This window comes from Schistocerca serialis, chromosome 2 (genome assembly GCF_023864345.2).
Source record: "Schistocerca serialis cubense isolate TAMUIC-IGC-003099 chromosome 2, iqSchSeri2.2, whole genome shotgun sequence".
Classification (NCBI taxonomy): Eukaryota; Metazoa; Arthropoda; class Insecta; order Orthoptera; family Acrididae; genus Schistocerca; species Schistocerca serialis.
Genome location: NC_064639.1, coordinates 612,767,345 through 613,041,605, shown reverse-complemented (window position 1 = coordinate 613,041,605; position 274,261 = coordinate 612,767,345). Strand labels below are relative to the sequence as shown.

General features: G+C 39.8%; 1 protein-coding gene across 1 annotated transcript; it reads left to right on the top strand.

Moving 5' to 3' along the window:
- The first annotated feature begins 38,227 nt into the window (after positions 1 to 38,227).
- On the top strand, positions 38,228 to 159,574 carry LOC126457659 (RAD50-interacting protein 1). The gene is made up of 12 exons (XM_050094151.1): positions 38,228 to 38,589; positions 77,011 to 77,252; positions 91,564 to 91,737; positions 93,561 to 93,692; positions 100,111 to 100,372; positions 112,697 to 112,922; positions 119,197 to 119,362; positions 127,985 to 128,153; positions 136,910 to 137,103; positions 152,943 to 153,108; positions 153,200 to 153,333; positions 159,228 to 159,574. The coding sequence occupies exons 1-12, from the start codon at positions 38,443 to 38,445 to the stop codon at positions 159,436 to 159,438; spliced, it is 2,223 nt and encodes a 740-aa protein (XP_049950108.1). The 5' UTR covers positions 38,228 to 38,442; the 3' UTR covers positions 159,439 to 159,574.
- Positions 159,575 to 274,261: the final 114,687 nt, after the last annotated feature.

The following is a 274,261-nucleotide window of genomic DNA, read 5'->3' as shown; positions in this document are numbered from 1 at the left end:
GGCTGCTAAAGCGAAAGCAGTTTTGTCACGTAAATTTACTGCGAGAGTTGCAGGGCGAACCTGTTTTGTTTTACATAACCTCGTGTTCCATTTCCTCGCACATTGGCACTCCAATTTCATCTTCAATTGTACTCCTGCTTGGTCTTGGCGTTTCTTGATCACTAAGAAAGCCAAGTAGATCAAAATGCCATAACGTTGGCTGGTATACTTGATCTACTCCTACACCAGATCTTCTAGATTTCTGAACTTTGGATAACTCTTTTCGGTAAACAGTTCGCTGACAGACTAATTTACTTGACTTGCCTTCATGAACTCATCTTTCAGGAAAGCGTAAATAGCTTCACATGTGTTGGGTATTATTTCACTCAATGCTTGTTTCGATATTGCATATGAAAATTCCACATCATTGTAGCTCCTTCCTGTTGCTAGGAATCTTAATGTTACTGCCCGGCGTTCATGAGGAGAAATTTCCCTTCTCATACAAGTATTTTTCTCATAATATGAGGGGTTACATGCTTTAAGAGATAATTATAAGTTTCGACATCCATCCGCAAATAATTTCGCCAGTTCGCAACGAAATTATTTTTTTATTACCGTTTCTCTGTTTGCCGAGGCGCCAACTGCCCGCAATTTTTCAATTAGAGCATTGTATGCTGCTGTCTTTTTGTCTCGGTCACTATATTCTTTACTTTTAATCTTCCACAAACATGGGTGGTTTCTGTATATTTCAATGAATTCACTTACAAACTCTCGAGAACACTGACGAGTATCAGCCATTTTAATGCCCTGTGCACACAAATACAAACACTAGACTGAGCGAACAGCTGTTTCGCGCCAGATTTGCGACGATCTCCTGTCCACACGCTCCAACTTGTCTGCGCAGATGTGGTTTGAACCGACAGATTTGAGAGGTTTCGCTCAAACCTCCAACTCCAACTTCCAGGTTTGCACACACCTCAGGTTGGTGCAAATCTTCTGTTCACACGCAACGATCTGTCTGCGCAGATGTGATGTGCGCAGACATTTGCGCAGACAGATCGTTGCGTGTGGACGGGCCTTAACATTAAACCAGGATAGTCACGTGTTTTCGGGACTTCGCTGTGCGTGTGTGCTTTCCGCAGAGTTTGAAGTTTATAATATCAAGAGTGTTTTCACCGTTTGTTGATAGTGTAATAGCCATGGTGAATTATTGTTGTTGCTATGGATGCAAAGAAAAATATGTGAAAGGGGGAATAGTAACTTTTCACGGGTACTATTTTTAAAAATTTCGAGACGCATTATAATTAACGCTTGATTCTGTAGACCTATTTTTCTACGATTTTATGACTATATAATAGATATTATGGCTAGTACAAAAGCTCACAAACAATCGCTTCCTCTCGTAAATTTGCTAGTTGATCTGGAAAGGGAATGGTTAGTTGTTTCAGCAAATACTATCCCTCATGCATTTTTCAGTGACTTGTCGATTATGTATATAGATTTGAAAGACGAGAGACAGATAAATTCAATAGAATGGGAGTCTGTAATTGTCTTCGTATAATATGTGTGTCCAAACCATTTTGTTTACTATAAAGTTACAGTTGGAGACCATGTTAAGTGTGTCTAGGACATGGAGAATGATTATGTGTGATTTATATTTTAGTTTCACGAAGGATGAATAACGAGAAAAGATGTGACTCCAGAAAATAAGGAGGAGTAATTTTGTCCCCACAAAATATTCCGAAGTATGTTCAAAACACTTTGAAGAGGAATGTTTAGACAGAGAAAAATTTGGATATGTGTGGCTGAAGGTAGATGCTATACCAACTATTTTTAATTTTCCACAGCACTTATTACCAATTTCTGCATTCAGCCTAAATATATTTTCTGGACAAATCAAATAAAAAACACAATAGTGTAGCTAATCAAAGTACACATTCATCTTCTTTGGTGTATTTTGCCTTCAGTTTATTTTCTTCACCATTTGATTAAGAAGCGCAAAATATTAGTAAACATGTCCCCAAACTCTTTCATTTGTGTCACTTCCCACTTCCCTTAATGGTGAGATGGGTTGACTGTTACATGACAAACTGTATTTGCTTTACAGCACATTTATTCTCCGATCGCCTTTTTTCCCCCTTCTTACTCAGTCTACAATTTATTTAATAAACTGGGAGCAAGTACGTAAAATGCGTTAAATAAACACTTCAAAGTGTCACCAGTAAGAAAAATTGTGCTTTAGGTCGCAAAAACGAGAAAATAAATTGGCAGAGATAGCATAAAAAAAGGACGAATTAGCAGGGATATAATCGCTAATGTGTGGCAAATTCAGTGTTTTTCGGACACTTGCAAAAGTACTAGCGCACTGTCTAGTCGTTTTGCAAGACTACCACTGTAAAAATGTACGTCAGGATCTGTAATACTATAAAGTGCCGTATCATACCGAAAACTGCCAAAAACTAAGTGCATCTGATCTGTGACACCTATCGCAAAGAAGCAGAATGCAATATCACTTGCTCTTAAAAGTTACATAGCTGGTTTATTCCCGGTGTCAAATGAATACTGTTAAAATGTCTGCGCAACATATATAAATAATCCACGACACGTACAGTGGTGGTTGTGGTGGTGGTTGTTGGGATGTTTAAGGGGGACTAAACAGCTAAGGTCATCAGTCCCCCACGACACGTAGGAAAAGAATCGGTCTGTACTAGGGATTTAGTGACATTCGAAATATACAGGGCGCTATAAGGACAAACACACAACGTCCCGAGAACACGTGAGCAGGCCGGCAATGTATGTTGACAACACAAAATTTGTTCTGTGCATGTGAATGCTCACTCCACACATATTTACTCTATGAGAACGCGCATAGATATTTACTCTAAGAGAACGCGGTAATATTGGTCTGTGACTATGCGCAAATCCAGAGATTACTGGCCTGCAGATATAGATCCTGCTAAGAATCAGCTCAGTGTAACGACCAATTCAGACTGCCGTCATGTCCCTTCAAAACATTCTGCAGTGAAATTCAAATGGCGGCATCCACACTCGTCGTCCCTTTCCGTTAAGTCACGTCACTGCACCTTCAAGATTTGTGGGGTAGAAAGTTTTGACGGCTGACGCCATCCTTCCATTGTTGATCACATGATCTCACAGCTCATTTCTAGTGCTGTGTTTGAACACGACTCGAACTGTTCAAACAGAAAGAATTAGGGTAGAAAGTTTTGACGGCTGACGCCATCCTTCCATTGTTGATCACATGCTCTCACAGCTCATTTCTAGTGCTGTGTTTGAACACGACTCGAACTGTTCACAGTTCAGATCATCGTTCGGGGAATCTTGAGTTCTGTTTGATCTTTTGATTAGCCTGCAACCCAGTGGTTTTTGTTGGTGCTATCAGAAAGCCCAGTTCAACTGAAGAACGGAATACAACCAGTGTGCTTTTACCAATGACGTCACAGCTAACTCATAGATATTAATGTCTTTATTTTCGAGCCATAGATAATAAATCTCTTACCTTCTATGGCGAGGCGTCATCGTTGTAAATTCAAATAAATGACTGTGTTGTTAAAAGACAGGGCTAGACATTGAGTACGATTTTTGTTGCTTGTATTAATTTAAGTCATTTATTCGTTCCAACACATTTGGTACTTATTTTCATTCTTAGTTAGTTTGAGATATTTTGGAAGAATTGTTTCTTTATTCTGGAAATTTTTACTTTTTGATTTTTGTTTGTAGGTATGGATTTATCTATTCCTATGAATATGGAAGACTTCAAGCAGGATTCATCAACCACATTATAGAAATTTTAAAGATGTCATTCTTTTTCTCCTTCTCTTGCGCTAGTATACTACAATATTTTTCAGTCGATACTAGCACTGTCGAAGGCGACAACACAGACATGGAAAAATTTGTATCCTGTGCTTCTGAACCTATGCAGGTCAACTGAAGTGCGGGATACAAATTTTTTCTATGTTGGGTTTTTCGCCTCCGTGAACACTAATATCGTATTCTTCAGCTGATCTACACAGGTCAGCTGAAGTAAGGGACACAAATTTTGCTGTTTTAGGTTTTTCGCCGCCGCTAGTACTACTATGGTAATTTTCAGTTGATACAATTAGTATCGAAGATGAACAAAAAATTTGTATCCAGTACTTCAATTGACCTATATAGGCAGTATGGGATACAAATTTCATGTATGTAGCTTTTTTTCGCATTAGCATAGTTCAACTAAGGTACAAAATTCCAACATTACATGCGTGATTTTTTTTATAGACCAACCGAAGTTCGAGACACAACTCATTTATGTCAACTGATGTATTCTACGCTAATGTTACTTCTGTTTCTTTTTTGTTTCTTTTTTGCTCTAGTATCCCAGTCATCAATTGAGCTATATAGATCAATTGAAGAATAGGATACTAGGAGTGAAAGATATACTTAACATTATGTTCGAAATATGAATGCATGTATGTGATATTGTCTACCATCAGTATTCTCTGTCCTACAACCTTTGTTTCTCAACACTCGTCTTTGCTACTAAATCTGTGTAATACATCATCTCTGATAACTTCCGATGTCACTGGAAATTGCCAATGGGTTGTATCCCATTCTTCAGTAATCCCACTGGGCCGTGCTCTAGTGAAGTCTGATAGTATTATTTCCCAGACGAGTCTTGCTACTATAAGGCACTTAGTCACTTTATTATGATATGTTTCATGTTTACGGTCTTGTTTTCAAACTGATTAAAATTTAATAACGTTTTTACCTGTTATCCTGAGACTCAGTTGTTCATATGTAGCCTAGTTGGTAAATGATTGCAGTCTCTCATAAACAAACAAAATATTGTACTGGGTTCAGAAAGGTAATATTTTTGGAGGCCATTTTCGTCTTTATTTGTCGCCTTTATATATAAAATCACCATAAACGTTTATATAGTAACACAAACCGCGACTACATTAGAAATGGTATTGTGTATTTGTTCAAACACAATAGGAGTCTGTACAGTTGTAGGAATTGATACTATTTCCTCCAGTGATTACAAAATTGTGAAATTTTAAATTTTAAGCAAGGTTGCAGTAGGTACTGGGAGATGAAGAAGCTTGCACAGGATAGAGTAGCATGGAGAGCTGCATCAAACCAGTCTCAAGACTGAAGACCACAACAACAACAAGCAAAGACATTACTTACTGTTATGGCTAGATCATAGATTCTCACATATCCCTTTCACTTGCACCACGTAAGTGAAACATCACATGATTGTTCAAACAAGCCAGATACTGTATTGAATATGCAGCATATCAGGAAATCATGAACCTGTTTGAATGTGAGAAACATTTGCCCAGCCCTACTCATTTCCTCCTGATACATGGCCAGGCACAAATCTCCTTATTTCGTTTCATGATGGTTTTCGTTGCTGATCGCTTTGTTTGTTGTTCATTATTTTTGTTATTTGTTATAAAGTGTTATGTTTCTTTATTTATATTGCTAAAATCTATGATTTTATACTAAAAGACAAAAGATTAATTGAAGTGGGGAGGTAACAGTCTGAATTGTATGACATGGGTATACTAAGTAACTTGCCATCTACTCTATTTATAAAGTGAATTTTTATACATACCTGTACAACATTCAATATCTTACAATTATTGAATGGACTGCAATACGGGTACAACTTGAAGTGAAAAAGTGCTGTGGGTAGAATCAGATTGATTAGTAAGTGCAATTTAATTTTGTCCATTATATTCGATGTTTCAGGAAAGCCTGTAACTCAGTCATTCATGATTTATCACTAACTGGTGCAGTCTTAATTATTTAATTTGTCAGACATTTGTAACGTTTCATAAAGAAATGGGTTGAAACCTTCAGACACTGCAACAGTGGCAAAATGTGTTTTCTTTTTTTTTGTGAAGTATACATCAGGTAATGTATTAGGTTGTCTACTTAAATATATGTGTGTGAAAGATATATACTGGCAGCTCTCTGGATTGCATGTGAAACATTTTGCAAGCATCAGTGGTCAATATTTATGTTGTTTCAGTAGCTAACCCCAGTACAAAAAAGGCACCTGAACTATTAAAAGCCAAAGACAAGTTGTAATGAAAACCTATAAATCTTGAAGAGAAAGGTGTTGAGGGAGATATGACTATTGCACAAAAGGTTGCACTGGACTGGCAGCTAGATTCAATCTTAAACAAATATATTTTTCATGGGATGTGAATGCTGATTGTAATACAGTGTTTCTTTTAGTAATCCTGCATGTGGTTTTATACAACAAGTGAATAACTGGTGCTTCAATTTGATTAAAAATGCAGATTCCTCTTCCTGAAGATTATTGTATAGTGTGTGAATTTTCTCTTCTGTATCACGCAATAACATTTTTCTGACCCACACCACATTTTTCTCATTGTTTTGCACTTCTCTCTTCCTTCTCTAATACACAAAACATCCCAGCAACCTGCAAACAATTTGAGTCCAACAGATGTCATTTTCGTACAAATGTTGACTCCAGCATCCATATATATAAGATATCGCATTGTGTATGTGTATTTTACATATAAAAAAGAGTTGAAAGTCATCTTCTGAAGATCGCAATATCCTCGGAAAAAAATAGCTGAGGACAACCATGTGACTTGAGATCACGTGATTTGATGTGACAGTGTGAATACAGCTTGAGGTGATAGTGCCGTGTCAGTGCTGTGATGACCAGTGTAAATTGGCCTCAATCGTAATGTGTGGACCAGAAAAACTGTACAGGGGTAAGTTGTGTGCAAACCAGGAAACTGCAAGTTTGTCAAACTATGGCGGCAAATAAACTTTATGCAGACAAAGTGTAGTGTGTGGGTTCCAAATTGCCTAAGATATGGTGTGTGGAATATGCTTCAGTCACCTGTTATTTCAAGTCTAGTGTTTCTTGAATTTGTGTGCACACTGGGTTCTAAAATGGCTGATACTCATACATGCTCTAAAGATTTCATTACCAAATTTACTGAAATGCATAGGAGTTACAAAATTTTGTGCAAAGTGAGGAGCAAGGCACACAGCAAATTATTATTGCTTCTTTTCACTGTACACCAGCATGGGATGAGGAAATTCTTATATATAAACTGAATGCATTAATCAAACATTTCACTAAACACAAAAATGCAAAAATTTTTTTGCACAGGCATAAGAGAAAGTCTAAAAAATGTAAGTAACATGTTTAACTGTCTAAAAGCACTGGGGTATGGTGTGATTAAGTTGGACTTATCTGATCACGATTGGATATAGGTCAGAACAACCAGTATGAAGTCTGAAAGTACTAAACAGTTAGTCACAGACAGAATATTAATTGAGAGCAATAGTGAGCAATTGAAACATGAACTAAAGGTAGAAGACTGGCCTAATATACTGCATAATATAAAAAAATCTTGATGAATGTTTCTCTATGTTTTTGTGTATTATTAAAAATGCAATAGATAGGCACTGCTCGCTTTTCACAAAAAATGCTCTCTCCCCCCAGCAAAAGACAGAAACCTTAGCACTCTAACACGTGGCTCCAAAACTTGACCAAATAAAGATAATGCCAATTATGCACAAAAATAAGAGTGGTAAAGTGAGGAAGCCAGGCAACACAACTGACCCTTAAGATGTTGTAAAAATATGAAACAAAATCAGTTAAATGTAAAGTTAACGATGAATATATCACAGTCTCTAAAAAAAATTGTCAAGCAGCTTGGAACATTATGAAGAGTGAGATCAATGTGGGCAAAGGGCAAACCACAGACCCAAACGATTGCAATACCCATAATGAATAATTAGAAACTGTGCCAGCTCCCATTCTTCATTTACTACAAATAATTCTATTAACTATTCAGTGGCAGTGTCTCTGCTTATGCAACAAAACTAGCAAACAAAAAATTATCTTGGCCAAAAATCATCTCAAGTAATATCACTAAAGCTATAAAGAAACTTAAAAGCTGAAAAATGGATGATTACTATGGAGTTAGTAACAGTATTATTAAATACTTAGCGTTTGCAGTCATAATGCCACTAACATATCTGCTAAAGCTCATTCTTGGTGAAGATATGTTCACAGAACATCTGAAAATGGTAGGTACACTTCAATTCTACATTTAGTTTATTTAGTTATTGCAACATATATTCCCCAGATTCATTTTTTTCCGTGGTAATGCATCGATGTGGAATGAGTCAAAATATTGAATTCATTATTGCATTTGCTTCTGTCCAGACAATAAACAAAGATTAAGACTACAAATTGAAAATAATAATAAAGTAATACAATTAGTAAGTTCTAATTACACCCACAGATGTTAAGATACAATTTTCAGAACTTAACTAAACAATTTTTTACAGAGCAAAAGTAACCATTACAGATCACCAATTACCCTAACTAAAGCAGAAAGATATACTGGATCAGGAATACACAATAATACACGGTAAATACCCTCAGCTACCTCTGCTATAGAATTCTTCTAGAGAATAGAAACTTTTTTCAAGCAAGAACTCCTTTATCTTACTTTTAAATAGTACATTATTACCTTGTAAACACTTAATGCTACTTGGAAGCAGTGGCGGATTTACATATAGGCCCACTAGTCCCAGGCCTATGGGTGGCACCTGAAGGGGGAGCGCAATTTTCTGCTCTGTACTAATCTTAAACTTTTACGCATTAAAATAACTGTGCTTACAAACGACAAAAGTTTTTAATGTTGTTAAACAACGTGTTAGTTTAAATAAGCCTTAAGAACGAAATTCGACAATACTAGCTTGGAAATATCCAAAGTTTACTTGGTGACTGAATGGGAATTGAACACTGGATTTCTGTCTGGTATCATCTTCCTGATTGTTCAAAATATTTTGAAGTAAGCTGTCAGGATGGCAATCTAAGATACAGTGTTTGAAACATTATTCTGAGAATGTTGTCAGCGTCTACTTAACCCTATCATACTTTACCCATTAAAATATCGGGACCCCTGAAAAGCTGTGATAAACTAATCATTAGTTCCTTAAATGCTGTGATGTGTGGACCTCAGTATGTAAAACCCAACTCTACTTAAATTTCTTGTAGAAATTAAGGGGAAGTATCAAGTCAACCCTCCATTACTGTAATTAATGTGAAACCTCTGTGGTCTTCAATATCTGAGCTTTGATTTAATGAAACCCATTTAACAAAACATGTTCATACTGGGAATGTTTTACATTTTTAAACACATGTTTAAACAAAAAGAACATAAACAGAATATCTAATAATATGTGAAATACACTTCAAAACAGTTTAAAAATTTTATTTATTTATTCACATAGTTACTTTTTTTGGCGAAAAAAAGAAGAAGAAACTAATTTTCCTTTGTCTTATTTATTGTGCTGCACGATATCAAAGTTCCCACTCTGTGCAATCGAATAGTACGTGGCATTACAAATTTTATATTAAACTTCTTAATCAAGCTTTTTTGCTTCGAGGAAAGGTTATTTTTCTTTTATGTTGGAACAAACTGCATTTGCATGTAGACATAAGAGCAGTTTTCACACAAATTACTACACACCACACCAACGGCCAACAAGACTACTTAAACTATGTAGTCTGTCTTCTCTACCCACAGAAACCGCTAAAATATAATAAGAATAAGTGGGATTAGGGTTGATCCAGCACACCTCACTTCAAGAAACTGCAAAAAAAATTACTTTTTAAATTAGAAAGACAGTGTCAAGAATATTCAGAACATATTTGCGTCCCAGCTAAAATTGTAGCAATGCAGGAAATAGAAGCCAAAAAAGGGACTGTACCGTTTTCTTTACAAGACGAATTCCAGCTGGCAGGTGTGCTTCTACTGTTCACTTACAACAGAGAAACAGGCGACAATGAAATTAAATTATTCTGCATTGTCGTTCTTTCATAGCACAGTTACATTGAGTAATCTGAGTTGGTCAGTTCAACATTCCATGTTTAAAGGAAAAATCTTTGTGCTTGTGTGCCATGTTTAAAGGAAAAGGCTTTGTGCTCAAGTGCAGCGTATTATGATTGGTACTGGATACAGTCTGTCTTTCTTTCCTTTTACAATTTTCTTTCTTTTGTTGTAACTGTTAATTGGCAAGTGCCTTAACATGAATAACTGTGAAAAAAGCAAACATTCAAAATTAAGTGCTATGGCATTTTGAAAATTATAGAAGGAAAGGCGAGAACGAGAATCCAGTGTCCTAAAAACCCTTGGCAGAGTAGATAAATATTTCGCAAAAAATGTTGCTGGTTCGACTTCGAGTTCAAGTAGTATGGATGATATTTCTGGCCCTGCAGCTGATGTAAAAGAAGCAAGTACAGATGAAACAAAAGTTAAAAATGGAGAAAAGCAAATTGTTACTGATTTCGAGTTTCACGAAAAACTAAGTGTGGAGTCAGACATTACAAAAAGAAATAACCTTGCTAGTGATGATCACGTAGAATGATGTGTCAATGAATCAACAATCAACATTCTCTTACAACATGGCGTTACTCAAAATTGTAACAGTGATTTTTCTAATTCAAGAAGATCAATAGTCCATAAATCCAGATATTTGAACAAAAATGTATTTTACTGTAAACTTTTAAATGGTGAATCAAATTTTCGTGATTTTCTAGTATACTTCTGTAGCAACAGTGCTGTTCTTTGTGCACCATGTAAATTGTTCAGAGGTGAAGGCATAATTGCTACAAATGGTATTGCAGACTGGAAAAATGTTTCTAATATTTTACCTCATCATGAGAATTCACTTGAACACAAAAATTCTGGGTTATCCCTCTTAACAAGGAAAAAGTCACTTGGAACAATGCATAACCATTTTGAGTCATATGTTGAGAAACAAAAAAATGTACTGGCTCAGTGTGTTGAAAAGGATGTTTGCAGTAGTGAAGAATCTAACAAGTCGTGGACTTCCCCTACGTGGATATGTTGAAAGATTACATTCATTCCATAGTGGTCGAATTATGGTGTCTCTTGAACTTACAGCCGAATTTGATCCTTTTCTCGAAGACCACTTTGAACAGTATGAAATCCAGGTCAGGGACATACAATTTATCTCTCTTCAACAATCTGTAATGAAATAATAGAATTACTTTCTGAACGATTAAAAGAATTATCAGAAGTGAAATGAAACGGGTCTAACACTCTTCTATAATAATAGATTCTACTGTGGACATTTCACATATTGATCAGTTGTCTTTTTTATTAAGATATGTGATTGAGAATGGTGAACCTGATGAAATTTTCCTTCTGTTTTTACCAAATCCAGGACACAAGCTGGAAATTTAGCTGAGGTTGTATTAAAAGTCCTGTCTGCAAATTCCATTGATATTTCTGACTGTAGAGGTTAGTCATAAGACAATGCAAGCAATATGTCAGGAACCTACTACACTGGTTTGCAGGCACACATTAAAGAACGAAATCCGAAAGCGCATTATGTGCCTTGTGCAGCACATTCTTTGAATTTAGTCGGCACTAGTGCTGCAAGCTTTTGCCGGGATCATGTACGTTTTTCATTGTAGTGCAGAACCTTTATAATTTTTTCTCTGGTTCTACACAGCGCTAGAATGAACGTCTTTTCTTTCATGAAACCAAGAAATAAAAGTTTATCAAAAACACATTGGTCAGCAAGAGAGGAAGTTTGTATATGTCTATATGAAAACTGGGAGGGCGTTATCAATGCCCTCATACATATTGCCAATAATGCGTTTGAAAAACCACTTGTGCAAAATGAGGCTTCAGCTTTATTGAATCAATTCAGCAGAGAAGAAACAGTATTCATGATTTACTAGTGTAAATGTGAAATTACAAAGTGTAAATATTGATACTAAAATAGTGCATGAATTTAATGGATCACTTTCATCTATTCATGGCATGTTCGACTATTATGAAAATAAATCCAAGGAGATTGTGAGTGATATAGTTTATGAATCCATCTATAAAATATTACGAAAACGCAAACTTCATGATGATGAAGAAGCGGACTCTGAAGAAGTTTTTGTGACTGGAAGGGAAAAATTTAGAGTCGAAATATTTCTCCCACAAGGTATATACATAGACAAGGAAAACAAATTCCCGGAATTCCCGTTTGAAAATACACTTTCTCCCGGGTGAAAATACACTTTTTCTTCGGCGCTGTGAAACTTATCAATCCTTAGTATTATGGTTTTCTACACAGACGTAGAATTTGCTGACACTTAAGAAACGAAACCCGGGGGCCGGGGGGGGGGGGGGGAGGGGAGGGGGGAGGAACAGATTGTGCAGCAACATGTACGCTTCATTTTTTCGTGTTACGGAGGTATAAATTCGAATTCCACCAAACACCGCATGCTACTTTCCGAAGCAATGAAATCGAGATTGCGACATACTTTTGTAAGCCAGTCATAGCTCATATCATGTGATCTCGCCAGCTGATGACAGCATAGGACACGTGGTGTCATCAACCAATAGCAATATTACTCTTAAGTAACGCGAATGCACAAAAAATAAAAGTTAATGGTTTAAATTAATATACATAGTGTTTCTACAAGAAAGACAAAGCTTTCACAAATAATATTGGTCTCGAAGATTAATAAGCTGCAAGAGAAGCTAAGCTTCCACATATAATGCTGATCTTTTTGCGCGTGTTACACTTTAAGATACGTCACACAAATGTGCCAGTAAAATGTTTAATAACGACGTAAATGTCTGATCTTCTGGGCTCGAAATTCTTCTAGATGGTCGTCTTCAAAGAGTTGATTTTTAAATGAGAGTCAAACGCTCTGTGGTTTAAGAAATTCATCATAAATTCTCGCATGTGGTTCATCTTGTGTCAATGGAAATTTACTTTGAAAGTAACATTTTTCAAACCACATTCGCAATATTTTCCCGTGACCTGTTAGAAATTGGATCGTTGCAGCAGTTGCCAGAGACCGCCAGATAACAGGCGTCACTGCACCTGCGCAGCTATGATGTCACAGGCAGTCAGCAAGTTCGTACATGTAAAACATTAAAAGATCTTGTATTATGTCATAAAAGAGACAAGACATTAAAGGATACTTCAAGAGCATCGGAATATCGTTAACCATACTAAAATGCATAATTTGGCTTAAAGTGCACAATCCTATGTCCAGATCCATATGTAAATTTTCTTGAGTACCGGTACTGTATTTCATATTTGGTTCTTTATTATGGCATAATACCATACGAACTAGAAGATGGAAAAGGTACACTTGAAATGCAGCGAACAGTTGAAACTAGCCAACAGTGTGAAATTAAACACTTCGTTTCAAATAAATTGACTGGCTCAGCGCTAAAGGTAAATAAAAACCAAATCTCTCTAGCAAACCGACAAAAATAACTTCATCGTCCTGCAAGGCGGTTAATGCTTGACTGCCAGAAAGGTGGAAATAAAACCTGAAACTAAGAACATATTTTAGCCTTCCGTAATTATTCGAACGTATTTTAATTCATTTGATAGCTCCCAGCCACAGGAATCCGTTTTGTTTTCATTTAATATGAGAGCAATAATCGAAGAGGAAACAGCAAAATCACTAAACGGAAACACAAGTCACGTAGAGACTACCCACCTCCCCACTACATCTCAGACTGCTCTGTGCATCAGCCCCGGATCTGCGATATTTCCGAACCAGGGCAATATTAGATAGTGGCGCCCAGCCACACATCTGTAGCCAGAAGCGGGAGAAGGTACTACTTATACACAACTCAACTGCGCATGCACAAGAGCCCGCCTGCAATTGGTCAATTGAATCTAATGTAAACAGTTATCACGTCACGCTCATCGGAGGCAATTTGTTGTTAGGAAGCACTGCATATTCTTCCTAAAGCCTTTGACGCACTTTGGTTGGCAGACGCTTGTATGAGTACTGTGTTTTGTTGTTGTATATGGCGCATCTCCTTTGCGATTTAAGTTTTATTTCTCGTTTTTTTTTCTCTCGTTCATGTTTTGTTGCTGCAGTATTATTCTGCAGAAGCGGGATACAGTAATATCCTTCGTTAGAGTATTGGTTCTTACCAGTCAAAATCACAAAAATTTAACTGGTAACTAAAACAATGAAAAATTCACGCAATTCAAAAAAATTCCCTGGTTTTTCCCGGTTTTCTCCCAGACGAAACAATTCCCGGGTTTGTGCCGGATCTCCCAGGTCGTATACACCGTGCTCCCAGTACTCAACAACTTGTACAGCGAATTAGTGAGAACACTGTTGAATTCCGTCACAGGTTTCCGCAACCTTAAGAACAGTTCGCCTGACGATATAGCTGAACGTGCAGCAGAACTGCAAGCGTCATATGACGCAGATTTAGAGCCTTCCTTCCTAAGTGAATGTATAAATTTCTCAGAACTTTTGAAATCTTCTGAGATTAGTGATATACCAGTCTAAATGAGTAAATTTTTACGAAAAGAGAGGTTACAGTCCGCGTTTCCGAATGTTAACATTGCTCTTTGGATATTTCTATGTATGGCGCTTACAAATTGTTCAGTAGAACGCCCGTTTTCGGCTCTTAAGAGACTGAAATCGTATCTGTGTTCTATGTTGTCCGACGAGAGATTAATGCCTTGTCCATTCTTCACATCGAAGCCGACCTCCTAACTGATAACCATCTGAACTATGAAGATATGATAAACGAGTTGCCGTCAAAGCCAGACGCAAACTTTGCTGACTGGTGAGTTTGTTTATTTATTCGTATTAGTTTTAAAAATTTAAGATTATAATGTAATTCTGTCAGAGACAGCAAAAGCCTTGGAAGAGCAGTTGAACGGAATGGAAAGTGTCTTGAAAGGAGGATATAAGATGAACATCAACAAAAGCAAAATGCGGATAATGGAATGTAGCCAAATTAAATCGGGTGACACTGAGGGAATTAGATTAGGAAATGAGACACTTAAAGTAGTAAAGGAGTTTTGCTATTTGGGGAGCAAAATAACTGACGATGGTCGAAGTAGAGAGGATATAAAATGTAGACTGGCAATGGCACATATTAAAAGTGAATTTATAACAAAAACACATTGTCTCCTACACACTCTGCTGGAATTTTAGGCCATTTTCTTGTGTTCGGTTCTGTTGTCTTTTGACAGAAGAATGTGTTAACACAATGCAGTTTTAAGCCTGTTTTATCCGCTCCCATACGCCAAGTACAGTTCAGGAACCATATTTCATTTTGATTGAGCGTGACTAGACTGCTGACACGTCCTTCAGAACAATGAACAGCAGAGTACGGGAACTGCTCTCAGCGCTCTCATTCAAAACGTCAATTGTGAAGTGATCGGGTAATAGTTATTATTTAAACATGCTTTTTTTCTGGGGGGGGGGGGGAGGTGCATATAATATGGTGTGGCTAGAAGCGCAAAATTTTTTTAAATCCGCTACTGCCCCTGGTACAGGCCAAGTCCAGGGGGTGGGGTGGGGGGGTGGGGTGACTGGGCTGCTACCTTTCCAAATTACCGGCTGGTTCCTCTGTCAGGCGTTCAGGAGGTGTGACCTGAGGTGTGAACGATCACCTAAGGTGGGTGCCCCCTCCCCCCCCCCCCCCCCCTGCCCCGTCAGAGTTCTAAGGAGCATGCCATTGGAGATGCTGGCAATCTTGGGGGATCTTCTCGCAATCATCTTCTTCACAGTCAACGTCTACTAAACGTAAACAGAATGAGACCAATGGTTCAAAGACCCTCTCAGCTGCACGACAGTTCGTCATGGCTTCACATACTGAAGATGGTCAGTGCTTTGCTATGGTAAATACGTTTATTATTCAGAAAGGTTTTGAAGCAATTGCTAGCCCTGAGAAGTCCTGCTCTATTTTACGCAATGGCACTTTGCTTTTGGAGACTACTACTGATTCTCAAGCACAACTGCTTACAACTTCGCTACTGCATAGCTATTCTGTTAATGTCAAGGCCCACTGAATGCTGATTTCTTCCCATGGTGTTATTTACACTAGGCTGCTCGATGGTCTGACTGAGGCAGAAATCCAAACTTACCTCTCTCATCGGGGTGTCATTGCAGTCCATTGGGTGATGAAAAAGATAGATGCATCCTTAGCACCCACATGCACTCTTTTTCTCACTTTTGATAGAGTGGTGCTTCTGTCAAAGATCAAATCAGGCAATGAAGTTATCACAGTCCGACCATACATTCCAAACCTGATGTGCTGCTACCAGTGTCATCATTAAAATTACACTCAAATGACCGGTCGACACCCAGCCAAATTTGTAACCTGTGGTAGGAGTGTTTACAAAGACAATTGTCTGTCTCCTCCTCTCCACTGTATCAACCACAATTGCGACCATGCTGCCTCCTCCCGAGATTGTTCTATGTATCTCGACGAGGTGGCTGTCCGGGAGATCAGGTGAAGGAAAAAGTGCCTTACCTGGTCGTTTGCAAGTTGTTGGCTATTGGAAATCCTGTGTTCTACCATCCAGGACTTGCAGTACTGTTCATGCTACACCTCACTCAACAAGGACATGGCTATGTAGGCATGCGACCTCAAATTCAGCACCAGAGTTGTAAAATCGCCCAGTGTCATGGTAGCATTCTCTGTCTCCTCCTCCAGCTGTGCAACAATCCACCAAATTTTCTCTTCACAAGGCAAAGTCAGGACAGAAGGAACACTCCTGCAAAGACTTCTTATGTCCCTCCAGCCAACAAACATCTGAGCTTTCCTCTGCCAGCCAGAGAGGCTCCAAGAAATCAGACAAAGACAAATGGCCTTCTCCATCACTGACTCAGAGATCCTCTTCAACCGTGTCGCAACATGATACCCTCATCCAGCCAACCTCCATGTCGCCATCGAGCACTGGCACCCGTTCTTCTGCTTGGACTCCACAGACCGACAGAAGGAAAATGCCGATGCCTCTGTAGACCTCATGGAGCATGATCCTCCAGCCTCTGTGCCCCATAGCAGTGAGTATTCGAAGGCTGACACTCGCCAGCCACCAAGGTGGTACCCTTCATTTCTTCTCTCCACCCCTTTTTTCGTCGTGACTCTCCTCCAATGGAATGTTTGTGGCCTTTGATCCAACAAAGAGGACTTACAGCTGCTCTTGGAATCACAGTTTCCACTTGTTATCTGCCTCCAGGAAACAAAATTGCGTCCTCACGACCGTTTTGAGCTCTCGCATTTCTTCCCAGTCTGCTTTGATGTTCCCCCTGAGGACAGTATTCCATCTCATAGGGAAGTCATGCTGCTCTTCCGGGATGATGTACATTGTCAACCCATCTCCCTGAATACCCAGCTTCAAACTGTTGCAGTCCACCTTTTCCTTCCACACAATACCTTTTCCCTTTGTACTGTTTACATCCCTCCACCATTTCGTGTCACCATTGCAGACTTCCTCCAGCTTATTGGGCAACTCCCTCACCCCTTTCTGCTGCTCAGTGACTTTAATACGCACCATCCTCTTTGCGGCTCTGCCAGATGCCAGAGAGGTTCCCTCTTGGCTGACCTTCTAAGTCAACCTAACCTCATCTGCCTTAACACAGGAAGACGCACGTTCCTTTCAGACACCACCCACACCTATTCCCATTTCACCTCTCCTTCTGCACTGCCCAGCTTCCCCACTACCTGGAGTGGTCCGTTCTCTCTGACATGTACTCAAGCGACCATTTCCCATGTGCTGTCCATTTGCTGACGCCTACCCCATCCATGTGCACACACAAATGGCACAAGATTTTCCCAGTTGTGATGACCAGGTAGAATATGTTACAAACGTTATCCCTACAGCCACACAACATTCCATTCCTTGCACTTCCTCTTTACCGCGCCTTGTCCCGGTCCCTTGGTGGACTGAGGCGTGCTGCGACGCAATTCACGTGCGGAGACGTGCTCTCCGCATTTTAACCACCATCTCGCGATGGCAAACTGCATTCGTTATAAACAGTTGCATGCACAGTGTTGTTGCGTTCTTCGGGATAGCAAAAAAACTAGCTGGACTTCCTTTACTAGTTCTTTTAACAGCGAGTGGCGTGGCGTGCGGACGTGATCGGCGAGCGCTCCGCTTGTTTTCGCGTTTGTGGTGAGAAAAAGTAGTCAGAGTGCAGTGAAAGTTTCAGCGTGGATAGCTAAAGGCTTAATCTGTCACGTTACGCATTTAAGACTAGTTTGGAGACCGTAGTTTGACCATGAGAGGTCTTTTTTCCGTGATAGTGAATGTATTCTTGCGTGCCGTGTGGCAAATTTCGTCGGCGGAACGGTCGGACACTGTAGTTGCTGACAGCTCAGATCGCGGCGGGCTGACTGCGCGAGCCACAGCCGTTCGTTGTATCAGGCGTCCCAGACAGCAGTGGCCGACTCAGCGGACGCCGTCTGCGGAAAGCTGGCTGTTGGTGCTGTTAACTGGCGTGTGGCTCTTATTTTATGGTGTTACTGAGTAACAGCGCGGCAAACTGTGGAACAAATCACAGAGCGTACTGCGCTTAACGGAACTGGCTGCTCTCGGTTCAGAGACGAACTACATGCGTAACAGATCCTGAATTTGGGAATCGGCTGCCATACAGGAAATTTCGTCCGGTGCACACTCTCTTTGCCTCACCCTGTGAAGCATTTGGGACGTGTGCATCGCCTTTAGACTAAGTTAAGCTCCACGTCCGCGAGTATATGCAGACACTGGAGCATACAACCTGTTCCACGCTGGCGGCAGCCGCTGCTACTTTCGAAAATGCTGAATGTGCTCCCAGAATCAATGTGAGCTACACATCAGTTGCAGGACGACGAAACTGTGACGCGACTCCGATGGGCAGGAGCACGGGGGCAATAAGATGAGTGTTATCCAGTGAATAGTTAATTCCCAAAAGAAAAAAAATGGAAACTAAAATGATAAGTGCTATAGCTGAGATCTTAGCGGAGTTCCAGAATGAACTAAAACAAAAAAGGGCGTCAACCACAATTACATTGCAATTAAAGATAAAATTTGGGCACTCTCACTAGGTCAAGCAAGGCGTTATGGACAAAATGAAGAACTGAGAACAGAAAACGCCAGACTCAGAAAAAAAAACTAGCGGTTGCAAACGAACCAGATGCCCAGTAATGCGTTCAGCGCCTGGAACAAGAAATAGCGGAACTCAAATCCGAAAATCAGAGACTAAAGTCACAAAATAAACCCCTCTCACTCTCATTTGCAGCGGTTGCGACTGCCAGTCCGATTGCAAAACCTAAAAGTAAAGTACAGGAACGCATTCAACAAAGAAAAGCTAAACAGTCCAGCACACTTTTCTTTAAATCAGAAGCCAACCAAGATGTTTGAACTATTAGAGGAACCATCACTAAAACAATTAACCCCAAGCAAGACAAATTAAAAATAAAATCAATCAGGTCAACAGCAAACACAGTAATAATTGAATCAGAATAACAAGTAGACAAGAAAAAGATAATAGAAAAAACAGCACAGCTTAAGGACATTACGTGTGAAGAGCCCAAGAAGTTCAGACCCCTGCTGGCAGTGCACCAGGTCTCAACATATTTAACCGACCAGGAATTCTTAGAAGAGCTCTACGAAATAAACCTGAGCGAACACATGACTAAAAACGAGTTCGGTAACGAGATTAAAATAAAATTTAAAACAGGACCAAAGGGTAAAAGGACAGTAAACAATATTCTAGAAGTCTCGTCAAGAGTACGATTAATGCTGTTTCAAAAAGAAAGGGTTTTTATTCAATTTGAATCTTTGTATATCAACGACTTTGTTGCTGTACAAAAATGTTTTAACTGTTGGGGCTTCAGTCACCCATAGAAGCGTTGCGACAAAGATCCAGTACCGGGAGATGTGCAAAACCAGGACACAAAAGGTCAGAATGCAGGCAGGAGAATCCTGTAGGCTGTATACCATGTAAACACAGAAACAAAACATGCGATAAGGCAGGGACGGCCAGACTGTCCTACATATAAACAGCTCTACAAAAGACAAATAGAGCGCACCGAATACTATGTTCTGGACAACGTCCATTAATAAGGAGTGCTACCATAACTGTCAGAAACTCACCTCTCTAACACACGCAGGAACAGAAATAACAAATAACACAAACAAGCCAAGGTACAAATCGCCGTCGACTAGGATGAGAGGCTGGCAGCGAGCCATTGCCTGGCTGCAACACATGGCGATATTGCAACCCCCCAAATGCAGATACCAATACTAATGTAATGCCTCAGTTCTGGGAGACAGTACAGTGTAGGTACTTCAGCATTACCGACTGTATAGACGATATGTGCATGCAGGGTGCAACTGAATATGACGGTGCCAGGCACCTAAAATATCACACGTTTGATTGGGCCATCTTCCAGGCTGGTCTCCTTTTACGAGTTGACGAACTGGAAGACGAAATACTGCGAGATAGTACAGAGAAATATAACGACGTCCTTGAACATCCTGAGAATGAGGATGTCACTGAGCTCACAAGAAATCCAACACCACTGGCAAACACAAACAAAGACAATTGCACAGTACCCGCACAACAAGTAGAGTATGATACAACCAAATGTAGACCCTATATTACACCAGTTCGTTTTGTCTACGGGGGTAGCACACACAGTCACTACGAAAAACAAAACAGTAATGTAGCTGAAGATGGAGAAGCACAGCAGACTATCTTCTGAAAATGCTCCTCCCAGATGACGAACCCACTCAAGACGAGCGACACCACACTGACCTAAGAGAGAGCATGAGGAAATCATACATCAGTAACAGTGTAACCATGCCATTTGTGCAAGAAGAAGTCGTGACGGGAATCAGCAGGCTTAAAAACCGAAAAGCACCCGGCCCAGACAAAATACTTTCAGAAACAATAAAACAAACAGTAACACAAATCACACCTTTCCTTATTAATATGTTCAATGATGCACTACTAACAGACAGAATTCCAAACCTCTGGAAAACTGATAATGTAGTAATAATCAGGAAATCACAAGACAAGGAGCCAACAGACCCCAAAACGTACCGACTGATCTGTCTCTTAAATACTCTCGGCAAGGTGCAGGAAAGGCTCCTGTGTGACCGTTTACAATCGCACAGACGCCTTCTCGGCCTAACGCCCCATCAATTCGGCTTCAGGGAAGGTAGATCAATAGAAGACGCGGTCAACCAAGCACTGGCAGTTACAAATAGCATCAGCAACAACACCATATTAATCGACATAGCTGGAGCTTTTGACAACTTGTTGTGGCCATCCCTCTTCACCAGGTTAAGGGAAATGAGGCTATCAGCTTCCCTCTACAATAGCCTCCTCGACTGCTGCACAGGCAAAGTGGAGGGCTGGTACACAGAAGGTTGTCAAGAGAATAACAAAGAGATGTCCACAGGGCTCGATCTGCGGACCAATATTCTGGGATATCGCAATCGATCCCTTGCTGACCACCCTGGACAGTGACGACAGGGTACAAGGTGTGGTGGCTTACACAGATGACCTACTTGTAGTGGTGTCAGTCAACTCCAGAGCAGCACTAGAGACAAAAGGCACGCAACTGCTTCAGAAAATTAACGGATGGTGCAAAGAAAATAAATTAAAAAGAGTTCCCAACAAAACTGTATACTTATTACTCAGAGGGACACTACAGAGGAATCCAATTCTAAAATTAGGCAATACAAGCATTCAGCGGAAGCAAACCACACGTTATCTAGGACTGCATCTTGACGAAAAACGGACTTTCAACCATCATATAAAATAGATAACTGACAAAGCCTCCAAAATTATGCACAAACTAGCAAGAATAAACACAATTCAGTACAAATTACCTACTAAGACGATAAGGGCCTATCACATTGCGATATTTGGATCTATCACTTGCTTTACTGCAAGTGCTTGGGCTCACAGACTGAACATAAAGACTAACAAGACAATAGCAAGACGAGGTCAACATAGTGTACTCCTGAGAATGAGTGGAGCTTTCAACACCACATTACTAGAGGCCCTTTGCGTTGTGATGGGGACCTGCCCTATAGACATAACAATACGTTATAGAGCTGCACTTTACTGGCTTAAGAGGGATAGGCTCGATAAAATCACCTAAATTACAGGAACCAACATTATGAACAAAACACAAATGAAACAATAGTGGATTGAAACATGGCAGAGAGGGTGAGATGCATCCAACAAGGGTCACTGAGTACACTCTTTCTTTCCTGATTTTTGCGAAAGACTACAACTGAAACATGTCGACCTAAGCCAGGGGATGGTCAATTTCCTGATAGGCCATGGGCCATATCTGGTACATTTAAACTGTATGGGACTAACTAACGATGAAGTATGTGTATGCAGAGAAACTGGGACACCAGAACATGTCACACTGCTCTGCAACACACTAGCACAAGTGAGACCTATACAGAACGACAATGACATCACCATGATAATACGTAATCCCGATGACTGGAACACAATAAATAGCATAGCCGATATTGTATCAAACACCTTGCATGAAGAATACAAGCGCCAAAACTCACATGGAAGGAGGTGTAGACAAGCACAAACAACACAACAAACCACATGTGAGGACACAAACACGACCAGATTCCGAAACCAAGGAAGGAACACTAAATGAACATGACTCAGAAGGACCAAAACCAACAATGCATGACACTGCATACCACAACAGTCACAAACAACACAACAATCATAAAAACGAATAAACACCAGCACCACATACTAAGACTGTAGTAATGAGGTAATGTCGCTTGGGAGGAGAAGGCTCAAAGAACTTTTATTCTGAGACTCCTCCTCCCCAATCACATACTGCATAGTGTTTAAAGTATACTGCACACAAGCAGTAATGTATTGCTCATCTCTATTCAAAGCTACAGTCAATGAATTTTATATATCAGTAATGTATTAAGTTACTTAAGGAATAATGCATTCCAGTAGCAATGAACTATACCCTATTTCTACTAACAAATTACAAACATAAGTGTATTTCTCATGTATAGCTAAATTCATGTATTCCATGTATGAAGTGCTCAATCAGTATTTAACCTGTGTAATCTGTGTAAACGTACATTAGCACAAACCATTTCAGATGAGAATAGCTCGAGGTTGTACCGAGACCTTCTCATCTGAAATAGGTAGAAATAGGCCATTATCAACCAACATGCTACTTAGACTATATTATACATCCAAATACAGCATATCACCTCCCTCTACATACTGCAAATTATTTTCACCACACTTGTATTACATTTCCATTTTGTTGCTTTTTAATTTTTCTTTGACATTTGCATTATATAAATTATATTCTCATCAATTATACAGTAACAAATTATATGGAATCATTTTAACAATTGTTAAGCATTCATTTCACTGTAACCTCAGAGAAGTCTTCATATATTATGTTCTTTATATTATTATTATTTCTTTAAAAAAGCATTAACAATGGTATACTAAGAAGATTGTAACAATGAGAAGTCTTTGCTGTTAGATTCAGAAGCATCCAATCCACCATGCATTTCAAGGTGGTGGGTTACCCTGTACTGTTAATGAAATAAATAAATAAATAGTTCTTGTAACAGTTCAATCCTTCTGTCGCATTGGCTGACCTCTGACAGCTTTCTAGGACCGAGGTCAATTCCGCAATTTCCAGTCTGACAGTAACAGATGACGTCGCAGTGGACCCTACTGCTATCTCCAATACCTTGGGCCGCCATTTTGCGGAGATTTCGAGCTCCACCCACCATCACTTTGTTTTTCTCCATCGGAAACGAGTGGAGGATGGTCAGGTGATCCCTTTCTCATCTCAGAATCGTCAGTGCTACAAAGCTGCTGTACTATGAGGGAGCCAGATCATACTCACACTACATCCCAATCCTCCGCCTCAGGGCCGTGCTACGTTCACATTCAGATGTTGCAGAACCATTCTCTTGTGGGCAAGCACTGGCTCCTTCATACATACAATCGCATCTGAGCAGAGGCCATGTTTCCCAAACACTTGTGTGAAGCCACTATCATACCCATACTTAAGCCCAATAAGGACAAACACCTTCCTTCTAGTTATCGCCACATTTCTCTCACCACCCATGTTTGTAAGGTGATGGAACATACGATTCATGCCTAGCTGGTATGGTGGCTCATGTCTCGCAATTTACTAACCCTGCACAGTGAATTTCGAGCACGCTGTTTCACAATTGACCATCTCGTCACTTCGTCAACTCACGTCATGAATGGTTTTCTGTGGAAATACCAGACTGTGACAGTGTTTTCGATTTGAAAAAGCCTACAACACCTGCTGGAGGTGTGGTATCCCCCATACTTCTACATGTGGTGCTTCCGTGGCCAAATGCCCCATTTCCTTCAGGAATTTTTGTAAGACTGAGTAGGTTCTGCTTTGTCAGACAACTTTATCGAGGAAAACGATGTGTCTCAATGTTCTGTCCTCCACGTTGCCCTCTTATTTATCGCCATTAACCCTGTTATGGCCTCTTTTCTGCCAGGCATCTCTTCCGGACAAGAATGGCAATGGTCAACATAGTTGCAAGGCGCACCCGGAGGCAGCGAACATGGAAATCATCATCGAGAGGAAGAGAGCATGGTGGGCAGAGGAGGAGCCTCTGGAGTTTGTTCTGGTGGAGGCAAGTTCCTCTGTGCCAGCGACTCAAAGCTCTTATTTACCAACCAAGAACTGTTGCCTCTATTCCCACATCATACCCTGGACGCCATCAAGTGGGGAAGGAGGCAGGGCTATGGTGCAGGAGTATGTGGCAGCCCTCGTGCATGAGCAATCGACACACTGCGAGCAGCGTTGCCCACGCACCATTAAGTTTCTGCCAGATGAGCCCCAATCTCTGCCAGGGCTGGAGCATCCACTGCCAATACCTGCAGTCGATGAGGCGATCTGGAGACACCTCAGTGAGCTACCGCGCTCCGCAGCGTGGTTCTCGGCCTTGGACGCCATCGTCAGTGGTGGCATTCAGGCTTCCTGTGGCCATCCTCACTGTCGGCTCTGCGGAGAGAAGGCAGAAGAAGACAAAGGCGCCACGCCCACCAGCTGAGCGGCCGCTAGGTGGTGGTCCTTTGCTTTCGAGGCGGAACTGCTGCCAGTTGGAATACACAACTTGCTAGGATGCCTTTACGAGGAACCATGCGCATTGCATGCATGGCCTCCTAGATTCACCCTGCTGCAGCCACCATTGAACATCCCTTGGGCTGTTGAGCTTCTGACATGACCTCTTTATGATGGAACCACTCTCCACCACCAGTAAAGTGCACATCACCCCACGTTGCATCATTGCAAGATTTATTCGAGATGGCTGATCCAAGATAGCGGCCATAGATGTGGCAGTGACGTCATGGTGAGAAGTTCAAATTTTGGTGGGAAATAGATCAATTGGGTCCTCCCCTCCCCCATCTGGAAACGGGTGGCAAAAGGACTCAGTCTGTGCTGACCTGCTGTATAGGATGTATCTAAGTCTTTATTTTGTATGCACTGCTCCCTTCCCCTCCCCCATCAGGAAATTGGTGGGAAAAGACTCAATCTGTGCTCGGCTGCTGTATGGGGCAGATGCAAGTCTTTATTTTGTATGCACTGCTTATTTAAACAGTTTGAGTTGCCAGGCCCAGAGACTCAGGCAGGCAATGCTCCGGGCTACCTGCCCCAAGTCTCCGCCCTGGCTTACGGCACAGTCACGTGGTAGCAGCTAAGCACTTTCTGTCATGTTGGAAATATCCGCAGCCGCCCCCTTCCTATCAAAGGTGTATGGGTACCCTTTGTTGTTGAACACGAACTGCTTCAGAAATTATTGCATCTGGTGTTGCGGAATGTTCTCACATATATAACTTGAAGATATCACAGGAACTAAACGTACCACTGCACAAAGAAAGAGAGAGAGAGCCTTGCAGATGACCCGAGAATATTTAAATAATTACACATTTTATTACGAGGAATACCGCCGCCGTCACACTTGGAACATGGATAGCGGCACACTTGTGAAACCAACCCAGAGATGCTTTTCGCGCTTTTGTGGGAAATACACTTGTCTTTGAGCAGGACTTGCTTCAGGAGTTACTAAATCCAACTGAATATGTATCTAAACACACTTTCCAAAAGATCACTGCACAGTAGTTTGCTTCAGTTTTGCGATGTACACTGGCACACTCGAATATGGACTCTAAAAGATCGCGGCACACTTGTGGAATTACCTGTAGACACTTCACACGCTTTTGTGGTAAACAGATACCGAAACTTATATCAGCTGCAATATCTCATTTTACACATCAAAATGACGATAATGGAAAGTCGAAATAAATATCTCTATAACTCTAAAAAGAGGACGCTCGCCACTTTTCGAATTTTAGCTACTTGTTTGAAGGCGCTGACAGAGAGAGAGAGAGAGAGAAAACTTCCTGATTTCTACAGTTGCTGTGCCGTTCATCGCTTTTCTGAAACGGTGTGTGGCCTTAGATTATATTTGCTGCTGCTGGAGACCTGACTTCTCGAAGCACTGTCTAAGAACATACGGGAAAATCAGAACAATTACACAAACAGAATTCGAAGCACTGTCCAACAGACGAGAAAAACTGCTGGAATTTTTGGTGTCCTACAGTTGCTGGTCTGGAGATGCTCTAAAGCCACAATGGCGGATGAGCGACAGCATCCCACCAGAGATGGATGGTCTGCTTGAACTTGTCTTTGAACACTCGAACAGAGAAGATATCCTGTTGCTATCAAAACTTTCCATGGATACCTTGCCCTCATCTTGTTCAAACCACTCTGTAGAGGCACCTACGCCCTGCACAAAAGATATCTTGTACATAAATGGAGCATTCTGATTATCTCCTACTGAATTTACCAGCCAAAAGACCGTTGCTGCTGGTGTGGGAGCACTGTCCACCATTTTCTGCAGACGAGACTTTCAGCGACAAAACTATTTTGTACAGATCGCCATGTTGCAATGACAGTTAAACCTTACATAAGTGGTCTACAGATCATGAAATACAGGAGGACACTTCCTCAATCACACTGCTCTGCTACTGTCAAGGAAAGCTTGAATTTTTCAGTGTGAAACTGATCTCCAACTTGGCTATATCAGCACATACAATACCAATGTACTAAACACAATTTGTATCCTGCACCATACAAATTCATCACTTCTACCCCCTGCATATAGCTTTCGACACCAGGCACTTGTATATATACTGTGAAGACACACAGATCCCAAAAATAAATAAAAATAAGCGCATGCACCATATACAGTCCTTACAGCACTAAATATTTCCTGCAAGGTTTTTCGGTCATCCACCACAGCCACCGGTCATGAGGCAACTGCCCCCATGCATACGCTGGCCCGACACATGACCAGAGCGCCCTTCAGCACTTCCACTCTTCACCATGATGAAGAGAGTGTGCAGTCCCTGATTCACACTGCAGTAGTAGCCCTCAGCTAACTGGGGCTGGGTGTGAAACCGTGGAAGTGTTTCACCCTCGCACTAATGGTGTCTGGCCATGACAAGAAGGTGAAGGCTGATTCTGACATCACATTCACTGCCGGCGACATCACCATGCTGGCACTGCCTGTGGATGAGACCTTCTGCTACATGGGATTACAGTTCTCTTCCATCCAAGGCGCCACATTGCGAAGGAACTGGGTGTCATCACGTGAGCACTGCTGAAGCCTCAGCAGCTCTATGCACTTTGGGACATACTTCTCCTGGGCCTGTGCCATGGCCTCGCCTTGAGTCGCACCAGTATCAGAGCCCTCAAGGACAAGGACATCTGTGTTTGGGCTGCAGTGAGAGATGGTTCTAACCCCAGTGGACACTCCACTGTGTTTTTTCCATGCTCCTATAGCTTAGGGGGGCTCAGCATCTTGTCTGCCCGCTGGGTGGAGCTAACTCTGAGGTGGAACAGATTTCTTGTCTTGCTGCAGCTTGGGCCCTTGCCACCGATGCAGCCCTGGGGGAGGGGCAGCATGAGGTGACAGCTCTGAAATGGCATCTAATGTGGGAGGGCCAACTGCTGAAAATGTCTGAACAGGTCACGGAGATGTGGGCCACGCACTTGCATACACCTTCAACAGGGCTGCCTTGCTGTCGTTGGCCAAGACACCAGTCTGAGACCGCTGGATCGTGGACACCAGTCGCTTCCTGTTGGGCCTTGACTACATGGCGTGCATCTGCGTGCTCAATGCATTGCCATTGAGAGTCCATAGGAGTCCCACCTGTGACAGGGAGAGGAAGTGCCAAGCAATGTGTTACGCCATCGAGACTGCGAACCACTTTGTCCAGGGTTGGGGGCTTACCAGCAGAGCCAGTATGCCGCGTCATGACGCTGTCGTGAAGTACACCATACACAGGCTGACTCAATGGGGGTTTGACGTCTCCGTCGAGCCCCACCTCTGCACACCAGAGGGAGTCCGCAAACCTGACATTATGGTGGCGAAGGACAGAATGGTGCACAACATGAACGCGCAGATCGTCGGCGACCACCACGACACCGACTGAGATCACCGACAGAAGGCAGCAAAATACGACGTCCTGTCGCCCAGGTGCGCGATAGGTGCTTTCTGGCCGCCAGCTCACAGCATCGAGTTCTTGACGGTGACTCTCGAGCTGAGCGTCGTCCCAACAAGGGTGTTAACTAGAAACATGTGGGTCTTGGCCTCTTTGAACAAATGACTGCCCACTGACTGGTGTTCAGGGAAGGCGTGGGCTAGGGAGTCAGTCCTGGGTTTAGTTTGCCCTACCTTTTGGGGCTTCAATAATTCAGGAGCAATACTGGCTTCAAGTTTCATTTAACGTTTAAAGAAATCTGGTTTTGCGAGTCCCATGTAAATGGTGTAAATTTTACCACTGCCAGACAGCCACATCACCTATCGCGTGAGTCAGTTGAATAAGTGACGATTGACGACAGGCTCCATTCTCAGAGTAGCTGCAGCTGCCGAGCCGAGAGGACGCGCAGCAGCGCTGACGGAAGCATCAGCAGTTGTCTGAAAAAAGTAAATTATTTTAGTCTTTGTTCTTTTCATGTGCTTCTGCAAAGAAGTGAACTATACATGTGTATTTTACTGCGTAGACTAGTGGTTAGAAAATTAATCATAGTTTTTGTTCTTACGTAAGTCTTGGCGATATCCTTGTGTGGGGCAGTTTCCTAGTGCAAATTTTCCCATCGCCAGAAACTCCGTCACGCCATGAAGTTTTAATTTTGTGTTAGTACAGTTTTGATAAGTGCAGTCTATTTTGAATATTAATCACGTGCAGTAACTATTTGGTAAACAGGGTTTCTAATAACAGATGTCTGTAAATACATCAACTTCAGTAGAGAAATTTATTTCTGTGTAATAGCTTGCGGTCTCAAAGTACAGCGATAAATCTGCACAGCAATTTGTAGTGTTACTATCTCCTTTGATATATTTTGTATACATTTCAAACTCAGTAGCACAATTTCAGACCTTATATTTATCTTATACACAGTATGATGTAGTTAGGGACTGTGTTTGCTGTGTGCAGACACAAGGAAAGTTGGCTGCTGTCTGTAAACAGCTGGAAGCTGCATTGGCTTCTAGCTAATGCTCAAAGTTGTAGTGATGTCGGGGCGCCAGTGACGAGAGCTGCAATGCCTTTGGTGCTACTGTGATCCCTGGTGAGCCAGACATCACTGTGGCTTCTGATACGCAACATCTGACCGCTCCGTCCTCACTCCAGAGTGGGTGGCAGACACTGTGGGTTCACATGTCACTGGGCGGAAGGCAAGAGAGGGGTCAGGCTGTGCAGCTGGCTCCCTAGGCCTCAGCAACAGGTTCGAGATGCTACACAGTGTTGATGATAACTCCGAGCCAGCATGGGATAGGTATCCTGTTAAGCCAGCAATCGATTTTCCTGCCCAGTCCGGACAAGTACAGAGGGTGGGTATGATTGTCAGTGGGAGCTCCAACGTTAGGCGGGTGATGGAGCCCCTCACAGAGATAGCATTCAAGGCAGCAAAGAATTCCAGTGTGCATTAGCCATGTCTCCTTGAGGTCTCACCCAGGATGTGGAGGAGGCCCTGCCAGTGGATATCGAACACACTGGGTGCAACCGGCTGCATGTAGTGGCACATGTTGGCGCGAATTACACCTGCCACTTGTGTTCTGAGGCCATCCTCGGCTCCTTTTGCCAGCTGGCTGATTTGGTGAAGGCAACTAGTAACGCACGTGGGGTGCAGGCTAAGCTGTCTATTTGTAGCATTATATCCAGGGTCGATCACGGTTCTCTGGTTTGGAGCAGAGTGGAAGGTCTAAAAGAGAGGCTCAGACCTCAGCTTTTGGGTGCAGAATTGTAGGGTTCCCCTTAATAGGCCAGGTGTGCACTACACACAGGAAGTGGCTCAGACATCTGCTTTTGGGTGTAGTAGGGTTCCCCTTAATAGGCCAGTTGTGCACTACGCGCAGGAAGTGGCTCAGGCCTCTGCTTTTGGGTGCAGAATTGTAGGGTTCCCCTTAATAGGCCAGCTGTGCACTACACATAGGAAGTGGCTACTAGGGTAGCGGAGTATGTGTGGCCTGCACATGGGGCTTTTTAGGTCAGAGAACCCCTCCCTTGCGACCAATGAGGATTTTCCTGTTAAATCAGCCACAGTGACCTCAGAGAATCTCGGTCCTTGCAGAGATAGAAAAGATTAATACGATTTTAGTAAACTGCAGGAGCATCCAAGGAAAGGTCCCAGAATTAGTATCGCTTACTGAAGGCTATAATGCACAGATAGTATTGGGAACAGAAAGCTGACTGAAACCAGACGTCAATGAAAACGAAATTCTAAGTTCAGATTGGAATGTTTATCGTAAGGATAGGTTAGTCGCCAGTGGTGGCGGCGTGTTTATTGCAGTTGAAAATCCGATAAAATCAAGTGAGGTTATCACGGATACTGAATGTGAATTAGACTGGGTGAAACTGAACATCACAGAACGGTCAAAAATGGTGATCGGATGCTTTTATAGACCATCTGGGCCAGGATATGTAGTTGTAGAGCGCTTAAGACAGAACGTGAAGAATATCATTAGTAATTTTCCTGATCATGCCGTTGTAATAGGGGTTGACTTAAAATTGCCAGGTATAGATTGGGAGTGTTATGCCATCAAAACTGGTGCCAGAGGCAAGGAAACATGTGGCATTGTTCTGGATGTCTTGTCCGAAAATTACCGTAAGCAGATAGTTAGAGAACCAACTCGTGAGGGTAACGTCTTAGACCTCCTGGCAACAAACAGACCTGAACTTATTGAATCAGTTAATGCAGAAGAGGGTATCAGTGATCATAAGGCTGCGACAGCATCTATGACGATGGGTGCTACAAGGAATGTTCAGAAAGGTAGGAAGCTATATCTACTCAGCAAGGGTGACGGGATACAAATTTCAGAATATCTCAGCGGTCAGCATCAAATGTTAGGTGATGAGGACGAAAATGTGGAGAGCAAATGGAAAAAAATCAAAGGCATCGTTCAATATGCCCTAGACAAGTATGTCCCGAGTAAGGTTTTAAGCGATGGGAAAGACCCATCATGGTTTAATAGCTCTGCTATGCAGGCCGCTGTGACCGAGCGGTTCTGGGCGCAGGTTCGAATCCTGCCTCGGGCATGGATGTGTGTGATGTCCTTAGGTTAGTTAGGTTTAAGTAGTTCTAAGTCTAGAGGACTGATGACCTCAAATGTTAATTCCCATAGTGCCTAGAGCCATTTTAGCCATGTTAGAAAAGTGCTACGTAAACAAAGAGCACTTCATCTGAGAGTCAAGAGAAGTAAAAACACAGCTGACAAACAAAAGCTGAACGAAACAAAATGAGTGTAAGGAGAGCAATGAGAGAAGCATTCAATGATTTTGAAAGTAAGACTTTGCCAACCGACCTGAGTAAAAACCCTAAGAGGTTTTGGTCATATGTAAAATCAGTAGGTGGGTCAAAAACATCTATTCATTCTCTCAGCGATCACACCAGCACCGAAAAGGAAGATAACAGAGAGAAGGCCGAAATACTGAATTCAGTCATCCGAAGTTGTATCACTGTGGAAGATGGTAACACTGTCCCTCCTTTCAATCGTCATACGAACGTCGAAATGGCAGATATTGAGATAACCGACCGCGGAATTGAAAAGCAGCTACAATAGCTTATTAGTTCAAAAATGGTTCAAATGGCTCTGAGCACTATGGGACTTAACATCTACGGTCATCAGTCCCCTAGAACTTAGAACTACTTAAACCTAACTAACCTAAGGACATCACCCTAGCTTATTAGTGGAAAGGCTTCAGGACCAGATGAGATACCTATAAGATTCTGTAAAGATTATGAGAAAAGCTTGCTCCCCTTCTAGCAGCAATTTATTGTAGATCGCTTGACAAACGAAAGGTACCTAACGAACGGAAAAAAGTGCAAATCATTCCCGTTTTCAAGAAAGGCCTACATGTTGCCGTCAATCTGTTGTAGAATTGTGGAACATGTTTTATGCACAAGAATTACGACTTTCTGGGAAATGAAAATCTCCTCTAAAAAAAAAAAATCAACATGGATTTCGCAAACTGAGATCCTGCGAAACTCAGCTCGCTCTGTTCCTCCATGAGATCCACAGCACAGTGGACAACGGCGCTCAGGTTCGTGCCCTGTTCCTTGATTTCAGTAAGGCATTTGACACTGTCCACCATTTGCGTTTAATGAAAAAAAAAATACGGAGCAGAATTGCGGTTGGCTTCAAGATTTTCTTGCAGACAGAACTCAACACGTCGCTCTTAACGGAACAAAATCGACAAATGTAAAGGTAATATTCGAAGTGGCATAGGGAAGTGTGACAGAACCGTTGCTGTTTACAATATATACATAAATGATCTAGTAGAAAGTGTTGGATACTATTTAAGGCTATTCCCAGATGATGCAGTTGTTTATACGAAAGTAGCAATGCCAGAAGATAGTAAGAATTTGCAGAACGACCTGCAGAGAACTGATGAATGGTGCAGACTCTGGCAGTTGACCCTGAAAGTAAATAAATGTAACATATTGAGCATACATAGGAAAAGATATCCAGTACTGTACAGTTACTCTATTGATGATAAACAGCTGGAGACAGCATCTGCCATGACATATATAGGCGTAACTATTCAGAGCTACCGTAAGTGGAATCACCATATAAAACAGATAGTGGGTAAAGCAGACACCACGCTCAGATTCATCAAAAGAATCTTAAAGAAATGTAACTCATCCACGAAAGATGTGGCCTTATCTGGGATCCCTATCAGGTAGGATTGATAGAGGAGATAGAGAAGATCCAACGAAGAGAGGCATGCCGTCACGGGATCGCTTAGCTGGCGAGAGGGCGTTACGGAGACGCTAAACAAACTCCACTGGCTGACATTACAAGAGAGGCGTTATGCATAACGAAAAGATTTCCTACTGAAATTTTGGAACAGCACTTTTCAGGAGTCAGACTATATATTACTTCCCCTCAAATACATCTCACGTATTGACCACATGGAGAAAATTCGAGAAATTAGAGAGCCAATACAAGGGCTTACCGACAATCATTCTTCCCACACACTATTCGCGAATGGAACAGGACTGGAGGGATCAGATAGTGGTACCGAAAGCACCCTCCGCCACACACCATTAGGTGCCTTACAGAGTGTGATGTTAATATAAATGAGTGATTTAGTTTTCCATTAAATGCGAAAAAGTACGGAAAACGGATGCAAACAAAAATAACGTAGAATACTAGCAGTATACTTATAATTGATTTAAATCGAGCAGATTCGTATGCAATAACACTCCGCAGGCTACCAAGCAGCTCTTGTTTTTATGTGAAACAAAAACTAATTTGGAAACCCCGCCCAATATTACGGATGCGAGAAGAACGCAATCAAGATAGGAGTAACATATTTACAATGATACTCGAATAGTTCAATTCACACGGGAAGTAGTAATCACCAGTACACTGCGATGAAATCAAATTCTGTTAACTAGAGCTGGGCAAACGATATTCGTGTTCGAACGGGTCGAGATTTCCCGATTCTTCGCAGCGTTCGAAACAATATAGAGCATGATCGAACAATCGCGTGCAGCGAGATTGCAAGGGATGTGCACGAAACTACGAACTAGCCACAACAATAAGCTACGGCAGTGCAAAATCCTACGCTGCACATACTGATGCTACGTTTGAACAAATTTAAAATACGCGGTCTCATAGAATATGTATGCATATATGTATGGATATAAGAAACATTTATATTAATTTTTAAGTAAAAGTAACAGACAAAGACGAAAAATGTTATCCTCCAAAAAATTTTGTCTGAACCCAGTATAATGCTTGATTAAGAGAGGAGGTAATGGTTTACAAAGTAAGTTACAAATGGGCAATTCAATCCCTGTTCACATATTTGAGAAACGGATAAAAACGTTACGTGATTTTAATCAGTTTGAGAACAAGATGGAAAATTTCAGATGAAAGAATCAAGAAACTAATCAAGAATTAAATAACGAATTGCGTCACAATAAAGTACTATAACTTTTGTCGTGAGGGTAAAAGACAACGGAATGACTCGTTTTTGAGGTAATGCCATCAGAACTGACCACATCCCGGGACGATCGCGATCTCGGGAACTACACAGAATCATGATTACAACCTTTTATTTGTTTATTAGTTTCCGTTGTTACGCGCGACCTGAATCCTAGAAGATATTTCAGTGCGTGTTTCACAGCTATTTTTACTGTTAAAATCCATAATGTATTAATCCTTTAACTGTTCTGGAAGTATTAACGCACGCGCCTTTGTACCTGTCCCTGTGTGCTCTGAACGTGTTTACGCGCCCCACCAGTCCTTCTACCTTATACTCTGAACACATGTTCAGAGCACACAGAGACAGGTACAAAGGCGCGCGCATTAACACGCCCAGAGCAGTTAAAGGGTTAAAAATCCTAGTCCCAATAAAAGTCAATAGACCGCAGGCTGATCAAAAGATAGAACAGAACACGAGATTTCCCGAACTGTGACGCAAGCTGTTGGAGCCGTGTTAACTACGAAACGAAAACAAATGTGGAAGACTAAAAATCAGGCAATAATTTATTTATTTTTATTATCCATCTTTAGGCATTAAAAATGCAATTGATGTCGTCATTTGTGTACATACACAGTTTACATGACTAACAGAAATGGTGTAATATTTTGTAGATCATTATTGTCTAATAAGACACAAAAATTTGTCCTTGATGCCCCACAAGGTATTTGCATTATATTTACATCTATAAGTTTAATCTAAGTGAAACTATATTAGTACCGGTACTTAAGATCATCTTTAGTGCACATTATAAACTCTTCTATTGCATAAAAAGCTTTTTCTCTAAGACATTTCTTTGTGACACTTTTAACTCATTCAGTGACACATTATGTGCCTCTATTGGCAACATGTTAAATAGTTTTACTCCCATGTATCTGTAACTATCTTGAGTTTTCTTTAGCAACTGGGATGTCAATTTGCTGTTTTATACATGTGTCATGGTGATGGATAGATTGTCGTAGTTTGTGACTGTTGGTTTTCTTTTGTGCGTATCAGACAACTTAGTATAAAGAGGGCTGCAACTGTTAGTATTTTTAGATTTTTGAAATATGGTCTACAAGACTCGTTATTTCTGACTCCATGGACGCACCTGACTGCCTTCTTTTGCCAAATGAAAACTTGTTTTGCTCCGGGTGAGTTTCCCCACAACAAAGTGGCATATGTTAAATGGGTGTGGAAAAAGGCATAGTATGCATTGAGTATTAACTTACCACTAACACATGACCATAGTTTACCTAACAAATATGTCACACGTGCTAACTTAGTACAAATATAATCGGTATGACTCTTCCACGTTAATTTTGAGTCAAGATGGATCCCAAGTAGTTCAGCTGAGACACAATCAATCTTATCACTCTTAACACACAAGCTAAAGAGAATATTTACAGTTTTATCATGATTTATATGCAGTCATTTAACTAGAACCACTTGATGGCTGCTCTGAGATGAGCCTCACTTTTCTCGTTTAATTTTCCTAAATCTTTCCCTGCTGTAACAAAAGTTGTATCATTTGCACAGAGTGTGGATTTACAAAGCATGGTGCTGGGCAAGTCATTTACATATATTATAAAAAGTAAAGGTCCAAACACAGAGCCTTGTGGTACACCATGCATGATATCCAAGGCATTTGACCTCATATTGTTATAATGCACAATTTATTTTCTGTCGCACAGATAGGATCTGGTCAGAGATAGGTCTGAGCCTCTAATACCATAGCAGTGCAGTTTTTCTAGTAGTATCCTGTGACTGACAGAGTCAAATGCCTTGCTGAGGTCCACAAGAGTGGCATTAACTGATTCGAATGATGACAATATATATGAAACAACATCTTCAACTGCTTTTGCCGTTGACAGGCCGGACCTGAAACCATACTGAGAGTCACTAAGAATATTATTCACAGACAGATGTTGACTAATTTGGAGCTGTATGCAATATTTCACTACTTTTGATATGATGGCTACAAGGGAGATTGGGCGGTAATTATTAGGACAAGACTTGTCACCTTTCTTGTGCAGTGGAGTAACGACTGCCATTTTTAAGGATGAAGGGAAACAGCCACTGACAAACATACGGTTCATAAGAGAACAGAGTGGATGCACTGTTACATCTGCTATTCTTTTTATTACAAAATTGGGGAGACCATAAATAATAAGAATGCCAGTCGATGGATAGATAAACTTGAAGCGCTCGAAGCTAACAAAGAGCATGTTACCCCAAATCCCTATAATGTTCCCCCCCATGTCTGCTTTGACGAAAAGTGCCGGCCAGTCTGAGTTGGCCTTTAAAGGTGGGTTTAGACTAGCAAGTCGCTTGCAGAAGTTATTGCTGCAAGTTATTGCTAGCCGCTTGCAGCTGTGTTTACACAGCAGCTCAAGAATTAAGCAAGATTCTTCCGCAAGTTCTTTGGCAAGAAACTTGCGTCAATAACTTGCTGATACTGTTTACATATGCTTTCAGTACCACTACGAGTGTCAGCCAAAGTGTAAAATGACAAGTAGGCGGGTGAGATATGCTACAGCTCTTGTAATTGCAATGCAAAACGTGAAAAAGAAAAAGAGAAGTATTTGGGTTAGAGAGTAGATAATGAGAAGATCGCAAAATGGTGCCTGTAATAACCTTTTGCAAGAACTGACTATCGAGAGCATGGATACTTTTGAAAACTTTTGCAGAATGTCCTCAAATGATCTGGAGTATTTGTTGGTGTTAATAGTGCCCGTCATATCAAACTTCGGTAATGCTATTTCAGCAAAGGAACGTTTGCTACTCACTCTATGATTTATAGCCACCGGTGAGCTACGAATAAAATAGGCATTTCATTTATTTATGTGAAACACACAACCAAAAAAAGTTTGAATTTTGAAATCTTTTCCTTGTAGGAGACTCATACAAGTCCCTAATGTACTTGTTTCATACTCCCGTCAGCACTATTTTTCTGATCGTACCCGATGTATGTAGAGCCATTTTTAACGTTTTGAAAAGGGAAAATTATTTGCAGGTATGTGAAAACACAACAATTAAATTAAATTTTTGTTGAAATAAACTGAATTTTACAGAATGATATGCTTATAAAATTGTTTTTTTTTTCTAATGCTCATAAAATGGAAATTGACAAGCGAAGTAAATAGAACATATAATGATTACACATCATCTTTTTCTAGACTCCTAAAACAACAAGCGAGTGGATGCAGGTGGCAAAGGGGTTGTGTCTTCAAGTTATGCTATTTTCTAAGTACTTCTTTTATAGATGTGTCGAATATCGACGAGATTTCATTTAATGCGCTCATCTTCTTCACTCTATCCTTAAGGTCTCGGTTATGCACGTTCTGTATTTCGGGGTAGCTCTCCACGCCGTCAGTAAAATGTTCTGCATCCTGCTTCATCCATTCCCGTTTCTTCTCCATTTCTGAAATTTGTTTGCATATAATACGTAAGATGGTTGCATAAAATTAAGTCACCACAGTATGTAAAATGTAAAATATGAGTGTTATGCAGACGACATACATACAACTTGCGCTTCCTACTTGCAGGAAATAGAAATAAATCCTAAAAGCTGCAAGTTACTTGCAGATACTTCTTGCGTGGCGTTCACACTGGAAGTGGAAAACGTACAGCAAGTCACTTCTGCAATAAATTGCTACGGTCGCAAGTCGACTTGGCGATATGTTTACACTCGCAAATCGCGCGGCGAGTTCCTCCGCGCAAGTAAATTGCTGCAATAACTTGCTAGTGTAAACCGAGCATAAGCGAAGGGAAATAAACGACCTCTCTGACTTGAGGACAACTTGTCAATCTTCAAAGTATATAGTTTCGAATTGTATACTACTAGTGAAGTATCAAAACAAATAAACGTGGCATTCTGGCATATGGTATAAGGAAAGTAATTATTACTCGTGATTTTGTTTTTAAATCAATTGGCCTCCCTCTCCTTCAAAACGGCAATGTACGATTTCCGAACCTTCTTGCAAGAATATCGATTTGTGTTCTAAGAGCGAAGTGCCGATACGTGGATGTATATTGGAAGAATGGAAACAGATTTGCGTCAAAAAGTTATTTCTAAACTTAATATTGAATTCGGAAGCGATACAAATAATCTCTATAAATGTCACGAATTACGGAATAAATTAATGGAAGAAAAAGAAGCTATAGAGAATTCGGTAAGCCTAAAATATACTGATATTCAGCCCTTTCTGCAAGTCATTATAACAGATGCGGTGCATTGTACGGCAAAATAGCTTATTTATCATGTTTTTGAAGTGTTGACTGCTTCGCCATAAAGCTGAAATATAATAACACCAGTGACCTTTATCTGTGCGTCCAATTTAAAATGTGACTGTAGAGATACCCATCATAATTCTGGAACGTTTGCGCGTTTTGCAGGAATTGCGTACATAAGAATATTTTATGCTCTAGTCACATGTCAGATTTAGTTACCTATTTTTATACATTCAAGGATCGTCTCACCATGATTTGGGAGTTGACATGGTAATATAATGAAAATCTGTTGCTTAAAACATTGACACACACAAAAAAGCTAAGTATGGTTTATGATGGTAGGAAAGTTGGCTGAAGTGATTTAGGAATATCATGGAAAACCTAAGTCAGGGTAGCTGTACAGAGTGAACTCCATCCTCCCGAATATTAAGTCAGTGTCACAACGGCTACACCATCTTATTCGGTTTGTCCATACTATACAACACTCTTTGATTTACGCACATTTTGCTCCGGATACCTTATAATAGAAAATATAGTTTTGCTCCTCTTTGCAGCACACACTGAGGACATCTGCTGCTGACTTCTGGACCATAAAGAGGTGTAGGTAATACGTAGTAGGAGTCGTGCAGAATAAAGTGCTAATGGGGTATACACTGTGAATACTACTTTATTGCTCTTAAATGAAACGACACATACACATCTCTGTACACAACAGTCAAGTAGCAGACTGCTTAAACACTGAAGATATAGCGAACATTACTGTTCTTTGTTCTGGGATTATACATCATGTATATTGATGCAGTCGTTCAATCATGTCCTGCTAGAGTGAAGTCCCTATAGACACCTCTGTGCCTCTTGCACTAACTGCAGTCTGTTTGGAAAACCAACTCCAGCCTGCTTAACATTCAATTATGCTTCATGTAATTCTTCCTTAACTTCCATCTGTCAACGCGAAAACCTGAGTCAGAATCCCCCCATCGCGAGTGAGATGTTGAGTCCAGGAGAATGACAAGACAGTATCATGCGCTTTAGATCTTGACACACGATTTTCTCGTAAAAACGTTATACTGTGATGGCATAATGTGAGATGGTGTCGTAGTGACCCCCTTTCATAATTAGCCACCACTCTGAGCTCTCTTAAATATCTTTAACTGTGTAGTATACATTAATTAGCTGAAGAATGTTTTAGCTGCCATTTTGAACAGAGGTATTTTAGTAGCCTTTCATGCCCTTGGTTACAGTATACAACTTTATTCTCTAATAGAAAAAACTGTTTTGAGTTTTTTATTTGTTTTCTCTTGGTAAATGTAAGTCCAAACTGGTCCATGTTCCTTGATTATGGATAGAACTGTCAGTGCAATCCATAGTAAAGTTTTCCATTCTGTTTATTGAAATAATTAGCTACTAGTTGCACAAAAGGAATTTTACTTCCTTAAGTGGTTTTAGGCATCTGCTGCTCTTCTTTAGAAGGTTGTAACAAATCACATTACCTGTGAGTGTCAAAAATAAGATGCATGCAGCATATTGCTGTGGTCATGTGGTTCATAGTGCTGTAAGAAAATCATGTAATAGTTATAACCTTCAGTAGGGCAGTAGGTGCCTGAAACCAGTCAGGGAAATAAAATTTATTTTGTGCAAATGGTTGCTGATTATTTCAAACCATTAAATACAGTTGCTGAATATGAACAAAACACAAAATTTCCTGATATGCACCATAGATTGGTTGATGTTCCTACTCACACGTTTCAATAATAGTGCCCAGGTTTTTTTTTAAATAGCTTTTTACAATGTGCACAACTACCGCCCCTTGTTGTTATTTTTGTGGCTCTCTTCTACAGTTTGAAAACTGTGTCCTTATTTCACTTTCAATCCCTAGAAAAGAATACCATAGCGAAGAACTGAGTATATCTAGAAATAGTATGCCAGCGCAAGACCTTGGTTGCTACAAATCGATTATTAAACACTACTTAGAGCACGACATGCTGATGACATTCTTTTGGAAATATCTTTTGTGTGTTCATTCCATGTTAACTGACAATCTATAGAATATCATCTACACTTAATGCGAAAGAGTTGTTTTTCCTTATTATTCTCAAGTGCATACTTTGCTTTTTCTTTATGTTCTTATTACATACTGCTTAATCGTAAACATCCCTGAGGGTTTCATTTGCTGTCTTTAATAGCTCTAGTGTTTGTCAGTGACTATGATGTCACAGTTATTAGCAAAGAGCACTTTCCCTTTATGTCTCATAATGTCTGGGACGTCATTAATATGAAGAACAGAATTGGACGCAATATATTACCCTGAAGAACTCCTATGTTTATGTCCTCGCCTGACAATTGTTCTAATAAAAATTTATCATCATCTTATGTGTGAATTATCTCTAAGTTTTGCATACTGTTTTCCAGGTAAGACTAGAACAACTTGTTCACTATTTGTCTTACACATAGCGATTCTAGCTCCTAGATTAAATACCGTATTTGAGTGACGCCTATTCTCACAAAGAACTGCTTTGGGGCTGCTCTTATGTTTGGTTTCATATCTTTCTGTTGTTCCTTTTTAATACAGTTGTTAGTTTTTGCTTATGATAAAATCATGGGCACCACCATTCCAATATAAAACATATGTAGTGCTACTGAAAGACCCAGTTACAAAATTGCAATGGATATATCACCTTCAATGCAACAGTTAGCTAGCAACAGTTAGCTACGTGCCCCTGAAAGCTGTACAAGTAAATACTGGTATGTTGCAAGGTCCTTGTAATGTATTCTAGTTCAATACTTGTTTTTGGTTTCGAATCACTAACCAATTTCTGGAATTGTATATTTAGCAACACTTCACTAGTTATCCCTTGAGATATGTAACAAGCTTTTGCACCCAGCTTCTTGCTGATTTTATTCTGTCTGATTAGTTGTTTCTATTTCAGTATAACATTATAATATTTTTGTTTCATATTCACTAACATACGTCATTAATGTAAGCTTATTCTTGTAATTTCTTTCTTAGAAAAGCACCTTCTGTAGTCTTTATTTATTTTAATAAAAAGGTGCAGTCTCTTCATTTAACCAACTGCACTCTCATTCAGGAGGATGACAGTTCAAATGTGCATCGGGCCATACAGATTTAGGTTTTCTGTGATTTCCCTTAATTCCTCCAGACAGCAGCTGGGATGGTTCCTATGAAAGGACACTGCCAAATTTCTTCCTCATCCTTGAAATGGTCTGAGCTTGTGCTCAGTTGATGTCAATGGGACCTTAAACCCAATCTTTCTTCCTCTTCATTTACCCGCTGTTACTTATGAATTTATGATTCTTGGTTTTCTTTTTAAAGGTTTTGACAGCCAATCCAAATGATCCCCAAAAGGTAGCAAACTTCTGTTTAAAGTTCTCATCCTGGTTTTGTGTTCCTTGTTAGGAATCTGTCCTTTTTTTATTTTCATAATAAGTTGAATATTTATGAAACAAAGTTGTTTCCAGATTGTCTATATAAACAATGAAGAAATGCACATTAAAAATGCTTCTAATCTCTCATGTTTTCATTTTTAAATCTGTTGGTATGTATGCTCATTGCCAGTTAGTCTGACATAAAAAATTACTTCAGAAGAAATCTATTATCTTGTTGATATATACTTGTAAATTTGCTGTCAGGTGCAAAGTAGTGTCAAAACTTCTGTATTAACTTATTTACCAGGAAAAAAACCTAACTAAAATATTTCTTTGCCATGTTTATGCAAGGTGTCCAAGGAAGAATGGCCAATATTGAGAGATGTGATAGGAATGATCATTCAAAGCAAAATAGTCTGATAAACATGGGCTCTAAATTGCAAACCTCAACAGCTATGAGCACTTTTCATCAGTACTGTGAAACAAATCTCTTCTGCTGCAAGTTCTTTGCTTTCCTTATTTTTGGAGGAGGGAGTGCTGTCCAAAACAAGAAAAAGTTTTCAGGAAACATGGGCTCTGAAATGCAATGACCTTCGGAAGAAGATATGTGTTTTACTGTAGCAATAATGAACAAGTGGTCATAACTCTTAAGGTATGCAATATAGAGCCCTTGTTTACTAGAATTTCTTTTCTTGTTTGGGACTCGATTGTTTTTAAATCTGGGGAAATTTGTGGTGAAGCGAGTACAGTAAGCTCATCCTGGTGTTCTTTGAACCACATATGTATGCTGTGAACTGTCTGACAGATTGCAATCTCCTGTTGGTAGATGTCATCATGTCAAGGAAGAAACAAACTGTATGTGGAGTGAACATCGTCCCCAAGGATAGATGTGCATACTTGTGTTGACGATCAGTGCCTTCCAGAATGATGAGATCATCCAGGGAATGCCACAGAACATAATGCTCTCTCCTCCAGCCTGGATCTGTCCGCCGATGTTATAGGGTCTTACATGCCAACGGCCATCTGTCTGATGGAGCATAAAATTTGATTCGTCTGAAAAGGCCACTGTCGCCATTCAGTGGATGACCAGTTGAAAAGCAGGCGAGCAAATTCCAGCCTTGTCACCAATGAACAGCACTTAGTATGGGGGCATGAACCAGGTGCCTGCTGCAGATGCACACATGCAGCAATGTTCGCTGAATGGTCATTGAGAATTCATTGGTTGCTGTGTAGGGTAAAGGGACTAAACAATCATTGAGGAGACACCGCTGGTAGCCCCTTGGTTCATCTGGGTGGTCAGTTGCTCAACAGTAGCACTCCTGTTCGCCCGTACATATCTTTGCAGTTGTTGTTCACCTCTGCCATATGTGACTGATGATGCCTCAGTGCCAGTTTTGGATTGCACTATTTTGCCTTGCTTGGTATACTTTAATCATGGCGGCATTAGAACAGTTTACAAACTTAGCCATTTTGGAAATGCTTCCACCCTTGGCCCAAAAGCCAATAATCATGCCTCTATGGATGTGAGATAAATCACTCTGTTTCCACATTAAATCAATGACTGCACTGTTTTCTGCGTTCCCCAACATGCTTTAAACATCATCCGTTGCTAGTGCTGCCATCTGCTCTCTGTGAGTGGTTATTACACATTAACACCCAACATAGGCAGTGGGCACACTAAGTGTGAGGACCGTGTATACGACTATGGCTGTATCCTGGTGATACAAACCTTTCTAATTTATGACTATGAATTACAGTGTGGTATAGGGTTATTTGTTATGGAGAAATAACTTTAATTTGAATTTGAAATATAGCTCTGTTCCTGTTAGACGTTTTATTTGTGTTGTTAGGTTTACAGCTGATGACTTGTACACACATTTTGACTTAAGACCTAAAAAATTTATATTTTGGAGGTGTTAATACTCTTACTGTATGCCCTATCAGAGCATGAGTTGTGATCTGTCCTCTCAGCTTCATTTCTGTCAGTACCTCTGTCCTACTTTCCAGACTTCACAAAGGCATTCCTGGAAGAAAGGAGTACTAATTCAGGGAATTATGTGAGAAAGCAATTGTGAAGTTTGGGAAGCAGGAGAGAGGTACTGACAAAAGTGAAGCTGCGAGGGAGGAGAGGGTCACAAATCATGCACAGATGGGTCAGCCAGTAGGACCATTGCCAACCAAAGACAAGTTCCAATTCAAGGCCAGGTATGGCACATGGTTTTAATCTGTCAGGAAGCTACAAAGCTGTACACAATGCACTTCAGAGTGCGAGATTCCTTCTAAATGACTGAATGTTTTATTAGTAACTGAATTGTACCTCTAATTCTGTATTTTTTCATCGTAAAAGTTCTCTTAATTTTTTCTTTGTCGAGCAAGTCATCAGCTCAAATTCATCCATCCAGTCATTTGTTCATCATTGTCACACTATAAAACAAATGATGATAAATAGTTGATGAGTTAATAAATCTTTGTGGCCTTTCATTTTGAAACAACTGCCTTCTGATAGCCATCCTGTATCATCCTGACCATAATCCACTACACTGTATAAATTGATGTCAGATGTGAGATAAGCAGTAGGACGATGGAGTGAACGTGGTTCACATCAAGTTTCACTGGCGGCTGGTCATGCAGTGCAGAGCCAGCTGGCAGGAAGCTGTCTGCTGTATGTGAAAGCTGGAAACCAAGAGAGAAACTCAACTGCACTCTGCTTTCCAAGATGTGGCCAGCAACATCACATCATCCCTTTCTCGAGCCTCCTATTGGCCACCTACAGACATGTTTATAATTGATTTATTCAACAGAAAACAGGAGGTGGTGGTGCGATGCTGATGCCATGCTCTGAAGGAGCTTATGCTGGATGTGGGTCACAGCTTCAGATGTGAAGAAATGAAATAAATGGTCGGAGTGCCATCGTAAGTTGCATAAAGAAGTCACCTAGATTTATTGATGGTGATTAGTTTTGGACTTGCATCCATTCTCCAACCATCTGTATTTGTAAGGGAACAGTTATATATGCATGCATGGAACAACCACAGCAAATAATCCAAATGGTAATGCAAATATTTAAGCAAACAGTAGACAAGTTACAATAATCAGTGCGAAGGGAATTGGTGCCAGAGATCACCAGCAGCTACCAAGTGTGTGAAAGATGATGTTAGATGACAATAAATTATTAACGAATTACTCCTGATAATCCAAACTGCCGAGATGTCTTGTAAGCTGAGTTTGAGTCCTTGCTGGGCAATCAATTGTAATTTGTTATAAATATTCTTGGATTTTCATTCCATTTTCTGTTAGAGCAGAAAATGTCAACATCTCTATTTGTTAATATCACTGTCGATTAGAACAGCTGAAACATGACGTCCGCAGAACTGCAAGTACCTATTTTCATCCCATGAAATGACAAATATTCTGTCTAAATTCCACCTTATCTCACCCAAAGTTGTTTTCCACTGTCTATCCTATTTATGAAACAGCCTGATCTGTCTTCGTGCCTTTTCTGCTCCAAAGCCTTGTCCCTTGGGTCATATGCATGTGAAAGACACAAGGGTGAGACTTCTCACATATCACTCAGCACATTTTCCATTCATGTTGCTGAAATATCCAACACTATCAGCGTTAGAGTTACTAGTGGAAACAGCCACGTCATATATGCAGCCCACATCAGCTATGACAAGTCTTTTCTGTGTGCCAACCATCTTCCATCTTGATGAGTCACCACATGGCAGTGCATGCCTCTGAGCATATCATGCTCAGCCTGAGTTGTTGTTTCAAACCCTGCAGTGTAGATCCCATGAAACATTCTATTACTCTTTAAATGTCAATATGGATCCTACAAACATCTGTTATGAGAAATGATGTGTGTTCTCTATCATCATTAGACTCAAAAAGCACAAAATAATGGGTTCAAAGTTGATGGAATATTTCCTGATTTTTAGAAAGCTTTTAGTATAGTTCACAGTTCTGCTTAATATATGCATGACTATGTATGCCTAAGAAGGTTACAGAAAATGGCAGTTTACTATCAGTATAAGCAAATATCATTTAGTCACAAACCAATCACTGAAAACATTATGAACTGTGTAATATCTAGGGATAACCATACAGATTAATATATGGTTCACCAAGTTAATAACACTCCAGGAAAGTGTGATTCATCCACATTGGGGTTCTACACAGAGTTCTAGTCAGTCCAATTTTGAATGTTGTATACCATTGTGAGACTAGTAAAAAGTTTGATTGATGGAAAAGAGAGAAAATTCCTGGTGATATAAAATACTTATTACTTAAATTCAAAAAGTGTACCCTCCAAAATAAGTAAAACGTTACTATTTGTATCACAGTCCATGAAATGATTGTGACAAGAGCATTAGGGAAATCTGGTCTTGCATGTAGCTATATCACTAGAAAATCATACTGATGCACTATTTATTAGAGCTGGTCAGCTGATCCGGTCAAGCAACAAGTCACTCAGAGTTCTTAGCTGCGTGTCCCCTCCAGTATTCCCATAGGATCCAACAAGCAATTGGAGCCTGGCTGGAACAAATGAGGGCACAATAATTTGACCAAAGTATAGTTAGTTACTGGATCCAATTAAAGGGCAAGCAAATCAAAGCTTCTGTCTAGTGCACTTCCTTGGATTATCTACAGTGCTGGCACAGGAGGAAACAGATGAGGCATTTCTTTGATGAAAGACAGCATACAGACTTTGACACTGCGAAATCTAACGTAGGCCTACATTATATGTCCTATGGGTAAGTAGGCATGTTGAATTTCATACAAATTCAAGGATTCTTCATGCAAAAGTGCCTTATCTGTGAATATTATTATATTTTTAAACAGAAAAGAAATATACATTTTAGATAGGAGAATCTTCAATGTGCATTGAGTCAAGATATACATTAATAAAAGACCATGAAATGATAGAAACTTCATCTGGGCAACAATAAGCTATGACTACATTGCTTAGTGTTATTTATGCTGAAGCCACTAAAAATTGATCAACACAGTGAGAGGGGCTTCTGAGGGTAAAACTTGCTGAACAGAGCTGCTTAAGTAGTTTGTGTGTCGATTCCATTTTAACTTTTTATCTGTCTGGGCATCATGGAATAGAATTTTACACACTGTGTTTCATTTAGTGTGTGAATGTTAATATCTACTTCTGTAGCTTCAGGTCAGTGCTGTTTGTTTTAAACCTCATAATATGAGTCTTTGTAAGATTGACACTTGAACTGAATCACTTGTAGGCCTGGTCACCTATGATCTGAACTGTGTCTCCTAATGTTAAGTTTAGACTGTCAATTTGTGTCTTTGTGTAGTGAACCAACATTACAATTTTTGGAAACACTTTGTCATTGGAAGATAATTTATGTAGGTTAAGAACAAGAATGAGCCCAGTACCAAGCCTGGTGGGGCCCCACGTTATATTCCCCCTTTCTATGGCACACTATGTCAATAACATCCTTCTGCTTTCTGCTATGAATGTAAGACTCCGTCCATGGAAGAGGAATGTAATTAATGTCATAACATTTTAGTTTGCCAAGTAGGATTTTGTGATCCCTACAATCGGATGCCTTGGCAAGGTTACAACATAAACAAACAGAACAATTAATTTTTTTTATTTCTGCTAGCACATTGTTTGTGAAGTCTTGTATTGCTTTGTCTGTAAAAACCTTAATGAAAGCCAAACTGAGAAATGGTGATATTTGTAGACATGTAGTACAAATGAATTTAAAATTAGGTTGTCTTGATATTCATGTGGGGAATTTCATGCCTATCTGGATAATAAAATGCTTCACCTAGATGAGAGAAACTTAAATGACTGCGTATTTCCTTTCTGAAGACGTGAATGAAGTAAAAGTAAATTTGCTTAGATCAGGCATATTCTGATATATGCCGCAGTTCATTTAATTCATGCTGCTCATACAATATGTAGTGTTGTAATTTTATTAATATGCAAATGTTTTGTAAGTCTACAATGATTTTTAGTAACGAGGAATTGTAAATATTCTTCTTGGGTTTGCCACCAGATATTAATGTGCAAATCCCACAATATTTCATCCATACAGTTTCTCAGTATATCAGATGATGGTAGTTGCTGGCACTGCTGCAAAATATGATTGATGATAGTCATGTGGTGGCATTAAAATCTATCAAACCAGGAGCAGAAAATACGTATGTGTGGGGATGCGCCCACAGTTGGATGAAAGCTGCACTCATAGTGCCCCTGCCAGGAGCCAATGAGAGGCCTTCTGCATGCGTGCTGGGGGCAATGGCTGTGCTGCCGAAAGCCGTATTGAATCTCCGCAATGCACTGCATCCCGTAATTTGCACTGTGCCCGTCATGAATTAGAGGTTCCTGTTTCTCAGTGTATCACTGTAATATTGTGGGATTTTCACAATATTTTCTGGTGGCAAACCTGAGAAGTGTATTTGCAACAGATCCATTGGGAAAGTGAAAAGTCACAATAAAGAAATAGCTGACAATGTACTAAATTATGGAGAATGTATAAACAGCAGAACACATCCTCCTGAAATACTGTTACTTAAACAAGAAAGCACATAGTTTCATTTGAAGAAAATTATTTTGATTCCTGTGTCTCAGTAGTGAATAAGGTTACAATGAATAAGGTGGACCAAACAGAACCTGTCTGGAACAAATTCTTAATTTAAAACTAATCCTTAGGCACCAAAGGATTTCTAGTAACAATATTGTATGTACGTTTGTGGACATTAAGAAGTCCAATAACTCAGTTGACCGTGAACCTCTTTTCCAAATTTTAAAGGAAAAAGAGCTAGATAATAAAACTCTTAACACTGATTACACAAATGTTAACTGACACCAGCTCTAAAATTAAATTCATGGGAGAAATTTCTGAACCATTTGATATAAAGACTGGTGTAGACAGGGAGATAGTCTTGCCCCCATTACTGTTTAACTATGTTTTGGAAAAGGTAATTACAGAATGGCAAGAACAAAAGTCGAGTCAAAATATAGATCAGTGAATCAAGTTAGGTAGAAGTAATATTAGAGTAGATTGCCTCGTCTCTGCAGATGATCTGGCAGTTTTATCTAAGGATATTACCACAGTTCAGAAACAAATTGAAATCCTTAAAGAAGTTGAGGAAAAAGTGGGACTACAAATATAATTCAAAGAAACTGAATATATGCCACACAACAAGCAAGCACCAAAGTTTTTGAACACGAAATATGGAAAAATGAAAAACAATGTAAAATCCAGGATGGAATGTAACAATATTATGAGAAGGAAAGTTGCTACTCACCATATAGTGGAGACACTGAGTCGCAGATAGGCGCAACAAAAAGATTTTCACACTTAAAGCTTTCGGCCAATGGCCTTTTGTCAATAATAGACACATACGCACACTCACACAAACGCAACTCACACACACACAACTGCAGTCTTAGGCAACTGAGGCAGTGTGGTTTCAGTTGCCTGAGAATGCTGTCATGTGTGTGAGTTGTGTTTGCATGAGTGTGTGTGTGCACATATGTGTGTCTATTGACAAAAGGCCATTGGCCGAAAGCTTTAAGTGTGAAAATCTTTTTGTTGTGCCTATCTGCGACTCAGCATCTCTGCTGAATCGTGAGTACCAACTTTCCTTCTCATAATATTGGAAAAATAAAAACTTTCTCAATTTAAATACTCGGGGGAAATCATACAAGAAAGCTGCAAATGAAGTTCACTGTCAAAAAATGGCAACTGCATTCAGATTAACACAAAATATTTATAATAAAAATCACTTTCTTAATTCAGTGAACTTAGGCATTACAGCACTGTAGTCAAACTTGAATGTCTTTATGGCACAGAAACGTTGGGAAAAGATTAGGCCCCAAAATTACTGATGGAGAAACTTATAAGCTGAGAAATAATAAGGAAATAGAAGAATACAACTTAGACATACATGGTGACATGAGAAAATGAAGGCATGCATTTTATGGGCATATTAAAAGAATGGCACCCATTATGTTTCAAGACAAAACAAAAAACCGAATGCCATGAAAACAGAAGTAAGGCCAAAACTGAGCCAATTAAATGGATCACTGTGCTTAAGGAGGATCTTAAAGTAGCTTGTATAACTCAGGCAGACGTTACAGATGGAAAAATGTTTAGACAAAAGATATTTGATTGGAAAGTTGGTCAGAGGGAAATTAGAAAACGGACTGGAACACTATGGCCTGATGAAAGAAAGAGACTTCATTCTGAATGGATGAAATGAATGTGGACACAAAGGAACGCCAACCACCAAAAGTGATATTGATTGATTGTACCTTGCGTGGCCGTACTAGGCCCATATGTGAATAATAAATATGGGTTACAATAACACACTGTTTATTATTTTATGAAGCTATGGTGACTATTTGCCACAGGGAAAATATGCTGTCAATATTTTTGGAATGTCAAAGAGTATCAAAAGTGAAAAATATTTCTCTCCCTATATGTGTCATTAAAAGAAGTGACTCTACTCTGAGACCAAAGAGACTGTTTGTTTGAAATGTTTGACTGCACTGGTGAAAAAACTGTCCCGTGGCCAGCAGTACAGCACTCACCACCAGTAACTGCATATTGGCTACCAGAATAAATGGAAAGTGCTGTTCTGCTGATACAAAAGTGACTTCCAACCTATGTGCCATGGGAATCACATAGTTTCATGTTAATTTGAGGAGAAGGAGGAGGAGGATGAGATTGGTGTTTAACACTCTGTCGACAATGTGGTCATTGTATTAGGGAAGGATGGAGAATGAAATTGGATGTTCCCTCTCAAAGGAACCATCCTGGTGTTTGCTTACGGAAAACCTAAGTCAGGATGGCCAGACATGGATTTATACCCTCATCCTCCCAAAGTCCAATGTGCTAGCCACTACGCTACCCCACTCGGCTACATCAGTTTGTTTTGGTTATGTTTACAACTGCATAGTGTGCTGTGGGTACATAGCTTCATTTTCTTATTGATCGTTATTGCCCATAATAACTTTATAGTGATAAAATAACAATTAATGATTTTATGAGAGATTGGTTCAGTGCACTTTATAAAAGGAAAAGAGGTGACAGCAGTTACATAAGAAGAGTTTGAAATTCATGAAACTGAATGATTCAATCACTAAATTTGTTGCTTCTCAGTTTGTTTTTGTTTCATTTTCTCATAAGGAACACTCTTCTATTGATACTGATTGTGCTTTGTTAACCTCAGTGCACAATATGTGTCTTGTTGCTGAGGGTTGGAAATGCCTTATTCAGGTGTGAATCATACCCTTCATCATTTAAGCATTTCATTGTAGATAGGAGTCCTGTGATCAGATAACTTTCGGTATAAGAAATTCTCACCAGTCCATCAGTACTTCTCTAGCTAGACACAAGAAGAATGAGTAGTGATTTAGGCAAACTGTTGCCATTAACCTGAGGAAACCGCAGCTATGATGGGGCATTCAACAATGGTTAATGGCCTGAAGACATAAAACGTGAAAATTAAGAAGTAACAACTAACTACTTCCCCAAATCACAATATTTATTCAGAGGAATTGATTACCTTTTAAAATTCCCTAATGGGACTCCCCCCCTCCCCCTCCTAAGTCAAGCACTGAAAAAACAATCTATTCACCCAGTGAGACCCGTAAATGTGGCTTTCAAAAGGGAGACCAAAGGAGAAAAACAAAATGTGAATGGTTCAGAGATGCAAAGCAAAATACAAAAACAATATAAAAATTTAACTTCTCAATCATTATGTAGATTTAGGTTTGTTTGCATGCCTCGTGAGCAACACATGAGACAACAGGAAAAATGCATAAGAAGATTAATAAAATAATCATTTATTGTATGATGGTAACTTCATAGTCGCTAAAGTCCAAAGAACTGATGCAGCAATAGCTTAAGAATCACTGATGTCAACAAAAACTTCTTAAAAGCTAATCTCTACCTTAGGTAAAAACAGCAATTTTGCTAAAAGAATGCAAAATGTTCGAGTGTGAGTAAATCTGAGGAAGATGACACAAAAAGTTCGAGATAACGTATATTCAAAAAAATTGGGTGCAGGTTATTGTAAGATAACAGGAGGGTTGGTGTAGAATTAAAACTTCGTTTGTGTAAACTTCAGTGCAAAGTTATAAAGCTTAGCCAACTAGTAATTAAACTTATCATATGAAATATTGTAGCTGACACTCCATGAACTTCTCTAACAATATAATACAATTTTGCAGACTTGTTCCGCCCTGTGGCTTACTTGTGAACCACTAGCTTTTCTTCACACAAAGCCTCTTAGCAAAACCTTATAACAACTACTGAAAGCAGAGATTTTGACCATCAGCGGTGTCTGATAATACTAAACAAGCGCCTAAACTCTCATTAGTACCTGAATGGTTCTTTATAAAAATTTTATTTGCATTGACTATAACTGACAGATGTTCAAAATTAAACTGAAGTAAATTCACTTAATGTGAGTAACTTTTTGTCAGCTGTATTAAGTGTGGATGTCTTGCCTGTTGGTGACGTGTGAAAATTTGTGCCGGATTGGGACTCAAACCCAGATTTCCCGCTCACCCAGACCCCACATATAGCACGGTCTACATCCCTATGCTACAGTTTCTTACTTTCATCACTGAATGCTCAGTATTCCCATATTAGTGAGAATAAGGCTGCACAGACAACCTAATGGTAAGGCAACCATTCACAGTAAGCTGGAAATCCAGGTTCGAGTCCCAGTCCAGCACAAATTTTCACGTGTCACCAACACAAAGAACATCTGTACCTAATATAGCTGACAATTCACTTTCAGTAAATTTATTTCTATGAAACATTTGCATAAGAGCTTCCATCTTCGACAAACTTCATGACACAATTCCACCTTCACTATGGAATCCAGCAATGCCTCACAATTAACAAATATGTGTGGGAATTGGATATATGTTCTAATCTGGGAATTGTGGCAGGGCTCAAAATTTTGGCTTCTCATTGTGACTTTGCCCACTTTGAAGGTATGGAACTTGAAATTACAACAAAGCATAAAGAATATGAATGAAAAAGACTCCTTTGTTTCCATTTTTATTTTTATTGTTTTTAAGGTTTTTCATTAAATTATTTGTACACAATACAATTATGAAACATCATCAGAAGATACAAACTTTCCATTTTTTGGATACCATATGGTAAGGGTATGGACAGATCTTCTGAACTACCAGTTTGTTAAAGGATACCGTACAACTGACCATGCGAAAAATTTGTCTAATTTTTTAAAGGCCTTCTGAGCCGAACTCTGTCTGAACAGGTGTCGGAAAACTCTAACGGTACTGACCAACTGCCATGTTATCCACAGCCTACAGATGTCACTGGATGCGGGTATGGAGGGGCGTGTGCTCAGCACACCGCTCTCCTGGCCAGTGGGGCCGCCACTTCTCAATCAAGTAGCTCCTCCCTTTGCCTCACAAGGGCTGAGTTCACCCTGCTTGCCAACAGCACTCAGCATACTGGATGGCCACCCGTCCAAGTGCTAGCCAAGCCCGACAGAGCTTCGCAATGTCGTTGGCTTCTTCTATCACAGCTAAAACCAGCTCTAAGGAAGAAAACAAAACAGCACATTTGTTTATATAATAATTGCTTAAAACATATTTAGCCTATGCCCTATTAGTATCGAGTATAGTTTTAGATCCTGGTACATTGTATGGTAAGTGTTAGCAAAAGGGCAGATACACTTGACCACATACTGATAGTAAATCAATTCCATTGTAGTTGAATGTCCTATCTGTTGGTTAGGTATGAGTGGGGTCTCTCCAGCTGCTAGATTATTTTTCACAGTTTTAATTTGCAAATGGGCAGCATTACAAAGTTTTGGATGATTCAGATTGCTTGGTAATGTTATCATCATCTGATAAGCCATAAATACAAGTTTGACAATATACAAGTTTTCTGTTAAACCCAACTGTGAGGAAGAAAACAAAATAAAACATTGTAGTGTCCACAATTTTTTATAAATTATATAAATGGATAAACAATACATATGGGAGAAACAATTTGTCTAATGGTTAACTGCCTTGCTATCATAATTAAAACCAAGTATGAGAAAGAAAATAAAACCACTCATTTTTATAGGACAGCACAGTATTTTTTTTTTCTCAGACAGTTTTAACAGAAAATTTATATAATGTTCAAAAAAAGTATACAGCCTCAGTCTGTCCAAATGTTTATTAGAGAATCATATAAAAATTTGAAGTAAATCGGTCAATAACTTTTTGAGATTTTTTGAATCAACTATGCTTCTTTATATAATATAGCTGTAGATTACAGAATTATGCAGATAAACATATAAATGTTGCAGAAAAGGTCTTGTAGACTGTAAATACTTTAGAATTAAAGGAGACCACTTACTGAAAACCATAAGCATTGAGTCATTGATAGGCACACACAAAAGAAAGAAAACTTGCTAACTTTTGGAGCTTTCAAGCAGAGTACACACACACACACACACACACACACACACACACACACACACACACACACACACACACAGAGAGAGAGAGAGAGAGAGAGAGAGAGAGAGAGAGAGAGAGAGAGAGAGAGAGAGAGAGGGCCCCTCCAGGGTGATGGCTAGACTGATAGTGCCAGTGCTATTTTGTGGTGTGGCAGGTGGGCTGGTTGGGGTGGGGGTAGTGTTGGGTGGGGTGATTAGAGGGAGAGGGAATGGAGAGGGTGGCTAGTGGCTCAGAGGGATGTTAGTGTGCTGGCTAGGAATGTGGAAGGAAGGGGCAGCAGGTATAATTGTAGAGGCTGGTGGGAAGCATCATTGGGAGGGGGTGACAAAACGAAGGAAGGGGAAACCTTTTGGTGGAGGTTGCAGGGACAGTGGGTTACTTGAGACAGGCCAGAACAATTATGAGAGCGGAGGATGTGGTGTAAGGTTAACTCCCATCTTCATAGTTTGAAGAAGCTGATGGTGGAAGGAAGGATCCAGATGGCTTGGGTAGTGAAGCAGCCATAGAAATTGAACTTATAGTCAACTTTGCTCTTGACAACAGTCTGGCAGCGCCATTCATCCTGTTGGACAGCTGGTTGACAGTCATACCAAAATAAAAGGCTGTGCAGTGGTTTCAGCAGAGTTGGTGTATAACGTGGCTGCTTTCACAAGTGGCCTGGCCTCTGATAGGGTAGGATAAACCTTTATCAGGACTGGAGTAGGAGGTGGCGGGTGGGTGGATTGGGCACCTTAGTCTGCCACAGGGATAAGATGCCTGTACCAGCCCCTTGCCACAGAGATCATACAACAAAGATGCAAGACCTGCCAAATCCACCCAACCAGCACCATGTACTTTAGTCCTGTCACACACTTTTCCAATACTATTAGATACCGGGGATCCTATAAAAGTAGCCATATCATATACCAACTCGCTGCAAACACTGCACAGCCTTTTATGTTGGTATGACTACCGACCAGCTGTCCACCAGGATGAATAGCCACTGCCAAACTGTTGTCAAGAACAAAGTTAACTACCTGGTGGCACAACAAGCAGCTGAGCAAAACGTACTGAATTTCAATGGCTGCTTCACAACCCAAGCCATCTGAAACCACCCCTCCACCAGCAACTTCTCCAAACTACGTGGGTGGAAGTTATCTTTAAAACACATCCTCCACTCCTGCAATTGTCTTGGCCTCAATATCACCTAACCCACTGTCCCCGCACCCCACACTCAGTGTGTTTCTCCTTCCTCCATCCTGTCACTCCCTCCCAATTCACATCCCTAAGTAGCCTTCAGCACGTGCTGCTTTCCACCAGGGGAGGGCGCGGGGAGGGGAGGGCATGATGATGTATGAGAATGTAACACCTGTTTATTGGGTCCACAACAATTTGGCAGTCTGATGTGGAATCAGTGGAAATTGTCAGTAGAAAGCCGCAAACACAGGATACTTTGCTGCAGTTAATTGGCGTATAATGAGTCTGTACTGTGTGCGGGGTTCAGGAGTCTGGTGCTGTTCACACAGTGTTGAGAATCTCTTTCACAGGTGGAAATTAAATCTTGGCTATAATGCGGCTAACAACTAGGATTGCTATTATTCTCTACATATATAAATGATTTGGCGGACAGTGTGGGCAGAAATCTGTGGCTGTTTGCTGATGGTGCTGTTGTGTACAGTAAACTGTCAAAGTTAAGTGACTACAGGAGGATACAAGATATGTTAGACAAAATTTCTAGTTGGTGTGATGAATGTCAGCTCACTCTAACTGTAGAAAAAATTAAGTTAAGCTGGATGAGCAGGAAAAACAAACCCTTAATACCCGGATACAGCATTAGTAATGTTCTGCTTAACCAGTCACATCATTTAAATATCTGGGTGTAATATTACAGAGCAGTATGACATGGAATGAGCATGTGGACATTGTGGTAGGAAAAGCGAATGGTCACTTCAGTTTATTGGGGGGATTCTAGGAAAGTGTGGTTCACCTGTAAAGGAGGCTGCATATAGGACACTAGTGCAACCTATTTTTGAGTACTGCTCGAGTGTTCACGATCTGTACCGGGTCAGATTAAAAGAAGACACTGAAACAATTCTGAGGCAGGTTGTTAGATTTGTTACTGGTAGGTTTGAACAACATACAAGTGTTACAGAGATGCTTCAGGAACTCAAATGGGAAATGCTGGAGGGTAGGCAACATTCTTTTCGAGTAACACTATTGAGAAAATTTAGAGAACTGGCGTTGTGAACTGACTGCAAATTGATTCTACTGCCTCCAACACACAATGAATGTAAGGCCCATAAAGATAAGATACGAGAAATTAGGAGTCGTACAGAGACATATAGATAGTCGTTTTTCTCTTGTGTTATTTGCAAGTGGATCAGGAAAGGAAATGGCTAGTAATGGTACGGGGTACTCTATGCCATATGCCATAAGGTGGATTTGCCAGTATGGTTCCTCTGAAAGGGCACAGCCGACTTCCTTCCCTAATCCGATGAGACCGATGACCTCGCTGTTTGGTCTCTTCCCCCAAAAACCAACCAACCAACCATAAGGTGGATTGCAGAGTGTTGATGTAGATATAGATGCAGAAGTCAAATATCAGAACTCAATAAATACACTCATAGCAACTACATGTTTATGTTTTGGCACTTTTTCACTTGGTTTATCAAAATTATTTGGTGCAGAAAATCAGACTGAAACAAGAAATAATTTCATGCTTGCCAATGCAAGTGCAGAAATGTGCACAAGGTGTGCCATGTCTAAATCAACTGGATAGATGTGCAGATGTCAGGTGGTGTCTGGAAGGATCTGCTGTTACTAATTGGTTAGAAAGTGTAGCAAACTATCTTTGAGGTTGCATGTATTGATAATTTAGCAAACACCCAAAATACACTTTAAAAAAAATAAAGGAAAGAGAAGACTCAAATTCACAACTCTGCATCAAGTGCGAAATGTTTACCACTAGACCATGAGCACATACAGTACCATAACAGCCTGAGCAAAAGACAACCCTCCCTCCTAGAAACTTCCACATCTTGCGCATTGCCAGATCATGCAGATGGCTGGACTCAGAATTCTGAGTTTTATTGGCACCTAGTCACTCGACCCCAATAACCATGATTTTTAAAAAAAATATTATGTTCTGTATTTCTTTGCCAACTATCTTCAAACTATCACTTTAGGATTTTTTTTGATGTGGGATTCTGAGTGACTTTCCCACTTAACTGTGTTCACTTTTCCTTCATAGGTACCCCCAATTAGTGAAAGCATGAAATTTAGGAATTCTTTGATAGCACTGTGGCAGACTGTTCAAGCACATCCATGTCATCTTATTTATTCTATGGCAGAGAGTATTTTGATCAGATGAACAATGTTGTGACAGGAATCTTTTTAGCTCCCAATATCGCTAACCAACCATCAAGCATGATAATTTTACCATTATGTCAATGATAAATTTGTTGTCAGACCACACAGACATGAAAAATGAGGAGAGTTCTTGAAAACAGCTCCATAGTTTAGGGTAAGTCAGTGCCCTGCCCTTCCTTGCCATCCTAGTTTGCCAAAAACCCAGTGGGTGTCAGAGCTACAGCATATGGAAATCTTGATCATATAGAAACGGTATCTGCACCCTGGACCAAATTGGCACATTTCTTAAGATCTTGGATTATGAAGAAGGTGTCTCTGATGCTGGAAAGACTTCAGTGTAACTGGTTACAACAAATATTACATGCAACTGCAGGTGGTACATGCAAGCGTGCCACCACAAAGGAAAAGAGTAAAAATGTTGCGTTTTTTGCCATGATGTGGTCCAATTACAGAAGATTAACCAGCTCCTGGAGAGGTATAACATTAACTTAGTCCTCAGGTCATTAGCTAACATATGCCAACTCATGAGGGCTGTGAAACATAATGTAGGCCTTAGAATTTCCAGTGTTAACCAAATACCATGTGAATGCAGACAGTATTTTGTGAGGCAGAATGGGTGCACGATAGATTGTCATTGGATTGAACATGAGAGGTTTCTGCAAATGTACTACCCAGAAAAATCAGCAATATCTGAACACATGTAGTGACACATATCACTCCAGGATAATGAGGCATATCTCTACATTTTCTTACCAACAATAGATGCAACAAAAGTAATTTATATCGTAAGAAAATAATAGCGTAAAATATTATATAAAATATAAATATCCAGATATTGTGTATTGATTTTATTTTATTGTACATATGGAAAGAATTAGTGAAGGATGAGACACATCTTCAGCATGGGACAACGGTAGTGGTGGCTTAGCGAGAGATCGCTGTCCAGCTCAGGAGGTGGACAGACTACAGAATAAGTTTTATTTTAAGAATACTGAAATGTTGTAAAGGAAGCTAGATGAACTTTTGAGGAAAAATATGGTCTAGTAATCTGTGGCATTAACATACCATTGGAGTTATGTATTTGAAGGATACGAAAACATATTGCATTTTAACTTACAATTGGTGTGGAAAGTTCATCCCTGAAATGTAGTGTAGAAAAAATAGTATATAAGTAGTGATTACAGCTCTGGTGAGGAGTCCAGAAGATCAGTGTGGGAAGTACATGACCAAACTACTGTTACACACATCTGGCAGCAACCCACATTTGAAGCAACAGTTACACCTCACAAGTTTTGGGAAACTGGCATAAAATTGCATTAGATGACATTTATGTCATCATGTGAGAACTAATGATTTATGGGATAGCATAATGAAAGAAGCCGCAGAGACTAAAATACCTAATAACACTGCTGATAAAGACAGTGACTTGCAATTGAGCAGTGTGTGAAATTGGTGCAGCAGTAGTGGGATACAAACATTGCCTTACACGGCAATGAACTTAGCACCAGCGACATCAGTGCCTGTTCCACGGCTGTATTAGAACGTGGCCAGCAACTACATTGGAGTAAATTACCACCTAACAATGGACAATGTGCATTCGGCTGAAAGCTCACTGATGTACCACTGCTCGACAAAGCTGCAAACTCAGAAATATCTTATTCATAAAAGTTATTACCCATTTCTTTGTTAATTGGAGATGCTGCCACATTAGCAGGTATACCTTCTGTCTACCTTTACCAGATTCAAGTTTTCACTCCAAAAATTGTCCTGTTTCAGATACTGATGTTTTTGTGTGGAAGACTCACTGTGAATTTAGTCTTCGGAGCACTCAGGAGCCTTGATGCACTGTTGCAATGGACTGGTCCAAACAAAATTTAAGCTCAACACAAAAGATCTTTCATCCTGTTTCACCACCCTCTCTTCCCCCCCCCCCCCCCCCCCCCCTATTTTACCCTCTACAGCTCTCTCTAGTACCACAGAAGTTATTCCCTGACGTCTTAATAGATGTCCTACCGTCCTGTCCCTTCTTCTTGTCAGTGTTTTCCACATATTCCTTGCCTTGATGATTCTCCAGAGGATCTCCTCATTCCTTATCAGTCACCCTATTTTTAAATTAAGGTCCATGGTTGACACTAGTAGATTTCTCTTGGCCAGCATTGCCATTTTTGCCACTGCTAGTCTGCTTTTGATGCCCTCCTGCTCCATCTGTCATGGGTTATTTTGCTGCCTAGATAGCAGAATTGCTTCATCTATTTTGTGGTCCCAGTTAGGGTGTTAAGTTTCTCACTGTTCTTATTTCTGCTACTTATCATTACTTTCGTCTTTCTTCGATTTACTCTCAATCCCGATTCCATACTCATTATACTGTTCGTTCCTTTCAACAGAACCTGTAATTCTTCTTCACTTTACTGAGGATAGCAATGTCATCAGCAGATCTTGATATCCTTTCACCTTGAATATTAACTCCAGTCTCGAACCTTTCTTTTGTTTCCATCACTGCTTCCTCAATCCATCACTGTTTCTCAAGGACATGGAAGACCAGTTGAATGGAATGGATAGTGTCTTGAAAGGAGGATATAAGATGAACATTAGGAAATGAAACACTTAAAGTAGTAAAGGAGTTTTGTTATTTGGGGAGCAAAATAGCTGATGATGGTCGAAGTAGAGAGGATATAAAATGTAGACTGGCAATGGCAAGGAAAGTGTTTCTGAAGAAGAGAAATTTGTTAACATCGAGTATAGATTTGAGTGTCAGGAAGTTGTTTCTGAAAGTATTTGTATGGAGTGTAGCCATGTATGGAAGTGAAACATAGACGATAAATAGTTTAAACAAGAAGAGAATAGAAGCTTGCAGAAGAATGCTGAAGATTAGATGGGTAGATCAAATAACTAATGAGGAGGTATTGAATAGGATTGAGGAGAAGAGACGTTTGTGGCACAACTTGACTAGAAGAAGGGATCGGTTGGTAGGACATGTTCTGAGGCATCAAGGGATTGCCAATTTAGTATTAGAGGGCAGCGTGGAGGGTAAAAATCGAAGAGGGAGACCAAGAGATGAATACACGAAGCAGATTCAGAAGGATGTAGGTTGCAGTAGGTACTGGGAGATGAGGAAGCTTGCACAGGATAGAGTAGCATGGAGAGCTGCATCAAACCAGTCTCAGGTCTGAAGACCACAACAACAACAACAACATCATTAACTCCAGTCTCGAACCCTTCTTTTGTTTCCATCACTGCTTTCTCAATCCATCACTGTTTTTCAATGTATAGATTGAACAGAAGGGGTGAAAGACTACATCCCTGTCTTACATCCTCTTAATCTGAGCTCTTCGTTCTTGATCTTCCAATCTTATTATCCCATCTTGGCTTTTGTACAATTTGTATATTACCCATCTCTCCCTATAGCTTACCCCTATTTTCCTCAGAATTTTGAGCATCTTGCACCATTTTAGATTGTCAAACACTTTTTCCAGGGTGACAGATCCTATGAACATGTCTTCAATGCTTCCATTTTCAACTGCAACATCAGACTGCCTCCATGGTGCCTTTATCTTTCCTAGAGCCAAACTGACCGCCATCCAGCACATTCTCAATTTTCTTTTCCATTCTTATGTATATCCCTCCGCACACACCATCAGGTGGCTTGCGGAGTGTGGCTGTAGATGTAGATATATTATTCTTGTCAGTGATTTGAATTCATGAGATGTTAAGCTGATTGTGGCGATAATTCTCGCACTTGTCAGCTCTTGCAGTGTTCGGAATTGTGTGGATGTTGTTTTTCTGAAAGTCAGATGGTATATTGGCGGTCTCATACACTTTACACACCAACATGAATAGTCATTTTGTTGCCACTTCCCCTGTTATTTTATAAATTTTGATGGAATATTATCCATCTCTTCTGCCTTATCTGATCTTAAGTCTTCCAAAGCTCTTTTAAATTCTGATTCTAATACTGGATCCCCTCTCTCTTCTTTATCAACTCCTGTTTCTTCTTCTATCACACCAGACAAATCTTCTCCCTCATGGAGGCCTTCAGTGTACTCTTTCCACCTACCTGCTATTTCCTCTGCGTTTAACAATGGAATTCCCATTGCACTCTGATGTTACTGCCTATGCTTTTAATTTCACCAAAGATTGTTTTGACTTTTCTGTATGCTGAATCAGTCCTTACAACAGTCTTTTTTGACTTCTTCATATGTTTCATGCAGCCACTTCATCCTAACTTTCCTAAACTTCCTTTTATTTCATTCCTCAGCAACTTGTATTTCTGTATTCCTGAATTTTCCTGAAACTTTTTGTACTTCCTTTTTTCATCAATCAGCTGAAGTATTTCTTGTGTTACCCATGGTTTCTTCACAGTTACTTTATTTGTACCTATGTTTTGCTTTACAACTTTGACCCATTTTAGAATTGTCCATTCTTTTTCAATTGAATTGCCTACTGAGCTATTGCTTATTGCAGTGTCTACAGCCTTAGAGAACTTAAATCATATCTCTTCATTCTGTACCCCACTTCTTTCCGTTTTGATTCTTCCTGACTAATCTCTTAAATTTCAACCTACTCTTCATCACTATTAAATTGTGATGTGAGTCTAAATCTGTTCCTGAATATGCCTTACAATCCAGTATCTGATTTTGGATTCTATGTCTGACCATGATGTAATCTAAGCGACACCTTCGCATATCTCTCAGCCTTTTCGAAGTATACCTCCTCCCCTTGCGATTCTCGTGCACAATATTCACTATTACTAGTTGAAATTTATTGCAGAACTCAATTAGTCTTTCTCATCTTTCATTCCTAGTACTAAGCCCATACTGTCCCGTAATCCTTTCTCCTACTCCTTCCCCTTCAACCGCTTTCCAGACCCCCATGACAATTATATTTTCATCTCCATTTACATACTGAATAACCATTTCAATATTGTCATGTACTTTCTCGTCTCTTCATCTTCAATTTGCGATGTTTGCACGTTTACCTGAACTATCATTGTCAAGTGTTGGTTTGCTGTCGATTCTGATGAGAACAACCCATTCACTGAACTGTTCATGGTAACTCACCCTATGCTCTACCTTCCTATTCATAATGTGTAGTCATTATGAGTCCCACTTCCATTATACCATTTTCTGCTGCTGCTGCTATCACGCTATACTCATTTGACCAGAAATCCTTCTCTTCTTTCAATTTCACTCCTCTGACCCCCACTAAATCTAGATTGAGCATTTGCGTTTCACTTTTCATATTTTTTAGCTTCTGTACCACTTCAAACTTCTGACTTGCAGAACATTATCATTTCATTGGTTATTCATTACTTTTCTCATGGTCACCTCCTCCCATCCTCATGCCGTTGATCATTGCTGATTCTTCTGTCTTTAGGGTCAGTTTACAAGTCCAAGGGCAAGAGAGTGCCCTGAACCTCTGCTCTCTTTGACAAGGACATTGGTAGAATAAGGTTGATTTATTAGGCCAATGCTGATTTTTTTTTTTTCTTCTTCAAAATTTAAGCAGTGGCACGTTCAGGGACTGAGGACATTATGATTACTAATCAGAGATGCTACCCCTAGACCATGGGGTCTGATACCATTTCTACTGACTCCTAATCGTTCTTCTGTTGCGGGAGACAGCAGAAACTGCAGTAAAGAATTGATAGCGACTGCAACTTTGTACTAATGAAATATCAGTTGAAATTAAAAATCAGACTGTAACTAGGAGAAAAATTCTTTTTCCACAGTTGAAAGACTCAACGTTGTTCTATTTGCTGGCGGATTTTTGTTATTGGGTCAATCCACATGCAGTGGTCCAGTGATGGTTGCTTGACCATTTTTAACTGTTTTAATTCTTTTATATGTGATTGCCTTATATTTGAGAAGTTCAATCCATTTTTTTTAAAATAATTTATCTTACATCTTTACTGGATGGCAGCCATTTTTATTTGTAGGCACGCGACGATTTTTCAATCTGGAGACATTATCAAAAATTTTAATATCTCTGCACTGGGTTAAGTTACAACATTGCAATTGATGTGATTGTTTTTAGAAAAGTGGCCTCTGCAAATTGTCTATTACACAAAATACCCTAAATACAAAAATAACCAGGCAAAATGACCTCCAAAGTTTGGAATCGAAATTTTCAAAGATCAACTTTTTAGACCTAAAAATAACAAACAAGGAGTGATTTATGAGAGTATATTTTTTTCCTATAGTTGGATATCATACTCTACTAGCCTCATATAGAGTGAGAACACTTACAAAAGTTTCCTAAATTTTTTATGAATTTTTGAAATTTGAAAATTTTCATTTTTTGTGAAGATTGGTGTTAGTTATCTCAGGTGGGATTGAATATAAAAATATGATTTTCGCACAGTTTGTACACCTATATGATAGCAACGCACTAAAAAATTTCAACATTGAAATCTGACTGTGAACAAAGATATGAATTTTTGAAAATGAGGAAATAATTCACATTACTCTACAACTGATCTTATGGCCGTTGCCTATTTAGATGGTTTATTGTTTCAGTGTGATAAAATTTAATTGTGACATATATTTAGTTAACACTATCACCCAATATTCATTTAGTTTATTTATTTTTAATAACGCAATATTAAACAATAGGAGCTTCGCTTTTGTTCTATGGTAATAAAAATGCTCATCTACGTTTAGGTTTATTGTCAATAAAGAAGTACATTATTGCTGGGTGTGGAATTGTAGAAGTACATTATTGCTGAGTGTGGCATTATTGTAGTCAGTCTGTTCTGAAACCTCTGTTAGAGTGTATGTACATACTTCATCGAGAGTGTAGAATGTGTTATGTTCTTTGTTCTATGTGTAATTTGTAATTAATTTTGAGGGATTAACTGGAATGTAATAACATGGATGAACAGTGCTCTGTTGGACAGATAGCAAGTGAAGTGTGTCACAAGACAGTTTATGGTTCAGTTTCAAAAAACTTGCTGAAGTTAGACAAACTCTGTTTAAATTTTGAGTAAGTTCTTCTGTAACACCAGTGTGTGATGAGAAGAGATATATTCTGAAGTACAACCACATTTTTGGAAGAAAGTTCTGCGATCCACTTAAAGTTAATAAAAAACCCATTACTAAAGGTTTGAGGGAAATAAAACTTGAACATTTGTCATTTTTATGTGAGTGTGAAACAGCTTCCCAAATGAAACATAATGTGATCCCTGGAAATTCCCTGTGCCCAAATTGTTACTCAAAAATATTTGCTGTGAATCCAGAACCAGAATCATGTAACCTTGTTAATGAAATTTATATTCCTAATGAGAAAGCTGTTAGCATATAAGATTTTGCTTGTTTTAAGTCAGATGTATCTCCTGCTTCGAAAATAATAAAATTAAGTAGCAGAAAAAGAAAAGCAGCTATTGAAAATAAGGTACAACAAATTTCAGATAAAATTAGAAAAGACTTGGAATTGTGCTTTAATAGTACAGATACAAACATTATTTCTAAAGAAGGAAGAAACCTACCATCAACATCATCTGACACTGAATATTTGAGCTTAATAGAGAAATTAAAAACTAAATGCTCAGTGACATCTAAAGAGGAAAAAGAGGAGAAAAAAGTAGTTCATGATTTCAACATTTCTCATCATTTGGTTAAACTAACTCGAAAATTAGTGAAAGAGCACGGCATTCTTCCAGTTTTACAAAAGAAGAAAGGAGTACGTATAAGTAAAGAAACAAATAAAAAGATCCAGTAGTTTTTTTATAATGATGAAAACAGTAGAATGTGCCCAGGTTGCAAAGATAGCAAAAGGGTTGTTATAACTGGAGTTAAAGTAACAAAGCAGAAATGACAAGTGCTGTCAAAATTAAATGAATATGTAGCTTTCAAAAATTCTCATCCTGAATGCAAAATGGGAAGGTCAAAATTTTGTGACCTCCACCCTAAGTGGTGTATTTTGGCTGGAACCTCAGGGACACACTCTGTATGTGTTTGTTTATATCATCAAAATGTCAAACTGATGACTGCATTTCCAAAACTCAGTGATCTTAACTACAAAGAGTTACTAGATTTGATGGTCTGCCACACTAACAGTTATGACTGCATGATGAGTTTGTGTAATAAGTGCCCTGGTAAGGAAACCATTATTGAATTGTTTCACGAATATGATGAGTAAATGCCAGACAGTATTACCTTCAAAAAGTGGGTCACAACTGACAGGGCAGAAATGAAAACAATGGTTAAAGCTCAGGAAGAGTACTTGGAATCTTTAATTGATAACTTACAAAAACTCAAAAGTCACCACTATGTTTCTAAAATCCATGTAAGTTTTTGAAGGGAAAAAAAGCACAACTTCATGAAACTGAATGCATAGTGCTAGCTGATTTTGCAGAAAATTTTACATTTGTGATTCAGGATGCAATACAAGGTTACCACAGGGTCAATGACCAGGCAACAGTCCACCCATTTATTCTCTACTTTAAAAATGAGAAAGAAGAAGTCTGCAGTTCTTCAATTTGCATTCTAAGCGACTACTTGGAGCACAACACTTTGGCTGTAGATGTGTTTCAAAAGTATGTAATAAATTACATAAAAGAGAATTTTCCAAAGGTTGAGAAGCTTATATACTTTTCAGATGGAAGTGGTAGTCAGTATTAAGACCAAAAAGAATTTTTCAAATCTGTGTAGCCACAAAGTAGACTTTGGGTTGGAGACTGAATGGCACTTTATTTGCTTCTTGCCATGGTAAAAATGCATGTGATGGGTAGGAGGTACAACAAAACGTAAAGTAAGTAAAGCCAGACTACAAAGACCAACCACAGACCAATTCTCACAGTACAGGACATATGTCTTTTGCAATGATAATATTAAAGGCATTACCTATTTTCTGATCAAGAAAGAAGAAGTGGTTCTGCATATGAAAACAGCACTCCAGACCAGATTTGAAAATTGTATAACAATAAAAGGAACAAGGCATTTCCACAAATTCCTTGGCATTGCAGAAAACTTAGTTCATTGCTATGTAACATCAGAAACCGAAATGTATGAGGATCATTGTGTCAGTAAAATTACATCTGTCTTTAACGTTGAATGACATAGTGGCATGTGTGTATGTTGGACAGTGGGGGCTTGCAGAGGTTGAAAGAATAAGTTTGGCAAACAGTGATGTTTTTGTACATTATTACCCCCCTGCTGGCCCAAGAACATCATTCAAGAAATCTACTAGTCACAAAGTTTCGATACCAATGAAAAATGTTTTAAGGAAACTTTCAGTGTTTGAACTCACCACAGCAACTGGGAGGTCTTATTCTATATCACAGAAGCTGTCTGAAGAAACAAGTATGCTTAACATTCACCACCAGGTTTGGGTACAGTTGCATCTCAAAGGATGTTAATTGAAAATATTTATTTTCAGTATGTCAAAATAATATAAATGTTAATTTCACTGATATTTCCACTTTTTGTCTATAATTCAGTACCTTACTTCAATAATAATTGATTATATCCCGCCAATATCACACATGAATAGGCAACAGCCATAAGATCAGTTGTAGAGTAATGTGAATTATCTCCTCTTTTGCAAAAATTCATATCATTGGTCACAGTCAGATATCAATGTTGAAATTTTTACAGTACGTTGCTATCATACAGGTGTATAAACTGTGCAAAAATCATATTTTTATATTCAGTCTCACCTGGGATAACTAACCCCAAAAAACTTTACCAAGAATGCAAATTTTCAAATTTCAAAAATTCATAAAAAAATTAAGGAATCATTTGTAAGTGTTCCTACTCTAAGTGTGGTTGGTAGTGTATGATATCTAACTAAAGGAAAAAATTGACTCTCATAAATCACTCCTGTTTGTTATTTTTGGGCCTAAAAAGGGGATTTTTAAAAATTGGATACCGAACTTTGGAGGCCATTTTGCCTGGTTATTTTTGAATTTAGGGTATTTTGTGTAATAGACAATGTTGTAGAGGGCACTTTTCTAAAAACAATCATGTCTACTAAGATGATGTAACTTAACCCAGTGAAGAGATATTCATATTTTTGCTAACGTCTCTAAACTGAAACATCTTTGCGCGCTTACAAACGAAAATTGCCGCCATTCAGTAACGGTGAAAGGCAAATTAAAAAAAAATTGTTTTGAACTTCTCAATTATAGGGTAATCACATTTACAAAAATTAAAATATTTAAGAATGTTCAAGCAACCAACTCAATTTTTATCGGACCACTTCATTTGCATTGCTCTATTTTCTGATCACTCATTTCATCGCTATAACGTCAAACGCAACACGCTGCGACTGAGCTGACCGTTGTAGCTACTGCGAAGAAGGCACTGCTATTAAGCTTGAACTTTTGGTGGTTACATCATATATCTATACTATTGAATACTCTTCGTGTTTGTCAGCAAAGAGTTTCTAAAGCAATTGTGTAGTAGCTGTAACACAAGCGAGGCTGTAGTAGAGCGTGGTTGTCATACCAGCTCGACGCCACTGTTGTAATGCGCCATCAGCGCCTGTTCATCGGCAAAGAACAGCAACTTCGTAATCGCATTCCAGTACAGTGATCGATGTGCAAGCAGCTCACAAAAAAATGATCATTTCTATACTGTAGCATATTTAAACAGAAAATGGAAAAATCGATTAGCTCGAATAAATTTTGCAGTAAATAATGATGACTGAAATAAAACCTACCCTTGTTTTCTTGCTGTCTATTGCAGTGGTCTACTTAGATCAGTAACGGTTCTATTGCTGTGTCAAAACAGTGGGCTCTTTGAGCATAACTGTTTTCAAGTTTGTGTAGGCCTACATGACTTACTGAATCCCTCCAGACACTTTGGGGAACACTTTCCAGAGCGGAGCACCACGCCAATTCTCATCAGTGTAACTAATAGTCCACACAGTGCTGCGTCAGTGTCTAATTTCCCGCAAGAACTCGTTTCTCTTTCCTGCTACTTAAAACGGCTGCCACTGTTGCAAATTGCTTTTCCACAGAGAAGTGGATTTTTCTTCTTATGACCCCTGCGTGAACTCGTCCAATACAAACGTCTGTGGCCTGCCAGAACTCTTATTTGGTGATACAAGACATGAAGTTTCTCTATATTCTCTGGAAATTCGCTTAACTGTACTTACAGTAATACAGAGACATTCAGATGTTCTCTTTACTGGCTGTGGTACGGAACTGCTCGCGCCCTGTTCTTTTTCAGCCTTTAAGCAGGCGCCCTGATCACCATAGACTTTTCACAACTGCGTAAATGATGCAAGGTTTCACACAAGTACAAAGCAACAAATTATGATTCGAGCACTGTCTCACACAAATATACAACAACGAAAGGGAGCACTATTGTTTCTTAACTGACTTGAAGCCGAGAAGTAAACACTGCAACAATGAAGTGGAAATAATGTTCAGAGGTCCGGCAACATGAACACGCGAGCGCTCGGCGCATAGGACAAAAGCAAATAAATTAAAGATGCGATATTAGCGTTTTATATAGATTTACGTGCATAAAAACATAATAGTTGTGAAAGGCAACAACAGAGCTTGCATTTACACTTTTCGTCTTGTTATTATGTATCACCATTCTAGCAATGTACGCCCGCCGTTATTAGGACACGAGACTAATTGGAAAGCAACTGCAGTTCGTCCGTAAGTTGAGTGTGGTTGTATCTTTCTACGGTGGAAAGGAAATTTTTCTCCTAATCTCACTTCTTTGACTCCTCAAATTTGACACTCGCCAAAAATGGTCCAAAAACACCCTCTCTCTTAAATATTACCGCGTATGCCGCCCTTTTTCAACTAAAATGTAATATTCATACACCAAATAAAAGTAGACGTTTCCACGATTCCAGAAAGGAATACACATCGATATTCGTCATGCGATTTGACCAGAAGATTAGCTGAAAGTCAGAGGTCAATCATTATGAAATGGTTAATAGATATGATGTGGAAACCAGAATCACAGACTGCTCTGGAATTCCATATGGCAAAAGCAGTGATGTTGACTGAATCTGTTACTGGTGCGGAAAAGTAGTTCGTGCAGCAGTAAAAGATTTCGGTTCGATCATGACAGAAAACTGGCAGTCATGGATAACAGATGAGATATTGAAATTAATAAACAATGAAAATGAAAAAAATGTTGACAATTAAACAATATACTTCACTTTAATAAATTGGAAGTGTAGAAGAGCTAGAGAAGAATGGGTGTATGTCATAAGGCAGGAAACAAATTGGAACAAGATAACATAGGTGTTGCACATAGACTAATAATCAATCATTTTGGGTAGGGAGCATATGTTCTTGAATTGAAAAACATCATTGGGTAGTGGAAGTAGAAAATAAAATGATATTTTGAAACAATGCATATCAAAGCTTTATAATTGCTCAGATTAAATTTCACCACTTGAAAATGAGAGTGTAATGCAGGGTGATAGGGGAGTTCAGTTTCAAACCGCTCTGCTCAAACCCAGAAGCAACAAATGGCCGAATATTGTTGCAAAACCAGTGGAACTCTTATGAACATCAGATGATCAGCAGAGGGAAAATTACAGAAGCTTGAGAATAAAATTTCTGAAACTGGAGAAGTTCCATTAGTGGAAAAACAAACAAGTGTGCATTATTCAAGGAAGGGAAGGCAAAGAAATTGAAAGTGGATTTGGAGTAGGCCAATCCATTGTCCGTATGCAGTATACATTGGAGTATTCAGCCTTGATGGAATAATAAAAAAAAGTGTCCAAAATCACCATGGGTTTAAGGTAGGGTTCCTCATTTTCACTGCAGATATTTAATTTTGATGTAGAAGAGACTATGAGCAACAAACAGAAAAGCAGTGTGATGCGGTTCACTGGTGATGTAGTAGGGGTCAGTGAAAGTGAACAAGAACTGAGTCAGGTGCTTGATGATTATGACTTTAACAAGCACATAAACAAACTAAAAAAAAACAATGGCAAAGTTGAGTACAGCAGATGAAACATATGAATGGCTAAATTCTAAACTTGGAGATGAGGCTCATGAAGAACTGGCAAAGTTTAGTTAGTTCAGAAATAGAATAGATAAAAAAGTAAGACGCAAGAAAGAAGCAATAGCAAGGATTACACAAGGAAAAATAAACTGCTGTTAATATCCAGAAATATAATCTTGAGACAATGGTGAAAAACTGGCTTTGGAGAATAGCAGTGTGTGAGTTTTTAAATGTGGATAATGAGACAGAAAATAATTAATTGAAGGTCTTGTTACAGGAGACTGTTGGAGATCAGATTTATTGACTAAATATGAATAAAAATTTCACTCAACAAATGAACAAGAAAAAAATTTGTAATTAAGAATGTAATGAGTCAGAGGCAGAATGGTTTGGCACTTGCTGAAAATTTTAGGATAATAAAAGGAAAGAATTGCAGGGACAGGTGTAGGTATGAGCGTGTAAGGTGGATCACTGATAATTTGCAGTGCAGCAACTGCTCTGAATTGAAGATAGTAGTTAGCAAGCTAAATCACTGGAAATTCCTGGATGGAGCAATGCGTAAGATAAGGGGCAGGCAACCATACACCTGTAGTGGATCGATGTGTGGCGCATAGCAACACACTACAGCATTCACACTAGCTTTCGAACACTGCTATTTTTGCAACAGTGGTACACACATTCACCCACACAAGAACACAGACACCCAAACATATTCTTCCATGTTTTCTGGTATGTATTACTGTGCTCCAAGCAATGATTTGCTGTGATTGAGTGATTGTCTTTCCCTTATTTCATGTAAAGGAATGGAGAACTGCTTCAAATTAACCTTAGGTTTGAGGACCAAAACAACAACATGATCCATTTTACAAACTAAACACAACAATATGAAGAATTGAGGAAGACCCACAGCATACCTACAGGCAAAAGGAATATCTCTTGGGGTATGTAGTAATCAAAGGTCCCAGACTGACTCCAAATGCAGCTTTTCATTATGGTCTCAAGGTTATATTTTTGGATGTTAGCAGCAGTTTATTTGTCTTGTGCAAATCTTGATACTGTGTCTTTCTTGCATCTTACTCCTTTATCTATTCTGTTTCTGATTTAACAAAACTTAGCCAGCATTTCAAGAGCCTCGTCTCCAAGTTTAGCATTTAGCCATCCAGTTTCCTTAATGGTTGTTTTAAAAATCATATTTACCCCAGAGAGTCTGTTTGTTGTTACTTGGTGATGTCTTCAGTGAACGGTGGTTGATTTTGGAGTTTAGCCTCTGCAACATCTATTTTCCTCCAGATTGGGAGACAAAATACCATGAGACAGTTACCTTGGTCTGGCAGCTACTCATACGGGATAATTTCAGTAGTCATAACTCCTAAGTTGGCCCATATTAAGACATCCAGACAAGGCAACTTGAGAAGTGATCTCAGTTTTTTTTATCTATGTTTACTGAATCATGGTGATCCCCACACACTTTAATCATGTAGTGCAGGGAACATATTCAACAATTGATCTCTAGTTTGTAGCCCCTTCAGTCCAATGTAGGGGAGATGTTGATCTCTGTGGTCGTGATCACTTTCTCTTTGTTGAGTCACTCCCACTGTAATACCCAACAGAGTATCAACCCTGATGGGTTCTCAAGAGAGGTGACGGAATCATTGTCAATGCCACTCTCAACATTTATTCCTGCCGAACAACGAAGTTGACATCCTGCCTGACATGACTGCGATGCAACAAAATTGTGACTTCTCTTTTCTTGGGACTTGCTGTCAAACACAGGAAATAACTGCAGTTGTTAAAGATTGCAGGTGGGTGTTCCAACTTTGCCTGTAAATGTCTAACCTCATTACCTTTTATGGTGCACTTCATTCTAGAATCTGTGTTGGACAGTTATGCTCCCATCTTCTGACTGTACAATCAGCATGGGAGAATTACAACCTGTCCTTCACCACAAATGGTCTGGAACTATATAATGCTCCTTTCAGTGAGTGGGAACTCATTAGTGGCAGCTGTGTACTGCAGCATGGCACTGCGAACCAATCTAGTCCACAGGAAATTGCTACAGCATTTATCCATGGCCTCCCCATGCCACATTCTTACAGTATTTAACTGTATCTGGTGTGAGGGTAAATACCCAGCTCAGTGTTGGGATAGCACAACAGGCACATATTGTGAAAACAAAAATCCATGTAAGGCAGACAAAACCGTGTGAGTTTTACTTATTAATACATTCATCCACAGACATTACAAATTGTGTTGATGCTATTAACACATAAATGTATACAATACAGACTCAAAGATAAATAAACATTTACAATTTAACACACAAATAAATACATACATTTTTGTGTTACTGTTTTACGTGTTGTACATAACATTTTCTTATTCTATTGAACATGTAAAATGCCTCTTAATTGCAGTAATTAATCATTAGCATAATTGTCAACATAATTTACATATTATTATATGTAATCTTTTAAAGAATAAAAACACTTTTTTTAACAGATAATTTTTAGGGTATTCCTGAAGGAATGTATTTCACTTTTGTCTTTGATCTCTTGTGGAAGTTTATTGTACAGTTTAGTTGCATTATAAAACACACTGTTTTGGGTTTTTGTTTTGTTTTTCCTACTGAGATGAGATGTAGGTTGTGGGTGGATACAGTTTGTGTAGAGAGCTGTTCATTGGGTACCAAAGAATGTCTTTCTTCATGTGGATCACTGTTTACAAAATGTATTCATATAGGACAGTCAAGATTCGCATAGATTTAAACAACTCAGTGCAGGGAGTTCTTTTTCTACTTTTTGTTGTAGACACACAGCCCTTTTTCTAGCTTAAAAATTGCTTGTTATACAGTGTATTTGTGCCCTAGAAGCAGTTGTTCTGGTGATTGACCTGCTAAACACAGGACTTATTATTCTAAGTGCAAAGTGTGCTGAAGCTATTCTCTTGCCACGGGCAGTAATACATTCAGTCCAATATAGTTGTGTGTAATCATGCATCCCTAGAAGTTTTGTTTTCAGTATACATTCTGTATGCTCATCTTTCACTAATAAAGGACTATTTTTTTCTTTTTTTCTGTGGAAACCAATGCTGTTGGCTTTGTTTTTTTACATATATGGTTAATTTGTTGTTGTCTACTCATCTGCACATGTGTTTCTTCAGCTTTGTCATTTAGTACTCTTGGTGATGCATCACTGATTGGAATGTTACTGTCATCAGCAAGCAGTACTGTTTCACTGTGCTCAACGCTCTAGGGAAAATCTTGATGTACATCAAGAATAGTATTGGGCCAAGCACACTTACTTGTGGGACTCCAATATTAATGTACTCTAGGTGAGAAAGGAGTTTTGTGATATTAATGGAGTTCGTTGAGAGGCCTGTACCCATTGCACACTGGTTGTCAGTTATGAATGAACTGAATTATTTGCAACCCCCCTTATACCTTGGAGCATCCATCTTATTTAATGGAATTGTGTGGTCCACTGTATCAAAGGCTTTGTTAAAGTGAAGGAAGATGCCTGTTATGTGACCTGCTTTGTCTAGTGCTACCAGAACAATATTTGTAAATTGAGCTATAGCTGACTGTGTGTTTTTACAAGCCCTGAAACCAAACTGCTATTTATACAGAAGATTGTACTTTGTTAGGTATCTCATGAGTCTAATTCTCATTATGTTTTCTATTAATTTTAAAAATGATGACAAAAAGAGATACACCTATAATTTTTTGTATATTCGGGGTCGCCTTTCTTATATAGAGGCAGGATCTTCGCATGTCTTAGTTTCTCTGGGAATAAACCTGTGGTGAATTATTTATTTATGATGTGCACTAAAGGGTCTTTGATATTGTCTATATGGTCCTTCAGCAAGCATACAGGCACTTCATCAGTTACTTGAGTAATCGTGAATAGTTGTTTTTACTGGTCTTTCAAAGTGAGGACTCTTTTGCCTAACTCCCATTGTGGCTTTTGATGGGACCAGTCTACAACATACCATTTAATTTGTCTAGTGTCATCTATACTGATAGCTTCTGCCTGACATCAGTACATTCTTGCTGCCCTTTTTATTTAAAAAGGCTCATGACGTACTGCATTCACACATTTTTGCCACACTGTATAAATGAGGCTTTTCATGTCCCAAAGTAGATGATCAAACCGGATCAGATCAAACCGGCTCAGTCTTCGCACATGCTGAGTGTCAGTAACAACACTCATTACCAAGCAGTTGCAGTATTTTTATGGCATAATTGACCATCTAAATCCTCTGCATATAAGAATTTCTTATCATGTAGTGATTCTTTGAGTGAACCATAGACCAGTGCTGTTCTCTGTAGCTGTTGTTTTCAAGTCTCCATGACCTTTCTTCTGATCTCCATGTCCCTGGGTGTTCCTCCAGATGCATAGTTGTATCCAGGTTTTGTTTAACTAAGGAGACTGCCAAGAGGGAAACGTTGGAGATGAGGATATCAGTACTAGATGTATAGGTGACACTTTGTTTTACAATTTTGGAGGCCTGGAACAAGGAATGGCATGCTGAGGCTTGTTTCAATAAACTACAGACAATAAAGTTGTCTACAACCTATGGAAGACCATTTGCCACCCTTTGTTGACTTTCTGTTGGCCACACCTGGCTGAGTCACAGCTACAGCAACAACTGAAAGGACCCATCTCTGTCAGTGGCCCATATCTTGTTAGAGTGCCTCAATTTCACTGCCTTGTGGTGGACACTGGCTGGTATTGGTTAATGATGCCCAAACAGCAGATCTGATCTCACATTTTGTTTGAGAGAGAGAGGTTTGTATACCCTTATTTGAAGTTGTTACTGCTATCTTATCAACAGCTGGGCAGGGGTGGAAGGGATGCCCACCTCCATGTCCCCTGTTGTGTGTTCAGCCACAGATGACCTACAGTTGTCCCCAACCTCTTAACCAGCTTTACAGCCACTTGTCTTTTCCCAAACATTTTGTGTTTTCATAGTTCCCATAGAGTTTAATAATTGTATGCTTTTCGCCTTTTATGTCCATTCAGTTGTTATGAGCATACTGCAAGTGATTTATGGTTACTGAGGTAACTGTTGGTCTGATGTGGAATATGGGCATCCCACTAGAGAGAGGCTGCATATGGGTCCATTTCCATCTTCCCCTCTCCCTCTTTCTTTTTTCTTCTGCTGCAAGATAAATACATCTGTATATTATATACTAAGATGGTCACCATCTGTGACCAATGCAGCTCATTAGAATGAAATTGCAGTTAAATGAACACCCTTAGCTGCTTACATGCGTTGACATACATCAACGGGGACAGATGAAAATCTGGGTTTCACGGGAGGCGTGCCAGAGATAAATCCCTGCAGTCACGCTATCCTCTGTGTCCTCGGTGGCTCAGATGGATAGAGCGTCTGCCATGTAAGCAGGAGATCCCAGGTTCGAGTCCCGGTCAGAGCACACATTTTCAACGCCTGTAAGCAGCTAAGGGTGTTCATTTCATTGTAATTTATAAATATATCTACTTTAATAATTGTACTTTTCCCACCACTTTAAAACTGCTGAAACGTTGCAGTTTGGTCTCTTTAGACCTGCAAATCCAAAATCCGGGGTCCCCTATTTATCATACTGCCTGAATCTGATTCTACTTTTTTCATTCAATGATAGACTGTTTTTATTTTCATTTGTTTATGTATTTATGGATTTATTTTCAATGTAACAGAGTTTGAGAGCTGGGTTCAATAGTGGTGCAAGTGGATTAGTTTCCCTGAAGACTATGTTGAGTAGCAAATTTATGTAGAGGATGGTCATTCTGTCTGCTTGTATGATTTGAATAATCATTGTCGTTTAATGAGGAAATTACAACCACTATTACTTTACTTCTAAAGGAGACCACATACATTGAAGAGTTGTTTTGTGAGATGGTAAGGCATATGTTCCATGCAATCAGGTATACATTTATCCTTATAAAAACAGTTGAACAAATGGTTATTCTAAAAACATACATAAAGTGGTCAAATTTTCATTCAGTGTACCTAATTTGCTACGCAATGTGACCAGTCCCACTGTTATTTCATTTCCAATGTAAAACAAAGTTAAAACATGTGGCAAAATTATAGACTGCATTTCTTATAAGGCTTGAAAATAATGACCGATGTTTTTGACTATAATATGTGTGTCATTATAGCTGAAAAATTGTATAGTTTTCATACAGATGTATTTAAACATAATTTACTTTCTGTGCCTTCAGCTTTCTCTTGCAAGCAGTGAAGTTCCAACCAAAGTCAGTGCTGCTGTGAAAGAAGCAGAGGGGGCATCTAGAGAGATCGGTGAACTTACATCAGAATACAAAAGTTGGAAAAAAACTGTTTCAGTTCAGTTATCAAAAAGTGAACCAGTAAATAAGGAGTTGAAGGAATATATCGAAAAAATTGATTACCTGGAGAGGTGCAAAGCATATCTAATATGTGTAAGAGAGATAGAAAATATTAGGTAACCAATATGTTTGGTATATATGTATATATTGTTATCAAAACTAGTCATGTACTGATTTTTTAAGATTAATAACATTAAAGATCATATGCATGGAATTTTCTTCTCTGGAAAATCCAGTATGGAACATAACAGTATTATGAAAAGGAAAGTTGCCACTCACCATATAGTAGAGATGTTGAGTCACAGGTAGGCACAACAAAAAGACTGTCATGATTACGCTTTCGGCCAATGAGGCTTTTATCAAAAATAGACAACATGTACACATGCGCATGCGCTCTCTCTCTCTCTCTCTCTCTCTCTCTCTCTCTCTCTCTCTCTCTCTCTCTCTCTCTCTCTCTCTCACACACACACACACACACACACACACACACACACACTGACGCAAATGCAACTCACGTACACATGACTGCAGTCTCTGGCAGCTAAAGCCAGTGTGTGGCTTCAGCTGGCAGAGACTGCAGTCATATGTGTGTGTGAGAGTTGCATTTGCATGACTGCGTGTCTGTATGTGTCGTCTATTTTAGACAAAGGCTTCATTGGCTGAAAGATTATTTGTGACAATGTGTTTGTTGTGCCTATCTGCGAATGATCATCTCTGCTATACAATGAATAGCACTTTCCTTTTCATAATATTGTTGAATTTTCTACTCTGTTTTGCCACCAATAACATTTCATAGAATAAAATGTGGGTGATGCGTGACAGTGAGGAAACTTTCTCAGGTTAATAGTTTGATCAAGTCATTATGTAGCCATAATTTTTTCCACAGAATCCTGAGCTGCCTTCACCATTATCATCATATAATAACTATTGTGTACATCTGTCATGACTGTCAGATCCATCATTCACCTTTTTTTTTTTCTTCATCTAGTTTTCTTTCTGGTGGCCTTTGGTCATCATTGCCACCTCAGAGACATGTTTTTGAGTGGGTTCCATATTTCGTTGAGGAGTCTATTTCCATATTTGCTTTGCCCCCCCCCCCCCTTTCATCTAGCCCCTCTAGATGGTAGATGGGTTGCTTTGTTTCTGTTGCATCAGTTGCTATATCGTGGCTCCCAGAAGTTCACGTCTTTGCTCCAAGTAAAAACCATATTACGTCTTTCACCACGAGTGTATAGATATCTTTATCTGATTATTAGATCACTTGGCACTGAGTACAGCTGCATGTACAAGCATATGTAGAGGAACCAAGGAAATGTCCCATTTATTGCTAATATATATTCCACCCAAAAGTGTATTGTTAACAGATTTGAATCTAATAGCAATATTGGTGGTATTATCCCAGGTTACACATAGATCTTGAAACAGATTGTAAAAACATGGACACTATGCACCAATGGAAACTTGTTGGCATCATCATAACATCAATGGAAACTTGTGGGAATCGTCCAGAAAATTAAGTGCAAATGCACGATAAAGAGAAAAATGCAGGATTTTGGGAAGGGAGGGGAAGAGGAAAGGGACAGAGAAAATCCTCACAATAATAATAACAGTTGTGTTTGTTGCTTATGTAAATACATGTCTTCGACCATTATTCTTGATAAGTATTTGTATTTTTAAAACACTGAGTGAGGTGGCACTGTGATTAAGTCATGGAATTTGCATTCAGAATGAAATATCTATCCAGCCTTCCATGTTTAGATTTTTCATGGCTTCCCTATGTTATTTAAGCACTAATGCTGTGATAATTCCTTTGGAAAGGACATAGTGAATTTTCTTCCTCACCCTATTCGTATCCTTATTTGTGTGGCATTTCACATGATGCCGTCATCAATGGGACAAATATTCCTTCTTTTTGTGTTTTTGAAACACTCCTCATGGCAGGGGACCATTGCTATATGCAAAATAGTAACTTTTGCATGGGACACACACAAAATGGCAGCTTCTCCATAGTGTTACCAAAGTTCATCATCATATCTTACCTCTTTTATCTATACTCTTCTGTCCTGCAGTGCATGCTATCTTTCCAGGGTAACACCGTTCACATTCACTATTTAGCACTATTTAGAATACATATGTGCTGGAACACTGTGTGCTGTACTCCTAAAGTTGCTACTTTTTTGACAGTAGAGTTTACTTTTATCTTTGGGAGTCAATTTGTTTCACCTATAGCTGGCTCATTAAATCTAAGGAATGCACAATTCTTTTTTTTTTTTTATGCCCATGGCCTGTCTTGCACATTCATTCATCCATTATGTGGAACATTCTGGTACATTGTAGGATTGGCTAGTGAGTTATTATTTTACTTTGTTTTTGAATGTTTTGGAATTTTATGTTCCCTATCTGAGGGCCACTTGTATAGACTTTTGCATCAGAATGTTTAACTCCATTGTGAATTGCAGAGAAGATGGCATAGTCTACATGACAATTATTTTTACTTCTAGTACCAGTATTGTAGTCATGGATTTTGGAGTTTGTACTAAATTCACTTTAGTTATTAACCATAAAAACCATCAGGAAGTACTGGTATGTGTATCGGCCTGTAAATTTAAGAACACTTAGATTCCCAAAGAAGCTTCCAGAAGTTTGGTGATCAGCTTCACACAATATTTTTATTGCAGGCTTTTGCAGAACATATACTTTTTTCACCTTAGCTACATTGACATGGCAGACCGTGACATAGGGCAATATTTAGTGAAGGTATTTTCACAATCCTCTCTACAAGTCAACACAGTGAGAGCAATTTCTAAGTGCAAAGCAGGCAAAATAGAACTTTTTGATTAACTTATCCACAGTTTTGTGCCTTCCCAGTTATGCTTAGGAACTTCATACATGGAATATCATCAAGTGTGTGCACACTGATCTCTACTTCTGGTTCCTGTAAGTCACTTTGATTTGTTTAGAAATGCATAATATGAGTATTTTAAGATTTAGGATTAAGCTGTTGGCTGTGAACCAGTTGTAATCCTGTTCCATGTTTCTCTTGGCCGTGTCTGGAATGGATATATTTGGGCCCTTATCAGTTTACTTATTATGGTTATGTTGGCTGTGTCTGGAATGGATGTGTTTGGGCCCTTTGTCAGTTTACTTGTTATCAGCAAGAAGAATCCTCAGATGTCCCAAGTAAATCTTTTATGTGGGCCATGAAAACAAGTGAGCCAAGCACTGAACCTTGTGGCACACCATATTTAATGTTTTACCCTTTAAATCTAGTCTTATTCCCATCATATCATTTGCTAATGTGACCCTCTGTTTTGTATTGGCAAGACACTATTCATGCAAGGGAAAGCAACTAATGCTGTACCAGTTTATTTTCCCTTGCAGAATTTTGTTTTACACAAGATGATTTGTTGACAAGATCACTGTAAATGCCTGCACAATTTTTATTGCTTAGTTCTACATATGAAATCATACATTGCTTTCTCAGTAGAGAAGCCTTTATGGAATCCAAAATAATCTCTTAAAACTACCCTCTTAGAAAATTTTGAGAACAATGGAAAGAGGGAGCTGGGTCAGTAATTAGAAGTCACTTGCTTATAACTACCATTATAAATAGGTGTTGCTATTACCTACATTGGTCTTTCAGGAAATAAACCTTGACTCATTCACTAGTTACAAGGGTATTTCAAAGCTCAATATTTTAGTTTTTGTGATTGAGATTCCATCATAGCCAGGAGAATTACTGCTTTTAGTGACCTAATGATTTTTGTGATGTCTCTACCAGACTATTTGGCAAAATTTATATCTGGTTGTGGAGTATGCATTTCTAGTCTTAAGTTAGTTTGACAGAACTGCTTTTAGTGAACCATGTTTTCAGCTACTGTTAGGAAGGATTTATTGAATTTACTAGCCAAGCATTTGAATTTCATATCATTTGTCTTACTGCTACCATTGTCGGGAAATTGAATATCATACTTACATACGTACTAGAGTTGTAATTTTTCCCAAGGGCATGCAGCTTTACTGTATGGTTAAATGATGATGGTGTCCTCTTGGGTAAAATATTCCGGAGGTAAAATAGTCCCCCATTCGGATCTCCGGGCGGGGACTACTCAAGAGAATGTCGTTATCAGGAGAAAGAAAACTGGCCTTCTACAGATCGGAGCGTGGAATGTCAGATCCCTTAATTGGGTAGGTAGGTTAGAAAATTTAAAAAGGGAAATGGATAGGTTAAAGTTAGATATAGTGGGAATTAGTGAAGTTCGGTGGAAGGAGGAACAAGACTTCTGGTCAGGTGAATACAGGGTTGTAAATAAAAAATCAATTAAGGGTGACACAGAAGTTGGTTTGATAATGAATAAAAAAATAGGAGCGTGGATAAGCTACTACGAACAGCATAGTGAACACACTATTGTAACCAAGACAGACATGAAGCCCATGCCTACCACAGTAGTACAAGTTTATATGCCAACTAGCTCCGCAGATGATGAAGAGAGTGAAGAAATGTATGATGCGATAAAAGAAATTATTCAGATAGTTAAGGGAGACAAAATTTTGATAGTCGTGGGGGACTGGAATTTGATAGTAGGAAAAGGAAGAGAAGGATAAGTAGTAGGTGAATATGGACCAGGGGTAAGGAATGAAAGAGGAAGCTGCATGGTACAATTTTGCACAGAGCGCAACCTAACCATAGCTAACACTTAGTTTAAGAATCATGAAAGAATGTTGTATACATGGAAGAGGCCTGGAGACACTGGAAGTTTTCAGATAGATTACATAATAGTAAGACAGAGATTTAGGAATCAGGTTTTAAATTGTAAGACATTTCCAGGGGCAGATGTGGACTCTGACCACAATTTATTGATTATGAACTGTAGATTAAAACTGAAGATACTGTAAAAAGGTAGTAATTTAAGGAGATAGCTTAACTCCGGCCAAACTGGCATTGGAAGGCCCAGTGGTACTGACCAGCCACTGTGTCATCCTCAGCCCACAGGCATCACTGGATGCAGATATGGAGGGGCATGTGGTCAGCACACCGCTCTCCCGGCGGTATGTCAGTTTATGAGACTGGAGCCGCTACTTCTCAGTCAGGTAGCTCCTTAGTTTGCCTCACAAGGGCTGAGTGCACCCTGCTTCCCAATAGCACTTGGCAGACCGGATGGTCACCCATCAAAGTGATAGCCCAGCCCGATGGCACTTAATTTCAGTGATATGACAGGAACTGGTGTTACCACTGTGGCAAGGCCGGTGACAATTTAAGGAGATGGGACCTGAATAAATTGAAAGAACCAGAGGTTGTAGAGAGTTTCAGAGAGAGCATTAGGTAACGAATTACAACAACAGGGGAAAGAAATACAGTAGAAGAAGAATGGGTAGCTTTGAAAAATGAAATAGTAGGTAAAAAGATGAGAGCTAGTAGAAATCCTTGGATAACAGAAGAGAAATTAAATTTACTTAATGAGAGGAGAAAATATAAAAATGCAGTAAATGAAGCAGGTGAAAAGTGATACAAACATCTCAAAACTGAGATTGACAGGAAGTGCAAAATGGCTAACCAGGGATGGCTAGAGGACAAATGCAAGGATGTAGAGGCATATATCACTAGGAGTAAGATAGGTACTACCTGTAGGAAACTTGAAGAGATCTTTGGAGAAAAGAGAACCACTTGTATGAATATCAAGAGCTCAGATGAAAAACCAGTCCCGAGCAAAGAAGGGAAAGCAGAAAGGTGGTAGGGGTATATAGAGGATCTATACAAGGGCAATGTACCTGAGGGCAATATCATGGAAATTGAAGAGGATGTAGATGAAAATGAAATGGCAGATATGATACTGCATGAAGAATTTGACAGAGCACTGAAAGTCGAAACAAGTCCCAGGGAGAAGACAACATTCCGCTAGAACTACTGATAGCCTTGGGAGAGCCAGCCATAACAAAATTCTACCATCTGGTGATCAAGATGTATGACACAGGCAAAATACCATCAGACTCCAAGAAAAATATAATAATTCCGATCCCAAAGAAAGCAGGTGTTGACAGGTCTGAAAATTACCGAACTAACTGTTTAACAAGTCACAGCTGCAAAATATTAACATGACTTCTTTACAGATGAATGAAACAACTGGTAGATGCTGACCTTGGGGCAGATCAGTTTGGATTCTGTAGAAATGTTGGTACATGTGAGGCAATAGTGATCCTACGGCTTATCTTTTAAGGAAAGGCAAACCTACGTTTCTAGCATTTGTAGATTTAGAGAAAACTTTTGACAATGTTGACTGGAATACTCTCTTTCAAATTCTGAAGGTGGGAGCAGTAAAATATAGGGAGTGAAAGGCTATTTACAATTTGTACAGAAACCAGATGGCAGTTGTGAGAGTCGAGGGGCATGAAAGGGAAGCAGTGGTTGGGAAGGGAGTGAAACACGGTTGTAGCCTATCTCCAATGTTATTCAATCTGTATATTGAGCAAGCAGTAAAGGAAACAAAAGAAAAATTTGGAGTAGGAATAAAAATCCACGGAGAAGAAATAAAAACTTTGAGTTTCGCCGATGACATTGTAATTCTATCAAAGACAGCAAAGGGCTTGGAAGAGCAGTGAATGGAATGGACAGTGTCTTGAAAGCAGGATGTAAGATGAACATCAACAAAATTAAAATGAGGATAATGGAATGTAGTCGAATTAAATCAGAATCTCAGATGATCCTGAGGGAATTAGATTAGGAAATGAGACACTTAGAGTAGTGGATAAGTTTTGCTATTTGGGGAACAAAATAACTGATGATGGTCGAAGAAGAGAGGATATAAAATGTAGACTGGCTATGGCAAGGAAGGCATTTCTGAAAAAGAGAAATTTAACATCGAGTATAGATTTAATTGTCACGAAGACTGTTCTGATGGTATTTGTACAGGAGTGAAACATGGATGACAAATGTTTTAGACAAGAAGAGAATAGAAGCTTTTGAAATGTGGTGCTACAGAAGAATGCTGAAGATTAGACGGGTAGATCACATAACTAATGAGGAGGTACTGAGCAGAATTGGGGATAAGAGGAATTTGTGGCACAACTTGACTAGAAGAAGGGATTGGTTGGTAGGACACATTCTGAGGCATCAAGGGATCACCAATTTTGTAATGGAGGGAAGCGCGCAGGGTAAAAATCGTCGAGTGAGACCAAGAGATGCATACACTAAGTAGATACAGAAGGAAGTAGGTTGCAGTAGCTACACAGAAGTGAAGAAGCTCGTACAGGATAGAGTAGCATGGAGAGCTGCAACAAACCAGTCTCTGGACTGAAAACCACAACAACCACATCATACTTATGTAGGTTTACATGTGACTTGATGTTCATACTTCTGAAATTCAGAATGGTTTATGGGCTTTGTGTGACAGACATCAGAAGTCTTATGGACAAGTTCTTTGTATGCACAATGGCCAGAGATTGTTGTTTTGGTATAGTTGTCATTTACATATATGTTTATTGACTTGATGTGCTTGATAATCAGAGAATGTGTGGTTACAGTTGTACTGGGTGATCAAAAAGTCAGTATAAATTTGAAAACTTAATAAACCACGGAATAATGTAGATAGAGAGGTAAGAATTGACACACGTACTTGGAATGACGTGGGGTTTACCTCAGTCCGTGCGATTATTGGCTTTGGGGTTACCTGAAGTCGCAAGTGTATCGTGAACGACCGACATCTCTAGGGATGCCGAAAGACAACATCCGACGCCAATGCCTCACCATAACTCCGGACATGCTTTACAATGCTTTTCACAACATTATTCCTCGACTATAGCAATTGTTGAGGAATGATGGTGGACATATTGAGCATTTCCTGTAAAGAACATCATCTTTGCCTTTTCTTACTTTGTTATGCTAATTATTCCTCTTCTGATCAGATGAAGTGCCATCTGTCTGACATTTTTTGAACTTTTGTATTTTTTTGGTTCTAATAAAACCCCATGTCATTTCAAGCATGTATGTCAATTTGTACCTCTCTATCTACATTATTCCATGATTTATTCAGTTTTCAAATTTGTACTGACTTTTTGATCACCCAGTATTCTGCATGGTGTTATTTTGCATCAGATGAGTATGCTCTTCATTATAGAATACTCATAGAGACTTAAAAATGTTTCATACTGTGAGCATGATAAAATTTAGCAGGAATTAGGCATGATTTAGCTATTTGAATATTTTGGGAGTGTAGGGTATTATTTCTATTGTTCTTTATATTATATTACATTTTTTAATTACCATTTTACCTGCTTTAACCTTTTTTATGTAAATAATAATTGGCTTTTGAATTTGGTGTAGTCCCATAGAAATAAAAATGGGGAGTGATCTTTTTGAGACTCATTTTACTTGCTACTATTATATGTTATGTTCTTACAGTAAAGCTCTGTTTCTAACATTATCCACATTTTATGCAAGTAACAGCACTAACAGAAAATCACTTTCTGCAATAAATTATATGTTAACTTTTAAGTTATATACATTAATAAAGTACACCATTATCATGATGAGATAGTTTGTATAAAAGATTAAAGTTCCACATTGACACCAACATTGTTAATGAACTTATACAAATATTTGAGAATAGTGTCACTGATTGTGCCATGTTTCATCCACAGTAAATGTCAAGACATGTTATTCTGTCAAATCTTGAAAAGGATGATATTTGAGGTCTGTCCAACAATTGGATCATTTTCTTCCTGAGCAATCATAAGAAAACAGTGAGCGTCAGGCACACTAATGTCAACCTTCATACTATTTCTGAACACTTATCAGAGTATAATCTATTTAAATATGGTGTATCTGAAGGATAAGTAATGGGATCAGATCTATTGAAAGGGGAAAGTAAGGAAGAATTACAACAATCAGTAAACAACATCACAAAATTATTTAGTAACGGAGCACAGAATAATCAACTTTTAATAATTAATTTTTTTACTGTCATACAAAAATTTCACAATGCTCTGAGTAAGAATATGTACATCCTATTTTTCTTTATGAATGATGAACCAGTTGGTAACAGTATAGAAACCAAATTCTTGGAATTATGGCTGCAAATCAATGTAAAGTGGAATAAGCATATAGAATATCATAATGCAAAACTGAACAAGACATTCTACCTTCTTCGCTCACTAAAATCCTGCTGTAGAGAGAAAACAGCAAAGAATGCACATCATGACTACTTTCATTCACATCTTAAATATAGGATCACATTTTGAGGAAACTGTAAAACAGCTGCCAGCACATTCCAACTGTAAAAGAAGAGCCATTATAATTATTTTTTATGTGAACCTTGAGACGCATGTAAAGCTCCATTTGAGATCTTCGGCATTCCTACTTTACTGTGTATCTGCAGTATGTAAACTCTTATATTCTTTAAAATAAATGTAATATGTAAGGACATTATATTGTTTAATATTCATAATCATTTTACAGGACAAAACAAAAACTTACATGTAGTCCTGGCATCATATCCATGTGCTAAAGTGGCAACATGGGAGTTAAACTTTATAATAAACTTTTTAAAAGCATAAAAACAAATACTGAGGTCAAAATTCTTAGAAAATTTTTATTTTCATATTTACAGCATCACTGCTTTTACTCCATTGAACAATATTTGAATATATGAAGTCCATTAGGTAAATATTTAAAAGTATGAAGTGTATTGCGTGTAATTTCATACACATTTGTGCAGAAATCACTTTCAACTATGCACATACAAACTGATTTGTCCAGTGTCTTATGCATAATAAGCTGCTTTTGTAGACAAGGAGCTTGGTTAAAATGCAATACAATACAATGCTCAGACTTATGCTGGTAATATTCATCATGCCAGAAATGCAGTCCAATTTAGAAATTTGAATCATATGGTAGTTTACCCTTTTTAATCTTGTGGCAAGGTAGTATGATATTTGAACGTTGTGTGAGCATCTCATAGACCCGCCTTATGGATGTGATGTTATTTTACTCATTTGTAGAATTTTCAATGCATTGGTTATATGTAGTTATCTAAAGTTACTTGCTGTACCAGGATATGAATTCAGATACCTGCTTTTGAGGCAATACACTAACAGCTGCACATGTCATAGTCCACCTCAAATCTTTAACTCCCCACAGGCTTAATAACATTATTTTACAACATAACAAAGGCTTTTCAATGACACTACAGGACCAGCAATATTGGGAGAATCATTATATTGGGTGCTGTGGATTCTCAGTATCCCCATCACTATACAGAGATGACATTATTTTTTTCTGCCCTTACAAAGTGTATGCAGTGCTGATTAATTGTGCAAGTGTGATGGACCAGGGAGTTAAACACGCAATTTACTGCTGCAAAGTGTAGAGTATGATTTCTTTTGTGATCTGTGTCAAGTAGAAATTTGTGGATAAATACACACATAAAAAAAGAAGTTTTGCATCACCCCGGTTCCAAGAACTCTTGAAGACAGATGTTGACTGTGGATATTGTATCACAGACACAGTCCCGTTGACTGTTCAGAGATGTCACTAAACCTGCCCAAAGATGTAAACAACCATGAATGAGCAGGCCTGTTAGACAAAGGGGGACTGGCAGCTGATCAGTTCCAGTCATTCCACCGGGAAGGAGGTTCACAGCTCATGTTGTCTGTATTTCAACCATGCCTAGATGGTAAATACCACAGTTCAATTGCGTCCGCATTGTTACTTTGTGTCAGGAAGGGCTCTCGACAAGGGAAGTGTCCAGGCATCTCAGAATGAATCAAAGCGATGTTGTTCAGACATGTAGGAGATACAGAGAGAGACAGGAACTGTCGATGACATGCCTTGCTCAGGGTGCTCAAGGGCTATTACTGCAGTGGATGACCGCTACCTATGGATTATGGCTCGGAGGAACCCTGACAGCAACACCACTATGTTGAATAATGCTTTTCATGCAGCCACAGGATGTCATGTTACGACTCAAACTGTGCATAGGCTGCATGATGCACAACTTCACCCCCGACATCCATGGAAAGGTCGTCTTTGCAACCTTGACACCATGCAGTGTGGTACACATGGGCCCAGCAACATGCTGAATGGACTGCTCAGGATTGGTATCAAGTTCTCTTCACTGATGAGTGTCGCATATGCCTTCAACCAGACAATCGTCGGAGACGTGTTTGGAGACAACACGGTCAGGTTGAATGCCTTAGACACAGTGTCCAGTGAGTGCAGCAAGGTGGAGAGTCCCTGCTGTTTTGGGGTGGCATTATGTGGGGCCGACGTACACCACTGGTGATCATGGAAGACTCCGTAACGACTGTACAATACGTGAATGCCATCCTCCAACTGGTAGTGCAGCCATATTGGCAGCATATTGGCGAGGCATTCATCTTCATGGACAACAATTTGCGCTCCCCATCATGCACATCTTGTGAATGAATTCCTTCTGGATAACGGCATCGCTCAACTAGAATGGTCAGCATGTTCTCCAGGCATGAACCCTTTCGTACATGCCTGGGATGGATTGAAAAGGGCAGTTTATGGATGATCTGACCCACCAACCACTCTGAGGGATCTATGCCGAATCGCCGTTGAGGAGTGGGACAATCTGGACCAACAGTGCCTTGATGAACTTGTGGATAGGATGCCACGATGAATACAGGCATGCATCATTGCAAGAAGATGTGCTACTGGATATTAAGAGGTACTGGTGTGTACAGCAATCTGGATCACCATCTCTGAAGGTCTCGCTGTATGGTCATACAACATGCAATGTGTGGTTTTCATTAACAATAAAAAGGGCAGAAATGATGTTTATGTTGATCTCTATTCCAATTTTCTGTGCAGGTTCTGGAACTCTCAGAATCAAGGTGATGCAAAACTTTTTTTGAAGTGTGTATGTTTCTTGTAGTTTTTAGGTCTTATGTGTGTTGGAAGTTTGATATTGTCTCTAAGAAAATTTTCAAGATTTGGTTTCTTGGCAGAGGCATCATAGTACTGAATAATTATGTACAACTGAGGATATTTGTTGGAGCTGGATTGTCATCACCATGGATCTGTCATTATCAGTGTTGAAACAACATAGAGGGAATGTTGTACACAAAAATATATCACTATGTGTGATATGAACAATGTTAGGATAAGAGAATGCCCCATTTATTTCATAATGACATTACAAATAAGGGAAAATTGTTATGATGTGTGAGTGACGTGTTTTCTTTCTTCATGAGGTGCCCAGTTCAGTTTATGTTACCCTCAGAAATTTCAATAAAGAGCTTATAGATGTGTTAGTAGTGTCATGTTGAGGACAATATTATGGAAATGGAAGAGGATGTAGATGAAGACGAAATGGGAGATAAGATACTGTGTGAAGAGTTTGACAGAGCACTGAAAGACCTGAGTCGAAACAAGGCCCCTGGAGTAGACAACATTCCATTAGAACTACTGATGGCCTCGGGAGAGCCAGTCATGACAAAACTCTACCATCTGGTGAGCACGATATATGAGACAGGCGAAATACCCTCAGACTTCAAGAAGAATATAATAATTCCAATCCCAAAGAAAGCAGGTGTTGACAGATGTGAAAATTACCGAACTATTAGTTTAATAAGTCACAGCTGCAAAATACTAACGCGAATTCTTTACAGACGAATGGAAAAATTGGTAGAAGCCGACCTCGGGGAAGATCAGTTTGGATTCCGTAGAAATGTTGGAACACGTGAGGCAATACTGACCTTACGACTTATCTTAGAAGAAAGATTAAGAAAAGGCAAACCTACGTTTCTAGCATTTGTAGACTTAGAGAAAGCTTTTGACAATGTTAACTGGAATACCCTCTTTCAAATTCTGAAGGTGGCAGGGGTAAAATACAGGGAGCGAAAGGCTATTTACAATTTGTACAGAAACCAGATGGCAGTTATAAGAGTCGAGGGGCATGAAAGGGAAGCAGTGGTTGGGAAAGGAGTGAGACAGGGTTGTAGCCTTTCCCCGATGTTATTCAATCTGTATATTGAGCAAGCAGCAAAGGAAACAAAAGAAAAATTCGGAGTAGGTATTAAAATTCATGGAGAAGAAATAAAAACTTTGAGGTTCGCCGATGACATTGTAATTCTGTCAGAGACAGCAAAGAATTTGGAAGAGCAGTTGAATGGAATGGACAGTGTCTTGAAAGGAGGATATAAGATGAACATCAACAAAAGCAAAACGAGGATAATGGAATGTAGTCAAATTAAGTCGGGTGATGCTGAGGGAATTAGATTAGGAAATGAGACACTTAAAGTAGTAAAGGAGTTTTGCTATTTAGGGAGTAAAATAACTGATGATGGTCGAAGTAGAGAGGATATGAAATGTAGACTGGCAATGGCAAGGAAAGCGTTTCTGAAGAAGAGGAATTTGTTAACATCGAGTATAGATTTAAGTGTCAGGAAGTCGTTTCTGAAAGTATTTGTATGGAGTGTAGCCATGTATGGAAGTGAAACATGGACGATAACTAGTTTGGACAAGAAGAGAATAGAAGCTTTCGAAATGTGGTGCTACAGAAGAATGCTGAAGATAAGGTGGGTAGATCATGTAACTAATGAGGAGGTATTGAATAGGATTGGGGAGAAGAGAAGTTTGTGGCACAACTTGACTAGAAGAAGGGATCGGTTGGTAGGACATGTTTTGAGGCATCGAGGGATCACAAATTTAGCATTGGAGGGCACGGTGGAGGGTAAAAATCGTAGAGGGAGACCAAGAGATGAATACACTAAGCAGATTCAGAAGGATGTAGGTTGCAGTAGGTACTGGGAGATGAAGATGCTTGCACAGGATAGAGTAGCATGGAGAGCTGCATCAAACCAGTCTCAGGACTGAAGACCACAACAACAACAGTAGTGTCATATGTATGGACATGACACTGGTGTTCGTAAACAGAATACCAAACGAAGAGTGGAAAGAAACAATGTTATCTTTCACAGTACTGGTAACAGTAAAACTGCTTTGGAGAGTTAGAAGCTAAAAGCTCCAAGCTTTGAAAACGTATTTGTGTTTGTTACAATAAGGAAGGGGCTTTAGCAAAATCAGAGATCCTAATGAACATATGTACGCATTTGGCTGGGCATTGTTTGATACTTGAAGGATCATATTGGTTGCTCAATACCCTTACATGATTAACAACAGCAGTGAGTAATATTTTCTTGTCCTAAGTTGTGATTGCACTGTGCCGCCTGATAACAGTCTCTTTTCAGTGTAATGTGGAGCACTTCTTATGCATGAAAGCAGCATATTTTAGTTGGAACAGTGTTCACAGCCACCTCTGATTTCCTAAATGATAACATTCAGAAGTTTGTAAATTGTATTTTTGAAAATGTATTGATACTTTAACAATCAACATAGTTTTCTCAATGTACAAAATGCAGTTTTGATGATACATGTATAATAACGAGTAATAAATATTTTTGTTACAGTTGCAATTTAGAAAGTTCTGTGACAGAGAAGGATGACCATAGAAGCATACAGCTCTTCCGTTCACTCTGTGAGCTTAGTGACCAAATTAATTCATCAAAATGCAGTCACCTACTGTCATATCTGCATGAGACAATCAACTTTTGGCACAATTTATTGAAAGACAAGTTTTCTGTGTGAGTATACTTGAACATGTGAATGTCAGAAATTATGCTGTGAGTTTTTGTACAGTGTAAGTAATGCAAAGGAATGTAATTAAGTTGTTTGCATGACTAGTCATAATACATATAATTAAATGAAGGTGAACTTTTTTGTCATTAATATGAGCAGAGAGGTTGTCAAAAAAGAAAGGAAAACAAGCAATTCAGGTAGCCCCATTAGAGGTGGACAGGCAGCACAGTAATGAATGGTGATGCTAACTTTTTACAAATATTAATGCCATTGTGTACTTAATTGGGATGTTTTAAATTGATTTGTACTGAAAGAGCTACCCTACACCAGGCTTCAGTGTTTTCTCCAGCCCCTCCCCATTCTTCATAACATTCGTGTTCAGCCTGTGATGCCATTCCACATATCTGAAAATTAGTACTGGGCTAGTAGCATGTATAATAATATAAGATGCCTTCAGTTACCATCATCTGTCATGGGCACTAGATGTAGATAATACTCTCAACAGTAGTTCCTTCTCAGAAACAATGTAGAGCCCTTCAAGTGCCTAGAATTACAGGCCTCAATAACTTATTGATCAGGATGTTTAAAGTTTCTTCATAGTACTTGCTTCTTTCAGCCTTCCCATGTATAAGACGTGCTGTTAGTTGAATATGCTTATGGTATATGAACATTCAGTGATCGATATTAAAGTCTCCTGCAGCAGTTGTCACCATTGAACCAGTGACTTGGAGTGCAGCAAGCTATCCCTATGGAATCCATAAATCCTATTGAATCTCTGTGGACAGAAGCTCATATTGTATCTCATGTAGCAAAATAGTGTAAAAAATAAGTATGTTTGTGTTACGTGTTCCATTGCTGCCTAACTAACTGAAGTCAAACATTTACTTAGTTTTCAACAGGATCAACAGAAATTTTTAGAGAAAATGCCCTAATACTTTCCAATGTTCTGATGAAAAATGATATGAAATGTAATTCAGATTGTTAATATGAGTGTTTTATGCAAACCAGTTTCTGCAGGCTAAAAGATTTTGACATGGTAAGAGGCACATGTGGCTTGTGACACTCTTCTGTAAAAATTTGTAAAGAACCACTTTGATGTTTATTATTAAGATCAGGCACTGTCAATGCAGCCTCAGGGCACAGAGGTTGAAAATGAATCTGTAAGGTTTGAAACTAATATAAATACTGGAACTGTTGACAGAATCATTAACAAACACTGTAAGAAATTTAATGAAGTTGCTGGTTCCCTGTCAACAAAATGTTGAAAACTGAAAAAAAAAGATCATTGTATTCCCTTGGTACATGCAGCTGGAACTCTTGCTATCTGGACTCTCAGAGAGATGCTGAAACCAATTCAAATCCACCTGTTGAATAGTTTTACACATAGCATCTTGACACATTGAGTTCTCATAAACACACTCATTTTGCCCCAGCCCAGCTTTGTACACAACATGATGAGCACACAGTCCAAAAATCCAAGAACAGAAAAAAATAGCTTTTTTCATCTGATGTAAACAAATTGTTGTATGTAAATAACATTAAAGAGGAGTGAACAGTTACTGCTCAAGAATAAAATTGTTGAGATAATGCCCGTGGCAGCAGTATGTCAGAGGGGTTATAATTAATATTATTGCAGATACTTAGAAAGTGATATACTTAAAAGAAAAGGGGAATCTAAGTAAAATACAGTAGGTGAGGCAGACAACATGTCAGTAGCTTTTGAGCCCCATGTCCACTTAACCTTTATTTGATATCTTTATTCATTTTATTGTAATCATCGTTACTGATATTTTGAAATGTACCATGCTCATGCCTTGTAATTTTTCAGTGAATTCGATGAGGTGTTGCAGTCACTAAAATGGCCCTTTATAAACACCAGTTTGCTAGTTGCAACTCCACCTCCAGAAGTAACACAGAAGTTCCAGCAGTTGACTGAGTACCTGTTGCATTTGCAGTTACCGTATCCTTCAGGAATTCAACAGTGCTAGTTCTGTAATTTAAATGTGAACTGTCACTAAAATGTAAGTATGAAAACAGTAGGAATTGGAAGATGTTCAATGATTTTCACTAACTACTCAAAATTTTTGAAATAAATAAATACATATTGCTGTTGGAGCTCTTTGGTGGCTTAAAAAAAGGAACAAGCTTTTATTTGCAAAAAATTAGTAATTACATTAATTACCCATGGACCTGTATGTATATGATTAGATAAATATTCTGCAGCTTGTCCTGATAGATAAATAGCAGTAATACTGGGAATAGATTGCAGAAACCGGGAACATGCATGAAAACCCCACCATTCCTAAATGATCATCATATTTGGTTACTGTGATGATAGTCATCAATGAGCAGCTTCTTGGGCATCTGCTGTGCCCCATTAGCATTAAGTTTGTATAGCCCGTTTCTCTGAGAAATGTTGAAAACTAAACATGAATAGAAATTAACGTTTGAAAGGAGTGACTGAGGAATGAATGCAGAGCACATCACTTGTACTAAAATTGTGATTTGGTGCTTAGTTAATAATCCATATAAACTGATAGGCTAATTTGGTTGCAATTGAATGATCAGAATTCAACTAGCCATATCATAAGCTTCAGAGGAACTGAAGAAGTACTCTCAAGTTTTTGTGTAGTTGTCACCTCACTTTCAGTTATTTAAGAGATTAAATAAGGTGGTTGACAGTTTATTTCAAAAGACTTGTTAGGAAACTCCTGGAATGATTGTTGCACCAGCAGTTATGTTTGCATCAGGACGTGTTCGAGGGGAGGACTGTGTGTGTCACTCATTCAGGGCCAAGGTAATAATTGAGTAAATCTGATTTGATTCCCTCTGACTTTTCACTTGGCACATTTAGTTCATGTTATCTCACTCGTAGATCATATACATTCTGGTGGGGCGGCGGTTTGTTGCGAAAGGTTGAATTTTGTGTATGTGTTTGTGTATATATATAGGATGGGGGGAAACATTCCACGTGGGAAGGATTATGTGTGGGAACAGGGATGGGGTGACTTGCCGAGCGGGGGCGCTGGCGGGTCGATGGACGCACAAACAGGCACAAACATGCACACGGGGTTCGGGCTTTCGCAACAAACTGTTGCCTCGGCCGGGGGGGGGGGGGGGGGGGAGGGAGAGACGTCTGTTTGTGTCTGTATGTGTGGATGGATATGTGTGTGTGTGCGAGTGTATACCTGTCCTTTTTTCCCCCTAAGGTAAGTCTTTCCGCTCCCGGGATTGGAATGACTCCTTACCCTCTCCCTTAAAACCCACTTCCTTTCGTCTTTCCCTCTCCTTCCCTCTTTCCTGATGAGGCAACAGTTTGTTGCGAAAGCTTGAATTTTGTGTGTATGTTTGTGTTTGTTTGTGTGTCTGTCGACCTGCCAGCACTTTCATTTGGTAAGTCACATCATCTTTGTTTTTATATATAATTTTTCCCACGTGGAATGTTTCCTTCTATTATAATGATAATAATAATAATAATAATAATAATAATAATAATAATATAATAAACAACACAACCTAAGATCAACCTGATCTGATGTTAGTATGGCACAATCAAAGATGCCACACAGAAATTTCGAAATAGTTCAAAAAGTTGTTAATAGATGGCATTGTAATCGCAATGTGTAGGGCCTATAAATAATGCTTCACTGCCCAGAGTGATCAGTTCACCACTGAAATGTGAAATCAGGCTAACATACCAAAGGAAGAGATTGAAATCATGTATTTAATTCAACAACATGTTTTTCTGGTACAGGAATACCACGTGTTAGAACAAAGTCTTGCAGCAACAAGGTGCAGTTTTCATACATGATTTAGTGTTCCAAAAAGGATCTGGTGCGAAAACTATTCACAAGGTCTTTGCAACATTGCGGCAGACAGGCAGCATGGTTAGTGATCTGTCTGGGAATGTTGGTTCCGGCTAAACTGTAGTTACTCCTGAAAATGCCACCACAGTTTCTGCAATTATTCAGAAAAATCCAAGGAAATCCATCCAAAGAATTGCAGCAGAGAAAGGTTTGAAGCAATTGAGCCAGAAAATACAGACAGATCCTATAACTGTTTCCATTCAAAATCCAAAGGCATTAAGCTATATCTGTACCAGCTGCATGTCAGAGGGCTAACTTTGCGAAACAGACTCTCATAATGATTGATAATGAAGAATTTGATGTTGGCTGAATCCGGTTCACAGATGAAGTACACTTCCACTTGAACGGAGTCATGAATGAACAAAACTAGCTATTTTGGTGTTCCATAAATCTCTGTTTGTGTGAAGTGAAACCAGTGAATACTCCCAGAGTTTCTGTTTGGGCTGTGATATGCAGCAGAGGCATTATCATTATTTTTATCATGCGAGAAACAATCACTAGGGACTGTTTCATTGCAATTTTTGAATAATCTGTCACCACACATTGGACAATCGGCCAGGGACCGAGTAGTTTGTGCAAGATGGGGACACACCTCATCACAGTGAAAAGGTGTTTTGCTTTTATGAACACAGAGGGAATAGAGTCATTGTGTTGAATTATTGCAAATTTACTGGTGCAGGGATGGATTGGCCTCCATATTCACCCAATTAGCTTCTGTATGACTACTTTTTGTGGGGCACATTGAAAGATACTGTCTGCCGGAACCATCCCACCATGCTGAACGAGCTTGAAGTTCCAGTCCAGGTGGTATCTGAATCCATTTTCATTGAGACACTACAGGACGTAATGGCAAGTTTCTTTGTTCATTTGCACATATCTGTACTGCAAGTGGTGGACATTTTGAAAATATTGTTTGATTGCAAAGACTGCTTGCAGAGATCAGTTTAATTATGTGTGTTGATACTGTACAAGCTGCACAGCACACAAAACCATCAGTTAACAACTTTTCAAACTATTTTGAAACTGCTGTATAAAATTCTTACAGCTTTCACGATATATACACCTTTTGTTGCACTCGTCTATCTTAATTTTCTAGATATTTAATTTTGAAATCAGGGACTGCTTCACTGGTCACCCTGTAAAAGATAAAGGGGGAAGGGAATATTACTATAGGGTAAGGGCGGAGAGCTTAATGTAAAATGCCTCTCTCAGTGAGAACTGCTTATGCGTACAAGGAGAGTCCATCATCAATATTGCATATTGTTATCTCTCACAGCTTCACAAGTTGTATAGTGATGTTCCCACACCATTACTCCACCACCACCTTCTATATTTCAGCAGTTAAAAGTATGTACAGAATGTAGTGAGTTCCTTGTGGCCAGTGTACTTTCAGATCAGTCTGTAATCTGATTGTGGCTTGGAAATGGGTGCATTACATCAGTGATTCATGGCACCTTAAAAAGGTGTATCATTGTTCATTACGTACACTGATGAGCCAACACATTATGACTGCCTATGAGCCAACACATTATGACTGCCTGCTTAATAGTATGTGGGTCATCCTTTTGAACAATACAGCAGTCATCCTGCATGGCATGGATTCAACAAGTCCTTAGTTTTTTTGTGGAGGTATGTAGCACCAGGTATCTGTGCACATCTGATTTGATTCCCTCTGGCTTTTCACTTGGCACATTTAGCTCATGTTAGCTAACTCTTAGATCATGTACATTCTGTCGACATGATTTTGTTTTAGTACTGTGTTTGACATCACAACACGATCACGTGATTCCTGTAAATTATAGTTTGGTGGTTTGTTGAACAGCTATCCACCTGCAAGATGCACTCATGTTGGGGAATAAATCAAGCATGAAGGGGTGCAGGTGGTCTGCAATAATGTTCACATAGTCCACAACTGTCATGGTGGCTTCGATTACTACCATAGGTTCCATGGAAGTCCAGATGAATGTCACCAGTAGCATAATACTGCTCCCACTGGCCTGTGGTCATGGCACAGTGCTTGTTTTGAGTAATCATTCACCTGGATGGCAGCACATCTGGACTTGACCACTAACCTGTTGTAACAAGAAAGATGACTCATTTGTCCAGGCAACACAAACTGCCAGAAAAAAATAGTTCACCCTTTTAGAGGTTTCCATTTGCTCAAGATTTATTGTTGCAACAGTGCATATGGAGTACATGAAACCATTACATTTACAGATGAATAGCACAGGCAGTTCTGAGGTACCGTGCTGAAACACCCATATTAGTATGTGGTGTAGTCCCTATGCAGCAATGCAGACGCTGACTCCGGCATCCAGTCAATCTTACAGATGGCGAATACTGACTGGAATATATTATGGTATGCCAACTCAAACTGCTCACATAGTTCTATAAGAGTTGTTGGTTGATGAGTTGCAAGAGTCACTCCTCGTCCCTTCATATCCCACACTTGCTCGATTGGAGACAGGTCCACAGATTTTGCTGGCCAGGTAGTTGCTGCACATCGTGCAAATCACATTGAGTTTCAGAGGCAGTGTGTGGATGAGCATTGCCCTGTTAGGACAACACATCTCTTTCCTGTTGCAAGAACAGCAAAAAATGGGTCTCATAGCCTTCTGCATGTAGAAAATGGTTGTTAGCATCTCCTCCAGAAACATCAAAGGTGAAGGTGAACGAGAGTTGTAGCTTATTGCACTCCAGATAACAGGGCCTGTGGAGGAGGGGGGGGGGGGGGGCATGTCAGTGTGTCTTGGACAAATGCCCTCTACGAGACAGCACTGTCCCACTGCTAATAACTGGCTTGCAACATGTCTAGGCTCAGAATCTCTCTTATCTGTGCTGTAGTAGCTGTACAGCTTGCCACTGCTACACTTACAATACAACAATCATGGTGGGCGTATGTGCTGCATGGACGTCCAGAACTTCATCTACTGCGTGAGAATGTTCACGTGACCACTGATACCAGGACTGTTGCGTAACTAATGCAGTATGCCCAACTTGTGTGGCCATTCTCTGAAATGATCTTCCTGCCACTGGGAAGGCCACAATTTCACCCCTTTAAAACTTGCTGAATTGGCTGGAGGAAGCAAGAGTGCATTTCCAGCTCATGGTTGCCTGCTTGCTTCACACATTTGTACTGCACTGAGCCTTCTAGCTGTGAGCATTCCCTATTAAAGGATAGACACAAATGGCACTCCCATAGCTACGTCAATATGCTATCTGTTGTCGGACGATGTTGAAATCAGTATCAGTACTTCTACTTTCCTCCAAGTGGCAAATGCCACCATTGGATCAAAATCAATCTCATCTTTTAAGGTGTACAATTTTTTTTTTCTTCAGCAGTGTATTTCTATTGATCCAGGATCCAATATCTTTGATCCCATGCCCACTGTAGTTGCAACTGACTGTGTTGTTGGGTCAAAGTGGGAACATGTAGGGATCATCTGCTGTGGAATCCCATGTTCAATAGTGCGTGCTGAACTTTATGCTCTGAAACACCTGTGCCTACATCAGCATTTCACTGTGTCATCAGGTATTCAGTTGTGCAGTGGGTAGTGGTTATAATGTGTGGGGATCATGGTGTACTTTTTGGTTGCATGACATGTATGTTAGTTGTCTGCAGCTCTCAGTAGGCAATTTGCCTTGAATCATGGTGATTGATGCTGTTGCAGTGTTCAGTGCAAGTTGCTGGGAAAACGTATTGACAATCACATCTTGGTTTTAGAGGGGGACAGTGGCCCCTCGGAGGGGTTGTGACACTTGTATTACACAGTATGAGTTATGACTGACTGTTGATTTGAGCCTGTGATACATCCTGGAGATGACACACTTAGGTACATGAAGAACGTGGATCTGTATTTGTGTCCAAGAGATGACAGAAAACCCTTAAATATTCTGTCGATGATCAACAACATTATAACACCAATTTATGCACCCATATCACAGTTTTAATTACTTCCTCATATGTTTCAAAGATGTCTTGTGAATACATGTGTAGTATTTGTGGTCACTCACTTCTTGTTAAAGCTATGGAATCTTTTGCATTGTATACAAACATCCTTCCTTTGAATTTATCTGTAACTGTTTGTTACTTTCAGTTTTGGCATATTTTACTGCATTGGATTGCAATTTTTTTCATAACAGAACCAAACAAAGTTGCTTTAATTTAATCATTATTTTTTCCTCTCCTTTTGTTCTTTATGTGTGAAGTGTTATTATTTTCCCCTTTGCCCATACCTTTTCTTCTATTCCCTTCTTAAGTATAGTTTGACTCATTTGCACATTACATTCTTTTTATGTATATACTGCACTTGAAGCTAAATTTAAATTATGTGATGCTACTCATTTATGTTTAGTGGCAGTTAAAACTTCTCAATGGACTGTAAACAGTATTCAGTTTTCATTACTTGTGGTATAATCAGCTCCAGCTTTAGTATTGTGGATAACAAACAATGTTTCACATAGCATTAGTATAATGCCTGAATAATTTGTTTTTCCTTAATGTCTGTCCAGAACAAATATGAAAACACACAAAGTCACATCTTCAGTTGCTATTGACTTTGAACCTCTCTCACTCCCTCTCTCCCTTTTGTTACGACCTCTGAGAAAACGATTCATGTTTCATTTCTATGGCACAAGGCAAACCAATAGACCTGATAAACCTGAGTGGTTTTTCTCCCAAATATTGACATGGATTCGAGACCATGAGAAGTTTGTAAATCAGTGGGTACAACCAGTGTACAACAGTAATGGATTATCTCACATTTCAGCAAAGGTGAGTATTGAGAACTTCCAACTGTTAGAAATTTGACTCGCCAGTAACCATACACTTTTAATAACATTTATTCCATGCTGCATTTAATTTTGAGGAAACTGATTCAATCGTTTGGCAATGTGCTTCACATTTAACTGAAAAACCATATTTCATTGCTTCATTGGCTGGTCCATAATGAGAAAAGATACAAAGATGAACTACATTGAAATAATCTCTATCATGCCAAGCTCCACTGCTGATTGACACTTACATTTATGATTACTGAAAACCACCACAGTTGTATTAACCCACATTTATTGTATCATGACCGGTTTCGTTCCTTTAGAACAGTATCAGGTTGCTGAGTTGTGCCAATACCTGAATGTAAAAAGACAAAATTCAGAAACATTGATAACATAAATACTCTGCCTACTGTCTGGTGGAAGCATGGTGAATAGTAAGTGGATGCTACATGGCATGCTGTGCACTGTAGCCTGTCCAGACAGTCACATGCACTTATTGCTCACCATATTTCTGCAAGGCAGTTGGCAGAATGTTTATGCGAACATCATTTCTGGATTTTGTTTGTGACATTGTCTACAACAATCAGACCTTGTATATCATGACATTGGCACAACTCCGCAACCTGATGATGTTCTAAAGGAACAAATCCAGTTGTTACACAATAAATTTGTGTTGACAACTGTGGTTCTTTTCATTAATATTACAGGACTACATTGTTAGTTGCTTATTCTTTCTATTTATACAAAATATTTGTTAATTATTAAGTCAAATTAGCAGATACAAAAAATATTCATTGAAATTGGTCTTATTTTTTACTACCATGTGGTGCACCCTGTTAAGCAACAGCGTGGAGAATGAGATTAGTTAGAAATAACAGAACTGTCCGAGGATTTATTAGAAGACAGCATCCAGTCATAACAATATCTGTGGGTGCTCATATTTGCTTGACATTGCTGTACAATGTGATTTCCTTTGGAACAATAATCTATAGTGTTATAAGACCTCAAGTTTATGAGCATAAAATGGGCAGAGAAAGCCAGCTGTGAGTAGTGTTAACATTCATATTTTGGAATATGAAAACAGGATGATGAGAATCAGGCATTCCAACTATTCACTGCATCCTTAATATTCAACAAACTTCATGGATTTTTTGACACAGTCATTGCCTTTTTAGGGAAAAATCTTGCAGAAGAAGCTGCAAATGTGAGGAAAGACATTATAGAATTTAATGGCACAGCCTAAACTCTCATAAACATAAATTATATGCATTTGTACCCACATCTGAGTGGTTGTAAAATATGTTCCAACAGTCATCTTGCTCTAAACATGCATGTAGTGCATGACTGCTTTTAAGAAGTTAGGAACCAGTTACTAAATGCAAACAAAAACTATATGTTTGACCACAGACTGTTCACAAAAATAAGCCATTATCACACTTCGAAAAATGTACACAGTCTTTTCCTTCCATGTTCTGTTAATGAATTGAGAAACAGTAGTACAGTAATAAAATCACCTTTGAAAGTTGGGTTTGGACATATGCAGGGTGACACAGAAAAACAGGATCATTTCCACAGTCCAATAAAACTAGAAGCGATGAAGGAAAGAAATTGCATTCATAGTAATTGAAACGTTACAACTTTGCCACTTATGAAACATTGATGGCATTTATCATTTTTTTTTTTAATTATGTCGTTTAGATGGCATCCTCCTGTATGAATACATTCGTGAAATCCGCTGTTGTGATTCCTCGTTGACCACTGCAGCGTTTCAGCTGGGATACTGTTTTAACTCATCCAGGTTTCTTGGTTGAGTCATGTAGACGTCGCTCTTGATGTAGCCCTACAAGGAAAAATCACAAACGGATAAATCTGGCAATCTAGGGGGCCAGGGACTGTTACCAAATCGTGAGATCACACGGTTGCCAAACAATTCTCACACATATGCCAATGATTGCCATGCAGTGTGCAATGTCGTTCCTCAGGCTTCTTGAACATATGGAAAGTTGTTCAATGCAGATGTAACAAAAGTTCGTAACATCTCCACGTAACGATTGATATTTACAATTATTGTGTTTCCCTGTTCATTTGCAAAAAAATATGATCCGATAATCCCATGTGATGAAACACCACATCATACTGTCACTTTGCTAGCTTGCAAAGGGCACTCATGAATGTCATTAGTATTTGTGTTTGCCCAGTAACAGTAGTTCTGTTTATTCTCATAACCTGTGAGATGAAAATGTGCCTCATCTGACATCCACAACTGGTTTAGAAATTAATCATCATTGTTTATTTTTGTTATCATTTGTTGACAGAATCCTAATCGTAACCAGTAATTGTTGTCCTTCAATTGTTGCACCATCTGTAGTTTGTACGGATGAAATTTTAAAACGAGATGAAAAATTTTGCGAACACTCTCCAGAGACATTCCAACCACTGCTGCTTGCTTACGAAGTGAATGCCGTGGGCTCTGTAAGACAGATTTGTGTACATCATCAATGTTTACTCGAGAATGCACACTTCTTGGGCGTCCTGTTGGTTTCTCCTTGAGGGCAGATTCAGTCTCTTCAAAGGTATTAATCCAACATTTTATCACTTGTTTCGACAGAATGGCATCATGATGTCCTAAATTCTAAAAGCATCGAAACTCCCTCTGCACCTCTACCAAACTATCATTGTTTTTATAAAACATTTTTGTGGCTAACACACGCTGTTGTCCTGCTGAAATGGCAGACTGTTTACTCGCTAACTGTCATGAACCCGCAGCACTGCCACCTGCCCAAGGCTGCCACTACTCATGTCAAACATTCCCGTTATTCTGTGTCACCCTGTAGATGTCATGTAGAAGGAACCACCACCTCATAAATATTATGAAAATTCACAGAAGAGGAGTTTCACATGTTAAAGTACATTTGGTCCCTCAGTTCATGTGGAAATCATGAGTACAGTTAAGCTCCACAATCAATTAAATCTCTCTCTCTCTCTCTCTCTCTCTCTCTCTCTCTCTCTCTCTCTTTCTTTCTCTCTCTCCCCCCTCCCTCCCTCCCTCCCTCCCTCCCTCCCTCCCTCTCCCCCTCCCCCCCTCCCTCCCTCCCTCCCTCCCTCCCTCTCTCTGCCTTCGTTTCTCTTTTTCTTTTACTCATTCATTTTTTCTTCCTTTGAGCAGAAAATGACTACTTGTTAATGAAGTCTGAAGTCTTACAAAGTTGGAATAGGAGTTTAGTCAGTGTAAACCAGTCATGAATAATATTTTACTCAGTGGAAGAAGGTGCTACAGAAATTATATTGTTATTTAACTGGATAGATAAAAAAATCTACTGACCAAGCAGTGGCAGAACACACACATTAAAGACTGTTGTGATTGGCAAGCTTTTGGAGCCAGTTCTAAGCCTAGGGGACTGATGACCTGAGATGTTAAGTCCCATAGTTCTTAGAGCCATTTGAACCATTTGAGAAGGAAATACTGTTTTTTGCGGACTGCATTGGGCAAAATTTGAAAACCTGAGGGCTTAAAGGTGAAGACAGGGTGATATGCAAGACAGAGATTACTACTAAAGCATTGTGCAGGAGGTAATAAGAATGAGAAGCTAAGTGCATTGTATGTAACAGAGGTGGGAGGGGGCAGTGAAAAATAGATGGAAAAGACAATTAAAGATGTAGGAAATTAAAACAGAGTGAGGCAAACCATAATTACAATGAAGAAAAGCTGAGACAGAAGAAATTAATGTAAATTAAGGCCAGATGGGTGGCGAGAACCAAGGACATGTTGTAGTGCTGGTTCCACCTGCAGAGTTCTGAAAAACTGGTGTCTGGTGAAAGAATCCAGATGGCATATGTGGGGAAACAGGCACCGAGGTCACGAATGTCATGTTGTAGAGCATGCTCTGAACCGGATATTGTGAGTTGCCAGTGTATACCCTCTGCCTATGCCAATTCTGCCTAATGGATAATTTGGTAATAGTCATGCCAATGTAGAAGGCTGACCAGTGTTTCCTTAATAGCTGGTATATGACATGTATCATTTCCCTTTGACAGTATATGTTTTGCCAATTACAGGGCTATTACAAGTGGTGGTAGGAGGGTGCATGGGGCAAGTCTTGTAGTTGGGATGGTCACAGGAGTAGGAGCCATAGTGTAGGGAGATGGGTGCAGAGGGAGCATAGGGTCTGACAAGAATATTGCAGGGATTGAGAGGGCAACAGAAGGCTATTGTAGATGTGGTGAGCAAAATCTCAGGCAGAATGGATCTCATTTCAGGGCACGATTTTAGGAAACCATGGCCCTGTTGAAGTAGCTGATTAACACATTCCAGACCAGGATAATACTGAGTTACCAATGGTGTGCTCCAAAGCTGTTTTGTGGAGGGATCAGCAGTACCAGGATTGGATGTGATAGCCTGGGAAATCTGCTTTTGAACTAGACTGGTGGGGTGATTACCTGCAGTGATGACTGAGGTGAGAATGGTGATGTATTGCTGTAAAGAGTCTGCATCCAAACAAATATGTTTGCCTCAGATGCCAAGGCTGTATGGGAGGGAACATTTGACATGAAAAGGATGACAACTGTCAAAATGTGAGTACTGCTGTTTGTTGGTAGGTTTAATGTGAACGAACCATATAGCTCCTACCCCTGTGACTCTCCCCGCTGTAAGACTTGCCCTATGTACCTTCCTACCATTACCTAAAATAGCCCTGTAAGTGGCAAAACATATACTATCAAAGGAAATGACACATATCATATACCAGCTATTATGTAAATGCTGTTCGTAATTATCAATTACGATGAATGGGCAGAGGCACAGGGTATATGCTGGCAACTCGCAATGTCCTGTTGCAGAGCATGCTCTACAACATGACATTCATGACCTTGGCACCTGTTTCACTACGTGCACCATCTGGATTCCTCTCCCAGACACCAGTTTCTCAGAACTCCACAGGTGGGAACTAGCACTACAACATGTCCTTGGTTCTCGCCACCCACCTGGCCTTAATTTACGTTAATTTCTTCCGTCTCAGCTTTTCTTCACTGTAACTGCTCTTAGCTTCACTCTGTTTTAATTTCCTACATCTTTCAGTGTCTTTTCCATCGAGTTTTCACTGCCTCATCACACCTCTGTTGTGTACAATGCGCCGGCCGGTGTGGCCGTGCGGTTAAAGGCGCTTTTTTTTTTTTTTTTTTTTTTTTTTTTTTTTTTTTTTTTTTTTTTTTTTTTTTTTTTTTTTTTCCCCTATACTCCGCGAGCCACTTTTATGGTGTGTGGCGGAGGGTACTTATTGTACCACTATCTGATCCCCCCTTCCCTGTTCCATTCACGAATTGTGCGTGGGAAGAACGACTACAAGTGTAATAAGAAATGCCAAGAAAGGAAGGAAAATATATTTGCTTAACAAGAGTGATAGGGCACAAATCGCAGAATATCTGAGTGACCACCATCAAACGTTCATTTCTGAGGAAGAGGATGTGGAACAAAAATGGAAAAAATTCAGAAACATCGTCCAGTACGCCTTAGATAAGTTCGTACCGACTAAGGTCCAAAGCGAGGGGAAAGATCCACCGTGGTATAACAATCATGTACGAAAGGTACTACGGAAACAAAGAAAGCTTCATCATAGGTTTAAGAGTAGTCGAATCATAGCTGATAAGGAAAAGCTGAACGAAGCGAAAAAGAGCGTAAAGAGAGCAATGAGAGAAGCATTCAACGAATTCGAACATAAAACATTGGCAAACAATCTAAACAAGAACCCTAAAAAGTTTTGGTCATATGTAAAATCGGTAAGCGGATCTAAATCCCCTATTCAGTCACTCGTTGACCACGATGGCACCGAAACAGAGGACGACCGAAGAAAGGCAGAAATACTGAATTCAGTGTTCCGAAACTGTTTCACTGCGGAAAATCGTAACACGGTCCCTGACTTCAGCCGTCGCACGGACGCCAAAATGGAAAATATTGAAATAAACGATATCGGAATTGAAAAACAACTGCTATCACTTAGTAGCGGAAAAGCATCCGGACCAGACGAGATACCCTTAAGATTCTACAGTGATTATGCTAAAGAACTTGCCCCCTTTCTATCAGCAATTTATCGTAGATCGCTGGAAGAACGTAAAGTACCTAGCGACTGGAAGAAAGCGCAGGTCGTTCCCATTTTCAAGAAGGGTCATAAATCAGATGCGAATAATTATAGGCCTATTTCGCTTACGTCAATCTGTTGTAGAATAATGGAACATGTTTTGTGTTCTCGTATTATGACGTTCTTAGATAATACAAATCTCCTTCATCATAACCAACATGGATTCCGCAAACAGAGATCATGTGAAACTCAGCTCGCTCTATTTGCCCAAGAAATTCACAGTGCCGTAGACACTGGCGAGCAGATTGATGCCGTATTCCTGGACTTCAGGAAGGCATTTGATACGGTTCTGCACTTACGTTTAGTGAAAAAAATACGAGCTTACGGAATATCGGACCAGGTTTGTGATTGGATTCAGGATTTCCTAGAAGAAAGAACACAACATGCTTCAGTCTGGAACCGCGTGACCGCTACGGTCGCAGGTTCAAATCCTGCCTCGGGCATGGATGTGTGTGATGCCCTTAGGTTAGTTAGGTTTAATTAGTTCTAAGTTCTAGGCGACTGATGACCTCAGAAGTTGAGTCGCATAGTGCTCAGAGCCATTTATGTACAATGCACATAGCTTCTCACTTTTATTAACTAGTGCGCGATGTTTTAGTAGTAATCTCTGTCTTGTATATTACCCTGTCTTCCACCTTTAAGCTCTCAGGTTTTCAAATCTTGTCTGATGCAGTCCCCAACAATCAGAATTTCCTTCTCATCCCCTATGGTAAGTCTCCCTTGACCCGTGGTTCTGGGTGACTTTCCCAAAATCTACCCTTTTTCCTAGACCTCTCCAGTCATTTTCCTTCACCCTTCTTCCTTCTCCATCAACACTTCTGCCTGAAGAAGGTGCCACTGACTCCAAAAGCTTGCCAATCATAACACTCTTTTATGTGCGTGTTCTGCTGTCACTTGGTGAGCAGATTTTTTTATCTGTCCTATTAAATAATTGTATCAATAATTGATTGTTTTAGAAGTTATATTGTGCTAGATAGGTTGGATGATCTGAATAAAACATCTTCATTGCCATTTATTAACATTAGGAGTATGCTCTCATTCTGTTACTACACCTACAGATCGGTCCATTGGTGATATGATCTTGCTAAATTTCTCTTTCCATTGAATTTACATTGGAACGCTTTATGTGGCTCTGTCTTCTGCAGCATCCAGATAACAAGCTTGTACCATGCCATACAGATTGGTATGTCTGTACATCATATACTTTTCATCTAATGCCTTTCTTTTGTTATAGTTTCACTCTTCACTTTGTCTGTACTGTTTAGGGGGTGCAAAAATCTCACCTGTGCACTGTTTATTCTGGCTGTCTCTGAAATAACTGTCAGGTGTAATTGGTACTTTTCCGGTTCATATTCTAACTCTTCTGTTTATTATAATTCCTTGTAGATTTTAGGTTCCAAACTCTTAATAAACATATTTCCTTTTCCTACTCCCTTTTTTCATTAAGCATTTATCCATCTGATTGACTGTCTCTCTAGTTTTTTCAGGTGTATCTGCAGTATGAAGTACTGATCTTTTCTGCAAAGGGGGGGGGGGGGGGGAGGGGGGTTGCTATCCTGCACAAAGCAGTGGTTCTTCATGGTTTGGTTTGCCTTTACTGTCGGTTCTGTTGCGTACTGGAGGTTCCCTCTCTGCTGGCACTGCATGACCATTCAGGTTATGCATTAGTAGAATAATGATTATCATATCATTGTTATCTAGCTTGCCTCCATGATGAGCCTTGTGGCAAGAATGCCACCATTTCTCTACCATCATCAGTTTCTTTGTCATCTCTTCTATCAACAATCATGTCATACTTCAATTAAGGCCTTCTTCAACTAATATCATGTATTAGGATGTTGATATTTGATGCAACCTTGCAGATGGAGCACTATGAGCAATTCTTAATTCTCTGTTTCCTACAAGCACACACAGCATTACAATCTTTGAAACAATAGAGTTTGTGTTGAAAAGTTTCTGCATAGGTTATTTGGCTGTTGTGATGGGGAATAGCCTGTGCATTGACAGCTTCCAGTTCCATAGATTGGGACCCATTTAGTGTCCATCTGACAACTGGACTTGCAGAATGTCATTTAGAAGTGCTGTTGATGAATCTTGCCCAATAGGAGGAACTGCAAACAACTTGAAATCATTTTTCATAAAAGTTTTGTGAAAACAATGAACCACATTTTTTTCATTGAGTGCAATTGAACAGAGGAAATCTGCTTGCAATTCTGCAATGCAATTTTTTCATCAGAAACGTCCACAAGTAGTATGATGATGTTTTAAAACTTCTGTAGCCATTTGTACCTCTTTGTGTTTCTCCAGAACCTTTGCAAATTTCATGTACGTCTACCTAAAAACTGCAGACATAGATATGCACCAGCTGAAGGTATATGGAAACCAACAAACAAAAACAAAATTTTTGTCAGGGGATAATACAGTAAGAATTACTAACTACAACTACACAGAGTGATGAGCAAGAAAAGATAGGCCAGCATTATAGCTCTGGATTTATTAGATCACACCCACTCATAATTGAATTATAATTTATTCTCAGCAGCCCCATCCCTCTTTTTCCATTCTTTTACAATCAGAATTTATGATATGAATATAATATCACTGGGGATTGACAGACTGAGCAAATGAATTGAAGTTATTAGTTGATTCTATATTCATAATTGATTTTTATTTATCAATTCAGAAGTAAACAAAATTTTTCATTTGTGCTTCCGAAGTGGAAAGATTGGATGTCCAAGTGCTGTTCTTTTATTTGGCTCCTTCCGTGTTGTGTGGCCCCCCACCCCCCCCCCCCCCCCCCACCCCCTTCCCACAACCCCCTCTTTCTTGCCTCTAATCACCAGTGATTCAGTATGGTGTCCATCTTAAATGACTTTTGTTTATGTTCTCTCAGTATGATATATGATGTATACAAGGGTGCAATTTGAAGTGGGTTTATTTCTTTTACTAAAAATGAACAGTGACTTCTTGTAACTTGAAGAAATGAAAATTGATGTGGGAAATAAATCAAAATTGGTACTTTAAATAATTCGGGAAGGAAAAGGAGGAAGAAGGTAATCAATGAACTGTCAGTGAGTTGTACAACATGTCCCTTTAGTGTAAGAACACATACATTTATTTGTCTTCTAAAGTCAGCACTAATCAGCAGTTGTGTTTGTATTTCATAATGTTCTGTGCAACATTTAGAGCAAATCTGGTGTGAGAGAAATAGAGGAAAGAGAAATAACTTGTCAAAGTTATCACCATTAAAATGTAGCCAATTTAAATTTATTGTGCTCTTACTTATTTAAATGATTATTTTTGTCATTCATAGAAAAAAGGTTAACCTTTCATATTTCCTCAGTGGAGGGAAATGGGTTATTGGACTAGGAGCACTAACTCATTTAGACAACAAATGGAGCAAGAACGTGGGTGTAGTTTTCTTGTGTAAATCATCTAAGAGTTTAGTGTGTTCGACAGAAAACCTGTGGAAATATTAGTTCATTGTTGCAGACTGGTATTTAGGCCCATCTTTTTATGATTATGAATGTAGTGCCCATAACTACACCATCTTATTCAATTAGCATAGGCTTCTTTTGAGAGTTTACTTTATGTGACAATGTGAAAGGGCACCATCAGTACAAGGAAACTACACAAAGAATGAAGATTGATAATAAATAAACTGTCCTAAAATATTTCCAAAAATGTATATAAACAAAAGGACTTTTTGATATAGACATGCCCAGGCTAAACCATTGGCCCTAGAAACACGAAATTTACGGTGTACTTTCCGGATATAGTGTAAGCACCAATTAAGAATTTTTCTCTAAATGCACAAATGTGGGACATCACCTATCCAATTAGGATTTTAGAGTGTCATTTGCTATGCACATTGCATCGTGATCCATGCTGGAACTTAAAATTGTCTTTAGAAGATGTCACAACACCAAAGCCACTGGGCTTCTCACATCATAGGATCATAATGTGAAGCTAATACTTTGGGTGGGCACTACTGTGATGTTGATGAAAAATGGGAACATTAAACCCATGAACACCCTGTAATGGCACTTGGGAGCGAGTTCTAGTTTTACATTGCGATATAGTCCAGACGACTATTTTAACAGGATCTGCTCAAGGGTGAACAGTGTTCTGTTGATCTCCAGTGATCTCCCATTTAATTTCAATGGACCATAGTTTCGTTTCAAAGTGTACTTCACAATCAAATGAACATTCACATTCACCGGAGTAGATTTGTATATCCTCATCACACAGTCTGGCTATTTTGATCCACCCACTAAAATTGGAAAGAACAATGTTTACAAAGAAGTGTTATACTTTTTACAACATACAAAGTGATTCTTGTCTAACTGTGTGAGGGTAAGTCAATTATTATCTGCAAAGTAGTTATAAAATTTTATTGTTATCAAATAGGAAACTTACAAGAACATAATTTTTCAACATAGTCTCCTTGCGTTTCACCGCACTTGGTCCATCACTGTACAAGCTTCCTGATGCCCTCATAAAAGAAGATTCTTGGTTGAGCTGTGAGCCAGAAATGCACCACTTCTTTCACTGCTTCATTTGAGGCAAATCAGCAGCACCTTAATGCCCGTTTGAGTGGACCAAATAAGTGATAGTCAGAAGGGGCAAGATTGGGACTATATGGAGGATGATCCTGTACTTCAAATTTGATATTCTGGAGTGTTTCAGCAGCGTGGGCAGCAGTATGCGGACAGGCATTGTCGTGCAACAACACAACACCTTTTGACAGCAATCCTTAGCATTTGCTTCAAATTGCAGGCTTTAGCCTGGCAGAAAGCATCTCACTGTAACATGACTGTTTGTTGTTGTGCCCCTTTACCCATAATGTTCCAGTACTGGACCTTGTGCGTCCCAAAAAACTGTAAGCATCAGTTTTGCTGCAGACAGCGGGGTCTTGAACTTTTTCTTGCATGGTGAATTTGGATGTTTCCATTTCATACCCTGTCGTCTACTCTCCGGATCGTAATGATGGATCCATGTTTCATCACCAGTAATGATCCTGTCTAAGAAGTCGTCCCCTTCATTACCATAGTGATTCAAATGTTTTTTGCAGATGTCCAAGTGCATTTGTTTATGCAGCTGTGTGAGTTGTTTTAGGACCCATCTTGCACAAACTTTATGAAACCAAGTCTGTTGCGGATGATTTCGTAGGCAGAACCATGACTAATTTGCAGATAATGTGCCACTTCGTCAATAGTTAATCGTCTGGCTAAGAGAATCATTTCATGTGAACGGTCAATGGTTTCTTCATTTGTGGCGGCAAACGGTCGTCCGGCTCCTTCACCATGCATAACACTTGTGGAACCATTTCGGAATTTTTCAATACATTCATAGACACTCTGTTGTGGAAAAACACTGTTCCCGTACTGTACCGAAAGTCTTCGATGAATTTTGGCCCCTGATACACTTTCCGCCCGCAAAAAATGGATCACTGAACGTTGCTCTTTTTTGGTGCAAATAGACAGTGGAGCAGCCATGATTAACAGCATGGCAGCGATAACGAAACTAACCTAGCAACTTGAAAATTGCAAAGATATAATAACAAATAAACAAAGCATGTGTCATCAACGTTGAACAACAGTACTACCAAAATAAACAAAAATATAACTAAATTGCAGATTATAATTGACTTACCCTCGCATGTGCCACTTATGCTCCAGTGTCACTTCCAGCACTTTTAATCTGATGAAACTAACTAATGTATTCGATTCCACCATAGCTACAGTAACCTCTGTCTACTTCCAGCACATACTGTCATCACCTTCACTTTGTCATAAGCTATGCTTCTGTCAATTTTTGCTATGGTTGAGCTTATAAATATGTGAATACTGTGTTTATGCAATGCGTGACATGTGCCAAAGATAGTTCTTTAATGTTTGGTCTTGTGTGTTATACACAAATTTACAATAGTGCAAAGAGGAGTATCTTTAAATTCTATACAAAGCATCAAATACACCTGGTGAAATTATCAACATTTAATCTGTGTGTGTGTGTGTGTGTGTGTGTGTGTGTGTGTGTGTGTGTGAGAGAGAGAGAGAGAGAGAGAGAGAGAGAGAGAGAGAGAGAGAGCTTTAGGGATGCACAGTGGTTCCTACTCTATAAGTAATTTATGTATTTATTTCCTAGAAATTCATCCAAAAACATTCTTTTTAGGCCTGTTTAAATTTCAGACTGAACTGATTCGGGGTCTAGTACAGCTGGCTGTTGAGAAACTGCACAATGAGCTGCCTTCTCTCCAACAAGATGATGCTCTTTTCTCTCACTTGGTAGATGAAGCACTAGGTTTTGATCGAGAACTACGGGATAGTTTCAATTACCCACCAAAGCAGCCTGGGGTCATACGTGTTCTGACACAAGCCCAAGTGTTTGTTAATTGGATTAACATGGAAAAGAAATGTAAGACATTGTCTCACATATCTACTGTTTAAATAAGTAATTTTCAGGAAAATATAAGTTTTCATTTGTACACTAAGCCTACATTTACAGATAATTAATGTTTTAAAACTTAAATCTAATCTTATCCTCGTGATCCCAACAGCAGTGATAGATAGGGTGTTGTATATTGCTAGCAATGATTTGAAGCCAGTTCTTGAAACTTTGTAAGTAATATTTCTTGGGATAGTTTGTATCTATCTTCAAGCGTCCACTAGTTCAGTTTCTTCAACATCTCTGTGGCACTCTCCCATAGGCCAGACAAACCTGTGACCTCTTATGTTGCCCTTCTCTGTATACATTCTGTATCCCTAGTCCTATTTGGTATGGGTCCCACGCACTTGAACAGTATTCTATGATAGGTTATACAAGTGATAAGTAAGCAATCTCCTTTGCAGACTGATTACATTTCCCTAGTGTCCTGCCAATAAACCGAAATCTGCTCCACGCTTTACATTATGACTGAACCTATGCTATTGTTCCATTTCATATCCCTTGAAAGCATCACACCCAAGTATTTGTGAGTTAACTAATTCCAACTGTAACTTGTTGATACTATAGTCATACGATACTATGTTTTAGGAATCCATGCTGATTAGCATGGAGGATGTCATTCTGTTTGAGAATCTTTCAATGTTTTGAGCTTGGAATATGTTCTAAGATTTTCCAAAAAATGGTGTCAAGTATATTTATTGGATAGTAGTTTTGTGTATTTTTGCATCGGAAAATCTTCCACATTTTTTGTTTCAGATAATGTAACTATGTGGTAATGTAGTTCGAGATTAGATCACTATTAACAATTAGAAGAGGTAGCAAACAGCTAACGGAAATGTATTAAAAATATGAGGAAATGACGAGGCTGTGAGATAGCAACTGCTGTGTATGTTCAGATAAATCTCTCTTCTGCAAACCTTTGACTTGTGTGCTTGATTAAGGCCAGCAGACTTCTGACTTTCAGTAACTCGACAACTGATGTAGCTCCTGTAGCAAACTTTCCTTCTCATCAGATAAGATAATTAGAGCCTTTAAACTTACACTTGATTCCCAATTAAAATAACAAGACAGTGCCTTCAGACAACTTAAGTTCATTAGCCAAACTGTGGTGCCAACCAACATTTCATCAGCTATGTAACTTAATTTTGATTCTTCTTCAGTATTTTCAAAAGTGTTCAAAAAATTTGTTGCTAAACAAATACATTAGATGAGCACATTTTACAGTATCATGTACTGCACACAGTTCAGGAACTGTTTGGAGTTTGTGATTATTTATATCAGCAAGAGAATTCACCCTGTCATAAAGCAGCATATGTGAGGCAATGGTTTATGGGCAATAACATTCTTGAAATGGATTGATCTCTTGACCTGAACCCAGTGGAACATGTTTAAGACGAGTTAGAATATCAACTTCACTCCTGAACCCAGCATCCAACAATCACTGCTCTCTCTTGTTTCCGCTATTCCTCCACAGACATTCGGAGACTTCACTGGAAATGTACCCAGCAGAGTTCAAGCCATCATGAAGCTGAAAGGTGGATACACTCTGTATTGATATCCACTAATAGGTGTCCAGATACTTTTGATCAGATAATGTAAATCTTCGATTGTGAAACACATCTCTCCTGCTGAATAAGTGTGCATAGCTCGTAAGATAGACATTTTAAAGCCCACTTTTACTACACTATCTGTTCGTGTTTTGATCCATACTACTACCTTGCAAAATATGGAATAAAAGAGCTTGCAGTAGAAGAGATTTGTTTCACAGTATCAAAGATGTAGTAGTCCCCATAGCTCTTCAGGCATGCATTTTAGAGCCCATGTTCACTTAAATTTTTGCTTCTGTTGTCATGTACTTTCAACTGTGTGCATTTATGCCGTTAATTATGGTACACCCTGTATTAATAAATCTGTATGAAGGAAAAAATGGCCATACCCTATCCAGAATAGTAACAGAGAAATTTAATATGGTCTTAGCCAATCTTTTTGGTTGGGAATTATCAAACATGAAAACTTAGTAACATTTCTGTTTATTGAAGTAATTTGTCACTTTTTAATCACCTTTTTCAAATATTTTGTCACCTTTCTTTTCTTTTTCAAGTGCCACCATGGCTCCTAACCTTTTCCTCAGAATAAAACTTTACTGGTATTAGTCAGGCAAACAGTACACTACATATGAAATAATAAAATAATGCAATCAAACATATAGCCAAGAATGTGTCAAGACTAGAAAATATCTGTGATTTAACTTTGTACACCAACAGATCTTGTGGAGCATATAGGGTAATCATGGGTGTAGCAACATACTATTAGTTTGTCCCTAGTTTAACAGAATCTCCTACCAGAGTTATCATCAAAAGCAAATACCCAAAAGCAACACTCATAAAATTTTTGTTTCTTTATAGACAGTCTTCAGTTTATCTTAGCCAACATACAGGATATGTTTAGTTTTTTTGAGTACTGTATAATTGGTAGCTATAGTGACAAAAAGTACATATAAGTGAAGCCCTGTTGTAATAAAAAAATATCTCCTTTTTATTTATGATGCAATATCCGTATGTTGCTGTTGTTGTTGTGGTCTTCAGTCCTGAGACTGGCTTGATGCTGCTCTCCAAGCTACTCTATCCTGTGCAAGCTTCCTCATCTCCCAGTACCTACTGCAACCTACATCCTTCTGAATCTGCTTAGTGTATTCATCTCTTGGTCTCCCTCTATGATTTTTACCCTCCACGCTGCCCTCCAATACTTAGTTTGTGATCCCTTGATGCCTCAACACATGTCCTACCAACCGATCCCTTCTTCTAGTCAAGTTGTGCCACAAACTTCTCTCCTCCCCAATACTATTCAATACTTCCTCATTAGTTATGTGTGATCCACCCATCGAATCTTCAGCATTCTTCTGTAACACCACATTTCAAAAGCTTCTATTCTCTTCTTGTCCAAACTATTTGTCGTCCATGTTTCACTTCCATACGTGGCTACACTCCATACAAATACTTTCAGAAATGACTTCCTGACACTTAAATCTATACTCGATGTCAACAAATTTCTCTTCTTCAGAAACGCTTTCCTTGCCATTGCCAGTCCACATTTTATATCCTCTTTACTTTGACTATCATCAGTTATTTTGCTCCCCAAATAGCAAAACTCCTTTACTACATTAAGTGTTTCATTTCCTAATGTAATTCCCTCAGCATCATCCGACTTAATTAGACTACATTCCATTATCTTCGTTTTGCTTTTGTTGATGTTCATCTTATACCCTCCTTTCAAGACACTATCCATTCTATTCAACTGCTCTTCCAAGTCATTTGCTGTCTCTGACAAAATGACATTGTCATCGGCGAACCTCAAAGTTTTTACTTCTTCGCCATGGATTTTAATACCTACTCCGAATTTTTCTTTTGTTTCCTTCACTGCTTGCTCAATAAACAGATTGAATAACATCGGGAAGAGGCTACAACCCTGTCTCACTCCCTTGCCAACCACTGTTTCCCTTTCATGTCCCTCGACTCTTATAACTGCCATCTGGTTTCTGTACAAATTGTAAATAGCCTTTCGCTCCCTGTACTTTACCCCTGCCACCTTCAGAATTTGAAAGAGCGTATTCCAGTCAACATTGTCAAAAGCTGTCTCTAAGTCTACAAATGCTAGAAACGTAGGTTTGTCTTTTCTTAATCTAGCTTCTAAGATAAGTCGTAGGGTCAGTATTGCCTCACGTGTTCCAACATTTCTACGGGATCCAAACTGATCTTCCCCGTGGCCGGCTTCTACCGGTTTTTCCATTCGTCCGTAAAGAATCCGCATTAGTATTTTGCAGCCGTGACTTATTAAACTGATAGTTCGGTAATTTTCACATTTGTCAACACCTGCTTTCTTTGGGATTGGAATTATTATATTCTTCTTGAAGTCTGAGGGTATTTCGCCTGTTTCATACATCTTGCTCACCAGATGGTAGAGTTTCGTCAGGAGTGGTCTCCCAAGGCTGTCAGTAGTTCTAATGGAATGTTGTCTACTCCCGGGGCCTTGTTTCGACTCAGGTCTTTCAGTGCTCTGTCAAACTCTTCACGCAGTATTATGTCTCCCATTTCATCTTCATCAACATCCTCTTCCATTTCCATAATATTGTCCTCAAGTACATCACCCTTGTATAGACCCTCTATATACTCCTTCCACCTTTCTGCTTTCCCTTCTTTGCTAAGAACTGGATTTCCGTCTGAGCTTTTGATATTCATACAAGTGGTTCTCTTTTCTCTGAAGGTCTCTTTAATTTTTCTGTAGGCTGTATCTATCTTACCCCTAGTGAAATAAGCCTCTACATCCTTACATTTGTCCTCTAGCCATCCCTGCTTAGCCATTTTGCACTTCCTGTCGATCTCATTTTTGAGACATTTGTATTCCTTTTTGCCTGCTTCATTTACTGCATTTTTATATTTTCTCCTTCCATCAATTAAATTCAGTATTTCTTCTGTCACCCAAAGATTTCTACTAGCCCTCGTCTTTTTACCTACTTGATCATCAGCTGCCTTCACTACTTCATCCCTCAAAGCTACCCATTCTTCTTCTACTGTATTTCTTTCCCCCATTCCTGTCAATTGTTCCCTTATGCTCTCCCTGAAACTCTGTATAACCTCTGGTTTAGTCAGTTTATCCAGGTCCCATCTCCTTAAATTCCCACCTTTTTGCAGTTTCTTCAGTTTTAATCTACAGGTCATAACTAATAGTGTGTGGTCAGAGTCCACATCTGCCCCTGGAAATGTCTTACAATTTAAAACCTGGTTCCTAAATCTCTGTCTTACCATTATATAATCTATCTGAAACCTTCTAATATCTCCAGGATTCTTCCATGTATACAACCTTCTTTCATGATTCTTGAACCAAGTGTTAGCTATGATTAAGTTATGCTCTGTGCAAAATTCTACCAGACGGCTTCCTCTTTTATTTCTTACACCCAATCCATATTCACCTACTATGTTTCCTTCTCTCCCTTTTCCTACTCTCGAATTCCAGTCACCCATGACTATTAAATTTTCGTCTCCCTTCCCTACCTGAATAATTTCTTTTATCTCATCATACATTTCATCAATTTCATCATCATCTGCAGAGCTAGTTGGCATATAAACTTTTACTGTAGTAGGCATGGGCTTCGTGTCTATCTTGTCCACAATAATGCATTCACTATGCTGTTTGTAGTAGCTTACCCGCACTCCTATTTTTTTTTTATTCATTATTAAACCTACTCCTGCATTACCCCTATTTGATTTTGTGTTTATAACCCTGTAGTCACCTGACCAGAAGTCTTGTTCCTCCTTCCACCGAACTTCACTAATTCCCACTATATCTAACCTTAACCTATCCATTTCCCTTTTTAAATTTTCTAACCTACCTGCCCAATTAAGGGATCTGACATTCCATGCTCCAATCTGTAGAAGGCCAGTTTTCTTTCTCCTGATAACGACATTCTCTTGAGTAGTCCCCGCCCGGAGATTCAAATGGGGGACTATTTTACCTCTGGAATATTTTACCCAAGAGGACGCCATCATCATTTAACCATATAGTAAAGCTGCATGCCCTTGGGAAAAATTACGGCCGTAGTTTCCCCTTGCTTTCAGCCGTTCGCAGTACCAGCACAGCAAGGCCCTTTTGGTTAGTGTTACAAGGCCAATCAGTCAATCATCCAGACTGTTGCCCTTGCAACTACTGAAAAGGCTGCTGCCCCTCTTCGGGAACCACACGTTTGTCTGGCCTCTCAACAGATACCCCTCCGTTGTGGTTGCACCTACGGTACGGCTATCTGTATCGCTGAGGCACGCAAGCCTCCCCACCAACGGCAAGGTCCATGGTTCATGGCCGGGGGGGGGGGGGGGGGGGGGGGGGGGGGGGGGGGGAGCGGCGAGGTCCATGGTTCATGGCCGGGGGGGGGGGGGGGGGGGAGCGGCAAGGTCCATGGTTCATGGCGGGGGGGGGGGGGGGTGTATGGTGCTATTGTGGCATATTCTAACTTTCAATTTCAGCAGTTTTTGTCCAATCTTATTCAGTTTTCAGTCCCAAGAAATTTATGATCTATAGATAGAATCAGTTTCTTTTTTTTAAAAATTTATTGAGATTGTGAACCACTGCATTATGCCTTGAGCATTAAATTATGCGTTTCATTTTGATAGACATGCTTGTATTTTACAGTTTACTTTGGCTCTGTGAAGAGTTGTTTGTTTTAATAACACAGATATTATGAAAAATTTAACAGATGCAGTAGAAAAGATGGATGCTATGCTGAGCTCGGAAACTGCTTGGCAGCCGTTAACAACAGCAGATGTTGATGAATTGCGTATTACTGAAGTTGGTGAAAGCTTCTTGACACTGCTACTCACCATTACAGAACGATATAGCTGTCTTCCCCAGCCTGGACACAGGTATGTTGCATAAACTGTATACTAATTTTTCTGTACTGCATAATTCTCTCTGTTTCTTGAAAGCAGTCACCTGTCTTTTATGTTGAGTGTAGAAATAAATGTCAGCATGTTTCTGAATTCCTCGTAGTCTCATAGGATTTATGGAGAGCGCTGGGGAGATAATATTTTAAACAATGACTCATGTTTGAGGAGGTAATGCTTCTGTGCTATACGCATAAGAATAACTTTGCGTGATTCCAGTATTTATTACATTTTGAACCAACTAAGTAATTGGTATCAATCTCCAGTGCTAACCACTGTAGTAGTAGTAGTAGTAGAAGAAGAAGAGGAAGAGGTATTAAGAGCATAATGTGATATGTGAATACTGTACTTTTGCGTGTACATTCTCTTAAGTTTTCAGGGGGGAAAAACCTTGACTCGACAGTGGAGTGTATACCATAATGAAATTTTAAATCTGTGTGGTGGACCAGGAGTCAAACATGAACTCTTGTTATTAGCAGACAGTGAATGCACTGTATTGATTGAGCTAATCTGGTGTGGGTTGTGTATTGGCTTGGAACTTCAGTCTTCCACTGTTTCTCTTCTGCCCTCCAGACTCCACAGAGACTTCCCCGCAGTCATTACTGGATTAAAACTCCTGAGAAAAAGGCTGTGACAGGGAATGGCTTAGCAATAGCCGAATGGCTGTAGGAGGAGGAGAGGGTGGGTGACTCATGCTTGGATAGTTTTAATTGAATTAATGATTTGGTAAATAATTGGTTTGCATGATGATTAACAAAACAGTAAATTACAACCAATGCCTTTCAAGTAATTATTAAGTCCTTTTCTGCAAATAGTCTCTTTCTTACCTTTGAAAAAAAAAAAATGCAATATACAGTCATGAGCTAGGAAGTGGGAGGGGAGAATCATCTTAACCAGATGCAACACTTTCTACACTTTCAGATTCAGCAGTATTTACATTCTGAATCATTAGAAGAAGTCAAAGACAAACTTATCAATAAATTAGCATATTTTGACTGTTTTCATTTACTAATGTTATGTGGGGTAATATTCGCCGCTTTACCTCGGAGGATGTCTCCAGCACTTGGAGACGAAACATCAGGGGAGAGTTTTATACATCGACCACGGCCCGGAAGTTTTAAGTGAATCATATTTATTTTGGTGTAGTAGACTATGTACCAAATATCCATAGGACTGGTGGCTGCTATTTATAAATAATATTTAGTCTTTATTTATTTTCCCTGTACATACAAACAAACTGTTTCCAAAAGTTTGAAGCTGAAGTGGCCTGTTGTTAACTGTAGAAAGATGAGCTTGAACATAAATTTCATCCACCAGCCTTGCAGCATATGACCAGGGTCTTGCAGTTGGCTGCAGATGTAGATAATATGCATTGTGGTCAGGGGAAGATCACACTTCAGCATATTGACCTTTCAGTGCTGCACTCACACTCGCACCCTGTTCAGTTGGTTGATTGATTTGGGGGAGGGGACCAAACAGCAAGGTCATCAGATTAGGGAAGGAAGTTCCTTTCAAAGGAACCATCCCAGCATTTGCTTGAAGTGATTTAGGGAAATAACGGAAAACCTAAATCAGAATAGTTGGATCCGGGTTTGAACTGTCGTTCTCCTGAATGCAAGTCCAGTGTGTTAACCTCTGTGCCACCTTGCTCAGTCCCTGTTTCCCTCTTTAGTATGCATCACATACCGCAGGGGGAGTCACTACCAAAAACAAGCTCTTATTTTTGGCAGATTCCATTTTTCTCTTCCATCTCTTCAGGCAATGCCTCTGGAGGGCATCCACTAGCAACTGTGTCCTTTGCAAGAAACTTTTCCTAGATCATAGACTTTTCCTGCAAACCATATTCCACGTATTTTGTGCAGGGCTCCATCTTCATCCTCTCCATGTCTGACACAATGCTGTGTCTCTAGTGAGATAATACAGTGCCACAGAGAGCTTAGAAGTTATGCACTGGAGGTAGCTCCAAGCATCTCATCACAACACACAGTGACACATTTCTCTAGTTTCAGCCTTCTTTCCAAGTGTAGCAGCACTGCTATCTAGAGCAAAGTAGTTGTAAACAGTTACAAGCAATGTCATGTCTAACATTGACAGTAGTTGTGGGTTGGCACCTGATGTCCAGCTCATCAGGATACAGATGGTGTTCCTTGAAAAGAGTTTGCCTTTGATTTTGATACAGTTGATGCAGTTTAAGTGTTTAAACAGGGTATAAACCATAAAATATAAGCCAACAGGTATACCAAAAACTCGCACCACAGATATTGCAGAAATGGAAAGTGCTATTGATATGCCGTTTTTGCAGACTGGATCAGAGGTCAAGGACTCATATTGTTTGCCAATAAATGGATTGTAATAATACTTAGAAAGTGTGTTTTTTGTGCAAACATACACTTTTTTAAAATGGAACAATGGCTATTGGCATTAACAAACTAAAAGTAAGATAAATTAGAATGTCAGTAGTTTTTGTTGCAGGATTCTAGTCTGAATTGTTTATGGGATATTGTATTTTGAAAACTTTCCACACCAACACTTGTTTGTGTAATTGCTAGGTATGATGTTGTTATGTTTGCTTACAGTGTGCTTACATGTTCCTTAAGTGCATTGCGACTTGCTAGTCAGTTAGTGTGTGACAGTTCAAGCATTACTTCTTGAGTGGACGATGGAATTTACCAATGCAAAAAAAGTTGATATGTTCATCAGGCATAGTTTGTATGTCCTGGTAGACAGCGTCTTTCAGCTTTCTGGCTTTCCCTACAGAAAAAGTCTGAAAGCATCAAATCCAGGGAACAAGCTGGCCAAGGTACAGGTTCTTTGTGCCCAGTGCAACAATTTGTAAACAATTTGTGGAGACATGCTGTAGTATTTTGTGCACTATAAACTGGACAGCCATCATGTTGGTACCACGAGTTCCCCCTGGTCTGCAGAGTTACATCTTACAGCATCCATAGAAGATGGCCTGTCAGGAGGCTGGATACTTGTGCATGTTCAGTGTTCAGTATTTTGCCTGACTCGTGCCCCTTTCTCGTGGAAGCTAAGCTACGGATCAACTTCAACAATAGCAAAAACATTAATTTCATCCTATTCTGTCATCTCTTGTTTCCTTCTGTTACGTTGTCAAGGTGTTACGCTACTGCTTTCATGTAACTAGTTGAACAGGTTAATAAATTACTGCTGAGATGGTTGACATCTATTGGAATATCGTGACGCATACACCATACATGAATGAACTGCATTCTTCCTGCAGTCTCCAGGTATCGCACTAGTGTCGAAATGGGAAATTTTCAAAATATGATATCTCGTAAATGCCTCACACTAGATACCTGAAACAAACACCACTGGCATTCTAATTTATCCTACTTTTAATTTGTTAATGTCAATAGGCATTCTCCACATGAAGAAGTGTATGTCTGCATGAAAGATACACTTTCTAACTATTATTACAATCTGTTTATTGTCTAACAATACGAGCTCTTGACTACCAATCCAGTCTGTGAAAACCGCACATCAATAGCACTTTTCATTTTTGCAATATTTGCAGTGTTAAGTTTTAGGTGATTCACCCTGTATAATACGTGGTGTTTGTTTATAATCATATTGTCAGCACCTCTTGAAAGAATTAGATATTTTTGCTACTTGTTCACAATGCACCTGTTTCTTATGAAATTTAATGCAAATAATCCATCACTGTTCAAAATCAATAATAAAGACTGTGAATACTTGAGAAAAGAAGACTTATATAACATTTGGCAAATACAGTAAAACATTGAAATAACAGATATCCCTGGGGAAAATAAAAATGTTCACTTTTAAGAAGTGTCCGCTATTCAGAAATGGATAAAAATAGAGTATACAATATGGTTCATACAATGTGCTGTAGATAGAAAAGTATACTGTACAACTGTATACTGAGTAAGTACTGATTAGGGAATATAAACCAGTTAGGACTAAAATAGTCATTAATAATAAAGCAATAGAGCAGGCTTACAAAATAGTTTATCTTGAATGTGATATTACTTATCTATCAAATGATAAAGTGAGTAGAAAACTACAGACAGTACAGTATGTATGTGGAACAATTGGATGGTATATTAAAAGTAGCAAAAGAGATGCATTGTAACTGTACAAAGTCATATCAGTACCAACATTGTTACATGGATGTGAAAGTTGGACACTTACTAAACACCACATCAGAAGGGTATAAAGTGTAGAGATGAGATCTCTGAATGCAGTAGATAGTCACAGTTATCTAAGAGGTAGAGAAATAAAGATTTCAAGACAGAATTAAACATATTTAAACTAATTGGAGTTGTAGTGAAGTACAGGATCTACCAGAAAGCATCTATAACAATAATGCAAGAAATTAGAACACCAAAGTTACTAATGAATGATAAGCCACAAAACAAGGAAGAAAGTATTTGACTGGTTACCAACCCTGGTTGTAAGGCTGGTTCTATTATCAGTAGCTGGAAGAAATGCAGTGTTACATTTTACTGCCTATTGACACTGCTCCTGTCTTACTGTTCTGGACTTACCATGCACCAGAAGAATATAGTAGCTGTGGTTGCATGTCCTAGTACTTAAAATTAGCCAAAGTACAGGGTGGCTATAATTAAAGTTTGAGTTTCAAAATGCTGTAAAAGTAGAACTGCTGCTCAGAACAACATCAAATTTGAATGGAATATTATCAAAGGAGGTGGAAAATGTTATTGAAATAAAAAAATTTAAAGAAAGTTTTCCTGCTAGATGGATTCAGCTACAAATGACAGATGAATCAAAATTTGACAGCTATGGCATGAGTTACATATTAAACCGACCATATTGTGCAATTTTCATTACTGCACAAGTCTGGCATTCAACATTTGTGGCACTGTTAGTTAGGTAAGCCCATCCACTATGGCTAGGTCGTATCACACCAGGTGGAAAAAATCGGTTTTTAATTGTCCAGAGTCCAAAAAACCACATAAAAAGCAACAGTGAAATCAGTTTTTAATTGTCATGACACTGGTGCAAGCCTTTCAATATGCTGCTCACCATTTTCTGCCACAAGTTGAATCGAGAAACAGCATAACCCACAAAATATCGGAGTGTCTGGGGGGTCACATTCGGAATGCATTGTGCAATGCATGCCTTCAGTCCAGCTATGTTTATAATCGGAGCACTGGACACAGCATCTCTCAGATAAATGCACAGCTGGAGGCCACAGGGATTAAGATCAGGTTGTCAGGGTGACCAGGATGTAGGGAAGTGACCACCGATAATTCTAGCATTTCCAAAATGCCTCTGCAGCAGTTCTTCACTGGCTGTGCATTGTGAAGAGGACTGCCATCTTGCATGAAAGTGATCCTACCCACACATCCATACTGCTGAAGGGTTGGAATGATGTTGGTTGCTGTGTAAGTGAGACTAACAGTGTTTACCAGTGACAGTACAGGTAACAGACCCCACAGGACTCATCTCCTCGAAAAAATATGGCCCTGGAATAAATGATGCTGGCAACCCACATCACACAGTTACCTTTGCAGAATGAAACTAAAATGGAAATGAGCATTTGGCATCTGGGGGTAGGTCCAGCCACCTCGGTGCAGGTCTTATTACATTCAACGCCACATTGGGTGACCTGCACCCCAGGTGAGGATGGAATGATGATGAAGACAGCACAACACCCAATCCCTGAACGGAGAAAATCCCCGACCCAGCCGGGAATCGAACCCGGGCCCATAGGACGGCAGTCCGTCACACTAACCACTCTGCTATAAGGGCAGACTGCAGAATGAAGTGACACCAGTTGATATGAGACTGGTCCTCCAATTCTGTATGTTGACATGCCCTTGGAAATAGAAAAAGGATTCACCTCACCAGAAAATGTTCCATGGTCATTCCTGTCCACTTCTGTGCAAGCAGGAAGAAATAGAAAAAGGATTCACCTCACCAGAAAATGTTCCATGGTCATTCCTGTCCACTTCTGTGCAAGCAGGAAATTCTAGAGGAAATGTTTGTTTTACTGGCCAGCAAGCATGAAGCAACTCCTGAACACAGGTAATTTTGTACAGATATCAATGCAGGATGTTTCATAGAAGTTTATGCACTGTGCATACAGGTGTGCCCAAAGTTTGGTCAATTCCCAGTGCAGTGCATGTTTGCATGCCATCATTGCAGTGCATGTTTGCACGCCATCGCTTGCTCCTCCTACAATGTTGTGGTTCTTCCACTGGCATAGGATCAGTTGTTTTCCTCCCTCTGCCATGCTGCACTTCAAAAGAACCAACCTTTTTGAATTTGATAACTCTTTCTCCAGGCCCTTGGCAGATGTTGGACCTACACCCTTTATCAGATGCTTGATTGTCTGGAACTTCTGCAGAGCTACTGGTTCACAGTCACCATTCATGTGAAAGAGTGTTAACAGCAGTACACGAGCCTGCATTGAGGCAGTCATGCCGAGTGTGTCACATGCAAACTGAAGAACAGCTGTGTACTCAATCTTCTATTTTGCATATTCGGCCACTCACAGCACCATCTAGTGGTAACATTTTTGTTAAGTTTTTTTGGTTCCATAATGTACCCCCATCCTCTGATAAAATTCCATCCAAATTTGATGTCTTTATGCAGTGGTTCATTTTAGAGTGTTTCTAATTGGAACTATAATCACCTTGTAGATACAGTAACCTTCTTACTATTAGGGTCCAGGTTACCCACTTGGGGATTATTTGTGCATAGTTCGGCAGTTTTTGAAAAACAAATTTAAAAAATGAAGCCTCAAATATTATTTTATAGTTAGAAGGAATATTTACATTTAGAATACCCATTTTTTGTTGTGAAGACATAGCTGACCAAAATATCTGCAAATATTTAAATAGTGATGCTAATGAACTGGGATTTGAACAACTAAATTATGCAGATATAGTGAACAAAATGTGTCACAAATTTTGTTTGACTGTACTGGTGTTTTGTCTGTCTTTCAAATGAGAACTGGATCAGAAAAAAAAGTTAATGGAAAACAGAAGGGGGAAGTCAGGTGATCATTTCCCAAAAGTGAACTGAAAGCAAGTAATGTACTTTTGTAAATAAATGGTAAGTTCTGACAAGTAAATTGTAAGTAACGCTTGGGCTGTTAAATGTGACATGAAGCTTGTTTTGTAAACACAATAAATAGCAGTTTGAGGTAGAAAATGTCTATTATCCATGTTTTTTTCATTATCTGTTCAGTTGTGGCTCTGTATCAGCCTAACAGAGATCATCACAATGAGTTACAGGCAGTCAAGTCTGGTACAAAGATTACTGAAATGAGAGGTCATGCCACCGCTGGTAAAAAAGAAGAGAATGAATCTTATTGATTCACTGCCATGTGGATTCAGATAATTCCATGAAAAAATAAAATCACGGGAATTATAGCCTAAGGTGGAGTGCATCTGCATGCACTTCTGGCTCTCAGTCCTAGACTGTCGAGAAATTACGGGAAGTATGATCAGTATGAAATATGAGTGCAAAAGCAGTTTTTTGCTGGGTAATGGTGAAGTCTGTAGCTGCAACAGGCTCCAGCAGTTTGCTGTGCTCACACATCTATAGGTGGAAGGCCTGGGATGGCATATTGTGTAGGCACGACATTGGCAACTTCTTTCACTGACTTCCAGTTTTCTTCTCCCTCTGTTTGTCATGATTGTGACTCATATAGTCCGCTTGACCCTTTGTCATGTATTTTTCTGTTTTATACTTTTTAACAAGTAACAATGTATCCAAAATGCAATATAGTACAGCCCTGGTAATTCGAGCCCCTGCATTTCGGGCATGTAATTTGAGCTGGTTTTGAGTAATCTAGAGTGAAAACCTGTTTCCATGCATTTTCTGCATTGCCATTTTACATACTTTTGAATGTGTTACATTTTGAACATTCTTTTGATTTTCCATGTACAATACAGGTAAAACTATTATGTACTGTAGTTGGTTGTGTAGTAACATCCATACTGTAGTGAACCCACCATTTTCATGTTAATTTTAAAGTGTTGTACATGCGTACAGTGTACTGTACATATGTAACTATGTGTGTCGTAAAGTTTTAATTCATATGCTACAATGATGATGAGCTGAAAGAACATGTTACCACATGATTGAATACACAGGTGGCAACCTTCTATGAAGAAGGCATACAAAAACTTATGCCACATTATGACAAATGCCTACAAAATTCCGGAAGCTATGTAGAAAAGTAGTTTAACAGTTCTAGATTTTTGTACAATAAATATTTTTTCTGTATCTGTACATGTTTGTTTTGTATAACCAAATGGAACTTACTTTGTGGACATACCTCGTAGAAAGCAAAAGTATTTTCTGTAGCTGCAGCTGCTAAAGTGCAAACAAATTACTCCAGTGGAATTAGGACAATCCAGTCAGTTGGGCTAGATTAAGTTCACTAGTAATTTCATAGACAGCACACTGTCCATTACACTGAAATAATTGTACCTACCTCTTCAGCTATGCCAAACTAAAAAATGTTAGTATGTTGTAGAAATAATGTTATTGTATTGTCACCCTTTATAATTATTAATATTGGTGAAGGCTAAATGAAAGGGTACATTTTATGAATTATGTTTTGTTCACACATTTCAGGTTACAATTTCTGGAGCTGCAGTTGGAGTTGCTGGATGACTTCCGTGTCAGATTGCTTCAGTTACTTAATGAAGAACGACTTGAAGATCCACTCACCTCTCGTTTACCTACTATTCTGAATACTATTGCCTACATTTGTTCTGTACTTCAGGAATGGTCTCAGCTAACAGTTTGTATATATTATTATGCTAGACATGATACTAAATATACTGAGAATAGTATTTTTGTAATAATGCTGTGTGATTTATGGTTTCAAGGATTCCCACAAACTCTCTTCTTAGAAAGTTTGAATTCCACTCTGTGTGGAGTACCTTTTCTTACAACATCCTCATTGAAAATATTTAAAAGATTTGTTGTTTATTGATTAGATTGGTCAGCATACAGCATACTGCCATAAATTAGCCTGTCACTAGCATTTTTGCATTGCAGTAGAGGTTTCACTCTCTCTGCTGATGTTATGGGGTTATTTTGCTGAAGTATGTACTTATTCTGCATAGTACAATTCACCTAGAGCAGTATATGGAGTAAATAGTTAACTTTTGGAATGATTGTATCACTCTGTGGTGGAGTGTGCAGTGTTATAGGACTTCGTAATGGTTGAAGTTGTGAGCTCAACAGAGGCTTGAACCAGAACCTCTGACAATGATTACAGAATTGCTGGCATGAGAAAGTATGTGTAAGTGTATGGGCAAGACTTGAGAACAAATAAGATGTGATTCTCAATACAAATACACCAGAAAATACATCCGATGAGATAAGAGTGTGCCCCATGGAATCATAAGAAAAGAGCTGAACACCCATGTGCTTGTCCCCCACAGCCGGAAAGTTAATTGATGCGTTATGCAATTTTCCTTTTTGATATTACATTCATGTTGTAAGTACAAATGGAGACTTAATGTTGTGAAAATTAATTAACTAATTCCCACACAGCTGTAAAATGGGAATGATCCTTACTGCAACTACCAACAGTTTTCAATATTTAAAATACGGCTCGCTCCTTTGTGTCTTGTCTTTCTTCCATTTCATTAATAAAAGTTACTTTGGGCATTAAAAAAATCAACTTCAGTATAAGTTATGTAACTAAATGAAAACTGTATTTTACATCACAGAAACTCGCATTCAGCATTTTTAGGGAAGTATAAGATTTTTTTGATTTAGTTACTTCTGGTGTGATTATTATCAAGATCTTGAGAAGCTGGTACACTTTTACGACACTGATTTTATGTCATATCAGTCACATACACTTCATGCAAGGAGTGAAACAGCTCATGCCCATAATTAAAAACTGCTTTTAATAAATAATTTAAATTTAAATCACATAGTCAACCAAAACTGCTGTTTTTGTTCAGCTGAAAAAAATATAAAAGCAATAAGATAAAGAAAAATGGCTATGAATGTGCTGAAGGAATCAGTACAATTCTTCAAGGTGGCCAGTTTTGATGTCATTCAGTTTCACTCCTACTTTCCAGACTACTCAGAAGCTCTCCAGCCTATCTTGTCAAGGTAGGGCCCCAAGAAGTGAGGATAACACGGGAAACACCTTAGCCGCAGTCTGTGAGTCTTTAACAGGGTCAGGTCCCTTTTTGATACACCCAATTTTACTGTGTCAACCAGTTTTATGGTTTGCCACAGAATAATATATTCATTCTGGAGGAAGATCGAACATTGCACAGAAATAATCATCTTTGTGGTGTGTATCGAACAGCCAACAAATAGCAGTGAAAATAGTAAAAATGTTTCAGCAGGTACACTATGTGATCAAAAGTATCCGGACACCTGGCTGAAAATGACGTACAAGTTCATGGCGCCCTCCATTGGTAATACTGGAATTCGATAGGGTGTTGTCCCACCCTTAGCCTTGATGACAGCTTCCACTCTCGCAGGCTTATGCTCAATCAGGTGCTGGAAGGTTTCTTGGGGAATGGCAGCCCATTCTTCACAGAGTGCTGCACTGAGGAGAGGTATCAAAGTCAGTCGGTGAGGCCTGGCATGAAGACAGCGTTCCAAAACATCTCAAAGGTGTTCTACAGCAATCAGACCAGCCCGTTGCTCTTCAACAGTGGGAAGGAATAATATCAGTGTAAGCCCATGCTGTGATAGTTCCATCCAAAATAACAAGGGGTGCAAGCCCCCCTCGATGAAAAACATGACCACACCATAACACCAACGCCTCCGAATTTTACTGTTGGCACTACACACGCTGGCAGGTGACATTCACCAGGTATTTGCCATACCCACACCCTGCTCAGATTGACACATTGTGTACTGTGATTCGTCACTCCACAACATGTTTTTCCACTGTTCAATCATCCAATGTTTATGCTCCTTACACCAAGCGAGGTGTCCTGTGTCATTTACCGATGTGATGTGTGGCTTATGAGCAGTCGCTCGACCATGAAATCCAAGTTTTCTCACTTGCCGCCTAACTGTCATAGTACTTGCAGGGGATCCTGATGCAGTTTGGAGTTCTTTTCTGATGGCCTGGATAGATGTCTGCCTATTACACATTGCGACCCTCTTCGACTGTCGGGGGTCTCTGTCAGTCAACAGACAAGGTCAGCCTGTCTGCTTTTGTGCTGTACGTGTCCCTTCACATTTCCATTTCAATATCACATCGAAAAAAGTGGACCTAGGGATGTTTAGGAGTGTGGAAATCTCGCGAACAGACGTATGACACAAGTGACACCCAATTACCTGACAACGTTTGAAGTTCGTGAGTTCCACGGAGCACACCGTTTTGCTCTCTCACAACGTCTGATGACTAATGAGGTTCCTGATATGGAGTACCTGGCAGTAGGTGGCTGCACAATGCACCTAACATGAAAAACGTGTTTTTTTTTTTTTTTTGGGGGGGGGGGGGGGGGTCTCGATATTTTTGATCACATAGTGTATGTTTAGTGTTTTACATGAAATAAATTAATGGAAGTTTACTAACAGAGTAAGTTTATATAAATGTCAGTGTAAGCTTTTGTTGCAGACTCAATTTCAGTTGTTTGAAAATACCCCTGAGCAATGAACCATCTCAACTTATGGTTAGTAAAAGTCAAGTACAGTCTATGTCACTCAACTCAGGAATGGGTTTCCAGGCTTGCTGCAGTCTTTCATTCATCATGACACTAGGATAGGAAGGGTGGTAAGCACATTGTCCCGGCTGCCTTTTACCCACATGAAAGGTGCCTGGTATTCTCTTTTGTGATAGGCTGAGTAGACATGTGTCCATCCTGGACAGACTGAAATGAGGAATAATACCGACACTGGGATTGAACCTAGGACCTTCAGGACTCGAATCTAATACTCTACCCAGTAGACTACCACCACCGCTCTTATGGTTAGAGCGAGAGTTAAAAGCATCGGTGCCAGCCTGTTCAGCGAGTTTGTTGCAAGAATATAGAAAACTCAGTACACATCTCTGCGACAGCTGAATTAAACTTCAGGTTGAATTAAGTGGGACAATGGGAAGCCATAGAATGACATGGTGGAATGTCATATCTGAAATTCATTAAGTGAGACCCTTATTCTCATACATAGCTCCCATCATTGCTGTTATGTTGTCGTTCTAATGAATGTTTCTTTATTATATGCCAACTTGCCATGAACAGATTTCTGAGAATGAGTAAATAGGAAACACATCTACAATGTGGGGTGTAAAACAATTGTTGAGGGACCTAACCACATCTAAAATTGGCAACTTGAGGTATACTGATGAGTGGAATTTGAAATGTGGTTTATTCATCTTGTAACATAGAATTTTCAGTTATAATAGAGGGAAACATTCCACGTAGGAAATATATATCTAAAAACAAAGATGATGTGACTTACCAAATGAAAGTGCTGGCAGGTCGACAGACACACAAACAAACACAAACATACACACAAAATTCAAGCTTTCGCAACAAACTGTTGCCTCATCAGGAAAGAGGGAAGGAGAGGGAAAGACGAAAGGATGTGGGTTTTAAGGGAGAGGGTAAGGAGTCATTCCAATCCCAGGAGCGGAAAGACTTACCTTAGGGGGTAAAAAGGACGGGTATACACTCGCACACACACACATATCCATTCACACATATACAGACACTAGTGGATGGATATGTGTGTGTGTGCGAGTGTATACCCGTCCTTTTTACCCCCTAAGGTAAGTCTTTCCGCTCCCGGGATTGGAATGACTCCTTACCCTCTCCCTTAAAACCCACATCCTTTCGTCTTTCCCTCTCCTTCCCTCTTTCCTGATGAGGCAACAGTTTGTTGCGAAAGCTTGACTTTTGTGTGTATGTTTGTGTTTGTTTGTGTGTCTGTCGACCTGCCAGCACTTTCATTTGGTAAGTCACATCATCTTTGTTTTTAGAATTTTCAGTTAGTTTGATTTGATGTCTAGGAGACATGTCAAAAAAAAATTAAGTGAAATGCAGTTATTTATATTATTTTGTATATGTTTCTGAGATACTGCTCCAAAAACACATACTACACTTTCCAGTATATGGAAATAAGGTGTATAACTACCTTGTTCAAACTGTGAAGCTGTCCTCAATGAATTCTTCAATAGAATAATAATACATTTCCATCAGAAGAGTAAAGAGTAATCTTTTCAGTGATATAGCTCCATGCTAAATATATTATTGCCACTTATTTTATAGTAAATATTTAACTCCATATGCCCTGGTGTTTGGGCATAGAATCTTAAATGGTGTGTCGAGAATTAAAAACTTTGCAGTTATGACTAAACCAGAAAGAGGTTAGTATATGCTGATTTTTATGTAAGAATAATACCACCTAATGTACTGGGTGGTTATAATTAAATTTTCTGTACTTTAGTCAGTGTAGACAGAAAACTATTTATCCTGTGGGTTCAGACTGTGCAATGTAGGATTTGCATTTTTAGTAGTGTTAGTGTCATAACTTGCCATCCATTAGGATCCAATACTGGTAAGGCTTTGTAGGGATGAAACACAAACATCAGTGTGCATTACAGTTTGCAGACTGTCAACATGGGGTGTGCACAAAGTGAGCAGGGCTTTACTCATAAAGCTGTTGTAGCTAAACAACAGCAATAGTGCTGCTGCTCTTTGGGAGTATCAATGCATTAAAGGAACACAGAGAGGTCATCTATCTGCGCAAGAATTGAAGAACATGATTTGCAAGTTCAAATTAACTGTTGATTTGGGAACTGCTCATGGGAGAGTGGTCCAAGTGAATGGAACAAAGATTCGAGTTTTTCTAAGGTATTTCTGACACTTTCTAGAATTCTTTCAGGCATCTCATTTTCAATTATAACTGATGTATCATCAGCAAATAAAACTGTAGTAACCAAGTAATACATGAGACCAGTCCAAGTAACACAAATATGGCTGTATTCATGAAGCACTGAACAGTAACGGAAAACAGACTCTCATGGATCCCCACGTAACAAGATACAGTACACTGATGTAAACAGTACCCTGGCAGGACACACAAGAGACTCAGTCAGCACTGCATTGTCCATATTTGAGCATGGGCTACTGGTGGATGGCACAGCAGAGGCCGTGCCATGTGCACACTTCCTACTGGATACCTCCAGTGGCCGGCCTGTGCTGATACAGTTGGGGGGTGATTTGAGTGCGCACACACGGCAACCCATACTCGACACACTCACATGCACTAGTAGCAGGATACAACAAAACTGAATGAATATCAATAGCAAGCGGTAGGCTGTTTATATAGAAAAGGAACAGCTGGGGACTCAATATCAAACCTTTTGAGACTCCTTGGGAAATTTTTTTCCAGTTGAAGTAATTGCATGAATTTGAAGTTACAATTACTCTTTGTTTCTTGTCTTTTAAGTAAGAGTTGAACCATTGTAAAGCAGTGTCCCTATTTCCTTATATCTGTAGTTTGTGGAGAAGTAAGGAGTGGTACACTGAATCAAATGCTTTTGTCAGATCACAAAATATTCCTGTGACGTTTTTACCCTTAGCTTACATCGAGCATATTTTTTGAGTAAACTCATTGATGGCATTTACAGTCCTTTATCCCTGTTGGTACTGCAATTGGTTTTAAAAATTATGTTATCTATAGTAAGAAATTTTTGAATTTGTTTTGCTGCAATCTTTTTAAACACTAGAGAAAACCAGCAGAAGAGAGATAGGTCACTAGTTCCCCCATGTATCCACTGATCCATTTTTGAATAATTATTTTATCTCAGCACATTTCAGTGCATTCCTGCTCAAAAAATTGGTTTATAATAACTCGCAGTGGCAGTGAAATTATATTACATGCAGTCTTGATTATAGAAGTGGGTATTTCATCCCACCCAAATGAGGTTTTGTTTTTAAAAGACACTATTTGGTTTTCTACAATCATTTAGGTGACTTTCTAAACTGTTTAAAAGATGTGTTCTGGTTGTTTTCCAGGCTTGTGAAATTTGATTTGTCTTGATAGGCTGCCATATTTACATCAGGTCTTGTTACATTTAAGGAGGACTCATTGGAGCCATTTGACATCTGAACAGGATTCTGTGTTTCACTCAAAATTTCTTCCCTACTGCTGCTGCAGATGGAGTTTTGCCCTTGTGGATAAAGCATCTCTGTCATTGGCAGCACTTGTAGTTTCATTAGCATAAACTGGAAACCACTTGCTGTGGAATATATATGCAAACTTTGGCTTGACAGTTACCACACATCATGGCTTTGCAGAGAATGCATCCCTTCATGCATTGAACAGGAGTACAACACTGAAATTGCTTGGAGCTTTGTAGAACTAGACTGGAAGCAAGTTAACACAGTGTACTATGAGAGTTTGAGAGACAGAAATAAAGGAGGACATAGACTTAGTAATCAGTAATTATCAGCATTAATACAGTAATCATGTGTTTAGGTGGAAATTGAACAGGTAATGTAACAAACTGGAAGTGTCAGATCATGTTTTCACTATGAGCTATTTGGACCAAAACTGAACCAGGTTGTATTCAGCTCAATGATGGTATGGTTTGCCTTAGGATATTGGTTCACTTGAAATATGTGAGTATACTGTGGGTTGCCTAACTTTCAGGCAACTGCCTTTTACTTCCCACCTAATAAATGTTGTTTCTGTGTTAATATTAAGGATGAGTGCTTACCATAGGCAATTACAAGGAGGGAATACTTGCTTCCTCCCCCCCTCCCAAACTCACCCTCCCCCACCCCTCCTGAAATCTGGGGTACAGAAATTTTATTCGTTACAGAAATATCATACATCTTGGATAACTATGAATTAATATAATAAGTATTTAACATACAGTAATAAATTTTTTGTGTTTCCTATAATGTTTAGGTCTTGTGGCATGACACATCTCAAAACTGACCAACTTACACTGCAGAGCCAAAGCAACTGGTACACCTGCCTAATATTGTGTAGGGCCCACACGAGCACACAGAAGTGCCACAACATGACATGGCATGGACTCAACTAATATTTGGAGTAGTGCTGGAGGGAATTGACACCATGAATCCTCCAGAGCTGTCCATAAGTCTGTAAGAGGACAAGGGGGTGGAGGTCTCTTCTCAGCAGCTCATTGCAAGGCATCCCAGATGTGCTCAATAATGTATGGCAAATTAGGTGGCCAGCGGAAGTGTTTAAACTCAGAAAAGTGTTCCTGGAGCCACTCTGTAGCAGTTCTGGATGTGTGAGGTGTCACTTTGTCCTGCTGGAATTGCCCAAGTCTGCCGCAATGCACAATGGACATGAATTGATGCAGGTGATCAGATAGGACGCTTACGTATGTGTCACCTGTTAGAGTCGTTTCTAGATGTATCACTCCAACTGCACATGCCCCACACCATTACAGAGCCAGCTTGAACAGTCCCCTGATGACATGCAGGGTCCATGGATTCATGAGGTTGTCTCCATACCCATACACGTCCATCCACTCAATGTGATTTGAAATGAGACTCTTCCGACCAGGCAACATGTTTCCAGTCATCAACAGTTCAATGTCTTTGTTGATGGTCCCAGGCAAGGCATAAAGCTTTGTGTCATGCAGTCATCAAGGGTATACGAGTGGGTCTTTGGCTCCGAAAGCCCTTGTTGATAATGTTTCATTGAATGGTTCGCAACTGACACCTGTTGATGGCCCAGTATTGGAATCTGCAGCAGTGTATGGAAGTGTTGCACTTCTGTCATGTTGAACAATTCTCGTCAGCTGTCATTGGTCTTGTTCTTGCAGGATCTTTTTCTGGCTGCAGCAAGGTTGGAGATTTGATGTTGTACTGGATTCCTGATATTCACGGTACACTCATGAAATGATCATAAGGAAAAATCCCCACTTCATCCCTACCTTGGAGATTCCGTATCTCATTGCTCGTACTCTGCCTGTAGCACCACTTTCAAACTCACTTAAATCTTGATAACCTGCCATTGTAGCAGCAGTAACCAATATACAACTGCACGAGACAGTTGTTGTCGTACATAGGTGCTGCCGACTACAGTGCTGTATTTTGCCTGTTTACATATCTCTGTATTTGAATATGCATGCCTATACCAGTTTCTTTAGCACTTAAGCATTTGTATAAAAAATGGCTTTTAGCATCATACCCTTTCCTGGTTAAATTTCTGTGGATGCCCAAAGATGTTTACTATGATCCTTACCTTTTCCATTACTTATTGCATACTGCCACATACTATGTCATGTAAACTTGCTTCAAGTTGTAAGGAGCTGCAGGTTTCAAACCAGTGTTGAATAAATGTGCAGTCCCCATATTGCAGTGTTGTATGCTAACATGTCATGACAGTGTTTGTCTGAGTGGGAACTTTGGTTTGCTTAATTGCTAGTGGTTTGTAATTTATCATGGGATACTGCATTTCAAGTTATCACCTTTAGAGGCAGCTAGCTCTGTGAGAAACCATTTTGGATCCCCTATTGTATATGTGTGTCCATATTTATTTGTTGCAAACTTAAAGTGTTTTTTTTGTGTATTTCAGCATTTTTTACAGTTATATTTTTATAAATCTCAACTTCAAGGCAGTAATGAGAACAGTATAGAAAGCTTAGAAGGCACTGTGTTTGATGAACCTGTAGAACTGCTACTGCGTACAAAGACAGAACTTGTGACTGCCTTGTGTTATGCTGTAATAATGGATATCAAAGCTCGAAGCCGGGAGTATCGTAAAGACAGGTCAGTTTGATTTAGCACTGTAAATACACAACTTGTGAATATTTGTCTTATATGTACTAAAGTTGGAGTAATGTTGGATAATAGTACACATCGATTAGCAAAAACGCAATGTATTGGTACAGTACTTCTCCCATAAATGATTTCATAAGAAGGGTTTCTTGTAAGTATAATAGTATCTTAGATAGTTAAGTGAAAAGTCAGAAAAACAATTGCCGATAAATTTCTGCGTCAGAAACAGGTGCCAACCCGGGAAAGTTTTCAAAATTGTCCAGAAATGGCTATTTAAGCATGTAGAAAATTGGCAGTTGCAGATGAGTGGCTGAATTTCAGGTAAAATATTTTCTTGATAAAATTCTCTCAAGCTTCCATCCACGTCAAACAGTTCAAAATCCACAAGCTTTTGGCTGAGTACTGCTTTGCCATTGTCAAGTGGAGACTGTCTTTTGGTTGCTGATATCACCCGTACATAGCCATGCTGCCTTCTGTGATGTCACTCGTGCTCGCTCCAACATTGTATAAGATGCTATTTTCATTATGCTTCGTGCTTTAGCCTTCTGATGGCTAGGTCCTAGGCAGTGCTCAGTTGTAGACCGCCATTTTTATTGACTGTGTTGTCACAAATTTTTATTTCAGTCACTTCTTTTATGATGTTATCCCAGAAACTATTAGTCCATGTAATAATAAATGTCTCATCAAATTCAATATGATGTCCGTGTTCTAGAGCAAGTTCTTCCACTGCTGATTCCTCAGGATGCCAAAGACAAAAACGCCTCTAGTGTTCCACACAGCACTGATCAGCAGAACACACAGTCTGTGTGGCTGTCCACACATACAATATTTCATATACTCCTAGAGTTGTGAGGTGTACATTTTCTTTCACAGACTTCTCGAGTTATCAAATTTTCGTTTGAGCCTCAAAGACCAAATTGATTTTATGCCACTTTAAGGAGTGGCTAATCTTCCCTGTTACTGAACCACGGAATGATAAAAATGCAAACTTCCTCATGTTCTCTCACTTAAATATTTTCAGAAAGATGGCTTGTGAAATCTAGCAGGTATTGCAGTGATTTTCCTTGAATACTTTCTGTAAGTGGCTCAGTTCCCTCAGCGGGTTTATAGCATCTGAGACAGCTTTTGCGTTATGCACCAGGTCCTTAGAACAACAATTCTGCATCAGATGGTGATAATTGCTAGTGTGCAGATATCGATCTGTGTGGTTGGGTTTTCAGTAAACACTGTGGCTGATAAACACATTTGCTTTACAGTGGAGAAGGATGTCAAGGAACAGCAAGGCACCATTCTCTTCCACCATCATGAAGTTGATGTTGTCATGGACATTGTTGATGTGGCCCAAAAATTCTCCCAGCTTTTCATGTTCATCAGAACAGGCAACCTCATTAAAATATTCTCCAGCATACCAAAAATTCAATGAGATTAGAGTGTTCTTAAATAAGTCCTCTATGGCATCATCAAATAATTGGGAACACGTGTGAAAAATGACACCACATCAAAGCTGATCATAACATCTCCGTCTCTAAGACACAAGCATTTAATTTGATTCATGAAGTTGGTCTTATTCTTGATGTGGTGCACAAAATGACCAATGTGCAGAGTCAGGCCAAATGTTTCATGAGTCTGTAAGTCAAATGGCTCTGAGCACTATGGGACTTAAATTCTGAGGTCATCAGTCCCCTAAAACTTAGAACTACTTAAACCTAAATAACCTAAGGACATCACACACATCCATGCCCGAGGCAGGATTCGAACCTGCGACCGTAGCGGCCACGTGGTTCCAGACTGTAGCACCTAGAAACCGCTCGGCCGCCCCGGCTGGCAGTCTGTAAGTCAGTGATCCCATGGTGCTCACAGTGGGACATAGAGGCACATTCTTCTAGTGAACCTTCAGTAGGCTATACAATGTAGGTGGTCGTGGTGCCCAAGGGAGGAGATTTTTAATGACTTTCTCTTCCAGTGAAAACCTCTTGACAAACTCCGATGTCTTCGTCATTATTCCGGATGATACATCTCTTGATAATTTTTGACATGTCTCCTCCTGCAGCATCAACCGAACCTTCTCATGTGGCAGGACTACGAGGAGAGGATTTTTCCTGAGTGCTGTACGCTTTTGTGATGTTTGAGGTTGGCAGCTTGGATTTTGAGAGAATGCAGCCCATTTGTCGATGAATTTCTTCTACAGTTTCACTGGGCATCTTGCGAACAACTTGTTCCACAATATGTCAGCAAAAGGTGATGGTGCAAAACTAAGTCCCTTCTTAACAGTCAACTTGGCACTTGCGTCAATGTTTCTCGTCATCATCATATTGTTTACAGTGCATTCTATTGTTGTCCATCCTGCCCCATGCCATTGCTGTGAAAGCCTGCTCAATTTCCCTTTCTGCATTTCCATGGTTGTCCTCCCTGATGACATTTGTCATACTACTGTGGCTGCATCAATCAATTCCCAATCCAAAGCTGAGAGTGACTCTGTCAGCCACAGGTAGATAGTCATTAGCTCATGGCCGTTTGTATCCAACTGTTTAGTGGTCTTGCAGCAGGGCAAAAATGGCAAGACAAAATGTTCTATTGGCCGCAGCAGTGTTGACATGGTGGCTTACAAAAGCAAAAGTAGAATTGTCTTCTCTTCATGGCATGGCAGAGGAAGGCTAGAGAGCTTAATAAATTAGCCTCCATAAGACACAGCTTCCCTAAATGTTTTCAGCTGCACCACAGAATGTATTCAAGAAAAACAGCTACACCTACTGCCAGATTTCGCAAGCCATCTTTCTGAAAACACGTAAACTGAAGGACCCTGAGGAAGCTTGCATTTTTGCTGTTGTGTGGCACAGTAACAGTAAAGATTAGCTAACTCCTAAAGAGGCATAAAATTGATTCAGTCATCAGGACTCCAGAAAAGATCTGACAACTCATGAGGCCAGTGAAAGACAAGATATGCCTCAGAATGCCATGAGTATGTAAAATGCCTTGTGGATGTGTACAGTTTTATGTCGGACAGACTTTGTGTACCATTGAACAGCGATGTGTAGAACACAGTAGTTGTTTTCATCTTCAGTACCCTGAGCATGATCTAGAAAACAGATATTGTATTGCATTTGACAAGACATCTGTTACTACAGGGACTAACAGATGCTGGGATACCATCATAAAAGAAGTGATTGAGATAAAAATTTGTGACAACACCCCCAAATAAAGACAGTGGCCTGCAGCTAAGCACGACTTGGGATCTCTATCAGAAGGTCGAAATGGGCACACAATGGAAACATTACCTTTGGAGCAAGCAGAGTAATGTCACAAAAGACAGCACAGCTGTATAAGGACAATATCAGCAACCAAAAAATAGCCACCACTTGACAATGGATGAAGAGTACTGAGCTGAAAGCTTATGAATCTTAAACCACTTGACACGGCTAGAAGCTTGAGGCAATTTTATCTCTGCAAACTCAGGCATTCATAAAATATTTTCTGATACATGGTTCTTGGCCCAGAAAATAAATGTTCTCACTATTTCTTAGACAGTGAATTGTAAAGATTGATAATCTACTCTACCACAGTGGTGCAATTGTTTAGTTTTAAAAATATGTGAAATCCATACCTCCATTGCCACAGGAAGAGTCATTGTCTGATAGTATGCAATCACATACAGTGTACTGAAAAAAGGGAATTGACAATTTCATTTCATCATTGCCTGCCTGCTAGTGTGAGGAAGCATTCCTCTGACTTACCCAGCTGCCCATAGAGAAACTACAGTTTAATATGGACTCCAAATCAAGGTGAATCCTGGCATTTTTCACGCTAACAGGTAACTGTCAGACTATGAAAGAAGCAAAAAGTGTCAGGAAAAATCTTAGAATTGATTGGAGATTAGACCCTGGACATTTAGCTTTGTACTCTGGCACTTACCCTCTAAGTCACCTGGCCACACTAACAACTATAGTACATGAATTAATCAGGAGACTTATTTTTTATCAGTTTCAATAAATGTACTCCAAGAAATTCTCTTGTGCTACTCTGATACATTATTTATTTTATATTTACACTGAACTGTCTTTGACCCCCCCCCCCCCCTCTCTCTCTCTCTCTCTCTCTCTCTCTCTCTCTCTCTCCCTCCCTCCCCCCCCCTCTCCCTCTCTCTCTCTCTCTCTCTCTCTCTCTCTCTCTCTCTCTCTCTCTCTCCCCCTCCCTCCCCCTTCACAACATGTGAGTGCTCCTCGTCTTGCTCCATCTTTGTAATATTCCCTACACTGTTCCTCCTTCCTCCTTGAGGAAGAAACTAGCACTTTCTAATTCCAGGAATAGTTGTCTGCACTTTCAAAAGTGACTTTGAGTGGCATCAGAAATTTGCCACCTTAAGGTAATTTCTGACCACCCTTTTTGTCTCTGTAAAGTGCTTTTTATGGGTCAGTTCTATGATCACATCTGCCTAATCAGCTGGCACTCTTTCTTCATTCCAAATGTTGGCTATGCGTCAGTGTATTTGTTTCACAGTTGTATCTTCTCTCTTTTTAAGTAGTTCGACTTCTATTCTCTCTCTCCCTGCAGCTTTGTTGTTGGTGTTTTTGTTTGTTTTGGATTGCGACTACTGTCTCTGTCAGTGTTGGTGGTGCAGCTGAGTTATCTTCATTCTGATATTTGTGTTGTACTTCCATATTCAACATTTAAAAAGTTCTCAAAATATTCCATCAAAATTTCCATATCTGTTGCTCTTTCTGAAACTGTATTTTAATTTTTTATGTCTTTAATGCAATTTATCCATGGGTTACATTATTACCTCCAGTTTGTAAGCTTTCTATCCCTGCTGTTCCTTTCCAAATGATCTCCCTTATGACTTTAGCACTGTCGTCTCCAACAGTGAGCTTCATATCATATCCTGTTGGCTTATTAATTCCCTCTTCATGTTTATCATAGAAACATTCTTTCTTTTCATCCTTTGCTACCTAAGTTGGAGCTTGTAGCATAAGTGTTATTATATTTGTGAATCTACTACTTAGTTTCCTAACAACTATTCTGTTATCAACTGGGTGAAAATCAATTACTGCCACTGCTATTCTTTTACCAAATGTGAAGCCTACATCGTTGTTTAAATTTCCATCTCCCGGGATCCTCTGTAGTATATATGTGTTGGTATGTTTCCAGCTTCCCTTTTTCTGGGCACCTAATTTCTTGTAGCAGTGTTAAATCCATTTCATATCTACCAATTTCTTCTGACAGAATATGGAGTACCTCAAGTGATGCAAAGTTCTAAAGTTCTATACTCCACATTGTAAGTCCTTCTTCATAAACTGTTTTTGATATTTCTTGTTTCCATTTTCATCCACACCACATTCTTGATGTTTCATAACAAGTTCCTTTTGATGGGACAAATTGTTAGCCAGTGCCCGAACTCGAATCTGGAGGACCAGTAAAGTTATTTTCTCAAAGTGACTACATCAAACATCAGACCAAAAGAAATACAACACAACATGAAATGAAAGCAGAGGTGTCACAAGGTGACAGTAATCATCAGTGTGAATGCAGATATCAGGTTCACACTCTGAAAACTAAGTGGAAAACTGGCTGACATGCCTCTAAACTGCAAAGTCAGAACCCTTTATATGAAACATCATGTGAATCATTTAACCCTCAAGGGGGTTTGCCTATGTATAAATTGTGGTAACCACAAATAACATTGTTTTGTACTGTTCCATTGTTGTTTTACAGATGTGAGCCCACATCTATTCCTTCATTATTGCTTCAGCTAACACAGTGATAATCTGTGTTGTTGTATGCCCAAGTGAACAGCAGTAATATAAAATAAGCAGCAAGCCAGGTGAGAACAAAAATTACGATCCATGCAAGAAAATGACTCATATTCCAAGTTAGGAGCACAACCCCCTAATGAGGCAGTTGCCTATGAGGTAATAAGTGTTTGATAGGGATCTGATGCAACTGTGCTGTTTAATGCTCTGAGTGGGTCATTACTGAGCAGTAACACTTGAAAGTTTATTTTATTATTGTTCAATTAAACTGTGATTTAGTTCATATAATATAAGTTTATTATATCACTGTTTAATTAAACTAATCTAACTGTGATTTTGCTCATACATGTTTTCCTTGGTAACATAAAGTCAACTATCCTTTACGTGTGTATAAAGTATACCGCGTGCCCACTCATGTTATGAAATGCAGTGCGCCCACTTGAAGGTTAAATGACCTTGCATGAAAATCTCCTGACAAAGTCTCCCTTCAAATGACCATCTTTCTCGACAGATCTGTTTAGAATGCCTCAAGTCTCAGTGCCTGTCACTCACCACAGTAAGTTTTCCCTCATGGTGTGCACACCAGATTTTCTTGAGAAAGGTCTGTGAAGGCTTAACACCAGGTCCCTTTGTTTGTAACAGGAAGGCCTTTAAGCCCCACACTCAAGTGACACGATGTCTTCAGCTGTAACTCAGTGTTTAAGCAGGATACCCATTTCAGAGTAGAGCACATTACTCGTGAACTGCACATGTCCACCTTCTGTGGCTTTCGACAAAATCTAATGATTACAAGCCACACCTTAACTGGAACCCTTATGCCCAGAGTGTCAGGGTGGGAAGTAGTAAAGTAATTTATCAGTATAACTTCTAACTAATTTTAAACTTGTTAGTACTGCACATGCTGTTTTCTCTGAAGTGAGTTGCCCCTTGGAAAAAAGACTAAATGTAAGTGAAGGAAATTTTAAGAAAAAAGAAAAACAATTATAAGTGAAGGGGGGAAAACACAATGAGCTTCTTCCTCTGGCATATTCTTTGTGATTGTTTACCTTTTAGGATACTGTATCGCAATCAGTAAAAATAGAAGCCTTACGGAATCACTTTATTGTCCATCCATCTGTCTGTCCGACTGTTAAGACCCCTTTTTCTCAGGAACAGGTGGAGGATTGAAGGTAAAATTTAAGTCACATACTAAAGTCTATGATCCTTTGGCCACGTGAAAAGTTTGAGCTTCGCATTCAGTGCAATCAGAAGAATTTGCCATTTATGTCATATGCTTTTGTGCTCATAAACTCACTCATCAGAACCTATAGGGTACTTCCCGTTGACCTATAATCATGAAACATGACAAGAAACAAGGTTTCACAGTACAAGTAAAGCAAAAAAAAAATTATTTGTAATTTTATCATGTAAGAAAATACTTTGCCATTTTTTGTCTGTCTGTCTTTCTGTCCATCTGTTAAGACCCCTTTTTCTCAGGAACAGATAAAAGTATCTAGTTGAAATTTGTGTCAAATACCACAGTCTACAGTCCCTTGGTGGTGTAAGATATTGAAGCTTCTAAGTCAGTGCAATCAAAAGATACGTTTTCTATAAAGGTTCCTTTTTCCCAGGAAATGACACTTGACACAGGCATCAAGTTGAAATGTATGTCAAATACTAAGGTCTACAATTACTCGGAAGTGTAAATAATTTAAACTACTTTGTCAATGGAATCAAAAGATAAGGCTATACATAACATATTTTAGCCACACAGAATTATTATTATTATTATTATTATTATTATCCACATACATAATTAAGTGCACCGTAATAGTCTTGCTTTCCTTCATGGTGCATTAGTGCGTTTCATTCCATATCTCTCAGTTTTTTAATATCTCTATTTGTTCTCATAAGAGTACCTCCTTAACTGTTGGTTCCCCCACATCAAAATATCTTCAACCAACAGCAATAACTCCATGTTTCTTTCTCTATGAGCTTCTTTTGACTCTTTCACAATTTCAAACATCACCAGTATAAATAATAATAGTGACACCACACTTCATTGTTCAGCAGTGTAGCATTGCTGAACCAATCAATTCTTCCAATTTGCACCTGGGCACAGCTGAAGCTTTTGTCGTACATTGCTTGAAAATTTTCAATTGTTTGTTTTCCATATATATGAGCATTTACTAAGTCAAGAGATGTCATCACCAGATCTTTCTAGTACTCTCAACACCTTCCCATCAACTGTCTCATACTAAAGACTGGATCCACTGTTGAGCTACCATATTGAAACCCATACTGCTGCTCTCCTAACTGACATCCCTCTTTTTCTCACAATCTTCTTGCCAGTATCTTCTCCATTATTTTTGCTGCTTGTGATATCAGAGTGATCCCTTGGTGCTATCACATACTTTTCTGTCTCTAGTATTGAACACTAGAATTAGTATTCCGTTTTCCTATTCTTTAGGCACACATTTCTGAGTCCATGTGCATCTTAGCAATCTATAAAACCTATGTATCCCAATAGGTACAGCTGCCTTTATCACCACCACCACCACCATTTCATCTATCCCCAGTGACTTTCCTGTTTTAATTCTTCTCAGTGCTAGTTCTGCTTCTAACATTGTAATGTCTTTCTCTTCTTCCAGGCTCAGGCCCCCATGCCATACTTCTGTACCCATTTCAGAACTGTTTGTCACATTTAGTAGATTGTCAGAGTACTCCCTCCATATTTCTGTATTTCCTCTGGTTTTGTTATTAACTCTCCATTTTCCCCTTTCACCAGCTTTGTATAACTGTTTTTCTTCCTATTACTCCTTGTAATTTCATGCAGCATCATTTAACCCCCAGTAACATCATTTTCCAACTTGCGTGTGAATTCCTTCCAGCTTTTCCTCTTGTCTTCTGCTATCACAGTCTTACAATTCTTTTTACTCTTCTGGTATTTGCTTTTTACTTTCTTCCTTTTTTACCTGTGTTCTATTTGTGCATGCTTTCTTCTTTCTTTTTACTGCTTCCTTCACCTTCTGATTCCACCATGGTGTCTCCTTATCCTTTGCACTTCCAGGCATTCTGCCATAGGTGTTTTCTGCGGAGCTTACAAACACATCTTTGAACTTAACCCAGTTCCTCTTCCACATGTCCACAATCAGTGCTTAGGATATTAAGCTTAAGTAACTCCCTAAGTTTCCCCACTTCTATTTTCTTCTCCCTATCTGCCTTTATTCTGTCCATATTACCCATCCTCATCTTTGTCACAACTCTTCGATGGTCTCCATCTTAAGCTTCTCCTAGGATTTATTTTTTGGCTTTTTTTCTCCTTGCACCACATGTTGCCCACAATCAACCATTTCTTGTACAAAAATCAATCAGTTTCTCTCCTTCCTCATTTTGTCCTCATATCCATATGGACCAATTAATCCTTCCATCCCTAGCCTTTCCCTCCCACACGTGCACTCAAGTCACTCATCACTATCACTTCCATATTTGTAATTTCATTCCCATATTTTTCTTGGTATTCATCAATGTTCTCCTCTTTATATCTCCTGTCTGTGGTGCATATGCTTGAATAAAATCCTTCACTCCATTATTTGTCCTCAGCCAAAACTTCATCACCCCGTCACTTGTGTATTCTACTGCTTCCACCTAATCTTGTAGGGTTGGTTTTACTATTATACCCACTCCATTTTTGGCCCCTTGTCTGTTGCTCCAGTAAAGTGCATATCCTTTCCTCATTTTCCTCCTTCCTCTTTCCTTCCACCTAGCTTCAGTAACCTCCAGCATTTCTACATTTTCTGTCTCCATGAAGTTTATCAGCTCTTCTGCCTTCCCAGTCAGGGTCATCACATTAATGATGCCCACATTCAATGAGTCTGTGACTAGTTGTCCACTTCTCACAGTTTCCCCACCACCCAAAGAACTGTGTGCTGCTTGCAAGCTATGCCCCAACTTTATCCGAAGCTGGTTTTTAATTACCATTCCATATACAGGCTATTATTATGATGAGACTCCCAAAGACATTTTAGAGTTACCACCAGCATAGGCTTAAGCCACAGCTAATGCAGAGAAAAGATGCCTTTTGTTGCTGCTCCTGTGGAATACATACACTACAGGTTATATAATATTAAAGTTCCTCCACTTTTTCTACTATTGAGACTTTTGTATTCTTTTCTGCTTTCAAAACCACTGATTGTCTTGATTAAAGAGAGAGAGAGAGAATGAGAAATGAAGATGTTAGGAATGAAATTAGAGCAGAAAATCTGAATGACAGAATTGAGAATAACAGATTAAAATGGTTTGGACATGTGAAGAGAATGGAAGAATGCTAAAATGAATGATGGAGGCCAAGTTTGAGGACAAGAGGGATATCTAGAGCAGTATGGATTTATTCAATAAATACAAGTTTAAGAACACAGAATCAGGACTGGAACAAAACAGTTATAGAAGAAGAATACTCAAAGACAGGGGAAAGTGGAGAAGTACCATAAATTGCTCAATTTGGCCTGATGCTGGAGATAAAGGAGAAACGAACACGACAATGACGTAATTAAGTTTGCACAGTTCCCTCAGAGTGTAAATCCTATGTGCACTTGTTTAGTTGCTATTTATTTATTTATTTATTTATTTATTTTAACCATTTTCTGGTCTGCGTAAATGACAGTATATTTGTGATTGTTAATTTATACATGCTGAATCTTTCTGAGCTCCATGGCTGTTATTTAGTTAATAAGTGAGGGAGACTGCAACATACAACACAGGCTTGGCTGGATGTGATCTCCCTCAGCAATCTTTATTTTTATGATTGCTTAATTACTGTCATTATAACCGTTGTCACAAAGCGTTTATTTTCTCATGTCTTCCCCCTCTTTTCTAATTTCCTCCCCCTCTATATTAATATTGAGAAAGGAAAAAAACCTTCATCTGCTTCATAATCTTATATATATGAGCTTGCTCTCTGAGACCAAGCACTTCATATGTTATTCTTGTATTTAGCTGTGTTGGAGTGGTACAATGTAATTAAATATTTTAGTATGGGTACAGATTATACTTAACAACCAGAGTAAATTAATAATTGATTCCTTTTATTGACCACCCCCTCCCCCTCCCTCCCTCCCTCCCTCCCTGACTCAGATGATATACTTGCTGAACAGTTCAAAGAAAACTTGAGTCTCATTTCGAATAGGTAAAGACTCATACAATTACAGTTGGTGGTGACTTCAGTCTACCCTTGATATGAAACTTCCTGGCAGATTAAAACTGTGTGCCGGACTGAGACTCGAACTCGGGACCTTTGCCTTTCGCGGGCAAGTGCTCTACCAACTGAGCTACCCAAGCACGACTCATGCCCCATCCTCACAGCTTTAATTCTGCCAGTACCTCGTCTCCTACCTTCCAAACTTCACAGAAGCTCTCCCGCAAACCTTGAAGAACTAGCATTCCTGGAAGAAAGGATATTGCGGAGACAAGGCTTAGCCACAGCCTGGGGGATGTTTCTAGAATGATGTCTCGGTCCGGAACACAGTTTTAATCTGCCAGGAAGTTTCATATCAGCGCACACTCTGCTGTAGAGTGGAAATTTCATTCTAGAAACATCCCCCAGGCTGTGGCTAAGCCATGTCTCCGCAATATCCTTTCTTCCAGGAATGCTAGTTCTGCAAGGTTCGCAGGAGAGCTTCTGTGAAGTTTAGAAGGTAGGAGACGAGGTACAGGCGGAATTAAAGCTGTGAGGATGGGACATGAGTCGTGCTTGGGTAGCTCAGTTGGTAGAGCACTTGCCCACGAAAGGCAAAGGTCCCGAGTTCGAGTCTCGGTCCAGCACACAGTTTTAATCTGCCAGGAAGTTTCATATCAGCGCATACTCTGTTGTAGAGTGAAAGTTCATTCTAGAATACCCTTGATATGTTGGAAAAAATACATGTGTAAAGTTGATGGTAGGCATAAAGCATTGTCCAAAATCATACTGTATGCTTTTTCCAAAAAATTGTTAGAGCACTTAGTGCAGGAGCCCACTCATAGTGCAGTTGATTGTGAAAACATACTTGACCTCCTAACAACAAATAATCCTGAGCGAATATGGAGCATTATGATGGATAGAGGGATTAGTGATCATAGGATCATTGTAGTGTGTGTGATTGCCATAACATCCAAAGCCACCAAAAATAAATGCAAAGTGTGTCCATTTGAAAGAAAAAAATTCACATGATGCCTCCCTAAAAGAGGATTTCATCTTGTTCCATTCTGACTATGTAAGTGTAGACCAGATTATGTTTAAATTAAAAGACACAGTATTGACAGCAATTGAGAGGTATACACCAAATAAATTAACAAGAAATTGTTCTGATCTCCCATGGTACACAAAACAAGTCAGAACACAGTTGTGGAAGTGATGAAAAAAACATGCAAAATTAAAAGAATGCAGAATCTCCAAGATTGGTGATGTTTTGCTGAAGCTCAAAACTTAGCATGGATTCAGTGTGAGATGCTTTTAATGGTTTCCACAATAAAACTCTGTCTCAAAATCTAGCAGAAAATCAAAAGAGGTTCTAGTCATATGGAAAGTACACCAGTGGCAAGACACAATCAATATTGCCACTGCACTGTAGCAATGGTAATGTTTCTGATGACAGTGCCACTAAAGCAGAATTACTAAACATGCTTTCCCCAATTTCCTTCACCAAAGAAGACGAAGTTAATATTCCAGAATTTTAATAAGAACAACTGCCAACATCCATACTTAATAACTTAGATCAGGTAGCCTTAGAGTAGTGAAACAGCTTAAATCACTTAATAAAGGCAAGGCCTGCAGTCCAGATTATATACCAGTTAGGTTCCTTTCAGAGTATGCTGAAGCAATAGCTCCATACTTACCAATCATACACAACCATTTCCTTGTCAAAAGATCCATACTTAAAGACTGGAATGTTGTAGAGGACACACCAATACTAAAGAAAGGAAGCAGGAGTAATCCGCTCAATTACAGTCCCACACCACTAACATTGATTTGCAGTAGGATTTTGGATCATATACTGTGTTGAAACATTATGAATTATCTTGAAGATAAAGATTTATTAACAAATAGTCAACACAGATTCAGAAAATGTCATTCCTGTCAAACACAACTAGCTCTTTATTCACACAAAGTAGTGAGTGCTATTAACAACGGATGTCAAATGGATTTCAGTTTTAGATTTCCAGAAGGCTTCTGACACCATTCCTCACAAACTATTTCTAATCAAATTGTGAAGCTATGGAGTATTGGCTCAGTTGTGCGACTGGACTCATGATTTCCTGTCAGAAAGGTCACAGTTCATAGTAACTGACATAAAATCATAAAGTAAAGCAGAAGTGGTATCTGACATTCCCCAAAGAAGTGTTATAGGCCCTTTTCTATTCGTGATGTATAAAAACAATTTAGGAGACAGCGTGAGCACCCCTCTAAGATTGTTTACAGATGATGCTCCCATTTACCATTTTCTAAGGTAAGCTGTCATTTACCATTTTCTAAGGTAATCAGATGATCAAAACTGGTTGAAAAATGATTTTGACAAGATATCAGCGTGGTGTAAAAAGTGACAACTGAATCCAAATAATGGAAAATGGAAATGAGCATTTGGCATCATTGGCTGGGAGGCCCCTTGCGGGGCCGGTCCGGCCACCTTGGTGCAGGTCTGAGCGACCTGTGCGCCAGATGGGGGATGAAATGATGATGAAGACAACACAACACGCAGTCCCTGAGCGGAGAAAATCTCCGACCCAGCCAGGAATTGAACCTGGGCCTGTAGGATGGCAGTCTGCCACACTGACCACTCAGCTATTGGGGCAGACAATCCAAATAACGAAAAGCTTGAAGTCATCTACATGCGCACTAAAAAGAGTCTGCTAAATTTTGCTTACATGATAAATCACACAAATCTAAAGACTGTGGATTTAACTAAATGTTTAGGGACTACAATTACAAATAACTTACACTCAAGTGCCAAAGAAACTGGTATCGGTATGCATATTCAAATACAGAGATATGTTAAGAGGCAGAATATGGCGCTGCAGTCGGCAGCCCATATATAAGACGACAAGTGTCTGGCGCAGCTGTTAGTTACTGCTGCTACAATGGCAGGTTATCAAGATTTAAGTGAGTCTGAATGTGGTGTTAGAGCTGGCACATGAGTGATGGGACACAGCATCTCTGAGGTAGCGATGAATTGGGGATTTTCCCATACGACCATTTCACGAGTGTATCGTGAATATCAGGAATCAGGTAAAACGTCAGATCTCAACATTGCCTATGGCCAGAAAAATATTCTGAAAGAATGGGACCTATGGTGACAGAACAGAATCATTCAACATGACATAATTCAACCCTTCTGTAAATTGCCGCAAATTTCATTGCTGAGCCATCAACAAGTGTCAGCATGTAGACCATTCAATGAAGCATCATTGATATGGGCTTTTCGAGCCAAAGGCCCACTCATGTACCACTGATGAGTGCACAACACAAAGCTTTATGCCTTGCCTGGGCCCGTTGACGCTGACATTGGACTGTTGATGACTGGAAACATGTTGCCTGATTGGATAAGTCCCATTTCAGATTGTATCAAGTGATGGTTGTGTACGGGTATGGAGATAACATCATGAATCCATGATCCTGCATGTCAGCAGGGGACTGTTCAAGCTGGTGGAGTCTTTGTAATGATGTGGAGCATGTGCAGTTGGAGTGATACTAGGCTCCTGATATGTCTAGATATGATTTGAACAGGTGACACATACATAAGCATCCTGTTTGATCACCTGCATCCATTCATGTCCATTGTGCATTCCAGCGGTCTTGGGAAATTCCATCAGGGCAATGTGACACTGCACATATCCATAATTCCTACAGAGTTGCTCCAGGAACACTCTTCTGTGCTTAAACACTTCCACTGGCCACCAAATTACCAAGACATGAACATTATTGAGCATATCTGGGATGCCTTGCAATGTGCTGTTCACAAGAGATCTCCACCCACTCATACTCTTATGTATTTATGGACAGCCCTGCAGGACTTGCAGTGTCAATTCCCTCCAGCACTACTTCAGACATTAGTCAAGTCCATGCCATGTCGTGTTTCTGCCCTTCTGTGTACTCACAGGGACAGGTCCACAAATTTCTTTGGTTCTTCATTGTAGATTGGAAAAGTCACACAGATATTGTTGTGGAAAAAGTGAACCGAAGACTGTGATTTACTGGCAGAGCGCTCAGAAGATGTAACAAGTGTACTAAAGAGAGCAGCAACACTACACTTGTCTGTCCTCTTCTGTAGTATTGCTGCACAGTGTGGGATCCACATCAAATAGGATTGACAGAGGACATCATAAAAGTTCAAAGAAGGGCAGCTTCTTTTGTATTATCTTGTAAAAGGTGAGAGAGAACCACAGATATTATATGTGAATTGGAGTGGCAATCTCAATCTTTCAAACAAAGGCCTTTTTTTGTTGGGGGCAGGATCTTCTCATGAAATTTCAATTACCAACTTTGTCCTCCAAATGCCAAAATACTTTGTTGCTGTCCACTTACAAAGGAAGAAATGATCACTGTAAGAAAACTAGAGAAATCAGAGCTTGCACAGAAAGATTTAAATGTTTGTTTTTCCCACAACTGTTTGAGAAGAGAACAGTAGCAAAATAGCTGGAAGATGGTTTGATGAACCCTCTGCCAGGCACTTAGTAGTGAACTGCAGAATAGTCATGTAGAAGGAGAACTTTCCCTTTCCTTCTTGGTATTCTGGTTGTGTGTTCTAGCTTTGGCTAATTTTAAACATCCCTCCTTGACCTCCTATAAAAAAATTTCCAATTTCATTCTGAACTGTGAAGAGCGAGTGAGTTAGCAATAACGTAAAACAAAGATTTGATTCAGTTATAAACTTCTCTATTACCATTACTCAGATGTGTACCGTATATAACACATACATCTACATTTAATCATTTGGCTAACATAATTTATAAATCATTTTTGAATGTCATTCATTGATTTATTTTCTCCATTAGTTAACACCCATTTTTATAACTTACACACTTTTCCTGATTCCTACCATCTTTACTATGTAATTATGTATTCCATCATTTATTTAGGTGGTATGCCATGCCGTCACCACGAGAACTTGTGTCACCATCTGTTACACCAAGTGCCTGCCCAATGTTCCAAGTGCTTGCCACAAGACTGCACCAGTTGCAGAACTTACTGTCAGTGCCACTGTTCACCGAGACCTGGGAGGCTATAGCTTCAGAATTAAATCAGGTTCCTCAATTCACTTAATGGTATATTAGTATTGTTATCAGTGACTTATTTCTGTCCTGCTTATGCTTATATTTTGCATTATATTTTGCAGTTCATATATGAAGAAGTAATTCTGATGAACAGGTTTAATGAGGGTGGTGCAATCCAGTTGCAGTTTGACATGACTCAAAACCTTTTCCCACTGTTTGCACAATATACTAGTAAACCAGAGGCACATTTTGCAATGTGAGTATCTAAGTCTCTATAAAGTATCTGGTTTCAAAGAATGCATGGAGTTTAAGAATGTAAAAGCTGTTCTGAACAGATGTACTTGGCATTTTTCATGCAGAACCATAAACACTTTCATGTGGATTTGAAAAGAAATAATGATAACATAAATGGTTTAAAACGTGGCTGAAATGTGAAATTAACTTAAAATTGATACGTTTAAATAATGAATTAGAAGAGTTACCCACAACACACAGACTAAAGAGACATACAAACCTTGATTAGCATATTGGAATGGCCCTACTGAAAGCACTAAAAAATAACAACAATTTTTATTTGATTTACCTCATTTCTCACCTTATTCATTTCATTGCATATACAATTAATGAAATGTATTGTGTAAGAAGTGAGAACAGGCAGTTTTAGTGCTCCAGGCACAAATAATGAGTACTCAAGAGGTTGATGTGTCGCTCGTACTAAGTAAAGGTTGATAGTTTTGTATTCCTAACTGTTTCATAATAAAACTAACAAACTACTATTTAGTTAGTTACAATTTTCTTTATGATGATGACTGGTGCCTGTACTTCTTAAACTGTGGTGGCTTTTCTCTATGATTTAGCTGGATGTCTTCTTTTTCTAGTTAATGTATCTCATGTAACTAGGAAACTCCAAACAACCTGCAGAAAATTTCAAAGAAAATTGTATTTTCTTCCTTAAGTATTCTCTAATTTCATATTAAATCAAATTTTTCTGTCTGTTTAGGACCAGTGCCCTTTCAGTTGTCAGAACCATTTATAAACACACATGTGAAATTAAAGAACTTATTACCAACTCGTCTAATTTTTGTGCCCAACCAAACAAAAATTAAAATAATTCATGTTAAGAACTAATATAGTGTGTTCCCTCAAAGTTTCTCAACACTGTAGTCATCATTTTAGTTCCTTGTTTCCTGGGCCGTCTATCTCCCAGCAGCCAGCTGTACACAATGCCCCAGTGAATGTTTCAGAATAACTGCAGTAATATCACAAACAGTCAAAAACACAAGAAACATTTTATCCTTCAGCTCACATAACTTATACATTTCTTGTAAGGGCATATAATCTCAGACTCAAAATCCCTTCCCCCCACCCTCACACAGACTACCTCTTCATACTGATTGTGAATTTACAAAACCTGTAGCCCTTAAAGAGTGTAATAAGTGTCATGTGAACCCATTGAGAGCAATGCAGTAGAGTGAGTAACAAACAATAAATGAAGTACAGATAAATAATGATGAATGAACCAGTTAGTGTATAGATGTAATTTGCTATTGAAAAACAGTAACTTGTTTCAGATTCATTGGCCACAACATTTTTCTTTAATTTATGTATTTTTTTAATCACATATTCTTGTATTTACATTATGAAAAGAATATTCATTTTCCCCTTGCCTTCACACTGAGCTCCAGCGTGTCCAAAAATATGGAGTACAATAGAGAGGTTACATCCTCATGGCACTGAAGCAAAGTGAACAATCCTCTGCCATGTTGTATTTAGTCAAAATAAAGGGACATGTAATAAGGTGATGACAAGGTAATGTGTAAAATATTGAGAAATTACTTTAAACAGTTAAGTGAAAACTGTTAAGCACCAGGAATGAAATTATCCCTGATTATAGTGAGCAAACACTTCATATACTTTCTCTCTCAGCAGTGCACATAACATACATACAGGTAAATAAAATGGCCACTGCAAAACTGTGGCAAACTGCAATCTTGACCATCCAGTTGCTGAACTAATGACTTCAACAGCTGCTTCTGTACATGGGCCATTTAGATACTACACTGAAGTGCCAGAGAAACTGGTATAGGCATGCATATGCAAATACAGAGACATGTAAACATGCAGAATACAGCACTGTGGTCGGCAATGCCTACATAAGATAAGAAGTGTCTGGCACAGTTGTTGGATTTAAGAGAGTTCGAATGTATTGTTATAGTCTGCACATGAGCGATGGGACACAGCACCTCTGAGGTAGGGATGAAGTGGGGATTTTCTCATATGACCGTTTCACGAGTGTACCATGAATATCAGGAATCTGATAAAACATCAACTCTCTGACGCTCTGGCATCACTGCAGCCGGAAAAAGATCCTGCAAGAACAGGACCAATGACAACTGAAGAGAAACATTCGACATGACATAAGTGCAACTCTTCCGCAAACTGCTGCAGATTTCAATGCAGGGCCACCAACGAGTGTCAGCATGTGAACCAATCAACGAAACATCATTGATATGGGACTTTGGATCTGAAGGCCCAGTTGTGTACTCTTGATTACTGCACGACACAAAGCTTTATGCCTTGCCTGGGTCCGTCAACACTGACATTCAACTGCTGATGACTGGAACTGTGTTGCCCTGTCAGATGAATCTTGTTTCATGTTGTATCAAGCGGATGGATGTGTACGGGTATGGAGACAGCCTCATGAATCCACTGACCCTGCATGTCAGCAGGGTATGCTCAAGCTGGTAGTTGCTCTGTAGTAGTGTGGGCCATGTGCAGTTGGAGTGATAAGGGACCCCTGATACGTCTAGATGTGACTCTGACAGGGGACAGTAAGCAACCTGTCTGATCACCTGCATCCATTCATGTCCATTGTACATTCCAATGGACTTGGGACATTCGAGCATGACAATGCAACACCCTACATGTCCAGAATTGCTACAGAGTGGCTCCAGGAACACTCTTCTGAGTTTAAACACTTCCGCTGGCCACCAACATGAACATTATTGAGCATATCTGGGATGCCTTGCAACATGCTGTTCACAAGAGGTATCAACATCCTTGTACTCTCATGGATTTATGGACAGACCTGCAGGATTCATGGTGTTAGTTCCCTCCAGCACTACTTCAGACATTAGTCGAGTCCATGCCACATCATGTTGCGGCACTTCCGCATGCTCGCAGGGGCCATACACAATATTAGACAGGTGTACCAGTTTCTTTGGCTCTTCAGTGTACCTTCCAGAACTACTTCCTCTGAACAACACAAGTGGGAATTGTCTCTAGAGCATGTGCTGCACTCTCGCAATTCCCCTGACCTAAACCTCTGCTAACCTGTTCCCCACTGCCTCACATTATCTTTTTCCTTCTCTCTTCTGTCTATACCACTCCTGCATTCAGGTCCTGTGCAGCCTTCTCCCATCAATCTTCCTCCCTCCTTTGTCCTCATGTGGGCATCCTCCCCCCTCTCTCTCCCTTTTCCTCCTTTCTATCCCCTTCCCCCTCCCTCCCCCTTTTTCCTGCTCTGTCCCTCTTTTCCCTCCTCTCTCTCCCTTTTTCCTCCTCCCTTTTTCCTCCTCCCTTCCTATTTTTCCTCCTCCCTTCCTATTTTTCCACTCCTCTCCCTTTCTCTCTTCCCTCCCTGTCTCCTTCAGTATCACCACATTCCTCTCCTTTCTCCCCTCCCCTCCTCGTCGCTCTCATATGCTCTACACTGTGAACTCCTTTCATATTGTGTAGCAGCTGAGTCATCTGTCAAAAGACCTGCCTACCATTACCCCCACAACCTTCTAATTGTGTCGTGCCTCCTTCCATACTCCTCCCCATCTCCATCCTCCCATGCAAGTGCTTTAAATAATCAACCTCGCCATCCCACAGGAGTGTATATTTGTTGTCTGTGCGATTGTGTGCGTGAATGTGTGTACTTCTACTAGAAAAAGAGCAAAAGCTCGAAAGCTAGTATGTGTTCACTTTTCTATTACATGTTTCTGTGCACCATGCATCAGTCCACTACAGATGATTTGTTTCCTTTCCCTTATTTTACATATTTTCCCTTCCAGAAATTTCCATTGATGTTATATAGAAATAATGTAGTCAAAGACAATTAGTTGATGGCATTCACAAGGAGAAGACTTGATTTGGGAAATCCAGTCCAGGATCCATCTATTTATTTTATTTATTTATTTATTTCATGTTCCGTAGATCCAGTTTGTGAGTCAATCACAAAGATATGGAACGTGTCAAATTGTACTGGTTTCAATTTAACAAGGGCAATTCAATGTCAAATTGTACATAGTTTACATAAGACATACTATAAATACAGTAATAGATACAATGTCAGCTAGATAACATAACAACCATTTAACAGAAAACAAATAAAGGTTAAAGATAAGAGCACAAAGTTAAATCAGATATTAGACCTACAAGAGTAAATACAGGTACAGCCAATTTGTTGTTACAAAAAGTATGCTAATGCTCAAATGCACAATAAAATCAATTGAACTACTTCTAGACACATTAAGTTTAGTGATGGTATACATTTTCTTTCAGATATTCATCCACAGTATAAAAAGATTTCTCTGTCAGGTAATCTTTGAGAACTTGCTTAAATTTTGGCAGTTCTGTATGAGCACATTTGATATGTAGTGGTAGAGCATTGAACAGCTTAATGCTGGAGTATTAAACTCCTTTTTGTACCAGAGTGAGACGTTTCATTTCGAAATGTAGATTGTTTTTGTTTCTGGTGTTACAGCCATGGAATTTACTGTTGTCTTGGTAGATAGAATAATTTTTGCACACAAAGGTCAGCAAGGAAAAAATATACTGTGAGGCAGTTGTTAGGATACCTATCATCCGAAACAAGTGCCTGCAAGAATGTCTTTGATGGATCCCACACATTATTCTGATTGCTTTGTTTTTGGATGGTGAAAATTTTTTTTGCAAGTGGTTGGTTCCCCCAGAATATGATAGCATATGACATCAATGAGTGGAAGTAGTCAAAGTAGGCAACCTTAATGGTGTCAACTTCAGCCACTGAAGAAATTACCCATAATGCAAATGTTGCCGAGCTAAGTTTTTTACATAGATGAAGAAGGTGAACTGACCAATTACATTTGCTGTCTATGTAAGCACCCAGGAATTTTGTATCTTCAACTTTCTGTATTGGTTGATCTCTACATTTTATGCATTTTATGTTAATTTCATCGAGATTACTTTGTGGTGTATGGAACCTCGTATAATGAGTTTTATCTGCATTGAGTGAGAGACCATTTGAGGAGAACCAATTTAAGATGTCATTAAAAACAGTACTTGTAGTTTGTTCAAGATCATGATCTATCAAATCGTCAATTGAATTGTGGTATCATCAGCAAACAGGGTAAATTTGCTGTTTGTCTCAGAACAAAGAGGAAGATCATTAATAAAGATGAGGAAAAGCAGTGGGCTCAAAACGGAGCCTTGATGTGTTATATAACTTTTCCTATACAAAATTTATATCAAATTAAAAAAGTAGGAGATACATGTTGTAAAAGAATACAGAGCTCAGAAATAATCATTTTAGAAACAGTTTACTTCCATTATTACTGTATTGTGTGGTAACATCTATTTGGAATAAGTGCCAAAAATTAACTTGTGCAAATATGTATTCTCTCACTTTCAAAAAGTGATTGCACAAAAGAGTTACAGAATGACTAAATGAAGCATGGTGGCAGTACAGAGTAGCATGTTACGTAGCACTAATTAACTTGGCTCACCCTTTATAGGTACTTTTCACTTTGGATTTATGTGAAAGAGAGAATTTTCATTTCATTACCACATAAAAACAAGATTTGACTTATTGCTTTTATTGAGAATTTGAGTTTTTAGAGATAAATTGTGAATTAAGTAAAAGCATTTGAGAAAATCTCGTTTTTAACAAAAATTATAATATCATGTCCTTCTCATTTTTTTCAACTTCATCCTGTGTTATTGTCAAAAGCTAAATTTAAGGAGTCCCTCTTTTCATTAGAATCTTACAGTGTCTCATATTGACTGAAGATCTGTGGATTGATGTATATGCATTCTGAATAGTTGTTCTTTAAAATGAAATTATGTTAGAATGTATTGTATCTCTTCATCAGTAATTCAACTTTAACATAATTACTATTGTTATAGAGTAAAGGAAGCGTGCCTTCTGCTGAATCTACCCAGAGCATCTGCACATCAGCTCCATAGCATATTGGCAAAGGTGTGTGAGGATGTTGATCATGAAGACTTTGTAGGTGGACGATCACAATCACTGCTGGAGGCTGGTATCCAGCACTTAACACCTGAAAGAGCTTTACAGGTTTTGAGTTTACGCATTGATGTCCGCCAACTGCCTTAATGTGAGACTCTCACTTTAAACAAATATGAAAATGGTACCCTTCTGCCACTTGTAGTCTTAAGACAATAACAGTGGTACCATGTATTTATAATGTCTGCTAATAATTTTGCTGAAAAAAAGGAAAGAAAAATCATAATATTATCTTGTCATTATCTGCGAAGAACAATTTGGTATCCCTTTCTCTTCCCCCCACCCCCTCCCCCCTGCCTCGATTCCTCCATTTCTATCCCTTTGTCATTTATTGTCCTTACTTATATCTACAAATTTAAGAGTAGAGTCTCTTTTAGTGACTAGGCAATAATTTTTGAATTTGACATCATCAGCTTTACAACCAAACTTTTAGAGTGAACACCACAAATTGAAACTGAAAAAAGGTTTTTTTTTCTGTCACAAGCAGATACCATATAAAGTGTTATACATGATCAACAGTTTCTCAGATATCAGTAATAAATTTTTAAAAAATGATTATGCATGAGAAGAAAAAATGCATATGGAGAAAAGTGTATTTCATGATATTTTTCTACACTGACCGCCTACTTAGCTGGGTGGTAATGTGCTCACCTCCCATGCAAGAGGGTCCATGTTCGATTCCTAGCCAAGTTGGAGATTTTCTCTGCTCAGGGACTGGGTGTTGTGCTGTCTTCATCATCATTTCATCCTCATCACCAGCATACATGTTGCCCAATGTGGCATCAACTGAAATAAGACTTGCACTTTGCGGCTGAACTTCCTCGGATGGGGTCTCCCGAACAATGATGCCATACACTTGTTTCATTTCATTTCATTCCATTCTACACTGGAAAGAGCTATTACCGTTTAGTCACTGTGGTTCCTATCAGCCCAGGAAACTGACTTTTCTAATTGTATGCCACAGGGAGAAAGTTGAGAAAATAATTATGGAAAGCAAGTGAAAAACATTCGTAGTGTTATGATTATAACTGGTATTATATGTGGATCTATTTGATATATTGTCTATTACAAAGTGTATATTCAATAATTATGGAAGAACTGTCACAAGTTTTAAAGCATATAAAGTGCAGAAAATTTACCACATGTGACTTCTGCACCTTTATAATGAATTTTACTTATTTACTTATTCCTCGGCTCTACAGCCCTTGAGGAGCCTTGCCCTGCATATCACAATATCTTGCCATTCTATCTGGTCCATAGCTTTCCGTCTCCATCCTCTGACACCCAGCTTTGTTAAGTCTTCTTCAATGCTTTGTCATGTCTTTTTCATTTCCGTCCACCCATCTCTTTGTGGGATGTCCCTTCCGTCGTCTGCCTCCAGCCTTGCCATCAAAATTCTTCATACATGTTTTATCTTCCTCCATTCTGACTACATGTCCTGCCCACTGCAGTCTTCTTATTTTAATGGTAAAGACAATGTCAGATACTTCAAAAAGTTGTTATAATTCTGCATTCGCACAGATGCGCCAACCTTCTTGATCTTATATTGGGCTGTACGTCTTACGCAAAACCTCTCACTCCCAAATGCTAAGGATCCTTTCCTCATTTACACTCATGGTCCATGTCTTGGCACCATACATAATAACTGCTCTTATAATTGTTTTGTAAATGAGGATTTTAGATTTTTGTAACAGAGGTGTGCTCCTAAGCGTGGGTATTGTGGCTAAGTAGCATCCATTGCCTGCTGCTATTCTAGCTTTCACCTCGCTGCTGATGTCTCTGTGATAGTTGATCTGATGTACTTGAAGTCTCTCACCCTTTCAAACTCCTTGTTGGCTATCCTGAGATTTGATGGTTTCAGTGGTTAGTCATTGCCATATACTTGATCTGTTTGACATTGACTACCAGGCCAAGTTGCCTTGTACCTCTCTCCAGTTATTGATGGGCATCAGACAGCACAGCAGTGTTTCATGCAAGTAATGCCACATTGTCTGCATAGCCCAGCTACTGCAGTGAACAATTAAAAATGGTTCCTCCTCTATCTGACTTATGACTTTTTCTAGACAGAGGTTGAATAGCAGTGAGGGGATATTGTCACTCTGTCTCAGTCCTTTCTTCACTTCCACTTCTCTGGAGATTTCACCCTGTATTTTTACTTTACAGTTGGTTTCACTAATGGTCTTCATAGTAAGTTTAACAAGCTTCTTAGGTATTACAGCCTCTTCCATCACATTTCGCAATCCCACTCTTGAGATGCTATCATAGGCTTGTTTAAAATCAATATGTTTATTTGATGTTCACAACATTTTTCAAGTAGTATGTGTAATGTGAATATTTGGTCAGTTGTTGACCTATTTCTTCTAAAGCCACTCTGATAGCGTCCAAATCTCTCTTCCACATCTGTAAGCCTCATAGTTAGGATCTTGGGGAACACTTTATATGTAGTATTTAGCAGGTAGATTCCTAAGTAATTCTGGCAGTTTAAGTTATCTCCTTTTTTTATGTATGGAGCACATAATAGCTAGTTTCCACTCCCTTGGCATGCTCTCCTCCAGCCAGATGGTCAGTATTACATTATGTATTGCAGTCCATAGTGCTTCTCCACCACTTTTGAGAAGTTCTGCCTGAACCTGAACTTCTCCAGGTGCCTTATTATTTCTTAAAGTCTTAATGGCTTGTATCACTTCCTCCAGTGTGGGTTCTGGTGTTAAGACCTCTGGTCCATAACAAGCTATTTCCACCAGTTCTTCTAATTCTAATCCTTCTACTTCAGGTTTCAGTAAAACCTGGAAGTATTTGCCCATCTGTCATGTATTTTATTACTCAACACCATCAAATCCCCTTGTTTACTTTTACATATATTTGTTCTGGCCTGAAACCCGGCCTTTTCCTTCTTTAATCTTTTGGGACATTTCACTTACTTGCTTCTCTTCTCCTAGCTGTTCAATTTCTTACATTTTTTTCCTTTTCTAGTGCTCTCTTCTTCTGTCTGCAAACCCTCTTAGCTACACGGTGCTTCTCATTATATTCATTCAGATTTGCTATAGTTGTTCTCTGAAATAATTTCATTCATGCTATGTTACACTTCTCAATTCTTCATACATTCTTCATGAAACCAATCTGCCTTCCTTTGAGCCCATACATGTCCCAAAACCTCTGCAGCTGCCTTGAGTATTGCAATTTTGCATTGTTTCCATATTATTTCTATATGTTCATTTGATATTTCAGCATCGTTCTTAATCCCTTCTTCTATTTTCATCTCATATTCTCTCCGTACTTCTTCTAACTTAATTTTCTTAATGTCAAAATTCTGCTGTTTGTGGCCTTTTTGTTTATTCAATAGTGAGATCCTTTGCCTGTCCTTAATTCTCACTAGATGATGGTCTGAATTGCAGTCAGCTCTACGTTGGCTCCTAACATCCATTATATCCAATCCATGCCTCCAATCAATCAATATATGGTTTATCTGATTTCTAGTTTGCCCATCTGATGACAGCCATGTTTCTGTGTGTATCCTTTTTGCTTGGAAAACGTGTACTGTCGACAGTCACGTTTTTACTTATAGCAAAATTTCACTGTCATTTGTTTAGATTAGATTTACTTTCATTCCAATTGATCCATAGTGAGGAGGTCCTCCAGGATGTAGAACATGTCAGATGATTTGATGTTTCACGGAGACTGTGTTTTCCTATTGTTGACTGATAAGCCTCCTCTTTTCATATTTTTGCATTCAAGTCGCCTGTTAAGATCTTAATGTCATGTTTGGGAGCTTGTTCATACAACTGCTCTACCTTGCTATAAAACTCATCCTTCTGTTGTTCATCTGCCTACTCTGTGAGTGCATGTACATTTATAATTGTTTGGTTGAAAATTTTTCCTCTGAATCTTAATGTGGACATCCGTTCATTGATTGGTTCGAAGCGCATCATAGCATGTTTCAGTCCTTTAGCGACCACAAAACCTTTACCGAATGTATTTGCCCTCCTGCCACTATAGAAGATAGTGAAATTTCCTTAGTCCACTATATCACTTCCCTTCCATGTAATTTCCTGGAGAGCCAAGAGCCAATACCATAGCTGTTTACTTGCATTAGCAGCTGGCGTAGGGCTCCAGCTTGGTATAGGCTCCGCACATTCCATGTTTCTATGTACATACCTTTTATCTGTTTTTTGTTTGCTGGGATCATCATCAAAATATCTGTTGAGCTTATTCCTTTGTTACAACAAGTGATTTTTACAGGGGCAGATTGTTAATCTTCTGCTCAACCATTTGAAGGGTTGCCCCTTACAACTTGCCAGGTAGCTGGCTCCATTTTCAGGGGAACATCCTTAGCCTCTGTAGAGCCCTCTACTGACTGCAAGGCAGCAGTTGATGGATGGGGGCTCCTCTGCCTTTCTCCCATGCCATTGGCTCTCATACTTGCTGGTTTTGGTCTGTCCCAGGTATTTTATTTCCCTGGACCCCCCATACTGGATAACGTTCCCCCTCTGCCACTTGGGGAGGTGCCTGATGGGAGACCATCAACCCCACACAGGAAAACAATGCATGTGGAGAAAAGTGTATTTCATGATTTTTTCTACACTGGAAACAGCAATTTCAGTTTATTCACTGTGGTTGCTAGCTATCAGTCCAGGAAATCAACTTTTCTGCTTGTATGCCACAGTGATAAAGTTGAGAAAATAATTGTAGAAGGTAAGTGAAAAACATTTGTAGTGATATGATTATAGCTGGTATTATTTGTGGGTCTATTTGATATATTGTTTATTACAATGTGCCATTGATTTAAATGTGTATGTTCAATAATTATGGAAGAACTGTCACAAATTTTAAACCATCTGAAGTGCAGAAAAGCTACCACTTGTGACTTCTGCAACTCTATAATGAATGTTACTAAAGATATAATCCCAGAAGAATGAGAAACTGTCTAAGCAATATATTTGCTCAAAAAGGAAGATCAAAGTTAGTGTGAAAAGCGAAGAGGAACAAACCTAATTAATGAAGTGTATAAATTTTACGTCAAGAATGTTGATAAGAAACTTAAGTTAATAGCTTACATAATTTTATCAGACAAAATAATGGTTGTTCAAATTGGCGATCCTTTGCAGAAAACATTAAACTGAAACATACTCTAAAAAGACAGAGGGAGCTCAACTTGGAGACTTGTTTAGCTTTTATTTAGTCTGAAAGGCTTTTGACTCAATGGATAGCAAAAAGCTATGGTGTGTAATGAAAGAAAGAGGTGTTCCAAAGCATCTGACAGTGCCTGTGATTAACCAGAATTCATGCACTTAGACACCGCAGCACAATTCCCTACACTTTAACATTACAAAATATCTGTAACAAATTTTGTCCCATGAATATTTTCTGTAGAAAATTGATGTCAGAAGAAGGCAATTTGGCTGCATTGTAAGCATATGGCCAACAAGTATCGTCATTAAAGAAACTGTTGCTGATACAATTCCGAATGGGTTAAAGTAACTTCTGAGATAATGGAAAAGTTCTCCCTATAGTTGGCAGTGGCTAAAATGTCATATACCCTTTAGATTTCCTGTTTGCACATTATGCAACAGGTGACTTGGAAAAGCATATAGTAGAACTGTTTTACAATCAGAAAACCATTAATGTTACAAGGATCGACCCTTGGCCACTGCTTGCCACCTAAACTGCGTCCAAGTTCCCTTAAAGTCAACTTGAGGGTATTGTACTGGAAAATTAATCTGAGTTGATGCAGGAGCTGATCTGCCAGTTAACTCTTTGTGTATGGTTGAGCTTTTGCTTGGGAATGGAGAATTAAGTAGCTTTTACTTGGGAATGGAGAATTAGATAAAGCACAATGTTTTATACAGTGTAGTTTGTCCTAAATATGGGAAATTGATGGTAGCTGGGTTTTGCCTGTCAGCACTGATAACTTTAGTTCTGAAGAGGTGAAGCTATCATAAGGTACTGTGGTAGCCAGCTTAGAACTACTGGATGAAGATGAATTACATAGGCATTTCATGCCCATCTCCGCAATGCCCAGGCAGTCTGTAAGTTTAACTGCACTGAGGAGGAAAGTATCACATCTAAAGGTACAGGATAAGAAGAACATGGAGAGACTATTAGAAGATGATGCTGAGTTATTTGATCCTCCTGGTGAGTTTATAGATCAACAACTTCAAGAAAAGAGTAATAGCTCTGGTCTGCAGCCATTGTCATGGTACGAAAGACATCATCAGATGGCAGTAAAACATTTAGTTTTTGTTCTATCATTATTTAAACCAGAAATCTATCACAGATGCTTGCCCTCTACCTATTAACAGAGGCATTAGATAATCTAGGCTAGAACTGTTATTACTGTGTATCTATGAAGGGGGTACCATCAGTTAGAGACTGCACCTAAAGATTGTCCGAAAACAGCATTCTCACCTCTGTGTGGTCAATATCAATATCATCATGTGCCTTTTGGACTCAAAAATCTGCCAGAAGCTTGCAAATGCCTGTTTGATTGCGTATTGGCATGATTAAAACCAAAACAATTTATGGCCTATGCATGTTATTGTGTTCTCCAAGGATATGTAGGAACATATAATGCACTTATGTGAAGTCTTGTCCATTTATGTGCAACACGGCTAACACTCAGCTGGAAAAATGTCATTTCATTTTGCAAGAAGTCTGTTAATTAGGCCATATTATCAGCCAGAACAGTGTATGCACTGACTTGTGATGCCATCAAAAATTTTCCAATACCCACAATAGAAAAGGAATTGCAGTCATATAAACCTAGCTAATTTTTATAGAAAAAGCATTCCAAAATTTGCTGAAATAGCAAGAACCCTCACTCAATTACTGGAAAAAGGATAAAGTTCCAATTGTTTCAAGAGTTGAAAACAGCATTTGTAAAACTAAAAGATTTATTGATCTCTAGTCCAGTTGTCAACAGAAGCAATTTATACTGTCATGTGATGCTAGCAGCGTTGCCTTTGGGTGCATTTTAAGCCAGCAAGTAGACAGACAAGAACATTCAATAGCATGTGCATCAAGACAACGTAGTAAAGCAGAAACAAATTATTTGACTACTGAGAAAGAACTGCTAACACCAATATATGGAATAACTTATTTGTGTGGGCAACACTTCAAAGTAATAACTGATCATGTGACATTGAAATGGTTATTAAGACTTAAATATTCAATGAGTTCTTTAACTAGATGGGCATTACAACTGAGTGCATTCGATTTTGCAGTAGTACATCAACCACGCAAATCACACAGAAAGCCGACAGTGTACCTCGGAATGTATCAGGGTAGACATGGAAGAATGGAGAAAAACACAAAGCACTGACACGGACTGTCAGCAGCTTGCTAGGCAGCCCCAGTTCAACATAGAAGGTGGAGTGCTGTAAAGGAAGACGAAATGTGTGTTACACATTGTGGTACCAGCAAAATTTTGAAACGAGGTGTTGAGGCTGACTCATGATTCAATTCCATACAGACACAGTGGTCATAGAGCCACAGAATGCAGAACTGGGCAAAATTACTGATTACTGGTGGATTACACACACACACACACACGCACACACACACACACACACACACACAGACAGAGAGAGAGAGAGAGAGAGAGAGAGAGAGAGAGAGAGAGAGAGATTGGGGGGGGGGGAGGGGGGGGGGAGATGTTGGTCGTTACATGAAATATTTTGTCCCTTGACCTATAAAGGGCAGAACTCAGTCATGATAAACTATTTCATTAGATTTGCATGGATATACTCAGATCATTTGCTCAAACACAAGCAGGAAACCATTATGTGCTAATGCTAATTGATCATTTTTCACATTTCCTGTCCATGATAGCAGTATCTAACCACTAGGCAGAAATAGTGCCACAAACAATGCTTAAATAATGGATACTGAAATTTGAAACACCTGAGACAATGGTAATGACCTAAAAAAACAGCAAAGTATGCAAAAATTTACGACAAAAAAATAAAATATGACTTAGTATAAGTTTTTTTAAAAACATTCTTGTTGATTTGTTGTATACCATGTAATATAAAATTCACTTCTGAACAAACTGTGAGTGTGATACTTACATTTTGCAGTGCTTGAATCTAACTAGCACTTATTTTTTAAATGTCTGCATGTGTCGGAAAAAACATGAAGTACAGTGCAAACAATAACACTGATCCAAACAATATAACAATGTTTTTACTACTGCACACAACTCATTTAAAGTATTCCAAATTAGTTAACACATCCTGTCAGTTTCAGCAGAGTGTGCATTTTCAGGTTTTCAATTTTCAAAAATCTGCTATTGTTACTGAGGATAGTTTTGTACCTATAAAAGCTCCTCTCCGCATCATAGGATTCCGCAGGAGCATATCTGAAGTTGGTGAGGTCACTGTGGGCCAGCTTTGGTTCATTGTCTTTGTATGTTGTGGCATTCTCAACAAGACTGTCACTAATTTTGCACACTGGAGACTATCCAAGACTCTGCTGGATAACACTTTGCAGTCTGTTGTTCACTTTGTCAGCCACATGATCATGACCTTGATCCAACACACTATGATCATCTTGTACAATATCCAGGGTGTCATACAGTTAAGTACCAGCAGCTTCCAGTCGTGTGATGCCTTTGGTTACCACTGAAAAGTTGGCATTGATTGTGTGCAAAGTTTCCAGACAAGGCATCCACAAAGACCTCTTTTACAGTTTTGACAGCACTCGATTTATCACTATCGAGCTGACTAAAGATTATCTTCATTGTGGTGTGGTGCACCAGCATTAAGCCAAGAACCCCATTGCATAAGAACAGGCTGAGGGTGAAGGAGCAGTGAAGGTGTGTTCCTCGAATTTCTATACCTGTAGTGGAGCTTTCACATTTTCTTGTCACAGGAAATTACATTTGTCCTCATCTGGGAGTAGCACCTCTTCTGCAACTCTGTAACACATGTGCACAGCAAGTGACATATACAATACTGGGGTAGAGAATCTGAAGCCCTTTTGTTGCTTTAGCCATGTATGAAGTGCCATCTATTATTAGCATCAAAGCATTGTCTTTGTTCACACCATCTAGCCACAATAGCTTCATAGAGTTGTCAAATAAAATGACAGTTGTCAAGTTGTTTCCTCTTTCAAGAGCTTCACGTGTTAGGAGGAACATTTCTCCCGCCCTGTCACCTCTTAGAATGCTAACAATAACATTTGCAACATAATGACTACCCACATGAGGAACATTTCTCCAGGCCTGTAAACTCTTTGAACACTAACAATAACATTTGGAAAATAATGCCTACCCACATCCGTGGTTTCATCTATGGACACCCAGACATTTTGGTTAGTGATACTAACTCACATTTTGTTGAGCCCCTCCTCATAGCAAATGGATAATTAGTTCTTTTACAGTGCAGATTCATCTTGAACTAAACATGTTGCATTCTCCCCTAAAAACTGTCTGAAGCATGGATTCTTCAGTTTCACCAATCGGATTTTGCAAGACATCATGATCTCGTACAAGTCCTTGAAGAATGATTGCACAGTTGAAGAGAGACCTGCCTGCTCAAATAACAGCATTTGTCTCCTGTCATTTTCAACACTTCTCTTCACACAGTTACTGTGTTTGGCTGTATTACAGTGTTGTTGAACATTAAAATGAATTTCAGCACTAACCTAAACTCCACATTACAAACATTGCAAAGTAATATTTCCCCATCAGCGCTGATAAATTTCTCTCCAGAACTGCAAATAAAACATGCAACTTCATGCTGTTGGAGCACTTTACTTTTGGCATGTTGAACCAAACTGAGTTTGTATTCAAACGGAATAGTGTGTCTAGTGTGTGAACTTTATTATGTCAGAAGCTGCCATTGTTGTCTTTGAGAGCACTTTATCAACACTGTGCGACAATGTCTTACATCAGTGAACCGATTAGTGTGTTACATTGCTTGTTTACTATAGTTGTGATAAATAAATCTTTGTCGGAATTGTGTTTATTTTTGACAATATACCTTGAAACATCGTAGTATGCGAAATTTTTTCATGTTTTTTTTTTCTTTTGTCCTTAAAGATAATGACAATTATTTGTATTATTGGCATAAATTGGCTGAAATATGGCATTTTACTAAAAATTACATAAATATCACTTTATATGCAGAATAAAAATTGATTTTTCTAACCTACAATACTTGGATTTGTGCGTAAATTGTTTGTAAAATTCACCCTAAAGGTCAGAAAAAAAATATGACATCATTAAAATTGGAGCTCTAGTGGTAACGGTCCAAGGAACAAATTTATGTCCAGTTTAATGAAGCAATTGTGCCAGTTATTACACATTAAGAAATTTAGAACTAGTGCATTTCACCCCCAGGCAAACGAATGTATTGAGAGGGTACATCATATGGCAGAGAAAACGTTGAATTAACACATTAACAGTTGTCACTATGATTGGGACACCTCACTCCCATATGTAGTCACAGTCACACAATTCAAAAATCAATGTGAATATGGGGTTATCCTCCTGTGAGGTTGTTTTCTGTCAGAGGATGCCATCTCCTTTTGAACTATACAGGACTCCTCCAGGAAAAGATATTTTATCAGTAAAAAATTTCTCAAAAAGATTAAAATATATTTGGTGCCAGGTTAAAAAGATGAACACAAAGGTCTTGGAATAACAGGAAAGTACTCATAATAAAAAGCAGTAGCACCAAAGCACCGTGCTGGACAGTGAGTGATGCTAACCAACACCTGTACACCAAAGGAAAAGACTAGATGATTTGTTACACATTAGCAAGGATGCTATCAAGTAGCATAAATGACATTAGTTCTTATTGTTAAGTGACAACTTCCAACTCACACCAAAATAGTTCATGTAAGTCATGTCCACCCTTTTAAAGGAAGCCCAGAGGACCTGCCTCTACTTCTGGCAGCACCTTCATATGGAAGGAGGGTAGATTAGATTAGATTAATTATTCATTTCATAAAAGAGGGAATCCTCCTGGGTGTGAAACATGCTAGTGTGTGGGAAAGATGGAAAGAATAAATTTAGGCTAGAAAAGCAGGATTATCTGCAGTTATTCTGACACATCAATATGCAGTTAGGCCATGAACAGCAATAATAAACCAACAAGAGGGTTTCCTGTACCTTTAGGGCACTATGTGATTCGCACTATGTGATTCTTCTTCAGGACAGAAGAGGGCAGTTCCAGTACCAGGCACTGGAAAAAGAAATCGCAAGGACTTGCTGTAATAGGTCTACTATGCTGAAGCAGGGTGACCAAAACACTCCAGGTACATCCTCTAACAAGTAGCATATTGTTTACCCAACAACTGGCCGTAACAATGTCACATCATCAATGGACCTTGAGGTTACGAACGGTACAGGACACTTTCAGCATATTACAACTCGTGACGGAAAAGCAGACAGGATTCAACAATACACAGGGAGAATATAATTTGTTATAGACTGCTATTACATGATTAAAGAGGCAACTATCCCAAACTACAGAGTTAATCTGCAAGTCCGACATACAAGGAGGTGGCTACACTGGGGCAGTTGAATCCTGGAAATTGGTTTTGGTACTGTCAATGCCATGGACCTAGAAAAGATCAGTAAGGCCTTACAACAAGTACAGGCAAATGTAGAAGACTACTAGGGAACAGTGTAGCTAGACATTATGCAACTCACCAGTCTAGAAAAGGACATAGTAAACAATAATGGACAGCTACACTCCTTGGCTGCAATGCTAATGTCCCACATTTGGGCATCAGCAGGCACCAGTAATTGTGGCTTGGACATACTTAGGGAATGTTTGGGTAATGTAGATACCCAAGAAATAATTGCAAAGCTATTCCACACTCTTGCTGATAGTATTACTGAACCCATATGTTGAAACCATCAATCTACAGGAAGCTCTATTACACACTGTTTGCATTGGTTTAACACTGATACTACTACCTCAGGACCAATTCCTGGAAGGGTTACATAACATTCAATCATAATTACCTGCATCATTTGAGTTACTAACAGCAGTGTGGGAATAATTTTTATCGGTGTACCACCTCAAGTTTACTGTCATGAGTATGCAGGTGAAAATTCATATATGAATATCATTAACTTGCAGATACTGCAGATTTGAGTGTTACATGCATCATACTTACCCAGTTGCCTGGGGAAGTGTGCAAAAGTTTGTGCATCTAAAAGTACAGTCTTAGACAATAAAACTGACCGCCGGCCGGCCGCCACAGAGACTAAGTCCGAGTCATTCACTTAAGGTGGCCAATAAAACTGACCGCCCCTGACAACTCTAAGTCCGGCCATATGCACAATGAGGCAACACTGTAAGATGTGGAAGTGTTAGGAGGAAGTGTTGTCTACTTCCGAGACGTTGTCGGACTATGTGAGCCCGTGGTCTAGTGGCAAGCGTCGTGCGTTCTAAGCTTATAGTCGCATGTTCGCGTCCAACTGTAATTTTTTTTTTTTTTTTACCACAGTTGGTCTAAAGTTATGAGTCTGACTGAACATCGAAGATAATTCGCTTAACATTCCACCCACCAGCAATAACAAGTATTCCAGAAACAATTCCGCAGGACAGCTCATGGCTGCGTCGCAACAGCTTACGCTCGAACATTTCCTCACGCTGAAGCGGCTACCGGCCACCGGCCAGACGCCACCCGCAGCCTGAAATCCGGCGCCACCCAGGTGAACGCGGCGCGACGCTGTCAGTGTGTGTATCAACTGTCATTTTCGAATTTGAAGTTCTAGTTATCATCTTGCAGTTAAGCATTGGATTTTGCATACTTGAAAATCATGAACTACAGTTAAGCATTGTAAAATTGAGTCGCAAGTGGAAATAGGTGTAACATCTGCAACACAACGTTTACTTTTGGTATAACAGAGGGGTGAATGCAGAGGAGGCAGCTAGGAATATTTGAATTGTGTATGGAGCGAGTGCTTTTGGGAAAAATACGCCAGAAAAAGATATTCTTGTTTCAACAAAGATTGTTCTGGCATGAATGATTTTCCACATTAAGGAAGTCTCGACTACTGATATATGTGATAGATTACCATTTTACCATCATGCGACATTTGCATTCAACAGGCAAAGTTCAGAAGTCTGGTGTAGGAGTACTGCATGCTCTAATTCGAAACAACAAAAATCAACGGAGTGACTATTATTGAACGTCATCAGGTCGCTCATTGAGCATTCGTATGCAGTACTGTTACTGGTAACGTGTTGTTATGCCTTTATCGTTAACTTCCTAAGAAGAAATGAAAGTCTGAGCCCCTCCAAAAGACATAAACTCGAGCAAAGAGTAGTGTGAACATAATATTTTATCGGGAGGACGACGGTTCAATCCCGTCTCCAACCATCCTGATTCAGGTTTTCCGTGGTTTCCCTAAATCGTTTCAGGCAAATGCCGGGATGGTTCCTTCGAAAGGGCACGGCCTCTTTCCTTCCCAATCCTTCCGTAAACCGGGCTTGCGCTCCGTCTCTAATGGCCTCGTTGTCGACGGGACGTTAAACATTAACCACCACCACCACCATAATATTTTACATCTGATAGCTCAAAAAGTGTGTTTTGAGCTACGAATTCTGCCCCAAGGGCAGTATGCAACACAGCTGGAAATTCTTGCCATCAACTGAGACACCTTTCGGTCTCAGCGTAAGAAAATCGAGCAACACAACTAGATCACATGTGCTACTGCATGATAACGCACTTCTTGATTTGAGAAACAAAACTATCCAGGAGATTGTAATTAAAGTCGTCTCTCAGGCACTTGTAATGATAGAGAAGTCCTCTCTCAAGCACTTGTCCCTCTCGTCATATATTCGTAAAGATTTACCTTTCCCGCTCTTGATCGATCATTTCTAGACGAAAATACTCTTAAAACTACTCTGGTATAATGATATCGTTGGAACCAGTAGGTGTCTACTGGCGTAGAATTTGTAAACAAGTTTAGCATTGTCAGATCGTTTTAGATATCGTGAAAGAAAATTCTTTTGCTGATTAATTTCTCTTTGATGATTACTGTTGCGTTTAGTAAACTAATGGAAAATTCAATTAAAATATTTACTGTACTAATACAAATTAAATTCAGCTTACTACAGAAACATCACGATGGCAGACTATCTTAATAAAACATTAAGTATCTGTGAGACGATTGAGACTATTTTAATACGAATTAGTAGGACATTACCGACTTTTGACTTCGAAAAGATCCGTATTTACTTCATTTCCTGTATCATCCGCAATTATTATGAAAAGTTGCATTTCATAGATATAATTATGTATTCACAACAACAAAAAATATGTCGTCATTATGAGTTTGGCAGTACCGTAATGTTTTCGCTCTGACACTAAGGGTTACTGAAAGTAGCAAGGCTCGTAGTCTTACGATTCCCTTATTGCGTTTATATCTGCCTGCTTGTAGCTCTGCTACAAAAGAAATAAAAATCTGGCTTTCAGCGAGTCTCGAAAGGCGAACGAAAGCAGCTTTCTCCTGGTAGCCAACCATGTTTCTTGGGAACAGGCTACTTCCTAAAGTGTGAAGATATTCTTTTGTGGTTGAATTGTTGGCAAATGTCAGTCAGACGTGTGCCGTTGGTCTAAGTGTTTCGGTGTGTTGAATTTGTACCAATGATTTTTCTACAGGTTTTTTCTGTCCCAAATAGAGAGTGAAGTCTCCCATTAGTATTTTCACGTCATCTCGGTGAATTTTGCTCATAGTATTTTCGAGTGTGTTCCACAATTTTTCGACATTTTCGGTGCTTTCCTTATTTTCGATGTTGGTGGGGGCATGTGCATTTATGAGTGTATATTTTTTATAGGGGCTCTGAATGAGCATAGTCATTACTCGATTGTTGATGGGTGTGATTTCTTCGACAGAGTTGTTGATAGATCTGTGTTCGAGAAATGCAATGCCGAAGATTGGTGCGAGTTTCGCTACCTTTTGTTGTATTTTGAAGATGCCGTGGTTTCCGTAATGAAAGTTTTAATTGCTAATTAATCGTGGTTCTTGAAGAGCAAGGATGAGAATTTTTTGGCGGACGATTTCTTTTGTGAGATTATTTAGGTTTCTTGTTTGGATCAATGTATCGATGTTTAGTTTTCAAATGAATGTTTTCTGCTTGTAGGGAAATTTGTCAGAGATCTTCGATATTCTCTGCCGTGCTAACCTGGACTGCCCAGAGTGCGAAAATCCAACTGCCGCCTATCGGTTGCCAAGTATTGTACCACCTGGGGTAAAGTTAGCTTTGCTTGCATAGTTCATGTTTTCTTGTGTTTCATTGGTTTGGCCTGGGTGATACCAGGACCGGACAGGACCAGAGGGTGTTGAAGCCTTTGGAAGCAAATATTTTCAGCCAAGCTCATTGAGCTAACAGACGGTGACCAGAGTAGCGGTGATTTTCGCTCAGATGTGTCTGGATTTTGGGTTCAACGGATTGAGTAGCCGTTCAGGACTGTGTTAGTATTTGGTTCACCACAAGTATTTGATTTCCTCAGTACCACCCATATGGGGGAGGGTTTCCCCTATCGGCCGTACGGGATTTTTATTATTATTATTATTGTCATTATGTCATCAGCAAATCCGATATGGTGTATCTTCCCTCCACTGAAATAAATGTGTATTGTTCGGTTCAGTATTTCCATCACATAAATATGGGTTATAATCACGTTACATTGCTGCTAGTAGACATATTTCTCACTTTTTCTTAGACAGTTGCTAGCTGTTACTCCCTCATAGGAATTTATGTGCGTGGCATTGTTGCAATACAGACGTTCAAATTATCCGATTTCTGTAATTTCATTTCGACACAAGATCGTCCTAATCGGATTCAGCCAGTCAGTCTTAATGTGGCTATCCGACTACGACTCTCATCATATGATAGACTGGGTGAAGCACATTCTTAATCGGACTGTTGAATCCACATCACTTATCTATGACAGGGAATGAATTCTTAAACACTGTGGAAAATAATAATCCAATGTGCTTATTACAAATACGTTATTTAAATATAAATATATGAACTAACGACATAAAAATGTATTTACAGGAGCGGAGACCCATCCATCATAGTAGAGCAGTGCAAGATTGGTTTCAGGGCCAAGAGAGGATAAAGCTGTTGCCGTTTGTTCCACGATCACCGAACATCAACCAGATAGAGAATATGTGGGCAGAGGTAACAAGGTCATTGCCATGTGTCCATCACACTACACTGTCGACGACTTAATGAAATCAATTCCCCTACGCCCTCGAGAAATCTTACGTAATAATCGTGGGTGGGTTGGTTACTGAAAGTATACTCGTCCACAAAGCCCCTGTGGACAATTATCTGATAATCGGTCAAGCTTTGCTTTGCCGCAGCTCTTTAGCATACATCATGTCCATTTACTTTCAGTCCCCTCCTTACAATTCTTGCAGTGCAAGGTAATTGAAAAATCTCATCCACTCGACGCCAACTGAAGAACTGACTGGTGCATGTGTTGTTCAACACACAGTAGTTGTCACCCTCACTGGAATCAATGACTGTTTGTGTGTGTGTGTGTGTGTTTTCGTGTTAACGCACGATGTGAATCAATACTATTAACATTAGAGAGACAACGAACAATAAATATTGCATCAAATATGACTGTAAAGTATTTTAATGCGATGGGAAGCTACAAACTGAATTTTTACCCATCCCACGTCCTGCGTATTACGTTAAGTAAGATGTATTAACTCCATAGTATCGTTAGCAGAGACAGTGCGCTCTTGTTGTCGAGGCTCGCGACAAGTGCAGCGATTAGCAGTGCCCAATGCCGCCGCGATTTGTTTATGTTGGCTGAGCGTGGACACTGCAGCAGACGCTTCGCCCTAAACAGAAAGAAATCACCTTGGCTCTGACTGCAGTGAGCGGATATCACTGCCTGCGTGTTCATATAGTAACCAACGTGAGACTCTACTCACAGGTGCCATGGAGCAATTGCAACGGGTATCATGTCATTAGTCATCAGAATATTAACCAGTGATGAAACGTCTACTCTATTTGAATCCCAAGACAATAGGAACCTTCTCACAAAGGAATGTGAGGTGATATCAAAATTTATCCAACATACAAAAATTAACTGCAGGGCTTTCATGTATGCAGTAATAGCACACAAGGAAATATTATGTCTTGGAAGCGTATAATTCATTTCCTCTTCTCATATTAACGCCCTTGTTTTAATATGAAGTGCGAAAATAAACACGAAAAACTAAAGTTCCTGAGAAGCATATAAGTCATTTCCTCTTCTCATATCACATCTTTTGTTTTAGTATGAAGTAAAAAAATAAACAGTTTAGAGTTCTGAAGCATAATATGACACCAGATTCTTATCGTAGGTGCTATCGGAAACGCCAAAAGCAGGGAGCTGTCCATTCTTTTGTCCAACAGTCTGTTTCCTTTCATGTATTTATTACTCCCGCTAGGAGATTCTTATTTAAGGACTTGTGGGCATCAAGTTCTTCAGCAGAACAAGCCTTATGTTATTATGCTAATTACGGTATGGAAAAAATGCAACAAAGACGAGTTCCGCTAGAGCAGTGAGGATATTTGCTCATGTGTGTATTCAGCAATGACTGCCAGCTGCCACAACACTTCACAGAATCCTTGCGGCAGGCAACACAACTGTGCGTGCACTTCAGACTTCATTCAGTGAGACGTCAGGAGATGGATGAAAACGTCAAATTAACGTCGCTTTCCGAGTCGTATTCAATCCAGAATGAGGTGTTATTAAGGTAGTTGAGCGTTCTAGCAATTCCACTTTTATGATTCCCATATGAGTATTTTGATAGCCAAAAGAACCCGTTAGTGTGAAACTATCGGGAACTGCATTATATCAAACTGCAAGAACTTGAGACAATACGTGGACTCTTCTCTTCGCTGGGTGACCTATTACTATTATTTAGCATTCTCTCTGTCCTAGTGTGAAGCGCGTCTGGTGAATATGCTTTCGAGGTTTCGATCCGATTAAGACAGTAAAACACAAATAATTGTCGCAGTTATTAATATATGACATTTAGTTTGCATTCATTGCACCGATGTATTACAAGTAATTGCACTCTAGCCTCTAAACCTGGTTACAGAAATGCGAATGAGACTCATGGGTATATAATGAGGATCTTGCGGCCCTTGCCACCCGCAACTTTGAGATGAAGCTATAGTCACTTCCGAAGTCACTCACAGAACATATCAGCTGGTATCCTTCCTGGCACTATAATTGAAACTTGGCAACAGCGCAGAATATGTTTGGCAACTCTGTGACCGACGAGTTACTACCTTGATGGCACAGAACTATCCTGCTAAATTCACATGATATTATCGTGTCATTTCAATTGAATACCGTAAGTGATTTTCTCTTGAGACGTGACATAAGGATATCAGTAATGCTTTTGAGTCAACGAAAGTGGTTCCTCACGGGAAATACAACTACTCTCGTCTCTTATGTTGCGATTTATTTGCCATAGCGTCTTCTGAGCCAGTAAGTACGTCAAAGACCCCCCACCTGTTCGCTAGCTCGTAGGTAACGTGCTTGCCTGTCAGGTGCACGCTGCCTTTGTTCGCCTTTCGAGACTCGCTGAATGCAAGATTTTTAATTCTTTTGTAGCAGAACTACAAGCAGGCAGATACAAATTCAATGAGGGAATGGTAAGACAACGCTCTAGCAAAATTCGTCTTGCTACTTTTAGTAACCCTTAGGGTCAAAGCGAAAAACCTTACGGTACTGCCAAATCCATAATGCCACTTTTATTTTCTGCCGACTTACTTTTTTGTTGTTGTGAATACGTAATTTTATCTATGAACTGCCACATTTTCATAATACTTACGAAGCAAATCATGTGAGGTAACACTTCACCAACTTGGGAAGGTGGAAAAAGCAATACCCTTTCTGGATGCTGTCTGTATCTTCCTGGATGTCGAGGGGGTTCTAGTAATACGACCTTCGAGTAAATGGTTAGAGATGAAGAACCTAGTGGTGAATGAACTCATAGATGAGCTGAATGCGAGAGACTACTCTTGAAAAGAATAAGTAGACGATTTATTCACAGTAAGACTTAGAAAATTTGATAGTATTGTTAAACCTATGTGCACTGAACATTGTGAAAAAGTATTTAAAGACAAGCCGCACGAAAATTGGTGTAGTATTATTTATGGGGAAGCATGTCCAGCACATATACTGAAAAATTATGTTTCTCGATGAAACTTTAGAGATGGCTGTAGTGTATCTAGAGGTAGCACTGGATGGAAAACTATTATGAACACCTCACATAAAGAATATATTCCACTGCGAAAGATAATCTTATAAGCACTAGAAGCTGCTGTAGGGTAAACTGGGGTCTAAACCCAGTACGTACTGCAAAAATACCAATGATAATTTATTGTCATATAATATGAACCAAGTCGAACAGAAGGTGGCTGCTAGGAAGTCTGGCAAAGTGCAGAGACTGGCCTGCTTTCACAAACAGACGGAATTATCAGGACATCCACTCTTGGGATGGATATTAGGCTAGACATGCCCGCCTTACACCTGTGGCTTAAAATGGAGGCTGCAGCAGGAACATAAAGGCTAAAAATTGTAAATAACTGGATATAGTTAGAATATACGGAATCCCAAATCAGTATGGCGATGGCTGGGAAAATGCCGACTAACTATACAATAACCTCTAGCTGTTTCAATAAACCTTGCCATGTAACAGTTGGAAGCAGGGAGCAGTGAAAGAACGAAACACTACACCGTTCAGGAGACATAATATAGTGGTTTACTGACAGGTCGAAAACAGATGAAAGTACCGGGTCTGGTGTACTACCTAGAATCTCTTTAGGGAAGATGGCCACAGTATTAAATGACATCTTTTATCAGCATGTGCACGGAGGAGAATTAGAGTAGACCCTACAGAAATCGTAGCATCTACTTTTATTCAGACAGCAAAGCAGCTCTGAAATCTATCAGCCCCTGCGGCCGAAGGTCGTTGCAGAATGCCATGAAGCATTTTCTTTCGGACATGGCCGAAAGAACAGACACCACACATATATCCATATACAGAGTGTTTCAGGAGGAATATTAGATATTTTAGCAGGTGGGAGTACAGACGAATTGCATAAAAAAATTCCATATAAATGCGTCCACTTTTTATTGTGTACAGAGATACAGCTGTAGTACGTAACCCTAACAAACTCAAAGCAAAGGCAACGAGGACATTCAAAGTTGATTTTCAAAAATTCCCTCACCAACTTCAATGCACATTTGACTTCTCTTGATAACACCACGTGTAGGTCGTCTTTGCGTTCTTTTATCAGGGCTGCACTATTCATAATCCGAACGATCAGATTGGTTCTTGGGTTTACTTTGTATACTTCGCCTTTAACCATCCCCGCAGGCAAAAATCGAAAGAGAGAAGGTCTGGGGACCATGAAGGCCAAGAAAAGTGCCCATATCTACTGATCCATCTTGCAGGAAATGTTAGGTTTGGATAATGTGTCACCTGACGACTGGAATGTGCAGGAGCCCCATCATGCTGGAGGAACATACGCATTCTTGTAGCCAAATGAACCTCTTCCAGTGACGCTGGAAGCTCATTTTCAAGGAAGTGTAGACAACTGGGTCCTGTAAGGGCCAACATACGAAACGAAAATGCATTGAACCCAGCTATCTGTATGTTCAATAAAAATTGGACGCATGTTATATGTCATTATTTCAACAATTTGTCTGCACTACCGTCTCCTAGAATATTTACTATTCCTCCTGCAACATCCTGTATAATTGTTTGGGTCTCCACGGGTCATCGAAAGTTTTCAGTGCTAGACGTACGACATCGTCCGACCTTCGCGGGAATACAGTGTGGACGCAAGCTAGTGGAACAATGACCGGGGGGTACCGCGAATGTGGTATGCGACAAAAATGGAAATTCGCGTCTGACGAGGAGCGTGTGTAGATAGGTGCTGCAGAGACGTTGACTGCTGTCTCATCATAGTGTCCACCGTCGGAGGTTCGAATCCTCCCTCCGGCATGGGTGTGTGTGTTGTCCATAGCGTAAGTTAGTTTAAGTTAGATTAAGTAATGTGTAAGCTTAGGGACCGATGACTTAAGCAGCTTGGTCTCATAGGTTCTTACCACAAATTTACAAAATTTTAATACCAAAATACTGCATCTCGGTTCTTACAATAGTTCAATAGATGCGCACTAGTTAGATGTAACTGAAGAGAGTCTCCAACTCCGACTGAGGTTAAGGGCGAATCCCAAGCGCATGGCCACTAACAACTGGGAGCGGAATGTCATACGAACCTTGTTGAAGGACCATGACAGGACCGGATCTTCGACCCCTGCCCTCTTTGCCTCCGCCTACCTGGTGCTGAAAGTCTTCTCAAACATTAAAAAAAAAAAAATAGTCCAGTGATCAGAACGTCTGTCTAGAAAGTAGGAGGTCTGGGTTCGAAGCCCAGTCGATCACAAATTTTCATCTGCCGTCGTTGCTGTATTTCAACGCGCTGTGACAGTGTGGTCGTCGGTCCTTCGATATTTAAGATGCAATTGTTTTTTGAGGCAATTGTCTTGCCATTAATGTAACAGGACTTCAACGGCATCCAACCCTTAGTCATACCTTTGTGCCGGCGTTAACCCATGACATATACATGCGAATTAGATTGTAGTTCATATTTAGTCAAATAACGAATGATCAGTATACAAGTATGTAGGCCGGGGTGACCGAGCGGTTCCAGGCGCTACAGTCTGGAACCGCGGGACCGCTACGGTCGCAGGTTCGAATCCTGTCTCGGGCATGGATGTGTCTGGTGTCCTTAGGTTAGTTAGGTTTAAGAAGTTCTAAGTTCTAGCGGACTGATAACCTCAGAAGTTAAGTCCCATAGCGCTCAGAGCCATTTGAACCATTTCTGAAGTATACGAGTATTTACGCACAGTACAAGCAGGATTGCAGCAAACTGATCACTTAACCAGCGCAACATGGAGTACCTGTGTATGAGTCATTCCAGTTGCATAGCTGAGGGTAAGATTTGTTACGCATTTCATTGCAGAATTAATGTAATACCCGCACGATAATCTCTGCAGTCATACTGTATTAGAAGCATGCGATTGGAGTACTATGTTCGTTGAATCGGATTACTCAAGCTGAGGCCAAATAAAGACAAGCGATGACGCCACAACACTATTTTCACATAAGTAGGTAGTCAGCGCTAAATTATGTGCGCCACCATTAACGTTACTATAAGCAGTTTGACAGCATAACACCACCACAACTACTGACAACCTGAACCATTATCATCACGCAGTTGTGACTCTCAGTGATTACAGGTTACTGATGTTTGTCAAGAATAGCGGAAAGCGCCTCTGAAGTTCCATTTGCATTACAACTAGGACGGAGAGAATGCTAAATAACAGTAATAGCTCACCCAGCGAAGAGAAGAGTCCACGTATTGTCTCAAGTTCTTGGCTCTGAGCACTATGGGACTCAACTGCTGAGGTCATTAGTCCCCTAGAACTTAGAACTAGTTAAACCTAACTAACCTAAGGACATCACAAACATCCGTGCCCGAGGCAGGATTCGAACCTGCGACCGTAGCGGTCTTGCGGTTCCAGACTGCAGCGCCTTTAACCGCACGGCCACTTCGGCCGGCTCTCAAGTTCTTGCAGTTTGATATAATGCAGTTCCCGATAGTTTCACACTAACGGGTTCTTTTGGCTATCAAAATACTCATATGGGAATCATAAAAGTGGAATTGCTAGAACGCTCAACTACCTTAATAACACTTCATTCTGGATTGAATACGACTCGGAAAGCGACGTTAATTTGACGTTTTCATCCATCTCCTGACGTCTCACTGAATGAAGTCTGAAGTGCACGCACAGTTGTGTTGCCTGCCGCAAGGATTCTGTGAAGTGTTGTGGCAGCTGGCAGTCATTGCTGAATACACACATGAGCAAATATCCTCACTGCTCTAGCGGAACTCGTCTTTGTTGCATTTTTTCCATACCGTAATTAGCACAATAACATAAGGCTTGTTCTGCTGAAGAACTTGATGCCCACAAGTCCTCAAATAAGAATCTCCTAGCGGGAGTAATAAATACATGAAAGGAAACAGACTTTTGGACAAAAGAACGGACAGCTCCCTGCTTTTGGCGTTTCCGATAGCGCCTACGATAAGAATCTGGTGTCATATTATGCTTCAGAACTCTAAACTGTTTATTTTTTTACTTCATACTAAAACAAAAGTTGTGATATGAGAAGAGGAAATGACTTATATGCTTCTCAGGAACTTTAGTTTTTCGTGTTTATTTTCTCACTTCATATTAAAACAAGGGCGTTAATATGAGAAGAGGAAATGAATTATACGCTTCCAAGACATAATATTTCCTTGTGTGCTATTACTGCATACATGAAAGCCCTGCAGTTAATTTTTGTATGTTGGATAAATTTTGATATCACCTCACATTCCTTTGTGAGAAGGTTCCTATTGTCTTGGGATTCAAATAGAGTAGACGTTTCATCACTGGTTAATATTCTGATGACTAATGACATGATACCCGTTGCAATTGCTCCATGGCACCTGTAAGTAGAGTCTCACGTTGGTTACTACATGAACACGCAGGCAGTGATATCCGCTCACTGCAGTCAGAGCCAAGGTGATTTCTTTCTGTTTAGGGCGAAGCGTCTGCTGCAGTGTCCACGCTCAGCCAACATAAACAAATCGCGGCGGCATTGGGCACTGCTAATCGCTGCACTTGTCGCGAGCCTCGACAACAAGAGCGCACCGTCTCTGCTAACGATACTATGGAGTTAATACATCTTACTTAACGTAATACGCAGGACGTGGGATGGGTAAAAATTCAGTTTGTAGCTTCCCATCGCATTAAAATACTTTACAGTCATATTTGATGCAATATTTATTGTTCGTTGTCTCTCTAATGTTAATAGTATTGATTCACATCGTGCGTTAACACGAAAACACACACACACACACACAAACAGTCATTGATTCCAGTGAGGGTGACAACTACTGTGTGTTGAACAACACATGCACCAGTCAGTTCTTCAGTTGGCGTCGAGTGGATGAGATTTTTCAATTACCTTGCACTGCAAGAATTGTAAGGAGGGGACTGAAAGTAAATGGACATGATGTATGCTAAAGAGCTGCGGCAAAGCAAAGCTTGACCGATTATCAGATAATTGTCCACAGGGGCTTTGTGGACGAGTATACTTTCAGTAACCAACCCACCCACGATTATTACGTAAGATTTCTCGAGGGCGTAGGGGAATTGATTTCATTAAGTCGTCGACAGTGTAGTGTGATGGTTTACTTCCCACCATACGTTTTCTATATTCGTCCAAAGGTCGTTTGCATTTGTAGGGACACATGGCAATGACCTTGTTACCTCTGCCCACATATTCTCTATCTGGTTGATGTTCGGTGATCGTGGAACAAACGGCAACAGCTTTATCCTCTCTTGGCCCTGAAACCAATCTCGCACTGCTCTGCTATGATGGATGGGTCTCCGCTCCTGTAAATACATTTTTATGTCGTTAGTTCATATATTTATATTTAAATAACGTATTTGTAATAAGCACATTGGATTATTATTTTCCACAGTGTTTAAGAATTCATTCCCTGTCATAGATAAGTGATCTGGATTCAACAGTCCGATTAAGAATGTGCTTCACCCAGTCTATCATATGATGAGAGTCGTAGTCGGATAGCCACATTAAGACTGACTGGCTGAATCCGATTAGGACGATCTTGGGTCGAAACGAAATTACAGAAATCGGATAATTTGAACGTCTGTATTGCAACAATGCCACGCACATAAATTACTATGAGGGAGTAACAGCTAGCAACTGTCTAAGAAAAAGTGAGAAATATGTCTACTAGCAGCAATGTAACGTGATTATAACCCATATTTATGTGATGGAAATACTGAATCGAACAATACACATTTATTTCAGTGGAGGGAAGATGCACCATATCGGATTTGCTGATGACATAATGACAATAGTAATAATAATAAAAATCCCGTACGGCCGATAGGGGAAACCCTCCCCCATATGGGTGGTACTGAGGAAATCAAATACTTGTGGTGAACCAAATACTAACACAGTCCTGAACGGCTACTCAATCCGTTGAACCCAAAATCCAGACACATCTGAGTGAAAATCACCGCTACTCTGGTCACCGTCTGTTAGCTCAATGAGCTTGGCTGAAAATATTTGCTTCCAAAGGCTTCAACACCCTCTGGTCCTGTCCGGTACTGGTATCACCCAGGCCAAACCAATGAAACACAAGAAAACATGAACTATGCAAGCAAAGCTAACTTTACCCCAGGTGGTACACAACTTGGCCACTGATAGGCGGCAGTTGGATTTTCGCACTCTGGGCAGTCCAGATTAGCACGGCAGAGAATATCGAAGATCTCTGGCAAATTTCCCTGCAAGCACAAAACATTCATTTGAAAACTAAACATCGATACATTGATCCAAACAAGAAACCTAAATAATCTCACAAAAGAAATCGTCCGCCAAAAAATTCTCATCCTTGCTCTTCAAGAACCACGATTAATTAGCAATTAAAACTTTCATTACGGAAACCACGGCATCTTCAAAATACAACAAAAGGTAGCGAAACTCGCACCAATCTTCGGCATTGCATTTCTCGAACACAGATCTATCAACAACTCTGTCGAAGAAATCACACCCATCAACAATCGAGTAATGACTATGCTCATTCAGAGCCCCTATAAAAAATATACACTCATAAATGCACATGCCCCCACCAACATCGAAAATAAGGAAAGCACCGAAAATGTCGAAAAATTGTGGAACACACTCGAAAATACTATGAGCAAAATTCACCGAGATGACGTGAAAATACTAATGGGAGACTTCACTCTCTATTTGGGACAGAAAAAACCTGTAGAAAAATCATTGGTACAAATTCAACACACCGAAACACTTTGACCAACGGCACACGTCTGACTGACATTTGCCAACTATTCAACCACAAAAGAATGTCTTCACACTTTAGGAAGTAGCCTGTTCCCAAGAAACATGGTTGGCTACCAGGAGCAAGCTGCTTTCGTTCGCCTTTCGAGACTCGCTGAAAGCCAGATTTTTATTTCTTTTGTAGCAGAGCTACAAGCAGGCGGATACAAACGCAATAAGGGAATCGTAGGACAACGCGCCTTGCTACTTTCAGTAACCCTTAGTGTCAGAGCGAAAACCTTGCGGTACTGCCAAATTCATAATGACGACATATTTTTTGTTGTTGTGAATACATAATTATATCTATGAAATGCAACTTTTCATAATAATTGCGGATGATACAGGAAATGAAGTAAATACGGATCTTTTCGAAGTCAAAAGTCGGTAATGTCCTACTAATTCGTATTAAAATAGTCTCAATCGTCTTACAGATACTTAATGCTTTATTAAGATAGTGTACCATCGTGATGTTTCTGTAGTAAGCTGAATTTAATTTGTATTAGTACAGTGAATATTTTAATTGAATTTTCCATTAGTTTACTAAACGCAACAGTAATCATCAAAGAGAAATTAATCAGCAAAAGAATTTTCTTACACGATATCTAAAACGATCTGACAGTGCTAAAGTTGTTTACAAATTCTACGCCAGTAGACACCTACTGGTTCCAACGATATCATTATACCAGAGTAGTTTTAAGAGTATTTTCGTCTAGAAATGATCGATCAAGAGCGGGAAAGGTAAATCTTTACGAATATATGACGAGAGGGACAAGTGCTTGAGAGAGGACTTCTCTATCATTACAAGTGCCTGAGAGACGACTTTAATTACAATCTCCTGGATAGTTTTGTTTCTCAAATCAAGAAGTGCGTTATCATGCAGTAGCACATGTGATCTAGTTGTGTTGCTCGATTTTCTTACGCTGAGACCGAAAGGTGTCTCAGTTGATGGCAAGAATTTCCAGCTGTGTTGCATACTGCCCTTGGGGCAGAATTCGTAGCTCAAAACACACTTTTTGAGCTATCAGATGTAAAATATTATGGTGGTGGTGGTGGTTAATGTTTAACGTCCCGTCGACAACGAGGCCATTAGAGACGGAGCGCAAGCCCGGTTTACGGAAGGATTGGGAAGGAAAGAGGCCGTGCCCTTTCGAAGGAACCATCCCGGCATTTGCCTGAAACGATTTAGGGAAACCACGGAAAACCTGAATCAGGATGGTTGGAGACGGGATTGAACCGTCGTCCTCCCGATAAAATATTATGTTCACACTACTCTTTGCTCGAGTTTATGTCTTTTGGAGGGGCTCAGACTTTCATTTCTTCTTAGGAAGTTAACGATAAAGGCATAACAACACGTTACCAGTAACAGTACTGCATACGAATGCTCAATGAGCGACCTGATGACGTTCAATAATAGTCACTCCGTTGATTTTTGTTGTTTCGAATTAGAGCATGCAGTACTCCTACACCAGACTTCTGAACTTTGCCTGTTGAATGCAAATGTCGCATGATGGTAAAATGGTAATCTATCACATATATCAGTAGTCGAGACTTCCTTAATGTGGAAAATCATTCATGCCAGAACAATCTTTGTTGAAACAAGAATATCTTTTTCTGGCGTATTTTTCCCAAAAGCACTCGCTCCATACACAATTCAAATATTCCTAGCTGCCTCCTCTGCATTCACCCCTCTGTTATACCAAAAGTAAACGTTGTGTTGCAGATGTTACACCTATTTCCACTTGCGACTCAATTTTACAATGCTTAACTGTAGTTCATGATTTTCAAGTATGCAAAATCCAATGCTTAACTGCAAGATGATAACTAGAACTTCAAATTCGAAAATGACAGTTGATACACACACTGACAGCGTCGCGCCGCGTTCACCTGGGCGGCGCCGGATTTCAGGCGGCGGGTGGCGTCTGGCCGGTGGCCGGTAGCCGCTTCAGCGCGAGGAAACGCTCGAGCGTAAGCTGTTGCGACGCAGCCACGAGCTGTCCTGCGGAATTGTTTCTGGAATACTTGTTATTGCTGGTGGGTAGAATGTTAAGCGAATTATCTTCGATGTTCAGTCAAACTCATAACTTTAGACCGACTGTGGTAAAAAAAAAAAAAAAAAAAAAAAAAAAAAAAATATTTACAGTTGGACGCGAACATGCGACTATAAGCTTAGAACGCACGACGCTTGCTACTAGACCACGGGCTTACGTAGTCCGACAACGTCTCGGAAGTAGACAACACTTCCTCCTAACACTTCCACATCTTACAGTGTTGCCAGATTGTGCATATGGCCGGACTTAGAGTTGTCAGGGGCGGTCAGTTTTATTGGCCACCTTAAGTGAATGACTCGGACTTAGTCTCTGTGGCGGCCGGCTGGCGGTCAGTTTTATTGTCTAAGACTGTACATGAAATACTGCCAGTGACCCTGAACAGACAGTCACATGCACTGTTCTCCAGGTAGGGATTACTGCACTGCCGAGCTGGACCAGTCACCATCTACCCTACGCAATGGGTACACACGATCCTCAGGTCATGTGAGTTCACCATGTTCCATTCCCAGAAATCTGCAATGGAGTTTCCTAAAGAGATAATCATACATAAAAAAGCAAAAGAGATTTCTTCCGAAGAGTAGGTCTGCGTTGGTTGTACTCTGTGGCAAACTCAGTGGCTCATGCATTATTAATCAGTGTCACCCAATGTGATTTTTCCAAACCAACTTCTTGATTTCCCATCATCGTCATAGGAATTACCACCCTAAATACCACCCACATGTTAGTCTGGCTGACTTGCCCATAGAAGTCCTACCTGCTGAAAACATGGCTTACTTTAACAACACACTAGACCTGAACCTGCTCACCTCCCAAGATCAGATGTTAATTGTGCAAAATGGCCACATATCAGTTGAGCACCTTTTAGACCACATAAAAACATATCGTTCCAAACATCAGTGTCAGCTCATAATTCTAGGCACCTCAACCAGTGCTGCCTGCATAATTTTGCCCACAGCAGTCATTGCTTACTACCAGTTCAAGTTGCATTGTTACTACCAGTTCAAGTTGAAAATTTCCCCAAATCCATCCCTGCTTATCTTCAACCCCTTGATTGAAAGTAATAGTAACAGCACCAACAAGAAATAGTTGGCAAAGTATAGGCTCAGTTGTCAACAAAAACCCCATATGTGAACCAGTTGCTTGTGAGGTCGGAAAAGAAGTGTAATATTGAATTAGAGAACATAAAGTGTAAATACTGGTAAATAAATCAGTGCTGGCTGGCTCTGAGCACTATGGGACTTAACATCTATGGTCACCAGTCCCCTAGAACTTAGAACTACTTAAACCTAACTAACCTAAGGACAGCACACAACACCCAGCCATCACGAGGCAGAGAAAATCCCTGACCCCGCCGGGAATCGAACCCGGGAACCCGGGCGTGGGAAGCGAGAACGCTACCGCACGACCACGAGATGCGGGCAAATCAGTGCTTATGTTACAGTTGTTTTTCAGTGGGAATCTGGAGACAGGATTTGTAACACAATGGACTGTAGTAGAGTTTGAAGCCAAGAACAGCACACCAGGAAACAGACATTGAAGACATCTATTCATCAAGGTATCCCAGCAGAAGTTACCAGTCGCATGTTGTCAGACTTCCACATGACAGGTTTCCTGGGGCTAGCATCATGTAAGCCACTCCAGCTTGACCGAATTCCATGTGATGACAGCCATCTCAGTCTTTTGTCTCTGTTCCAGAACATTTACACATAACATACAAATGCAGATACTTCCACAAAGTCATCATCAAACAGCTGGGCAGCTATGTGATGTCTAGCCCATGTTGTTCAAAGCTGTATCGATGATGTGGCAATCTCTGCCATCACCAGTTTCAAACCTCTGTCCGATGTCAGAGCATCAAGGTGAACGGACAGCTCAGCAATTCGCCACCTTCACAGAACTATGACACAAGGTTCCAGCCATCCCCATCCTTCCCAAGATATCAACTGAGGACTTCAATGCCCTGCAACCCTGGGCACAGTAGACCAGACTTATTGGCAGTGGAGCAGTTACACTGAGCCAGTACATCATGCCCAGGAAATCTGATCCTTCCCTTGACACTGACACAGGGTTGATGAAGTTGTGGCATGTATTAGCCTCCCTCATCATCAACACTAGTGACTTCATAGTTCAGTGATTGTAAAGAAACAGTAATAAAGATGTACTTGTACCTACTATGAACTACCTTCTCCTGCTGCTTCAGCATCCATTTTTGGCAGAGAACTGCCATCCACACACACAACCATATCTGAAAGCCTGTTGTACTGCAATGGATGTACAATGGCAGATGGTAATGATGTACATGATGTTAAGAAAAGTATTCCATGTTTTGAGAGGTCGTAGTATGGACAAAAAGCAACAAAAAAGGTCCATTAAAAATGGGCTCTAAAAATTTATATCCTAAGAGCTAAGAGCACTTGTTCATCTTCACTAATGTGAAAAACATCTCTTCTATTGCAAGCTCTTTGCTATTACAAATAGACTACAGAATGCAGTAAACAGAAAAGAACACATTATTTTGTAAATATGAGACAGCAGAGGTCCTAAGCTTTCCAGCATACAGGACACGGGCCTGACAGTTGCTCCCATTTGCCTCGCCATAACAGAAGATGATGTATGGCATTTCTCTTGTGGAATAATAGGCATTTGTTGTGTTGGTAAGTGCAGAGATAAAACTGCAACTGAAAAGCATTCACATACTTATAAAAAACTCAAACTGGCACCATTAGAAATAAAATATGTGCTCCCCTTACCCACAACTTTGACTAAGGTTTACAGTACCAACACTAATATATGTAATTCTTAATTTCTTTGCGTGTTTTTGGGTACTTGAATAGTTTAATTCACAAATTTTGTGCGTATTATAGTATTTGAGGGTCATAGCATCACATTTTAGTACGCATATAGTGTAAATTCGCATAGTCATCAGTCATCCGTTTGTTTTGAACGGCATGTGAGATAAGAAGAGAGAAAAAAAAATGTTAGGGACAGACAGGGACTGCGCCTGTTGTGTATGGATTCAGGGGAATTGGCCACCATCCGTAAACAGCTGGAAGCTGTGTTGGCAGTGGTCAATAGGCTCCAGGCTGTTGCCCGGGACCGCAGTGACATTGGCACACCTGAGGCGAGTGCTTTTGTGCCTCTGGAACCTGTAGCATTGCCTGGGATCTCTGATGCCACTGCACCCTCGGATTCCGACATCCCTGCTGGTCAAAACTTGCTTGACGGTGATTGGCGAACTGTGGCGGGTACGCAAATCCCTGGGTGGAAGGCGAAAGTTGGTGCTGCCCGCAAGGCTTATGCCTCTGTAACAGGTTTGTGGTACTGCCCACTGTTGAAAGAACTTCTGAGACAGCAAGGGCGGCCTTGCCTGTTGCGGAAGTGGCCACTCTTCCTGAGAGGTCCAGAGAGCGCAAAGGGTGGGATTGCTTGTCATTGGGAGCTCTAATGTTAGGATGGTAATGGAGCCCCTGAGGGATATTGAAGCTAAGGACGGGAAGAAAGCCAATGTGCACTCCATGTGCAAACCGGGGGGAGTCATCCAAGATGTGGAAAGGGTCCTTCCGGATGCCATGGAGGGTACAGGGCGCAGCCAACTGCAGGCGGTGGCTCATGTTGGCACTAATGACATGTGTCCCTATGGATCGGAGGAGATTCTCTCTTGTTTCTGGCGGCTATCTGAGTTGGTGAAGACTGCCATTGTTGGTAGCAAGCTGAAGGCAGAGCTCACCATCTGCAGCATTGTTAACAGGACCGATTGTGGACCTTTGGTACAGAGTGGTGGGTCTGAATCAGAGGCTCAGATGGTTCTGCAACCGTGTAGGCTGCAGATTCCTTGACTTGCGCCATAGGGTGGTGGGGTTTTGGGTTCTGCTAAATAGGTCAGGTGTCCACTACACACAGGAGGCTGCTACATGGGTAGCAAGGGCTGTGTGGCATGGACGGGGCAGTTTTTTAGGTTAGACAATCTCGGGAAAGATCAAATAGGGCTCCAGTCTCAAAGGGTACAGGGCAAAGAAACGACAAGAATCGAGCAAGCAACAGTCAATATCATAATTGTAAATTGTCGTAGCTGTGTTGGAAAAGTACCAGAGCTTCAACCGCTGATAGAAAGCACTGAAGCTGAAATAGTTATAGGAACAGAAAGCTGGCTAAAGCCGGAGATAAATTCTGCCAAAATTTCTACAGAGGTGCATTAAATAAAGTAGGATAGATTAAATAAAGTAGGTGGTGGTGTATTTGTATCTGTTGGTAGTAGTTTATCTTGTAGTGAAGTTGAAATAAATAGTTCCTGCAAATTACTGTGGATAGAGGTTGTACTCAACAGCCGTACCAAAATAATAATTGGCTCCTTCTACCAACCCCTGACTCAGATGATATAATAGCTGAATGGTTCAAAGAAAACTTGAATCTCATTACAAATAAGTACCCCACTCATACTGTTATAATTGGTGGAAACTTCAATCTACCCTCAATTTCCATTTGACAAACTTTATAAGCATTAAAAAAACACTATATGTACTAAGAGAAACAATTTCCGAGATCAGCAACAAATACATTAAGCAGCAAGTAAAAATAAGGGAGGAAACATCAGTTTGAATACCAGCAACAGCAACAGAAACAGAGCCTTTTATCAAATTATAACTCTTTATAGACAAGTCCATAAAATGAAATCTCCAATGTAAAATTACAACCAAATGTTATTATCATTTAAACCACAGACTTTATCTAGTTTAACAAATGCCACAGCATGAGAGAACAATAATGAATGTGAGTAAGTCAAATACAGTTTTCCATAACTTTTGACAATAATGTTACAAACTTGCCCCACAAGACTGACTCAACGTTTAAATAACCATGAAACAAATGCATAATGGTCTGAATTTTAGAATCAAAGAAGTTCAATTATCAAGGAATTCTGCCCCACACAAAAGACTGGTCACAGCTGACAATGTGTGGCCAGAATGTTCGGCACAGGTAAATCCCTGAAGCACAAGTTCAGGACATGTGATGCAGATTATATGCTTTTCCTCTTACAAGATTTGACGGGTAACATCAAACACAATAAATAGAACCTAACAGGGCAATGACCTGACAAAATAAGGAATAACTAAAGACAACCTGTTTGCATCCAGGCACCTATGAAATACAGTCAACTGTGGCTGAACCAAGCATGAAGAGCCCAAAGCCAATGCCATTACAGCCCCCGACCTTAAAAGAAAAGAGGGAACTGCCACATTAAATGAACTACTACACCCAAGCAATGAGTGGTTTACAACAAGAGTAGCTTCCCGTGCTAATTAAAAAAAAAAAAAAAAAAAAAAAAAAGCCCACGTTTAAAAACATACCAAACTGGTGTAGAATAACTGGTGGCTTAGGCCTTTAAAATGAGATAAACAGCAGTTAAGTGAAAGAGTTACTAGATTACAATTATGTAGGTTAGCAAATGGCGACCTCCACTGACCACTTAGGCCTTTAGAATGAGGAAAACAGCAGTTACATGAAACAGTTACTATATTAAAATTACATAACTTAGTGAGCAGTGACTTCTTTGGTGAAGATGGTGCAGGCCTAGATTAAAGGTGTGCCAAGACAAGACCTTTACAGCATGTTCAACAATGCTGCAGTTACACTGCTAAGCAAGATGGCTGAAGCTGAGTAAATGTGTTATTGTACACATGCAGGTATCACAAAGCAAGGTGGTAGAACAGAAAAAAAATTCCAGAAGTACTCCCAAGCATGGACTAAGAAACCCGAACAGGCAGAAATTTGCAACTCAACTGGGCTGTTCTCCAATTTATGAAGGTACCAGGAAAAAGACAAGTGGGGCAGTGAGACTCAACATTTAAACAATCATAAAACTAAGGCAGAATGGCCTGAATTTTAGAATCAATAAAGTTCAGTATCAAGGAATTCTACCCCATACAAGACTAGTAACAATTAACAATGCACGGCCAGAATGTCCTCCCCCCCCATGAACCACGGACCTTGCCGTTGGGGAGGCTTGCGTGCCTCAGTGATACAGATGGCCGGACCATAGGTGCAACCACAACGGAGGGGTATCTGTTGAGTGGCCAGACAAACGTATGGTTCCTGAAGAGGGGCAGCAGCTTTTTCAGTAGTTGCAGGGGCAACAGTCTGGATGAATGACTGATCTGGCCTTGTAACACTAACCAAAACGGCCTTGCTGTGCTGGTACTGCCAATGGCTGAAAGCCAGGGGAAACTACAGCTGTAATTTTTCCTGAGGGCATGCAGCTTTACTGTATGGTTAAATGATGATGGCATCCTCTTGGGTAAAATATTCTGGAGGTAAAATAGTCTCCCATTTGGATCTCCGGGAGGGGACTACTCAGGAGGATGTTGTTATCAGGAGAAAAAAAACTGGCGTTCTACGGATCAGAGCGTGGAATGTCAGATCCCTTAATTGGGCAGGTAGGTTAGAAAATTTAAAAAGGGAAATGCATAGGTTAAAGTTAGATATAGTGGGAATTAGTGAAGTTCCGTGGCAGGAGGAACAGGACTTCTGGTCAGGTGAGTACAGGGTTATAAATACAAAATCAAATAGGGGTAATTCAGGAGTAGGTTTAATAATGAATAAGAAAAAATAGGTGTACGGGTAAGCTACTACAAACAGCATAGTGAACGCATTATTGTGGCCAAGATAGATACGAAGCCCACACCTACTACAGTAGTACAAGTTTATATGCCAACTAGCTCTGCAGATGACGAAGAAATTGATGAAATGTATGATGAGATAAAAGAAATTATTCAGGTAGGGAATGGAGACGAAAATATAATAGTCATGGGTGACTGGAATTCGAGAGTAGGAAAAGGGAGAGAAGGAAACATAGTAGGTGAATATGGATTGGGCGTAAGAAATGAAAGAGGAAGCCGTCTGGTAGAATTTTGCACAGAGCATAACTTAATCATAGCTAACACGTGGTTCAAGAATCATGAAAGAAGTTTGTGTACATGGAAGAATCCTGGAGATACTAGAAGGTATCAGATAGATTACATAATGGTAAAACAGAGATTTAGGAACCAGGTTTTAAATTGTAAGACATTCCAGGGGCAGATGTGGACTCTCACCACAATCTAGTGGTTATGAACTGTAGATTAAAACTGAAGACACTGCAAAAAGGTGGGAATTTAAGGAGTTTCTAGCATTTGTAGACTTAGAGAAAGCTTTGGACAATGTTGACTGGAATATTCTCTTTCAAATTCTAAAGGTGGCAGGGGTAAAATACAGGGAGCGAAAGGCTATTTACGATTTGTACAGAAACCAGATGGCAGTTATAAGAGTTGAGGGACATGAAAGGGAAGCAGTGGTTGGCAAGGGAGTGAGACAGGGTTTCAGCCTCTCCCCGATGTTATTCAATCTGTATATTGAGCAAGCTGTAAAGGGAACAAAAGAAAAATTTGGTGTAGATATTAAAATCCATGGAGAAGAAATAAAAACTTTGAGGTTCACCGATGACATTGTAATTCTGTCAGAGACAGCAAAGGACTTGGAAGAGCAGTTGAACAGAATGGACAGTGTCCTGAAATGAGGATATAAGATGAACATCAACAAAAGCAAAATGAGGATAATGGAATGTAGTCGAATTAAGTCGGGTGATGCTGAGGGAATTAGATTAGGAAATGAGACACTGAAAGTAGTAAAGGAGTTTTGCTATTTGGGGAGCAAAATAGGTGATGATGGTCGAAGTAGATAGGATATAAAATGTAGACTGGCAATGGCAAGGAAAGCGTTTCTGAAGAAGAGGAATTTGTTAACATAGAGTATAGATTTAAGTGTCAGGAAGTCGTTTCTGAAAGTATTTGTATGGAGTGTAGCCATGTATGGAAGTGAAACATAGACGATAAGTAGTTTGGACAAGAAGAGAATAGAAGCTTTTGAAATGTGGTGCTTCAGAAGAATGCTGAAGATTAGATGGGTAGATCACATAACTAATGAGGAGGTATTGAATAGGATTGGGGAGGAGTTTGTGGCACGACTTGAATGGAAGAAGGGATCGGTTGGTAGGACATGTTCTGAGGCATCAAGGGATCACCCTTTTAGTATTGGAGGGCAGTGTGGAGGGTAAAAATTGTAGAGGGAGACCAAGAGATGAATACACTAAGCAAATTCAGAAGGATGTAGGTTGCAGTAGGTACTGGGAGATGATGAAGCTTGCACAGGATAGAGTGGCATGGAGAGCTGCATCAAACCAGTCTCAGGACTGAAGACCAGAACAACAACAGCCAGAATGTTCGGCAGACATAAATCCCTTAAGCAAAAGATTTATGGCATGCAATGCAAATTATATGCTTTTCCTCTTACAACATTTAATTGTTAACACCAAACACAGCAAACAGAACCTAACAAGGCGATGACCTGACAAAATAAGGAATAACTAAGAACAATCTGTTTGCATCCGGGCACTGTACCAACAAACTACCGTCAACTGTGGTAAAACCAAGCACAAGGTGCCCATGGCCAGTGCTATTACAGCACTCAGCATTAAAATGCAGGGGAGGGGGGATTGATACATTAAACAAACTACTAAAGCAAGAAAATGAGCAGTTTACAGTGAGAGTGGCTTCCCATACTAATTAAAAAACTTGGCCAAGTTTAAAAACATATTACACTGTTAAAACAAGGGGTACTAAACCGTCATAGAATAACTGGCCACTTAGGCCCTTAGGATGACAGCGACAGTAGTTACATGAAACAGTTAATAGATTACAATTACATAACTTCGCGAGCGGCAACCTCCTCGGTGAAGATGGTGCTGGCTAGCAGGGCATGTAGAAGCACAGCTGCAAAGGCACTGTGATCCAAGAGTCCTATAAGCTGGCATACCACACTGTCTGTGATGCTGGAACAGACTAAAGGCACATCGAAGTTTGGGCCACCATCACTGCATGAGCAACACTGCTATAGTTACACTCCAAAGCGAGATGGCTAAAGCTGAGTAAACATGTTATAGTACATATGCACTGTGTATATCACAAAACAAGATGGTAGAATAAAACATAATTCCAGAAGTCTGCCAAGCATTGACTAAGAAACCTAAACAGATAGAAATTTGCAACTCAAGTTAGCTCCTTTCCAATTTACAAAGGTACTAGGAATGAGACAGGTGGGGCACTGAGACTCTTATAAGGTTCACTTGCAAAAATTTCATCTACACTTTCAAATAAGAAGTGGGTTTCTCAGAGCCAAAATTCACACGAGGGAATTTGATTTCTGTGGCAATGAATCAGCTATCATGCGCAAATAGTTTGCCACACAGCAAATTAATCAGTTCAGGAAGACTTGAATGACCTCTACACTAGGAAATTGCCTGACCCCAGAAAGCTGTTGTACAAACATACAAACTTACCAACACCCAAAGTCAGTATGCCTCGCCATAAATTCGATCCACATGACCCCCCCCCCCCCCCCCTCCCCTTGACATGGAGAGAGAGGAGATGTCGCTGCCCAAGCACTACCGGTCCCAGCTCCACCACTACAATCCCTAAATGAACAGTGCACTCTATACTGTGGCTGTGACCTCATCCAGATGAGGTGCACAATTTGTAAAAGGAAAGGGAGCCAGTACAGTTCAAACTGGACCCCCAAAAGAAAAAGCCACATATGCGAGCTGCTAAAGAAGTCCTAGAAGAAAGTGAAAGGATACACTTTGCTGGATAGGTAAGGAAATGGAAGCATAAAGCAAGAGCTTTATATACAGGGTGGTTATAATTAAAGTTAAACTTTCAAAATGCTGTAGAAATAACACCATTGGTCAAAAAGATGTAAAATTGCAACAGAAAATTATCGGAGAAAGGGGGAAGCACATGGCATAAGAAAAAAAAAATAGTGAAAATTGATCAATAGATGGCACTGTACGTCTCAGAATATGTAAACAAAAATACCTGTCATGTGCATGACCCATTGAAGTTGCTATAAACATGCTGGGTACACGGCTTTTCCTCCTTTCACGTCTGCATTGTTCACCATGACTGCCTCAATGCAGGATCGCACTCTGCTTGTAAAGCTGTATTACAAGAATGATGACTGGGCACACGTTGCTCTGTAGAAGTTCCAGACACTGAAGGGTCTGAAAAAAGGTGTTGATCCGATGACTGCCGTAGGCCTGGAGAAAATGATTCAGAAATTTGAAAAGACGGTTTCTTTTGGTGTGCAACGTGGTAGCGGGAGGAAACAAATTGATTCGACGTCAGTGGAAGCAGTGGCCACAGCAATGCAGGAGGAGATGAGTAGTGGTGTGTAAATGTGTAGTGCACAGAGAATTGCCCAAACATTGGACACACCCGTGAGCATGGTGCTTAAAATCCTACGAAACATCCTTCTTTACTAACCATTCAAAATTACCCATGTGCATGAGCTGCTTCCCGTTGACCTGCCAGCAAGAGAAACCTTTGCTTTAGAATTTCTTGCTCACATGGAAGTGGACAGTTATTGGCCTTGGAAGATTTTTGTGGACAGATGAAGCTGCCATCTGACAGGATATGTCAATACACAGAATTGTCAAATGTGGGCAATGGAAAATCCACACGCAAATCAACAATTCCATTTCATCCTAAAAAGGTCATTGTGTGGTGCATGTTTACGGCATCATTTATCATAGGGCCATATTTTTTCGAATAGACAGGTGCTTACCATCACCGGTAAGTACTATGAGTGTCTTTTGTGCAACAACGTCATTCCAGCTCTCCAACAGTGTCGATGGGATCATTTTTATACAAGATGATGGACCTCCACATATTGTAAATCCAGTTAAGCAGATGCTGAAGCACAGTTTCATAAATGCTAGAATTATCAGCAGCCATTTAATATCCATTTATGAAGTTCTACCTCTATACATATAGAGAGTAGCAGTTTAATAAGCAGACTATGTACCTTCTACTGTGCAACCAAGTAGGACCAGTTAGTAGTGGAATGTAATGGCACTTAGTACTTCCAGAGCTACCAACTTTCATTTCATCTTTTTGTCTGTTTTAGCTTGCCTTTGTGTCTTGATTGAGAAGGATATTGTTGCATGGTAGTACCACAATCTTGGTTGACTTAAAAGTGTAGATGCACATTAAACTCAAATCCCTTGTGAAACGGAAAATATTGCCAATGGAATGGGTTAAATGTTAAAGAAGGTGGTTGATCATAAAGCTGTATCACATGAATAAGTTTTTCAAGGGCATAAACAGCTTTGTGATTCTTGGGAAGAGGTAAAAGATTCTAAACATCTTGGTTGAAGTTTGACTGCAAGTACTGAAGGAAGCATTCAGAAAATTAGTGAAACTGAACAAAAAGATTCATGTCTGAAAATTCAGATAGTAACCACAAAATCAACACTACCAAAGAGCCAATAGGTCAAGTTTTACATGATGAATTAAACATGACAAAAGTTTGTGGAAGAAATTGTGGTATCAATAGTTCCGATGCCACAGCTTAGGTGCACACTCACTACAAGAGTGGACGAACTACGCCAACGACAGCTGATGCTGGGGAGATCAATGGGCACCACTCTGATTTCTGCCCATTTCATCAAGAGCAGACAGCCTGGATACATCACTTCAACTTTAGAGGGTGTTGGCTCGCTATTGAGACTTTGTACTACGTACGATGGGAATACGGCTTCGCACCTTCGTGCTCATCATCACAAAGTTATGTAACTACTTATTAACTTGTTTTTGCCTATATTAAATGTGCTTTTACTTTACATGCAGTACTGAAGTGGTTTACCTCACCTGCTCCTACTCGCTTCCTTCATTCGGCCTATTTTGCAGATCACAGGAGCAGACCCACGTGCCGCCATCCAGGTGGATACAAAAGAAATGGTCCCAAAAAAAATCATCACTTGCAACAGAAGGATGACTGGAAGAACATTTTCTCTGACATAACCAAACACTCACAGATCAACAAAACTTAAACACAATTGTCATCACAGTTGATTATTCAATATGGCACTGAAAACAAATATCCGTTGATGCCTTGGAAAACATCCGTATCACCAAGAATGAAAAGAGTGCAAATGAGCAATTGAAAACTGAAGGCAATGCTAATTACATCCTTCCCCTAATCCCCAAGAGTGTTTTCTTGAATGGGTATTGATGGTTCAAACTATTAATCAGAAATACTAAAATACTACAAAGAAGTTCTCATCAAGCAGAGGGAAAAAATAAGGAAGATTTGACCGTATATATGGCAAAATTTTTTGGATGCTCCACCAGGACAACACATCCACTCACAGTGCCCTATATGTGACAAAGTTTATAGTGGGCAAGTGCATTATCACACTCCAATATCCTCCATATTTGCCAGAGCTTGCTCCAAGTATCTTATAACTTTCCCAAAAAATGAAGAATACTTTAAAGGGAACACATTGTGTGTCTGTAGAAAAGGTAAAAGCAAAAACAAAAACTGCTGTGTTGTGCCAGCTGATGAGCTACAGCATTGCTTTGAATAATGGAGGCCCATATGTAGCAGTATATAGATAGGGGAGAACACACTGTAGGGGATAAAAGATGGTATGTTAAGTTGCAGACAGGCATAATTAAAAGTCACTTACACATTAGCTTTTGGCCACAGACTTTGTCAGCAAAGGAAACACACACACACACATTCAGTCACACAAGAAAGCACACCTCATGCACACACCAATGCTCAGAGCCTCTAACAAACAATTTGTTGGAAAACTATATCTTCTGACATAGCTGCAAATCCTATTTTGCAGACATTGTTAGGTTTTGTCATGCAATTAAAGCTAGACATCAGTCATGGCATGGGCACTTACTTCTGTTAGGCCTTGTACTGGACTATAAAAACTGTCACTAAAGCATTAAAATTAAACTTTGTGGAATATATAGTTCTGTCATTATGGCAATCTGTGACTAATTTGATTGACTGCTCTGAGAATTCTGTCTTGTGACTACACAGTAAACTTCACCAAGACACTACATTCTGTGCACAACTTTAGTTCAAACACAATTGAGACATTTTGTTGCTAATGGAATAATTTCAATTATCTTTTCCTATTCCAAACAATGAATGCTTGATTCACACACACTTAGGACAGAAATCTTGATGGTTCATGTAGTGATTGCTAAACTCCTCTTTCTCTTATTTTTGTGATTATGTTTAACCTTTGGATAATGCTGTTCACATCACAATATTGAAGACAAAAATGTCTTTTGACTTTCTGTGATACTGGCTGTCAGACAGTAGCAGCAACCCACTTGATAGGTGAAGGGCAGATGTTAACTGGCAGTCTTGTCCAGAAGGGGTGGATATCATGGGATCATGTGACTGAACAAATGTTCTTATAATGTAATATAATAAGCATATAGAAGGAAGAGTACAAATTTTTAGTATTAACACTTCCAGCTGTTGCTTTTGAGAGCAGTATAAATTCTCATCAGCTGTATTTGTCAGTCATTTTTAGTGGTGCCCTTAGAATAATAAACATTGTTAGTCCCACGTATGACTTTGATATATTGCCTATGACAAAGGGGTAGTTGAAATACTTACTACCATCATCCAAAATTGTTTCGCTGTGGAAGACTGAATACTGTTCTCACCTTAAATCATTGCACAAATGCCAAAATTACACATATTGACAAAAATGACTGATAAATGTGAGGGTAGCCAAATGATTTCTGAGTATATTCGTTAAAATCATTGTATCTTACCTAGAGTTTATTCTGCATCATCACCTTCAAAGTAGTCCTGGAAACATCAATTCCAATCATTCTGCCACTTTTAAAATGTATTCTGGAAGTCTTGCTTTGTTAGGGTATTGATCCTCCTCTATGAATCAACTTGAAACTGCTCCACTGCGCTAAATCTCTTTACCTCATATAATCTTGAAGCTACAGTAGCCAGTATCACTAGGTATGGAGACGGGTGTGAGACAACTATTGCTCAGGTGTTTATTAACAAACATACCTATAGTTATGATGCTGAAGCAACAGATACTGGCTTCTCAGACCACATGGCAATTAAGCTTTAAATGAAAAACATAATTAGAAAAAATGTGCCAATGTAAAATACATAAAAACAAGATGTACTAAAGAAAGTAACTGTATGATTTTTCAGAACCTGTTGTAAAGTGTTAAATGGGACATAGACTGAAACAAAACTGTAAATACTTAATATGATTGATTTTTCACAGAATATAAATACTGCTTTGACATTGCCTTGCCCTTAGAAAAATAAAAATCAACTCAAATTCATGACTAACTGCAGGAATTAAGAAATCTCAGCAGGCTTACAATCCATAATGCAGCACTAAAGTCACATCTTAGGTGCTACAGAAAAGTCTACAGAAAGGTTATACATGCAGCAAAAAATCTGAATAATGATAAAATTATCAGAAAAGGCAGCAATAAAACCAAATCCATTTGGAAGATCATAAACTATAACATGGGTAAATCCAAAGTGACAAACAAATATCCCATTATAAAAAAGGAAGGAAAAGTTCCTGAAGACTCTCAAAATGTTGCTAATATTTTTCATGACTCCTATATTAACATTACTCAAAATCTCACCAAGAACTTGGGAAATTTGAAAGTTACAAACATAAAACTTTCCATAAATGAAAGACCAACCATTTTGCTCCCAGTTACATGTTCAGAAGTAAGAAATGCAATTAATAAGTTGAAAAATAAAATGTTTTGTGGACATGATAGCGTTCCCAATAGGGTCACAAATCATAGTTCAAATAAAAAAATAACTGAACTAACTGATATTATTAATATATCCTTTAAAACTGGTGAATTCCGTTCTGCACTTTAAAAAACCAGTAATAAAGTCACTTTATAAAAAAAAGGCTGTACATATAACAAACAAAATTAGACACACACAATATTACGAAAAGAAAAGTTGCTACGCACCATGTAGCGGAGATGATGAGTCACAGATAGGCACAATAAAAAGACTGTCACAAATATATTTTTGGCCAGTAAGGCCTTCATTAAAATTAGACAACAGACGCACACATACACACTAACATAAATGCAACTCACACACACATGACTGCAGTCTCAAACAACTGAGGCCTCAGTTGTGAGTTGCATTTGCGTGAGTGCGTATGTGTGTGTCTGTCATCTAATTTTGACAAAGGCCTTACTGGCCGATAGCAATATTTGTGACAGTCTTTTTATTGTACCTATCTGCAACTCAGCATCTCCGCTATATGGATTTTCCATTGTTTGATAATTACTTGATAGTTGTCACAACTATCAGGTTTTGCTAAATTTACAGAGAGGATAACGTATGAGAGACTGTTGAGTTTCCTGAAAAAATGTAAAATTCTTACCAATGCACAGAATGGTTTCAGCAAAATCAGGTCTACTAATACAGCCATTTTTCACTTCCTATAACAGGTTTTAATTGCAGTAGATAATGATGAATTAAACTGTGGAATATTTTTAGGTCTGTCCAATGCATTTGACCTCATTAACCATAACATATTGATAGAGAATGTGTACTGCAATGGTGTCATGGAAAAGCATACAGTTAGTTTAAATCATATCTGTGTGAAAGGTACCAGGTTTTGAAATAATGGCAGAAAATTTCATTCAAAGTACTAGAAAGTTAACTGTGGTGTACTCCAAGGTTCTGCTTTAGGCCCCCTTTTCTTCTTGTTTTTTTTTCTTTTTTTTAATGACTTTCCAAACCATCTAACAAGACCTGAACCAGTATTCAATGCAGATGATACAATCCTTTTTATCAAAGAACAGAGTGAAGCTGACATACAAGAAAAAATAATTGCAACAGCAAGTGAGGCAGCAGAATGGTTCAGGAAAAACTGTTTAGTTATAAATAATAAAAAAAAAACACATGGATTAATTTTAGGAATATAAGGAATAAAGTAAAAAATAAATATGAGCAGAGAAAGAGAACTGTATAATAGAACAAACATCTTTCACAAAGTTTTTGGTGTATGGTCGGATGGCAGTTTAAGATGAGAAAAACATGTTGCATTATTGAATAAAAAGCTTAGTAAATGCTGTTATATATTAAAAAATTTAAAGAATACTGCAATTTTGAAACAGAATTGTGTGCCTACTGCTATTATATACATAGCCTTATAAGGTATGGTATTATATTCTGGGAGAATACAGCATTTACAGAAAACTGTTTTAAGCACCAAAACAGAGCCATCGAATTCTCAGGAGTCTTCCCCACAGGCAGCTATGTAGAGAATTCTTAAAGGAATTAAAAAATTTGACTCTACCTGGTTTATTCATTTATAAATATGTATATTTTGTTTAGTCAAACCCAGAATTCTCTACTCTAAACAATGAAGTACATAACTATGAAACCAGAAACAGGCATTATTTCACAGAGACATTCGTTCAAAAGCCCCGTAACAAAATAATGTGACACATCTTCCAAAAATAATGTTCAGTTCCTTGCCTAAGGAAATCAAAAAACTCCAAAACGTACATAAATTGAAAAAAGAGTTAAACAAATTATTGTTAGGTAAAAATTACTATAGTGCTGATGAATTTCTCTGTCATCAAAACAGATAAGTCTTATCATTTGATTTATTCCTATGAGCTATTGTTATTTAACCTGCATGTATATGAAAGACAAGAAATCAGTGCAAATATGTGATGTGTATTTAAAAAATAATGTTATTTTCTCGAAAATTGTTAGATATATGAATTGCTAGCCCCCCGCCCCCCCTCCTGCTCTCTCTCTCTCTCTCTCTCTCTCTCTCTCTCTCTCTCTCTCTCTCTCTCTCTCTCTCTCTCTCTCAGGTATGTAATAAAATGAATGATAAGAAACTGAACTGAATTGAAATTGTCATCCCTTCAACTTGAGTTTCACCTTCAGAAAGAGGAAGAAGTTGCGTGGAGCTATGTTTGGCGAGTATGGGTGTGGGGAAGACTGTCATCTTGCTATCACTAAAACGTTTTGAAATAATGTAGTAGTATATATGCAGTCATGCATTGTCATACTGTAGTACCTAGTCATTCATACACCTCTTCTGTGGACATTTTCTTCTGATGTCTTCCCTCAAACATCTTAGAACACATGCTACAACTTGTTACTGATTGCTTTTATTAAAAAACACATTCACCTTACCCTCCAATGAGCTATCACTTGACACCACTAGAGTCACAAATGGCGGTGGTTTGGGATTAGTGGAATGCGTGAATGCATGCTATGGGACATCTGGGTTGGAGCTGTTCTTGATTAATCAATTTGTAATAGTTTGATGTGTCACTGTGGTGCCAACTGCTGCTTACATTGCTGCTGCAGATGCATGATGCACCAGAGTCATATGCCAAACAAGATGGTCTTCCCTCTTCATAGTGCCATGTGGCCATCTGGAACCTAGTCTTCTTGCGATTGTACATTCTTGTGACTACTGTTACCAGTAATCATGTACAGTGGTTGTGTTCCTGCCAAGTCTCTCTGTGATATCACAGAAAGAATTTCCAGTGTCTCATAGCCCAATTACACATTATCATCAAAACTTAGTGAGGTGCTGATTATTGTGCCTTTGTCACCTTATAGACAATCTTTTCTATCATCAATTCACCACATCCAAGCTCAAAGGTAGCTAATGCTCATGACCATTATAGTGTGTATTTAAAGAAAACCTGATTTGCATTCTCCCAGTAGCACTACTATCGCCACTCTTACACGACTGGCATGAAATTGGAATTGGCAACTTCTTTCAGGTGCTTAAATATGCCTGCGAACTTTTGTTTACATCTCACAGATTTTGCATGGTGTTGCAATTTTTCTTCCTGTTAGTGTAGATGCAAACAGAATCTCTGTCTGGTAGTGCAAAAAATATTATCTGTTTAGACACTTTCAAATTATACAGACGACTGGTAGATGAATCTCCACTAGTGGGAAAGACATTTAGACCTTTTAAACATCATAGAGACATGGGCGTGATCTTCGTTAATAGAATTCATAAATTTCTATGGGATGAATACCTAAGATTTCAAAATACTTCTACAGGTAGTTGAGGGGCGCAGTTCAAAGTATGACGACAGTTTCAGACTGCCAGTTTCCGATTCCCTCAGATTACCAGTCACATTCATGCTCATAATTTACTGTAAATTCTTTGAATACTGGGCAGTGAGTTACTCAACTCTGAGGTATCATAATAAACATGATTAGTAAAGCCACTTCTTCATAAGGCTGTGATGGGAGACATAGTGCATACTAAGCTTCACAAGAGGAGTGCTGTAACATGAGCTAAATATTTGATTATGCATGTTTTTTTTCTGATTTCTTTTTTATTTGTGCCATGTCAGTCAGCCTTCAATGTATACCAAATCACACACATACATATATACCAATGATTTGTGTACAATATTTACATTGGTTGTAAACATATTAATAACGTCATGATGTATAATAATGTGATTACAATAAATGCTTTTGATGTAAAGTATCTCGAGGACTAGACTGAAGACAAACAGAATAGTGACAAAATTGACTAACAGACAATAAATGACACACTTGGCAAATGCATTTGTAACAGAATAATTAGAATAAACAACTTTAAATATGCAAGTCTTTCATCTGAAACACAACTTAGCTACCACCTAAAAAGAACAGGCCATAATTTCATATACAGATATATTTTTTAAGTTTGTGTATCTTGGTCCAGTCAACAACACATATCTCATAAATATATCTGAGCACCAGGCAACCAACCAGGTACAGACACAAACGCCATACACAACAGGCAGTGTTGACAATGACCAGTTCTCTTGCTCGGCGCCAGCCGGAGTGGCCAAGCGGTTCCAGGCGCTATAGTCTGGAACCGCGCGACCGCTACAGTCGCAGGTTCGAATCCTGCCTCGGGCATGGATGTGTGGTTGCATTGATCTCTTCGGTGATACACAGTGCTTTCTGAAACAGGCTAAACACCAAGTTTAAGAAATAATACACAGAAAACTCCAAGTTTTAAAAGGTAAACCAGAACATTGATGCATGAGATGCCACCACAAATCTACTAGTCAGAATGGCACAACAAGTTTCGTAGGTGTGAACCACAAGATAAATTGTGCACAGAGTTTTGTGGTTGAGAATCAACCAGTAATGTGTCTCAGGCTCATTGCACTTGCAACATGGAGGGCAGAAAATGTGTCTCTAATGAATGATGTAAATATAACAATACACCTTATTATGTCAGTTGAAGCCCGTGTCCAACAGCATCAGAAAGATAGGTCACGAGTCAGGACCTGTAACAACATATAATTGGCTAACAACCACCAAACTTATTTGCTATGCAATCCATCCCAAAATGTGCCCAATACAGCCAGTGCTGACCTGATTGGCTGTTTTCATAGTGACAGTATTTGCTGCCAAGGTTGCCTCTCATGTCCACTCCCAACCACAAGCCGTTACTAACCCCTTCTCACTTTGCACGTTCACTTGGCTGATCCTCTCTTATGCGTGCCACCTCATGACCACAACATGAACACCAAAAGTGTATGATCTCTGGAGGAGAACTCATAGGACAAAAGCTGGCAATGCTCATCCTCCCCCAACTAAGCATGTAGCCCACACCTCAGAGACAGGAAAGCAAAGCTTTACCATTTTCCTTAACCTGGCTGATATGAACCCTGGAGGTTTCCCCCATGGCCACATTGTGAACCAGAAGACTAACAGGGCTCAAGAACCTGTGTCCTGACAGAGCCCCAGAAAATAGGGACTCAGTTTCCCAGATGGTCTGTCCTCTCCCTTTGATCCAATACCAAAACTCCGCAATTCTCAACTTTACTGTTAAAAAAGGGTGCCTGCCCTGATTATACGGATGAATCTGCCTCCTATGCACTAGCTTGATTTTGTACTTAGCCCTTTTCCATAATTTCAGGACTGATCTCCTTGGGCAGAATTTCGTCCAATGACCACAAGTTAGCCAATGGTGAGTTGTGGGGATATGCAAACATTAAAGATGCTGGTGTCATCTTGATGGCTTCTTGTTGAATGGAGTTAAAGGCAAAAATTACCTAGGCAACTGAAGTATCCCACCTTTTCTGGTCTTTCACATGATAGATAATCAACGTGGACTTGAGATTCTGGATAACTCTTTCACCAACAGAGGGCTGGGGATAACATTGAGTGGTGGTTATTTGGTGCATCACATTTTCAAAGTGAAATTTCTTAAATTCTCTGGAACTAAATGCCGGGGTTTTGTCATTCACCAAGGACTGAGGAGGTCCAAATATCGAAATTTATCCCATTCAGATTTTAATGGAAAAATTAGAACCAACCAGGGAAAATGTGAGAAGGTATCGATTTCCACCAGAATATAACGATTCCCATTTTTGGTCGAAGGCAGGAGGCTGATACAATCAATGTGCAACTTACACATAGGATGCTCCACATGGGTGGAATGCAAGAGCCCTTCTTGCAAATTCGGATTGAGTTTTGCCATCTTACATTGTCGGCACTCTCCCACCAAATGCCTAACAACCCTGAACATGGAGAGACATGGGACATGTTGGTTAATCTGGGCAATGGTTTTATACACACCTAAATGCCCTCCTATCACGGAATCATGAAAATAGTAAAAGACAGCAGGTGTCAGCTCCTTTGGTAAACAAATCTTAACACTTTTACCTCTGTTTTCCTAAAGGTACACCAGTCCATTTTGCAGTGCATATCCCTCAACCTGCTCTCATACAAGCAGTTTGCATTTTATCAGATTAATAACAGGATCACCCTCTTGTTTCTGCTTCAGATCTGCAATTAGAGGCAGTACATCATTCAGATGGTCCCAATGCAACCTACAGGCTGAGTTTCAAAACGGCTGTGATCACAACCATCCTCTTCAAACCTGTGACTTTGGTGTTGGAAATTTGATTCCCCATACCCCTGATGTGCTTAACTGTAAACCGAAAGGCATAAATGCGGACGACCCAATAAGCGGTCCTCCCTGTCTTGCAGGTACACCTCAAAACCCAGCTCAAGGCCTGGTTGTTCATCTCAAGTTGAAACTCTCTATGCTCAAGTTAAAATTCAAATTTCTCCTAGGCGAAAAGGACTGCAAGAACCTCTGACCTATAAAGAGATTATTTGAGTTCAACCAGCTATAATCTTTTAGAGGCAGACTATCAGGCATCGCTGCCCCTCAAATTCTTGTAAAAGTACAGCTGCAGCGCCAGAATTACAGGTTTATGTCTGCACAATAAAGGGCAACTAAAAGTTAGGAATAGGTAGGATGGGTGGATTACTCAAGGCTTCTTTAGTCGCTTCAAATGTGGCTTGTTCATTTTCACCCCAGACAAAAGCTTCTCCCTTTATTCATAAGTTATTAAGAGGGGCCACCAATTGAGCGAAATTTGGTACAAACTCCGGAAAGAAATCAGCTGTGCTGATGAAATGGGCTACCCCTTTTTTGTTCCTGGGAGGAGGAAACCAATGCAAATCACTTGTATGCTTTTGACCAATCCTGACACCCTGAGAGGAAAGTAAATGCCCCAAGAAGAAAATCTGAGAATGGGCTAAACCAATTTTGGATGGCTTTGCTGTGAGCATAGCTTCCAGCATATGACACAAGACTTGTTGAAAGTGTTCCAAGTGTTCATCAAAGGTCACATTATAAACAACCACATCGTCCAAATAATTATAAACACATTAGAACTTGAGGTCACCCACAACATTTCCCACATCGTGAGATAACACAGCGGCTCCGGTCGAAACCCCGAAAGGGACTCTATTAAATTTGTATAAATAGCAGTCAGTACAGAAACCTGTGACATGCTTGGAATCTTCAGATAAGGGGATCTGGTAATATGCTTGATTTAAGTCCAAAACTGTAATGAAACGAGCACTGGAAAATCAGGTAAAAAAATTGTGAAGGTCTCTCAAAGGGACGGACTGTAAAATAACCTTCACTTTCAATACTCTATAATCAGCAACAGGACGGTAATCTCCCCTTGCTTCTCAGGAACCAGGAAAACAGGAGACACATACAGAGACATAGAGTACCTAATTCAGAATGGTCCCAATGCAACCTACAGGCTGAGTTTCAAAACAGCTGAGGGATCACAACCATCCTCTTCAAACCTGTGACTTAGGGTGTCGACAATTTGATTCTCCATACTCCTGATGTACTTAGCTGTAAACTGAAGGGCAGAAATGTAGATGGCCCAACCCCCTTAAGATTTACATTTTGGGAGGCGAGAGCCTATACGGTGATGGTCTTACAGGCACATCACCTACCAAACAGATTTTATACTTGATTTTGTTGGTGTCACCCATTTTACCAGTTAAGACATCAGGAAAACACTCAAGAAGACCCAACAATTTTCTGCACTCTGTTATCCATAGATGATGGATCTCACAATCTGGTGCTTGGGTCTGCATGACATTAACTCTGGTAAACCTTTGGCAAGAACATAAAGCTGTCCTGACACTAGGACTAACCTCAAAGAAAACAATGTTACCAGTGTAAGCCAAAACAAGCCCAGTTTTTAGTATGAAATCACAACCTAACAATAAATTAACCAATAGATTCCTAACCACCAAAAGATTAATGGGCCACAAGAACCTCAGAATGCATAATTTCCCCTGTATTTCACTTCTGTCCATTAACAGCCCAGTATCCTCCCACCCATGAACCATGCACCTTGTCATTGGTAGGGAGGCTTGCGTGCATCAACGATACAGACAGACATACCGTAGGTGCGACTACTACAGAGGGGTATCTGTTGAGAGGCCAGACAAAAATGTGGTTCCTGAAGAGGGGTAGCGGCCTCTTCAGTAGTCGCAGAGGCAATAGTCTGGATGAGTGACTGATCTGGCCTTGTAACATTAACCAAAACGGCCCTGCTGAGCTGGTACTGTGAACAGCTGAATCTTGGTAAAACATTCTGGAGGTAAAATAGTTCCACATTTGGATCTCCAGGTGGGGACTACTCAAGGAGGACATCATCATCAGGAGAAACAAAACTGGCGTTCTGCGGATCGGAGAGTGGAGTGTCAGATCCCTTAATCGGGTAGGTAGGTTAGAAAATTTAAAAAGGGAAATGGATAGGTTAAAGCTAAATATAGTGGCAATTAGTGAATTTCGGTGGTAGGACAACAAGACTTCTTGTCAGGTGAATACAGGGTTATAAATACAAAATCAAATAACAATAATGCAGGAGTAGATTTAATGATGAATAAAAAAAATAGGAGCATGAGTAAGCTACTATGAACAGCATAGTGAACGCATTATTTTAGCCAAGACAGGCACGAAGCCAATGCCTACCACAGTAGTCCACATACACTCCTGGAAATTGAAATAAGAACACCGTGAATTCATTGTCCCAGGAAGGGGAAACTTTATTGACACATTCCTGGGGTCAGATACATCACATGATCACACTGACAGAACCGCAGGCACATAGACACAGGCAACAGAGCATGCACAATGTCGGCACTAGTACAGTGTATATCCACCTTTCGCAGCAATGCAGGCTGCTATTCTCCCATGGAGACGATCGTAGAGATGCTGGATGTAGTCCTGTGGAACGGCTTGCCATGCCATTTCCACCTGGCGCCTCAGTTGGACCAGCGTTCGTGCTGGACGTGCAGACCGCGTGAGACGACGCTTCATCCAGTCCCAAACATGCTCAATGGGGGACAGATCCGGAGATCTTGCTGGCCAGGGTAGTTGACTTACACCTTCTAGAGCACGTTGGGTGGCACGGGATACATGCAGACGTGCATTGTCCTGTTGGAACAGCAAGTTCCCTTGCCAGGCTAGGAATGGTAGAACGATGGGTTCGATGACGGTTTGGATGTACCGTGCACTACTCAGTGTCCCCTCGACGATCACCAGTGGTGTACGGCCAGTGTAGGAGATCGCTCCCCACACCATGATGCCGGGTGTTGGCCCTGTGTGCCTCGGTTGTATGCAGTCCTGATTGTGGCGCTCACCTGCACGGCGCCAAACACGCATACGACCATCATTGGCACCAAGGCAGAAGCGACTCTCATCGCTGAAGACGACACGTCTCCATTCGTCCCTCCATTCACGCCTGTCGCGACACCACTGGAGGCGGGCTGCACGATGTTGGGGCGTGAGCGGAAGACGGCCTAACGGTGTGCGGGACCGTAGCCCAGCTTCATGGAGACGGTTGCGAATGGTCCTCGCCGATACCCCAGGAGCAACAGTGTCCCTAATTTGCTGGGAAGTGGCGGTGCGGTCCCCTACGGCACTGCGTAGGATCCTACGGTCTTGGGGTGCATCCGTGCGTCGCTGCGGTCCGGTCCCAGGTCGACGGGCACGTGCACCTTCCGCAGACCACTGGCGACAAAATCGATGAACTGTGGAGAACTCACGCCCCACGTGTTGAGCAATTCGGCGGTACGTCCACCCGGCCTCCCGCATGCCCACTATACGCCCTCGCTCAAAGTCCGTCAACTGCACATACGGTTCACGTCCACGCTGTCGCGGCATGCTACCAGTGTTAAAGACTGCAATGGAGCTCCGTATGCCACGGCAAACTGGCTGACACTGACGGCGGCGGTGCACAAATGCTGCGCAGCTAGCGCCATTCGACGGCCAACACCGCGGTTCCTGGTGTGTCCGCTGTGCCGTGCGTGTGATCATTGCTTGTACAGCCCTCTCGCAGTGTCCGGAGCAAGTATGGTGGGTCTGACACACCGGTGTCAATGTGTTCTTTTTTCCATTTCCAGGAGTGTATATATGCCAACTAGCTCTGCAGCTGATGAAGAGATTGAAGAAATGTGTGATGACATAAAAGAAATTATTCAGATAGTGAAGCGAGATGAAAATTTAATAGTCATGGGGGACTGGAATTTGATAGTAGAAAAAAGAAGAGAAGGAAAAGTAGTAGGTGAATTTGGAACAGAGGTAAGGAATGAAAGAGGAAGCCGACTGGTAGAATTTTGCACAGAGCATAACTTAATGATAGCTAACACTTGGTTTAAGAATCATGAAAGAATGTTGTATATGTGGAAGAAGCCTAGAGACACTGAAAATTTTCAGATAGATTATATAATTGTAAGAAAGAGATTTAGGAACCAGGTTTTAAATTGTAAGACATTTCCACGTGCATATGTGGAATCTGACCACAATCTGTTGGTTATGAACTGTAGATTAATACTGAAGAAACTGCAAAAAGGCGGGAGTTTAGGGAGATGGGACATGGATAAACTGCGTTCAAGAGAGAGCATTAGTGAATGACTGGCAAGAATGAGGGAAAGAAATACAATAGAAGAAGAATGGGTAGCTTTGAGAGATGAAATAGTGAAGGCAGCAGAAGATCAAGTAGGTAAAAAGATGAGGGCTAGTAGAAATCCTTGGGAAACAGAAGAGTTATTGAATTTAATTGATGAAAAGAGCAAATATAAAAATGCAGCAAATGAAGCAGTCAAAAAGTAATATAAACCTCTCAAAAATGAGACTGACAGGAAGTGCAAAATTGCCAAGCAGTAGAGGCATATATCACTAGGGGCAAGAAAGGTACAGCCTACAGGAAAATTAAAGAGACCTTTGGAGAAAAGAGAACCACTTGTATGAATATCAAGAGCTAAGACGGAAAACCAATACTAAGCAAAGAAGGGAAAGCAGAAAGGTGGAAGGACTATATAGAGGGCCTATACAAGGGCGATGTACTTGAGGACAGTATTATGGAAATGGAAGAGGATGTAGATGAAGATGAAATGGGAGATATGATACTGCATGCAGAGTTTGATAGAGCACTGAAAGACCTAAGTCGAAACAAGGCCCCGGGAGTAGACAACATTCCATCAGTACTACTGACAGCCTCGGGAGAGCCAGTCCTGACAAAACTCTACCAACTGGTGAGCAAGATGTAGAGACAGGCAAGATACTCTCAGACTTAAAGAAGAATATAATAATTCAAATCCCAAAGAAATCAGGTATTGACAGGTGTGAAAATTACAAAACTATCAGTTTAATAACTCATGGCTGCAAAGTACTAACACGAATTCTTTACAGATGAATGGAGAAACTGGTGAAGATGACCTCGGTAAGATCAGTTTTGATTCCGTAGAAATGTTGGAACGTGCAAGGCAATACTGAACCCACAACTTATCTTAGAAGATAGATTAAAGAAATGCAAACCTATGTTTCTAGCATTTTTAGACTTATAGAAAGCTTTTGACAATATTCACTGGAATACTCTCTTTCAGGTTACAATTTGTACATAAACCAGATGGCAGTTATAAGAGTTGAGGGCCCCAATGTTATTCAGTCTATATATTGAGCAAGCAGTAAAGGAAACAAAAGAAAAATTTGGAGTAGGAATTAAAATCCATGGAGAAGAAATAAAAACTTTGAGGTTTGCCAGTGACATATTAATTCTGTCAAAGACAGCAAAGGACCTGGAAGAGCAGTTGAATGGAATAGACAGTGTCTTGAAAGCAGGATATAAGGTGAACGTCAACAAAATTAAAATGAGGATAATGGAATGTAGTCAAATTAAATCAGGTGATGCCGGGGGAATTAGATTGGCAAATGAGACACTTAAAGTAGTAGATGAATTTTGCTATTTGGGGAGCAAAATAACTGATGATGGTCAAAGTAGAGAGGATATAAAACGTAGAGTGGCAATGGCAAGGAAAGCGTTTCTGAAGAAGAGAAGTTTGTTACCATTGGGTATAGATTTGTATGGAGTGTATCCATGTTTGGAAGTGAAATATGAATGATAAATAGTTTAGACAAGAAGAGAATAGAAGCTTTCAAAATGTGGTGCTAAAGAAGAATGCTGAAGGTTAGATGGGTAGATCACATAACTAATTAGGAGGTACTAAACAGAATTAGGGAGAAGAAGAATTGGTGGCACAACTTGACTAGGAGAAGTGATCGGTCGGTAGGACATGTTCTGAGATATCAAGGGATCACCAATTTAGCATTGGAGGGCAGTGTGGAGGGTAAAAATCATAGAGGGAGACCAAGCAATGAATACACTAAGTAGATTCAGAAGGATGTAGGTTGCAGTAGGTACTTGGAGATGAAGAAGCTTGCACAGGATAGAGTAGCATGGAGAGCTGCATCAAACCAGTCTCTGGACTTATGTCTACAACAACAACATCTCTGAGATGATGCATACAAGAGAGGCATTTGACAAATTGCTCTAAATTCAAGGTACCATTGATAGTCTAATAACAAAACACCATTTCCAGAGTTGAGCAAGGCACATACAAGCATCCTGATTAAGTTGCACACAAACAAAAGGTAGTGTCTGTTCTATAACTGACCTAATATGGCCACAATGCTTACGCGGTCTTGGCTGGCTGGCTACCACCAGCTTTGCCTTGTGTCAGCCATCTGGACGAGGCCCCTACTTAACTGGGTGGTCCAACACTAAATGCCCACCATCACTGCATTGGTAACTTGATCTGGTTTTGAACTGAATCTACTAAAGGTTACCACATCCCTTGGAGCCTACACTAGCACAAGAGCCCCGCTCATCAAGTTTACTCTGACTTTCGTCCACGAACTGCAACCCCTCAATAGCAGCCACCAAATCATCTACTTTCACAAAGAATGTGGGTCTACTAGAAAACATCACCTGAGAGCAGTCCTCTGGTTTTGTACCCTCTTCGATATTCTGCATGATATAATTTTCAGTAACCTGAAGTTCCAAGGTACTGACTGCTTCACTGACTCTTTCAGTGTAATCAGTAAATTTTCCTGGGATGATCGCACATGGCAAAGTGCTTCTGTTCTAGCTCACTTTTAATATGTGGTGGCAATTTAAGCTGGATCACTTGGTTCCTCGGATCCTACTGAGAACCATGGTTTTGTAACATTTCAGAAAAAATCTACTGAATCATCCCTGAGTTAAAGGCTACAATAAATGAATAATAACCTGTTGTGAAACACGTAAGGCGTCAGGATGATGTTGAAAATGAACTGTGGACCATAGGAAAATTTCAACTTGAGCAATGTTTTCAATAGAAAGCACTGTAATTCCTTGCAATAAATGAGCAATGGGGTTAGGAAATCTGGCAATGTGTTCAACTAGCTTGCAACTCTTTCCCTTTCCCGCTATAGAACTGACACCATGTGTTAACTAACAGCTTTGACCAGTACTTCAATGCTTCTCTCATTCTGATCTAACATGAAAATAGTCACAGCCACTTTTTGACCCAATTAATGAAATGGTCCACCACTCCAATCTGTTTCTCAGTTAATTGCAGTTGCTTCAAGCCTTACTCGAGTACCAAACACATCAAACAAATTGTCACTGCCTCCAAGCAGTAACCAAATCACACTCAAACTTGAGATATTTTAAACAAGCAATTCAAATCACACTAACAAAAGATTAACTCAAGGAAAGGCATAAAATAATAAATTAGCCTTACTATAATTACATGTCACTGGTGGGCCCAAACATTCATGATTCTGCAGAAAGGTCTTGCTGAATGATCATACATTGGTGCATCGATCTCTTCAATGATACACAGTGCTTTCTGAAACAGACTAAACACTAAGATTAAGAAATATAATACACATAATGTTTTAAATGTTAAAATGGAATATCAATGCAACACGAATTTACTACAGTCAGAATGGCACAACAAGGTTCGTAGGGGCAAGTGACAATATAAATTATGCACAGAGTTTTGTGACTGTGAATCAATCAGTAATCTGTCTCAGGTTCCTCACACTTCCAACACCGAGTGCAGAAAATGTGTCTTCAACAAATGGCGTAAATACAATGATATCACCTTATTATGTCAGTTGAAGTCCATGCCCAACGACATTGTAAAGGTAGGTTATGAGTCAGGATCTGCAATAACATATATTCGGCTAATGACCACCAGATAACTTAGCTACCCAAAATGCACTCAATATAGACAGGACATACCCAATTGGATATTTTCATATTGACAGTATTTGCTGCCAAGGTTGCCTCTTGTGTCCACTATCAACTACATGTCGGTACTAAACCATTCTCACTCTGCACATTCAATTGGCCAATCCTCTCTCAAGCACGCCACCCCACCTCCACAACATGAGCACCAAAAGGGTACAATCTCTGAAGGAGTATTAATAGGAGAAAAGCCTGGATGGCTCACACTGCTTACCTGTTATGAAAATGACAGTTGCTACTCACCAAATAATGGAGATGCTGGGTCACAGATAGGCACAGCAAAAAGACTGTGTCTGAAGTAAAGTAATTATATTCCCATAATAGAGCAGTTTTTTAGTCACTGAAACCATGCTCAACAATCAATACTTTTTTTATAACAAAGGGAAGAATAAATTAGAAAGTTTGTATGAGGGAGAAGATCACTGCAGTCATTGTTTCTAAAATAAAAATATAAACCTCATAAGCCACTATACTACCTTTGCACAGGCAATTGAGGACCTATGAACCCAAAGTTGGTGGAGTGCACTGCCACGCACACACTGTACTAATTGTGAGTTATGACTTGTATTACAACACTAATTTTTTTATCTAGTTTCCATACGCATAAACAAATTATTTGTTGTAGAGTATGATCCTAGGACTGTTTTCATATGGCAAAGTATCTCTTAAGTAAGTGTGGAGAGAGGTGATTGATAGTCAACAGCAGCTGGAATGGAGATGGGAAGGAAGGAACTACGTGTATACTTCTAAACCCAGCAGGTCACCTAGTCATTAGTTCAATGCTATTGTTCATGAGAATGTTTTATTATACTGACTGTACCCGCAGTATGTCAATGTGAGTAACTCACCTGATATTGAGATATACAGACTGCACATTGGGGGTTAATTAACTGACAAGTTCAGACCAGAGAACATTGAAATCAATAACATTATGTTCACCAACAATGAGCATCTTAATGCCTCAGTAGCAAATGTTTCTAGTGGTACAGCACTGAACCTATTGGTTTGTATAACAATGTATACTGTGTTACGGGAAACGTCATGAAAAAAAGGATCGGTGACAATTTTACCAGTAAATGGTAATTGCAATAAATGCCAATGGTTTGAGTTGCACATTACACCACCCACACTCTTCAGTATGCATGACTGCAAAAGTTTGACAGTCAAAAGTTATGGCACTCTTAGTTAGGTAAGCCCATCCACCACAGCAATGTTGTACCACATCATATGGGAAAATTGGTTTTTAATTGTCTTAAGGCTAAAAAAACACATAAAGAGCAAAATGACATCAGTTTGTAATTGTCCTGGGGCCAAATCCACATAAAAAGCAAAATGACATCCATTTTTATTTATTGTGAGATATGTTCAATACGCTTTTCTTGGTATGGAAATGAGTTTTGTCTCACCACAGAATGTTCCGTGGTCAATCATAGTCCACTTCAATGTGAGCAGGAAATTCCAAAACTAATGTTTGTCTTGCTGGAAAGTCAGCAGGAAGCAACTCTTGAACATCGCTCATTTTGTGCAGATATCAATTACACAGTCACCATGCTTGTAAAAGAGCTTTACCAGCAGTGCAAGATCCTTCATTGAGACAGACATTTAGGGCTTCTTAGACACAAACTGAGGAACAGCTGTCTACTGTGTGTCCTTTGGTGTGAATATTCTGAGGCCAACAGTGCTGTCTATTGGTCAAATTTACATTGCTCTCTCTTTCTTTTCTTGTTCAGTGACGTTTCACCCTGCATCAATTATATGCTGTTCAAATTTTATGTCATTCTGAGCATTGGTTCCCTTTCTACAGTGTTTTAGAACTGGAACTTTAATTATGGCCACCATGTGGGTATATATGAGATGCAGCTGTACTAAAACACCTTGATACCTTGATAGTAAATGTTTTTAGCAGCGTAGCACTGAAAGTATTGGATTGCATGTCTACATCTACATATATACTCCACTAGCCACCAAACAGTGTGTGGCAGAGGGCACTATTCGCGCCAAAGTCGTACCCCCCGTTCACTCGCGGATCACTTGAGGGAAAACGACTGTCTGAATGCCTCAATATGAGCTCTAATTTCTCTTATCTTTGAATGGTGATCATTCCGGGATATGAAAGTTGGTGGTAATAATATATGCTCTACATCCTCAGCGAAGATCGGATTTTGGAATTTAGTGAGCAGCTCCTTCTGTTTAGCATGTCGTCTGTCTGCACATGTGTCCACTTCAAACTGTCTATGAGATTTGTCACGCTCTCACGGTGGCTTGCCGCTCTTCTTTGGACAGACCCAACTGGTAAGTGTCCCATACAGACGAACAATACTCTAAGTCTGGACAAACTAAACTATTGTAAGCAATTTCCTTTGTTGAAGAACTGCATCGCTTCAGGATTCTACCAGTAAACCGCAACCTACAGTTTGCCTTACCCGTTACTTGTGTAATCTGATCATTACATTTGATTCATTTCGAATAGTCACACCCAGATACTTGACGGAAGTTACTGCTTCCAAAGACTGGGCATTTATTTTGTACTTGTACATTAATGAGGATTTTTGCTTTATTATACACAGTAGGTTACACTTACTAATATTGAGAGATAACTGCCAGTCATTACACCACACATTTATTTTCTGCAAATCCTCATTGATCTGTTCGCAACTTTCATGTGATACTACTTTCCTGTAGACTACAGCATTATCGGCAAACAGTCTAATGTCACTGTCAACACCATCAACCAGACCATTTGTGTAAATTATTTAAAGCAGCATATCTATTACGCTGCCCTGGGGCACACTTGACGTTATGCCTGTTTCTGTTGAAGTCTCCCCATTCAGGACGACATACTGCTCTCTGTCTGTTGGAAAATTTTCTATCCAACTGCATATGTCATTGGATAGACAGTAAGTCTTTTTGGAGCAAGCAACAGTGCAGAACTGAGTCGAACACCTTTCAAAACTCGAAGAATATGGCATCAATATGGGAGCCGGTATCTAGAGCCTGTTGTATATCATGCACAAAGAGGGCCAGCTGTGTCTCACATGACCGCTGTTTCCTAAAACCATGCTGGTTTCTGCAGATGAGATTCTCAAAGTCTAGAAAGTTCAAAAGGCCATTATGTCTGAACACAAAATATGTTCCATGATTCTACAACAAATCGATGTCAGTGAAATTGGCCAGTGATTATGTGCATGCAATTTTCTACCCTTTTTATAGATTGCTACAAATTAGGCTTTCTTCCAGTCCCATGGAACTTTCAGCTGTTCCAATGATCTCTGATAGATGATGGATAAGAATGGTGCTGTATTTGTAGCATAGTCAACATAAAATCGTACGAGGATACCGTCTGGGCCAGATGTCTTCCTGGCATCTAAGGATCTTAATTGTTTTACAATCCCAGATACACTAAATACTATATCGGACATCTATGCATTTGTTCGATAATTGAAAGGGGAATGGTGCTGCAGTCCTCTTCCGTAAATGAGTTTTTGAGAGCTAGGTTTAGAATTTTGGCCTTCTGTTTATCATCATCTGTTACATTATCTATACTGTCAGCAGGAAAAGGTATTGAATTATTTGTAGTGTTCACAGATTTTACTAATGAACAAAATTTTTTGGGGTTATTTTTAGAATCTGCAAATAAAATATTGCTTTCAAATTCGTTAAAAGAATCTCTCATTGACCTTTTGACAGCTGCTTTCATTTTTCATAGTTTCTGTTTGTCAGTGGGGCAGTGACTATGTTTAAAACGACTGTGCAAAATTCTCTGCTTTCTCAGCAACTTCCTAAAATGTTTGCTGAACCAAGGTGGATCCTTTCCCTCCCCTATATTTTTGCTAGGCACATATTTCTCTAGCACGTGGTGGACAATACCTTTAAATTCTGACCAAAGATGCTCAATATCTTTGTGTCCCACAGTGAATGCCTGGAGCTGACTATGAAGATATTTATTAATGACACTTTTCTTTGCTTTCTCAAACAAGAAAACTCTACGTTGTTGCTTTGGTTTTTTTGCAACTTTTACTGATGTAGAAGCCACAATGACATGGTTGCTAGGGTGATGACAGACACAGTATTATTAATGTTTCCAACACCTGAGTGCTTTGCGACACAGTACATATTTCTGCCAACTAGATACTTCCATTAAGTGTGAAGAATGTGTTCAGTGACAGTGTGCAAGGTGTCCTACAACATCTTGTGTGTATAGGCATCGAGTTGAGTGATTTTATAACATCCGATGGGTGAGGTTACATACCTGATGAATTTAGAGTGCATAAAAAATTATCTGGTAATACTGCTGTGTGGCATGTGGTTTTGATGGAGGGAAAATGAGTATGTGATGAATATATGTATGTATGAGATGTAGCTGCAATAAATTAATTTTTTCTACACAATCCATAATATGTGTTTGACTCCATTATAAATATTATCATGTTTCCCTGGGAACTAGTGTATCTTTTCCTCTGCAATATGTATAATAAACTAATAGTAATTCTTGCAAAACAAAAACTGATATCTGCTGCACAGCACATGTTGAACTCTGCTACATTATTACACAGTTTGTCCGCCCCGATAGCTGAATGGTCAGTGTGATAGACTGCCATCCTAAGGGGCCTGGGTTCGATTCCCAGCTGGGTTGGAGATTTTTCTCCACTCAGGGACTGGGTGTTATGTTGTCTTCATCATCATTTCATCCTCATCCGGCACACAGGTCGCCAAATGTGGTGTCAAATGTAATAAGACCTGCACCATGAGGGCTGGACCTGCCCTGTAAGGGGCCTCCCGACCAATGATGCCAAACACTCATTTCCATTACACACTTTAAAGATCCAGGATGATGACACAACTAGTCACATGATCATCAAATCATATGTTTCTTGTAGATGTAATCCAGTTGCATTGCGCTAGGTGATTATTAGTACTATAAAAGTACCTACATGTATTTAGTTTGTTTGATCTATCAAATAAAGTGGTAAAGGTTGGTTGGGCTGTATTATTTGGACTTCCTACCATGTCTGTCCTTCAGTACATGAGTGCAACTTAATTCATTTTCAGTAATATAATGAACCAATAAAGAATTTTCACAGATGCTACCTACCAGCTAGAGTACAATCCATACGCAAAGAGATATTACCTATTACTATGGTGCTGCATTAGTCAAAATGTCTATTGCTTGTACTAGGTTGTAAGATTTTAGGAAATCCATTAAATTTTTTTCTCTTTGAAGAATCAGTCAGAAAGATTACATTGAAAAAAAATTACTCCTGAACTGGAAGTGTAAAAATAACAAACATTCATTGAGATGAAGAAACAAAAAGCTGTTTGATTCATCTTCGTTGGAGCTACATTAAAAAAACAAGATTTGTAAAAAAAAAAACTCATCCATCCTCTTGTATGGTGAATGTATCTAGAAAAAAGGAAAATGATAAAAGAACATTAAGACACAGTATTCCACAGCCTTGATATGATTTGCAAGTGCTAATCTATGTGATATACATATAGGAAATAGCAGTTTATCAGTAAGGGGGAACATGTCATTACATCAGTGACTGGTCGCATTGCATCGGTACTCTATACATGAATCAATGACACTCACACTCTTCAGTATCTAGCATGGATGAATGAAGGCTGTTATCGTCGTAACTAGCTTCATGTTGCTGTGATACGCCACCATCCCAATCTGGCATTTCACCCGTAACCTGTATGAAATAATGTATTAAATGATGTGCATATGAGTTGGTTGGAGGGAGAGAAATGCATCAATGACACTCACCCTCTTGGGTGCTACGGATGGTGGGCGGGGACATCATCATTGTCATCTTCAATGGTTATAAGTGTAACACTGAAAAAAAAAAAAAAGAAATTAGATTCCTAAATAATTAAAAAGATCACATTATAGATTGAAGGGCAGGGGGTGGGGGTGGGGGTGGGGAGGGGAGGGGGTTGGGCGGGCAGAGGCCTATTGCCATCTATTGTAAATCTATTGTATTGTAAATGAGTCCCACAACTGCATTGGTAGCCCATTTGCAAATGCTTCTGCAAAAGCTAGTTGACAGAATTCGTCATTATCCATATACAAATCAACTGTAAAAAGGGGAAGGTAAGAACCCATTCCAACAGGCTAGATTCTGCATTGAGGAAAAAAATACTTACAAGTTAATTCTTGGCTATGAGTTCTCGCATTATCACTGCATGTCATACTGATGTGTATATGTTGCTGGTCATCCAAAATGCAACATAAAGAAGGACCAGAGGTATCACAGGCAAACTGATTTGAGAGATACCACATTGTACAAATGTCACATGATTGAAAATACAGCCCCATGTGAAGTGAAGAAGATGATGAAGTCAGTATTGAGTTTTGCTGTGATTGCTGGCTATAACTGGTGCTACATGCCTAGGCATTGAATCAAAGAGGGTCTGGATGTATTGTTGGGGTATAGCAGTCTATGTTTCTTCCACATACTGCCAGAGTTGATCTGGCTTAGCAGAGAATGGTGTATCCAGGGCCAGTTATTCCACAGGCATCAACATTTTAGATAGGCAAGAGATCAGGAGAACAGGCATGCCAAGGCAGCAATACAGTCTGATGGGTGATGAAGCAGTCTTGAACATTGTGTATTTTGTGTGGTCGTGCATTATTCTGTTGTGATGTGGCTGTGAGCAAGTTCTGAAGGTATGGGAGGACAACGGGCTCCAACATTTCAGAGATGTAACACTAGCTGGTTAGTGTACTGTAGGGGGAGTGCAGGAGTGGACTCCAGTACCACCCTAAACCATAATACCGGATGAAGGACCAGTATGGTGATGGATAAGGCAACAGTTCAACAGTCTCTCACAATGGTGTCCCCAAAACTAATCCAACCGTTGTGGTGGTGCAGGCAGAATCAGGATTCATCGGTAAAAACCATGTCATTCTATTCAGTTGTCTATGTCCAGTGTTCATTGCACCATTGATGGCACAAACGCTTGTGGTGTTGAGTCAGTGGCAAACACAGCAATGTAAGACTTGCATACAGTCCATTCTGCTGCAAATGATCCCAAATGGTATGTGTGGACATTGCTTGTTGTGCAACAGACCAAATTTGTTGTGATCTGGTTCGTGATGGGGCAGAGCAATCCATCACTGCCATGCGCACAATATGTCTGTCATCAAGCATAGTGGTGCAAGGAGTTGGGTGCAATTGATGCTATCAATCTGTCATTCCCTCCTGCATTAGCGACTACAGAGTGCATCACAGTTGATTGGTTCTGTCTGACATAGTCAATGATTTCTCTGAAGGATAATCTGTAATCCTTATAGGCAACTATTCTCCTCTAATCGAACTCTGAAACATGCTTGAAAGATGCTTGCTGTCTTCTACGAGGCATACTGAAGCTGCTTATGTAAAACAACTGCACGAAAGGACAATTCTGTTACATCCATACAGCCACCTGGCCCCCTTTTATACAGTGCTTGCAGGTGCTGCTGCTGACGGCCATGATGTGTGTCTGCACTGAAATCCTAATCATGTGCATCTCTCATTGTCACAAATGCATGCTGCAAGTTTCACCAGATTTGGATGTTTCCTTCAGCATGTTGCATTTTATATAAATGTTGATTTTCATTTTCCAGTTACAACCTCATATATAGCTAGAATATTTCTCTGTTTCTTGATAAGAACGTTCACACTTGATGTTCATATCACCTGATGCTGTGCTTCTCACTTAAGAAGGCAGTTGGTGCTCTTTGAAGTATGACAATCACCGTCGGATGTCTTATCGGCACCGAGATGGTGAGTACATGTCAGACGACTTCCAACAATGACAGTAAGGAAGTGCAGTCACTTCATTCACAGATGGCACCAAGTTATGGACTAGATTGCATCATCATATCAGATGACGAGCCTCTGGCAATCAATGCTGGAGAGCAGTTCAATTGTTTCATCATGCAATGCAGTGCTCAAAATGTGCATTCATGGAAGTTCCTCTATGCTTCTGATTTACTTTCAATCCATATGCATCAGTGAATTTTATCATTGATATCCTTCACATGTTATGAAGATTCGAAGACAAAAATCATTTATTGCTTGGTATGCATGGGCAGTCCTCCTAACAACAGCTTTACTTTATAATTCATATACTTTGTTTAGAATTCAATGTCAAGTAATAGTGAAGAAATCTCAGTAGGTGTTCCTAAAATACAACAAAATTTTTCTGGTCTTCATTCTGAAGACGCTCTCCTCGCTAATCCATCCTATGCAGGTCTCCATTTGGAAACCACTTACCACTTTGCGTCCACAATTTTTTACCATCCAATGCTAAACTGGTGATCTCTTTATTCATCTATTGCACAAATCCTTCCCCCTTCCTCTCTCTCCAATTTGATTCAGTACTCCCTCATTTGTTACTAGATCTACTCGTCTAACCTTTTGCATTCTCCCATTGTATACCCTACAGCTTACTCCTTTTTTGTTCTATAGCCTTCTGCACTACCTACTTCTCTTACTCAAACAATAAAACATGCTAGAAGACATATGTGTATATTGGGGGTGGGGGGACTGATGTATAACTACTAGCATTTGAGCCAATAGTGTGTTCAAATTTGTGGATACACATATGGATGAGATAATGGAGGTAGCTGAGGAGGGTGGATTTGACACCCTCCCCTAAAATATACGGAAACAGAGCATGTTGAGATTGACGTGAATGTTCTATTAATGGAAATCGACAAGAAAGAGGATACGGAGTAGAGTATATATGCTTTTCTCAAGCGATTCGTAACTTGTCACCCTAAATTCTTCATAAAATTGCAAATTACTGTATTTGTATACCGCATAGCCGAGGACTTTCAAATCATGTCACGGCTATAGAACAAAGTCTCCTAATGTTTTTTACCTTTTTCCACAAATATTCACACATACAAGAAGATGGATGAGTTTTATTTACGATATTTATTTAGTGTGGCTAGGACCAAGATGAATTAATTTTTTTTTAGTTTGTCCATCTGAATGAGTGTCTCAGAAGTAACTAGTACCATATCCATATCCTACAACATGTAAAGAGATTTTTTAAATGCGTTAATATAAATACGGAACAAAGAAAAAGAAAGAAAGAGGAACGTAAATTTGACCAATAGATGGCGCTGTTAGTCTCAGAATATGCACAGCAACATTTGCTCGGCAGACGGCTGTTCCTTAGTTTGCGTCCGAGATGCCCAACATGACTGTCTCCATTCAAGGATTGCGTGCTATTGGTAAAGCTCTTTTACAAGAACACTAACTATGTGCCAGTAACCCTGAAGAAGTTTCGGACACTCAAGGTTATGGAGAAAATGAATACAAAATTCGAGAAAACAGATTCTTTTGAAGTGCATTGTGGCGGAACGAGGAATGCAGTTGATCCGACGTCTGTCAAAGATGTTGGTTGGGGTTGGGTTGTTTGGGGGACGAGACCAAACACCAAGGTCATCGGTCTCATCGGATTAGGAAAGGACGGGAAAGGAAGTCGGCCATACCCTTTCAAAGGAACCATCCCGACATTGCCTGGAGCGATTTTAGGGAAATCACGGAAAACCTAAATCAGGATGGCCGGACGCGGGATTGAACCGTCGTCCTCCCGAATGCGAGTCCAGTGTGCTAACCACTGCACCACCTCGCTCGGTGTCAAAGATGTGGCCACAGCATTGCAGCAGGGTTCAAGTGGTGGTGTGCAAACATGCAGTACATGGGGAATTGCCTGAACACTGAACATGCCTGCGAGCACAGTGTATAAAATCCTATGAAACAACCTGCATTGTTATTCTCAAGTGGACAATGAATGGTCATGCAACATTTTTTGGACAGATGAAGACGTTTATACCAAGGGCATATGCGGAATATGGGCAATGGAAAATTCGCATGTGCACCAACAAAAGCCGTTTCATTTTGCAAAGGTGAATGTGTGGTGCAGGTTGACGGCACCAGTTATCATAGGGCCGCATTTTTCGAGAAAATGAATCCTGCAGGTTCTGTTACCTGCACCGTCACCGGTAAACGCTTTACGTTTTTTACAAACCAACCCTTCAACAGTGTGAATGTGCGGCTAGAATCATTGTTATGCAAGATGGCGCTCCTCCGCACGTTGCACAGCCAGTGAAGTGGCTGCTGCAGGGGAGTTTCGGAAATACTAGAATTATCAGCAATGCGTATTTACATATAGGCCCAAAAGGCACGAGCCTAGGGGCGGCACCTTAAGGGGGCCGGCATTTTTTCCTCTATACTCATTTTAACCTTTTACGTTTTCAAATAACTGCGCTTACAAACAACAAAAATTTTTAATATTGTTAAACAACTTGCTAGTTTAACTAAGCCTTAAGAACGAATACATAGTTTACTTGGTGACTGAATGGAAATTTAACATTGGGTTTCTGTCTGGTATCATCTTCATGATTGTTCAAAATATTTTGAAGTAAGCTGCCAAGATGGCGATATACAATACAATGTTTGAAACGTTATTATTCCAAGAATGTGGTCGTCTTCTACTTAACCCTACCATACTTTCCCCATGAAAATACATGTACCCCCGAAAAGCTGTGATAAACTAATCAGCAGTTTCTTAAATACCGTAACATGTGTGGGCCTCAGTACGTAAAACCCGACTCTACTTAAATTTCTTGTAGAAATTATAGGGAAGTATCAACACTCCATTATTATAATTAGTGTGAAAGCTCTGTGGTCTTCAATGTCTGAGCTTTGATTCAAAGACACTCGTTTAAAAGAACATGTTGATACTGGGAATGTTTTACATTTTTAAATACGCGTTTATATGAAAAGAACATAAGCAGAATATCTAATAATGTGTGAAATACACTTCACAACAGTTTAAAAATTTTATTTATTTATTTATTTAGTTACTTTTTTGGGGAAAAAAAGAAGAAGAAACCAACTTTCGTTTGTCTCATTTATTGTGCTGCAGCTTGCTCGATATCAAAGCTCCCACTCAGTGCAATTGAATAATACATGGCATTGCAAAAACTTCTTAACTAAGCTTTTTTCTTCGAGGAAAGGTTATTTTTATTTTATGTTGGAACAAAAGGTGCATTTGCGTGTAGACATAACAGCAGTTTTCACACAAATGACAACACACCACACCAACTGCCAACAAGACTACTTAAACTTTGTAGTCAGTCTCCTCTGACCATAGAAACCGCTAAAATGGTATAAGAATAAGTGGAATAAGAGTCGATGCAGCACACCTCACTGCAAGAAATCGCAAAAGTTATTTGCTTTTCAAATTAGAAAGACAGTGTCAAGAATATTGAGAACATATTTGCTTCCCTGCTAAAACTTCGGCGACACCGAACACAGAAGCCAAAAATGGACTGTACCGTTTTCTTTACGAGACGAATTCCAGCTGGCAAGCGTGTTTCTACTGTTCACTATCAACAAAGAAACAGGCGACAACGAAATTAAATTATTCTGCATTGTCGTTCTTTCATAGCACAGTTAACGTCGAAGAATCCGAGTTGGTCAGTTTATCGCTCCGGGTTTAAAGGAAAAAGTTTGTGCTCGTGTGCGGCGTAGTACGATTGGAACTGGATACAGTCTTTCTTTCTTTCCTTTTACAATTTTTTTGTTTTGTTTTGACTTTTGTTGACAATTTTGTAAGTGCCTTACATGAATAACAATGAAAAAAGCAAATGTGCAAAATTAAGTGGGGCGGCGTTTCGAAAATTATCGAAGGAAAGGCGAGAACGAGAAGCCAATGTTCTAAAAACGCTTGGCAGAGTAGATAAATTTTTCCCAAAAAATGTTGCTTGTTCGACTTCGAGTTCAAGTAGTACGGATGATATTTCTAATACAGCAGCTGCTGTAAAAGAAGTAAATACAGACGAAACAAAAGTTAAAAATGAAGAAAAGCAAATTGTTCCTGATTTGGAGTTTCACGAAAAACTAAGTGTGTAGTCAGTCATTACAAAAAGAAATAACCTCGTTAGTGATGACCCTGCAGAATGGTTTGTCAATTAATCAACAATCGACATTCTCTTACAATGTGGCATTAATCAAAATTGTAACGGTGATTCTTCAAATTCGAGAAGATCAATAGGCGATAAAACCAGATATTTGAACAAAAATGTATTTTACCGTAAACTTTTAAATGATGACTCAACTTTGCGTGACTTTCTAGTATAGTCCTGTAGTACTGGTGCTGTTTTTTGTGCACCATGTAAATTGTTCGGAGATAAGGTCGCGAATGCTACTAATGGTATTGCAGATTGGAAAAAATATATTTATATTTTATCTCATCATGAGATTTGACTTGAACACAAAAATCTGAGTTATCCCTCTTAACAAGAAAAAAATCACTTGGAACAATAGATAACTATTTCGAGTCATATATTGAGACAGAAAAAATGTACTGGCGCAGTGTGTCGAAAAGGGTGTTAGCAGTAGTGAAGAAGCTAACAGGTCGTGTACTTCCCCTACGTGGACACGTTCAGAGATTCCATTCATTGCATAATGGCCAATTTATGATGTCTCTTGAACTCACAGCTGAGTTTGATCCTTTTCTCACAGAGCACACTGAACGATATGGAAATCTAGGGCAGGGACATACAAGTTATCTTTCTTCAACAATGTGTGACGAAATAATAGAGTTTCATTCTGAACGAATAAAAAGAACTATCATAAGTGAAAGAAAACAGGCCAAATATTTCTCTATAATAGTAGATTCTACTGCAGACATTTCACATATTGATCAATTATTGATATATATTAAGACATGTGAACGAGAATGGTGAATCTGTTGAACGTTTCCTTCTGTTTTTACCAAACCCAGGACACAAGTCCGAAAACTTGGCTGGGGCCGTACTAAAAGTACTGTCCACAAATTCCATTGATATTAGTGACTGTAGAGGCCAGTCATACGACAACGGAACCAATATGTCAGGAATCTACACTGGTATGCAGGCACGCATTAACGAACGAATCCGAAAGCACATTATGTGCTTTGTGGAGCACATTCTTTGAATTTAGTCGACTCTAGTGCCGCAAGCTGTTGCCGGGAAACATATTTATTTTTCAATGTAGTGCAAAACCTTCATAATTTTTTCTCTGCTTCTACACAGCGCTGGGATAAACTTCTTTCTTTCATGAAAACAGGAAGCAAAACGGTAAAAAGTTTATCAAAAACACGTTGGTCGGCAAGAGAGGAAGCTTGTGTAAGTCTATACTTAACTGGGAGGGCGTTATCAATGCTCTCACACATATTACCAACAATACATTTGAAAAACCACTTGTGCAAAATGAGGCTTCAGCTTTATTGAATCAACTCAGCAGACTAGAAACAGTATTCATGATGAAGTTTGGAAGGACATACTTCAGAGATTTAATAGTGTAAATCTGAAATTGCAAAGTGTAAATATTGATACTAAAATAGTGCATTAATTATATGAATGACTTGTAGTATTTATTGAATCTATTGGTGACATGTTCGACTATTATGAAAATAAATCCATGGAGATTGTGACTGATATAAACTATAAATGCACCTATAAAAGAACGCAAAAACGCAAACTTCATGATGACGAAAAAGCGGACTGTGAAGTAGTTTTTCTGACTGGAAGGGAAAAATTTAGAGTCGAAACATTTATTATTTAGTTATTATTTAAAACATGTTTGTTTTAGGGGGAGGGGGGGGGGCGCATATAATATGCTGTGCCTAGGGGCGCAAAATTTTTAAATCCGCCACCGATCAGCCGTAATTTCCCTACGGCCTGGTCGTCCAGATCACCTGATTTTAATCCACGTGCCTTCTAGCTGTGGAATTATATGGAAAATATTGTACTCAGTGCTCCAATTACGAACGTTGTTGAATTGAAGACACGCATTGCAACAACACATTTTAAATATGACTCCCGAGATACTCCGATATGTTGTGGACCTCGCTGTTTCTTGATTTCAACTTATGGCAGGAAACGGTGGACTGCATACTGGGCATTTCTCACAACAAATAAAAAGCAGTGTCGTTTTTTTTATGCTGTTTATGGTACAAGGGCAATTTAAAACCGATGTCACGTTGCTTTGTATGCGGCTTTTAGCCTCAGGGCAACTAAAAACCGATGTTCCTCATCTCATATGGTACGACCTTGCCGTGGTTGGTTGGGCTTACCACACTAAGACTGCCATAACTGTTGACTGTCGGACTTGTGTAGCCATACACACTGCACAGTTCAGAGAGTGCAATCTCCAACTCAAACCACAGGCATCGTTTTGCAGTTCATCCGTCATTTGTAGCCGACCCCATTTACATTACGACGATTACAGCGCCATCTATTGTAATTCTGTCAAAGACAGCAAAGAACCTGGAAGAGCTGTTGAACGGAATGGACAGTGTCTTGAAAGAAGGATATAAGATGAACATCAACAAAGTTAAAATGAGGATAATGGAATGTGGTCAAATTAAATCGGGTAATGCTGAGGGAATCATATTAGGGAATGAGACACTTAAAGTAGTAGATGAATTTTGCTATTTGAGGAGCAAAATAACTGATGATGGTCGAAGTAGCGAGGATATAAAACGTATACTAGCGATGGCAAGGAAACCATCACATTCGAGGGTTGGATTCCCTCTCTTCTTCATCGAAGAGTTTCACTGCCTGGGCTACTCTCAGGGTGCGCCTTCGACGTGGAAGATCCCTGCCGTGTCGTCTGCTTGCCGTCCGTACTGCCTGCCGGTGCTCGCCGCCGCCGCCGCCGCCGTCGCCGCCTGCCGGGGCTCGCCGCCCCCGCCTGGTCGCCGCCTGCCGGTGCTCGCCGCCGCCGCCGCCGCCGCCGCCTGCCGATCGCCGCCGACGCCGCCGCCGCCGTCGCCGCCTGCCGGGGCTCGCCGCCGCCGCCGCCGCCGGTGCCCGCCGCCGCCGCCGCCATCCGGTGCCCGCCGCCGCCGCCATCCGGTGCCGCCTGGTCGCCGCCATCGCCGCCGTCCTGACCCTGGTCTACGGCCGTCTGCGTCTTCATCCGTCTTCGTCTTTGTCTGTCCCCAGTTTCTGTCCTCTCCTCTTCGTTCTGTTCGTTCTTGTTTCTCTCTCCCGTCATGTCCGCCCCCACCACCACTGTCACTACTACCACCACCGCCATTGTCTATACCTCCCCTTCCGCCGCCTCCACCACTATAACTTGGTGTGCCCAGTCCCACCCCCCTCCTTCCATTCCACCTCTCCTCACTCTCCCTTCACCCTCTATCTTTGTCGCCCCCTCTCCCGCTTCTTCCTCCCGCTCCTCTCGTTCTGATCCCTTCCCCCCACTCCCCCAGCCTGTCGCTGCAGCTCCGGCTCGGGTGGTGGCCTGTCGGGCCACTGCCCACGCCCAGCTCTCCCCGTCACCTTCGCCATCACCGCCACCACTGCCACCGTCATCGTCGCCGTCGCCTTCGCCTTCACCGTCACCGTCACCATCTCCGGCGCCGACTCCGGCCCCGGGACCTGCCCCTCCGCGCCACATTCCCGTTGTTCCCATCCCCCACACCTCCTCCACTGCCGTCAAGCGCCCCGGTGGCACTCCTGCTTCCTCTGCTTCCAAAAAGGCTGCGTCTCGTCCTCCTTCCCCCACCCATGATGCCATGGAAGTCTCCCCGCCTGTCCCTGCCCCCTCATCCTCCTCCTCTCCCCCTTCCTCCTACCGCTACCTCCTCTCCCGTCCTGATCCCTCTCTCCTTGAAGCCCGGAACCTCACCCTCTTCCTTTGCCAGCATTGTCCTGGTGCCCCCATCTCCCTCCTCACTCCTCGCCGAGATTCGGTCCTCATCTCCTCCCCCAGCCCCACCCTCCACACCTACCTCCTTTCCCGCATCCCTGTCACCCGCTTTGGCCCTCATGCCTCTCTCACCCCTGCTCCTTCACCACCTCCCTCCCGCCAACCCCAACCTCCGCGTCGCCCGCCAACTCTCACCGCCGTGATCACTCGGCTTAGTCCAGTGCTCCCGGAGGAGGAGGTGTTGGCGGAGCTCCAGGCGCATCCCCATTTGGAGGTGCGTGCGGTTCGCCGCATACATAACGCTGCCGGCCCCACCCGCCTTATGCGGGTTTTTTCTGAGCACGCCCCCTCCATTGACCGTCTCCTGAAGGAGGGTGCCCTCCTTTTTAACCAGCGGTACAAGGTCGACCCCTCCCGTTCCCCTCCTCAATCCCTGCGCTGCCAGAGGTGTCTACGCTATAACGCGCACCCCACAGCTGAGTGCCGCGAGGCCCCCACCTGCCCGCATTGTCGGCAAGTGCACTTCCGCAGGCAGTGCCCCAACCTCCAATCCCCTCCTTCCTGCAATACCTGCAATCTCCCCCATCCCACCTACTCCCAAAAGTGTAAAGCCCGACCCCCTCCAACCACTCCTGAACTCACCGTCCCTGTCTGTCCCCTGGACGCCCCCACCCCTCCTGGCAATTCCCTTCGTCCCCCCCCCCCCCCCCCACCGCTGAGGACATCATCAGGTTCCTTACCATCATCCTCCAGAATGTTCATCCCTTTCAGCGCCCACACACCCTCCAACAGATCTCCCTCGCCGCCCGTTCCATATTCCAACTCAAGATGTACGCCACCTACTCCAACAACCAGGCCCATTTCACCTTCTCCCGCCTCGACACCCTCGTCTAAATCCCTATCATGGCGCGACAGCAACGTATCCTTTTCAACAACATCCGCTCCCTACCCGCCAACAGGAACCTCTTCCTGCACACCCTTGCCACCCACCGCATGGATGCCTTCCTCCTTAATGAAACCTTCCTCCAACCCCACCACACCATTCACACTTCGCCCTACCTCCTCCACCGCTCCGATAATCTCCTCCCGATTGCGCGTGGCGGAGTTGCCATTGGTCACCACCGCCAGATCCCCGTTCGGCTCCAACCTCTCCTTCCCGACCCCACCGAACACCTGATCCTTAGTCTCTTCTTCCCCGGCCTTACTGTTACCTGCGCCACCATCTATGTCCGCCCCAACGCTCCTATTCCCTTCGACTTCCTCTCCCACGTCGATCGTACCTTTTCCTCCTACGTGATCGCCGCCGACCTCAACATCCATAGTCGTTCCGCTGCCCAGTTACGGCGATGGCATCGGTTCCTCTCCACCCTTCAAGGTGACCTCGTCCCCATCCCCCGGCATACCCGTCCTGAATCCAACTCCACTCCTGATGTTATCCTCTCCTCCCCCAACCTCCTTGGCCGCATAATGGTGGATGTCCTGGAGCCTATTGGTAGCGACCATCTCCCTGTCCTCCTCACCGTTTCAGACGGTCGTCGCCCTCGCCTCGACCCTCGTACTGACCCTCCCCCTAAGTATGTCCACGACTATTCCCGAGCCGACTGGAATGCCTACCGGGATGCCCTTTCCACCCAGGTCGATAGCCACCCTCTCACCTACCACCACCCTGACGATGTCACCCATGCCGCCTCCTTTCTCCAGCAGACCTTGTCTGAGGCCGTGGAGGCCCACGTTCCTACTGTCGCCATCCACCCCCACCATCCTACCTTACCCCCACAGGCCGTTCTCCTCCTCCGTGAATCCCGTCGTCTCTACCGTGCCTTCCTCCGCACGCGTGACCCGGACACACTACGACGCCACCGGCAACTCCAGCGACACGTTCGTAATTTGCTCGCGGCTAAGAAACGCCGGGACTGGCGACAGACATGCACCCGCTTAAATGCAACCCTACCAATCAACTCGTCCAAGTTCTGGACGGCCTTCCGTCGCCTTACCGGAACTAAACCCTCCCCCTACTATCCTCTTCTCCACGATGATCACCCCTTCCCTGACACCCTTAGTAAGGCCAATCACTTTGCCTCCTACCTCTCCGATGTCTTCTCCATCCCCGACGATCCACAGTTCGATTACTCCCTCTTCCCGGATATCCGCGATCGAACTGACACCTCTGTCCCTCCCCTCGCTCCTGGTTTCCAGTACTTGGACAACATTACACACACAGAACTCAATGCCCCTATCACTACACAGGATCTCATTGTTACACTCCGCACCAAACGCAACACCGCTCCTGGTCACGATCGTGTCACCTACCGTCACCTTCGTGAAGCTCCTGTCTCTTTCCTCTCCACCCTGGCCAGGCTCTACAATGTAGTCCTGTCAACCGGTTACTACCCCGACCTGTGGAAAACCTCCCGTATCCTCATGTTCCTTAAACCTGGCAAACCGCCGTCCGCCGTCTCTTCCTACCGTCCCATCAGCCTTACCTCGGTCTTCAGCAAGGTCCTGGAATCTATCCTCACCCGTCGCATCCACCAGCATCTCCGCCAGCACCGCCTCCTTCCCGTCACCCAGTGTGGCTTTCGGCCGTCCTTCTCTTCCGACGACCTTCTCCTTCACCTCACTCATCTCCTTTCCGAACAGCTCAATTCCCGTCGCTCCGCAATCTTCCTCTCCCTGGACCTCGAACGTGCATATGACCGCGTATGGCATTCCGGTCTCCTCTTCAAGCTCCAAACCTTCGCCCTTCCCATTAACTACGTCCGTCTGATCGGCTCCTTTCTCTCCCGCCGTCCTTCCTATGTCACCATCCATAACACCGATTCCTACACCTTTTTCCCCTCCGCCGGTGTGCCCCAAGGCTCCGTCCTCTCCCCCCTTCTGTACCTGTTATACACGGCGGACATGCCGCCGCCGTCACCCCCCGTCCACCTTCTCCAGTTTGCCGATGACACCGCCTTCCTTGCCCTTGCCCCCACCCTACAGCGCTCCCAACGCCTTCTCCAATCCCATCTTGACCGGTTCACCGCTTGGTGCAACCAGTGGTTGCTCAAGGTCAATCCTTCCAAAACCCAGGCGATCATTGTAGGCAAAACCACTCCTTCCTTCCGCCTCCTTGATTTCTATCTCACTGTCTATGGCCGTCCCATCGCCCTCACTCCCTCCCTTAAGTACCTTGGCGTCACCCTCGACCGTCACCTCTCCTGGACTCCCCATCTCCAGACAATCCAAGCCAAGGCACGTTCCCGCCTCCGTCTCCTCAAGCTCCTTTCCGGCCGTACGTGGGGTCTGGACCCCTCCACCATCCTCCACACCTATAAATCCCTCATCCGCCCCATCCTTTGTTATGCCCATCCAGCATGGATCTCCGCTCCCCCTACCTTTTATAAATCCCTCCAGATCCTTGAACGCCATGCTCTCCGCCTCGCCTATCGCATCCGTCTCCCCTCCCCCACGCGGATCCTCTATGATCTCATCCCCTTCCCCCACCTCCTCCTTTTCCTTGAGAGGATACGGATCCTGTACACCTCCCGCAAACTCGATCCTCCTCACCCGCTCGTGTCCCCGATCCTCTCTCACCCCCGCCTGCTGCCGCGCCTGTATTCGCACGTCCCACCCGGTCTCCATCTCTCCACCCTCCTTACCCTCTCCCAAGGTGGCTTCCGCCAGCTCCCCCTCCCTGATGATGCCCTCCTCCCTTCCATCTACCCCTCCTACCAACTTTGATCCTCCCGCCCTCCTCCTGTACTTATTCCTCCGGGCACCCTCCCTCCCTCCTCTCCCTTTTCCCTCCCTCCCCCTTTTCTCCCCCCCTCCTCCCCCGGGCCTCCCCTCCCCTGTTCCTCTCCTCCTGCCCCCGACTCCTCAGCCATTGGCATCCTTTTTCTCCCCTCTGCCCCACCTCCCCCTTCTACCCCTCTTGGCAGGTCCCCGGACTCGCACACGTTACGTGGACATTCGCGCGCCGGAGGTCGCCGCCATCAGTGTTTTGTGTGTTTAGTGTTTAGTGTTTCGTGTTCACCGTCCCCTCCATCGTTCACCAGTGCCATCATCATCTTCAGTGGTTGTGCGTCGTCTCATCAGCTAGCAGTGTGGATTATCGACGAGTGTGAACGGCTCCGTGATTGTCTCTATGTGTCTCCTGTTTTATTGCCCACCGCTCTGTGACTTATGTGTCTTCTCCCTGTTTTTGCTGCTTGTGTCTTCTATGGCTGAAGAGCAGCGTAGTGTGCTGCTGACAGCCTGCCTGTTGTACAGGTTTTAAAATAACAATAAAGTAAAAAAAAAAAAATGGCAAGGAAAGCGTTTCTGAAGAAGAGGAGTTTGTTAACATCTAGTATAGATTTAAGTGTCAGGAAGTCTTTTCTGAAAGTATTTGTATGGAATGTAGCCATGTATGGAAGTGAAACATGGCTGATAAATAATTTAGACAAGAAGAGAACAGAAGCTTTCGAAATGTGGTGCTACAGAAGAATGCTGAAGATTAGATGGGTAGATTACGTAACTAATGAAGAGGTACTGAATAGAATTGGGGAGAAGAGTAATTTGTGGCACAGCTTGACTAGAAGAAGGGATCGGTTGGTAGGACATGTTCTGAGGCATCAAGGGATCACCAGTTTAGTATTGAAGGGCAGCGCGGAGGTTAAAAATCGTAGAGGGAAACCAAGAGATGAATACACCAAGCACATTCAGAAGGATGTAGGTTGCAGTAGGTACTGGGAGATGAAGAAGCATGTACAGGATAGAGTAGCATGGAGAGCTACATCAGACCAGTCTCTGGACTGAAGACCACAACAACAGCAACATATTCATCATGTAAGTAACCCCGCCCACGGGATGCTATAAAATATTCCAACTTGATGCTTATGTTCAGACGATGTTGTGGAACACCTCCCACAATGCCACTGAACATGTCCTACACATCACCATTAAATGGATGTAGATATCTGGTCGGCAGCAAGACATATTGCATCGCATACTGGCAACATTGTCGTTTTGATAATACGGTGTACATCGTCACACGATCCTATTAGATAAGCGGTGTGACGCTAAAAACACTATTGGCGAACATAACAATGTTGATTTCAATGCTATCTGGTCTGAACTTGTCAGTTAATTAACCCCCAATTTGCAGTCCGCCACAACTCAATGTCAGGTGAGATACCGACATTGACGTGCTGCGAGCCACAGTCAGTAAAATAAAATGTTCTCGTGAACAGTAGCATCGAACTAATGACTAGGTGAGCTGGTGGGTTTAAACAGGTACACGTAGTCCCGTCCTCCGCATGCCCATCCCAGCTGCTATTGGCAACCAATCACCTCTCTCCAAACCTACTTAGAGGATACTCTGCGACTTGAAAGTAGCTTTAGAATCATACTCCACGACAAATAATTTGTTTATGTACATGAAAACTAAATTAGAAAATTATTATTGTGATACGACTTGTAACTCTCGATTAGTACAGTGCGTGTGTGGCAATGCAACATATCTACCATCGACATTGAGTTTATAGTTCCTCCTGGGTTGTCTATGCAAAAGTGGTACAGTGATAGTGATTGCAATGCTATTTGATCTCACACGAACTTTCTGATCTCAAATGGTTCAAATGGCTCTGAGCACTATGGGACTTAACATCTGTGGTCATCAGTCCCCTAGAACTTAGAACTACTTAAACTTAACTAACCTAAGGACATCACACAACACCCAGTCGTCACGAGGCAGAGAAAATCCCTGACCCCGCCGGGAATCGAACCCGGGAACTCGGGCGCGGGAAGCGAGAACGCTACCGCACGACCACGAGCTGCGGATGCTTTCTGATTTTTTTCCCCTTTGTTGTAAAATAAATACTGATGACGATTATGGCTTCAGTGACCTGAAAACTGCTCTGTTATGGGAATATAATTACTTTAATAGAGTTCTACCGCAGGTAGTGGTGATATACACACACACACACACACACACACACACACACACACTAGGTTTTGTTTTGTGGATGTTAGTGGACTTCTTAGTATTCCAATAGCTATATATCTTAAATGTTTTCGGGTAGTGTAGTAGGATCTGATGATTGGGTGATGGCAGTAAATCGCAGAATAATCCTATAATACAGATCCTTACTTTCAGTCTTCTTCTGCTGATAATGGTAAATAGTGGGCCTATAAAGTGGTTATAATTACACTTTCGAGACTTGATCTAGTGTAGACGGATGACCAATTTCACCATATGAGCATCAGACTTGATAGGGATGATATTCAGATTGTTTATCATTTGGTACAGTGAAACCACATCCACACAGTCAAAGTGAGTCTGGCAAGGTGAGCATGGCTTAGCATCAGGAGGGGGAGAGAGAGTTTTCATGGAATAAAGCAGCAATGTCCTTTGAGACAGCACGTAGACGATACCATTCATCGAGGGAAAATATTACTTAAACGTCTCTGTATCGTAGATTTTCGAATACAATCACTGGGTGAGACGCGCACTGCGTTCACAGGTGTTCTTGTTTAAGTTGTAAACAGCATCATTTGCGATGGCATGAAGTTCTCACGTGACTGGGTGGGTGATTTATCGATATCTGTTAATAACATGTATTCTAGTCGGAAATTACGGTTTTATCACAACTATAATTTCGTTCCTCCTCACTTAGGCGCTGTGATCCTGTCACCATCTCGTGCCAGTGCTGTCATTCGCAATACATCTCACTTGTCAGTTGTGGATATCAGGAAACTGGAGTAGGTTCTAATATACATATATACAAACTACGCGAGTTCTACCTCAGGGAATGGTTGGACTGGCCAATAATGCAGATAGGTTCCTGGCAATGTAATTAAAAATATGTACGAGTTTAATTCATGTGCGACCCCACAGAAACAGCAGCAAACTCGCGTGCCAGCAGCGGCAAGTTCAAGTACGGCGTCGATATCCACGTCGGCGCTGGCATCTTGCCGGTGCAATGCCTCCCTTCCTCTGATCGGATAATCTAATATATTAAAGTTAATATTTGTTTTTTCGTATTTTATGCGCTTCCATACTGTACATGCTACTGCGATAAAACTCTGTCGACTTATTGCCTGCTCCTGCGCGAAGGTTATAGACGTAGTACAATTAACTTACAGTAGGTTGCGCGCGTGTCGTACTGGTAAACTCAAAGAATATTGAAGTACTGAGACGCTGAATGTGACAGAAAATAATATCAGCGTTTTAGTGTGCCTTACTCGTTCCGATGCCGATAAACGTGAGTTATATCTAATCGAAATTTTCCAGTGCAAACAGTAATTTTTCTATTTTTTCAGTGAATCGACGAAATAGGATTAAAAACAGCCGACCAGTTGCAAAGGATAAAGTAATCTTTACCTAGGTTTCGATAGATTTAAATCTATCTTCTTCAGAAGGCGGCCTGAGGACAATGAACATCGTAATTTATATTAAAAGGTATGAAACATAAGTAAAGAATAGAGTTTAATATATATTAGGAGAATCTTGTATTACAAAATATGAGAAGGATTGCTGGTGCTTACAGTATTACATTAACATGGAGTGATATGTCATTGTCGTTTTTACAAACATCTGCATAGCTCCATTAGTCCAAATAAAATATAGCCCTGAGAATAGGGTTTGTCAGACAAATAAAAATAAGTACATGGAAGTTGGAGAGCGCATAAGCGACTGGGTAAAATCGGCCAGCGTAGTAGCACTGCAGCCAGGGCAGGTGGCGCTCAGGTCGCGAACTATGTGCCGATTGGCGTACTGAAGCAACATGTAAAATATCCATATTAATTGTGTCCTTAGATAGATAGACAATAAATAAAAGGAAAGCATTTAACACTCCCGTTATGACATTGTGGGAGCCTTAGGAACAATAACATAGATACATACATCAAAAAGGCAGGTGGCGCTTACACCATAAGTTACATGCAGTGGCATATACAGCCAGAATATAAAAGTTATATTATCATATTAGTGAAGCACATGGATTGTATATAAATCAAAACTTTAAGAATAATCAGTAATGGCTCTTAAGACATAAATTACGAAACCTGGTCAACAATCCAGTTAATATACATTCTCAGGGAGCCAAGGTTTTAGAATAAGAGAAAATTACATGAGGCCCGATGTAGTGGCAGCCATACATCGTGAGAATACCACATTACATAAAAGGTAGTGAGCTTAAAGATTTGAAAGTGCATTAAAGCTTCCTGAGGAAATACTGAATCGACGAAAGATATTTTGGTTATACAAACGTATATCGTGTTAACAGCTAATATGTTTCCCAAACGTCCGTCACTTACGTTAGTAGATCTACCAGCGCAGCACGTAGAAATAAGCGAATTCAAGCTTGTCAGAGCAAAGAGGAGCGACAAGCGATCAATGAAGGAGATCGTTTACGAATTGCAGATTCACGACAACCAGAATCTCAAGATCAACATGCGACAAGAATCGAAAGAAAACGTTTACTTGCCACCTAATCGCGCGCATCAGAATCGGAAGACCAACATGCAGCGACAATGACGGCACTGGACGAAAACTTAACGTCGGCGACGAATCAGCTTTACGAGACCCCTTTCACTTCCCAGTCAGAAAGAAATGTTAAATTAAATGAGTTACATTACACACTAATAATGATTATATACAAATTTTATAATTAGAATATAAAAGGATTATTACAATGACAAAAATTACATTAAACAAGCACACATTAAAATAAACGAAACTTGCGGCTTTTCGCCCCATTGAATTTTTTTAAAGATTACGTCGTAGTTAATACCAGTCGCCCGCTGTCCCGCTGTTTCCGCTTCTATTGATAGTACTAACAACGCAGGTAGTCTTTCTTGGCACATCGTACTTCTTAAGTATGTCTTAATCAAATGTAAATTTGAGAAACGTCTCTTGGCAGAAGCTGTACTGATCGGAACTGAGAGCATTATTCTGATTGTTGTAAAGATTTGGATATACTTCTTCCAACTTATTTTCTAATATGTACTGAATAAGTCCTGTAGGCTGGATTTGGAGTTCCTCATAAGTTCGAGAGGCTGTATGTCGCTATTTTCGCCTTCTCGAAGTATTGTACCTAAATCATTTCAACGTTTGCGAAAGTCGTCCTTAGATAACGATTTCGAATAATTCGTATCGTTCAAAACATTCGTTGAGCGCTTTGAATCGACATTCAGTGTCGACTATTATAGCGTCTTATCATTGTGTTAAAAAAGCTAACTCTGTACTGCATTCAGCAGATTGTATAGGTTCATCAATTTATTGTAACCGAACGTACGTTTTTCCTGTGCTATTCTTTTTTTAAAACTGAGACTCAATTTCGTAACTGTTTTTTTTTCTACAAACAATCGAACTTCTGCAGCGCTGGATTCAAATCCTGTTACGGAATTCTTGAATCCAGGTACGAAATGAACGTAAATTATCAGTTACGACTGTCAAGTTCACTTTAACCGATTGCCATAGTTTACTTATATTGTTCACACATTGTAAAATCTCTTACCGCAACAATAAACTCAAAAGCTAACGTTTCCTTCAAGATTGCTTCACGGTCGCTAAGAGTCGGAATCATCAGTTCTGTTTTTCAGATCACTCACACTTTCGAGGACATCATCAAATTGCAAAAATATCGCTTTTACAGCTCCGATTCTACTTTCCCATCGTGTTTCGACAGAGGTTTCAATGTCAATTTCAATTTAGTTTTCATAATATCCCAACGCTTGCTTGATTTTGTAAAAAGCACATAAACTTTATTGATGAAGCCAAAAAACGTATTAGCTGTTGTAGAAGTATTAGCGGCAACTAGCAAAAGCAAATTCCAACAATGGCATCCACACGGCGTGAACAAAGCTCGTGGAATAATATTGAGTATTCTTGTTATACCACCTTTATTAATGTCAACCGTATTGGCGCCATTATCATATCTCTGTACTCGATAGTTTTGGATGTCTAGGCCAATATTTTCTAGTTCCTTTAAAATGGCATTTATAAAATAATCTCCCATTGTTTCTGCGACAGCAACAAACCCAAAGAAATGTTCCTCTATCTCTCCTTTTAAGGAATTACAAAATCTTAATAATATTGGCATTTGCTACACACGGATCGAATCCCTGATACGTTCAACCATTAAGGTATAATATTTTGCTTCTTTGACTCTGTTTATAAATTTGTTGACAACAGATTTTGACATTAATGTAATTAATTCATTTTGTATGTCGAGACTCAGATAATGCTGACAAAGCTGCTTTACGTTAATACTTTAAAAGTGCTGTTTTAGTGTTAAATCATATTTGGATAACAATTAAAATAGGTCTATAAAATTTCCATTGTTTCTGCTATCGTTCAGGTGAAGGGATTTTCGGTGCCCCCTAAACGCCAGATTGTGTGAAGCTGAGTATTTTATAATATCGACCAATCTTTCAAACAAGTTATACCAATACTTTTGTGATTTCCTAATCAATCTCTCGTTTTCTTATCTATTGTTTTTCCAAATTTGTTTCCTTTACAGAATTCCATCAATCTAATCATGCACTCCACGTGTCCTTGGCTTGTTCATGCCTTTGCGATATCCTACTCAGATCTTTCCAGTCATAACATCCTTCTTTTACCATCTGTGTCTGCAAATGTGGAAAAAGTCGACATGAAAAGCAATAAACTTTGTCTTGAGATGTGGAGTAAGCTAACCATCTGCGATGTTGCTTTTCGCCGTTACCCAATTTTCTAGTAAAATGATATTTAGTGAAATGTCTTTTATTTGCATCTTTGGGTTACTTTCTCTAGGTTTGAATTAAATCACGACGCTGCGAATCTGTTACCGGAAATACCCACTTTCCTGGATCTAATTCAATAAATGACTCTCTTATATGAATGGTTTGCTCTTGATTATCACTTTTGAAGTCTTTATTCGACTCACGCTCTCAGATCACAGCAGTTTCACCCAACTCTGATGCTGTATCAGAAAGGGTAACAGATTCATTTGACCCTGAAGCTGGTTCTGTTTCAGAAACTAAAGACACTTGAAGCAGTTACACCTCAGATTTTCTTAAGAAATTTCATCATACTCGAACTCGCAGCTTAGTTAGATATAATCGCCTCAGCCTTTCTTTCTCTTTTTGGTGCACCGGATTCCCACTTTCTCTCTATGTCTCTGTCTCTTGAGGGCCCTCCAGACATGACTATCTAAAAAACATTTTGTGCTAAGTACGTTGATAAAGTACAGTAGGGTACTTAAAGTACTCAGTGTCATAGTATAGAGCGAATAGGCTGTGCGATTATCATACATGTGAGAATTTTTTTTTTAATTGTGCTATGTATGATAGCAGCCAAATAAATACGCCAAAAATGTATTTGTATAATTATTTACCACAGGATGGAGTTCCTTTAGTATGCCTGTGTGAAACTGGTACAACCACAGCTTCACAAATAAAAGACTTGTTCACTTGTACCAGTTCAATAACTTTATGAAGTGTCACTTTGTAGGATTGGTTTCAAAGAGCTGGCATTACTGGCTATGACAATGCTCCTGCCCGTATTGTCTCTTCCGCAGAGCATTGTTGCATTTGCTTGTTGTTGGATCGAAGTGTCAGTTCGGAAAAACTGTGCTTGCCAGGCGGGCTGTGAATTCAGTATGAAGAAAAGTAAGTGTATTTCCCGTTTAAAATGCATCTTTCTTTAGTATGGCGGCCAGCTTCCACTCTAACTACATAATATATTAATTTATTTTACAAAATTTTTTAGTCTGTATGAACGACTTTACAACAAAAGTCTTTTTCGGGTTCTGTGCTTTACTGCCATCTAGTGCGCATGCACTGATTCACGACAGTATATCACGCACAAATAGTGTAATGTAATAGGCCTACCAGAACCAGTCTGCAGTCCAGAAATTGTGTGCTTGGCGCGCTGCCGCATAGCTGTACACCTTAGGTACCTCTTGTAATGGGGCTTCACTGTCATAATGTTACCAGACGACCCTAGATAAATGCTACTACATTCGTACGGAAATAGAGACGACAACTAAGTAACTAAAATTTTAACAGCTTCAACAACTTTTTTTGCAAGGCGCGAGGCCATCAGCGCGAATGGCAAAGTTAAATTGCCGATATTGCATCCACTACGTGAACCACTGCTGTAATTATTTTTAGGCCACTTACTTGATTCCAAACACTTTTTGCAGAGCATTGGCAAATATAGTTCAGCTTTCAAATGACATTTTTGGAGCTGACAAAGATTTCCAAGATCAGTACATGCCTACTTTCAAAATTCAGGGTCAGATATATCAGCTTGTTGGTTCATTTCTACCCGTTTTCGACGCTAAACATAAATTTCTACAAATCTACTTTACTGGTCACGATGATGCACAGACTGATGACCTCAGAAGTTAAGTCCCACAGTGCTCAGAGCCATTTGATGATGCACGAGCTGATCAATGCTGTGATGCAAATGCCGCATTATATCCTATTTGCAAACGTTTTTCCACCATCACAATGCGTTGATAATACTATTAAAAATTCAATTGACGACTTATTGGTAGATAATCATGCAATCCAAATATGAGCAGACAGAATATCACTCGGACGCATCCCGGAAACTACAGTGATCCTGCCATTTATGAGTTTGCGATTGTCGTAGCTGGTGAACAACGTGATACATGTGATGTACTTTAGCAACGGAATAATACAGTTCAGCGTGTTGCAGGAACACATCGACCATACGATGTGCTGCAGTATCTCATAATTTTTGGGAGGGGCAGGACGAATGACACTTCTATATTATGCAAACTAATCCAAGTAAAGATAGATATCTTTACTTCATTTTATCAAATGAAAATATTATTTTCTTTATAGCTTTCAAACATTCGTAAGTATAATTTACATTTTCTATGTCTTTCCATTTCTTTATTCTTATAGGTGAACAACTCATATGTATGGGAACAAATCATGTTCTGCAACGCCATTAACTATTTCATCTATACGTGGTAGACATTTATGCCAAGCTGAATCCGAACCTTTGTTATCCATTCACTTAAATCATTGTGATTTCAGAAAAATACATTCATTTACCAGATGCAGTTACAAGCAATGGAAATGTCTCCGTCATTGGCAAAATGGTCATACTTACAGCAACGTTCAATGGCAGCCCACAGCATACAGTATGTATGAATCTGCACAAAATGCCATGACATATGTGCGTTCATATGGTCGCCCTGACTATTTCATCATCACATTTATTTGCAAGCTAGAATGGGACGAGATAAAAGAGATTACCTGATCAGGGTGTATCTGATCGATGCGATTTGAGTGCACACGTATTTAAGCAAAAACTCACTAAACTGATGGACTTGGCTGTGATGCATCACATTTATGATGAAACTCGCTGCTGGGTGTATGCGATTGAATGGCAGAAGAGAGGACTTCCACATGCTCATATTCTCATAAGGCTCAAAACGAAAATACACGTAATTCAGACAGATGACGTCATTTTTACAGTAATTGCTAATCTTAAAGAAGATCCGCTGCCGTTCGATATTATGACGAAAAACTTGGTGCATGGACCATGCGGAGCAATGAATCCACAATCTCCTTGCATGATAGACAACAAATGCATGGAAAAATATGCTAGAGACTTATTTCGTGGAACACACACTGTTGGCCACGTATATGTACAATACAGACACGAAAACCAGTAGACAGAGATCGTACGACTACAATCAGAATGAGAAATGTCGATGGAGAAATTGACATATTCTGCTTAGTTATCGAAAATATTTAAAACTCATATCAACTCTGAATATCGTCATTCCGTTAAATCGATCAAATATATATGCAAATAAATCAACAAAAGCAGCAATATGGCAGTAGTCAGAATTGACAGACCTGATGCATGCAACGATGAAGTGAGTCAATTTGAAGCAAGTCGATGTGTCAGCAGAAACGAGGCTGTTTGGTGTATTTTGAATTTCCCAATTCTGAGTCGCCATCCCAATGTTGTTCACCTTAGTGCTCATCTTGAAAGTGGAAAAAAAGTCTATTTCACGGCAGACACTGCACGAAATGTTGCTGAAATAGCGCACACAACACTTACAGCGTTTTTGCATTGTGAGAAGAAGATGTATTATCCAAGACATCACTGTACGCAGAAGTTCCACAGTACTATAAATAGAATGCTACATCCAAGAAATTCGAACGACGTAAGCAAAGCATGCGTGTTGGAGGCTATCAAAGTTTATATTTGTCCGACGCATTGTCCCGTATTTACACACTACATCCAAATAATGCCGAGTGTGGCTATTTGAGAATACTGTTAATGTCCAGGTCCTACTTCATTTGCAATCTAAGAACGGTTGATGACGTAGAGTGCCAGACGTACAGAGAAGCTTGCCGAAATCATTTGCTCGAAAATGGCCAACATTGGGAAAAACATTGACGGATGCATGTGCCAGTGTCATCCGCGACATGTTCGAACATTATTCGCCGTCATTTTGAACAAACTTTCACCATCCAACCCGAAAGATTTGTGGGAAAAATTCAGAGAAAATTTGAGTGAAGACATTTTGCCACATGTTCGTACCGTTTGCAATGACAATTCCATCGATTTTTCGGACAGTATTTTCAATCAACCTCTGATCAAAATCGAGGACATATGCTTATCTATCAACAACAAAGAACACTTTCATCTTGGCACAACTATGGAACAACAGCACAGTTCTAATGATTTTCATGCATTTGTTGAGGCAAACGAACAACTTTTGCTCTAAATAGAATTGTTTTTGTTCTTGCTTCATCAGATATTATGGCTACATTATTAGATGGTGGACAAACAGCGCATTCGGCTCTCAAATTGGCATTGGCTATGCATTTCTCGGATGCTCAAACATATAACATTTCAAAAGAATCTGGCACGGCTAAAGTTATGGAACTTTGCAAGGTCACTGTCCGCGGCGACGCACAACGTCTCATAAGAAATCGCTTGAAGCACTTGATTGAGCTCTTAAACACTTAGACGAAATGCACAACCGTTCCGTGGCGCTCTCATTTTATTATCTGAAGACATTAGACACACTCTTCCTGTGATACCTGCATCAACACCAGCTAATGAGCTCAGTGCTTGCCTCAAAGCATCGCATCTTGGAGACATGTGCGAAAACTCACATTAAAGACCAATATGGGAGTCCATTTGCAGCGCTATGTGTCGGCAGCCACATTTTTCCAAATATGTATTGGCGAAGGAAAAGTACCAGTTGGTGCTAACACAAAATGTATTTCATTTCCATTGTTCTTTTGCGTTATTGCGCCACTCATCGAATAACTCATTCAGAACTTTTTTCTGCAAATTGTGACCAGTTATAAAAATCATAAATGGACTCGCGAACGTACTGTTTTGATTGCAAAAAACACCGTCGTCAGTGCAGTCAACCATGCAATTCAAGAACAAACCGCGGAGAGTTTTTAAAATCATTCCATGTTCCCGATGTGTCACAGCACAAATTGTCGCTCAGAGTCGGTTGCTAATGTTTCTCTTGTGGAACATTATTCCACCCCGATTGCGTAATGCAATAAGACCTGCTTTGAAGAAACAGATGCCGAATGTCACCGAGGCAACTATTCTTAATGGAAATTGAATGGAGAAGATGTGTCATTCCACGCATTCCCATCGATATACCATTTGATTTCGAAGGACTGCATGGAATTCTTTTAGATAAGCTAAATCATTATGGTTTGAGTGGGGCAGTGCACAAATGGTTTAATTCATTCTTAACTGGAAGAATGCAGAAAGTTGAAATAAGTGGTTCGTGTAATGTTAAAACTACAGCTGATTCCTCAAACTGGGGGGGGGCTATCAAGTATGGGGTCCCACAGGGTTCGGTCTTAGGTCCTTTACTGTTCTTGATATACATTAATGACTTACCATTCCACACTGATGAAGATGCAAAGTTAGTTCTTTTTGCTGATGATACAAGTATAGTAATAACATCCAAAAACCAAGAACTAAGTGATGTAATTGTAAATGATGTTTTTCACAAAATTATTTAGTGGTTCTCAGCAAATGGACTCTCTTTAAATATTGATAAAACACAGTATATACAGTTCTGTACAGTAAATGGCACAACTCCAGTAATAAATAATAGACTTTGAACAGAAGTCTGTAGCTAAGGTAGAATTTTCAAAATTTTTAGGTGTGTCCATTGATGAGAGGTTAAACTGGAAGCAACACATTGATGGTCTCCTGAAACGTCTGAGTTCAGCTACGTATGCTATTAGGGTTATTGCAAATTTTGGTGATAAGAATCTCAGTAAATTAGCTTACTGTGCCTACTTTCATTCACTGCTTTCGTATAGGATCATATTCTGTGGTAATTCATCATTGAGTAGAAAAGTATTCATTGCTTAAAAACGTGTAACCAGAATAATTGCTGGAGCCTGTGGGGCGGCGGATGAGTTTGTAAAAATAAATGCTTGCTGGATAAACACTTGCAAGTTGAATCAGTCTCTGGCTTTTAGAATGTTGTTAATGCTGTCTTTCGCCGTTCTCAACACTGGCTCTCTATTTACTTTTTGGCACCCAGAAAGTGATTTAATAAAACATGGAACCAGTAATTAGAGATCCTAGTGCCCACTTTATCTGAGAATGTTATTATAGCTGCAGCTTATAGCTCTGAAGAATTAGGAGATTGTCCGGGATTTCTAATCAAAAACGGTTTTCCAAAATAGATGAGTATATTCTGAAATTCACTGATAAAAAAAACACAAGTATCCCTACAACCTAACTAACAGAGCAGTTCAGAGTCTAATGCGCTGATGCAACTTTAAATGTCCGAATTAAATGTTAAAAAGAATGCTCGCCATAATTTGATGAAAATACTTCATCAAACGCCACGCTAAATATTTGGTAGAATGTCTGTCCCGCGACGGCACGTGAAAATACGACAATACGCAAACTGAAGCTAGATAATGAAAATCATCCCAGAATTAACACTTCACATGAAATGTTTTGATGGTTCCGCGTATCTCTAGTAACTTAATACGGCACCCGAGGCGGTTTGTAGCAGTGACACTGATGCGACGCGACTCCCGACACAGATGGCGTGTCATTCAGCGTCTGGAGAGAACTGGGGCCTATCTTCCTCGCGCAGCGTTCTTATATATAAAGCCGCGGTGCGGACGGCTAAGGGAACGCCTGATCAAATCGGCTGTCCCGACTAGCCGCTGGGCTAGTAACGCACCACTTCAAGTTACATAATAATTTATAGCTTCTTTTGCTGATGGCCGAAGAAGCTCTTAATTTAAACGTGCATTCAGCACGCAGGTACGTATTGATAATAAAATTTTGACGTGGCTAAGTTAAATATTTTGGGCGAGAGAATTAATTAAATTACACTGTACGCAGTAGATGAGCTCTGAACTGGCCCTTTTGAGATCCGCTATCGCTATAATTTTATAGGTATTCAAAAGAAACTTTACACATCTTCATAGTCATAGCGGACCTCCAAACTATTTAAATCAAAACATCCTAGCCTCATTTATTAGCCTACTTAATCTATCTTGCTTCCTTCAGTTTTGAGACGAAAACCACAAAATCATGAATTTCCACTAAAATCTTAATTTGTGAAATCCAAAGTACTGTTTTTATTAAATCATTATGAAAGATGAATCTAAATATAAATTTTGAAGTCTCTAGCTCTTTTCTGTTGCGCCAATGATTTTTTCAGAAAAACGTCCAAATCTCGAAAACGGCTGAAGTTATCGAACTGATATTTAACACACATTAATTTAGTATTATTCCTGACATGCTAGAAAAGTTTTAGGTCATTTGCTTGATTTTTAAGGTATTGCGCAACATTTATGATGTCAGAGCTAGTTACAGCAGACTGGCTGGCACACAATGGAAACTGATGTGAATTTACTACAGCGTGAGTAGGCTGCTTCCCTACATCACCCTCTACTTACATTTTTTTGTTTATGAATGTTAATGAATGAAAAAAAATTTAATTACAAAAAGGGAAGCAAGAGTACAGTTTAACTCCCTATGAAAAATCAAAATTGAAATATAAACCTGTAGAAACATTAAAGAAAACTAATTACCTACATTAATTATTTAAATTGTGGGCATGTTCACTGCCTTTTAAACAATGTCATTACTCAAAATTTTAAGCCAAGTCAATGAAATATTTTGGCATACATATTGCCTTAGACAAACAAACACATACAAATTGAAAAATTATGAAAATCTTAAGATCCATTAATTACATTTTTACATATACAAATTCAAAGAAAATAACATGATACATTAACAGCTGATTATCTCTTAGCAGTCTTTTCTAAACCTGAAAGAAAAGTTCACAAATAATTTTTACACACGTGGTTGTAGCCGCTTTGGCTGGCGTCCTACACTTCCATTCACAAGGGTAGAGGAGGGGAAGTTGCTATGGTGTGTGTCCTTCACGTTCTCTCTAAATAACATGGGGGAGAGGGGAGGGGTCACTGTGAGTTGTGTCGAAGTCACTCCACGCTTTCACGCAGCTACCAGGCTGTCATTATCTGGTTTGTCCTGTAGAACAAACAAAAAGAGTGCCTCAGACTCTGTTCACTTAATATCTAAGGGTGGGTCACGATGAAATGGGGATATATACATTTTATCCTTCAGTATGTTACTGGAACAAAGTTAACAGAATTTTTTTCAATTCTACTCTTACGGTTACTTAACTGTCATAAAATCGTTAAACAAATGGCTTAAAACGCCGTCAATGACGTACTTGAGAAAATTTATGCTCAAGGCATACAATCATAAATCATATTTAATCTGAATTTATTATTTCTGGGCCGGAACACTGAACCAATGCTCGGTACATTCCTGACAAATCTGCATTTTATTTACTTAACTGACTCATCTTTGATTACTTTATTCTTAGAGATAGTATGAGTATGATTAGTTGTTGATTTCTCAGCTTCTTTGTGCATGTGAGTAACTTTTGGTAATAGTACAGTTGTGAGTGTTCAAAACACACTACGTTTCGTTGACTACTAAATCCACTTAGTGGTCCTCTGCTGTTGTCAGTTCCACATCTGCAATTAGGTACTTACTTACTTTGAAGTGTATTTATGCTGAGCTAATATAATGTTTCACGTCTGTCAGTCTGTTTCTTATTTACTTTGCTAGTGTATGAACTTATTTAACACTCACTCTATTAATATTTAAAGCATAGGATAGCACATTTATTTCATATTCATAGTGTACTGCAGCTGATTAGTTTGCTCACGTGGCAATCCATTTCCACTCGATCGGACGCTGAAACCTCAGGTAGTCTCTCTCGGACCTACCACTAAAGTGCATCAAGTAATTATGGACGAGCGTAATGCTAAATTCCTTAAACCTATAGGACACCATGAGCTACTCTGTCTCATCTAACGTAAGGTACCTATGGTCGCATTCACGCCTCCAACTCATAACCTCAATACGTGTAGGTGTATCCTGTCACACACTACACTAAAATAATGGCCAGCTCCAACCTAATAAATACTTCAGGGACGTGTCCTTCACGTCTCAACCACAAACACTGCTCAATTCTATTACACTGCCTTTCCTTGCTACACCAGTGAGTTCATCCTTACAACTTATCTACATATTTTTCATAACACTAAGCACTCTCTTTTATTATTAATTAGTTAGCTCTACAGCATACACTAGGTTTCACTACCACTTCAGATCCTGCTTGTACATGAATTCATACATCTTTTTAAGTTACTGTTGGTGGACCATTTCCAATAAAACAACACTTTGTAGTTACTACATTACCAGGGTACTATACATAATTGTTACTCAAATACATTTGTATCTTAATTACGTCATACTTCTCTATTGTTTGTCACTATTAGGTTTGTCACATTAGGTATTTTTCTTCACTAATCGGTAGATAGAATGGTTACATAACTCAAGGCTTGATAGTCATGACAGAAAATTTTCATGTCTGGAAAGAAGAGGTCGAAATTTTTGTGGATAGGAAAGATGAAGAATGAGTGAGACCTGAAAGGGAAAGAAGATCTCACACAGCTGGGACTGCACAGCTGCCACACTGTGTAGAGGTTACAGATCAACCTCCTCCCTACAGCATTCATTCACTACCTATGAATTTCTTTAGGTCAATCACGTTCCTGAGACCTAATAGCTTCTTACTTTTAGGGTACTCTAGCCTATATGCATTGGCATGTGGTTTTCCTATGATCCTGAAAGGTCCTTGGTATATGAACATGAATTTTTTTGTTTCTGCATTTACTTTCTTTGATTTTTCTTTGGTTTTGACAAGGACTAATTGACCTATTTCAAAGCTAGTAGGTACAGCTTTTGCGTCATGACGCTTCTTCCTTTCCAACGCTCTTTTTCTCATATTAGCCCTAGCCTTTAGTTTCTTCTCGTCTGTGGATATTTGCGTTAGAATAGGGAATTCTACCATATCTGCAATCACATTGTGCGGTTCTTGGCCAAACATCAATTCGCAAGGTGCAAAACCAGTTGCATCATGTCTTAAGTTGTTAATTACATTCTCAAAATACTTAATGTGCTCTGCCCAACTTGAGTGTTTCCGAGCACAATAAGTTCTGCAAAGCCTATTCAATTCCCTCATAATACGTTCACTCATATTTCCTTGGGGGAAATACGCAGATATTTTCAGATGTTTCACGCCGGCCTTATCTAGACATTCCTTAAATCTATCAGAAGTAAATTGAGGTCCATTGTCTGACAGCAAATTCTTCGGAACGCCAACGTTCACGAAGAAATCTTTTTCCAACTTTTCAACCAATGTTTTTGCATTTGCTCTTTTAATTGGGTATAGCTTAACATATTTACTGAATCCATCCACAATAACAAAAACATGGGTGCAACCACCTCTCGAAACAGGAAGAGGGCCAAACAAATCACAAGCCAGTAATTCTAGGGGTTCAGTTGGCTCTACTGAATGCATATCCCCTTGTATTCTGGTGTTGGCAGCACGGACTTTCTGGCACACTACACACGATGCTAGACGCTTGGCCACACGGCGGTACATGTTGTCAAACACAACCTTCTCTTGTAATTTTGCAATGCACTTCTTTGCACCGTAGTGCCCATACCTCAGGTGTACATAGTCGATTAGTAAGTCTACATGTTGTGAGGGAAAGCACAGCTTCCACTCAGAAACACCTACCTTCTTCCTTCTAAACAGAATACCTTTATGCAGACAATAGTATTGTGAAACCTTAGGATAGTTCGCATTTCCTAAATAGCTCTTCACTAATTTCAGTTGGTCATCTGCATTCTGCTCACGTCTCAAGTTCTTAATCACTCTCTTTAATGCACTTTCTTCCTTTACTTCGTGCAATGCAAACATTCGAACTTCATTTGGGTCTGTTGCTGTAATTCTCGCGTCATCACAGAGCTCCGCACTTCTAGATAACCCATCAGCTACCAGATTGTCTTTCCCCTGAATATATCTAACCTCAAGGTCAAACTGCTGGAGATACAATGACCATCTTACCAAACGAGCATTCCTCAATTTACAGGTCTTTAAAAAGGTCAATGCCTTATGGTCACTGTAAACTATTATCTTGTGGCCTAATAGATACTGCTCAAACTTCTGTACCCCAAATACAATTGCCAACGCTTCTAGTTCTGAGATGCCATAATTTCTCTCTGCTGCCTGTAAAGATCGACTTGCGAAAGCTATAGTCTTGTGCACTTCTTGTTCGTTCTCTATTTCTACTTGGAATATCTCCACAGCTATACCATACCCACTAGCATCAACAGACATACAGAATGGTTTCTCAAAGTCAGGATGATGCAAAATTGGACTATTAATTAAAGACTGTTTAAGCACCTCAAACGCCTGTTGACATTCTGCTGTCCAAACCCAAGGGGTATTCTTTTTCAGCAGGAGGTGAAGACAGGGAGCATTAAAAGCCTGATCACTAACAAAACGCCTATAGAAGCCGAAAAGACCGAACATTGATCTCAACTGCTTCTTGTTTCTGGGAGCCTCAAATTTTTCAATGACTGCTAGCTTGCCTGGGTCAGGCAGAATACCTTTTCCACTTATCCTATATCCCAAGAAACCTATTTCCTCTTTAACGCACTCTGTCTTTTCAATCTTTAGTTTCATGCCACCTTTCTCAATAGCCTCTAACACTTCCTCTAATAAAGCTATGTGTTCTTCCCAGGTAGGAGTTGCTATTAACAGATCATCTACGTAGACTGTTATTTTATTACTTAAGGCTGGTCCTAAAACATGGCACATCACACGTACGAAGGCACAAACAGAGATATTAAGTCCGAAAGGTACCACACGGTATTGGTAACAAACTCCTTCGTACAAGAAAGCTGTGTACTTCCTTGAACTTTCCGCCAGTGGCAAATTCCAATACCCACACGTGATGTCCATAGAAGTTAAGAATTTTACTCCCCGGAACTTTTGCAATAACTCGTCCATGTTCTGCGGTCTATCACTTTCCCTAACCACTATTTCATTCAACCAACGAGCGTCCAAGACCAATCTGACACTCCCGTCTCTTTTTGGTACAACAACAAGAGGATTATTGTACTCACTGACCGCTTTTTAGATCACACCCCACTCTATCATTCTCTGTATCTCCTTCCGAACTGCCTCCTTCCTAGCTACATGTATTTGGTATGGCTTCCTGAAGAACACTTGGCCAGGTTTCACCTTTAATTGACATTCATAACCTTTAACTATGCCAGGTCGATCTGAAAATACCTTATGATGCCTTTTTAGAACCTGTCTCAGTTCTTCCCTTTGATTGCCTGAAATCCTATCGATTTCCTGCAATTTAGCTTCTATTTTGTCTAAAATAATTGCTTCTTCTTCTTCTTCTGTGTTCAGCTTATTGTTATTAAGATTAACACCTTCGTCCCAATATCTCCTGTTTTTCAGAACTCGTATAGGCAGCTCCCAAGTTCCATCATCAGTTACTACATGTTTACCACTAAAAGGGACTGTAATTACTCCGGTTATTGGCAAGACCATTTTTAACTGGCTTCTTTCAAAGTCAACAACACTCTGATATTTCGACAAGAAATCTATGCCAATTAAAACCTCAAAACTGAGATTGTTTACAATTAAACATGGATGATCAATTAAATTACCATTAATGTTAAAGGGCAGCAAAGCTTCTTGCTTTACCGTTTTTGACACCTTGCCAGTAGCACCAATTATTCTTAGTCCTGATACCCTCATTACTGTAAGCTTGTCTTTACCAGGTAATGCATCAAAGAAGGACTGAGATATTGCACTCACCTCACTTCCACTGTCTAAGAGACAACGTACATTGATACCCAACATATTCACTATTATTATAGGGTGGCTTATTCTAGGTTGTACAGATGGTTCCTCAAATTCATCTAGTAGTTCCTTTTGGATTTGTCTCCAACTAAAGTGATCGACATCTGTCTTCATTACATTTAGGTCACAGTGTGTAGGGGTTTCCTGAATTACATTTTCAGCTGCCTTTTCCAGTCGGTCTATTAATTTTAAATCAAAACACCGCACGACTTCATTACATTTAGTTTGCTGAACATGACCCAAATTACTATAGTCTGAGCGATTCTGCGCCTCCAGACCGGGCATAACATTAGTTACAGCTAAACCACTTTTACCATTATCGTCGGTTTCCTTCTCAAGTGACAACTGGTCACAGCTACTGGGTACATCGACCCTTAACAGCCTACCCTCTACATTCCCACTTATCTCCTGTCCTAAATCTATTAGTACATTATCAACATCCTGCACAGGCACTTTAGATAAGAGCACATCATCCTCATCGTAAATATAAGCATGAATTTCTTCTGCTTCTTCACCTGACAATTCAATATTTTGTAGCTCTTCCTTACTGTTACCCTGCTGCGCCTTCTCTTTCTCTTCCCACTTAGAAAGCGTCTCTAATACGGTATCTATCAAATACTGTGAGTGATCTAATATTTCTGTTGTATCCTTAGGTGCTACCGACTCTTCATCCACATGTTCAGTTTGAGTATTCTGATCTGTCTTACCAATTCCCTTAACTACTGGCATAGGAAAAATAACCGCCTGGTGAGCGCCAGTGTCCTCATAGACGGGAACTAGTTTTCCTGCCTCGGCATACTAATGTTTCCTTTAGTTTCATTATAGTTAGCTGGCATAGCCTTATTTTCCGTACTGTTGTTTACATGCATATTTCTGTTTGGAACAAAATTATTATCCCTTGGATGCCATTGTTGGTTCTGATAATTATTTCCCCAATTCCTACCTCTCTTAGGATGGCGAACACCTACTGTTCTGATGTTTACATTGCCATTTTGCTCGTTCCTAAAATTACTATTATTGTTATTGGCATTTCGGTTATTACGTGCTTGCTCCTCATTGGCAGCAACACGTTCTACACGTTCCAAATACTCAATGAAACGATCCAGATTGTCTCTAGGGGCTGATATAATTCTAGTTTGCCAATACCATGGCAGTTTGGCTTCAAGACCTAGTATAATCATTTCTGGCTTTAGCTTTTCCGCCAAATGTGACAAACGTGAAATCCATGACCTAGCAAACTCTTTAATTGATTCCTTGCCTGCATTGAAGCGTTTTCCACTCCAAAATTCTCTCAACACTTCATTTTGCTTATTGCTAGACCAATACTCATTAATGAAAGCTGTTTTAAATTCCGCTAATGTTTTACACTTTAACATAACATCAGCTGACCGACGCATGGCGTCACCTGCTAAATGGCTTCTAATAAACGAGATTTTCTCTCGTTCAGACCAAGTTGGTGGAATCACATCTTCAAAATCGTTCCAGAAATCTAGCGGGTGGATATTTTTATCTGGATCGAACCGCAAGAACTGCCGACACCCGATAAAAGCGGCGTTTGCAGCTACAACTTGTTGTATATTACCATTACCAGAAGTTACTGAAGCTATTTTACTCTCAATGTTAGCAATGTTAGTACTTATATTTTCTACTTTCATTTCAACATTATCTACTCTTTGCACAATATGAGTAGTGTCAGTTTTGATTGCTTCTACTTCTGCTTGACATATGTTTACTTTTATATTAACATCTTTAAATCTATCTGAGCACAGTTCAGACTCCGCCTCGATCTTTTCTGTTAACTTGTGCTCCAGCTTCGCATCTTCCATTTGGAAGTCTTTGCGAACCTCAGCAACTTCGGATTTAACTGTTTTATACATTTCAGAAAACTGTTGAGCAACCTTTTTCTTAATATCCTCATGATTGTAATCAATTTTACAATTCAAACTGTCTAGATCCTCTTTCAACTTATTGCAACCAGCCTTGAAAGTATCGTCCATTACCTCCAATTGTTTATTAAAATTAGTTTGGCTGGCCATAATCTCATACTTTAGTTCAGCATTACTGCTTTTGACCTCAGTTATTTCAGACTTTAATTCAGCATTGCTGGTAGCTATTGCTTGTAATATAACATTTAAATCAACAGCCCCAGCATCTTTGGGTTGCTCACGAGCTGGCTTTTTATCACACCCAGGTGACGAAAAACTAGCTCCAATACCAGAATCATCAAAACTACATGAAACTTCTGATTGATTAGTCATATCCAACTGCTCCTTCTTAAACTCTACCATCTCTGATGACTGTTTCATTTTTAATTCATCAGAGAAACTATCATCCCATAAATTTACAATTTCTACTTTCCGCTTTACTACAGGGGTCTCTATTATTGAATCATTGCCCCTTCCCACACTACTGTCAGGAGACAATACTTCATTTTTCACTTTAACATTACTACTTTCATGCATATTTACACTTGAACCGTTGTCTGGATTTACAGTTCCTTCAACAGACATGGGTTCTGATATAAGTTTAACTTCAGTTTCTTTTGGCGGTTCCATCGCCGACAGTCTTTTAGTGCAGGTTAGTAAAATTTTTAACAGCTTTCCACTTAACTTAGTTCCTTCTGCACGGCGTATGGCGTTGCCGGCTCGGCGTACCAGGATTCCTGATGCGACGTGGCACGTTGAACTGCAGACGGCTCTCCGACGGCTGTTGTGTGTTTGCGTGGCCCGCAATTTCAGGCACTGCGCCGGCTGCTCCAGCGGACGACTGCGGTGAGGCGAAACTGGCTTCTCGCGATGCCGGCAGCACCGCTAGACTCAGTGCCAGCTCCGTCAATCCAGATGCGTTGTTAATCCAATTGCGTCGTCCACATACACACGTAACACTTTCACTGTTTTATACTCAGTTGCGTGTCGCATTTCACTCGCGAATCCGAATAGTTAAAAATCACTTTCACTTAGTTGATTTCCCGGCCGATGCACCATATGTGGGGCGGCGGATGAGTTTGTAAAAATAAATGCTTGCTGGATAAACACTTGCAAGTTGAATCAGTCTCTGGCTTTTAGAATGTTGTTAATGCTGTCTTTCGCCGTTCTCAACACTGGCTCTCTATTTACTTTTTGGCACCCAGAAAGTGATTTAATAAAACATGGAACCAGTAATTAGAGATCCTAGTGCCCACTTTATCTGAGAATGTTATTATAGCTGCAGCTTATAGCTCTGAAGAATTAGGAGATTGTCCGGGATTTCTAATCAAAAACGGTTTTCCAAAATAGATGAGTATATTCTGAAATTCACTGATAAAAAAAACACAAGTATCCCTACAACCTAACTAACAGAGCAGTTCAGAGTCTAATGCGCTGATGCAACTATAAATGTCCGAATTAAATGTTAAAAAGAATGCTCGCCATAATTTGATGAAAATACTTCATCAAACGCCACGCTAAATATTTGGTAGAATGTCTGTCCCGCGACGGCACGTGAAAATACGACAATACGCAAACTGAAGCTAGATAATGAAAATCATCCCAGAATTAACACTTCACATGAAATGTTTTGATGGTTCCGCGTATCTCTAGTAACTTAATACGGCACCCGAGGCGGTTTGTAGCAGTGACACTGATGCGACGCGACTCCCGACACAGATGGCGTGTCATTCAGCGTCTGGAGAGAACTGGGGCCTATCTTCCTCGCGCAGCGTTCTTATATATAAAGCCGCGGTGCGGACGGCTAAGGGAACGCCTGATCAAATCGGCTGTCCCGACTAGCCGCTGGGCTAGTAACGCACCACTTCAAGTTACATAATAATTTATAGCTTCTTTTGCTGATGGCCGAAGAAGCTCTTAATTTAAACGTGCATTCAGCACGCAGGTACGTATTGATAATAAAATTTTGACGTGGCTAAGTTAAATATTTTGGGCGAGAGAATTAATTAAATTACACTGTACGCAGTAGATGAGCTCTGAACTGGCCCTTTTGAGATCCGCTATCGCTATAATTTTATAGGTATTCGAAAGAAACTTTACACATCTTCATAGTCATAGCGGACCTCCAACCTATTTAAATCTAAACATCCTAGCCTCATTTATTAGCCTACTTAATCTATCTTGCTTCCTTCAGTTTTGAGACGAAAACCACAAAATCATGAATTTCCACTAAAATCTTAATTTGTGAAATCCAAAGTACTGTTTTTATTAAATCATTATGAAAGATGAATCTAAATATAAATTTTGAAGTCTCTATGACTACGAAGTCTCTAGCTCTTTTCTGTTGCGCCAATGATTTTTTCAGAAAAACGTCCAAATCTCGAAAACGGCTGAAGTTATCGAACTGATATTTAACACACATTAATTTAGTATTATTCCTGACATGCTAGAAAAGTTTTAGGTCATTTGCTTGATTTTTAAGGTATTACGCAACATTTATGACGTCAGAGCTAGTTACAGCAGACTGGCTGGCACACAATGGAAACTGATGTGAATTTACTACAGCGTGAGTAGGCTGCTTCCCTACAAGCCCACCCATGGTCATCCTGCAGACATCTATTTAAGGATCTAGGGATCCTCACAGTAACCTCACAGTATATATATTCACTTATGAAATTTGTTGTTAATAATCCAACCCAGTTCAAAAGTAATAGCAGTGTGCTTAGCTGTAACACCAGGATAAAGGATGATCTTCACTATGCACGGTTAAATCAGACTTCGGTACAGAAAGGGGTAAATTATGCTGCCACAAAAGTCTTTGGTCACCTACCAAACAGCATCAAAAGCCTGACAGATAGCCAACTAACATTTAAAAATAAATTAAAAGAATTTCTAGATGACAACTCCTTCTACTCATTGGCTGTATTTTTAGATATAAATTAAGGGAAAAAAAAACTTAAACAGTAGTGTCATGCAATATTTTGTGTAATGTAATATCTTGTACAGACATCTTTTATTAACGTGACACGTTCCACATCATTACGAAGTGTCGTATTCATGATCTATGGAACAAGTATTAATCTGATCTAATCTAATCTGCAGTTCCCCGTTCGATTTGCATTCTCAGTGACCTCCAGGTTTCGTCCATAAATATCGAGGGAAGCATTGGTGTTTTGAATGATGATGCATCGACGAAAAAAATCCAAAAACATCGACATCGTTGAACAATGGATTATTCATTCCGTTCATGGATGCTCATCCTTCGACCCGTCGGGTCTCGTAATTCGTGCAGTGCTACGTTTAATTTTGAACTAATAGTTAAGTAAATATAAAGTTCACAAGATTATCATTTACTTCCAATAGGCTCAATTGAATTATGTGCTATGATCACTGTGTATAAATGCTTCTAATTGTCCTAGTGTCCATTGTACAAGGTGCCAAATCGAGAAACAATAAAAGCCAGGACCGACGATAAATATGAGGTAATGAGTGATATTCTTAAAATATACATAAAGAATACTGAAAATTATTGCATTACCTATGATATTTGGAAACAATGCAAAATGAATCATTTGTGGGCATTGCTATTCACTTTCTAGATACCAGTCAACTCCTCAGCGGATCATTAGATGCTTCCTAGCTAACAGAATACCACACATCGCTGGAAATCACTGATGAACTGACAGATATTTTCTCCGACTGGAATGTTTCAGTAGAAAAGGTTTCAGCTACCATTACAGATAATGTCAGCACTGTTATGAAGGTCGGTGGGACATGTTCGGCGAAAAAAAATTAAAGTACCTTGCAACTAAACTCATTAGTTATGCAAAACACTTCACTGAACTCATAACTTATGTCTGAGATAATGTCATATATATTAAAGGCAGCGTCAATTACAGTGACGAGTTACGGAAAAGACACATAGAGAACGCCAAATTAATATGTATATATATATATATATATATATATATATGTGCATACTTCAAGTGTATATATATATATATATATATATATATATATATATATATATATATATATATATATATATATATATATACACACTTGAAGTACGCACATGATGGAATTTGGTCTTTTATATGCTAGAACGATTCCTAGAGTCAGTGTCCGTTGCGGAGCAAATCTTTTAATTAGACCTGAGGCTCCCCCAATGGCTTCTAGCAGCGAGTTAGTCTGTAACAAAGAAATGGCGGAATTAATACGACTATTTGAGACATTAACAAATGAAATTTCAGGGGATATTTCAGGTGATTACGCTAGCCAGTTGTGTTCAGCACAAGTCGGAAATATGATACCCATAAACAAAATTTAAAAACCAAATAAATAAACAACTGCCAAGAAAGTTCGACGAATTAGAACATTTCACCATTCTGGCAATTTCAACAATTCTTGAACCAAGATTCAAGTTCATCCACTTTAAAGATGCTGTCACTAAATCAAACGTAATTAGTTACTTAGATAAATGAGTACAGGAATTTAATGTACCTACAATCAAGAACGGCACATCCGATGTGTTAGATAAAGAAGAGTCCAACATCTGGAAATACCACAAGCAGTTGCATACAAGAAAATGACAAATAAGCAATCAACACCTGTTGGAAACATTACTGTACATTAGAATCAGATGCACATGTCGCTTACTGTTACAACAATAAAAAGAGACCACATTGAAATCTTGGAGGGCAAGAAGTCACTTTTCCCAAAGTTTACAAAAATTGGAAAGGTGTATATTCCGACATCGCCAAGTGTGTGCCAAACAAGTTCCTGTTCTTGGAGGCTGGGGCAACCATCACCCAGGAGAGAAACAGATTTCTAGGAACCATACAGGGTGTCCTCAAACTTCCCTGATTTCAAGGACCCAGGAGAGAAAAACCATAGTAGATATGACAATGAAGCCTACATAAGTCAATTCGTCAAGCATCTAGGCAACTTGATGTACCTCGATAAACATTGCATCATGTAATTCACCAGCACCTTCGTATATGTGCTTAAAAAGTGCAAATTCTGCACCATCTGACGTCAAACGACAAACCATGTCGACAGAAATTTGCTGCGGATATGCTGCAGCGTATTGATATGGATGCAGCCTCCTGGGAAGATGAGGAAACCTTTCATCTATCAGGAAGGGTTAATAGACATAATGTTCGGACTTGGGGTTCGCAAAATCCGTTCATTGTCATTGAACATGTTCGTGATAGCTCTAAACTAAATGTCTGGGACGGGCTACGCACGACAAGGTTGTTGGACCGTTCTTCTTTGCGAAACAAACAGTGAATGGGTCAGTTTATCTGAACATGTTGGAGTAGTTTATGTACCCTCAGATACAAGACTTGCAACCCAACATCATATTTCAACAAGATGGAGCTCCACCGCATTGGTCAACGGCAGTACGCAAGTTCCTGGATAGGAAACTTCCCAATCGTTGGAACGGATGCAGAGGACCCAATTGCCCGGCCGCAACGTTCATCCGACATTACGCCACTGGATTTCTTCATGTGGGGATTCGTGAAGGACCGCGTGTATGCGATCAAAATGGACGATATTCCTGCGTTGCGACGTCGTATCACTAATGCGATTGCAACAATAACAGAGGAAATGTTATAAAGAACTTGGCAATAAATTGAATATAAACTCCATATTCTTTGTGCTACAAGCGGTTCACATGTAGAAGTGTATTGATGATAAATAAATTTTTTGAGATACTCTACAATGTGGTGCATTTTTCATTGTCGTATCTACTGTGGCTTTTTTTTCCCCTGGGTCTTTGAAATCAGGGAGGTTTGAGTGGGACACCCTGTATTATCCAAGTTTCTTTTCCTAAATTCGGTGTTGTTGTTGTTGTGGTCTTCAGTCCTGAGACTGGTTTGATGCAGCTCTCCATGCTACTCTATCCTGTGCAAGCCTTTTCATCTCCCAGTACCTACTGCAACCTACATCCTTCTGAATCTGCTTAGTGTATTCATCTCTTGGTCTCCCTCTACGATTTTTACCCTCCACGCTGCCCTCCAATACTAAATTGGTGATCCCTTGATGCCTCAGAACATGTCCTACCAACCGATCCCTTCTTCTGGTCAAGTTGTGCCACAAACTTCTCTTCTCCCCAATCCTATTCAATACTTCCTCATTAGTTATGTGATCTACCCATCTAATCTTCAGCATTCTTCTGTAGCACCACATTTCGAAAGCTTCTATTCTCTTGTTGTCCAAACTATTTATCGTCCATGTTTCACTTCCATACATGGCTACACTCCATTCGGTGTTAAATTATGAAATTCGAAGAAATAAATTGTTTTATATATAAAAAGGAATTTTCGTTGCAAGATGCATTTTATTTAGTTCCGCAATCTGATTTATATGAAGACAGTTAACCGTCACAATGGTTAATATCATTACGCTTAATGCAGCTCAACGTTTGGAAAGCTAGGTAGATTTGTAAAGAAATAGGTGACTATTTCCATTTCCTTTGTGGTTTAGAAAATTTCTGACCACACAACTTCCGTTCTTTAATTATGCTACCTAAAAATAAAATCCCTTTGGCGTATTTTTACTAATAATTCTAAAATACGTACAAACGAAGTAAAATCATCGATGTATCTGCGACGGATTTTACGTTGCTGCTGCAATGCAATTTCTTTTATAATTTTTGTGCACCTAATTTTTTACAGCGGTAGACCTTCGCACATAGACTCGTGACTGCAGCTACTTACGAGATCACAGAAAAGCAGTGTTGAGGAAACTGTAATCTCATAGCTACACGCCGGAGGCCGCTACAAGTAAAATTTGCTGAAAATTTTCTGTGTACTTTAAAGAAATGATTCGGAAAGGGGATGTCACTCGTACTTTAAACATGAAGTTCAAATTTAAACCTTCAATAGATCTTTATTGCCGTTAAGCAAGATCATCAGCCCACATTTATGAAAATTACTAAAGTTTCTGCTCACAGTTATCACCATACCTAAAACAGCCAGAACTTTTACCTTCCCAAATTCCGAAACCAATTACTTGTAACACAGTCAATGATCGGCCAATTACTTCTGCACACGATATTCAGTGGTTGTCTTTAGTTAAAGTTTATGCTCGCCATAAAATACTCAGTAAGAATATACTCAGTACCGCCACGCTATACAATTCAAAGTTCACTCGCGGTTTTCGTCGGAACGAATTATCACAACACTCTAAAGTTTTCATAAACAGTTTCTGGTCACTACGAGATACCATTAACACTGGGCCATAACGCGGAAGTCATCCCAAGACTTCATCTTACACATAATGCGAAAAGTCAAGCAAACGTTAAAACCTGCGAAGATCCCAGCGAGGATCCCCCCCACTCTACCTCCCTGCGACACTCACCCCGCACTCAGCTCGCCCACGATGGGTCCTCACCCCACCCCCATACCTCGCTCACGAACGGGAAATTCTAAATTTTACTTAATGTGACATGTTTATTTGGTGTGAGGACATTATAGTAGTACCACACATATTTGGAATGACGGATCCCATCAAGTTTTACCTGTTTTGCTGTGCTGTACATCTGGCACGGCACGACTATGCTCCGCAGGAACATCATGATTCATGTCGAGCTCTGCATATAAATTTCAAATTAGAATTCACACAAAGTTGACAGGTACTGAGCACAAATTCGTATATTAACCATGAATTACATTTTACTCTGCCAAGGTTCAACACATAAACGTATCTACTCAATAACTTGAAAATTGATACATACCCTCATTCAGAAGTGATTTTACTACTTCACATCTTTCTTCAGCATTTGGAACAGCCAGAGAAATATTACGTGCTGTTTTCTTCTTGGTAGAAAACAGCCTCCTCTGTGTCATTAGCTTTCTTTTCTGGCCCTTATCTGTTTGTTTGAAATAGCTGTTTCGGGCTCAAACAGCTCCTACATTTGCCTTTAAGGATAATACAGTTCTTTTGGCCAACTGCAGTTCAGTCTGTCATTCCACTGACAATATTGGAAAACACTGAAATAAGCTTCTGTCTCCCTTCTAACAATGATTTTGGTGTTTTTGAAACATATTTTGTGCTTACTTCAGCTAATATTGCTGCTCTCTCACTGGTGGCATCAACATCAGTACCCAGTACCTCTGGACTTTGCAGGGGATTTTCACCGACACTGTCATCTCGGAAAACAGTGTGAACGTGCTTACACATATTGAATCTAATATTGTAATCCATACATGTACAGTAATACCTATGTATGCACACATTGCAATCACTACATTTTAATTTGCGCTCACAGTTGACTATTATCTTTAACAATGTACACCTCTGAAGATGATGTGGATGGCACTTCCCAACCACCATCTACCTCAGTGTTGAGGTCCTTGTCCATTAACAAACTAGTTTTGTGTTTATTACGAATGTCTTGAACTTTGCTTGTAACCTTCCCTTTTACATTTGCTATAAGCCAGTCAAACATCTTGGCTGTAACTAGGGACATTAGTGTAGATATGCCTTTGTCCAGTCACTTTATCTGTCTTGCATTACCATGTATTTCCTTTAACGCCCTATGCATACTCTCCACATGCATGTAGGTATTGAGACCGGCATACATTCTGTGAGAGTAGGCCCAGCACTCCACATTTCCCTCATAGTGTGTCTTGAAGTATGAAGCAAAAGTGTCAGGGTCACTACTGAGCTTCTGCAGTGCTTTTTGCAGTGATTCCTGAAACATACTTACATTTCTCAGCATTGACACTGATTTAATGAGCCGATACACCTCATTTCTTTTATCCAGATCTGAAATTTTCCGCTTGATATTAGTTTTCCATGCTCTGTCCACATGCCAGGTACAATAGAGTCTCATCTTAGGAGCACCCATTGTCCTGTTCCATGCAATACTGTATGACTCTGCCAAATCAGACATGAATACATTGGGACAAATTGGTCCAACCTGTGATTTTACGTACTGCAAAAATATACTTCAAACATCGGCGTCCTTCCTGTTCGAAATTAGAAAAGCACATGGGAATCCTTGCCTGAGATCATCCAGTACTAAGAGAGTGGTCACTTCGAAATCATACCCGTTAAGCCCATGGGTTCCATCAATACACATACAGTCTTCTCCATATTTTGATAACATTTCGCGTTGTGCTCTGTTCATTATCACTAATACAAAATCCTCACTCCTCAGTTCTTGATGTTCACTAGTCGAGTCTTGTGGTTTATAGAATAACACAGACGGATTCTCACTTTCGTTCATTTCTTTTACCTAAGCTTCGACACTGATTGCATCATTTTTATGTCTGACCGACTTGGAGAAGAGGTTATAGCTTGCTGCAGTGTTGCATAAGTCTTGCTTGGTAGTCAAATGGATTCTCTGCAAGTCCGAATGCTGCAAACTTGTCCGTACGTTATCTAGAAGTTTGTCATACGGAAGTCCCATTGCAATATCTGTTGCTATGGTTTCCCGGTCTTTTTGACTCAGGGGCAGGTGCGTTAAATCTTGTTTGTGACCAATGTGGGTCGACACAAAATGTACTTGGTATGTTCCACCTTCGTGTAGAGTTACTTTCATCTCTGCAGGGCACTTTCCATTCATTTTGTTGCTGCCTGTCAACTTAAGATGTCTTGTGCCTTTACCTTTGGAGATAAAATTACCTGACCAATGGCAGCCATAATAATGTGTAGAACTAGTAGACCCATGCGTTTTAATAAACTTTGAATGTGTCGTGCGTTCAGTGTCTTCTTTCCACTGTAAAAACTCGTCTCCATTTGAGAACTGCAGATCTTCGGAATTAAGTTGAATTTGATGAGCAGTTTGTAAATAATCTATCCAACCCCGTTTTGAACTACTTTGAAATGGGCACAATGTACACTTGAAGAACAACCCCCTTTTCCTGCAAACCATGAATATTTCGTTGGTGGCGATACAAATTATTTTTAAGAGAAAAAATTTTGTCACACACATAGCACTGATAAGAAGCCACAGTAGTTTTAGTGGCAACAGGCAGCTCTTGTTGGTTTTTGCAAACATGCTGACTGAGATTCTTTCTGTAATTATACACTTGCCCACACACTTCGCATTTAACAGCGCTCATTTGACTTACTACCATTAATTGCTGGTTTAATTCAAATACATGGAGCAAATTTGAAGACATGGGGGCTGGCCAGAGTGCCTGAGCGGTTGTAGGTGCTTCAGTCTGGAACTGCGCGACAGCTATGGTCGCAGATTCGAATCTTGCCTCGGGCATGGATGTGTGTGATGTCCTTAGGTTAGTTAGGTTTAAGTAGTTCTACGTTCTAGGGGACTGATGACCTCAGATGTTAAGTCCCATAATGCTTAGAGCCATTTGAACCATTTTTGAAGACATGGGTGTAAGTGCTACTCTGAGATGAACAGACAGGAATTTGTGTCTGTCTTTCTGACAATTTTAATACAAATGATAGATACATCATAATTGCGCAAGATTTCTTGTAGCATAATTCACACAATGTATGTGTCCTCTGAAACATTATGATGTAATATAACACAGCTGGAAATGTTATTAATTTTAGCTTTTTGAAATAGTTGGGTATTTCCCATATTACTGCAGAAGTTGTGTTCTAATGCATGACGATTGGCATAAACATAAGAATGTCCCAATTGGACACTGGTGCTACTCGTGATGTTTTCCATGTCCTTACTACTGCATTTGTGATCTACACAAGCATGTTTTTATAGGTTTGAAAACATCAAAATTGCTGGAGGTAAAGACAAATAGGTACTTTCAACTCTTAAGATTTATGTCTGTCATTTATAGTAATGAAAGATTGATTGTTCACTGTCATCATGGTACAAGCAGTATTTCTCCTTAAGTGCCCAATGAAATTGTTTTTTGTATGTCTACTTGTAATCTGTTACTGTAATACTTTATTATTCATGACACTTCTTTTTGTACTAATGTATCTGCAATTAAATGATTGGTTGTATATTGTCAGAGTACTCAGTAAACTTTTATTTTGTACAAGGGTCAATGTATGTATCATGTAATTTCATTGTACTTAATTTCATTGTACTGTTGGTACTGTATGTATGGAATTATTTCATAATGTTCTAAATTGTACAACTTTTAAATGTTAATGTGGTGTACTATCCTAAGAAACAATTGAAATTGTGGCATGTAGTGTAACACACATTGTGTTTTCAAATATAGTTATCTGAATAATCAAATATAGTTTGCTAAATCATTTGTATGACCAGTGAGAGAATTTAACCATCTATGATTGAGACTGTAGTTTGCAAAGTGAAAGGATTTCATTTGTGACCTATGCGATTTTTTTAATGATTAACTGTTACTACACTCCCAAAGATAATGGTATCCTCTTGGAACATCAGATATTGAGTCCCAGGCTAAATGCACCTTGTTCCCCACATTTGGTTTACTCTGTTGTGTTAGTAATTTATAGAAAGTTAATGATTCAATAAAATTATATCACTGAAGAATTTTCATTATTGCATTGCCTGTCCCACATAATTACATGCCATTCTCTGTGCTGTGGTGTCAAGAAAATAGTCATCCTAAATGTGTTATGTGACATGAATGTACTGAAGGCATAAACAAATTGAGGCTCTGAAGCAAATCTCATAGGTGGTTCATGATTTTATCCCCAGCACCTCCCTCCATATCTTTCTACATTTAACAGAAAATCAGCCCCTAGGCTGGGAGTAAGAATTTTTCTCTATCATTTCAGCCAATAAAGGACTTCCTGGAAGGTCTTGGAGAGAGCTACTGGTTTGTTTGGAAAGATATGGAAAGAGGTAGTAGATTATCAAAGTCTGATGACTGGCTCAATTGGCAAGAGCTACTCTACAAAAACCAGTGTGGTATCTGGATTCAGATTCAGGCTGGATCACAAATTTCATGTTTCATTAATCTTTCAAAAACAGTAAACTCCACTGCACTGTAAAAGATTTCATTTTTGCGGTGTATACATCACAAATGGTTCTAATTGGTACATCACTTCCCATGAAGCTAGGTTATTGTTCATGTCTAATAGTGGAAAAACTGGGATGTGACAAACAAATGAAGGAATCAAGTCACAATTAATCTCATTATCTTGCAGTTCCTTGAAAAATATTTCTGACCAGTTCCTTGTTTTTTTTTGTTTTTTGTTTTTGTTTTAATGAAATCCAAGTGCTGCCACCATGCACCACAGTACTGACGCTTGCTTGAGTTGAGAACTGGTAACACCTATATCATGACAATACACATGATGTATTGAACAATTAGTCAGGATATTTTAATAACACGGGACATTGAGCCAGAATGGAGTCTGGTCCCTTTTTTCTCGCCAGGGTATATCTCCTGTGCAAGAATCTTTTCCATGTTCTGTGTGTCTGCACATAATCTCTGGGCTTCTTGTTATGCATCCAATAACCAAGATGGTGACTGCATAAAGATGCAATTAATGAAACTTGTGCTTCTGTGCAGAGCACTTTTAAAATAAAAATATTAGGTCTCACACTATAGATAATTGATAATATTTGAAGTCTTGTGGTGATATACAAAACTTTTCAGATGATAATAGAATAGCTACATTTTCAGTTGTGATCAGTAACTTCATACCAAGAATGATCTCAAGAAAGAAATGTAAGCTAACTACTGAGAAATTAATTGTCAAGAGTCATGAAATATACTGGATCTAGTGTTATAATGAGACTGATGAATTTTTTTCAAAGGAGGAAAGTTGCATTACTGTGACAAATGTCAATTTCACAGCAAATTCAATTATATAATCACTTTAACTACCTCCAGAATTTCTATGTCGGCCTAATCTTATTATGATCTGAGGTATGTTGGTAGTTGTCTTTGTAGGATTTTGTTGTGAAATGATGTTTGATGAAATGTAGGATGCATAACACTTGCACAAGTATACTGCAGCTATATATATTATGAACTGATATAAATAACATTCTGATTTACAGTGTTATGCATTGTTATGTTTTCAGTGTGTGTTGTATCTGATGTACAACTATATTATGAGTAGTAATATAAATCAGAAATGAAATCAGACATTTTAACTTTAGAGTGAGGGTTTTCAAAATAATACTCAATAAAAAATAATTATGTATAAAGGAAACTTACGTTAAAGTGACATGTTCCACATCATTACGAAATATCGTATTCATAATCTATGGAACAAGTATTTATGTACGTATGTATAATAGAGATGGTACAATAATACTATTATACAAAATAAAACAGTAATATGTAATACTTATGTATGGTTAGTTTTCACCCACCCCAATATGTGGTTGGGGGATTTGGATTTAAAAAAAGTTCAGAGAAACAAAATTTAAACAACAACATTGAGTCATTAGATAAACTCTTGTCAAGAAGGGGAAAATAATTAAAAATATAACAGAATAATTTTGCTGCTTAGTAAGTGTGGAACATATTTGGCCAACCCCAGCCACCCTCTGAACACACTAAAATCTCCCATGAAAAATAAAATGACAGAGTGTCTTTGAGATAAACTTAATGAGATAACCAGAAACAAACAAGAGTAGTGTCACTGAGTAATCACCAGACTGATGTGAATTATCCATCATCTTTAGAAAAACAATTCTGTTAATCATTTTCAAATAACAATCAAAATTTAGTAACAAATATTTGCAAAAGTTGACCTGTTGAAGGAACTCAAAATTTCTACTTAATCTCTAATTATTTTCCTTCAAGTCAGCTAAGCAAAGTTCGTGAGGATGAATGTGTGAGTAGCTTGGTGGAACATGGAAGTAATGATATGCTTTCATAATGCTTAAAGACAGCCAACTGGCTGGCTACTGCCCAGTTAGCCATTTTGGACACTCCCTCTGTCAGGTCTACTTTATCTGGTGCGTGGGTTCAGATGGGGAAGAAGTCACATATACAAAGGTTGACAGCCACGTCCCAATGTGCAGTTTCTGTCAAGATGAGCAAGCAGGGTGAGAATAGATCTATGGTAGTAGGTGACCCTGTAGCAGTGCTGAAGCAGGTAGCATGCATTGCATAGCATAGAATGATATCTTCAGTCTGTGTGAGACCCTCAGTTTCTCAAACCCTCAACCAGGTGCCACTCCCCTCATACTACACTGTATGCAGGAGAATTATCAGTGATAACTGAGCAATAACCTCTTAGAGGGTCTCACTGTCAAGGATCATGTGGTGGAAGACACTGTGACATTAAATAGGCATGTACCATCACAGCAACTGCCTATGCTGATGTGATTAAGGGTGCTGTAAAGGCTGATATATGTCATTGACAAAAACAGCCAGCCTGCATTTTGCTCTGTGATTGGTACTGTCTTCTCTTCAGTGGAGGCTATTGTCTACCATCACAGGAGTGTCAATAGGTGCAAAATGTTCCTTGCAAACAGAGACACAATTGTCTTTCCAGCACTATGAGCTTCATTTCCTGTATGTGAATTCTGTAACCCATTACATGGGTGCAATTTTATCTACTTTGTTTCTTCTACCCTTCTATTGTGACAGTGGGGCCGCACAGGATTAGCCAAGTGGTCTAAGGCACTGTAGTCATGGACTGTCTGGCTGATCCCAGTGGAGGTTCGAGTCCTCCCTCGGGCATGAGTGTGTGTGTTCTTCCTCAGGATAATTTAGGTTAAGTGGTGTGTAAGCTTAGGGACTAATGACCTTAGCAGTTAAGTCCCATAAGATTTCACACACATTTAAACCTTTTTTTATTTTGACAGTGGGCAGCTGATCTGTGGGGTAGGAAAAGCAGGACTTACAAACGCGAATGTGGAAGCATCGGTGTTGTGTGGGTTGGGGAGCATTTGGCTTTTGGGTAGCAAGCCTACCACTAGAGTTTGACATTGAAACATTTTCTTCCATAATCTTCCAGTTGCCATGACCACTACTCTTATTTCCTTATGAGAAGATCACCTGAAGGTGGAGGATTTTGATTGTTTTTTGAGAGTTGGCTCATGCATATGTTTCTGTTGATGTTGCAGGCAGTGAGGAGCTGGTAATTATGATGATAAATAATCACTCAGCACTTGCTACAAATACTTTTATTCTTGCAACATATACACAATGGATGTAGCAGAGAGCTAAAGAGAATTGATCTGGCAAAGAGACAGTTCTTCTTGCTGCCGTATAGGGCAGCAATATTATTGGGGGTTAGAGCCAGCGGTTTGACATCCCCACACTGTCTTACCACTGTAACAACATAGGCCAGAACTGCTGTGATTTGGTGACCTACAATTAATCTCAGAGTCCACTGAATGTGATTCCTTTCATTATTTTTACTTATTACAATCTTTCTCTGCTTGGAAAATAGGGTAATCACTTCTCAAATCTGAGAGGTATCTGAAGTAGTCAATGTGCACCAATGAGGTACATGCTGCCTGCTTCATGTGTGCCTCAACATATTTGCTGTAAGATGTCTTACCCTTGCAGGTCATTACCATAAGACCCAACTAGTGATATTTAAAACATCACATGGTGCTGATGATGAATAATGCCCTAACTACTGCACACATTACTACCTGTGTTTACATAGTGTGGTAAGTAGGAATGCTAAATCATAATAAATGTAACAGTTTTTCCAGGTCTTTATTGTTCCTACTAGTGACTTGTACTGCATCCATGATCCATTGATAAGCTGCTTCATATTTTAAAATCATGTCCATGAGGTCTCTACATATTATCCTTTCTACTATTTGGAGCATAGAAGCAATCCTCACTGTTTCCTTTTCTATAAGTAGTATGCCATTAAACAGGCCCGTTATTAAAGTATATTGTCAAAATTCAAACAACAGAAACTCCAGGGAAGGATATCAACAGTGTAGAAAAAGAAATTGCTGCTTACCATAAAGTTTATATGTTAAGTTGCAGACAGACACAATTAAAACACACTTAAACACAAGCTTTAGGCCACAGCCTTCATCAGATAAAGAGAAACACATCATTCATTCACACAAGCAAGCACATCTCATGCACACATGACTGCCACCTACAGCAGCTCAGCCAAAATGGGGGAGTTAAGGAAACCTTCTCAGAAGATCCCTCCCTTCTCCCATCATCAAAACCATATCCCTACATACTGGAGCCCTGATAGTTTTATCATAGCTTTCAAATAATCATTTAAGGACTCTGAATCATTATAACTGTTTTTCATGGAACTGAGGTATTTAATGGCTCACGAGGACTTTTTAATATCTGCCGTTATCCACTTGTTTTGTGAGACATTGATATGATGTAGGTACCTCTGGAAATGTCTTTTCAAAATTCAATTTAAAAATGTTGAGAATTTAGAGATTTTCACATTTACATCAGTTTCTCCATATAATTTATCTCAACTTTGGTTTGCTTGTTATTTTGAAATATCGTCTATTTTTATTTCTGATAGATGTCTTTCACAAACTTGCAGTTTCAGGGATTTTCCGATGCCAGATTTTACTGTTGTTATTTGCCAGAAATGGTCTGACAGCCAAAGATATTTTTCAGCTACATCACACTTTTCCCTGTCCATGTTTGTGGCCACAGTGTCAATCGCCAATGAAGTCACTGCAGTAATATTTATTACACCATTTACCAACAGGGACATGCGAAAACTCTGAAGAATATTGATGAGGGTTCTACTTTTTTTGTTTTGATATTTGTGTTTATGTGTCCACAGAGAGGTTTGTTTACTTTAGTGTCTGAGGATTTTAGAACTTCTGTTAATTTATTGAAAAAAGTTCCCACCCTACTACTAGGAATTTGATACACACACAATATGATTAATTTTCTGGTTGTATCAAGCCCTGTTAATTCAGTAGCTGATATTTCAAAGTGTTTGTCTTCACTTATTGTAGTAAGGACACACCTTGATTTGAGCCACATTTCTTTTCTTGTATAAATTCACAATCCTCAACCCTTTCGAAGTAGCCTTGCGGTAAGGGTCTGTCCTTACATACAATGCTAATAATATATGTTTGATTTCTGTGTCTTTACACCAGTGCTCAGTGACAGAAACTACTGTGCAGTACAAGGACTGGATCTCACCTTCAGACTGTTGTGTTTTAGGTTTTATTGATTATACGATTTGATGAAGAGTTGTTAAGTCTCTGGAATGTCCCATGATACTTCTTCCAATGGATTCTTGTTTTCTTA

Bases quoted from the DNA above. Each gene is read 5' to 3' on its own strand.
- LOC126457659 (XM_050094151.1), top strand. From the start codon at position 38,443: ATGTATATTGGAAGAATGGAAACAGATTTGCGTCAAAAAGTTATTTCT. The intron at 93,693-100,110 runs GTATCCTTCAGG...ATGTCTGTCCAG, and splicing joins CTGTTGCATTTGCAGTTACC to AACAAATATGAAAACACACA. The intron at 119,363-127,984 runs GTATGTTGCATA...CACACATTTCAG, and splicing joins CTTCCCCAGCCTGGACACAG to GTTACAATTTCTGGAGCTGC.